The sequence below is a fragment of the Nyctereutes procyonoides genome, unplaced genomic scaffold (genome assembly GCF_905146905.1).
Source record: "Nyctereutes procyonoides isolate TBG_1078 unplaced genomic scaffold, NYPRO_anot_genome, whole genome shotgun sequence".
Classification (NCBI taxonomy): Eukaryota; Metazoa; Chordata; class Mammalia; order Carnivora; family Canidae; genus Nyctereutes; species Nyctereutes procyonoides.
In genome coordinates, this window is record NW_026575020.1 from 55,408,155 (window position 1) to 55,646,635 (window position 238,481).

Genomic DNA, 238,481 nt, shown 5'->3' on the forward strand with positions numbered 1-238,481 from the left:
CCTACAGATAGTAAGGATTAAAAGAGCCTGTAAAATCGCACAGCACCTTAACCCAGGCAAGGGACCCTGGCTAGTGGTAGGGCTGGGAGAGAGAGAGGGAGGGAGCATGGTGAGAGGAGGAGCAAAGCAGGTGAAGGAGGGGCACCTGGGTAGCTCAGTGGTTAAGCATCTGCCTTTGGCTCAGATCCTGATCCCAGTGTCTTGGAATTGAGTCCCACATCTAGCTCCTCGCAGGGAGCCTCTGTCTGTGTCTCTACCTCTCTCCGTGTGTCTCTCATGAATACATAAATAAATAAAATCTTTTAAAAAGCAAAAAAAAAAAAAAAAAAAAAAAAAAAAAGCAGGTGGAGGAATGAGTAGGGAACATAGGAGCCAGAGTCCAGAGCTGGGCTTGGTGGAGAGGTAGGGGGAGGTCCCTGGAGGCTGCCTGAGGTCACACAGCCAGGAGGCAGGCTGGAGGGACCAAGGCTGCCTGTTTCCAAAGCCAGTTCCCAGCAGAAGCTCCGAGGAGCAGAATAGCAGGTAGTCATGGTCAAGGAGCTGGGTTTGGTGCCCAATTCCTAGTTACCAGCTGAATGGCCTTCAGCCACTTATCCTGAGCTGTCCCCATCTGTACAACTGAGATCTTATCCCTTTCCTAGGGTTTGGGGAGATCTGAGAGAAAGGCTGCCAGGGTGGGCAGCCCTGGTGGCACAGCGGTTTAGCACCACCTGCAGCCCAGGGCATGATCCTGGAGACCCTGGATCGAGTCCCACGTCAGGCTCTCTGCATGGAGTCTGCTTCTCCCTCTGCCTGTGTCTCTGCCTCTCTCTGTGTGTCTCTATGAATAAATAAATAAATAATCTTTTTAAAAAAAAAGAAAGAAAGAAAGAAAGAAAGAAAGGCTGCCAGGGAAGGGACCCGGAGGCTGGCCACACTCACAGAGCTGAGTGAGCTACAAGCCCTGGCCTGGATCAGCCAGGAGGATTGGAGCGTCCCAAGAAGGCAAGAGATTGGAGAGGGGCACTGAGCTCTCTGGCCACTCCAGGGGCTTGTGGGCCCCATTGCAATGGGCCAAAGAAAGTCAAGTTTGCTGCTGGTGGTAGGCCCCCACACCTCTGCTCCAGAGGGCTCTGGGAGCCACACTGCTTGGGGTGGCATCCCGTATCACCCTACTGGGACGCTCAGCTGTGAGCCTCATCATATGAGCCATAAATGGGAATCCTCAGGGTACCCACCTCTTAGCGTGCTTTCAAGAAGTAAATGACTCCACGGTGAAGTGTTTAGAACACTGCCTGGCACATACTAAGCCCTGAAATAGTAGCTATGTATCGAGTCCAAGAGGACTAAGGAAGGAGTGGGTATCTGTTGAGCCCCCAGGATGACGTCCCAACAGGAACTTTGAAGGGGGCTCACCACCCCGACCCCCCCCCCCACTGGGCAAGCAGTAAGACAAGAGCAGAGCGTGTGGGTCCCCAGCGCGGCGGGGTGCCAGGCTGCACGGTTGCCCTGTCCTTGGCCTTTGTCTGCCGCTGCAGCGTCTCCTCTTTCCTGGGCCGCCTCCCTTCCTTTGTTGGCCTGGGGGTCAGGACCCGCAGCCACCTGCATTATTAATGCTCGCGGGTAAGGCTGCAGCCCCCGGGGGGTGGACTGCGCCCGTCCACCCGGAGCAGAACCGGAGCAGAACCGGAGCGGGCAGCGCTCGCTCAGGCTCCGCGCAGGGCGCCCGGGCTGCGGGATCTTGGGCGAGAGGACGGGGACCCCGGGAAGCCCCTCTTCACGGAGCCCGCCATGGGGGGCAGCAAGGGCAAAGCGCCCCAGCGCCGGGAGGGACCCGGGCCGCCGGCCTCCGGGGAGCAGGGCTCGGGCTCCGCCAGCCGGGAACGCCGACAGGGTCGCGGCAAGGCCCGCAGGGCCAGGTCGGTCCTGGGGACCGCCACCCCGGGAAGCCGCGGGGCCCCCGGTGGCCGCCCGGAGCCCGCCGCGGAGGGAGGCGGCGGCGGCGGGCCGCCCGGGGCTGCGCCGCCAGCGGAGGCCCAGGAGGCCCAGCGGAGACCCGGCAGCGCGCGGCGTCGGGGACCCGGGTCCGACGACAGCCGCCAGCACCCGGACGGCCAAGGCGGGCGCCGGGAGGAGGAGCGTCTCCCCGGAGAAGGCAGGACCCGCGAACTCGGCCGCCGCCGGAATGGAGGGCAAGGGCGGAGACCCCCGGCTGGGCAGGGCGCCGGGGAGCCCCGGGGCCCCGGGGGCGACGCGTCGGGCGGAGACGCGGGCAGCTCTTGCCCGGGCAGCGAAGCCCGCGAGGCCCAGGACGGCGACCGGCGGAGCAGCGGGGCCCCGGGGCTGCGGCCCAGGCCGGCGCAAGCGGACTCGAGCTCGGGAGCCGCGCACCCCGGGTGGGAGCCGGCGCCGGAACCCCGCGAGCGCGCCAGCAGCGACGGGCTCATCCGCGACGACGGGGACAGCGCTGAGCCCCGGAGCCGGGAAGGGTCGTCGGGAGTGGGACGGAGGAAGGAGAGCGAGGATTCCGGGGCAGACACGGAGTCGAGCCTGGAGGCGGCCGGGCCTGGAGGGGGCCCACGGGCAGCCCCAAGATGGGCGAGCTGGGCCGCGGGAGCCGAAGAGACTGAGCCGGGCGAAAACGCCGCGGCCTCCAGCTCCCTCGAGGGCAGCCCCGCGTGCGTCCCCCGGAGCTCGCGGGCTTCTCGGGACCCCAGGCTGCCCCGGGACGCGAGAGACAACGAGGCGCGGCCCGGCGCTGAGCCGCAGGGCGCCGAGGCTGGAAGGGCCGACCCCTCGGCCGCCGCGACTCGGCGCCGCCAGGTCGGAAAGGTGGTGGCGAAGGTGCAAGAGGCGACCGGCGACAGCGAATCTGGGGCTGGAGGAGAAGAGGGGCCCCGGGACCCAGCGCCGCTGGCCGCCCTCGTGGCGCTCCGCAGGCTCCGCGCAAGAGCGCCGCCGGCCCCGGCTCCCCAGGCCGCGGCCCCGGCTCCCGGCTGCACCGGCCTCAAGGAGCGGCTCCTGCGCGTCGTGCGCGCCCTGGGTCTCCTGCGGTGGCTGCGGCGCCGGCTGCAGGCGGGCGGGGGCCGGGGGGCGGGGCCGCGGGCGGGCGGGGGCCGGGGGGCGGGGCCGCGGCGCCGTCTCGTGCTGCGCCTGGCGGGCGTAGCGGGCCTGGGGGGACGGCCCAGGGCTCCCCCTAGCGGCGGCTCGAGCTCCCCGCAGCTTGCGAAGAGCCCGGCTCCCGGGGACCCCTCGCAGGACGAGGACCGGACCCCGGATCCCAAGTTCGCCGTCGTGTTCCCCAGGATCCACAGGACTGGGAGGGCGTCGAGCAGCCGGAGCTCAGAGGACGCGTCCGCGGACGCCCCACCCGCGGAGGGGCACGTTCGGCCTTGTGCAGGAGCCTCGGGAGACAGTGAGGGGCGCGGGGCGAGTGGACAAAGTGGGGCCGGGTCCCCCCGAGGGTCTCTCCTCGACCCTCCTGCCCGCGACGAGCCCCCACTCGACGAGAGCGGCTCCAGCAGCGAGGCGGAGCCCGAGACCTTGGGGGCCGAGGCCCGGGTCCACTGGGCCCAGAGCTCAGAACCCCGCCAGGACCCCGGGCTTGGCGCCGACGCGCTGCTGCCCAGACTCACCTTGGAGACCCGCGTGCGGTGGGAGAGGAGCCCCGGCCCCTGCGGGTCCCCGAGGGAGCGGTGGGAGCCCGAGGACGAGACCGAGGAAGCGCTGGAGAGGGACCTGGAGCTGAGCGTGGGGCCCGGCCTGGAGCTGCCGCCCGCGCTGGACGCTGAGGGCAGGAGCCCTGGGGAAGGTCTGGAAGACACGGAGGACCTGGCTCTGCTGCGGTGAGCGGGAGGCAGTTCCAGACGTGGGGCGCCTGGGTCCCACAGCTCCTCCTATCCCACCCTACCTCCAGTTTTATAAATTGTGTCCGTAGAAGGGATTGTACCTTACCAGAGGTCCTCAGGCTGGAAGGGGCAGGAGAGGGGTGAAAGTCAGGAGCCCCTGCCTGGGACTTCCTTCTCTGGCTCACAGCCTGCCTCTGGCTCAGCGACCTGGTCGTGCTCGTAGCCCCCATGAAGTGGGTACCTCACTTGGCAGCCGGGCCCCTGTGTTCTGGTCAGGGCTCAGAGAGGGTGCACGACTTGCCCAAAGGACCTCCGCAGCTGGTGGCAGCACTAACCCAGGACCTCCTTCTGCCCCCAATTCCCCGCTTCTCTATCCCGCTGTCGCCACAGACCAGTGTGTAACAGCTCTGTGCTGCTGTGCCTCAAGAAGAGATTTCATCTGGGCCGAATCTACGTATGGGGGCACCTGGGGAGTGTGGGTGGGGTGGGATTCCCTGTTTCCTGGGATCAGAGGGCCCTCTGGCACTTCTAGAATTTCTCCTGCCTTTTCCTCCCAGGGCTGGGTGCTGAACCCTCACTGGGGACCTGCAGAGTGGGAGCCGGGGGCTGGGGACTGGGCCGGGGAGCACCCGAGTCCCACTCCAACTGTAGCAGAGGAAGTAGGGGTGCTTTCTCCATGTTCTGATGAGAGCATCTACTTCTCTCCCCAGACCTTTGGGGGGCCTCTTCTGCTCTCTCTGAACCCCCGCCGGCCCCTGCCTCTCTTTTCAGCTGAGGTCCTGGCCAGCTACCACCCCAAGAAGGCCCCTAACACCACCCCGTACGTGACTTTGCCCCACCAACCCTCTGCTCACCTCCCTGGGCGCCCAAGCCCCAGCATGTCCCCTGAGACCCTGGGGACTGAGGGTCCTGTCTGCACCTAGGAGGGCCCAACTCTGGTAGCCTTCTCATTTGCTCCCTATCCTCCTCCCTCAGACACATTTTGGCCATCATGGTATCAGCCTATAGCCTGTCGCAGAGCACCGGGCAGGGCACATGCATTCTCCTCAGGTGAGTGGTGGTGCCCCGCTAAACCCACAGACCACGCAGGGCTGGGACGCAGGGGACGTGGGGTCTGCATTTGAAGCTGCTGGTCTAGTCCACTGCTGGGCAGCAGCGATGGAGTTGGTAAGGGCTGTGCTCCTGGCTTAAGTCATCCCTGTGCCCTTGAATGTGGCATCTTGGAGACTTCTTTCTCTTTGGTCTCCATGCCCTGCGTCTGTCTTTCCACATTTCCACAGGTGTGTGCGTGGGGGGAGGTTGTTCACTTCCAGGTGGGCATACTCCACTTCCTGGGCTCAGTGGGGTGTCCTCTATGCCCCTTCCTGGAGACCCTGTTGGCTCCTCCCTCCTGCAGTGGGCACAGTGGCTCCGGGAAGACAGAAGCTGCCAAAAAGATCGTTCAGTTCCTCAGCAGCCTGGCACAGGAGCAGACAAGGGACAGAAGACGTCAGGTGAGGGGCAGCTGGCCTTTTCCCAGGGATCCAGGAGGGACCTTCCTTCTCCTTTGGGCCAGGAGAATGGTCTCCAGCCTCAGGCTTCTCCTTGGGGGCAGCCCCAGGCATTGCCTACCATGGGGCGGGTAGGGGGATCTGAGCCTCTCAGGGTGAGCACAGCCCCTGGGCGCAAAGTATCCTCAGCTGATCGTGGCTACCACTGCCACGCCCGCCCGGGGACGCTTGAATGCTCCTCCCCCACACAGCTGGATGGCATTCTGCTCCTGCTCAGCAGCTTTGGCCACGCCAAGACAGTCCTCAATGCTAACGCCAGCCGCTTTGGCCAGGTCTTCTGCTTCTGCCTGCAGCAGTGAGTGCCGGGAGTCCTGGTGGGCGCAGGGAGCACTCATGATCACTTCCCTTCACTGGGAACCTGAGGCTGCTGCCCTTGGGTCCAGCCCCTAGTTGTCCCATTCTGAGCAGCACCCCTAGGTTGCATGTACCCCGGGCACCTCCACCCACTGTCCTGTGCCCACAGTGGGGTCATCGTGGGAGCTTCTGTGTCACACTATCTGCTTGAGACCTCAAGGGTGGTGTTTCAGGTAAGAGCCACCCTGCTGCTCCCAGAATGGGAAAGACGGAGGGCCCACTGTGGGGGGGCCCTGCGGTCGCTAAGCCCCCCTCCCTGCCTTTCTCAGGACTTGTCCTTGCTCCCCTAAGGCCCAGGACCGGACCACTACTCCCCCTAAGCCAGTCCTTCTCCCCAAAGGCCCAGGCTGAGCGGAGCTTCCATGTGTTCTATGAGATGCTGGCAGGGCTAGACCCTGTGGAACGGGAGCAGCTCTCCCTCCAGGGGCCAGAGACCTACTACTACCTCAACCAGGTGGGGGAAGGCCCAGCTGGCGCTGGGTGACAGGGCTTGCTCAGGGGTCTAGGGAGTAGCCCTGGTGGAGTGGAGCTCTTGGCGGCTGGGCCCTGTCCCCTGACCCCTGCTGTGCTCCGCAGGGCCAGGCCTGCAGTCTCCAGGGTAAGGACGACGCCCAGGACTTCGAAGGACTGCACAAAGCCCTGCAGGTCATATGCCCCGAGGAGGTGACTGCCACCTGGGCCGTGCTGGCCGCCATCCTGCACCTGGGCAACATTTGCTTCTCCTCTTCAGAGGTGGGCTCCTGCCACGGCCAGCGGCCATTGTGGACGCTGGGTCAGCTGTGGCGTGTTTGCATCATCAGGGCCGCAATGATACCAAGCACTCGTAGGTAGATTCCAAAGGCCTGGCTTCATGCTGGGCATGGAGCTTACTTAAATAAAAAAATAAATAAATTTTTTTTTTTTTTTTCCAAAAAAGGGGATCCCCGGGTGGCTCAGCGGTTTAGTGCTGCCTTCGGCCCAGGGCATGATCCTGGAGACCCGGGATCGAGTCCCACGTCGGGCTCCCTGCGTGGAGCCTGCTTGTGTCTCTGCCTCTCTCTCTTTCTCTGTGTCTCTCATGAATAAATAAATAAAATCTAAAACAAAAAAACCCCCAGTGAGACAGTGGAGGTTCAGAGAGGGAGGCAACTTCCAGAGCCGGCCAGCTAGTGAAGAAGATAAATTAGGACTCAATCTCAGGGCCCCCCTCCACTCGAGTCGGCTCCCCACGCAGTCTGACTTTGGGCAGCAGGGCAGCTCCTTGGAAGAGGAAGCCAGGCCCTGCCTGCCCCGCGGGAGGGCCCATTCCCCAGCACAGCTCTCCCTGCTTCCTCCCTTCTCTGTCCAGCGGGGGTCCCAGGAGGTGGCTGCTGTGTCCAGCTGGGCCGAGATCCACACAGCAGCCCGGCTACTGCTGGTGCCGCCTGAGCGCCTGGAGGGGGCTGTCACCAGGAGGGTCGTGGTGAGCCCTGGGCTCCTCGGGGTGGGGAGGCAGCCCCAACCCCAACCCCCCCGCAGGCTTGGCCTGTTGTTCCACGTGCCCTACCTCCTCTGTCCTCCAGGAGACACCCTATGGCTGGGTCTGCAGATCTCTGCCGATGGAAAGCGCCATTGATGCCAGGTGGCCCTGGGGACGGGAGGGAGCCATCGCCAGGCGGCCACTCTACCGCACAGGCTCACTCAGCGTGCCCACAGGGACGCCCTGGCCAAGGCCCTGTACTCACGGCTTTTCACCTGGCTTCTGAGGAGGACCAATGCACAGCTGGCACCGCCCAGAGAGGGAGAGAGCATGGACACCATCACTGTCGTGGATGTCTACGGCTTTGAGGTCACCCCTTGGGGCAGGCCCCACTATGGGGTGCCCACCTCATCCTGAGCATTTCTGGGGTCAGCGCTCCCTGAGGGGGGCACTTGTGAGCTCTTGCCTGCCTGGCCATGAGACAGCACACACTCCACAGGTGTAGCCTGTCCAGTCCTGACATCACCTCTGGAGAGTTTCATCCTGCTTGGCCTTGCAGAGTCTCATAGGAGCCTCTAAGGCAGCAGAAGACTGAAGCCCTAGGATGAAGCAGCCCACAGCCTCACTTCCCATGCACCAAGAGAAGCAGGAAAAGGGACAGTCCCCTGAATGGTCCTGAGTTTTCATAAGCTCTTCACCCCTTTCTAGAAGATCCTACCTCCTCTGGGCAGGGAGGAGGGGGCTTGAGCAAGAGAAGGTGGCCTCCACTCTTGTTCCCTGGGTGGGCACTGGTCACTGCCCCCTGCTCTCTCCTCTCCAGCATGCCCTTGGTGACTATGCCCTCTCCGGGGGGAGGGATGACAGTGGCAAGTGTGCGTGTATGTGCACATACGTGCTCTTGTGTGTGTGTTAGAGTGTGTCAGAGCTCTCTGTACAAAGCCACATGGAGGGAGGGGCTCTGCTGGGCTTGTGAGTAAAGTGCTGACGGACACAGAGGGACCTGTGATCTCTACAGGAGGATTTCTGGAAGGTTTCTTGGAGGCAGTGGCCTGGAGCCCTGCTTATGAGGATGTAGGATTCTGAGAGCCAGCGAGCCACTAGGTCATAGGAAAAGGTGCCTTTAAGACCACAGGATGGCTGTGACCAGAGGCCTGAAGGCTCACGGTCTTACAGAGGCAAAGGGAGGGGTGTGGGCTGAGGCCTGGGCCTTTGGGCTTGACCCCGTGGGCTGTAGCAGCAGCCCCAGGGCACCACTCCTCCCTGAGTTCTGGGAGGGGAATGAGGGAAACCAGGTCAGCGGGTCAGCGTGCAGGCCTCCCCTGTGCCTCCGCCCTGTGTGGGTGCCCACGTCACTGCCCCTGTTCCTCCAGGCCCTGAGGGTGAACGGCCTGGAGCAGCTGTGTAATAACCTTGCCAGCGAGCGCCTGCAGCTCTTCTCCAGCCAGATGCTTCTGGCCCAGGAGGAGGTAAGAGGCCCTGGGCCTGGTGGTGGCTGGGAACACCAGGCCTTCCAGAACAGGGGCCATCCCTGAGAAACAAAGCGCCCTGAACTAAGAACTCTGCCCCCAAACCCCCATCCCCGCCCCCACCACACTATGAACCATCTCAGCCCTTCTGGGCCTCATTTTACTCATCTGGACAATGGGAGGGCAATCCCTGCTCTGGCTCCAATGAGCTCTAACAATTGGCCCCATGCTGGCTGTTCCCAGGAGGTGTGTCAGCGAGAGCTGCTGTCCTGGGTGCCCATTCCCCAGCCCGTGCGGGAGACCTGCCTGGACCTCCTCATAGACCAGCCTCACAGCCTCCTGAGTATCCTGGATGCCCAGACATGGCTGTCACAGGTGAGCCCCAAGCGGTGGGGGCCCTGGTGGCCAGGTCAGGGCCAGCAGGGCCTCCGAGAGGAGCAACAGGTGATGGGGTCCAGAAACTCTGCCCATAGCCTCTCAGCACAGTTTGGGTTCAAATCCTGTCTCTGGGTGATCTTGAGCAAGATACCTGACCTCTCTGGGGTTCCTCAAGTCCTGAACAGGCAGGGTGGTGGGGACTGCACGGGGCTTGCGGGGGGTCCCTCAGGCCTCCAGCTGGTAGGAAGCAAGCCCCAGGGCCGCGGTGCACCCATTCCACAAGTACTTACTGGCTGACCCTGGAGAGACACACAGTCTGGGCAGGGGAACATCATGTGCAAAGGCCTGAGGGAAGCTCATCCCTCTTATCAGGCCACAGACCACACCTTCCTCCAGAAGTGCCACTATCACCATGGCAATCACACCTGTTATGCCAAACCCCAGCTGCCCCTTCCTATCTTCACCGTGAGGCATTACGCGGGGACCGTCACCTACCAGGTATCGGAGTAAATCAGGGACAGACTCTTGGGTGAATCAGTGAGAGCGATGTGGCCCTGGTGTCCCTTCCCCAGAGCTGAGTCATCTGATGAGAAAGAGGAGTAAGTGAGGGGCCGCCCCTCCCAGGGTTTGACTGTTATTTCTACCTATGCCCACAGTTCCTTTTTTTTTTTTTTAAGATTTTATTTATTTATTTATTTATGAGACACACACACACACACACACACCCAGAGGCGGAGACACAGGCAGAGGGAGAAGCAGGCTCCATGCAGGGAGCCCGAAGTGGGACTCGATCCCGGGTCCCCAGGACCACACCCCGGGCCAAAACAGGCGCCAAACCGCTGAGCCACCCAGGGATCCCCAGGCCCTACACAGTTCCAAGCATAATTTAATGAGTTCTGGATGAGCACCACGGGGTAAAGGGAGACGAGACTGGCCTCTGGCCTGCCTGCTTCTCTTGAACTTTCGTTTTCCTATTTTTGAAATGGGAATACAGTCTGTCCTATAACACTGTTGGGAAGATTAAATGCAGTAATGGGGAAGTGGTCAGGCAAGTGCCTAGCACACCCTAGGTGCTCACTGAAGGGACTCGCCTTTCCCCCTTCGAAATTTCGCAGTGACTGCACACCCACCCAGGAGGAGAACTGCTGAGGGGAGGAGGCCTCATATAAAGGGTGAGATCATGTGGCTAGTTTGAGGTAGGGCAAGTCCCTTAAGGCTTCCTGGAAGAGGTGACATGCTTTGGTTATAGAAGAAAACAAAAAAAAAGAAAACACAAACCACTCAGGAATTACCCAACCAAGAAACCCAGGGGATATATATATATGTTAATCATACCTCTGCCCCCCTCACCAAAAACCAATCACACCTAAATACACACACAAGGAGACTGAATAAAGAAAACCACAAAAGAAAACTTTTTTTAAAAGATTTTATTTAAAAAATTGTAGGGATCCCTGGGTGGCGCAGCGGTTTAGCGCCTGCCTTTGGCCCAGGGCGCGATCCTGGAGACCTGGGATTGAATCCCACATCAGGCTCCCAGTGCATGGAGCCTGCTTCTCCCTCTGCCTATGTCTCTGCCTCTCTCTATATATATATCATAAAATAATAATAATAATAATAATAAAATAATTTTATTATTTGAGAGAGAAAGAATGAGAGTGCATGAAGTGGAGGGCAAGGGAGAGGGAGAGAAGCAGGCTCCCCGCTGAGCAGGAAGCCCGATGCAGGACTGGATCCCAGGACCCTGAGATCATGACTTGAGCCAAAGGCAGATGCTTAGCCGACTGAATCACCCAGGCGCCCCAAAAAAACTTTTTTTAAAACTTTTTAAAGTAATATCTACACCCAAAGTGGGGCTTGAACTCACATTTTCTTTTCTTTTTTTTTTGAACTCACATTTTCTTTTAAAAGAAAAAAGCGGGGGGTATCCATGGGTGGCTCAGTGGTTTAGTGCCTGCCTTCGGCCCAGGGTGTGATCCTGGAGTTCTGGGATCGAGTCCCACATCGGGCTCCCTGCATGGGGTCTGCTTCTCCCTCGGCCTGTGTCTTTGCCTCTCTCTCTCTCTGTGTCTCTCATGAATAAATAAATAAAATCTATTAAAATATATAAAAAATTTTAAAGTCTTTTGATGCACTTAAGTTTTAATTTGAAAAAAATTTTATTTATTGGAACACCTGGGTGACTCAGTGGTTGAGTGTCTGCCTTCAGCTCAGGTCATGATCCCAGGTCCAGGGATTGAGTCCCGTATCGGGCTCCCTGCAAGGAGCCTGCTTCTCCTTCTGCCTGTGTCTCTGCCTCTCTCTCTGTCTCTCATGAATAAATAAATAAGATCTTTTAAAAAAAAATGTAAGTCCTCTCTACACCCAATGTGGGACTTGAACTCACAACCCCGAGATCAAGAGTCACAAATTTCCACCCACTGCACCAGCCGGGCACCCCACAAAAGTTTTAATTTTGATGATATCCCATTTATTTTTTCTTTTGCTGCCTATGCTGTTGGTGTCCTATTCAGGAAATCGTTGCCAAGTCCAACGTCACAAAGCTTTCTTCCTATGTTTTCTTCTAAGAGTTTTAGAGTTCCAGGCCTTAAATTTAGGTCTTTGATCCATTCATTTTGAGTTAATTTTTATATCTGGTATGAGATAAGAGCCCAACTTCATTCATGTGCACGGGGATTTCCAGTTTTCTCAGAGCCATTCGTTGAAAAAAACAAAGGTGGCCCTTTATTTAGCTCAGTGGGAGAGGCTGGACTGTGACAAAGGGACTGGCCTCCACCCCAGCCTCTCCCTTGGGCTTCTCCACACCCCACACTGTCTCCTGCAGGTTCACAGGTTTGTAAACAGAAACCGGGATCATCTTGACCCTGCCGTGGCAGAAATGCTTGCGCAGAGCCAGCTGCAGGTGCCCTGCCAGCCCCCTCTGAGCCCCCACCCCTCCACACTTGCCCCCCCCCCGCCCCCACCTTGGACCATGGGCTGAGCTTCCCAGGGTCTGGATGCCGGGGACTGGCCCACCCTGGCTCCTGGGGACCCGGGCACAGGCTGGACTCTGGACAGGCCTGGGAAGCGAGCCAGCTCAGCCTCCCCTTGCCCCGCAGCTGGTGGGCAGCCTGTTCCAGGAAGCAGAGTCCCCATCCTGGGGTGGGCCACGTAAACCCACACTGGCCTCCCGCTTCCAGCATTCCCTAGAGGACCTCATAGCCCGGCTGGGCAGGTGAGAACAGCGGCCCCCACATGAGACCCCAGGGACTTGAATGGGGGCGGGAGCTGGTCTGTGCCCAAGTGACCCCCCTTCCTCCCATCAGGAGCTACGTCTATCTCATTCAGTGCCTCAACCCCAACCCGGGAAAGGTGAGCCTCAACCACACCCCCCACACGGCACCTGGCTATATCCACCTGCCTGCCCTGTTCAGAAGCCCCCAGCCTCCCCCGCAGCTCTAAGCCCCTCGACTCCAGCTCTCGTTGGCTCTGTTCCATGGCCACAGCTTCCAGACCTCTTTGACGTGGGACACGTGGCAGAGCAGCTGCACCAGGCGGGTGTCCTGGAGGCCGTGTACGCCCGAAGTGCCAACTTTCCTGTCCGCGTGGCCTTTCAGGCCTTCCTGGCCAGGTAGGACCCTGGGGGTGGAGGGGCCAAGGGCCCCCGCACCTCAGGGCCAGAACCCGCAAGGGGGGGCTACCACCCCTTCAGGGTGTCCTTTCCTAGGGACATCAGCCTGGTTCCAGCCTCCCTCCTTTCACTGCTCTCTCTGTTCCCTCTGTCCCTCCTCCCTTCCTTAGTCATCAGCCCCTTCCCTCCGTGCCTCCACCCGCCCCTCTGTTCAGCAAAGCTCTGCTGGGTGCCTGGCACATAGAAGGTGCCTTCCAGGGGATCCCTGGGTGGCTCAGTGGTTTAGCACCTGCCTTTGGCCCAGGGCACGATCCTGGAGTCCCGGGATCGAGTCCCACATCGGGCTCCCTGCATGGAGCCTGCTTCTCCCTCTGCCTGTGTCTCTGCCTCTCTCTCTATGTCTATCATGAATGAATAAATAAATAAATCTAAAAAAAAAAAAAAAAAGAAGGTGCCTTCCAAATCCCTGTTGAATGTTGAATGACTTAGAGACTGAATATGTGCTGGAGGCGGGGGGGTCAAACAAGTGGGGGGTACCTCGCTGTGCTTGTTCTGACCTCAGCTCTCCATCCTCGGGGCAGGTTCCGGGCCCTGGAGACAGAGGGGCAGGGAGAGTCCTCTGACCGCCAGAGGTGTGGTGCCATCCTGAGCCAGGTGCTGGGGGCCGAGTCGCCCCTTTGGCATCTTGGAACCACCCAGGTGTGTGTGTGTGTGTGTGTGTGTGTGTGTGTGTGTGTGTGTGTATGCACGCACACAGAGGGAGGCACGGCTGGAAAGGCAGAGGAATGTCCCAGGACAAACTCAGGAATTGGTGGTCCTTCTGGGTGGTGAGGAGACGGAGTGGGCCTGGGTGGCAGGGGTCCTGGGCTCCCCACAAAACTCGGTTGTCCCGCTGGAAGGGAGGAGGCGGAGGCTTCAGGAGAAGAGCAGGGTGGGGCCCCTCCTCTCTGCCCCCAGGTCCTGCTGCGGGAGCCCGGCTGGCAGCAGCTGCAGCAGCACTGGACCCGGCGACGCTCGCAGGCCCTGCTCACCTTGCACCGCAGCCTCCGCACCTGCATCTCCTGCCAGCGCCTCAGCCGCCTCCTCCTGCCACGGATGCAGGCTCGCGTGCGAGGGCTCCAGGCCAGGTCTGCAGGGGTGGGATGACCCTTCTCCAGGTGGTGGGGCTTCAAGGAAAGTCTACCTGCCCCAGGGGCCATCCGGTCAGCACCCCGGGTCCGTGTCCATACAACTTCTGTTCTAATACCCCGACTCACAAGAAGCTCACTATCTGCTGAGGGCATCTGAACCTCCAGTCTTTCAATTTTTTTAAAAGATTTAAAAAAAAAAAGATTTTATTTATTTATTCATAAGAGACACACAGAGCGAGGCAGAGACACAGGCAGAGGGAGAAGCAGGCTCCCTGTGGGGAGCCTGATATGGGACTTGATCCCAGGAGTCCGGGATCATGACCTGAGCCAAAGGCAGACACTCAACCACTGAGCCACCCAGGCATCCCAAGAATGATCTTTTTTTTTTAAATTTTTATTTATTTATTTATGGTAGTCACAGAGAGAGAGAGAGAGAGAGAGAGAGAGAGAGAGAGAGGCAGAGACACAGGCAGAGGGAGAAGCAGGCTCCATGCACCGGGAGCCCGATATGGGACTCGATCCCGGGTCTCCAGGATCGCGCCCTGGGCCAAAGGCAGGCGCCAAACCGCTGCGCCACCAGGGATCCCCCAAGAATGATCTTTTAAAAGCATGAATCAGGTTGTGTGGGGCTCTGCCCACCTCTGCAGACGCTAGGTCAGATTTTTATACTCCAGGCTCTTTGGACTTCTCGCTCTTGTAACACTTCCCTCCCCCTTTTCACATAATTAGCTCCCACTCACCTTCACAGTTTGGTGTGAATGTCTGTGCTCATTCATCCCACAGCTGTTGCTTGCCCTTCTTCATGACCCTGGGCCCAGAGCTGGTGACCCCGGGATGGAGGCAGAGGCAACACCTATCCAGGGGGGTGGCGGGGTGGGGGGTGGTGGTGGTGGTGGCAGGATCAGGTGCAGGCAGTAAACCAGCCACCAGTCACTCAAAAGGTGGCGGTAAAGTGCTGAGAACAAAATAAGGGCAGTGCCGTGGAGCCCAGGGGAGCCTTCTGAGACAGGGCACCCATCACCATGATCTACTTCCAAAATGTTATCACCAAAAGAAGCTCTGGATCCCTCAGCAATAATTCCCTGTTCACCTTTCGTCCAGCTCCCAGTAAACTCCAGTCCACTTTCTATCCCTATGAATTTGCCTATTCCAGATATTCCATGTAAGTTGACTCATGCGGTATTTCCTTCTACATCTGGCTCACTGCGCTAAGTGGAACATATGTGAGGTTCAGCCACGTTGTAACAGGTAGCAGGACTTGCCTTCTCTTCTACAGCTGACGAACGTGGCGCTGTGTGCGCAGACCACACATAGTGTCTCCTCTCATCCACCAGTGGTCATTTGGACTCTTTCCCCCTCTCGGTGATTGTGAATAAGGCTGCTGGAAACACGAGCGTGCCCGTGTCTGTTTGAATCTCTACTTTCAGTTCTTTGGGGTCTTTCCCTAGGAGTGGAATTGCTGGGTCATATGGTCATTCTATGTTTTGTTTTTTGAGGAGTTAGCTCCCACCAGCTTGGGTCAAGGTTCCAATTTCTCTACAGCTTTGCTGACACTTATTTACTACCTTAAAAAAATTTTTTTAAAGACTTTATTTGGGATCCCTGGGTGGCGCAGCGGTTTGGCACCTGCCTTTGGCCCAGGGCGTGGTCCTAGAGACCCGGGATCAAATCCCACATCGGGCTCCCGGTGCATGGAGCCTGCTTCTCCCTCTGCCTGTGTCTCTGCCTCTCTCTCTCTCTCTCTCTCTCTGTGTGACTATCATAAATAAATAAAAATTTAAAAAAAATAAAGACTTTATTTATTCATGAGAGACAGAGAGAGAGAGAGAGAGAGAGAGAGAGAGGAGGCAGAGACACAGGCAGAGGGAGAAGCAGGCTCCCTGCGGGGAGCCAGATGGGGGACTCGATCCCAGGACCCCAGGATCACGACCTGAGCCAAAGGCAGACACTCAACCAATGAGCCACCCAGGCGCCCTATTTTCTACTTTTTAAATGATAGCCATCCTAGTGGGCATGAAGCAGTGCCTCATTGGGGTTTTGATTTGCATTTCTCTAATGACTGGCGACGTTGAGCATCTTCTCGTGTGTTTCTTGGCCAGTTGTTTATCCTCTTGGAGAGATGTCTAGTCAAGTACTCTGTCTGCCTTTTGTGTGTTTAGTTTGTCTTATTAAGTTGTGGACGTTCTTTATAAATCCTAGATGTCCTCAAACTCTTATCAAATACGTGATTTGCAAATGTTCTCCCATTCTGTGGGTTGTCTTTTGACCCTCTTGATGATGTCCTTTGATGTACAAAACCTGTACACTTATTATCATTTTTTTAAGTAAACTCTACCCCCAACACGGGGCTTAAGCTCATGACCCCCAGATGCTCTACCGAGCCAGCTGGCCGCCTCAAAGCTGTACATTTATTTTCTCATTTTCATCCTGCTCTGGATTCCTTCACTGAGAAGTCTAGTTTTTCTTATACCTGGAAGATTCTCAAAGACATGATCTCTTCTTCGATCTCTTATTAGACTCCCAGCGATAGCAGTTTTTTCATTTTTAGAAGTTCTGCTTAAAAATGTGTCAGACTCTTCTCAACGTGTCAGTTGATTAATTTAATCTTGTGACGGGGCAAGGATTACACGAATCCTCATTTTGTGGATGATGACAATGAAGCCGAGAGGCACGGTGACTTATCCACGACCACACTGAGCGAGCAGGAGGGAGGTGCACCTGCTGGTGGGCTCTGCCGCCTAAGACTATAATCGCCTGTGCCGAACCTTAATTTACTTGCTCTTTCAAGGTGTCCTGTCCTTTCCCCGTGACTTCAGTTAAGCACCCAGGGGTCATCGGCCTGGGGTCCACGCTGACGTTCATTTCTCGGCTCAGAGGGTTTGGGTACCAGGCCTATGCTTGGACCCCTCCCCAACCCCCTTCCCGGCCTCCAGGAAGCGGTACCTCCGGCGACAGGCGGCTCTGGGACAACTGAACACCGTCCTGCTGGTGGCCCGGCCTCTGCTCCGGAGGCGCCAGAGATTGCAGGTCAGGTAGACGTCCGGGCGGGGCCGCTGCCCTCAGCAGCTCACAGTAGGGACGTCAGGCCGCCTCACTGGCCAAGTTGGCCAGACCCCAGCCTGGTCCACCCCTGGCCCCCGCGCACCAGGACCAAGGTCTCAGAGTCATTGCTGGTCTACTCTTCCCATTTCCCGCTGCCTGGTCAGGGGAGGCTGGGGCCTCCGGAAGGTCACTTCCTTCACCCCTGCCCACCCTCCAGAGGCTGATGCTCCCCTGCCCGCCTGGGGTGCCTGCCTGTCCCCTCCAGACCTTCCTCAGGGCCTGTCTGCTTCCCTCTTTTGCCTGATGACTCTACTGTGCAGGCCATAAAGCGGCTCAAAGGTCAGGGCCCACATAGTGCCCCCCCCCTGGGGCTCCTCCCTGGCTGGACTTTGTCCCCGGGACCATCTCTTCCTGTCTTCTTCCCAGCACCCTGGCAGACGGGCAGCAAAGGCCAGTAGGGCTCTGAAGGGCTGGCAGCAGGCAGCCGGCCCTCTGGGTCTGTGCTTTTGTTTCTCTGCTGGGGGCGGGAGGGGGCAGCCGAACTGCTGAGGTGGGGAGGAGCTGCCAGGAGGTTCGCGGAGACTCCTCACCGGGCACCGGCTCCTCCTGCATCTCCCCCCACAGCTTGGCCATTGGCGTGGCTGGCGTAGCAGCAAAGCCTCCAAGAAAGTCCCAAGCATGGTAGGTGGCCTGGAAGCTGGAGGGTGTCCACTGGGGTGTGAACCTCTGGAAACTGGCACGGCTTGAGGATGAGTGTGGGGTTCCAAGGGGAGCATCCTTTATGCCTCCCAAGAAGAGGCGTGGGCCCATGGTCTCCCTCTAAAGGCTCTTGGGGTCCTATTTGTGTCCAGGATCAAATCCTTGGTCTTTGGAGAAGTTTATGGTCCTGGGGGTGAGGAGAGCCACTGGGTTCCCATGCCCCCTCCTTTACTAGCTGGCCAATTTTTCCTCCCTGCCAGGAGCTGGGGTGCTTGGAGATCCCGGCTGAGCTGGCCGTCATGCTGAAGACAGCAGAAGGTGAGTTTTGATTAAGTGTCATTCTTGGCATGACCCCTCCCTCCTCCGGTCTGTCTGTGGTACAGTGGGTCTGTCCCTACAGTCCCTCCCTAGGATGCTCTGGGCTCCCCTGAGCTCCCTCTGCCCCAGAGGTGGGGTCACAGCCAGTTCCTTACCTGGGCCTTCCTGGGCTGCCTCTCGCTGCTATCCCCAGGCCGGCAGCATGCCTTGGCTGAGAGCATCACCGAGTCCATGCCCCCCGAAGTTCCTGCCCGGCCCCACCTGACCCTCCCGCCTGACATCAACCAGTTCCTGTTCTCCAGCTTCATCTCCACGAACTTTCTGGTAGGTCGCCAGACCTCGGCTCTTTCTGGCTGACTTCCATGGCTCCCCAAGTATTAGCCCTGCCAGGCAGCAGCTGTGCCCAGTTTTCCTACTTCCCCCTCCACCCATCCTTTCCTGTCATGGGGGTGATAGGTGCAGCCACCCTGCTTGGAGAACATCCATCAAACCTGAACTCTCTAGAATAACTTAGATCTGTGATGCCACACCTTTGTTAACACCCGTGGCATTGCCCTGTCATTGAAGTCCTGTCATTTCAGGGTGTGCAGTGATAAGGTAAACGTCCAGGCTACAGCATTGGATACAAAAGCAGGATTCCAAACTGCACATTGAGTAGGATCCCAAGTTGGTTAGAAACAGCAATAGAGGGGATCCCTGGGTGGCGCAGCGGTTTAGCGCCTGCCTTTGGCCCAGGGCGCGATCCTGGGGACCCGGGATCGAGTCCCACGTCGGGCTCCCGGTGCATGGAGCCTGCTTCTCCCTCTGCCTGTGTCTCTGCCTCTCTCTCTCTCACTGTGTGCCTATCATAAATAAATAAAAATTAAAAAAAAAATTAAAAAAAAAAAAAAAAGAAACAGCAATAGAGGGATGCCTGGGTGGCTCAGTGGCTGCGTGTCTGCCTTTGGCTCAGGGCATGATCCCGAAGTCCTGGGATCGAGTCCTGCATCCGGCTCCCTGCGGGGAGCCTGCTTCTCCCTCTGCCTGTGTCTCTGCCTCTCTGTGGGTGTCTCTTATGAATAAATAAATAAAATCTTTAAAAAGAAAGAGGGCAGCCCGGGTGGCTCAGCGGTTTAGCGCCGCCTTCAGCCCAGGGTGTGATCCTGGAGACCCAGGATCGAGTCCCATGTCAGGCTCCCTGCATGGAGCCTGCTTTTCCCTCTGCCTGTGTCTCTGCCTCTCTCTCTCTCTCTCTCATGAATAAATAATAAAATCTCAGAAAGAAAGAAAGAAAGAAAGAAAGAAAGAAAGAAAGAAAGAGCGAGCCAAAGAAAGAAAGAAAGAAAAAGCCACCAAAATGCATTTTTAAGGTAGTTTCCTGGCCAGCCCGTCACCTTCTCCCAGGGCGTGTGCTCCCAGCAGCCCCACTCAGGCCGTCTCCAGGTCAGCACAGACCAGCACCTGCTCAGGCACTGTCTCCCTCCTTCCTTGCAGGACCCAGTGCTGCCCAGCCCTGGACAGCCGCTGGCCAAGCCCCTGACCCGGCTGGATGGTGAGAACCCTCAGCATGCCCTGGACATCAACAAGGTGGTGAGTGACATGTCGGGGAGGGGACGGGGCGGTCTGGACGCTGGCTCCTGGGTGCTGGCTGAGTGCAGGGGAGCCCTGCAAGTCCTGCCTTCACCTTGCTCTGCGTCTACAGATGCTGCGGCTCCTGGGGGATGGGTCCCTGGCCCCATGGCAGGAGCAGACCATGGGTGAATACCTGGTGCGACAGGGTCAGCGCTGGCCAGGGCTGCGGGACGAGATCTTCAGCCAACTTGTGGCCCAGATCTGGCACAACCCGGACGAGCAGCAGAGCCAGCGCAGCTGGGCCCTCATGGCCATACTGCTGAGCGCCTTTCCCCCCATGCCCACCCTACAGAAGCCACTGCTGAAGTAAGGGGCCTGACACATGGGGCCCAGGGAGTGGGATCGGTGGAGCGCCCACCCCCGCTGCAGCCCTGTGCTGTCCCCGCAGATTTGTGTCCGACCAGGCCCCCAGAGGCATGGCAGCACTGTGCCAGCACAAGCTGCTGGGGGCCATGGAACAGACGCATCTGGCCCCCAGGATGGCACGGGCCCACCCACCCACCCAACTCGAGTGGACAGCTGGCTGGCGGCGGGGCCGCATGGCGCTGGACATCTTTACCTTCAATGGTGATGCTCACCTTCTGCTCCGGCCTCCCCATGCCTACAGGGGAGCCAGCCCCGCCTCCTCACCCTCCCTGGACCCCCTTCCTGCCTCAGCCCTCCGGCTGCACCCCAGTGACCCTGATCACAGGGTCCTGTCCTGGTGTCCTCTGTCCCTCTCCTGGAACGCCCTGGGGACAATAGCCCCTCTCTGTCAGGGCCTGCTGCCCCTCACTCCGGCCCCCACTCCTTGTCCCTATAGAGGAGTGCTACTCCGCCGAGGTGGAGTCCTGGACCACGGGAGAGCAGTTCGCCGGGTGGATTCTGCAGAGCAGGTGCAGGGGCCTGGGGTGGGGTGTGGCCAACACTGACCACTGTCCCATCCTCCTCCTGCGTGCTCCTCATCCTCCCCACCCACCGTCCTGCTGGGTGCCTCCTGCAAATGAGGCCTGCACCCCACTCCCCCAGGGCGGTGTGCGAGGGTGGGGTGGGCGTTGTGTAGAGGGGTAAGTGGGCAGGGGCCAGAGAATAGATTCAAGGTAGGGAGCAGGAGTAGAGGTGAGATCTGTGGTCCAGATTCTAATGAACTAGGTCAAGAAATAAGAGCACTCAGGTGTCTTTCTGCCCGCCCCCCCTTCCTGGCTGATCACACCCTTGTCCCTCCCAGAGGCCTAGAGCTGCCCCCCCGTGGCTGGTCCGTGTCACTGCACTCCGGGGACTCCTGGCAGGATTTGGCTGGCTGTGACTTCGTGCTGGATCTCATTGGCCAGACTGAGGACCCAGGGGACCCAATCAGTCCCCACAGCTACCCCATTGCCCCTCATGGCTTGTAGGTACCACCCCAGCCCCCTGTCCCAACCTGTTCCTGTCTCTGTTCTGTCATAGGTGACCCCCAGAGCCAGCCTATCACACCCTAGGGTTCACGGGACTTGCTACAAGCCCAGCACCCTCCCCCAGTGTTCTCCTATCGCATGGGGATGATCCCACGGCAGATTCTAGACCTGGTGTCAGCCTGGACACCTCCCCCCCAAGGCATCCCCTTAGTTGAGCGCACTGTCTCCCACAGAGCTGAGGACATCCCCCCTGCCCCTGGCATCCAGGCCCCCTCACTGCCTCCAGGTCCACCTCCAGCCCCCACACTACCCAGCAGGAGCTACTCAGGTAAGGCCAGAATGGGCACAATGAGGTTGGCAGTGCAATGGGAATAGGGGTACAGGGAGCCCCACACCCCAGGGTGACATTAACCCTCCTCTGGCCCCACAGGTGAATCTCGGGGCTCAGGGAACCTGGATGGCTTCCTGGACCACCTCTTCCAGCCAGTTCTCTCCCCAAGCCACAGCGTGAGTGTTCTGCACACACAGCCGACCCCATCCATGGCCTTATCCCCTGGGGCCTCCGCTGCCTCTCCCATCTCTCCCAGGGCTCCAGTTCTGACCCTGTGGCCTGTGGCCTTTGTCCCTTCAGGATCTGGAGCAAGGCTGGGCTCTGAGCAGCCACATGAAAGGAGGGGGTGCCATCGGGCCCATGCAGCAAGGCAGCTACCCCATGGGTGAGTACAGGGCTGAGCATCTGTCCAGGGTCTTCCTAGTCCAGCGGCACAGGCGGGGATGTGGGGGTCAGAGCTCCAGCCAGCACCTGGTGACCCATCCTCTTGTTGCCTGGGGCTGGAGAAGGGCAGGGGAGAGGGGGCTATGGGTCCAGATAAGGATCAACCTGGCAGGGCCCTGTTCCCTCAGTTTACCCAGGGATGGTGCAGATGCCTGGATACCAGCCAGCCATGATGCCTGCACCCATGCCTATGATGCCAGCGATGGGCGCGGTCCCTGCCATGCCAGGTAAGGCTGGGGAGCAAGTCCCAAGGAACTGGAGAGGAAGGAAGGTCCTATCAGGGGCCCAGAGGGTACAGTGGGCAGAGAACCATGTGCAAGCTTGACACTTGTGTGCCACTTGCAGCTATGGTGGTGCCACCACAGCCACAGCCGCAGCCACAGCCACAGCCCCTGCTTCCCAGTGTGGACCAGAGGCAGCTGGCCATCCAGCAGCAGAACTTCATCAACCAGCAGGCGCTGATCCTGGTGAGGGTGGGCAGGGCCCTCAGATCACCTTGTGGGGGCAGGTCTGTGGGGCAGAGCCAGACCAGCTCTTACTGGGCCCACTGCCCCTCCCCCTTCAGGCCCAGCAGATGACCGCCCAGGCCATGACCCTGTCGCTGGAGCAGCAGACACAGCAGCGCCGGCACCAGGCTCAGACCCAGGCCCAGGCCCAGGCCCAGGCCCCGGCCCCTGGAGCTGCCTCCACGAACTCACCCCCAGCCGTCGCCCCCAAGCCCAAGAAGCCCATGGCCCCACAGGAGGAGCCAGAGCATGAACCAGAATTGGTGGGTGCTTGCCTGAGGGTGAGGAGTGGAGGCCAAGCAGGTGGCACCATCTGGGATGGAGACCGCAGGCTCCAGGGCTTCCACGGGAGCAGGAAGATGAGGAAAAGATGCCCAGGGCCCCAGCTCCAGGGATGGGTGGGGTGAGGGGTGCTGGGAGGGTGATGACTTGGCTGGCAGGGCTGCTCCTCCACTTCCCCTTCCTGCCCACAGGAGATCTCACAGGAGGCCCAAGAGAAGCCCTGGCAGTCCAAGAGCTTCCGGCAGAAACAGGACTTTTTCCAGAAGATGGGTGAGGGTGCTTGGGATGGCAGGCCTGTGCAGAAACCCGGCCACCAGCCCACCCCAGCCTGGCTGGGGCACAGGGGGCGCACTCTCCTCCCCTGGGTTAATGCAGCCTGTCTAGGAGCCCGATGGGCAGGCCAGGGGAGAGTGACGGGACCACCTGGGGCACTTACAGGGCAGCAGCAGATCAAGGTGAAGACAGTGAAGCCTCCACCCAAGATACGGATTCCCCAGGTGGAGGAGCAGAATGAGGAGGAACAGGACGAAGAGGAAGCAAGAGCAGGTGGTAGGGCCTGGGGGGAGGGCCTGGCCCTGGGGGTCTGCACAGGGTCTCATGTGTTTCTTCTTCTCCTGGTCAGAGCCATCCCCGCCACCTCCCCCCATAGTAAAGAAGCCAGTGACGCAAAGTAAGGCCAAAGCTGCACAAGTGGCTGAGGCTAAGCCGGCGGCCCGGGGGGCGGGGCCTGCTGATGCTCCTAAGCCCGAGTCCCGACAGCCGGCAGAGCCGAGCAGGGAGATCCGGAACATCATCCGCATGTACCAGAGCCGCCCAGGCCCTGTCCCTGTGCCAGTGCAGCCATCCAGGTGGGCCTCGGGGGTGCCCAGGACCACCTACACCCCCGGGAGTCATCCTGTGGACTTAGGACCTCTTCCTTCTCTCAGGAAGCCCTCAAAAATGTTCCTGAAGAAAAACAACCCTAAGGATGAGGCTCTGGCTAAGCTGGGGATCAGCAACACCTATGTCCCCATATCGGTGAGGCCCCATCCTGTGCAGGGCGGCAGGGTGTGGCTTCCCACCTCGGGAGTCTGGGGTCTCTGGGGTAAAGCTGGCCTTACCCCCAGACCCAGCGGTGTACTCTCTCTGACCTTCCCCAGATGCCGTCCCCCAGCCCAGGAAAGGGCCTCCCACCAGCTGTGGCTCCTCGGCCCAAGGTCCCACCACAGCTGGGGCCTTCCACTTCCATCAAGGAGAAGCTGGATCCCTTTGGCCAGACCCCACCCTCTGCCCAGGCACCCCCGCCTCCACCAGCGCCCCCGCTGCCGCCGCCTGAGGCCCCGGACACACTTTCCCCTGGGCCCCGTGGTAAGGACCCGCCTGTCCTCTCCCGAGGGGGCTGAGCGGGGCGGGGCAGGGTCCCAGCAGCCTCTCAGGCCTCAAGGCTGAGGTCAGCCACCCGGGTCTCAGGCTTCCGGACTTTGGAGCCATGAGCCCCAGCTTCCGCGTTCTTGGCTAGGGCAGGGCCCCGGGCACCTCTGGGGCCTGAGTGGCTTCGGAGCACTGTCCCGGGGTGTTGTCCTCAACGCAACCTGGTGGCTCCATCGGGAACCTAGTGGCCCTGCTGACGTGGTCAGGGACGGCAGGGAGAGTTTGAGAACTGGAAATGGAGGCTGGAGATGGGAGGTGGGCAAATGAGGCAGCAAAGGTGGAGCTGGGCCCTAGGGAGGGGAGCGTCTTCTGTCCCCGTGTCCCTGTCCTTCTGGCTCTGGCAGCTCCTCGCCTGAAACCCTTCGGCCCCTCCGTCTGCCAGGCTTGATGGGGCCCATGGAGGACCAGGGAGTGTCCACCCAGCTGCTCCCGCCCTCTGGCAGCGTGTGCTTCTCCTATGTCAGCACGTCCTGGAAGCTGTTCCTGCGCAAGGAGGTGGGCACGGGGGCAGGGCCGCAGCCGGGCCTCTCTGGGCTGGGGGGTGCACGGCACGCTGTGGGTGGCACCCCCGCACCTCCCCACCACCCACCTCCTCAGGCCGGTTTTCCTCCTGGGTCTGGGTGGCAGGCGGGCAGGGCACCATTCCCATCTGCTCTCCCCCCCCCCCCCCCCCCGCCCCTCCAGGTGTTCTACCCCCGGGAGAACTTCAGCCACCCCTACTGCCTCAGGCTCCTCTGTGAGCAGGTGAGAGCCCCGCCCACCTGCCGCAGGGCCGGAGGGACTGCAGCAGCACCTGGGCCAGGTTACGGTGTGAGGGCCAGGCTGGCAGCTGGCGCTCAGAGGGCAGGTGCTGTGTTTCAAGCCCTGCCTTCCTTAACCCTCACCGCATCCCCGAGAGGAAGGACCACTGCTGGCGGGCAATGAGGATTCAAAACGAAGTGTATACGGTCCCCAACACAGGCCCTGGCACACAGCAGATGCTCCCTGATGCTTGTCCCTATGCCGCCCCTGGATGCTCCTGGGACCCTGTCTCTTCCCCCAAATTTTGTAGCCATCTCCCTTCCTCCCCCAGGCTCTGGTTCCTTCAGGGACTCTATCTCTGCTGACCGAGGAACAGCAGCCCACTAGTGCACGTGGTTGAGGGAGGCGAGTGGGAGCTCTGGGCCGGGGTGGCCCTGGACTCAGAGGCCCCACATCCGTCCTGCTCCACCCTTGCCCCCGGGCTCTCCAGCTTTTCCTCCCGGTGTGGCTGCGTCCATGGTGAGCTCTGGCATAGGGATCTGGTGGTGACCACTTGGCTCTGCCCCCAGATCCTGAAGGACACCTTTGCCAAGTCCTGCATCCGGATCACCGAGGATGAGCGGAGCAAAATGAAAGACCTGCTGGGTAGGGTCCAGGGACCCCGGGATCAGGGAGCTGAAGTGCTGGGACTGGGTCTGCCTGTCTGGAGGGAGCAAACTCTGGGGTGCCCCCTGTGAGGGAGCCTGAGGCCAGTCCGGGGCTGTTCCTGCCCACAGAAGACCTGGAGGTGGGCCTGGACTCGCTGGATACCACCGAGGACAATGTCAAGAAGCGCATCGTGGTGGCCGCTAGGGACAACTGGGCCAATTACTTCTCCCGAATTTTCCCTGTCTCGGTCAGTGAGCCTGGACGTAGGGCTGTGGGAGTGTCAGCACCCCAGTCTGGATCCCAGCACGCTCAACATGGGCCCCTGAGGCAGAGATGAGAACTGGGGCTGGGGTGGGCGGGCCCCACCGGAAGGACGAAGAACAGCGCTCACCCTGGGCGGCCCCGGGGTGTCTTGGTTGGTGGTGGGGACCCGGAGCCTGTCAGCGACCCCCCACCTTCCGGGCAGGGTGAGAGCAGCAGTGATGTGCAGCTGCTGGGCGTGTCCCACCGGGGGCTGAGACTGCTCAAGGTGACCAAAGTCCCCAGCTTCCACCTCAACCAGCTGAAGACCCTCTGCTCATACAGGTGAACCTGGGCGGTGGCGGGGCAGGGCCGGGGGCGGTGGGGGGGAGCCGGGGCTCATACCGCCCCCTGTGCACAGCTATGCTGAGCTGCTGGGCATCGAGTGCCGGGGCAGCTCCACCCTGGAGCTGTCGCTGAAGAGCGAGCAGCTGGTGCTGCACACGGCGCGGGCGAGCGCCATCAAGGCCATGGTTGAGCTGTTCCTGCGTGAGCTCAGGAAGGCAAGTGCGGGCGGGCAGGGGGCGCTGGGCTGGGGGGCCTGGGGCCCGGTCGGGGGGCCTTGGCCCGGGCTGCGTCCGGCTGGCTGCATTCAGGGCTGTCAGCCAAGCTCCCTCAAGCCGCCAGTGGGGGGGCTGGGGTTCAGGCCTTGGGGGACTCTGGAGTGTGGGGGGCATGAGGCCACCAGAGCTCCCTGGCTCCCTGCCTGCTCACCGTCCCGCCTGCAGGACTCCGGCTATGTCGTCGCCCTACGCAGCTACATCACCGACGACCACAGCCTCCTGAGCTTCCACCGTGGGGACCTCATCAAGCTGCTGCCAGTGGCCACCCTGGAGCCCGGTATCGCTGCGGGCAGGCGGGGCCGCGCTCGGGGAGGGCAGCGCACGGCGGAGCCGCCCAGGGGCAGGGGCCGGGTGGCTGAGGCGCTGTCCCTGGGTGCCTTCCAGGCTGGCAGTTTGGCTCCACTGGCAGCCGCTCTGGGCTCTTCCCTGCCGACCTAGTTCAGCCAGCAGCGGCTCCAGACTTTTCCTTCTCGCCTGAGAGGAGCGGCCGGCACCAGAGTCAGCTGCAGCCCAGGGAGCCGGGGCTGGCTCCCTGGGACGGGGCCGTGGAGGTGAGGAAGACGGGAGAGGCCGAAGCGCGGCCCGACTAGGCGTCGAGGACAGAAAGGGCTCAATTGCCCCTGAGCGGCCAGGACCACCTGCTGCCGGGCGGGAGCGCTTGGCCTAACGCTGCCCCTGCGTCTCCCGACTTCCTGCCTTGTCTCCCCAGCAAGAGTGTGAGCTCCTTGTGGGCAGGGGCTGGCCCCGCGCGCCGTGTTCGCTCGCAGCGCTGAGCGAGGTGCTGTCCTAGAAGATGCTCAATAAACGCCTCTTGACTTCCCTGGCTTCTGGTGGTGTGCTCACTGCTGCTGCCCCGGCTGCGCCTCTTGGGCTGGGCTGGGGGCTGGGCAGTGCCCCTGGACAGGCCAGTGGGCACTCGGGTGGCATGAGGTCTCCTGTGCCCCCAGCGCCATGTCCACCCCCGGAGCCAGGCACACAGTGAGGACTCCATCGCCTACGCCTCCCTGTCCCCGGACTTCCACAGCTACACCATGCAGGAATTCGCCCTGTGCCACTTCCGGAAGCCCCAGGCCTTGTGAGTGCCCGGGACCCACCCTTCTGCCTGCCTGTCCTCAGTCTCCCTGAGCTCAGCCACCGGGCCAGTGCTCTTGCACCCTCCCTGCACAACCCACAACCTGGGATGGGGGCTGGAGGGCCGAGCAAGCGGGGCTGTCCTTCCTTCTCCTCCCTCAGGCTGCACCAGACAGATGGACTTGCTAAGGACATGGCCATGGCCAGCATGGTACAGTACACCAAGGTGAGGGGGACAGGTGAGGAAGGGTCGAGCCTGCCCTCTGGGGGTCCATGGGGGCCCCTGGACCCACAATCCAGTCTCTTTGGCCACAGGCTCCCATTCAAGAATCACTCATCAGCCTCAGTGATGAGGACACAAACAAGCAGGCTGTGGAAAGCTTCCGGGGTGAGTGACCACAGCATCCTGGATCCCCGTGTCTGTGCTGCCTCGGACCTAGGCACCAGGTCACCTTCTTGCCTTGGGTTTGTCAACTGAGGGAAGCTCACTGGTGGCTACCAAACCCCCACAGCCCTCACCTACTTCTACTCACACCCAAGGGTGGTGGGTCGCGTGGAGCCTGGGCAGGAAGGCAGTGCTACGTCCAGCTGGCTATGTGCTGTATGCAGCCACAGGTACCCCCGGAACCTCTCTGAGCCATGTCCTCACATGCGTTTTTGCAAGCCAGGCATGAGATGACAGGGAAAGCCCTGTCTAGCAACGGCATGCGCCACAGCCAGGCCCCCAACCCAGCTCACCATGCTTCTCATCCTGCCTGCAGTTCTGATGCAATTTATGGGGGACCAGCCTAAGCCCCGGGGCAAGAATGACTTGGAGCTCCTTTATGAGCTGCTGAAGGTAAGCAAGAGCTTGTGTGCTGAAAGCTACAGGGAGACCGTGGGCCCTGAGGATCTGTTCCTGTCCTCCCGCCTGGGCCTGCTTGCCACCCGTTCCCTGGGATGTAAGCGCCAGAGGAGGTTATTGCAATGATCACAGGTGAGGGATGGTGCTGGCCAGGCCCAGCGGTAGCAGCAGAGGGAAGACGCGGAGCAACAGGATTAGCTGTGAATTATATGTGGTGTGTGACAGAGAGGAGCCAGGGATGTCGCTGAGGCCTTGGCCAGAGCAATGATCGTCTTCCATATGGAGGTGTAAGGGAGGAACAGGTCTGGGTTGATGCAGGAATCTGTTTTGGAATCATGAAATGTGAAGTCTGGTCTTCCAAGGGGGGTGCCTGGGTTCAAGCGAGAAGTCTGCTGGCACTGGTAGTCCTCAGCAAGTGGGAGCGGCTGAGCTCACCGGGGCGGGGCGTGGAGGCATGGATCCCAAGGGCGCTGCACCCCCTGAGGTCAAGGGGATAAAGGGAGCCAGCAGAGAAGGCAGGTGTGAGCGTAGGCCATAAGCAGATGAAGATAGTGACATAGGGAGTGGCCAGTTGGGCACAAGCGGTGTCAAAGACCCAGAGATGGGCCCCATCCGAAGCCAGCAGCAGGATCTCTCCTTGACTTCAGCTCCCGTGCCACCCTGTCCCCTGCTCTTCTGTCCCCACAGCTATGCCGGGAGGAGAACCTCAGGGATGAGATTTACTGCCAAGTCATCAAGCAAGTCACCTGTCACCCTCAGCCGTGAGTATGCGGGGCCAGGGTGAATGGTGGAGGGCAGCCTGGGGCCACGGCGTGGTCTGCCCAGCCTGAAGCCCAGCTTTCCACCCTGTAGGGAACACTGTACCCGTGGCTGGAACCTCCTCAGCCTCCTCACGGGCTGCTTCTCCCCGTCAGCCACGCTGATGCCCTATGTGACCAAGTTTCTGCAAAATTCGGGCTCAAGCCAAGGTGCCTTATGGGAGGGACTTCCAGGTTGGGGTTCAGCAGCTTGGGGAGGGGTGTGGAGAGGCCCACCCCAGCCTGCTTCCCCTCTGCAGAGCTGGCCCGGAACAGCCAGGAGCACCTGCAGCGCACAGTCAAGTATGGGGGGCGCCAGCGGCTGCCCTCCCCGGGCGAAATTCAGGCCTTCCTGGTACTGGGGGCAGGGGTGGCGGGGGGTACACAAGGCTGGGCATGATAGGACTCCTGGGTGGGGTCAGGGAGTTGGGGCCTCTGGCCACTGATGGACTGACCCCTAACCTGCTTCCACACAGAAAGGGCAAGGAATGCGCTCCCTTCTAATTCACCTGCCAGGGGGTGTGGACTACAGAACTACTATCCAGACTTTCACGGTGAGCATGGGGTCAGTGAGGCACAGGAAAGCTGCGGCACCAGTTCTGGGGACCCACCCAGCCTCCCGTCCCCCCACCCATCACAGCCCCCACCTATATGCCCAGGTGGCGGCAGAAGTGCTGGAAGACCTGTGTCGGCAAATGGGCATCACAGACCCTCAGGAAATGCAAGAATTTGCCCTATTCCTCATCAAAAAGGAAGGTGAGTCTCTTGCCTGGGGAGGGAGTGGGGCCAGGCTGGATTCCAAGAGGTGGCTCATCTGCTGGTTGCGTGGTCATGAATGAGGCAAATTCCTGTGCTGGGGCGGGCAGGGCTGGCCCTGGAGGTCAGGGTGGGCTGTGGACCTGGGCTCCCCACACAGGCGAGCTGGTGCGGCCCCTGCTGCCCCACGAGTACCTCAACAGCGTGGTGGAGCAGGACACAAGCCTGCACAGCCGGCGGCTCATCTGGGAGACCCCACTGCATTTCGACAATCCCACCTACATCACCACCCACTACAAGCAGGTCAGCTGCCACCCCCACCCCGGGCTGCACGCAGCCTACAGGTCGCTTGACCCAGGGCTGCAGCTTGCAAACGAGCCCCTGCCTGGGTGGGGGACCTCCAAGCCTCCCCCCTCGCAAGGAGAGATGGTGACAGGACCAGACTTGGGCCCCAGGAGCCACCACCACGTGGGAGCTTTGGGCACAGCGGGGGGGGCCCTCTGCTCACTGCTGCCCCCTCTCAGGTGCTGCGGGATTACCTACAGGGGAAGCTGTTGGTCAACCCCCAGGCAGACACCCAACTCGCCAGGCTGGCTGCCCTGCAGCACTGCAGCCAGGACCAAGAGGACTACTCGGAGTGAGTGAGCATGGCTCCCCACCTCCATCCACCCTCTGTCCCTGGGGGTGCAGAGGTCTACCTCAGCACATACCCCAAGGGCCTCTCCTTCAGCACCCCCACCCCCGACCCAGTCCCCCAAGGTCAACGCCACTCAACTTATACCTTCCACAGCCTTAACCTGATAGTCCTGGAGCAGAGGAGGCTGACCTCCCCACCCCATGCTCCTCATGGGCAGGGCCCACACCTCACTCGCAAATCTGGATCCCAGTCTCACCCCCAGTAGCCCCTGCTCATTTATTTAGCACCTGCTGTACACCCAGCCTTGACTGACCAGTCTGTCCTAGGCAAGACATGCTGAATTACTTGCCAAAGCCGCTGCGAGGGCACGTGAACATACCTATCATAAAGAAACTGATAGACCAGGAGCTGAGGCAGCTGCAAGTCTACAACTCCCAGGAGGCACAGATCAGCTTCATTGGTGGGTCTGGGCCTGGGAGTTACAGGGGCTGAGGCAGGAGGCCCAGGAGGGCACGGGTGAAGGCGGAGGGGCTGAGGAAGCTTCTCTACCTGCCCTGCCCCTCACATCCACCGTGGGGGCCAAGTTGAGCAGGTCCCAAGGCCCGGATGGCCGGAACGCCTATCCTGGCCCCTCCCTTCCCAGAGGCTGTGAGTCAGCTGCCCCTCTTTGGCTACACTGTCTATGTGGTGCTGCGGGTGAGTCAAATGGCCCTGCCTGGACCCAGCCTCCTGGGACTGAACCACCAGCATCTCATCGTCATGGACCCCTGCAGCCAGGTGGGCCAGGCTCCTGCCCCAGTGCTGGCCGGAGCACCCCTGCGCTATATTCAGGGGAGGGGTCACCATGGGTGAGAGGAGAGAGACCAAGCTCTGCTGTCTCCACGGCCCCAGAAACAGTGCTGCTCCATCACCCTGAAGGACCTGCACCGGCTCCACCTGCTAAGCCCCCTGGAGAGTGAGGGGCCCCCTGGCCTGGAACTCAACTATGGCTCTGCCGACAACCCCCAGACCATCTGGTTTGAGCTGCTGAAGGTGAGTGGCCAGGGCCTCTGATAACACCCTGGCGAGGCAGGCGTGCCTGACCCAGGTGTTCCCGGAGCCTGGGCCCAGGCCTGTGGCTCGGGTGTGGTGTGGGCCAGGGCAGAGGTGGGGGCACACCGGGAAGCCCTGTCCTCACACGTGTGCCTGTTCCCCGGGCAGGCCCAGGAACTGATGCACACCATCGTCTTCCTGACGGACAGAGGCCTTCCTTCCAAGTAGAGGCCGAGAGGAGTGGGGGAAGGGGTGAAACAAGGAAGGGGCCCCTCCCAGGTCCAAGTCTGACTGGGAAGGTCTCTCTTGGGTGCTGTCAAGCCGTTGGTTTGGACTTCCCCACTTGGCTGTTCTGGAACCTGCCACAGCTTCTGGCCCATGTGGAGGCCACAAGGCAGGAGCTGCTACAATGACGTCTACTGAGAAAGAGCAGCAGGATCCCCCCTGGGGGGGGGGGCCCAGGTGGGCACTGCAGGGAACTCACTTGGGCATCCAGTGCTGCCCAGGCTGGAGGGATGCCCACCTGGCCCCATGCTCAATGTAAGCATGAATCCAGGCCTCAGAGGAGCAAACTTTGCAGAAATAAAACTCCTAAGAGAAAAAGGCTGTGTTTTGGGAGGTGGTGTGTGTGTCAAAACCAACAGGATTTTATTTCTCTGCTAAATCTCCATCCGGCTCGGCCTTCCTGACCCAGGAACTGAGCAGAGAGCAAGGCCTGGCTGCTGCCCTCCTCCCGAACTCTGCACCTGGGGCCAGGCTGGAAGCTGGCATCACTAGGGAAAGGGGTAGTGGGTCAAGGACCTGAGGCCAGCAGGGCTCTTCCTGAGACAGCCCAAAACCTTGGACAGGGGTCTGGTCTACAATTTGTTAAGTAAAAGCGGTACACAGACCACTCCTTCCTCCTGTTCCCCTGGCAGCAGCCACCCCACCCCACCCCCTTCTAATCTGGTGATCTGGTTCAGAAAACCCAGCCCAGAGAGTTAGGGAAGTAAGGAGAAGATGACCCGAGACCTTGCAGGCAGAGTGGCTGGCCTCTCGCCTCGATTTGGAAAGAGTCTAGCGCCGTCTCCAAAGCAAGGTATGGATCCTGAAGAAAATGACGCCCCAACAGCTGCAGGCTTTCCTACAGCTGAGGCTCGGGGAGCACTCTGGCCCTGGTGGGCAGAGCTGGTCATCTCTGTGGGTCACACAGGCCATGCCAGTCAGCTTCACTCTCGCACCGGGCCCGACCGTGAAAAAACTGCTTGATGAAAGTCTGGGCTTCTTCCTTCACTACAGACTCAGGAAGGCAGAAATGAGGGCCAGTACCCTCCCCACCACCAAGCCCCGAGAGCACCCCCTGGCCTGGTGAGGTGGGCACTCACCACTCCTTCCAGGAGAGGCCTTCTGAGTCAGCGAGTGTGAGAGGTGGCGGGCGAAGGCTTTAAACAATTCCTGGAGGCAGAAGGTGACAGGAGCCAAGGGCATGGACCCCTGCGCTGCCCCCTGCCAATGGCCCTCGGCCATGAACCAAGGCAAGGTTAGTCTGCTTCTGCCCTGCCTCGCCCTCGGCTCCACCCCGACACCACTGCACCCAAGGGCCCAGGCCAGAGCAGAACCCACCCACCTACCCTACCTTGGATGCAAACTTGCCCTCCTTGTAGAAAGGGGTCAGGCATTTGACCACAACGTTTGCAGCCTCCTTAAGAGAGATGCCAGGGGCTGGGAGAAGGCAGGAGCCTTGGGCCGTGGGGTTCAAGGTGTCCTGATTCCAGGCCGGGACGCCGTCCTTGGCCTCAGCTAAGACGGAGGCATTGGCTGAGAGACGAGTCCTCTTCTGAGTCTGGTTCTCTAGGTTCTCCTGTGTCGGACGGGAGTGGAGAGTCACTCCTGGACTCCCTGTCAGTGGCCCCACCTGTCATTCTAGAAGGCTGGGCCTCAGCATCCGCTGGCTACCTCCAACCTGTGCCATCTATCCCTGGGATATAAAAAGAGATGATCTTCCCCCAAACCCCTAGTCCAGAGAAGAATAGATAGCAGCCTGGTCTGCAGGCCTCCTCCCCTGTGGCCTTGTCCCTGTCAGTACCTGCTGGGGTCTGGGCCGCTTGCCCCTGGGGGTCTCCTCTGTGGGGATGGGCTGGCCTTCAGGGGACCCCTGGTCTCCAAGTGTGCAGGCTCTGGCCAGAGGGGAGAGTAAGTGTGAGAGCTCCAGCCACTGGCCACACCCTCAGCTCTGCCCACCCAGCACAACGCAGCCCAGGAAGGGACAGAGCTTCAGAGGCCCAGTTAGCAAAGAGGATTCCAGAGAATTTCAGAACTAGCAGGGCCCTTACCTTGGCCTCTCCCTGGTACACTCCTTGGTCTGGGGGTGCGCAGCCAAACACCCCAGGGCTCCATCCTCCTCCCCTGCGCACTTTTCTGGGGCTGCTGGGGGTCCCCGCATTCCCTCACACGAAGGGCCAGGGCCGGCATCTTCCGCCCCTGGGGCTGAGGTGAGGGGGGACGGGCTCTTGGCCCTTAGGCAGAAGCGGGTGATGTTCTGAGAATCCTTGAGGGCCGCTGCGACTAGGAGCTGCTGCTTCTTACTGGTCCGGGCCTTGGCAAGGGGACCACCCTTGGAGGGGCTTTTCCCCGTCCTCTCAGGGGAGGATCCTCCACAATGAACACTGCTTCCAGGAGCCTCTGCTCTGGGCCCAGGGAGGGCCTTGCTGCAGTCCTCATCCTGGAGGCCACAAGGCTGGCTGGGGGGCTCTCGCTCACCTCCCTGCACAGGCTGGGGGGCTCGATCCTCGGCCTGAGTCTTCTCCATCAGTTCAGTGGCTGTCTGAAATGGGCAGGAGCCCCTGGGGAAACCAGCTCCCACCCGCTTAGGTTTGAGCTGTGAAGAGAAGAGAAGGTTCTGACTCCCAACCCCCCTCAAAGGCACTCTCTGTGATCCATGAATGGCTGAGTTGGTGGGCTCTGGGGAGTGGAGAAGGGAGACACTGGGCAGGACACTGCTGGGGGTCAGATTGAGGAGAGAAGAGCCGTGGGGGCTGCAGAGGTGGGGGGGACGCGGGCAGGAAAGCTGGAGGGCCTGCTGCAGGGCACTCAGGGCCAGGACCACCAGGAGAGGGCAAGTGCTTACACCCTGGGTGAGGACAAAGGAAGCAATGCCTGTCCCAGAGCCAGGTTTTGGGGGGATGTCAGGATGCTGCTCACAGAGTACACCTGGGAGGCTGGCCGGATGTCATACTCAGTGGGCTCTGGGGGCTGGGCATGCATACTGCAACTCCTGGTATTGCTTTCCACATCGTAGAGCTGCCCATCCTTGGAGGCTCTGTGGATCTCAGCCACCTGAGTCAGGGAAAGGCAGAGATGCCATAACCTCCACGAGCTCCTGAGAGCCCCAACACAGGCTTTCCACAAGTGGGCTTCTGGGACTCATGGCTACAAGTAAGTGGACACTGGACAAGTTCTAGTCCTGACACAGTTGGCTAGAAACATCTCCAGCCAGCAAAGAAGGGCGGTCAGGCCCCCTCTGTGTGAGTGGCCTCCCAGCAGGGCAACCACACAGCCCGGGAGGGTATGGGGGCTGGCTCTTCCATCCCAGCCCAAAAGTACACCCTGCCCGGGGCCCACCTTCTTCAGCACGCTGGCCTTGTACAGGTTGGCCATCTTGGCATTTCGGAACATCTCATGTTCCAGCTCCACAGCCTTGGCCTGGAGATCAGGGCTGAGGGAATGAACACAAGGCATCAGGCGGGCCTGAGCCCTTTCTGTTGAGCTCCTATGGGATTCTCCCTGGGGACCCTGGAGATGGCTTCAGGGCCTGGTGGGAATGGCCTTGGGCATAGGGATTCTGACTAGGACTCCAGGCACCCTGTGGCTTTCTGTCCAGCAGGCACTGGCAGCCCCTCAGTCCTGGGAGAGCCTGCCCCCGGTGGGGCTGTGAGACCTGCAGCCACTGGGAGGGATGAGACATGATCTGAGGAGAGGGTGACCAAATAAGCCAGGAGGGATGGGGTTCGTTCTTGTGGTCTACAAGGAATAGGGGCTTGGGGAAGCCTCTTTGGCCCCTGTGACCTGGGACACTCACCCATGGGTGGTACTTGTGGCCTGGCAGTTACTGCTCAGAGCCTCCTCCAGAAGCCCCAGGCAGTGCTCACGGGCCTACACAGGAGAGGGAAGTTGGTCACTTAGGCCTCAGGGTTGGGGAAGGAGTCAGGGGGGCAGGTGTGGGTAGCTGCCCACTGCTTACCTTCACAGTGAGTCTGGGGATCTTCCTGCTAGAAGCCTCTTTCAGGGGACAGTCCTCATCTGGGGGGAAGAGGGATAGGTCCTTTCACTCTACCTTCTGCTTTCTGGAGTCCCCAGCCCTCCCCCCAAAGCCCCTGGGGATATTTCTGTACTGACCTGGGGGTACAAATTCTTCTATCTTGGGGTCTTTGCCCTGGAGGATGACATGAAGGGCCTATGAAGCACCTTGCTTGGCTGTAGAACAGCCCCCAGTCCAGTGCCAGGGCAGGGGCTGAGGGAGTGTGAATGGAGTGCCACTTGGGACCCCATCAGGCCCCCAACCCCCTTCACCTTGCGTAGGCTCATCTGTTTCTGGTAGAAGAGATTCCATTCCTGCTTGTGGGCCTTGTCTCTGCCCTCGTCCCCACTGCCTCCAGAACCTTCATCATACCTAGGGGACAGGTGAGGTGTAAGCAGCCCCGGGCCTGGGCTCTGCCCTCCTGTCATGCTTCTCTGGTGGGGTACTGATGTTTCCAATAGGCTGGCAGCTAGGAGCAACACCAAGGTCCTGGCTGGCTCTGACATAGCCCACGGGGACAGGGAGTGAACGATGACCCTGGGGCGCCACTGGTCTGGCCCTGGCACCAGGAGGAGAATACCAGCCTATCTGCAGTGGCTTGGGGACCCCTGACTTCACAGTCCCTCACCTGCTGAAGCCCCCATAGCCCCGACGGCCTCCCTCATACAGCTCAGGGTCAAAGCCTTTCCCCTGGGAAGGCCCGATGCAAGTCTTATTCCAGCTGCTGCTGCGCTCCAAGGCATCCAGTTGCTTCCGCAGGGCTGCAGGGTCCCGGCAGTGGTCACAGCCCTTGGTGCAGGCAGGGGGCGCATCCCCAAAGTACTTGGCAATGGCAGCATGGCGGCACCTGGCGGAGGCAGCACAGCAGAGGCAAAGGGTGAGGAAGCTGGGCAGGCTAGTGTTCATTTGCCCACTCCCTAAACTCTGGCTGAGGAGCATTACATGTGGGCACCACACTCAGTATCACACACCTCATGCTGTATGAGCCTATCAAGGCATCATGTGGTCACCCATTTTACAGACGACAACAGTGAGGTGAAGGAGCTTTCCCAAGGTCATACACCACAACCAGAGGAGCCAGGCTATGAGCCCCATTCTGTGCTGCTTCGCTACAGGTTGCTGTTCTAGGTCCTGGCCTCCTGCTCTCTACTCTGTCCTCTACAGTGGGGTGTCCTGGGAATAGCTTCAGCTCTGGGGACAGATGCTGACTCTGCTGCTGAGGCTGCATCCTTGGGGAAAGCATTTGATGGCTCAAAGCCTATACATTCTTGCCTGTGAAACGATGCGAGAAGAGCACTGGCTCCTCTGGCCGTGCAGGGCTGGGGGAGACGGCGCTCTGAGGCACCGCGCACAGCGTCTGGCACACAGTGAGCTCTCATGATTACTCTTCACCCTTTCCCGGAGGCGGAGGAGGGAAGAACCAGCACAAGGTGGCCCTACCCCAGACTTGGAACCCTGTCCCGCTTCTACCTCTTGGTGACCTTCTCTGTCCCCAAGACCGCCTGCACACACAAAACCCCGGGGCTGGGGGACCGCCCAAGAGCAGAAACCAGCAGCTCTGAGGACTGGCATCGTATGCTGGTCCCTGGTGAGGGCAGTGAGGAGATCAGCCCTGACAGAAGTCTCATCACATCTCCCAGTGCCTCAGCCCTGCCACAGCCCCTTGCTGTGCCAGACTCCAGCTGTCTCTCCTAGAACTCTCAGGATGGGGACACAGTTGGTGCTCGGGGCAGCTGCAGAGGCCCCTGGAGGGGCCACAGATCAGGGTCCTTGCAGAGGGCCAGTCTCGCTATGGAAATGCAGCACGGGATAGGGGAGCCCAAGAGATTGGGCAGCAGAGGCAGGGCTGTCCAGGTGCCATGTCCCAAGGACAAGAATAGGTGGCGTCACTCTCTAACCAGAATACCGCCTGGAACTGCAAGAAACTCTTTGAGGAGCTGAGACCCTGAGGGCTTGTGAGGTCTGGGTGCCTCGTTTAGAGAATGCAGCTCTGAGGGGCAGGAGGTGGCAAGGGGGCCCAGGCGGCCAGCAGAGGGCAGTGCTCCCACCACTCGGAAAATGAACGTGTGGCTGCTTCCGTTGCCAGTCTGAGTCCACAGAGCGGCAGCCTGTCCAGCCTCTGGGAGGCTCTGGCATCCAAGTGGTGTGGCTACACGGCTGGCTTCCTTCCCCCCACCCTCCCTCAAGCCCGGACTCACTGGGGTTTTGTGCTCACACTCAAAGGGCTCCATTGAGAGCTCACAGATGCGGGCTAGGGACGGCTCCTGTCCTGCTCCGGGCACAGCCTGGTCTGCTGGGGTGGCACGACCAACCAAATGTCAAAGGGCCCTGCCAGCCACTGAGCTCTGGAGCCCGTCCCTGATGGCCAGGGTCAGGCGTGCAGAGCGGGCCCCAGCAAACACCCTTTGGGAAGAATGAGATCAGTAGTGTCCCCCCTCCTCCTGGGGCTGAGGAACACCAGGCACTCAGGCAAGCAAGCCAAGTGCAGGGTACTCTCAAGTCACCCCCAGCATGCCTCCCTAGGGGGCTGGCCTTGTGGGTGGTCTGGCAGCTCCCCCACCAGTCACTTTCTTTCCTAGGAGGGACCAAAGGGCGGGACCATCCAGGGAGTCTCCAGAGAGGCAGGTTCGCTAGGTCAGGGGGGATGGGCCCAAAGCCTTCCTGAGGGTAGGGCGGGAGCCAAAGAGCTGGGAGTGCTGCTTGGCCTCTCTCCCTCCCCGCTCTACTGCTCAGGTGGAGCCTCCCAGAGGGCATCTTTGCCAGGGAACAAGAGAGCCGACCTCCTCTTTTATCAGCTCCCAGCCCAGGCCCAGCCCACGAAGGCTTAGCACACACCCGCCAGGAGGGAGAGGAGAGGAAGAGGAGGAACAGAAGAGACCTCCCAGGGGCAGACTCCCAGGAGTCTGAAGCCACCCGCCAAGGTCCCTGCAGGGATTCCCTTGCCGGGCAGGGGCAGCGGTGGCACAGGCTCCCCAGCTTCAGTGGCCGGCCCCCGTGTAATTTGACACTTGGATCTCCAGGACGACCAACAACAAAAAAGCTGAGGCCAAGACGGCAGCTGGCTGTCAGCAGCCAGGAGCTCCACACGCTCTGAGGAAGGCGCCCAGAAGCGGGTCAGGAAAGAGGCATCTGAGAAGGAAGGAAGAGGTGGTGCCCTGGCCGAGGAGAGGCACGGGAGGCTGCTGGGCTCCCCAGCATCCGCGCTTGTCCCCCAGCCCAACACCTGAGTTCCTAGGTGAGTGGTGCCGGCCACAGGGGATAGGACGGGGTTAGGGGGAGGCAGCCAGGGTCCCCTGCCTCAAGGGTGGAGAGCCACCAACTACCTCCAACACAGAGGTTCCCGGGGCTGCACTTGGGCACAGTCTCCAGACAGCCTCGTTTAACCCGGGGCTCTCCCTTCTCTTACTGGGACCCAGCCCTGGGGGACACCGGCTGGGGCTGCAGCTCTGTGCTCAGAGTGCTTTCGGCTTGCTGAGCGGGCAGAGGGGCCCCAAGTGCCTGCTTACTCTGCAAGTTAGTTTAAGCTTTTTCTATTCAGGAAGCTTAAACAAGGGATTTGGCTGTCCTGGCTTGGGAGAGAGCATTTGCCTGCCCGCTGAGCCTCCCTTTTTCCTGGGATCAATGCAGAGCCCTCTGTGTGCCTGCTTTCTCCCTGTAGAGGCATTTGAGGGCAGGGTCTGCCCTGCCAGTTCATGCCCACCAGGAACGTGGCAGGACCCGTGGCAGCTCTGCCCATCGGTGTCCTTCATCAGCGCGGCAGCTGCAGCTTCTGGTGAGGGGCTTGGCCCACTCACTGCCAGGTATCCTCAGGTCAGAGCTAAGCCCAGGTGCTCCTCCCTGGGCCCATTTGGAATCCTGTGCACTCCCTATCCACCCCAAATGTTGCGCCAGAAGCATGAGTGCCTGACTCTGAACCCAGGGTGGGGTGGGGAGAAGGCAATGATGGTGAAGCTGAGGCTGGTATTTGGCCCTCTGCTGCCCCTGGAATGCTGAGCCCAAGATGTCTCTTCAGGCAGCACTGGGAGCAGCCCCCTTGGGCAGGCCCCCATGAACCGAAGCTGTCTATGCCTCCCCATCCCCACACTAGGGTTAAAATCTTCCTCCCCTGTCCCCCAGAGGTTTCCCCCAAAGCAAACAGGCTGGTATCTACTTAAAAAGAAAAACAACAATCCAAGGAAAAGTGGAAACCAAGGATCAGTCCAAGTGTTCCTGGCTCAGCAGAGGCGGTGGGGTTTGGCCTGGGTTGGTGGCTGGAGAGACTAAAAGCCCCACAGGGATGGGCCATGCATGGCAGAGAGGGGACAGGCAGTGGTGTGTGTTGGGAAGCAGGGGGAGGGCTGGGTGAAGGCAGGGAAGGGCACAATGGCGAGCCCAGGGCTACCCCTGCTGGCTCTGATCTGTAACACAGCCTAGGCAGGGGTGATGGGGGACACTAGGACGGCGACAACAGAGTGATTGCACCACGGGACATAGGAGGATGGGGTCCCAGTGAGCACAGATGCTGAGCCAGGACAGGCACAGAGCTGGAATAGAATGGGAACCATCACTAGCAGTAAGAAGTGCCCTCTCCAGTCCTGCAAAGTCACGGGGCTAGGGAAGCACGATAGCTCTGGGTTCAAGCATCTACTTCCCACAGCAACTTAGAGCCAAGTAGCAAAGGGCAAAGTCTGAAGGCCTGATGCAGCACTCAGTGGAAATCTCTGCCTTACCGGTCAGGCCTCCAGACCCTGTAAACCTGCCACGACCGTAAGTTTGCCTTATTAGAGCTGTTTCTTAAACAAGACGATGCCCTATGGGGCAAGAGTGGCTGCAACCCACCATGACAAAATGAGAGGCAGAGCAAGAAGCCCTTGGGGCCCCGAGCCATCAGCACGGCACTTATCAGTCATAGGCAGGCCCGCCTGCTGCCTGGTCTCTTCCACATAGGGCCTCTGGAGTTGGAGTATCAGTGTTGCAAGGAGGAAACAGGGTAGCTTCAGTACCAAGCAGCAGCTGTCTAGCCTGCAGGATGCCCGCATGCTCTGTCACAGGGTTCTCTGTGCCAGGAGATGCCACACAAAGGAATGTTTTCTGGTCCCCGCAGCTCCACCAGCCTTCATCTCTGCCCAGCTCACTTTCCCTCTGCACTGGCTGCCATTTCAGCCACCGTGTACCGTCCAAAGGCTCCAAGAAAGGCCAGGCGGACAGTCAAGACTGCTCTGCCTTCCTGGGCTGTGGGAAGCAACTTGCTTTGGCTGCCTCCAACCGATGCACTCTGGAGCACAGGGCTGGGAGGGACTCTGATTTCCCTGGTTCACAGGCAGGAAGTACAGTTTTGGAAGGAGAATGGATGACCCTCCTATCTCCTTGAGATAGACCAGAAAGATATATGCGATCATTAGTACCTGCTCTGGGCTTCCCTGTCTTCCTCCTTCCAACCCTGGAAAAGTAAAAAGGACGAGCAGCAGCCAGCCTCAGAGCACCCACTTTCCCTGGGCTACAGCTGGGAACACTGACAGATTGGGATTCCCTACAGAGCAACGGCTGAGGAACATACTGCACGGTCACCTGACGACTGCTGGTTATATTGGGCACCAGGCGTCAGGCACCCCCCGAAGGCCTCGCTTTAAATAGCCCACTGGGAAGAGTGCCTGGGACCTGCTGGAATGTGCCTCCTCCCTCTTAGGAGAACAAGGCCCCTCCAGCTCCCACAGTCCCCACTAAGGTTTATTCTGTTCAGGCCCAAGCTGGAAATGGCAAAATGTCAACTGAAAAAAAAAAGGGAGCTCCCCTTCAGGCTTCGGGGCAGAACCCTGGTTGTCCAATGGCCCCACTGTAGTTCACAGCACAGACAAAATCAGTGAGCAGCCCTGGGTGAGACCCCAGGGCTGGGGCACCTTGTTAATTCAGGTCACCAGAGAGGCCCTGGGCTCAAAGGCACAATGCCATCCATGGCCCCATGGCCTGCCACTGGTGTGAACTGGCATTCCTCTCAGAGTGGGGCCCAGGTCATCTGGGTGCGACTCTGCAGCATCTTGATTTCACAATGCCCAGAGGATGGCCCACTTCAGAGCCAAAGCTTCTGACCAACAAAGCCCACCTTTCTGGCACAACAGAGCAGCCTTGGCCCAACCTGTGTCCTCCACTCTGGAGATCACACGCCTCAGGCTGACCGGGTCTCCACACCATGTCTTGCTCACAGGCAGAGGCCTCCCCTCCACAATCCCTCCCTGGGTCTTTGGACATGGAAACAAGTGAAAAAACTGCCTTTGCCCAGCTGGCCTCCACCTGCTTCCTCTTTCAAGGAGTCTCTGATGGCTACATTAGGCAATGCAGGCACAGAGCCAACCAGGCTGAAGAAGCCAGACAAACGTAGATGAAGGGGGCAGAGAGAAAAGGTGCCCAACTCCTGAGCTCTGTGCAAACTCTCTGCTGGGGCTTTGGCTGGCACCTCTGTTCCCTCCTTAGGAATGAGACCAGCAGGCAGGCTACTGTACTACTGGAAACATGGGGATTGGGGATGCCCAGAGAGGCCCCAGAATGAGAGGGCCTCTTGGTGAACCTGAGACAGACATGCAAGATCTGTTCCCTCAGTGACAAGTCACATGTGGTTCTCAAAGAACAGGTATGGCCCTGGCCTGGGGGGGGGCGGGGCGGGCGGGGATGTGCCTGAATAAAAGCAGTGTTCTTTTCCAGACTCATGAATGTGGAATGGGGCTGATCGTGCAGAGTACAACAGCTTCCAAAAGGCTCTGGAACCCTGGTCCCTGCACTGGGCCCAATGTATGGACAATGCCCTCAGTAGGCTGCTCTGTGGGCTGACTTACCTTGCCAGCCAGAGAGCAGGCTGCCTAAGACAGGCCTCCAGGAGAGACAGCATGCGGTAGCAGGGGAGCCTGGCCAGGCCCTTGTCCTGCTGTGTGACTCCAGAGGAACCACTCTCGCGGCTCTGTTTCCTTATGTAAAGGGAGACAGGAATGGATGACTCGTGGCATTCTAGGATCTCTCGTGCCTCTTAGTATACTTGGAAACTGGGATCTTGATCTCCTTTGCAGAAACATGCTAACCCTGGGGTGGGGCGTGAGAGAAGACAGGAGGATCTAACTCCAGGAGCCTCCCACTTCTGACAGGAAACCTTCTAATCCTGATGGACCCACCATCTGCCTACTACCCTCAATATCACTTAAAACACACCTCCATCTCCAGCCTGCCCCACCACCTGCCTTCACCTCACACACCACAAACATCCAGGGATCGAAGGACACAGATGAAACTCCCCAACGGTGTCTAAGGAGGATCTCTGACAGTGTACAAGGGGGTACGACTGCCCTCAAAGGCTTTCTTGATGCTCCTACAATGGCCAGACCCCAGGCAGAGGGGAATCACATGTGCTGGGCACCAATGTGTGCCAGGATCTGTGCTGGCTGCCACTGTGCTTCCAAGTGTCAATCCTCCCAATGGCCTCAAAGGATGGGCATCTCCTCTCACGTAAAATGAGGAAAAGAGACTCAGAGTGACACGTCCATGTCACAAAACTGCAAAAGGGGCAGGCAGCATCAAATGAATGTTCTTTAGAGGGCAGCTGACCAAACGAGAACAGTTACCTTGTGGAAGAGGAGACACAGGGGGCATGTGCCAGTTGCCGTCTAGGTCCTGAAGGACCATGAGGCCGAAGAGGAGTAGAAGTGTCCTATGTGACCCTAGGTGGGACCAACGAGGTCAGGAGGAAGTCCCAATTTCCAATGATGAGCTCCAAGAAGGAAGAAGGCAGGCCGCCAAAGCAGCTGGGACTCCCTACCTCACCCAGAGGGGCTCAAGCCAAGGCTGCACGCCAGAAGGAATGCAGAGACCCAGATACAAAGTAGAGGCTTCAAGCAGACAGCCTTCAAGGCAGTTTGGAGACAGCTCTACTGTGGTGGTAGTACCAGTGGTGGAAGCAGTGACCAGCTTCCAAGACTACAGCCATCTCGGGAGAATCCGCCTGGCTGAGACCCAGGACGAGGCGGCAGTAATTAGATCCTAAGGTCTGGCACCAGCCCTTGGCCACCTGTTACCCTCCCTTGGATTAGAGCTGTCTTGGTGAACAAGTCAGGCTGGGTTGGCACACGGCTGTCCCAGGTCCATCTCTGAAGAGGCACTGGTTCCCTGTGCCCACAGCTGAGGCCAAAGGGGAAAGAAAGGGACGTAGAGCATGCCCCAACTCATAGACGCAGCCTGGATCTTCACCTTTAGCCCGTCGGGCACTCTTAGACCAGAAGAGGCTCTCAGTCACGGGGCCTGGAGGGCTGAGTTGCTATATACCTGGGACAGGGGTAGGGGCAGAGGGGACTCTCGGTTTGAGCCAGCAGAGAGGCTGGTAAACCAGCCGTGGGACACCTAATCCCATCCTGAGAGGATCCCCATGGGAGAAACTGCAGGGACACAGTGTCACCTCTTCCTCCTCAAAGAACACCATATGAGTAAAGAAATTGGACTGGTTAGAGAAGTGGGGGCCCTGACGGGGCTCAGACTACCTTCACATTAGCTCTCACCTCCAGATGACCCCAGCTAGAAGCCCCCAGATGCCTGCTTAAGGAAGAACCTGATCCTTCTGGCCCATATATGATGAGGGGCAAGAGTACCAGGCTGGAATCTTAAAGCCCAGTTTCCCCACCGGGAACCCAGGGGAGGCACCTAAGTCCTGAAGGACCCAGAGGTCACTAGGGGAGCCCGAGGCACCCCAGCAAAACCAGGAGTGGTGCCTGAGACAAAGGAATGTAACAGTGAAGTCACCCCACCTCAAAGTCAGGAAACTTGGCCAACTGTGGCCAGCTGGCAGATCTCCCCTGTGTCTGGCTGCGCTGGGTACCCCCACGGCAGGGCCTCAGGCTCCCTGCGGTCATCAGATTCCGTCACCACGGGTGGTGTTGGCTGGGTGGGGGCTGAGGGCCACTGCTGGGTGGAGGGCCCCAATGGCTCCCTCCCCCATCATGAGCCACCAGGGGTACAGGGGTGAGACCTGACGAACTCGTTCTGCGGGCTGCAGGTGGGTGGCGACTCCCGGCCCTGTCTCTGCCTGACACGCCCAGCAGGAGCCTGGCAGGAGTCTGATGCACCATGGCAGCTGCCAACTTTGTGCAGGAGATGCGCTCCATGGGTGAGAAGCTGCTGCTCAAGCTACAGAAACTACCCCAGGCAGAGCCTGTGGAGATCGTGGCCTTCTCCGTCATCCTCCTTTTCACAGGTAAGCTGGGGTTCTCACATTCTCCCCAGAGCCCCTGGCTCTTCTTGGCATCGAGGAAAGGTGGGACCATGGTGCTGACCAGAGGGCTGGCTAGGTGGTGTCCGCTAGATAGAGGAGGAGAGCGGATGTCCCTGGGGGGAAGCCAAGGGACTTCCCTAATCCTCAACAAGCTGCTCAAGTGACAGGATGGTGCTGGGCCTAGAGGCATCCCTGTATCCCAACCAGGGATGAAGGGAGCAAAGCTGTGGGCAGTGGAGGAAGCATGGCAAGGAGATTAGGGCCTGGTGGTCAGCATGGGGACAGCCAACATCTCAGGGCAAAGATCCTACACACCCGAGGGGTTTGTTTCTTTCTTTCTTTCCTTCTTTCTTTCTTTTTTTTTTTTAAGACTTTATTTATTCATTCATGAGAGACACAGAGAGAGAGGCAGGACACAGGCAGAGAGAGAAGCAGGCTCCCCGAGGGGAGCCCAGTACAGGACTCGATCCCAGGACCCCGGGGTTCATGACCTGAGCCAAAGGCAGAGGCTCAACCACTGAGCCATCTAGGTGCCCCCAGAGGGGTTTCTTTAGAAGTTGGGTGTGTGTTCCCTGTGTCCCCCTGCCTGAGCTTCCTGTGCTCTCTGCTTCTCTCCCCTGCGGCCCCAGCCACTGTGCTGCTGTTGCTGTTGATAGCTTGCAGCTGTTGCTGCTGCCCTGAGCGCAGAGGCAGGAAGGTCCAAGTGCGGCCCATGACCCCACCGTGAAGGACAGAGAGGAGGAGACATTGGAAAGGAGGCTGCCAAAGCCATGACCCCAGGTGGCACCTGGCCTTGTGGCCCTCAGCTCACAAGACTGCGATCCGTGGCCCCAGCTCTGGCCCTGCCTAGGAACCTGACACCTGCAGCCCTTACCAAGGAAACAAGGGCTGGTACAGCCACCAAACTCTGACCTGCCGGTGAATCCTGGGTGCCAAGGAGGAGTTAACGGTTTAAAACACTGAGCAAACAAAAACTAGGGATTTTCCCCAACCTGTACCTTTCAACAAAACACAGAAGCAGAGTCCCCGTACTTGGATGGAGAACAGCCTGCGCCTGTGGGGAGCTGGCCCGTGGGGCTCCCGTGCCAAAGAAGAGCTTTGTGCAATAGCTACTGGAGCCTAAGCTTCCCCCGGGAGGGGAGCATGTCAGTATTCTACTCCAGTATTTTCCCATTTCTTTCCCAGTAAAAGCTTTCCTGTTACGTGTTTCTGTGGCACCAGACTCCCCGGCCTGGGCTCTGTGCTTCTGAAGGGCAATGTGCCAGAATTCCAAGGGTGTGGCCGGTGACTGTCCTTGCCAGGCCTCTGCTCTCGCTGTACCCACGAAAGCTGGAAAAACACACAGGCAGGAATGCCATGCAAGACGGAGCTGGGGGAAGGGTGAGGGTGAAAGTCCCGTCAGCACCAGCTGCTAATGAGCTCTGGTTTCCAGATGCCCCCTCCGCAGTGCCCAGGTGGTGTCTGCCGGATGCTGGGCTCAGGAATGCCACTCCACAGCTTCCGCGGCCATTTACTTAAGCCTGCACGCCCCACACCAGCAGGCTCAGGCCACCAGGTCTTCCCAAACTTCTAGAGTCTGAGAAGAGAGGTCAGGCCCCTACTATCGTCCATAAGCTGCATCCCAGCCCCTCTGTCCTTTCCCTATTGTGTGCCAGGCTGTCTGGATGCAAATCTTCACCGCATCACTCACTGGCTGTGTGAATGCAGGTTAATGATTCAACCTCCCTGACCCACATTTCCTCCCCTCTGAGACGCAGTTAACCCTGGTAGCTACCTCCTGGGGTGAAGAGAAACTAAGATGACGTACAGCACTTGGCACAGTGCTGGGCATATCCTGAGAGCGCTGCAGATATGAACCACTGTCATTATCTGCCCGTCTAAAACAAGAGCAACGTGGACCCATTTTAAGGACTGGCCCTGCTGCGATGCAACACCACCACCCTGCCTCCCTCCCTTCAGTTTACTTTCTCTTCCAGAGAACTTTCCAGGTAGAACTACCAACCCAGGAATGAGGGTAGGGGAGTCCAAAAGCTCTCCATGGTGTCTTCCCCCTCCTGCCCCACTGGCCCCCCAGAGCCACAGAGAGGTCTGCGTGCTCTGGCTGCCTAGATGTGGAGCCCTGTCTACCCAGAAAACAGTGGAGAGGGGATGCCAGGCTCTGCCCCCACCCCCATCTCGGGCTGGCAGGCAGGTGGGAGAAACTCTGGTGAGTTTCACTTCCTGCTGTTTGGTTTAGGTTGAAGACCCAGAGAGGAAGTCCTTCCACACAAAAGAAAAGAAACTCAAGAACCAGCCTGTGCCCTCTACCCCACAAGAATAGGATTCAGAATAACAATAGAAAGGATGAGAATGGTGAAAATAGCAGGTGATGATCAAGTTGGCAGAAATTCCTTGAGGGGTTTATGCGTGCTCAGCCACTGCCTAAAGCATTCTGATGCAAGTGAATTTGTTTGATCACAACAGCCTCAAAGGCCATAGGTACCATGACCATCCCCACATTGGAGTTGAGGAAATTGAGCCCTAGCAACACGAGGTGACTTTCCTAGGTTCAACCAGCTGAAAAGTGGCAGAGCCAGCCTCTGGGCCCAGCCCAAGGGGCTTGCAGAGCCCCTGATGACCACACCCAAGGCCCTGAGGCCTACCAGCTGCAGTGCAGATCAGGCTCGCATCCCATTATCCTCCATCAACCAATCCTACATCCCACACCCCAAGCTGTCTAAAAATCACCTCCCTGTGACTGGGTGGAGCCCAAGTAAGAGCTAGGGTGGGGCCCAACTAGGTCTCCCTCCCTGAAGGAAAACAGGGGAGGTGGGAGGGAACGGATGGGAAACCCTGCCCTATTCAGCCCTCAGTTCAGGAGATGCTCTGACAATGGGACAGCCCAATTCTCATGTGACTCTCCCATAAGCAAGCCTGAGGGTGGCTGAGGGTGGCTGAGGCTGTGCCTCTGCTAGGAGATTCTGGCTCCATGGTCTGGCTGCCAAGAGGTAGGGACCATAGGCCGGGTCTTTGGTGTTCTCCTCTTCCTAAATACTAAGCCCAAGTAAGATGCCTTCCCTACGTTTCTGAGAAGGCTTACTCCTTTCCCACTTGGCAGCAGACTGGCCCAGGCTGAGCCCCACCACTAACGGCTCCCCACGGCAGTGGTTCAATCCCACTCAGCTCAACAAACCAGATCGGCTCCAGCAGGGCAGAGGCCTGGCACACTCCCACCATGGGTCTTCTCAGGAAGAGCAATCCCCCCATTGTGGGAAGTAGCAATGGTGGCCATGGAAGGGGAGGTCAGCAGGCTGTCTGAGCCCCGAAGGGCATCTGCTTATCACAGGTCTCCATTCCTGCCACCAGCCCCCCTGGAACAAGCCACCCCCACCCCCAAGGTTTCCCTACCCTCACTGCTGCACAGATTTTCCAGCCTTGTCAAGCCTCCTCTGACTCTGGCCTCTACTCTACAGGAGGCTCTCGCTTCCTCCAAAGATCTACATTTGAGATCTGTGCATTTCACCGGCTCTCATGCCTTATTAGAAACCACAGAAGAGCCACCCGTGCAAGAATTGCACAAGCAAAACCTGGTAGAGAGCACATAAAACACTTTTCTTCTAAATCTGCTTTCTCAACCATTAACATTTGAGAGCAACCTATAGTAAAAATCTTCATGACAGAGTTGCTTGTGGTTAACACAACTTCCAGACCAAAGAGCTGAGGACAAGGTAATTTTGTTCTCAAAAACAGTTTCTCACCCTCCTAGGGACCTGATGCTTGCCATGAAACATTGTCCCCTAGCCCCACCTTGTACATTGTCTTCCTGCCTCAACCTAACCTCATTCCTTACAGGGGATCCCTTCAGCCCCTAGGCCAGGCTATGCCACACACACCAACACAATTCTCCACGTCTTCCTATAACGTTCCCTTCATGGTGATCATTTCGGCAGAATTTTCTGATCATAGCCAGCAATTAATTGGAAGAGTTGGTCAAAGCCACTTCTGTGTGCATGACACATACCATTCCCTACACACCTCATTTTAAATGGAAACACATACGTGGGATCCCTGGGTGGCGCAGCGGTTTCACGCCTGCCTTTGGCCCAGGGCGCGATCCTGGAGACCTGGGATCGAATTCCACATCAGGCTCCCAGTGCATGGAGCCTGCTTTTCCCTCTGCCTGTGTCTGCCTCTCTCTCTCTCTCTCTCTCTGTGACTATCATAAATAAATTTTAAAAAAATTAAAAAAAATAAACATATACGTGCACATTCCTTGGCCAATCTTTTTGCTGGGGGGGGCAAATCTTTTTGCTGGGGTCTTTCCTCTGAGTGTGGCATGTGCAGGCCAGAGAGTTCCTATGTTGGCTCTTTACTAACTGTGGTTACTGTAAAGCAGAACAAGAAGACATCCACAAAGAAATCGGCATGTGAAATCCTGGATTTTTGCAAAACATCTCCAGTTGGCTTGCCACATCTGTCTTGACAGAAATACTGAGTGATTCCAAAGTCATTCCAAAGTGGTCCAATAGGTGCTTTATAGCAACAGCTCCCACTAACCCCCACCCCCTTGAGGTGCAACAGGGAGCTTCAGAGCTCAGTCTCTGCAGTGGAGCTCAACAGGTGGGTTTAAACACACACACACGATCCCCACCCTTGCCCAGTTACTTCTTAGTTGTAGGACCTTGGGTAAAAGTTGCTTAACCTCCGTGCTTGCTCCTCAGCTATAAAACTGGGGTTTCAGCTATTACTGTTGCTCCATGTTTTTATGTAACATTAAGTGCAATCACGTCATTACAATAATAAGGACAAATGCCACAAACAGGTTTGGGAACAAACAGCTGACTCCTGATAAGCATCCAACAGGATGGAGGTAGGTATGCTAGAGACCTGCCTGCGGGCTGGGAACATTGAGCAGCCAGGGGCACACATCACAACGTTTTCCGGAGGGAAACTCAAAGTATCAGGTAAGCCTATGACAGATAAGGACTTTACTGAACTCGTTAATCATCTACTCCTCCAACCCTGGCTGCAGGTTAACATCACCTGGCCAGCTTTGCAGAGCACGGGGCTCTGACTGCCCAGAGACTGAGCTAAGTGGTACCAGGCAGGGCCCAGATGAGTCTAATGAGCAGGGCTGAGGACCAAGCAAGCTAGAATGGAAACCTGGGTGGGCAGGGCCAGCCTCCTTTGGTTCATGGTGGACACAAGGTACCTACCGCAGTTCCTGGCCACACCAGGCACTTGAATCCTAACTTTTAAGGAATAAATGGTGGCCACTAGGTTTCCATTTCTGCTTCCTAGCTGCCCTATCACAACTGTATGGTTGGTAGGAACCAATCACATGAAGCAGCTGCAGCTGTACCTCAAGAGGCCGGCAAAGGCAGGACCCCGGAGCCTCAACAGTGATAATACACCCCCACAAAGAAACACCTTCCAGGAGGTACCAGCTGGAGCTAGTTAAACATTCACCAGCACTCCAGCGCCACAGGAAGAGAACAGCCCCTGTGCAGCTCCAACCCAGGGCTTCCTCAAGTCCTGGGCTTCCTGCACTCTGGCGAGGGCCTCCCAGTTCACAGGCCAGCAGCCATACAGAGAGGAGACGCAGGACCCAGCCACAGGTGAGGCAGATAGGGGGCTTGAGGCAAGGGTCCTGGATCCAGTCTCTTTCCCCATCCTACCCCAAGCCTGACTTCTCTCAGTGAAGACGCCTGAACATCCGTACCCTGAGCAGCCCCCAATACGACATCACAAAAAGGACAGAACGCAGCTGACAGGGTAAGTATGAAAGGCAGCAGGGGAATGCAGTTGCTTGGCAACGGGCCCTAGCCCACCTTTGTTGGCTCCAGTGTCAGTACATGGGGTCTGGTCAGGGCCACTTGGCAATACCAACACCTTTTCCTCCCAACAGCTGCTTCAAATCCGGGTGCAGCTCGGGCACCCAAAGCGTGGGGCCTGCAGGATTACCCTACTGGCCCACTCTAAGGACACAGGAGCCGAAACAGCAGAATCAGGTAGGGATTCCTTCCTTCTCGCCGCCGTTACTCCCTTCAATGGGCTACAGGCCCGCAGCCTGCTGACCTTAGCTGCTCAAGATTAGCTAGTTCTGCTTGTAGCTGCCTCCAAGGGAGCTTACCGAGGCCTCAGCTGGAGTCAGTCCGCTTTTCGACTCCCATGCTCATCTCTCAAAATGCTTCCCAAATGTTTGGCAGTTGAGGCAGAAAAAACAGCAAGGACCTGTGGCGGGGTGCTTTAAAGTCTAGATCTCAGCCCACTACCCCTGTGGAGGAGCACCGGCTGTGCTGAGACCAGTCCAGAGGGTGAAGTCGGGGGTGGACAGCAGCGCCTGGGACAGCACCTAGGGAGGTCCCAGCACTCAAGGGCTCCATCCCCGCTTTTCCAGGTCTACGTAGACAAGCTGATAAAGCAGAAGCACATGTGGAATGATGAGTTCTGGGAGAACCCCTGGGACCAGGGAGGCCTAGCAGTGATCGGCTTATTCATCGTCACGATCCTGTCTCTTGTTATGTTTGCCATCGTATTTGGTTTCTTAAGTCCGGCTGAGAACACCAACCAGTGTGAAGAGCTGTGACTGGCCTTTTGGGGCTCAGGAAGGGGCCCACTGTTAACTCTCAAAACACCATGTACCTTTTCTTCAGAGACCTTTTAAGAATCTGCAATTACACATCCACGTTCGCATAACTAATGTGCTTATCTGATAAGTACCCATCTTCCCCACTGGGCCAAACACCAAAAAGGCAGGGGATGGGTCTCTTTCTGTTCACCACTGTATCTCCCATACCCAATGTGTCTGGCACAGTCAGTTTCAGTCAATATTTGGTGGTTGAATAAACGAATGAATGCATGAATGAATGACCAAACAAATGGATAAACAGAAGGTCTGGGCTGTCGGGCTAATGGGCTGGGCTCTCGGGCTCCTCTGGACCATAGTCCCCGGATGACAGTGCCCGCTTCAGTTAAGGCCCAAACACAAGCCTGTTCTTCTATCTCAGACAAGGTCCAGAGGCCTCTAAGCTGGGAGCTGCTTCAACCTAATGACTGGTCCTTTGCATACTAAAAGATGAAGAGCACAGTCCTGAGTGAACAAATACTTTCTATGGCCACAGCTCAGACAAAACAGCTGTGTGCAGAGAAGACAGGAACATCACTGGATGGCCGCCCCCGACCTCATTCATACTGACCTGAGTGTCTCTGCCACTGGTCCCGGAAATGCCCAGGTATCCTACACAGGGTGCCACAGTCCCCCATGCATTCCAGACCCTACAGCACCACCTCTGTAGGCACATACTTGCCTCCGCCAAAGCCACCATGCCAGCCTGCCCCTTGCTGCCAGGTGCCCTCCCTTAGCAAACAGTTGCTTTCACTTAACCCACAAACGAGGACTATTCTTAGAAAAAGAGCAAATATCTGGTGGGGAACAGGCGATATGCCATTTATGCAATAAAGAAGCATTCCTTTTTACTCAAAGAGCAATGTCACATCCAGCCACACCAGCGGTGTTCGTTCCATCCCAGGAAGTCCTGGAATCTGGAATCCTCGCAGGTAGCACACAGGTAGGAGAGATGAGGCTGCACGTGGCGCAGCAGGAGGCACACCAATGCCTAGACCCTCAACGCACTAAGAGGCCCCAGCTCCCCAGTATGACACAGGTCCCTAGAAGGACCCGTCCTGTTGCCAGGTGGACTGCTGCAGCCCAGAGAGATACAGCAGAACTAACCCCTCAGCCCTACAGAGCCTCAGACTCATCCCAGAAAAGAACCCAGAAGGGTTATTTCCAGCAGAAGGGACTCTGATAATTAGCAAGGACCCTGGGCCCTTTCATTATGAGCATTTTGCTCAAGGAGCCTGAAGGCCTAGTTTAACAACTCCCTCTATGAGAGCCTGAAAAGGGCTCTAGTTGCAATGGATGTGGGCAAGGGTGCCAACCACCTCTGCTGGGCGTGGCTGTGCCAGGGAGGTCAAGTGGGAGACTCAGTCTCAAAGGAGCCACCAAATCATCAGTGAGTAGGAGGGGGTGGGAAGCAAAACACGTGGCCCTATAAATAAGCACCTCTCTGGTTTCCAGAGGAGAGCCTCAAACATCTGCTGGACACCAGGTCTATGTACTTACTCAGCTCTGTGCCTCAAAAATCTAGTCTTGCAAAAACCAAGCTGGGACATGTATGTGAGATGCACATGTCACTAAAAATCAGGAGACCCAGGTTTAGTGGTGTCTGTCTCCTGGGAGCTTTGTGACCATGACCTCTCTGGGCATCGGTCTGTTCATCTCTAAGTCTGAAGCAATCACTCCTGCCTCATCTACCTTACAGAGTTGTCCAACGAGGTCTGACCCATGTGAGTTTCTTAGACCAAAGGGTTGCATACATACAAAGTGCTCCCAGCTAGGGACTCCTGGGTGGCTCAGTGGCTGAGCATCTTTTGGCTCAGGGCGTGATCCCAGAGTTCCGGGATCAGGTCCCACACCAGGTTCTCTGTGAGGCACCTGCTTCTCCCTCTCCCTATGTCTCTGCCTTCTCTCTGTGTCTCTCATGAATAAATAAATAAAATATTTTAAAAAGTGCTCCCAGATATTCCAGAATCATCCTGAGTGTCCCTCATGTCTCGAACCTGTCCTGCCACAACCTGCCTGTCACGGAGCAGCCATCAGGCTCTTCCAAACTTCTACCACCAGCACATACAGATGAAACAGAGAAGTGGACTCCAAGTGGGCTGTATGGTGTTACAATAGAAAAAGCTGAATTAAAAAAAAAAAAAAAGTTGAATTCTCTCCAAGCTTATTATCCACCCCACCCCCAAGAGATAAGGTAGGTCACGTAGCTCCTCTCAAATCCAGGATAAGAATGACTCTTACTCAAGTGAAGCCAGTGGTCCAGTTCAGTGTCAAGTGACGACCACAATGCTAATGGCTCAAGAACCAGTCACATGATTCATGACTCACTCATGGGACCAGCCACTCCAGAAGTGAGTGGAGTTGGGTGGCTGGAAAACCACCCGAAATACTGAATGAGTCTTCACATTGCCAGTTTCTGGAGCCTTCCTGGCAAGGATACTGACTTGCAGGCTGCCTGACAGGAAACACCCCACACAATAGCCTTCGACAGGCGACAGTGCCTTGGTCGCCTAAGAGCTGCCCTACATTAGTTGGTTAACTAGTAGGCATTGGGGGAAGAAAGATCTAAAATGTCACTCCACATATGAAATAAGTCACTCACCCCAATGCTTCACAGAAGGTGACCAGGGCATCAAAGGCCAAGATAGCAGCTTTATCAGATGCTTTGTTCCCTCTCTTTTCCTGCAGGCAAGAAAAGACCACTTAGCAAAAGCCTTACATAGCTGAACTACCTTGCAGCCTAAAGGATGATGAGGGAAGAAGCATCAAATGATAGTAAGAAAGCCATTTGCAAAATGGGTGTCCCCAAATCTAACCATACCTCAGAATCACCTGGATAACTTTATTTTTTTTTTTAAGATTTTAACAGAGCACCTGGGTCGTTCAGTGGTTGAGCATCTGTCTTTGGCCCAGGTCGTAATCCTGGGGTCCTGGAATAGAGTCCCACATCAGGGTCCCTGCAGGGAGCCTGCTTCTCCCTCTGCCTATGTCTCTGCCTCTCTCTCTCTCTCTCCCTGTGTCTCTCATGAATAAATAAATAATCTTTAAAAAAAAGGATTTTTGGGGTGGCTCAGCAGTTTAGCGCCGCCTGCAGCCCAGGGCGTGATCCTGGAGACCCGGGATTGAGTCCCACATTGGGCTCCCTGCATGGAGCCTGCTTCTCTCTCTGCCTGTGCCTCTGCCTCTCTCTCTGTGTATCTCTCATGATTAAATAAAATCTTTAAAAAAAAAGATTTTTCTTTTAATTTTTATTTATTTATGAGAGACAAGGAGAGAGGCAGGCTCTATGCAGGAGCCCAACGTGGAACTCGATCCTGGAACTCCAGGATCACACCCTGGGCCAAAGGCAGGCGCTCAACCACTGAGCCACCCAGGTGTCCCAAAAAAAGGATTTATTTTCAAGCAATGTCCACACCCAACTAGGGGCTCAAACTCACAACCCTGAGCTCAAGAGTCGCGTACTCTATTGACTGAGCCAGCCACGCGTCCTTCATCTGTAACTTTTAATTTTTTTATATTTTTATTTTTTAAATTTTTTTATATTTTTTAAAAATATTTATTTATTCATGAGAGACACAGGCAGAGAGAGGAAAAACAGGCTCCATGCAGGAGCTTGATGCGGGACTCGATCCCAGAGCTCCAGGATCACATCCTGAGCCAAAGGCAGACCCTCAACCGCTGAGCCACCCAGGTGTCCCCCACCTATAACTTTTAAAAAGTGACCTGGGGCCCACACCCAGGCTACTGAATTGAACTTTTTGGAGCCAGAACTTTTGGAGTTTATTTTCAAAAAGCTGCTCAGGTGGTTCTTATGCAGAGGTCCCAGGAACTGGCATTTGGGAATCCTACATAATAAGATACAGATTTTTTTTTTAAGATTTTATTTTTAAATAATCTCTACACCCAACATGGGACTCAAACTCACAACCCCAAGATCAAGAGTCACATGCTCCACTGAATAAGCCAGCCAGGTTCTCCAATGTAATATGTCCAATTTATTTTTTTAAGATTTTATTTATTCGGATCCCTGGGTGGCGCAGCGGTTTAGCGCCTGCCTTTGGCCCAGGGCATGATCCTGGAGACTCAGGATCGAATCCCACGTCGGGCTCCCGGTGCATGGAGCCTGCTTCTGCCTCTGCCTATGTCTCTGCCTCTCTCTCTCTCTCTCTCTCTCTCTGTGTGACTATCATGAATAAAAAAAAAAAAAAAATTCTTAAAAAAAAAAAAAAGATTTTATTTATTCATGAGAGACACAGGCAGAGGGAGAAGCAGGCTCCATGCAGGGAGCCCGACACGGGACTTGATCCCAGGACCCCAGGATCACGCCCTGGCCAAAGGTGGTGCTAAACTGCTGAGCCACCTGGGCTGCCCAATATGTCCAATTTAATAGTAAATATATGCACAAATGTATTTAGATTTGAAAGAACACATATACCTCTGTGTGTAGAGAAGGGTATATAATGTGAGCAGTGATTTCTTCTGAGTGCTGAGATTATGCATTATTTGCCTTTTTGTACATGTCTGTCAAAATTTCCTTTCAAAAAATTGTGAAATTTTCAAAAATAAAGAAAAAGATACAGAAAAGGAACTTTGAAAATATAAGACACTGATATCTGAAATCTTAAATATTGACTTTCTGCTTCTGGAAGGTGAATGAATCATCCCCACTTCCCAAGCGCATATAAATAAACCTACATCAGACCAGAGCAAAAACCATGTGACTATATTTTTATATTTCTCATGATCACATATCCCTTTCTTGAACAACTTTGTCCTCCCAAAATTAATAACTGTTACACTTAGGGATCCCTGGGTGGCGCAGCGGTTTAGCACCTGCCTTTGGCCCAGGGCGCGATCCTGGAGACCCGGGATCGAATCCCACGTCGGGCTCCCGGTGCATGGAGCCTGCTTCTCCCTCTGCCTATGTCTCTGCCTCCCTCTCTCTCTCTCTGTGTGACTATCATAAAAAAAAAAAAAAAACCTGTTACACTTTTTCACTTACTTAGATTTTAGTGTATATTTCTCTTTCACCCCCCAAATGCTGTGATATAATGAAAAATTCATGTCAACAGCGGCCAAAGATGGCAGGTTTCACTTTTATTTTTAGAAACATCCCCCCCAACCGAGCCTTCTGTCCTTCTAGGTTCAATGTGAACTGCCTCTCCCTTGCCCTGGTGTGCACAGCTGAGACTGTCCTTCAGTGGCACCCCCAGGACATTCCTTCTGCCTGGCTTGGGTCAGATCTCTATCTTCCCCTCTCCAATTACTGCCTCTTGGGGGCTGGGGGGTGGGGGTCATCCTTCAGTAGCTTTTCCACAGGAGGAAGTTTCTTGAAACCCTGTGTCCAAAAATGTCTTTTTTTTTTATCATAAAGTCTAATTATGGTTCAGAAAAAAATGAGATAACTTTCTCTAAAAAAAAAAAAAAAAAAAAAACTGTGTAGACTGCAGTTATTTGGGGGGAGGAAGGAGCTAGCAAATTAAACTGCCCCATTTTCAATTCTGAAAAATCATAAAAGTCTCCCCACTTCCGGTCTGATTATAGAGATGCTTGTGCCCAAAATGGCTGAAAACAAATACAAGAAAGGCAAAAGCTGCAAAGCTAAGAGAATGCAAAGTCTCAGAAATACCCCAAGTGGCCACAAGGAACGTTTGGCTGGAACCAAAGTTCTTTTCAGTCATCTTTGTCTTTTGCTCCCCCTGGCTTAAGGATGCACATGAATTGAGATTTCCCTTTTGGTCCAGGTGCTTCTCTGTGAGCTCATCCACTTCCTTGCCTGTAACGTTGCCTCCCACTGCTGTCTGCAGCTCTCCCCGGATGGTGCCAGTTGCTTCATCAAAGCAAGCAAAAGTATTTCTGAGGACATCTTCCAGATCTGTGCCATTTCACTTTTCACCAAACATGGTGAAATTTATGGGCCCTGGAGCCCCATTTATCATGGCATCCAGATTCTCGTCAGTTGGATTTTTTTTCCCCGGGGAGGCAAGCATATCAGGGTAAATCTTGTCAATGAAACCATCTCTGTTCTGATCAGTCATGTTGAAGGCCTCTTTGAATTTCTGAATCTATGGTCAGAAAGGGTGAATGCATTGGATGTTGAGCATTGGGGGGGTGCTTCTTGGTGGTCTTGGTCTTTGCCTTTTTGCTTGACATGGTGGTGGTTAAATCCCTGCACAGCAGGAGAATGTGAGCACTTTGCTGAGGCTATCAACACCCTTCTATCCCCAGAGCCTGTAAAGACCAACACTTCCGAACTCCGCTTATCAAACTGGAAGCTGTAAATGTCTTTTTAACTTGCCTTTACACTTAATTGGCTGACCGGGTGGAAAATTCTAGGTTGGAAACAGTTTATCTAGAATTGGAAGGCACTGTTTCATTGTTTGTTTCTGATATTATGATGGAGAAAACTGGTGCTGTTCTGGCTACCAGTCCTCCATGTATCACCTCTCTGGAAGCTTTCTGGATCTTGTCTCTGTCTTACATGTCTTATTGATAAGCTTAGCATGAGTTCTTATATCTCACTGTAAGTTTTAAATAAATATCTCATACCTAATCATCTTACCAATATCTTTTCTTTGTCTAATTTGAATTTCAGATAAAAGGGACAAGTTAATCATGCCCCCTTCATTCCTGGCAGAGTACCAGGTCCACAAAAGGCCCCTTCCTTCCCAATCCCAACTTGTATTCACCTCCTCTCCCTATTCATTCATTCATTCATTCATTCATTTCTCTATTCAAAAAAAATTTATTAAGCACTTACTATGTTCCCAGCACTGGTCTGGCCATTACAGATATACAGGACACAAAAGGTCCCTGCTCTCAAGGAACTTAAACTTTGACAGAGCAGATAGAGAATAAGCAAATCTATAATGTCACACAGTAATCAACGTGATTTCTTTTTCAAAAACCAAGAGAAGAACCCTCCTGGGTGCTCAGTTGTGCCTATGGCCCCATGGTGAGCATGTACTATAATTCTATCACTGCTTGTGGCCGAGTATTTAGTTTGTTCTTCAGTTTCAGTCCTCATGACCAATTCTACCACACAAGCGCTCAGGCACAAGCTTGTGCACTGCTGCTTTTATTTCAGGCGATTTGGCGCCAGAAATATGGTATCTGGGGCAAAGGATAACTGCATATTAAAGTGCAATAGGCGGTGCCTGGGTGGTTCAGTCATTTGAGCATCTGACTCTTGATTTTGGCTCAGATCATGATCTGGGGGTCATGGAATCATCAGGCTTCACATTCAGCACAGAGTATGCTTGTCCCTCTCCCTCCGCCCCTCCCCCAGCTCACGCTCTCTCTCTAATAAATATTTTTTAAAAATAAGAAAATAAAATGTAATAGATATTGCTAGAATGCTTCCCCCTAAAAAGACTGCAACACTTCATTTTTCTCCAAAGTGCAGGCCCTCTCCTGCACATGCCCACTAGCAATGAGTGTTAGAGCCCTTTCACATGTCATTTATTTTTAATTTGCACTTATCTGATTACTATTGAATTTGAATGTCTTTGGATGTACCGTTTGGATGAGCTTTTCTGGGAACCCACTTTCACACACTTTGCTTTTTCCTGTCAGTTGGTGAAATCTCTCCATTTATCCTCAACATCAACCTCTGGTTTGCCCTCTACATAACTAGTTTTCCAGATCTGCTGTTTATGTGCTGGCTTTGTTTATGGTATCTTTTGCTGAATGTTTTTTTCCCCCACAGGTTAAGGATTTATAAAAGTTCAAGAACTTTAATTCAAATACTTTCTTTAAAAGATAGTTTTCAGGCAGCCCCGGTGGCCCAGTGGTTTAGTGCCACCTTCGGCCTGGGGTGTGATCCTGGAGACCCGGGATCAAGTCCCATGTCGGGCTCCCTGCATGGAGCCTGCTTCTCCCTCTGCCTGTGTCTCTGCCTCTCTCTCTCTCTGTCTCTCATGAATAAATAAAATCTTAAAAATAAAATAAAATATAGTTTTCTGAATTTCCAATTTCCATTACAAAACTATTTCAAGCCCTAGGTTATACATGCAATAAAGTGTCTTACAAAACATTGTTTATTTTTTACATGTAGGTCCTTAAATCTGTCTTTTATATAAGGTGTTAAACGGGGCACTTTTATTTTATTCCAAAGGGATGCCCATACCACCTACTAGACAATCCTTTCATTTTCCATTAAATTGAACTATCAGCTTCATCACATATTAAACTCTCACGTGTTCTGGGACTGAATTCTAATTTCTTTGTACCACAGCTTGCTGCTGTATTAAATGCATTTGGTTACAGCAACACCCCAGCACATTCTGACACTGAGTTAAATTCATCCCCTTCACCATTCTTCCTGTCCTGACTTTTCCTGGCTGTTCTTGGGCTCTTCTTTCACATAAGTTCTAAGATTCCACTTCCCAATAGGAGTCTTTTAGGATTTCTACTGGAACTTCATTTATATTAACTTTGAGGAGAACTGTATGTAGCTGTACGTCTTCCCACTCAGTTTTTATGCCTACTCAAAGCCTGTTTTCTTTCAACGAGCTATTAGTTTTCTTTATCTCAATCAGTAGTTTCCATCCCTGGCTGCATGTTAAAACCAAGTGGGGAGGGCACCTGGGTGGCTGGCTCAGTAGTTGAGCATCTGCCTTCATCTCAGGTCGTGATCCCAGGGTCCTAGGATCGAGTCCTGCATCGGGCTCCTCGCAGGGAGCCTGCTTCTCCCTCTGCTTATGTCTCTGCCTCTCTTTCTCTGTGTCTCTCATGAATAGATAAATAAAATGTTTAAAACAAAAAATACAAAGTGGTGAGTTTTCGGGGTTTTTTTATTGGAGAGAGAGAGAGAGAGAGAACACTCATGAGTGAAGGAGGGGGCAGAGAGACAGGGAGAGACTGAGGGAAAGGGAGGAAGGAGCAGGGAACCCAATGTGGGGCTTGATCCCAGGACCCTAAGATCATGAACTGAGCCAAAGGCAGACGCTTAACTGACTGAACTACCCAGGCACCCCTACTTTTAGGTATTTTATAAGTTTTATTCTTGCAAATTTAATATTTTTTCATTTCCATTCCTAGGCATTCATGGTAATGTGGAGAAAAGCTAGGCTTTAAAAAATATATCCTTTACATATAGACATCTTGCCAGGTTTTCTTATGAACTCTGATAGGTTTCCAGTAGAGTCAGGGGTTTTCTAGGCAGACATTTATTGACATTTCTACCTTGTTTTCTATTCTTCTTGTCCCTGTGGGTTTATAAAACTTTTGTCCTTTTAACCTCATTTTGGTAAAGATCAGATATAAGTACTTGTGTTCAATATTTCTTTCATTTGGCATTCAATATTTCTTATAAGAAAAAGTCGGGATCCCTGGGTGGCTCAGCAGTCTAGTGCCTGCCTTCAGCCCAGGGCATGATCCTGGAGTCCCGAGATCAAGTCCCACAGAAGGCTCCCTGCATGGAGCCTGCTTCTCCCTCTAACTGTGTCTCTGCCTCTCTTTCATAAATAAATAAATAAATAAATAAATAAATTAAAATCTTAAAAAAAAACTTATTAAAATGTCGGTGGGGGTAAAAAAAGGCTCCACATCTCCATTTGCAACTTCACAAATTATGCTCTGAGGTCTTTATCCGTGTTGGTTAATGTAGATTTATGGTGTCATTTTTAACTGCTTTAGATCATTCCACCGAGTGACTAACCCAGTAAACACTGGGTTATCCGATACTGTATAGAGGAAGAGTTCATTATGACGGAGTTGCAGCAAACATCCCTGTACTTCCTTATACGCGTCATGACAACTTGTTTATCTAGAAGTGGAATTACTGAATCACAGAGCACCATAATCCTCCCATTACATGTACTGCCTCGTCTCTCTTCAAAGCAGTCATATCAGTCCATATTCCTGACAACACCATGAGTTCCCCTTTCCCCACAACCTCACCAACAGTGATTATAAAGATGTTGGACATTTTTGCCAGTATGATGAGTATAAAGTGACAGCTCATCATCTCTTTTACAAGTCTCTGATTTCTAAGGGAGGCCAAGCAACTCTTCATACCTTTATTAGATATTCTGGTTCCCTCTTCTGTGAAATTCATACTTTCTGCTCTGCAGTTATCTGCCTTTTACAGAGTCACCAATAGGAATTCTCTCAATTATGCATATTGCAAATACCTTCCCCAACAATGGCTCATTTTTTCACCTTGTTTATGGTATCTCTTATTACATAGAAATTTTTAGTTTGGATTTAGCCAAATAGCCAGGTCTTCCTTGGATTCCACTTTTAAAATCCTGACATGCTCATCCCTTTGTCAAGGAAATAAAATATTTCCCCCCAATTTTACAGGTTTTTTAAAAGATTTTATTTATTTATTCATGAGAGACAGAGACATAGGCAGAGGGAGGAGAAGGAGGCTCCATGCAGGGAGCCCAGTGCAGGACCCAATCCCAGGACCTTGTGATCATGCCCCAAGCTGAAGGCAGATGCTCAACCACTGAGCCACCCAGGGGTCCCTTACCCCTTTTTGAGATCCTTACTGTACCTGTAATTCATATGTGTATGGTAGAGGAGGTAGGTATCTGATTTTATCTTTCTCCAGCACCAATTATTCAAGAGTGCATCCTTTTCTGTTGACTTATAAAGTCACCTATCATACATCAAGTTCACTTAGGTACTTGGTTAAAAGAAAAAAGAAAGAGAGAAAGAAAAAAGCAAGCAAGCAAGCTGAAAACCAAAACACAGAACTTTCAACAATGTGGAAAAATTCTTATATAACAATGCTAATTAAAACAAGGCAGGACTGAGGCGCCTGAGAGGCTCCATCGGTTAAGCATCGGACTCTTAATTTCAGCTCAGGTCATGGTCTCATGACTGCGGAGCCCATTTAAGATTCTCTCTCTCCCTCTGCCCCTCCCCACCCTAAAACACAAGACAGGATTGATCTTGGCTATGTAAAATAACAGGCACACAAAAGTCACACTAAGATCCATTAAAGGAAAAAGTCTAACCTAGCTGCTGCAAGCTGCCTAGGTTCAGAAATAAGCTGCGTGAAACTGGAGAGTGGGAGGGAGTTTGGACAGAAAGGGCTCCTGCTGCCCAGGACTTACCTGGAGTTTTGCTACTTCCTTCCTGATCAGGAAACTGACTTGGTCCCGGTCATTCCTGGAGTAATAGAGGCGGCACCAGGAAGGCTTCCCGTCTCTGCCTGCCCGGCCAGACTCTTGATAGTACCCAGCCATAGACTTGGCAATATTCCAGTGGGCGACAAACCTGTAGGATCCAAAGGGACAAGCAGCATGAGCTGTGGCAGAAGAGCTGAGGAGAGGAGTGATCAGAACCAGGGAAGCAGGGCTTTCTGTGGCCACCAGGAGCAGGGAGGCTAGCAGGTTCCAGAAGAAATGTGGCCATGACCCCTGTACCCCATCAGTAGATCTCCTGGCCATGGAGTGGCCAAGTCAGAGGCCACAGCAGAGTTAAGAGGAACAATTTCAGCACATATGAGAAACCAAAAACCCTCAGTGTCACAGGCCCAGGAGAAAAAGCACTGGACTTAAAGAAACAATATATGGCCACTAATAAGCTGCATGATCCAAGTAAGTCCCTTTAACCTCTCTGAAGAGAGAGAGGGACAACATTATTATATACCTCCTATAAATAAATAACATTATCTATTTGTCTCACTTAATTCTACAGTTACTATCAGATGAGATAACCCCACCTTATAGACAATGAAATGATTAAAAAAATGTGTACAAGGTGACACAGCAAGGGGACAGTAGCACTAGGATTTGGGCCTAGTGGTGTCTGACTTCAAAGTTGGCCCTAAAGATCCACAGCCAACCTAGGGTCCAAACTGATTCCAAAGCTTGTGTTCTCGTAAACGCAAGCACAGAGACTCATTCCACTCCTGATCAACTTGAGTCTTAAGGAGATCATGTATGCAAAAGTGCAAGTAAATCATATAAGGCATTACTGCTGGTGTTGATCAGAGCAAAGGGCTTCAGGCTGTAGCTGAAAATGTCTCTGGAAGGTCAGGTGGGGCTAGAGGTAAAAGCCTTCCCAAGGGTTGCCAGGGTGGGGCTAGGAAGCTGGGACACACCCATCTCTTCTGGAAGATCAGTAAGCAGTAACAAGGAATGCTGGGAATAAGGCATTGCTGAGGATTTCCCCAGGGAGCAGTTTAAGATAGTTCATTCCACCCCCTCACGGGGACCAGACATTAGACTCAGGGAACTGGGCTGTGCTAATGGATGGGCCTGACGGCTGCATGCTGCCCTCTACTGGGGAATGATAGAACCCTGCTGTGCAGTCCCCTGATAGGGGGCTGCACAGCACCTGTCACCATGTGGGCTATGCACTGGGGACTCGCTCCTGGGGCCTCCTTCCCCTTTGGCCCTAGAAGGAGCATATGCACTTGGGCCTTGAGGCAGAGCACTAGGCAGTCACTTGAGGCAAGCCCCACCTGGGATGGTAAGGCAAGAACCATCACTCACCTGACATTGGCTTTGTCCACTCCCATCCCAAAACTAATGGTTGCAACAATGACAGGCACCTTCTCCTCCATCCACTCATTCTGCACCAGCGTTCTTTCAGAAGCCTTCAGCCCTGTGATGGAGGGGAAGGTGGCAAAGGGAACCCATATTTCCCTTGGAATCTACCTTGGGTTTGACACTGTACTGGGTGCTGTACACATACCCTGATTAACCACTTACCAGCAGCGTGGCCTTGGGCCACACACTTAACCCCATAAAGACCCTAGCTTGTGTGGAGCACATAGCACCCAATAAGCGTTAAAGCCCAGATTGAAACCTAAGTCTATTGGCCTCCAAAACCTGTGCTCTCTCCACAACACCAATACCTGGCCTTCTAAAAACTCATCACTGCTACTGGGAGGGCATAGGGAGAAAAAAGAATTCAGGAGTCATAGTTCTCATTTTAGATCTCATTTGTGTCTAGACTCCTTTTTGCTTTAGCTCTGCCTGGGTATCTGGAAAAAGATAACAGACCAGCTGATTATCCAGGATCTTTAAAGAACAAGAGACCCACTGAGAGGTCTCTGAGATGAAAGGGAATCAAATGGCCCAGGCACCCCTTACCTGCGTGGTAAGCCTTGGCATTCACACCTCTGTAACTGAGCTCTGTTGCCAGCTGTTCACAAGCCTCTCTGGTCCTGCAGTAAACAATGCCACAGCCAGACAGCAACTGAATGAGAAGACATGGGAAGAAAGTAAGCATTGAGAACAGAACAATCTGCCTATTATACCTCGTCCTGCTGTAAAAGCAGCTCTTGCGGGCAGCCCTGGTGGCGCAGCGGTTTAGTGCCCCCTGCAGCCAGGGGTGCGATCCTGGAGACCCGGGATGGAGTCCCACATCGGGCTTCCTGCATGGAGCCTGCTTCTCCCTCTGCCTGTGTCTCTGCCTCTCTCTGGCTCTCTCTGACTGAATAAATAAATAATAAGTCTTTAAAAAAAAAAAAAGCAGCTCTCGCTCCTTCTCACGGGTTCCTGTAAGGCAGTCCACCAGCAGGGCTCTGCCATTTGTAACAAAGCAGTTCAAAACCCTAACCCATATAGCTCCTCTGCTTGGATAGGTCTGCAAAGGCCTCACTCAGGGGCTGGACACCCATCTCCCACAGAATTCCAGCATCAGGGAACTCCACTAAGGGGAATAATGCCAAGAAATCAAAGGAACAACTCTCTGTACACAAGTGTTAAGAAGCTTCAGCTAGTTCTAAAGAAGCTAGAAAAAGCAAAGGTTCTAGAAAACCAATATCCATCTCTGTGTTGCAGATACCACCCACTGCTCTCGAGCGTCTTGGCCTCCCAGCCTGAGGGCCCTCACCCCTTTATCAGCCTTCTGTCCAAGAGCCTTGAGGCAGAAGTCCCTCAGGTTCCCATAGGGATCAGAAAGCAGTTCTTTGAACTGCACATCATAGAAGAGGTTGGCCCGGAAGCAGGGAGTCTTGAAGGTGGCAACTGGTTGCTTCAGGTGGAGGGCAGCAAACACATCCTCTTGGACTTGGAGAGTGGCTGTGGCGGTCAGAGCTACACATGGGGCATGTGCTAGGCGGGAACGGAGGGTACCCAGACGCAAGTAGTCAGGACGGAAGTCGTGCCCCCACTGAGAAACACAATGAGCTTCATCCACCACCAGGTAGGAGAGCAGGTGGCGGGACACCAGTGAGTTCAGGGTGGGCTGGAAGGAGGGTGAGGCTGCCATCTCTGGTGTGATGTACAGAAGTTTGGTCTGTGGCTTTTCTCGCTCTAGATCAGAAAGCAGCTCCTTTTTCTCCTGTGCTGAGAGCTTGGAGTTCAAGGAACTCACTCGTACCTTCAGGGCCAACAAGTGGTCCACCTGGTCCTGAGGGAAGAAAGGAAACAGGCCACAAGGGAGGACCCAATGATAAATATCACCTTGGCTTACTGGGCATTTCCCAGTCATAAATGTTCTCCTCCCAACCTCCAAGGTCTCCTCTGCACAAACAAGAAGTACAGGAGGTGAAGCAGTCTTGAGGGCGCAGACTCTGGAGGCAGACAGCCCTGGCTCACTTCATCACTGCATGCTCTTTGGCTAGCTCTTCGCCTCTGAGACTCAGTTCATTCTGTCCCTCTGTACGTCCTACAAAACCGGTAACTACCTAACAGGGTGGTTGTTAGCATTAAATGAAATTTTACGATGCGAAAGTAAAGTGAATGAACATAAAGCATTGAGCACAAAGCCTGAGATCTCGTGAAATTCACGATGCACTGGTACTGCCTCCTGTTTCTCCTTCACAGTGGATGGCTCTTAACCGCATGGCCATACTTCCTCATTTCTGATTCTGTCAGCCCACCTGCAGGCCTTAAATATAGCCAGAGGTGCAGAGCAGATGCTGACAATGTTCCAACCAGTTTATATCAATTTAGCTTTCCATCCATCTGCATCCTCTAACCTACCAAGAGTACATATGTGTGTAGACCAGAGAGTGTCTGTGTATACAGATACATTTCCGTACTCCTCTGGGTGAAAAGTAACAAAAGACAATGAAAGGGCTCAGGCCATCAAGACACAGAAGATTCATTCATAACAACTAGTTATGAATGCACTAGTGGAGACCCCACATTTGGGCAATTCAGAAACCCAATATAGAAACGGAAATAGGCAAATCAAAGAAAACAAAAGGCAAAAGACCAAACAAATGAGAGGTGACATTTCCAAATGAAAAAAAACAAACTAAACTAAAAACCTTCCCCTAAACTTTTGAAGCTATCATCTTCACTTTCCTAAGCCTCACCTGAATCAAAGCAATGAGTGGAGAGACTACAATGGTGATGCCTTTGGCCAACAGAGCAGGGAGCTGATAGCAGAGGGATTTTCCTGCCCCCGTGGGCATGCACACAAAGACATCCTTGTCACCTGCAAAAATACAAGACAATGACACTTAATGCTTCCTGCCTAGGGGCACCTGGGTGGCTCAGGTGGTTAAGTGTCTCTCTTGATTTTGGCTCAGGTCATGATCTCAGGATTGTGAGGTTGAGCCCCACTTCAGGCTCTGTGCTCAACAAGGAGTCTGCTTGAGATTCTCTCCCTCTCCCTCTGCCCCTCCCCATGCCCGTGCATGAGCATTCGTGCCCTCTCTCTCAAATAATAAGTCTTTAAAAGAAAATAAATACATGCTTCTTGCCTTTTATCTTTTTCCTTCATCATGGCTATTGAAAACTTAATGAGTGTAGGAAAAGCACCTAGCAGCGTCTGGCACATGGAAAGATCTCAATATAATGCTAATTTCCTTCCTATCCTTCCTGTGTAAAGGGTGGGGATCGATCCAGAGAGATTTGGAAATGGGCACAATTTCCAGTAATGGCAATAACCACAAGGGTGAGAAGTCTGAGTCTTTTGGGATATGGACAATTGAATTAAATGGCCATGAAAGTTGAATACTCCTAGATGAGTGGGGATACCTGTGAAGACATGGAAGTGATATCATTTAGAGGTATTTTGTTTTTAAGTGTTATGATGTAATTAATGTTACATTGTTGCTTCTCTCTGCACAACCTCCATTTGCCAATACATCTCAGTTTATAATATTATTCCTTCCGGGGAATCCCTGGGTGGCTCAGCAGTTTAGCACCTGTCTTTGGCCCAGGGCGTGATCCTGGAGTCCCGGGATTGAGTCCCACGTCAGGCTCCCAGCATGGAGCCTGCTTCTCCCTCTGCCTGGGTCTCTGCCTCTCTCTCTCTCTCTGTGTCTCTCATGAATAAATAAATAAAATCTTTTAAGGAAAATATTACTCCTTCCTTCTCTATTTCAGACCCAGGTTACTCAATCTTCAACAAAGAGTTTAGCAGGTCAGTGACTGGATTAGGCTATTCCTGTCACTCCCACTACTGCCTAGACCACAAATAAACATGGATTGAAAATTATGAGTTGGCTTTTTTCTTTTTTAAGATTTTATTTATTTCTTCATGAGAGACACTGAGAAAGAGGGAGAAGCAGGGTCCCTGTGGGGAGCCTGATGTGGGACTGGATCCTGGGACCATGACCTGAGCCAAAGACAGACGCTCAATTACTGAGCCACCCAGGTGCCCCTATGAGTTGTTTTCAATCTGCAGCTCTGGCTATGAAATGTAAGAACCAGAACAGCTGGGTGATTCTGCCAATAAAACTGCACGTTTTAAGGGACGCATCTACAAGATTTCCAACAACCATGGACCAAGGTAGGGTCAAAAGGAGGGTGTTGGCACCCTCTGGCAATGCTACAGTATAGCCAGGACAAATGTAAATGCAGGAAATTTGGCAATGTTACCTCTCACTACAGCCATGGTCGCACTCTCCTGTAAAGGTGTCTTAAAAGAGTCAAACCCAAAGACCTTCTTCAACGTGCTCCGGACTCGATGTTCACGGTCAAAAGGGTGAGCGCTCATCTTAGCGACAGTGGCCAAAAGTTAAGGTAACGGCGATGATCATACGGTTGCGACGAAAACCCTCTGTTCTGCTTTTTAAATACCGCTTATTTTTCTCTAGGTAAAATCTCCTTTACCCACTCTCAAGCAACATATTATTTGCAACGAACATAGCTCCAGATGAACAGCGTCAAGCAACAAATTCCTGGGCAATTTAACATCTCCACTTTTATGCTCAAGAAAATCAAAAACACTGAGCTATCCCATCCCATGATACAGCACAGAGCTAGAAATCAGATCACGACGAGAAATACAACTGTCTCATTAGAATAATTTGGAGAAGACGGAATTGTTTTTTCTAAGATCCACCTCCGGCTCCCTTTATAAGCGCCAATATCACGCCCGCTCTCCCCCCTCCGCCCCCCCCCCAAGAGCCCCGACCTCTTCTTCCCACCTCCCGGAGGAGAGCTCTTCCCTCCTCCCTCTAAGCCTCAGATCCGCTTGGTTCTCCCTTTCCCAGCCGAAGCCTCCCTGTCTTCACCCCCAAGATATCAGAGCTGGGCGTGGGCCACCCAGGAGCGAAGGACTCTTGCCGGGCCGCCGCTGCCCGCTGGTCGGGAACTACTCGAAGACCCCCATAAGCCACCCAGATCCTGAGGAGCCAAATTGCTGGGAAATCAGGGTCAGGCAAAACCCACACAACTTTATATCTGTCGCGCAGTGATGACGTTTCGGCACCTCCGGTGCGAGGGGCGGGGCCAGGCGCAGAAACGGCCGTTTTGATTGGCTGCCGGACAGGAACCGGCGCGAGTTCTCCTGGGATAGGAAAAAGTCGCCTTTACGCACGGAAGTCGGCTTTTTTAAGTCATAGGAGTGAGGCTCGCCGGGGTTGTGGGAGTAAGATGGCGGGGAAGAAGAATGTTCTGTCGTCTCTGGCAGTTTACGCGGAAGATTCAGAGCCCGAGTCCGATGGCGAGGCTGGAGTTGAAACGGCGGGCGGCGCGGCTGGTGAGGCGCGAGTAGGGAACTGGAAGGGGAGGGTCAGGTGGCTGCTTGGAGTGCTGGTCCCCTAGCAGGGCGGAAGGGAAAGAAAGAGACGGTCATTGTGCCCCCATTCCCCAGTCCCGAGTCCCGGAGCCGCGAAGCGTGATCGAGGCCCTGATTGGGGTAGAGTAGACGCTTTAGAATAAGAGTGGATCATCTCCTTCCGTGGATTAGATTGCTCTGCCGACACTATGGAAAGACTTCTCCGTGCCGGGCCTCGTGGGGCATAGGGATGGACGAAGGATGGAGAGGATCCAAAGCTACCTATTCCCTCCGGGTTTATTGTATAACGGGGAGAGCGATGAGTAGAACATACGTGGAGGGTGATAAAGGTTGTGTCTTTGCATTTGTGATTTCGCGTTGGGAATGTGCCCTACACGCCATCTAGGAGGTTTTAAAAATCTGTATACCTGGTCTCGCTGGCGAGGGAGTAATTCATTGGTTTGTGGTAGGATCTGGGCATTTTGTGAGCTTTTTTTTTTAAGATTTTATTTATTTATTCATGAGAGACACAGAGAGAGAGGCAGAGACACAGGCAGAGGGAGAAGCAGGCTCCATGCAGGGAGCCTGATGTGGGGACTCCATCCCGGCACTCCAGAATCACGCCCTGGGTCAAAGGCAGGCGCCAAACCGCTGAGCCATCCAGGGATCCCCTTGTGAGCTTTTTAATGCTCCTCAGTGATTCCCTTATTTTGTGAGCTGTTAAAGACCCATCAGTGATACTGTTAACGCTACTCAGGTTGAGAATCACAGTGTTAGAAAATGGGAACAGATTTCGTTGGGATCAGAGGGCAGCAAGTTAACTAACATATCTGGGCCTTCCTTTCCTCATTCGGAGGTTAGCTACTCTCAGTTTTGTGTGGTGTGTTCCAGTCAGGAGGTTTTCCCAGTAATTTGTAGCATTTCATATTTTTTGTTGTTGTTTGTTTTGGTTTAAATGGAAAAGATTTTTGCTTCTCAAGTAGGTATGATTGGTAGCCCCTCCGAGTGCCCCCAGCTAAAGCTCCTGTTCCTAGGGGAGGACACACAAAAATGAGGGCAACAGAGGCCTGGTCTTGTATGAGAAGACAAGTTTTACTGCCTCTGATAGAAGGTAGTTACGCATATCAAAAGAGGTTTTCTGGGACGCCTGGGTGGCTCAGCCTCTGAATGGAGCCTGCTTCTCCCTCTGCCTGTACCTCTGCTTCTCTCTGTGTCTCTCATGAATAAATAAAGAAAATCTTTTAAAAAGGTTTTCTAAAAACATGCAACAGGGATCCCTGGGTGGCGCAGTGGTTTGGCGCCTGCCTTTGGCCCAGGGCGCGATCCTGGAGACCCGGGATCGAATCCCACGTCAGGCTTCTGGTGCATGGAGCCTGCTTCTCCCTCTGCCTGTGTCTCTGCCTCTCTCTCTCTCTGTGACTATCATAAATAAACAAAAATTAAAAAAAAAAAACATGCAACAGTAGTAATAGAAATAGTAGAGGTCCTCAGCATACTAGGTGAATGGAAAGCATGAAAGAAAGAATTTAGCATTTGGTTTTCTTCCATGTTCTTTTTGATGATTTTATCCACTAAATTCTGGTCTTTCCAAAGGTAGATTCCGAACCTATAGTCGCTTACATGAGACTTAAGACATTCAAAGGTAGTTCTGGCAGCTCAAATCACGGAAATATCGTCTTGCATTTTTGTATGCATTCATTCATTTTTCTTTTTTTTTTCCCTCTGTTTCAGAGGAGAAAGGTGGATTAGTATCTGAAGCCTATGGAGAGGATGACTTTTCTCGCCTCGGAGGTGATGAAGATGGTTATGAAGAAGAGGAGGATGAGAACAGCAAGCAGTCGGTAAGTAAATCTGTTCTAATCCAGAGTTGCTCCAAGCGCCATTTCATTTGTCAAAAACCTTTGAACTGTACCAACAATGTTCCATTCCATGGCTAACGTCATTCCCCACCCTTCCCCCACTTTTTGTTTGGTATCAGTTGAGGAAGCTGGGTTGGTTATCTGTAGTTCTGTTTGAAAACGAAACTTATTTTCATCTGGACCATTTTGAATTAACTTTTGAATTGAAATTTGGGGGAAAAGATAGTGGACTATTTTATTTAACTCCCGATATCAATGAGTGTTTCGTGTCGTTCCCCATTAAGGGAGTTTATTCCGTTTGTGACAATGCATTTGTCCTAACATTGATATCTGCAGTCAACTCGGTATTTTTAATCTTAGTTGGGGTTTATTAAAATCTTTCAGCTCATTAAAAAGATTAGGGAGGAAAATTATTTAGTTTCTTATTTGTGATTTGATCCTTCTTAACTTCTTTCTTGACATTTTACTTGGCACTTTTTATCAGAGTGCCCTCAGTTCTTGAGCACAAATCTGGCCTGACATTCAGTATGTACTGGCAACAAAGAAAAGAGAACCGTGTCTTAATTAACCAGAAAGCCTTTGGATACACTATCACCTGAGTGAGCCTCAGGAGCCAGAATTTAAGTTTGGAGAGAAAGCAAGGATTCATGCTGGTGCTTAGCACAGTCATATAAATTGAAATCTGACTATTCAGCAATACTTTTAACTGAAGCACTCAATGTACTTTATTATTTGTTTGAAACTTTTTTATGCGTTGATATTTAAATATTAGCGTTAAAATAGTTTCTGATTAAACCAAAAAGCATTTTGTATTTGATGCTCTTTTGGAAGATATTCTCACATCATTAGCCCCACCATTAATGCCAATAATTTAGAATTGACTAAAATTGTTTAGAAAAGCTTTGCAAATTTTCTTAAGTGCACACATGCTAGCCTAACACTGTATTTTCTTGATAAGTTTGCGTGATGTGTTTCTAAAGTGTTGCTCCATGTTGTTTTGCTTAGAATTTTCATCCTATTTAAGTTTTGTATCATATTCTAGTAAAATCCTCTCATCAGATCCCAATATAGACATTTTAAAAATGTAATCGTATTTGGCTGAGCTATATCACTGACTTTCTGGCATGATTGATTACATTTTAAGGGAATCATGGAGATTGGATTTAAACCTTTGGGCTCACTGACACCTAGAGGGACAGTGAAATCTCAAAGCCATCAGTATACCTTGTTCAAGTCTCAGATGATGTTTATATTAGCATCTGGGGTGCTATTTAATGTTTGGGTTAGAGTGTAGCTCGATTGAAAAAAAGCAATTTCAAATGAAACTTAATTTTTTCCTGGGTGTAAAGTTAAAGGCTCTTGTGCATTGGGGTGTTCTGGGAACAAATGTGGATATAGCTACCTAATAGGGTAGCTGATTTTTTACCTTCATTCAGTGAAATGGTAGGCTGGCTCGTGTGAGGCCAGCACACACTTTGGAAAACGCCTTGCTCATATGATGCTTTGTGTCAGGCAGGCCATTTGAATCAGGAACAAGACTGGATAGAACAGGTCAGTGACAGTTCTATGAGACCCAGGAAAGGCCAGGTGTGGCTATGTAGTCCTTCCCTGGGTCACTTGCCCTGGTCATGTGACCTGTTGTTGGTGTAGCTGTGAATGCTCCTGGGCGGAAGTTCCCGGGTGTGGTTGTGTGGGGGTCATGCTAGTCTGACCGTGAACAATGTCATGGTAGGTCTGAGTCTGATGTACTTGTGTGTATGAAAGGCAAAGGAAAGGAGGAAAAAAGGAGGTTCATGTTCCAGGTTTTAAATAATTAATGTTTCGTTGGAAACCCTATGCCTGCTTTATCTTATGGGGCTTGCTCTTACTCTTTTCTGAAACATTGCAGCCTTTTTCCATTTTTGTGTGTGTGATTTTTAATCTCAGGCATTTCCATTGCTGTAGACTATGACACTGCTGGAGTAACGACTTTGAGCTGCTGGTGGTCTTTTCTCCACCCCCACCCCCTCCCCCACCTCCCAGAACATCTCCTTTCCCCCTTCTCTTTCTCTAGTTCTGGGTCATAGGGGAGGGGAGGGGTTCTTGGTGGGATGGCCCAGGCTGGGTACATTGCTCCAGCCCCTAATTATGCATGTGAGAACTCTCAGGCCCGCTCCTTTAAGCTTAATCCTCTAAATTCTTTGTCTTGTAGGAAGATGACGATTCAGAGACTGAAAAACCTGAGGCTGATGACCCAAAGGTATTTGGTGTTGGCTGTGGTGGGGTGGCCGGAAGCAAATGAGGCGTTGTAACACTGTGGCTTGGTTCCTATGTCTGGACCTATGTTGGTCCAGCTAATGCACTGTACAAATGTGTACATTATCCGGGATGAAAGCAGGTTTCTAAAGAAAGGAGGTTACCATGGAGGAAGTCAGCCCTCAGGCAGCTTGGATTTCCAGCCTTGCAGCTAGTGCCATATCTTCAGACTAGAAAGGCGAGAGGCCTTGGCTGAGCATAGCAGCCTACCTGTGCTCTGCAGCGAGGTGAGCTTGGTGGGATCACTGCACCTGCAGGTGACTTAGATGTGGGAATGTTTCTCGAATCAGGGAGTGCCTTTTGTACTATTTAGTCCTCTAGAAGTGAGGAAGGGCTATGAGAGAGGGTCTGACAGAGTGAGGCCTCTCCCCAACTGTTGGAGAAGCTCCTCCTAATCCTTGTATCCCCAGGCTTGTGCCCATCCACTTTTAGGTAAACAGTTGGTCTTTCTGAAACAACATCACCATTTCTGATATTTCCTTCCTGGTAGCAACTGGGAATGATTAGCATTTCCTGTCTGCTCCTTGACCTATTGTGATGATGGTTGAGACACCTACCCCCTTGTGTGAGGTAGGTTTGCTATACTGTATACTGAGCATCAGTACAACTGTGCCTGTTGAGGAAACATTCTTTAGGGAACAAACTTTTTTTTTTTTTTAATTCATGAGAGACACAGAGAGGGGGCAGGGGCTAGGCAGAGGGAGAAGCAGGCTCCCTGTGGGACTCAATCCCAGGACCCCACAATCATGACCTGAGCCAAAGGCAGATGCTCAAACGCTGAGCCACTCAGGTGCCCCACAAACATTTCTTTTTCAAAGAGAAAGTCTAATTCCATCACTCCAGGCCTGGGGAATACAGGCCAAGTTTTGTGATTAAAAGTTGCTTTGAAAAAATAAAAAAATAAAAAAAAATAAAAGTTGCTTTGAAACTAACTGAAGCCTTCAAGGCAGCATAGTAGAACTTCGGAAAATCGTACCAAATTATAATCAAAACGGTAGTATATCTAAAAATATAGCATGAACTGTTCCAAATTTGAGCTGATTCTGAGATTGGATCGAATTGTGTACAACCATTGAAATAAGCCCATGAAAGGCTGTGAGATGATGCAAATAACACATTTACCAAGGAAAAAAGTTTGGGCACCAGTATGCAAAAGAGAGAACAAGCTTGAGCCCTAGGTACTGCAAATGCCACTCCCTTCTATGTCAAGTAAGGAGCCCAGGCTTCACTCGTCCGAGCATCCAAAGCTGAAGGACAGACCTGTGGCTTAGGTCAAGGGTGACCATACCTCTGCTTGGGTTTGCGGAATGAAGATGGCCAGTAGTGGTCTTCTGTCTTCATATTTGGGGTGTGGGGGCCTTAGAGCCCATGCACAAGATAAACCTGAGGAGCTGCCAAGTGCTGGAACTTCAGTGTGGAGGGAGAGGAGGGTGTGTGGGCCCCCAGAGCCTTTGTGTGTACAGTAGCTGACCTTTGCCTAAAGCTGGAAGGCCTCCTGGGGAAGTTGGCTAGAGAAGTGAGGTACTTCGCTGTCACCCCTTCTGGAATACAGCAAGCTAAACAACAAATCCCCTGAGAACAAGGAAGGACAGCAGGGTTTAGGGGCGTGGGGGCAGAATTGGGAAGATTGTTAATATGTCTTGTGCCCAGGTTTTCTCAGTACCACGTGAATGTTGCAAAGACGGGTCATTTATACTTAGGCTTTGAGTGGTGTGCTTTACTGTATTTCATTCAGTCATTGGAACTTCAGGTCTGGTTGTGGAATGAGAAGTGTTCTGAAAGTTTCTGTTCTTGGGACAGAACACAGAATCTGCCCTCAAGGTGACTTCTTTTGGCAGATGAATGTGGAAGGGGCTAGCCAGAACTCTCCGGCTCAGATGTCCTTAGGTCCAAAAATCATGAATGTCCGTGGTATCTCCAAGGTCTGTAAACAGTCTTCTGGGCTCCCCATGCCTTAACCCTGGTGCTGGCTTCCTCTCCTGTCTGAGCTGGCATCAGACTGTCTTCAGGCAGCAGCCTCAGACCCCTCCCAACTCTCCCTCTATTCCTGAACTCTTCTGGGATACTTAATTGATTTTTAATATTTTACATTTTTTAAAGATTTATTTGAGAGAGAGAAAGCTCCTGCATGCATGGGGAAGACAGAGGGAGGGAGACAGAGAGTCAACTGACTCAACGTGAGGCCCTGTCTCATGACCCCAAGATCACGACCTGAGCTGAAACCAAGAGTTGGACGCTTAACCAGTTGCGCCTCCCAGGTGCCCCAACTATTAATGATATTTTTGAGTTCCAAACCTTGAGTTTTGAATATTTTTGCCTTAAGTATGTGAAGTTTCTAAAATAGGATATGTCACCAAATGGACTAGAGGTGTCATTTACTTTATTAGCAAAGAGATTGGTATCATAAACTGTCTTTTCCACCAGATGGCATTCCTTCCTACTTTGGCTTTTTGTATTATTTATTATTATTATTATTGTTATTATTATTATTATTTTAAAAGATTTTATTTACTTATTAGAGAGACAGAGCACAAGCGGGGGAGAGGCAGAGGGAAAAAGACAAGCAAGTCCCCAAACAGTCCCACAACCCCAACCGTGAGATCACTAACCTGAGCTGAAGTCATACACTCAATTGACTAAGCCACCCAGGTGCAGCCTCTTTGGCTTTTTAAAATCTGCTTTTGATTTTTTTACCACAGCAGTTCTCAAAACATTTTGGTGTGTTTAACACGGTTAAAAACCGAGGAACCCAAAGAGCTTCACTTCATTTTGGTTTTATCTATTACTGTTTACTATCATAGAAGTTAAAACAAAAATTTGAAATATTTGGCATTTTTGAAATATCCATTAAACCCATTATATAGGGGATCTCTGGATGGCTCAGCGGTTTAGCACCTGCCTTTGGCCCAGGACGTGATCCTGGAGTCCCGGGATCGAGTCCCACGTCAGGCTCCCGGCATGGAGCCTGCTTCTTCCTCTTCCTGTGTCTCTGCCTCTCTCTCTCTCTCTCTCTCTCTCTCTCTCTCTCTCTTCTCTATCTCTTTCTCTCTCTCTCTCATAAATAAATAAATAAATAATCTTTTTTTAAATGAATAAACCCATTATATATTAACATAAGTAACTATATTAGCAAAAAGTAACTATTTCTGAAACCCAAAAGAGTCAATGCAAAAACTGGCATTGTTTTGCCATTTTACGGGTCTCTTTAACGTCTAACGTCCACTTTGGTGGACAGCTAGGTTCTCACAACTGCCTCTTCATTCACTGTGTTGTGATGTTTTATTTTGGTTGAAGTGGTTGAAAAAAAATCTGGCTTTAGACACAGGTCAGTGGAAAGAGGAGAAAATTTTTTTTATAAAGATTCTATTTATTTATTCCTGAGAGAGAGAGGCAGAGGGAGAAGCAGGCTCCCCACAGGGAATCCCGGGATCACACCCTGAGCTGAAGGCAGCTGAGCCACCCAGGCATCCCAAGGAGAAATATTTTAATAGCCCTCTAGGCGATTCAAGCGGTGATTTCCTAAAAAGTTACTCTCACCATGGAATGTGAACTCTTTGTATTCTGCTTTATTCAGCCCCGTAGGTGTGCCTGGCCCTCTGAATGGCTCTCTCACCCAGTCAGGATATTCCATTTCACCTCAGGCAAAGTTGGTTCACTGAGTTGTGCAGATCTAGTGTTTGTTAATTACATTTGTTAATGACCTCACTAATCTCATCAGACAAGCCATTAAGTTTTGGGAAACTGCCCACTGTGGGGAATACACATTTTCCAAGATGCTTATTCTTACCTGATCTTGAATTTTATCATTACCAATAAATAAAATAGAGTTTTCCTTGATGTGACAGGCTTCATTTTTTAGAAAATATGTGCCAGCTACCCAAATCTGACCAACCGTAGTTGGTCTGTCAGCCATTCTTTCAAGTAAAAATGATGCTCTATGGAGAAAGCACCTAAATCAGCTTGTAATTCCCTCACCTAAGTGCTTTTCTTTGAGGTGTGCAGAGGTATTGATGCGACACCTAATATCAAACAAAATGCAAAAAAAAAAAATGTGTACCCAAGGGTCAAGACTCAATAAGATTAATCATTTTAAGAAGGATATTCTTAAATGTAATTGGACTTTTTTTGTGATTGAGAGTATGCCTACGTGGGCAGTCCGGTGGCTCAGCAATTTAGCGCCACCTTTAGCCCAGGGCCTGATCCTGGAGACCCAGGATCAAGTCCCACGTCAGTCTCCCTGCATGGAGTCTGCTTCTCCCTCTGCCTGTGTCTCTGCCTCTCTCTCTCTGTGTCTCTCATGAATAAATAAATAAAATTTTAAAAAGAGAGAGAGAGAGAGTATGCCTACTGCTAAAACTCACTGTAGCTGCCTTGATTTGCTCCAAAGGGCCAGCTTTGTCCACCCTTGCCCCTGTCAATGTAAGCACAGTGAAAAGGCAAGGGATACCTTAATATTAGGGCAATAGTTTTGACCTTACAGACCCCCTGGGGTCCACAGATCAACTTTGAGAACCCCTATTTTTCAGGAACTAGACCCTTGGGTTGGGAATACTAAATAGGTGTTTGGTGACAGTTTGCATTGCTCTGGAAGTGTCCAGTGAGCTGTCAGCCATAGGGGGGCCTTGAGCTGCATTGAGGGGTAGAATATGCAGAGTAAGACGAGACAGCCCCAGGGTAGGAAGTTAAGGCTCTGGAGCCAGAGCTCTGTGTTGGAATGCCACCTTCCTTGGGGAAGTCTCTTAACCTCAGGGCTCGTCACCCAGGAAACAAGCATCATAATAAAATATGCCTCATTTATTTAATGTGGATTAACTGAGTAAACGTGAACAGACAATTAGCTTAATGGTGTCTGGCATGTCGGTGTTTAGTGACGTTAGTTGCCACCACCAGTACGTCCCATGGCTCACCTCCCGGGCTGGTCACTTTGTCATTGGGCCTGTCTGGGAATAGCGAATTCCACACGTTGAAACTGGAGAGCATTCAGAGGAGAGCAGTCCTAAATGTTGAAGAACCTAGAAACCACATGCCGTGAGAAGCTAGGGAGCTAAGAGTAGCAACCGGGAAAGAGCCTGCAGTTGTGTCTGCTGTGTGAAGGTCTGGTCCAGGAGGGGAAGTGAGAGCCACGTGCAGAACTTGAAGCAACACACAAGAATTACAGGGGACACAGTTGCTTCACAAGGTAGTGAGCTCCCTGCTTCTGGACCTTTTTCAGACAAGTTTTAAGAAAGCATTTGTCAAGAATGTCCTAGAGAAACATGGATTTGGACTAATCCCCCAAGTGGTGTCCTGGGAGGGGGCTTGGGCATGCATTATGGATAATCAAAGTTGAGTATCCTTCTCTAACCTCACTTATTACCTGCTGACTTTGGAAAGTAAAAGTGTAGAATACAAAGACTGGGAATTGCCCTAGTTTTTATCAGTCTGATGTTTGGGGTTACCTCTGAGCACAAAGTTCCCCATTTGGGGGTTGGAGTAACAAATGGTAACTCCAGATCCACCTCTGGGGGGAGCCCTTCGTCCTGACCCATCACCCTGGGGAGCCAGGATCGAGCTCTGGGGTGCTGAGTTTGCCCCCAACTAGAGAAAAGGAGGTGGCTGAGCATTCCACGGGAAGCAGAATGCCTCAGCACTTGTGTTCCATCGCGTCTTTTTTCCTCTAACTTCCAATTTTTTGGTCTCACCTCCACAGTCAGTGGCCTGACTCAGATCTGATTACTCAACAGAAGGTGGCACTGCTGTCCTAGAAAAAAACAGACCGGAAGTGGCAGGCCTCTGCTCAGCTCTTTACTGTGTGGGGACAGGGGTGCCAGATGGCTTAAGTGTTTCCTCCATCTGTTTGCCCTTGGCGTATGGGTTTCCTTTTCCCACTCTCCTTTGTCCGTGTTCTGTGTCGGCTACGCTGGAACGTTTTCCCTTGTTTTTTTTCCCCTGCTCCCACAGTTCCTGTGGATGGAGGTATTTCCACTGGCTTACTGTCTCTGACCCACCCTTCCGTTGAAAACAAACACGGGCATTGATGACCTGGCATGGAAAAGCTGGAGCGGCCCACTGCCAGCTAACTGGGAGGGTTGGCTTCACTTTTTGGGGTGGGATTGCTGGCCTCCCTGAGGTGCTGCAGTCCCAGCTTTGACCCAGGGAAAGAATCCTCTTGGCCCAAAAAGCAAACATCTGTCAAAACAAAATAGCATCTCTGGGTCAAGGAGGTGGCATCGGGTGGGAGAAAGTACAGTTCCGGCATTTTTTTAAAGGTGTGTATAACCCTAATTACATAAATTATTTCTTTTTTTTAAGATTTTATTTTATTTAAAAAAAAAAAGATTTTATTTTATTTGAGAGAGAAAGAACATGAGTCAGGGTGGGGAGGCAAAGGGAGGGAGAAACAGACTCCCTGAAGAGCAGGGAGCCCAACGTGGGACTCCATCCCAGGACCCTGGGATCAGGGCCTGAGTCGAAAGTAGACTCCTCACCACCTGAGCCACCCAGGTGCCCCCCAAAAAAACATTTTTGAGACTCTTTGGCCCTGAAAATAGTGAGGAATTGTGGGGTCATTCCTTTGATCCAGGTTAGTGGACTTGGAGTCAGGAGACCTAGATTGAGCACTGGCTTGGCTCCCCTCCAGCTGTGGGACTACTGGCTCATGGCTACAGCTGCCTCGGTTCATCTGTAATGCCTCCTTTGCCAGGTGATGTGACGTGTGTAGACGTCCAGTCCGTGGTCTAAAATGCAGTTGTTGGCAGCCAGTTTTAACAAAACTGGGTCTGTTTGGATGCCTTCATCCTGTAGGTCAGAAGTTACCACATTTTCTCGGTTCATGGCACCCTTGGTGTCTCAGGAATTTTTCACAGAACTCTAATAGGCCAAAAGAAATACCTCACAATTAGCTGCAATCAACATTACTCTTCTCACAATTTGGTAGCCACTTGAAAAGGTAACACATGAATTTGTGTGGTATCTGATAGATGTTGAGTAATGCTGTTTTTCCCTTGAAATTAATTACTTTAGGGCAGTCCTGATGGCCTAGTGGTTTGGTGCCTCCTTCAGCCTGGGGTATGATCCTGGAGACCCGGGATCGAGTCCCACATCAGGCTCCCTGCATGGAACCTGCTTCTCCCTCTGCCTGTGTCTCTGCCTCTCTCTCTCTCTCTCTCTCTCTCTGTGTGTGTCTCATGAATAAATAAATAAAATCTTAAAAAAAAAAGTGAAAATGATAAGGGCTTTTTAAAAAATTAATTACTTTATTTATTTATTTTGAGAGGAAGAGAGTAGAAGGGGGTGGGGGCAGGAGGAGAAAGAGAGTCCCAAAGAGGCTCCACATCTAGTGCAGAGCTGCCCATCATGGGACTCGATCCCAGGACCCTGAGATCATGACCTGAGCTGAAATTAAGAGCCAGACTCTCAACTGACTGAGCCAGGCGCCCCTGCCTTGAAATTTTTACATTTTTTTAAATTTTTTTATTTATTTATGATAGAGAGAGAGAGAGGCAGAGACACAGGCAGAGGGAGAAGCAGGCTCCATGCACCGGGAGCCTGATGTGGGATTCGATCCCGGGTCTCCAGGATCGCGCCCTGGGCCAAAGGCAGGCGCTAAACCGCTGCGCCACCCAGGGATCCCTGCCTTGAAATTTTTAAATGTCATTTGTACCTTTGTGAGTTTGCTACAGTTCCTAACAGTTCCCAAACTGGCAGCTTAGGAACTGCGTTGGTCGATTGTCTCTGAGTTCCAGAACACTGGGACTTGGTAAGGTTCTCACCCTCCCCGGAGGCCTGGCTCAGCGTAGTGAGCAGTACAGTGACTGTACCTCACACACTTGAATTCCCTTAAGAAGGTCAAGTGTCTCAGTCACCATGTGTTATGAATTGGCTTGAAGTCTAGAGGAGGGATTTGCGATGGGTAGAGCTGACTCAGTAATCTCCTACTTCCTTTCCTGTCCTCTCCAGCCTCTCCCTGGACCCAGCATTATTATTGATCTTTTCAGGCTTCATTGATTTGGAGCCTGGAAACTGCCTATGGAGCTTGTTTCCGAGGAATTTGTTACTGACTACTGATTTTTAAGAAGAACTTTCAGGAGCCTACCAGCAATTGTACGTGGGCAGCACTTCCAGTTGAAATCCTTCATTCTCTTCATCGACCATTTAAGGAAAGAGACTCCAGAACGTGTTCTGGCTATAAATTGTAAAGGATACTTAAGAGGGATGGGCTCTGGGGCTCCTGGGTGGCACAGTTGGTTAAATGTATGACTCCTGGTTTCGGCTCAGGTTGTGATCGAGCCCCATATCGGACTCCGTGCCCAGTGCCGAGGCTGCTTGAGATTCTCTCTCTCTGCCCCTCTCTCCCATGTTCATTTTTTCTTCCTCTCTCTCTCTACCTCAAATAAATAAATTTTAAGGTGGGAAGGCAGGTTGTATGGTGTGGCATAGGAACCATGAGTCCCTTTCCAGCCTTCACGGTGGTTATTGTGTGCCTTTGCATTGTGAGCTTCCAGACAACCCATGCTTGTGGAATGTTCTGAGAATTGTTTTTCAGGATAGTACAGCAGAGGTTATCTGTAGACTTTTTCTTAGAAGTCTTTGACACCTGATGGGGTTATATGGTACGGTTTTTCTCTGATGGGGTTATATGGTACGGTTTTTCTGGTGTTTATCCTATCAAGGTTTGTTTTTGTTTTTATTTTATTGCCAAATTATTACAATAGCAGGAATTTAATATTTAGTTAAAATATTCCACAGTCCTGACAGTGCATTCATTTACATTCTTCTGTACTTTTATGTTTACCTATATAACAGCATACATAGTTTGCATCTAGTTTTGTTTCCAACTGAGTAATGAACATTTTCAGAACTAATAATGGGACACAAGTGAAAATTTAAAAGCTAAACACTTAAGAATCGAATGGGACTTTAGTTATATCTCAATGAAACTGCTCTAAGAAAAAAATTTTTTGTCATTATTTAAATACTATCAAAGGGGAATGATAAAAGGTTGAGATCCAGCTTTTATTTTAGGGGTGAGACCAGTCATTAGCACACTTTTCACATCAGTTCCCATAGCTCTTCTCAAATGAGCCAGCTAGAATAGAAACCAGAATTAGTACACTGTAGTAGCAAAAACTATTTTATGTTTAAAGTTGTTACTGAGTAAGATTGCATGTAAGCAATTTCTTTTTGATTAGACTCTGGTGGACAGAACACATACTGTACTCTTTATGTGGGTCAGAAGAAATAACTCGTTATTTATTTATTTATTTATTTATTTATTTATTTATTTATAGCTCGTTTTAAAACTTGAGTTCTCCTCACAGTCCTCATGATTGTTCACCCGTTAAGGGAGGAGGGCTTAGTAGCAGTCAGAATTTGGTAGCATTCCTTCTGTAAGCTCCCAGGAAGTCTCTAGACTCAGGGCCAGGGTGGCGGCACCCGCTGTTAATATGATTAAGTCTTCAGTACCAGCCATTATTCCACTCAGGTCAACTCAGACATTACTCGCTGGAGCACTGGGGACCCTTGAGCTCTTTCCCCTAATCATTATAGTTAAAAGGTAACACTTCTGGCTGTCCTCTCCTTAAGTTGAAAGCTTAACTTCTTTGTTCTGTGACCTACTATGGAGTCATTCCTGGAAAGATATTTTTCCTCATTAGTCGTTGATGCTGGCTTTCCCCAGTGGTTGAACCAAAGGCTTCATAGAAACCGTTATTATCTGCCACTTCATAGTCTAGAGGGAGGATATTGGGAAGCAGTGTTACTAGGCTTTGGGTCAGATAGACTCGGGTTGCAGCATTGCTACTTCTGGGCTAGAAGCCACTTCATTGGATTTTGCCTCGGTTTAGTCCTCTATGAAATAGGAATAATTTTGTCTGCCTAATGAGGTTACTGGGAGGTTGGATGGTATGGGTTAGCTTCTAGTGTGTTATTGTTCAGAGCGTGGGAGGGAGAATATGTTCTTGGTTTTGTCATTTTACCTTCCTCCATGTTCTGCCTCCTATACCTCATGATCCTTTGAGTGCTGATTAGGGAAAAGGAAAAAAAAAAAAAAAAACTTAGAGCATGACTCACCTAGGACCAGAGAAGGAAATGGCCCTTGACCATTGCTGGATTGGGAGCCATCCACTCTGAACTTCTTGTTGGAAGTTGTAACGTGGCCTTTGAACTGTTGAGAATGCCCAGGCCAACTTAACATTCAAGTTTCCTTGCTCTCACCACAGCGAACAGCCGGATGGCATTCTTCAGTCCTCATTCTTTAATAAGGCAAGGGGTGCCCTTGCAGAAATGGGCATGGAATTTCCATGCTGGGGAGAATCCATCCCACCCCAGGCTGGGATCTGTAGTTCTAAGTGGTGATCCGATCATTTTAAGTGGTGATCTGATCTGAGTAACAGACAAGACAGAGATTGGGAGAGGGGGAGGGTGTAGGCTGTAGCTCTTTTGTAGAGGGAAGTAGCTCTTTTGTTGTCCAGATTGAATTCCAAGCTAGGTCCTTTGTCTAGCCACCTTCCAAAGAAGGCCTGGCTACATCTTAAACTGAACACTGCTGGTAGAAATGTAATTGCTGGAAGTTGTGATCTCGTGCAGAGGAGAACAACCATTATTCTCCCTCTGACCCCCCCTCTTGGCTCCACTGACCTGCCAGCAGGGCCTTCTTGACTGCACTTGCACCAAGTCAACTGAAGCTCAGACTCCCAGAAGCCTCACCCTGTTCCTTTGTGGTTCTTCAGCCAGAAGGAGCCCCTGCATGCCCATTCGGCCTGCCTTCAGCAGTGCAAGCCCCAACATATTTCTCCCCTTCAGGCCCAGATGCCACAGATTACTAACCAAGGTGTGGCTGGGTGCCTCCTTCCCTAGTCAGGATTTATCTTTTTGAAACTCTGTGATGCAGAAAGCAAGCTGCCTGTCCTTGGGGATCCAGCACTTCCCATCCTCATTCTGTGTTCTAATCCTTGTCCCTTGAAATGATGCTGTGCTAAGATTTTGTTCATTTGCATTCCTAACTTTGGAGTTAGGTAAATGTTTTCTAAACCGTGCTTTAAAGGTACTGGCTTTGCTTCTGGACCTGTAAATTGTTAATTCTTCTTCCTGCCAGTATGTAGATGGCAGCCAGTTCACCTTTCCAGTCTCCTGGCTTTCTGGCATCCGTTACTTTTGTCCTACATGTTAATCTTAACACCTCAGTTTGGTGGCTGACCTCTCAGATGGGATAATGCTATTGTAATTTGGTGACCATGTTGAGTTGTGTCAGAAAGACTTCACTTTTCTGCCCTCAGACTCACAAAGCTATTTCCTATGTCTTTGTCTGGCTCCAGGCCCTTCCACCCTGCCCCAAATAGCAACTTGAAGTATAGAAACACTTTTTATTGGAAAACCTTTAAGAGAAAAATACAACCTGACCCACTACTGAAGGCTTAATTCAAATTCTTTTTTTGTTTTTTAAGATTTTTTTATTTATTCATTGAGAGAGGTCAGGGGGCAGAAAGAGAGGAAGAAGCAGACTCCCTGCTGAGCAGGGAGCCCAATATGGGGCTTGATCTCAGGACACCAGGATCATAACCTGAGCTGAAGACAGATGCTTAACCAACTGAGCCACCCAGGCACCCCTTAACTCAAATTTTTTATGTAAGATGATCTCTATACCCAAACACAGACACCCCAGGTATAAGAGGGAGGAATGGAATGGCCCTCTTCAAACATTTTGTACAACTTTCAAGAAGCTCAAAGTCTTCAGATGTCTTGAATCAAATATGAGATTATACTTGGAATAGTCAGATAACAAAGTCTCTCCTTTGGAATGGCTCCTGGCCAGAGCCTTGCATTTACGTTGAAGTCTGGTTGGTTCCATGTGACAGAGCATCAGCACCACGTTGAGCAATATTGGCTTTGTTGAGCTAAATTTTCCAGATAGGGAAAAGAAAGTCTTTTCCTCTTCAGTCTGCAAGGCCAGGTTGAGAGCTAGCTTAATTTGTCTTAGCGGATGCCTGTTTAACCCTTCCCTATAGAAACCTCTGCTTGGGATCCCTGGGTGGCGCAGCGGTTTAGCGCCTACCTTTGGCCCAGGGCGCGATCCTGGAGACCCGGGATCGAATCCCACGTCGGGCTCCCGGTGCATGGAGCCTGCTTCTCCCTCTGCCTGTGTCTCTGCCTCTCTCTCTCTATCTGTGTGACTGTCATAAATAAATAAATAAAAATTAAAAAAAAAATAAAAATATTTAAAAAAAAAAAAGAAACCTCTGCTTGGGGAACTGAGCCTTCCCGTCAGTAAGCTGGGAGTATAGGTGAGTCCTTTGGATCTAAAGTGGCCCCACCAACTTCCGCCCATTTTTCTGATAAGTTGACTGTTTCCATCCCCAGGCTGGCAGTGTGCCATGGCAGTGACCCAATCCTGGCCAACAGGATACAACTGAAGGAAATGCGCTGGTGACGGGCTTTCTCCAAGGCTCCCCTGTGTGTGTGTTAGGATAAAACAGGGCATAGACACTGGGCGTCTATGACACGGAGGGCTGTCCTGTGCAGCATGGGGATCAGTGACTTCTGCTGAGCCTTGGGGTTACTGATAGTCCTCACTATGCCTTATCCTTGCCCGTTAAACCACAGTAATTTTTTTCGGGAGCTTGGAGGTATTTTGACAGAAGTTCCAGAATTTCTGCTTCTTGGCAACCTGAAGTGGCTCAAACATTCATCTCATCTCGATGCCTTCAAGGGGCTTCCTAGGCATACTCATCATTTCGGAAACTGCAGTGCTGTCCGCCCACACTTCATGGTACTGTCTGAGAATCAGATGGTCTCCTTGAAGTGCTTAGCATAACACTTAAATTAATTCCCTGAGATTGAGTTGCCCGTTGTTTGGCCCACTGCCTGGTATACAATAAATGCTCAATAAATGATCTATGGATAAGTAAATGAATTAACTATATAATAATTATTTTTGTTTTGGGATTAGGAGTGACAAGCTAGATTTTTTTTTTTTTAAATTCAGTATTGATGCCCCCACCACCTTCTTCCTTCTGCCTGTCTCTCATCAGCTTTTTATCACCAAGTCTGGCCTCTTTCTTAGTCCATCTCTGCTGCCTCCCTGTCTGGCATTGAGTCGCACATTGACACTAACTGTGGACTTAAATAGGTCCAGAGTCTGGGGTGGGAACCGGGCTGAGGAATGGACCACTGGCCCATTAGAAAGGAGAGTGTCAAAAAAAAAAAAAAGAAAAGAAAAAAGAAAGGAGAGTGTCTCTACGTGTGTGTGTGTGTGTGTGTGTGTGTGTGTGTGTGTGTTTCATCAATGTTGAGCAATGTTTAAGCACCTGTTGTGGGCATGGCACTAACCTGCAGGTGCTGGGAACATAGTGTTAACTAAGATAGAGCCCAGAATAGAGCAAATGTCCTCATCAGCTGGGTGGGAGTGGGGCGGAAGAAGCCTTCCTGGAGCTGAGGACTGAGGCCTCAGTGAGGCTTATTACTTGCAGCAAGAATAGGGAGGATGTGTTCCAGGGAGCGGGCTTTCCCCAGGCCCTGGTGCGGCTCTGTGCTGGGAGGAGGAGGCTGACATGGCTGCAGGGAGTCCCCCAGGGCCTCGCGCCCCAGAGAGGAATCATTGCTAAGTGAGATTTCACCAGGACTTAATAACTACTTGGCCAGTCCCAGATCTGAGAGAATTGAAGGTTTGGAAGGCATTGTTTTACTAATCTGCGTCCCCGGCTGCCACCCTACTTTTAAGAAGCAAGATTACATCATTTATCAGAAAATGTACAGTCTGTAGCATTCTTCCCCAGCAGTGGGGAGAGGCTGCCCTCTGCCCTCTTCTCAGAGTGCTCTCTCTGAGCCTAAGCTCCCAAAGCTGGGCCGAAAAAGCCACGTTTAGGTTGGACAGAATCCAGCTGCTGGAGGCTGCATTGCTTTGTCTCCATTTGGACACTGGGCCCTTGAGCGTGCTTTGTGAGGCTGGCTCTGGGACGGATTGATGGAGTATTGTTGGCTGTAAATAAACCTCCATTCTCGCGACCAGGATCTGGTACTTCTCTGCTGAGCAAATCCTCCCAGCTCAAATGGCCGCTTATCCCACGTCATGGAGCCATATTGTGTCTGCTTCCTTCCTCTGATCAGAAGCAGTTTCTGAGTGGCTGGACTTTTTTGTGTTCTCTGCAGAGGGAACCACATTCCAGGTTCTACAGTCCCTGAGAACAGGGTGTCTGTAATGTCTGCTGCCTTCTTATGGGTCTCAGACACAGTTGATTAAGGAACCAAAGTTGGGCGGGTTCAGATCTCTGACTTCATGGCCATCCTCTGGGCTGCTGTGGCCACTTCGTGTCCTGGTGCCCCGGTTGGTGAGGCTTTAGGATCAGGAGGAGCCTCGGGAGGTTAGAGGAGTGCACAGTCGGCCAGGGAGACCTTGCCACGGAATTGGCGTCTTTGACCAGCTCAGCACTCATTTCCCGTGTTCTCACTTGGCTTCTTCAGGAGTTGTGTATTTTTATTTTTTCTTTATGTCTTCATTGGACTTGAACTAGACAGCTGAGGTGGTTTTACCTGGTCTTTTCTCCTAGGACCTGTTACATGAGATGCTTTGTTTTCACCTTCCCGGTGAACTGCCGGGGAGCCCCTCAGCCTGCCACACCTGAAGGCCATGCACTATGCACTGTCACCTCCAGGTCTGTGCAGGTTTCTGGACATGCCTCCTGGTTGGGTTCCATGCCTCCTGGCTGGGTTCAGGACTTTGACCAACTGAGAATATCCACCTGGAGGCCAGGGGGATGGATTCCTACAAGTCAAGACAAGGACCCCTTGGGTCCTGTGGTTTCCAAAACACCACCTCGGGGGAAGAAAAGGAACAGTGGCTTCTTGTTGCTTTTTACTTGTATCCTCCTAACTGTTCCTTTCAGCCTCCTTAAAGGGATAGAGAGAATCTATGGCCGGTTTGTATAACCGTTGTCCTGAACCACTGGCAGTTTAATAATGTGAATCTTTCATCTCTCTCCTTAGGTCTGTCATATGAAATACTTCATCAGATGTTTTTCATGGGTGGTTTCCAAAATAACTACCATGGGTGCTTGGTTCATTTTGTACTGAATTCCTGGTATCTGAGAGGCATGACTGGGAGAAGGGTGTCTCTCTAGGTCTTTGTATTGAGTGTGGACCACCCCTGTCCCCAGGCCTGTCTTCCCAACTGAGGCTGCTTTCATTGGATGAAATTTACCTCAAGGGACAGTTGAGGGTAAATGGTCCCAAAAAGCATCTTTGGGGTATTTGACAGACATCCTCTCTGATCTCAGCAGACCTACTAAACTCTCCTTCATTGCTGACCTTTCTTCAGCATCGTTTGCAGTCCTGGGCTCATTCCCCTTTGAAGAACACTGATGTATGGCACCAGGCCCTTCACTGTAGGGCATAACTGAGCATACTTGTAATGCTCAGGGCAAGAGGTGGGATTAAACTGCTTTTGGATTCAAAAGAACGTCGGTTGTTGGCTTCTTTGGGGGCATCTTGGCCAGGAGTTCCACAGGCTCACACCCCAGCTTATTCATGTCGGAGGACAGAAGAATTACATTCTTTTTTTTTTTTTTTTTTTTTTTAAGAATTACATTCTAAAATCTAACAAGGTGTGGCCACCAGGAGGCACAGATTCCCATTGTTTCATTGTCCATGCCTAGGAGTCCCGTAGGTGGCTCTGACAGGGAGGAGGAGGATCTGAACAACCACAGATTCCAAAGTCTTTCCAGGAGACCTTTGTGAAAACCTCTGTGGTTTCCAGTCCTTCCAGTTCATTGTGGCTCATTTATATATTCAGTTTTTAGGATTCTCTTAAGGCAAAAGAATCTTCTTGTACTTCGAGTTTGGTCCATGGTTCATAGGTTGGTGCTTTGCATGGAGGGTTCACGGAGCTGAATTCCTCTGCAGGGATAGGGAGTGGGGGTTGTTTCTGGGGATGTTGGGTTTGGGGTTGAGTAAGAGTCCATAGCTCCATAGGGCTCTGAGTACACCCTGGACACGCCCCACCCATGTATGTGCATGTGCGCATGCCTGTGCATGGTAAGAATTAAAAAAAAAAGCAGAGCAGTTGGCAAATTGAAACCAACTATCAACTTTATCACTTTTTGTGTTTGTGTAGAAAGATTATTTTGAAAGAATGAGGAACCAAGCCAAAAAAGGAAAGACTGAAAGAAGAGAGAACACCTTCCTGTTGGTGGTTTTGCCCCAACATTGCCTTTCTCCCTGAGATGTGACTAAACATCCTCAGCTGAGCCAGGCGAGGACCTTGTGAAATGTGGGAATCCCCACCCCGCCTCACTGGGGGCACAGGCTGCTTGGAGGCCCCCGGGATAGCTCAAAGCCTTTCTTTCACCCTTCCCAAGGGACCCTCAGGAGAACAAGTATTTTCCCTTGAGAAGAGACAGGTTTGGTAACTGTGTTTCCTTGTCCCTCTGGGGTAGGCCGGGTAGGATTCCCACTTGGCCATCTTGCCTCCTTCCTCGGGCCAGCTGAGTGGCTGGTGCCCTGCCGTGCTTTGGGAAGGAGCCCCTAGGGGGCCTTTGAATGGTTAAGGTCAGTCCTCAGAATACCAGCCAACTGGTCTGGAAGGAGAGGGGAGGTAGGATGTACCCACAATCTTGTGCTGATGTTTTCTTACAATTAGCACCCAGAAAGCTGTCCCCTAGAGGGAATATTTAAGGACCTCTTACAGTCTTCACGTTTTGTTGCTGCCACACTCTTTTTAACACTGGTTCCTTTGGAGTCACTGCTACAAAGGGATTGTTGTGGGGCCCCTGGAGACGGGCACTCTCTGTAGACCAGCTGATTGATGATCAACCTGAATTTGGCACAGCATTCCTCCAGGCATGGCTCCCAACCCTCTGTTCCCTAGCGCAGGCCTGCCTCCCCTCTGCCCACCTGACTGGCAGGGGGCGGAGTGAGGACTGGAGGAGACAGGTTGCTAAGCAGCTGGGCCTGGAGGATAGGCCCATCCAGGTCGAATGAATAGCTGCAGTGTTCAGAAGAGTGAGGGGTTTGGGCCTGTCCCGAAGTTGGGAGGGACTTTTTGGGGAAGCAGGCTAAGAACTACTACTCTGCTCTTGGCATGGAGCCATCGCACAGGAGGGCTTTTGGTGGCTGCCTGGCACCTTCCTTTCTGAAGTGTTAACTCGAGGTAACATCTCTTCATGTAAGTGGAGTACACAGAGGTCTGCAGCTGTATCCATGTGCCCATTTTACTTTGTTCCAGAATTGTTACTGTCTTGTCTCCTCCCCCACCAACCAAGGAGAAAGAAATAAGATCCAGCAGCTTGTTGTGAGCACAGCTTCTGCCACTTTGCTCATTAGCATGTCGTGGCACTTGAGACCTCCTGATCTGACTGTGTGTGAGGGGCCGGATGTCCCCCCCGCCAGATGGGGAAGACAGGTGTGTTGTTGCTCTTGGACATTTGGGACGATTGAAGCAAGGGAAGGCCTCCCCACTGCCTGGGCTTGCGACGGGGCCTGGGACTGGAGCCTTCTCCGGGTGGATTTGGTTAGGTGAAGCACTTACTCTGAGCTTTGAAATACAGAGCAAATCCAGAAAAACGTCTGATAAGAAACCTTTGCTTTTAAAAGTTTCTGCACCCGGCCATCGCTGAAGGACCTGTAGAAGTGGGTGTCGCAGGGCGGAAGTTTGCGTTAAGGATCAAAGAAAGCTTTTTCTTTGGAGAGATATAAAGCCAATGTAAAGCGCCAAGAGGTGAGCCAGGAGAGAAGCTGCCCTGTGCCAGGGCCGTCCTGGGGCCTGGTTCAGTCCCTTATTAACGGCCCAGTACCTGCCTGCTCCAGGGTTCCAGGAGCTAGCCCCTTATATAAAGTCTCCCTTTTTTGCTTAAACTGAAAGTAAGAAAAATCTCTTGGGAGCAGATAGTCTTTTGTGCTTTAGTCTTGCGAGTCTTATGTTACAAAGTTGCCACATTTTGCTTCCTCAGTACTGGGTAGGGGTGGCTGACCAGGCCCCATGGAGACAGCGGGCAGGGTCCAGGTGTACAGGTGACAGATGGCTGGCCTTTGCTCTCCTTGGCATCGGTAGGTACTGGTCCTTGCTGGGGGCTGTGGAGGAGGGATTGAAGCGGGCATCTGGACCATCTTGGCTGCTGTGATGAGGAAGGGGGCGTAGGAGGTTCAGGGGCCCCAGAAGGCCCCCAGAGCACCAGCTCACTCTTAGGTTCCTTGTGTTGCCTGCACCTTTTCTCCTCCCTTAAAATCCTGAGTGGTTTCAGTGAAGAGTGGAACTGCGGGTTACGAGTCCCAGGCTTACCTCTTTGTATTTGTCTCTCGTTTTACAGGATAATCCCGAAGTAGAAAAGCGAGATCCTCAGGAATTAGTCGGTAAGTACCCCAGGGGGAGCCTCAGGGGCAGATCTCTGAGCCTTGCCCAGAGCGAACTGGCTTCCAGCCATGCCCAGGCCTGCCACTGCCTGGGGCTTCTCTCTGCTTCAGCCAAGGCCACTGTTCTGCTGAGAGCCTTCTCTTCATGTGCTCTCTCAGGGCCTTTGGCATTTCCTAAGATGTCTGAGTAAGACACCCAGGGAACAATTCTTCTTTGAAAATCAGATTCATGGTGCATTTCATTGGGCTCTGGTCAGTTGCCAATGTTGTCAAGATGGATTGAGGGCCCCCTCCAGCTGGGAGCTCGTTCCCCTTGTGCCCTAGGCCTGTCCTCTGTCCTTGTACGCCCCTGCCCTGTTTTGCTGGCATATTCCTATGCTCAAGGAGCAAACATGTGGCCTCTGCTGGCACTTCACTTTGTCGCCAAGAGGGAACATGCCTCGTACATAGCCCCAGAGTCTAGGGCCTTTTGTGACTTGGGAGGGCAGGACAGTTATGTTTGAAAAAATGGCACACATGTCATACCAGTCCTGTGCTAACCCCAGCCTCCTCATCCTTTTTAGAAAGTCCCTCAACTCTTGGTTTGGTCATGGACTTTGTAACAGCTCTGCCAACACCTGTCCCAACCTCACGGAGAGGATGACCCTCCCTCCCTGCAGTGACTGAGCAGGGGTCCTGCTTATCTGGGCTTTGCTTCAAAGGTAGACGACAAAACCTACACCTGTGCTTCCAGATGGAGGCTTTGTGGCTTGCAGCCCCTTGGACCTGTCCTGTTTTCAGACAGGATCCTTTCATGGGATGTGGGAGGTGGGGAACCATTCTGGTTTCCCTAACTAAAAGAATAGAAAATTGTTCCATTACATTTGTTTTCCGAGGAAGGCTTGGGTAGGAACAAACCACAATGAATAGCCCAGACCCTCAGCAGGATTCTGCCTTTATCCCCAAGTGTGAATTTTTCAAATCCTATAAAAATCAGAATTTTCCTAGACCTTAGCATTCACTCCTTAGAAAAATGGCACTCAGAGGATGCACTGGTCTGCTTTGCAGAGGAAGCAGAGCAAAGCCTCCTGCAAGCAGGACAGACTGATTCCTCCCTTGGCCTCAGGCAAGCAGCATTTGACTTACTTCACTATAGTTTTGCCTTTTTTAGAATTTCATAAAAATCAGGATTTCTCAGCCATGGCACCCTTGACATTTTTAGCTGGATAATTCCTTGTAGCAGGCCTGGCCTGTGTTTGACACGAAATTTTAGCATCCTCTGTCTCAGGATGCTTCTAGCTCTCCCCTCCCTCTACCAGATGTAACAGGGGAAAAATGTTTCTAGACATTGCCAAACGTCCCCTCGGGGCCCCAGGGAGCATAATTGCCCCCCCCCTTCCCGTTGAGAACCGTGGATAGAATTGAAATTATCACCTTATTTTTTTGTCTGGCTTCTTTCACATACCATATATTTTTGAGATCCTTCCATGTTATTGGGCATATCCATAGTTTCATTTTATTGCTCAGTATATTCTTTCACTAGGATTACCCCCATCCATAATTTCTGTCTCCATTCACCACAGTAGGTCTTAAAGCCTCATACTCTTGTATCCTCCTACGTATTTCTCACTGATGAGGTAATAATTGATTGAGCTCTGTCTGAACTCAGCTCCTTTTGTTAATCACTCTGGAGATAGGACTCTTGGATTGCTCCCCAGATATGGGCAGGATTTTCATATGTGTAGACAGCCGCAGGTTTAATGGAGCAGATGAAAGCAGAGAAACCGACTCATGGGTCTCTCCAGCACTGTGGCCACTTGACAGAGCTGAATGCACATGCCCTGCAGATGCCCCACTGATGCCCCGTGGTCATGCCTGGAACAGTGGCCTGGGTGGCAAGCCAGTTGGATTCTCCGTGGGTCTCGTGAACCAGAAAGCACGCCACTGCCTCCTGCTCCCAGCCCCACAGTACCCACTGCGCGATCCCCCCCGCCCCGGGCACTCCTTACTCCCCACCATTACGTAACCCCAGCTGACTAGCTGCTCGGCTCAGATTCATACCTGGCAGCTATGGATACCATGACTGTTTCCTGGCTTGGGTGTGCACAGAGGATGAATCACCAAGATAGACTTCTCAGATCCTGAGTACAGCTGCCCTTCTAGAATGCCCCCAGCACACCCAAGAGCAGTTACAGTAACTGGAGCTGCGCCAAGTACCTGGACACATTTCTCCACGAATTTCCTAGGAAAACAGTTTGAGGCTTTGTGGCTGCTCAAATAACCATTTATGTGGGTTTAGTGTCTTCTGCTTCAAATCATGCTGGGACTTAGGAAAGAGAATCACTGAAATATTGCTCCAGGAAGCTATGGGAAAATTTTTACCTAATTTTCTGACTGGCCCTTCACTTGCCAGTTACTTTGTAGGAATTCTTTTGTTCCTAACCCGGGAGCTCTAAAGGGGCTCTCCCTTGCTGTCATGCTGTATACCACTGGAGCTTTAGTGTGGTTGGGTTGCTGAGCAACGGCATCACACCCTGTTTTTCTAAAAGGCTTTCCTGGCAAATGCCAAAGGGCATTCTTTGTCTCTCTGTCATGTACACATCTACTCTCCACCCCAAGGGAGAGCTTCACCCTCCATGTGCCCAGAACCTACCCAGGCTCTCCTTGCTTTTGCCCTCCAGAAATAACAAGGACCAGCTCGCCCTGGCCAGTTCCACTCTCAGCTGGCCTCTGCAGCCTGCTTGGACCTCAGGCTGAGAACCCCAGTCTCTCCCAGGGCTGAGAAGACTGGAGAAGTCAAGATGAGACTTGAACTCCAGCCAGATGTGGGTGCCATCATTGCTTCAGGAGTCAGGAGATGGAAGGGACCAGGCAAAGAGGAGCATGGGGTCCCCTGGGGGAAACTGCTTCTGAGCTGCACTGGTCCAGGACAGGATCCTCACCTCCACCAAAAGTGGCAGGTCTAGTGCTCTGCAGTTGTGGCATAGCCAGTGAGAACCCACTGCCAACCGTGGGAGTTGGCACAGGCAGCGTGTGGAGACTCTGCCCCCACCTTGGGCTTTGTAGTGTACGCAGGTGTGTTTTGCAGCAACAGAGATTGGCAAAGCCCCTGGAGCCATATCCTCAGCCCTGAGTTCTTTATCATCGTAGTGAGACTCCGAGTAGAGATCAAAGTACCTTATCTGCTAAGAAAATATTAACCCAGCACAAGGAGAGAAGAAGGCAAGGCTGTGCTAGGTTCTCACCAGACAGTCCAGGTAGCCTCTCAGGGCTAAGAAATAGTGGCCTAGAGCCTGGCACACAGTGGCTACCCAGTAAGTACTTGCTGGGTGTTACTGGTGCTGTTTTGTTCATTCTTTCTCTTCATCCTGCCCCACCCCTCTCCGCCTGCTGTTTGCTCACTGTATGGTCCTTTTCATGAGAGAATGTTTTAAAGAGCACGGACAGAACCTTTTAACAAACGATGCATTGTCTGAGTGATCCAGAGCATACTCTACAGGCCCAGGGTGGCCAGAGGCTACAGCAAAAAGAACAGAGAATGCAACATCTTGGGTGGGCAGTGGCAGATCTCCGAGGGGATTACCCCTTGGGAGTTGTGATTCTTCACTCCAGAATCAGACCTTTTGTTTCCAAGAATGAGGTGGACCAAAAGGACGGTTGATTGGTTTATTTTTGAAAGACAATAGCTAATAACACAGGTAATTTTTTTAAATACCATTTATGCACAAAGCAGTTTTTAATGTTTTGAATCCCAGAGCCTAGGGGGAACCCTGAACTCTGTCTCCTCTTATCTTGGGTAGGATGAGAAGGATGACAGCAGAGTCCTGGGAGGGTGTCATAGGAATGTAGCCGGCGGGGAGGCGGGGAGGGTTGAGGGGTGGGCTAGAGGGCTAGAGCTGGTTCACATTGTGAGCTGGTGGTGCTCTTCTTTTCCTGGGCCTGGGTCCAGCAACAAGAGCATTGGTACCCTAGAAACTGACACATGCTGCAGATCATAGCTCTTTCCCTGCCACCACCCCCCCTCCAACAGGTTGTTAAACATTTACCAGCATACCTCGAACAGACCCTTTCCTGAAAAGTTTGCTGCTGGGATGCAGGAAACCACATTCTTGACACTTGTCCCCTCTGCCTGAACAACTCTTCCACCTACTTGGCACACGCTGGCTCCTTCTGGTCATTTGACCTCAACTCCGATGACAGAGAAGCCACTCTGAGCATCGTTTTACTGTTTCATAGCCTTTCCCTCTCCCTGAAAAGATCTGATGTGCCTTTTTTAAACTATCCATGTTTAGCCCCTGCCACCCAACATACATCAACAGAGTTCTTCTGTTCTCTCACAGCCTCCTTTTCTGAAAGAGTCCGGAACATGTCACCTGATGAAATCAAGATCCCACCCGAACCCCCTGGCAGGTGTTCGAACCACTTACAAGTAAGTGTAGAGCTTGGCCACCACAGCCCATCCTGTGTGGGGGAGAAGGCCTGGTCAGGTGTCCGATTTAGTGTGACTTTAAGCCTTCTGTCAAAGAAACAGGCCGGTGGGCAGGAGCTCACATGTCCGGCTTACCTGTCAGGAGGTTGCTCTGAGCCACTGCCAGCCTCTGCCACATTACCTGGTGTGCTGTTCTAACAGGACCCCTAGCTCATCCTCAGTGGGGTCCTGAGCCTAGGCAGAGAAAATACCATGATTTTCTGCAGTGAGCCAGTGGGGAACTCCTCTAAGAAAGAGGGACCATTAGAATGGAAAAGAGATTATAGAAATGTAAATACACAAGTGTTAATGTACCTGAGATTCTTGTCCTCCTCTCCTGACAAAACTGCATAGACTTAGCCTGAGGTTTTGAAATCCCAAGGATTTGGAGCATTTAATGCAGTTACTCCCTTGGGAACAGGGCCTCAGGGGGCAGCTGGGGCTTGCAACTCCTCTTTTTTTTTTTTAGATTTATTTATTTGTTTATTCATTCATGAGAGACAGAGAGAGAGGCAGAGACATAGGCAGAGGGAGAAGCAGGCTCCCTCTGGGGAGCCCAATACAGAGCTCCATCCCAGGACCCCTGGATCATGACGTGAACCAGAGGCAGATGCTCAACCACTGAGCCATCCAGGCGTCCTGGCTCCTCTTCAGCAGCTCTGATTGTTTCTCCTTAGCCTTCTGCAGGTTCCCCTATGGGTAGAACCTTGTGACAGACACTGGGGCTGACACCCAAGGTTGCCCACTACCCGGTCCACCAACTCTGCCTTTGATCCCATAGGTTCTGCTGGCACCTCTGGCCACACCACAGCCCCAGGGAATCATCCTAACGGATGGATGACTAAGGGAACCTGAGGCAGCGGAATGCATCTGGCTGGGCAGAACTGGGGCACAGTGCAGGTCCTCTTCCTTTCCCAAAAGTCTCCTCCCTTGGCAGAGCTGTCCACCCGGCAGCGTAGCACCTCACTTCCCTGCCAGGCAACAAGCCACAGCCTGTAAGGAGTCCAGCAATCTGCCAGAGATACCCAGCTTGCTCAGCCTTTCAGTTCAGTGTCTTTCTCATTTTTAGATCCTCCTAATGGTAGAAACCATGACATTAAGTGAACACTTTAGTTGACCTGAAATGGGAAAGCCCATCTGATGGCCCAGGGAACCCAGCAAAGTAATCCGTAAGATACAGGTCGGCCTCGTTTCACCAAGCCTTCTGTGTGAGGCTTCCTTGCTTTGCCCTTGAAGAGAGAACGTTGAAGGTTGTCACTCTTGGTCGCCTCTCCCCTGGTAAATGTATTATAGACCTCTCTCTGCACTTCAGTGCTTCCTCTGGTCAGTCTCTGCAGAAAGATTCGGCCTTCTGACAAAGGGAGTGGATCACCTCTCCTGATGTTCCTCAAAGGGCGTTACACAGGATTTCCAGCCCTGCCTACCTCCTCTTGCAGGTGAAGAGTGACCCAAGTGTTTTCCTTCTGGAGAGTTTGTGCATTTAGCCGCCACTAGTGGGGGAGGCTGCAGAGAGAACCTTGCTCTGGGCCAGCCCCAGCCTTGCTGGGTAAGACTGCTCCTCCTCAGAAGCGGCTCTGCCCCGAGACTCAGGTTTCTGCAGCCTCTTTCTGTGCTGGGTGGTATGGATGCCATCTTCTGCCAGTTTCATCTCTGTGGGACTGGCCGGGCTCCTGCCAGGTGATTCTCCTCTTGCCCATCAAAAGCCAGACCAGGGGATCCCTGGGTGGCTCAGCGGTTTGGCGCCTGCCTTTGACCCAGGGCGCAATCCTGGGGTCCCAGTATCAAGTCGTGCGTCTGGCTCCTGGCATGGAGCCTGAAGTCTTTAAAAGAAAAAAAAACCAGAGCAGGGATCTGGGGTTGGGGTGGGGGGAGGTTTAATAAGATGGGCTCTTGACCCCCCACAGTGCCTCTTAATAAAGTCATGGGGATTGGCCATCTATGAGCCTCCCTACAAAGGACCCTGTAGGAAGTTTGTGAGGCCAAATCCAAAAAATTCTACTTCCTTTCTCTGAAAAGACCTACCCTTCCCAGGTCTCCCACTGAGGACCTAACCCCATGTTAAACTTAAACCAGTATTGAGCCCCTCCATTCCCCCTCAAAGCTTTGCCTAAATCCTCTTTGGATGATTCAGGAGCCAATTGAGGGGGAGTTTCATCCATGGTCTTCCCCATGGTTTCTCTGCCTTGACATTTTACTGCCCCCGCTGCCAGCCATCCAGAGGGAGTCAGGAGAAAGCAAAATGAAAAACAGATTGGTCTCCATTTATCTTATTTCTGCTTGGCGCTGGTCAGAGGCTGGGTGGAGAAAGACAGCATGGCTGGAGTAGGGCTTCACATGGCTCTGTGGGTCTCCTGTGCCCAGGCATCCACCCAGCATATGTGCCCACAGTCTGGGATTGCCAGTGGGTAGGGTGGTGTCATAGGTGCCCTTCCGTTTCTCTTCTGCAGGACAAGATCCAGAAGCTTTATGAACGGAAGATAAAGGAAGGAATGGATATGAACTATATTATTCAAAGAAAGAAAGAATTTCGGAACCCCAGGTGAGTTTCCCATGAGTCTGCAGGGTCCGTTGAGTCATCAGTATTGGACTAGGGACTAGAATACCCCCCATGGAGGTGGCAGGGAGAGGCCCAGCTACAATGTAACCTGTGCCCAAAGGGGCCATCACCCCAACTACAGTGACACAGAAACCAGGATGAAGAGTGGAGGCCGTGAGGCCAGAGCTAGGATGGAAGAGGCCTGGCTGGGGTCTCCTCCTCACTCTGCCCCTCCCAAGGCCTCCATCTCATCTCTAAAGTGAGGGAATTGGACTAGGCAGTCCCTGAGGGTTCCTCTTTCCCCTCCAAACTGTCACTGATTCTGCGTGCAGGTGACAAGTTTTAGGAACAGTGCTGTGTCTGGGTCTTCCTCCAGGGTCTGAGCAAGTGCCACACCTGTAAACAGTTTGGTCTGGTGGCATCAGGGCCTCGACCCAGCCACGCAGCCAAATGTGGGTCATATGTCAGATGTCTGGATAAGACCAAAAAACACCATTCCAGTCCTGGCTCCTGGCTAACGATCCCTCTTGCTGGAAGTGGCAAGGACCTGGAATGACTTAATGCCAGTGGACATTTCTCCTTTTATTAGGAAGCTTACTTGCAACAGTTTAGCTGGGTTTAAATGGTTTTTCTGAGTCTAGGAACTAGACGGTTCTGATCTCTCTCAGTCTGCTGCCACACAAGGCATGGGACTAGAGCCTGCACAGTGCCTTCTGGTATTGTTCTTTCAGCATCTACGAGAAGCTGATCCAGTTCTGTGCAATTGATGAGCTGGGCACCAACTACCCAAAGGTATGTCCTGCATGCAGAGGCTGAGGGCTGAGGGAGGATGCCCAGGGCCCTGTGTTCATTCTGCTGGATTCAGCCTGGAGCCACTGAAAGGCCCATGTAACAGTAGCACTGGCTGAAGAGCACAGCCCCCAGCTCTCTCATTTGAGTCCTTAATGCTCTGAAATAGTCCAGGAGAGAGATCGCAGCGACAGACCTGGCCCCAGGCCCCTGATTGGTTAGGACATGAGTGTGCACTCACTGTGCTCCTAAAGCACAGCCCACAGAGAGGTATCACTTCCTCTGTGACTCCCAAGAGCAAATCAGCCACCCCCTTCGCTGGAGACCAGGGATAATAGCTGAGCCCTCATGCCCTTAAGGCAAGAGCCTCTAAGCCAGGAAAATCCATGGGAAGACTTGGGGAGAAGGGATGTGGGTTTCTAAGCTGTTTGTCATTCAACGACCCTGGCTGACTACAACATTAACTTACTTTTCCAGGATATGTTTGACCCCCACGGTTGGTCTGAGGACTCCTACTATGAGGCCTTAGGTAGGTGGCCCTTATCTGTCTCTCCTCCTGTCTGCTGTCAGCCAACAGGTATATCAGGGTCTCCTCTGTGTCAGGGCATTTCCAAGGGAGTGGGTATACGGTCTTGAATGAGATAGACCCACTGCGACTTAGGAGGCTTATGACCTGGCACAGAAGGCAGAGAAGGAATAGTCCTAGTAGTGAGGAATGTTGCGGTGGGGGGTGCAGGCTGGGCCAGCTAACCTGTGGAAGGAGGGGGACAGTCTTGCTGAGGAAGTCACGTTTGAGCTGAGGTTTGAAGGCGCCCAGAGGCCAGCCAGGCAAATGCAAAGAGTGTCCCAGGCAAGGGGACTGTGTATTCTGAAGCCAGCGAGAAAGCATTTTCTCAGGGATCCCCGTAGGGAGAACTGGGAGGAATTTCAAGAGTCCAAGCTCTCCGATGGCAGACCTTAACCCAGCAGCCCACAGACCAGATCTGGTCTGCGGGTATGTTTTGTTTGGCCCACACACATTTTATCTTGCTCTAACTTGAATCAGTCGCCAACATTTTACCCCAAATCTGTAATCTCGGCTTCTCTTGGTCACTGGGCAGGTCATCCACACAGGGCCTGCATCCCCACATGGTGACAGTCAGCCAGTGCTCGGGAGCAACTGGCCCCTCCAGACAAGGCCCCAGCGCCTGGGCCTTTCTGTGTGAGGCCTCTGCTCTCTGTTGGCCAGGGGCGGGCACTTCCGTTTGTCCATCACAAAAGGACAGTGAGCCCAGTGGCCCAGAGGCTAGCGCACACACTGAGCAAAAGCCCAGGGGAGGCAGCAAGTGCTGGTGTGGGGTCCCTCGTCCCTCGGCCTCAGGTGGCCTTTCACGTGGGAGCTGTTCCGGGACTGCTTTTAACATCTCCTGTCTTTGTTAGCTAAAGCCCAGAAGATTGAAATGGACAAATTGGAAAAGGCCAAAAAGGAACGAACCAAAGTAAGTGATGGACTGATGTCCTAGGCAGGTATGTGGAGTGTCATTCCTCGGCCCCCCACTTTCAGCTTGAAGGTGCCTCTCAGTTGCTTCCATTTGGTTTCCTGGGGTCTTGTGGTTTGCTGCACTACCCCCTCCCTCTGCTGCCTGCTACAGCTGCGGAGCCCTGCTGGCTCTGGGCATGGTCATCAGTGTCCTCCCTGGCCTGATAGAGTAGCGGGTCTCCCTGAGATCTGATCTGCACAGTCTGCCTCCATGCTTCCTTGTAGGTCCCATGTCTGGTGGCCAGCTGACCCCTTATTTTAGGGCTCTGAATATCACTTCTTCTCAAGCAGCGTGATTTACTTTTTTTAAAAAAGCTCTGCATTTTATTTTTTTAAAGATTTTATTTAATCATGAGAGACACAGAGAGGGGGTGGGGGCACAGGGAGAGGGAGAAGCAGGCTCCATGCAGGGAGCCTGATGTAGGACTCAGTCCTGGGTCTCCAGGATCATGCCCTGGGCTGAAGGCGGCACTAAACCGCTGAGGCACTTGGGCTACCCAGCAGCGTGGTTTAGATCTTTGGAGAACAGAAATTTGACGATGAGACTAAACATCCTCAGGGTGCTATGCCCTTTACGACCAGTCTCTGAGAGAAAGGGGCCTTGGCACCAGCTCTGCCCACCTTGGCTTTGCTCTGACCCTCCTGCAGCAGCTTAGCCTTCAGGATGCCTCCAACCCCCAGCAGAGGGGCAGCCACCCACCAGGAGCTGGTGCTGGGGTGGTCAGGTTTTCTCGTTCTTAGTGCTTGATGGAGTGTCCCTTCTGTCTCTTTCCTTCCCCATTCCAAACCCCAGGCTTAGTGTGGGACATGTCTGCAGCACCTGGGAACCAGAGCTGTGCTTCTCCCATACGGGTGGATACACCTCCACCCAAAATGTGAGGCAGGGCAGCAAGCTGGTTTGCCCTGCACATGCAGAAATGTGGTGATGCTGGGAGCAGTCCAATGTCTAGAAGGCTGTCCTCAAAGTAGTAAAATTCAATTCTCTCTCCCTCTTCCTCTGCCTCTCCCCCCAAAAAAATAATAAAAAAATCAAAGGGGCCCCTGGGTGGTCCCATGGGTTAAGCATCCAACTCTTGATTTTGGCTCAGGTTCTGATTTCAGGGTCATGAGACTGAGCCCCACCTTGGGCTCTGCACTGGGTGTGGAGCCTGCTTGAGTTCTCTCTCCCTCTGCCCCCCTCTCGGAACACAAAAAAAATGTAATAAAAGTCTCCTCCAAGCACCTCTTGGACTCCTCTCCCTCTCTTAGCACAGCAGGGCTGCTTCTCACTGCCTCCTCTGTACAGCACAAACTCAGCCCCGCTGGCCGAGGATGTGGATAAACTGCTTGGCACAGCCCTCTTCTCTTCCCTTTCTCTCCAGATCGAGTTTGTGACAGGCACCAAGAAAGGTACCACAACCAACGCCACAGCCACCACCACCACCACAGCCAGCACAGCAGTTGCAGGTAGAGGGAGGCTGGTCTGCTTCTAGCCACACCACAGATGAAGCCGGGGTTTCCCTGCCTTGTTTGGGGGAGCAGAGCCCATGGAGATCTGGGCGTAGGCTCCACCTTGCTATGTTCTTTTCTGACCCCAGAGTTTGCAAGGCATCATGGGAACTTGGGGTGGGGTCCCCACTTCACTGGCTACCCCTTCCGTAGGAGCCCCTAAACCCTGACCTAGAAAAGAGAATGTTGCTTTTCAGTTTATTGTCCTGACACTCATCCCTTGCCTCACTCCAGATGCCCAGAAGAGAAAGAGCAAGTGGGACTCTGCCATTCCGGTGACGACGATAGCGCAGCCAACCATCCTCACCACCACAGCCACCCTGCCAGCTGTCGTCACGGTGACCACCAGTGCCAGTGGCTCCAAGACCACTGTGATCTCTGCCGTGGGCACCATCGTGAAAAAGGCCAAGCAGTGACCTGAGGGACCAGCTTGGGGTGGCTCGGACATTTCTTTCCATCAAGGGGAGGAGCCACTTCAGGACGTGGGGAGACTGTGCAGCCCGGAGACCAACATTGGCACAGAGGTGCCGCCTCTGTTTATTTCAGGACTAGGATCTGCTCCCCAGATGCCACCCCAAGAGGAGCCTCTTTGTGGCGTTCCAGCCAGGAAAAGGACATAGCTACAGAGGAGTCGGGTGCTGTGGATGGTGTCCACACACCACTTGAGGTCCGGTGCCCTATTAAAAGTGCCGTATTCTTCTGTCGGCATCTTGGCTGCACTGGCCTCTTCTGTGGTCTGTTTTCAGGCAGATGCGGAAGTTCCAAGTGCCCTCTCCATCTCCTCTTGTCGGGTTTACTACCTCAGGGTTGGTAGTAGAGTGGCCGAAGCCTGTGGCACTAGTCAGTGGGGGCAGCCCAGGAAGTGGCTGTGGTCATTCCCGGCATTTGCCTCTTGGCACGGGCAGGTGGGCGTCCAGAGAGTGGGGGAGGCCCCATGGTCCCGCTGGCCGCTGCCCTGATCCTGAAAGCCAGCCAGTTCTCAGACAAGAGCCGAGGTCTCTGCTCCCTTGGGGGAGATTGAGCCCTCCCAGACTCTTCAGACACACCCAGGCTTTTGAAGTCCGGCCTGTTACCAGAAGGCCTGGATTTGATCCCCAGGCTTCACAGGGAGCCCGAGAGGCATCCGCGCTTGGCCAAGGCTGCCCCGGTCCCTCAGTGCCCGCCGAGCACTGCCAGCGGGCTCCACGCCGTGTGGGACATGAATCACCTCCTGCCCTGGCGGCGGCAGCTCATTGTTTACGTGAAAGCCAGGCTCTTGGGAGGATCCTGCCACCCCACCTTTCCTGTGCCTGTTATCTCTACCCCACAGCAGCGCCTGGGCAGCGCCAGCGGCCGCCGGGCTCCTCTTGAGGCCAAAACAGATTTCCCAGCCGCTGTCAGCCCAGAAGTCTGGAGGGAATTCTCTTGCCTTTCTTGGCCCTTGGCAGCTGTCCAGCCCAGCGGAAGGGCTATGTGTCGGAGAGGGAAGCCGGGCTGTGAAGAGCTGTGTTGCTTCTGTGGCATGGGCAGAGGGTTAGAAAAGTGCTCCTAAAATTGCACCTGGTAACTGTCGCATAACCAGAGGAGTACGATGATCCTACCCCACCATCCCCAAAATAAAAATTGACTCACATTTGTCCCTGCCCTTGCCCCCCTCCACACACTTGGGCGCTAAGAGAGGTCAGTGTCATCCTCCCCTCCTTTGATGGGACTTTGCAACCCCGGAGAGGAGCTGCTGCCCCTTCAGTCCCAAGAGGGTCTCTGAAGGCTTCCTACCCTGCAGCCTCCAGCGGAGGCCCCTCCGTGGTGCAGGGGCACCGGGGTTGTGTGGGAGGCGGTGCGGCACAGTGGGCATGGCAGGAGACGTGGACTCTGCCCCTCTGCTCTGGATCCTGGTTCAGACAAGTTGTGTTTTCAAGTTGTGTGTCTTGGCCCCTTATCTCTGTGAGTCTTCTCTGTCAATTCCTGTAATAAAGCTTTCTAATTATAATTAGGGCAATTGTGAGAAGTCCGTGAGATGATTTGTGCAAGAGCTGTATAAACTGTAAAGTTCAAGTGGTTGGGGCCCCTGGGGGGTTCACTCGGGGAAGCATCTGCCTTTGGCTCAGGTCACAACCCCCAGGGTCCTGGGATTGAGTCCTGCATCAGGCTCCCTGCTCAGCGAGGCGTCTGCTTCTCCCTCTGCCTCCTCCCCCTGCTGACCTGTGCTTGTGTGCTCGCTCTCTCGTTCTCTCTCTCATGAAGAAATAAAGTCTTTTTTAAAAAATAAGTACAAATGTTTGACCCATCCAGTTCCTTCTTGATTTAGACCAAGGAGGGAAGCAGACTGCACAGCCACTAAGACTGGCCAGGGTCATGGCCCTTTGCTGTCCTCTGGGCAGCCCCTGCCCTGCGCCTGGGCAGTCATAACCACTCAACCAGTGAATTGGGCAGCTCCAAGGGGGCCGTGCTGTGCCCCTAAGAAGCCTTGTGAGTTGGGTCAAGGCCTCTAATGCCTCTGAATTTGACTTCATTCTCCTGCAAAATTAGTTTAGTGCCTGCCCACACCTTAGTCCCACTAAGGCTGGCATGGAGTCTCTGTGGACACTGGATGTTGCAGGTACTAGGGACCCAAGTGATTTCTGCCTGGTTGGCCCCTGCTTTCAACTCCTCAACTCCCATCTAGACAAAATGAACTCTTTCCCACCCACCCAGGCATCCCTACTCTCTTCCTATAGTTCTAACCGTGGGTAATGACCTCAGGATCCATCCCAGGCCAATGGCTCCTTACCTGGGATCCTGTGCTGTCCCCACGTCAGATGGGCCCCTTGGGAAACCCCTTCCCTGTCACCATCATTCCTGCTTAGCTCTGGCCCTCATCCCCCATGTGGCAGGCTGCTCCCACCTCTTCTACGTCATCTCAGCCTCCCCACTCCCATCCAAGCTCCATCCAGCCTCACTCTACAACCCTTCACCAGCTCACATGGTCCCCTTCAATGTGGCAATGCAAGGCCACAAATGGTCTTGCCACTCTCAGCCTCCGCCTCCAGCTCCTTTTCTTCACTGTCCCTGTCCCCATCCCCACCCATGTACATGTGGTTCTTCCAGATGCAGCTCAGACTTTCCTCCCAGACTCCCCTGGGTGTTAACTGCCCCCTTCTCCGGGCCTTGTAACCTCTGCACACGGGTTGCCAGGCTGAGACCACGCATGTCTACTGGTTCCTTTTGTGAGTGGAGGCAAAGCAGTCAACCATGCTGTGCCCCAAGTGCCCAGGTGATTGGACTTCCAGTGACCTGCCCTCACAGCCTCCTGTTGTAGGTTGTCTGCATGTTGGCAATTATTGATGTTCAGTGATGGGCACAGAGACGTTTATTATCCCCTCTAATTTTGTATATGTTTAAAATCTCAAAATAAAATCTCTTGGGAAGCTGGGTGGCTCAGGGCCTGATCCTGGAGAGCCAGGATCGAGTAACACGTCGGGCTCCCTGCATGGAGCCTGCTTCTCCCTCTGCCTGTGTCTCTGCCTTCTGTGTGTGTGTCTCTCATGAATAAATAAATAAAATCTTTAAAAATAAATAAATAGGGATCCCTGGGTGTCGCAGCAGTTTGGCGCCTGCCTTTGGCCCAGGGCACGATCCTGGGGACCCAGGATTGAATCCCACGTCGGGCTCCCGGTGCATGGAGCCTGCTTCTCCCTCTGCCTATGTCTCTGCCTCTGTGTGTGTGTGTGTGTGTGTGACTATCATAAATAAATAAAAATTTAAAAAAATTAAAACTAAATAAATAATAAAATCTCTTTTAAAAAATCAGAGGGAGCCTGGGTGGCTCAGTTACACCTCTTTCTTCAGCTCAGATCATGATCTCAGGGTCCTTGGACTGAGTCCTGCATCAGGCTCCCTGCTTAGTGGGGAGTCTGCTTCTCCCTCTCCCTCTGCTCCTCCCCTGCTTGCTCTCTCTCTCTCTTTTTTTTTAAGATTTTATTTATTGGGCAGCCCGGGTGGCTCAGCGGTTTAGCACCGCCTTCAGCCCAGGGCCTGATCCTGGAGACCCGGTATCGAGTCCCAGGTTGGGCTCCCTGCATGGAGCCTGCTTCTCCTTCTGCCTGTGTCTCTGCCTCTTTCTGTGTCTCTCATGAGTAAATAAAATCTTAAAACTATATTTTTTATTTATTCACGAGAGACACAGAGAGCCAAGGACATAGGCAGAGAGAGAAGTAGGCTCCATGCAGGGAGCCTGATGTGGGACTCAATCTGGGACTCCAGGATCATACCCTGGGCTGAAGGCAGATGCTTAACTACTGAACCAACCAGGTGTCCCTCACTCTCTCTCTTTCACTCTCAAATAAAGTAAAATAATAATAATAATAAGGACATCTGGGTGGCTCAGTAGGTTGAACATCTGACTCCTGGTTTCAGCTTATCATGATCTCAGGGTCATGAGATCAAACCCTGAATCAGGCTCCCCATCAGCACAGATTCCGATTCTCCCTCTCCCTCTGCTTCTCCCCCACCTCTCGAGTTCACTCTTTAAAATAAATGAATAAAGGGTGCCGGGGGCGCTCAGTCAGTAGAGCATGAGACTCTTAATCTCAGGGTCATGAGTTCAAACCCCACGTTGGGTATGGAGCCTCCTTTTTTTTTTTTTTATTGTTTTTTAATTAAGAAAAAAAGGTCTGTGGAGCCAGAAAAAAGAATGAGGAAGATCTCCATGGACAGATTTGGAGTGATCTTAAGGAGAGATAAAATGAAAAGGGCAACGTGCTGAACACAGTATGGAATATGCTGTCTTTGTGAAGAAAAGAAATGCTGTCTTACTTTTTACAAAACAAAAGTAAGAAAGAGATAAAAGAATAACATCCAAGAAATTAAGAAAATTCTCACTTGTTAAATTTGAACTGGAAAAAAAAAATTTGAACTGGAAACATCAATAGGAACTCATGACCCCCCAAAAAAATTTCCCGGCCATGTCCATTGAAAGGGCCCACAAGCGGGATCCCTGGGTGGCGCAGCGGTTTGGCGCCTGCCTTTGGCCCAGGGCGCGATCCTGGAGACCTGGGATCGAATCCCACGTCGGGCTCCCAGTGCATGGAGCCTGCTTCTCCCTCTGCCTGTGTCTCTGCCGCGCTCTCTCTCTCTCTCTCTGTAACTATCATAAACAAATAAAAAAAAAATCTAAAAAAAAGAAAGGGCCCACAAGCAATGGCCCCCAGTGGCAGTGAGTACATACATGAAGCACTGGGATCTTCACCTCTAATGTGATTTCCCACTAAAAGGACCAGGGCTCCTTAGAGAAAGAATCTTAGATCCTGAAATCTAAGTGGGATTGGGACAGTTTGTTACAGAAAGCAAGGAAGACTAACTGGAGTGTTTCAAAGGTCAGTTGAACTGGTTTGAAGAGATCTCCCACTGGCCAAATGTGATTAAATTTGAACATTCAGAAAGAATGAAATTATTGTCCAAAAAGGAAAAAAACCCTTATTCCCTGTACACTACTACTCCTAACACCCACAAAACACTTCTGAAACCAAATGTGTGGGTTTTCCACATCATGTAATTCTGACACCAACTGCCTGTAGTTTGTGAGAGCTTAACCCAAGACTGCTGCCTCCCACTCAAATGCTAATTATTAAGGCTGCTACTGTGGCCCAACTGGCTATAAATTGGGGGTTCCCATGACCCCTTCCTCAAATTCAATAATTTGCTAGAGTGGCTCACAGAGTTCAGGATAACAGTTTATTTATTGAATCACTGGTTTATAAAAGAATACGACTAAGTAAGAGCCAAATAGATGCATAGGGGCTCACTATGGAGTAAGTGGCTTGGAGCTTCCATGCCTTCTCTGGGCACACCACCCTCCCAGTGGGCCAGGTGTTCAACAACATGGAAACTCTCTGAACCCCCTTTGGTTAGGGTTTTTATGGCGGCTTCATTACTAGGCGTAATGGATTAAATCATTTACCACTGGTGATGGAACGCAATCACCAGCCCATCCCTCCTCCCCAAAGGTCGGTGGGGGCAGAGGTAGGGGTTGGGGGACGTTTGAGGCTGAAAGTGGCAACTCTAATCACGTGGTTGGTTCCCCTGACAACCAGCCCCCCATCCTTCATGGCTTTCCAAAAGTCACCTCATTAGCATAAACTCTGTGGTGATCCGAAAGGGGCCTGTTATGAGTAACAAAAGACACTCCTTTCACCTTTATCGCTCCAGAGCTGCTCCAGGAACCGTGGACAATGACCCAATATAGATCTCTTATTATATCACATCACCATTGTACATTATCGAATAAATAAAAAATTATTCATGCAAAACAAAATTATTCACGCATAGTATTTGAAAAAAAAAAGAGAAGAAAAAATGTATTCGTCACCATTCAGTGGAATATATTAACTCCTTACTCCAAAATTGACAGTGAAAAGAACTCACCCTTTGGGCACTACTGATAGAATCATAAAATAATGCAACTGCTCTATTTTTTTTATTATTATTTATTTATGATAGTCATACAGAGAGAGAGAGAGAGAGAGAGGCAGAGACATAGGCAGAGGGAGAAGCAGGCTCCATGCACTGGGAGCCTGACGTGGGATTCGATCCCGGGTCTCCAGGATCACGCCCTGGGCCAAAGGCAGGCGCCAAACCGCCGCGCCACCCAGGGATCCCAATGCAACTGCTCTAAAAAATAGTATGGTGGTCCTCAAAAAATTAAACACAGGACTACCATGTGATCCATCAATCCCGCTTTAGGCTATATACCCAAAATAACTGAAAGTAGAATGGAGAAGATCTATTAGCACACTGTGTTCATGTAACAGCATTACTCACAACTTCTAAGAGGTGGGAACAACCCAATGCCCATTAACAGATGAATGGATTAAAAAAAAAAAAACAGATGAATGGATAAACAAATGTAGTATTTAGATATTTAGGAATATTATTCAACCCTAAGACGGCAGGAAATCTTGCCACATGCAACACAGATGGACATTATGGGAAGTGAAATAAGCCAATCAGAAAAAAAGACAAATACTGCATGACACCACTTATATGAGGTCTCTAAAGTAGTCAAATTTATTGAGACAAAAAAAAGAATGGTAGCTAACTAGGGGCTGGAGGAGGAAGAAATGAGGAGCTGTTTAATGTGTATAGAGTTTCAGTTCTTTTTTTAATAAATTAATTAATTTATTTATTTATGATAGAGAGAGAGAGAGAGGCAGAGACACAACACAGGCAGAGGGAGAAGCAGGCCCCACGCAGGGAGCCCAACTCAGGACTCTATCCCGGGACTCCAGGATCGCGCCCCGGGCCGAAGGCAGGCGCCAAACCGCTGAGCCACCCAGGGATCCCCGAGTTTCAGTTCTTAAAATGAAAAGTTCTGGAGAGGGATCCCTGGGTGGCGCAGCGGTTTCGCGCCTGCCTTTGGCCCAGGGCGCAATCTTGGAGACCCGGGATCGAATCCCACGTCAGGCTCCCGGGGCATGGAGCCTGCTTCTCCCTCTGCCTGTGTCTCTGCCCCCCTCTCCCTCTCTCTCTCTCTCTCTGTGTGACTATCATAAATAAAAATTAAAAAAAAAAAAAGAAAGAAAAGTTCTGGAGACCTATTGCCCAGCTGTTGAACTGTACATTTACAAATTACTAAAATGGTAATTTTTATGTTTTCACCACAATTAAGATCTTTTGGGTCATTTTGTAATAAATTTTGGGGGGCATCTGGGTGGCTCAGTCAGTTGAGTGGCTGCCTTGGGCTCAGGTCATGATCCTGGGGTCCTGGGATGGAGTCCCGTGTCTGGCTCCCTGCTCAGCGGGGAGTCTGCTTCTCCCTCTCCCTCTGCCACCACCCTCCCATGCATGCTCTCTCTCTCGATTACTCTCTCTTTCAAATAAATAAGTAAAATCCTTAAAAAAAAAAAATAGTTTCTACCTTACGGCGCCTAGATGGCCCAGTCAGTTAAGTGTCCACCTTCCGCTCGGGTCATGATCTCAGGATCCTGGAATCAAGCCCAGAGTCCAGCTCCCAGTGCATCAGGGAATCTCTTCTCCCCGGCGCTGCCCCTCCCCCACTCGTGCTCCTTCTCTCTCTCTCTCAAATAAATAAATAAATAAATAAAATATTTTAAAAAGGGACGCCTGGCTGGCTCAGCAGTTGAGCATCTGCCTTTGGCTCAAGGCGTGATCCTGGAGTCCCAGGATCAAGTCCTGCATTGGGCTCCCCGCATGGAGCCTGCTTATCTCTCTAGCTATGTCTCTCATAAATAAATAAATAAAATCTTAAAAAAAAATCTTAAAAAAAAGAAAGTTTCGGGATCCCTGGGTGGCGCAGTGGTTTGGCGCCTGCCTTTGGCCCAGGGCGCGATCCTGGAGACCCAGGATCGAATCCCACGTCGGGCTCCCGGTGCATGGAGCCTGCTTCTCCCTCTGCCTGGGTCTCTGCGCCTCTCTCTCTCTCTCTGTGTGTGTGTGACTATCATAAATAAATAAAAATTAAAAAAAAAAAAAAAAAAAGAAAGTTTCTACCTTGTTTGAGGAAAGCATTAGCATCCTAGAAACTTAGGCTAGAAAGCAAAGGCTTTTGGTGAATGCACTAACCTCCACCACCCTCTTACCAATGGGTCCCCAACCTGAGCAGCAGCCTCCAGCGGGGTCCCCGCCCTCCAACACCCTCCTCCTCCCCGTCCAGCCCAGTCATCTCTGCTGCAAACTGGCCGGTTCTCCTCCCTAATGGGGTTTTGTGCAATTCAGAGATTTTCATAAACCGACACTCTTATTTGTATAGGCTTTAGTGGAAAGGAGATCTTGGTACTAAGAAACCCAGGACCTCCCTTAAGTCTCAAACAGGTTTTGACTCCTAATTCCCGGGTTTTACATATTTTCCTAGTTTACTACTTACTAAATTGTGAATAAGACTTCAGCCCCTTTTACTATTCAACATTCTTAGAGTCTGAATTATTGTTTTTTAAGATTTTATTTTTAAATCATCTCTACCCTCAACATGAGGCTTCTGGACTGAGCCAGGCAGGTGCCCCCTTAAAGTCCTATTTTAGGGGTGCCTGGGTGATTCATTTGGCTAAGCGTCTGACCTGGTTTCCACGAAGGTCTTGATCTCAGGATTGTGAGTTCAAGCCTAATGCTGAGCATGGAGCCTACTTAAGAAAAAAAAAAAAAGTCTTATTTTAGCTTTACATTTCAGACTTGCTCAATAAAATACAAAATAATAAAAAATAAATAAAAAGTAAAATTGGAGTGACTGGGTGCCTCAGTTGGTTAAGCATCTGCCTTTAGCTCAGGTCATGGTCCTGGGGTCCTAGGATGGAGCCCTGCATCAGGCTCCCTACTCTGTGGTGTGCCTGCTTCTCCTTCTCCCTCTGCCCCTCCCCCCTACTCCAGCTCTTGCCCACCCACGCTCTGTCTCTTTCTCTCTCTCTCTCCTCAAATAAATAAAAAAAAATCTTTTAAAAAATAAATAAAAATACAAAGTAAAGGACAGCCCGGGTGGCTCAGCGGTTTGGTGCTGCCTTCGGCCCAGGGTGTGATCCTGGAGACCTGGGACTGAGTCCCATGTCGGGCTCCCTGCATGGAGCCTGCTTCTCCCTCTGCCTGTGCCTCTTTCTCTCTCTCTCTCTCTGTCTCTCATGAATAAATTTTTAAACAATTAAATTAAATTAAATTTAAAAAAACAAAGTAAAAGTCTCTAGAACCCAGAGAGAAGCATTTATCCTATATTTTGGGGGCCTGGGGTTTTTCTTTTAATTAGTTTTTTTAAAGTAGGTTCTGCATCCATACCCAATGCAGGGCTTGAACTCACAACCCCAAGATCAGGAGTCACATTCTCTACTGAATGAGTCAGCCATATCCTATATTTTTGGAGGCACATCGTTCATCCTCTGTTGATGAAGGGAACTTTTTTTTTTTTTAAGATTTTGTTCACTTATTCCTGAGAGACACCCAGAGAGAGGCAGAGGGAGAAGCAGGCTTCCTGCAGGGAACCCGATGTGGGACTGGATCCCAGGACCCCAGGACCACTACGGGAGCTAAAGGCAGATGCTCAACCACTGAGCCTCGCAGGTGCCCTGTTTTTGTGTTTGTTTGTTTGTTTGTTTGTTTGTTTAATCAGAAGGATGCCTTCTGGGACGCCTGGGTGGCTCAGCGGCTCAGCGGTTGATTGTCTGCCTTTGGCTCAGGGTGTGATCCCGGAGTCCCAAGATCAAGTCCTACATCAGGCTTCTTGCATGGAGCCTGCTTCTCTCTCTGCCTATGTCTCTGCCGCTCTCTGTGTATGTCTTTCATGAATAAATAAATTTTAAAAACTTTTTTTAAAGAAGGATCCCTTCTATTAATGTAGAAACAGAAAATCACCATTCTTCAACCCCCAAATTCAGGCAAAGATCAACAAGACATGCTGATGAAAACCGTTCAGTGAAAGTTTGCTGGGAAGTGGGCAGTGTGACAAAGCATAATCACCCCCTCTACCTTACTTCTTAATCACAAAGTAAATAACATACATTTACAATGGAGAGACAAGGCAGTCACTTCCTTAATAATCTCTAACAGTGAGGCAGCTGATATTGTGTGCCACCCAATAAAACACACCCATCCCCATCTAGAACTATCCTTGCCAAAAATCTTTCCCCTAAAGCTAATCAGGCTTTTAGCCATAACTTCCAGTTTACAGGAGGCTAATAAACACACAAACAAAATCAATTCCAATGACAGCATTAAGGAGCAATCTTGGGACATTCTGCAGATCCACTGCCCTGTCTCTTTAAAAAGTCAATGGTAAAAAAAAAAAAAAAAGAAGAAGAAGAAACCAAAAAAAAAAGTCATCCGTAGGGGGAAGGGGAGGAGACTTCTAAAGTGAGATCAAGATATAAAGCAATCAAATGCAATGGATTGGACTCAAATTCAAAAGGAAACGGTTAAAAGAAAGCTTAAAAAAAGCAAATGGTTATAACAGGCATTTTGGGGACAATTAAGAAATTTTAATATGGACTGAATCACGGATAGTAAGACATTCATGTTCATTTTCTTTTTAAGATTTTATATATTTATTCATGAGAGACACAGAGAGAGGCAGAGACACAGGCAGAGAGAGAGGCAGGCTCCATGCAGGGAGCCCAATGTGGGACTCGATCCTGGGACTCCAGGCTCACGCCCTGAGCCAAAGGCAGCCACTCAACAGCTGAGCCACCCAGGCATCCTCATCCCTTGGGGGGCTGTTCTTGGGAGATGCATGCATCGAGGGATGAAATGTCCTGGTCTCTTAAAACTTAAATTCAAATAAAAAGATGTATAAATACATAACATATATAAATAAAATGTTAACTCTTGCATCTAGGTGGTAAAAAATACAAGTGATCTTTGTACTCTCAACTTTTTTTGTATGCTTGCAAATATTCAAAATTTAAGGTTCAGGGAGGGGCGCCTGAGGGGCTCAGTTGATTAATTGTCTGCCTTCAGCTCAGGTCTTGATCTCCCCATCCTGGGATTGAGCCCCAAATTGGGCTTCCTCCTCAGCAGGGAGTCTGCTGGTCTCTCTCTCTCCTCCCTCTGCCCCTCCCCACTGCTTGTTTTCTTCCTCTCTCTCTCTCTCTCTCTCTCTCTCAAATATATAAATAAAAATATTTTTTTGAAAAGGTGGGGGGGGCACCTGGGTGGCTCAATCACTGAGATAAAAAGATAAAAATCTTACAAAAAAAACTTTAAAAAAGGGGGGATAATTTCTTTTATTTTTAATTTTTTAATTAAAAATTTTAAAAGATTTTATTTATTCACGAGAGACACACACACACAGAGAGAGAGAGAGAGAGAGAGAGAGAGGGAGAGAGAAAGAGAGGCAGAGACACAGGCAGAGGGAGAAGCAGGCTCCATGCAGGGAGCCTGAGGTGGGACTTGATCCCTGGGCTCCAGGATCAGGCCCTGGGCTGAAGGCAGTGCTAAACCACTGAGCCACCTGGGCTGCCCATATTTTTATTTTTTTAAATATTTTATTTATTTATTCATGATAGACACAAAGAGAAAGAGGCAGAGACATAGGCAGAGGGAGAAGCCGGCTCCATGCAAGAAGCCCAATGTGGGACTCAATCTGGATGCTCAACTGACTGAGCCATCCAGATGTGCCTGGGGAGAAAAATAATTTAAAAGTAGCCTATTGAGCAATCCCCTGGCCCTGGGGAGAGACCAGGCCTAGCAACTATCCACCTGAGGGGCCTCTCTGTCAGTTAGAGAGGTGGTTGACAAGAGGTCTTTAGAATGGGCACCAGACTTTTTGGATCACACATCCACTATTTATCATTTAACTTATTTGTAAAAACACGTCCCACTCTAGAATAAGTGATGTTCATTGTCAAACACAAAAATAGCGGATCATCGGGCTGGAGAATATACAGTCCACTTTGGAGGCCCATCGTTAAGCAGAGGGTGTTTGGCCGGCTTAGTCAGTAGAGCAAAGGACTCTTGATCTCAAGGCCGTGGGTTTAAGCCTCATGTTGGGCATAGAGCTTACTTTAAAAAAAAAAAAAAAAAAAGGAAGCCAACAGGCAGTGTGTTTCATTCCTCTGGGGGTATCTTCAACCCTCCTAATCATGTTTAGAAGGTTCTGACAATGAGGAAAGGAAAGGGCTGCTAAGCCCAGTGAGTCTGTAGCTCTGTTGCCTCAGAGCTTGGGTCTCCTTCTCCAGGAGGGTGCCTCACTCCCCCACCCCCGGTGGAGTGGGGTGTCACCTACCCAAGCCCTCTAATGGATGGTGCTGGCAGGCTGCTCTCTGAGCTCCTATTTCCCAGAGTGGACTGAGCACCTACTGGAGTAGCCCAGGCCCTGGGTACTTGTGCTGGCCTGGCATGCCCAGACCTGAGTGCCTCAACCAAACTGGGGCTCCTGCCACAGTGCTTCCAAATCCAGGAGCCAGCCTCTCCAAGCACCTGGCCTGTGCAGAGCAAGGTGGCAAGGGTGACTGTGGCTCATACAGTTGCAGGGAGCATTCGTGTGTCCATGGCACTTCCATATCCAGTCCCACCTACTCCCGTGATCACTCTGAGAGCTGGCAGTGCAGCTGGCAGATGAGAGCGCTGACAGTTGGGAAGCTTTGTGTGGCAATCCCATTTGGTTTCAGCCACACTTTCATTGAGCATCCGCTATGTGCCAGGCACTGTGCTAGGTGCTGGAAATAAAAAGATGGGCTAGGGATCCCTGGGTGGCGCAGCGGTTTAGCGCCTGCCTTTGGCCCAGGGCACGATCCTGGAGACCCAGGATCGAATCCCACGTTGGGCTCCCGGTGCATGGAGCCTGCTTCTCCCTCTGCCTATGTCTCTCTCTCTCTCTCTCTCTCTCTCTCTCTCTCTCTCTCTCTCTCTGTGACTATCATAAATAAATAAAAATTAAAAAAAAAAGATGGGCTAGAGAGTGTCAGTCATCAGGCCTCTCACTGTCTGGTAGGGAAGAGAAGCCCCTAAATAGATCATTTCAAGCCAGTGCGGCAAATGACAAGAAAAAGCCATGCCCTGGGTTGGGGGGGGGGGCGGGGCAGGGGCTACCAGCTACAGGGACCCATAATGCAACTAAGGGTAGCGCAGGGAAGTCAAGGAGGCTCTCTGGGGCATGTGACATCAGCACAATGCCTTCAAGTACAGGAAGAATAAATCAGGCTGTTTGGGGGCAGACGGGAGGGAGGATAGAGACACCTGGAGCAGAGGTACCAGCCTCCAGCAAAAGCGTGGCGGCAGCTTGAAGCTGCATGGTTTGGGCAGGGCTACCCACGGGTGTCGTGTGGCCTCGTTGGCAGGTGGGAGCAGAGTAGACCAAGTCGAGGTCATGGAGCAACTTGAGAGGCTCCAGCTGGAACACGTGTGGCCCTTGAAAGATCTCAGGCAGGGGTCAGATGCGTGAACCGGCTTGTCAAGAACAACTATTAACAACGTGAGTGTCTGCGCGCTATCAGGTCGGTGCTGGCCCCTTGATGGGAATCACCTTGGAAGGAGGTTTAAGTACCTTGCCTGAGGACACTCGGCGCGGTCCCTACTGGGCTCTCCCGCCGGACACACACGTGGGGGCGGGGGTGCTGCGCGGCCCCAGCGGAGGGCAGATGGGGCCGGGGCATCCCTGGCCCGGTGCTCGCGCCCGCAGGGACGGAAGCCGCGCGCACGGTCGCCTGCCGTCGGGGCAGTGGCGCTGCTCACGGCGCAGCGTCGGGAGGTGGGCGGGCGGCGGCCGCGGCAGGGGGCTGGGAGGCCACCCCGGGCCGGGGCAGCCGGGCAGCCCGGAGGAGGGGGAGGCGCGGCGCCCGGGGCTGGACGGGGGGGGGGGTGGCTCCTCCCCCGCCCCCGCCGTCGTGGGTCGGGGCGCCGGGCCGGGCGCCGCGGGAGCCGCAGCCTTTTCCGGGGGGCGGGCCCGGCAGCGGCGGCGCCCGGGCTCCTGCCCCGACAGGTGCGCGCCGCGCGCAGGAATGCGACGGGCCTGACTCACCAGCGCCTCCTTCCCACCTGCGGCCCGCCCCATAAAGCGGTGCCCCCCCGCGGCCGCCGCCGCCCTCCGGACCGTCCCGGCTCGCCCGCGCCGCAGCGGGAGCAGCGGAGCGCAGCCCAGCGCGGGGAGGGCGCGAGGCCGCGCCGAGGTAGGTCGGCTCCGACCCGGGCGGGCGCCGGGGGCTGCGGCGCGGGGCGCGGGGCGGGCAGTCGGGGGTCGCCGGGCTGCACCCCGCCCGCGCCTCCCGCGCCCGGGACCGCCTGAGCTGGGCGTCCAGGCTGGGCCCCGGGGGGCGAGGAGGGCAAAGTGAGTGCCCACCCCAACTCCGGGGACCCTTGCGGGAGGGCCGGGTGGCTTTTGTTTGCTCAGCTCTTCCCTTTGTAAAGGCTGGCAGGCCTTGGCCCCATCCGCCCGGGGCAGATGCCGGGGCTGCCAGGGTGTGCCCGGGGGGTGGCTGGGGGCAGCCGGGCGGTGGAGCTGGAGAAGGCGCTTGGTCTTGAGACCTCGGGGCTGGAGGGCAGCAGGGAGAGACGCCTGAGGGTGGGGTGGGTGTGCGGGAGAGGTGGGCAGAGGCCAGGCAGAGGCCAGGCAGTGGCTGGCAGGCCTTCTGGGCTGGGCCCACTGGGGTTTGCAAAGAAGGTGAGGGGAGCGGCCACCCAGCCGCAAAGGCTCTCCGTGTTTGGCCGGGCCTGGCCTGCTGTGTGCAGTTCCATGGTCCATCTGGGGCCTGGGGAGTCCCTGATTCCCCTCTGGGCCAAGCACTTGCCTGCTGAGGTCTGGGGAGTCCCTGACTCTCCTCTTGTCCAAGTACATGCCTGCCCTCCTCCCAAAGTCATCTCAGGACACCTTTCCTCCAGGAAGCCCTCCTGACCTCAGTCAGCTGCCTCCGGGGCTAGGCCCACCGCTTCACCCTCCTCCAGTGCTTGGCCCCTTTCCCACTCAGTTCCTGGTGGCCCTCTGGCTGTGGTGCAGGGACCTCCGATGGCTTTGATGGCTTCGGAGAGCGGGGCTGGGCTCCTTCCCACCCTGCCATGACCTTGCCACACCCAGAGCCCGAGGATCTGACTGAACTAGAAGTGAAGGCTGAGAGTCTGTGTCCATCCTGGGGGCTGAGAGAAGAGACAGAGCTGAGGGACAGCGAGGAAGGGGTGCCTGTCTCCTTGGCCCCCATTTCCTTGGGTGATAGAACAGCCAAGGGGCCAGGGGATGGGAAGGCAGGAGGGGCGGGGGCTGTGGTGGCAGGTACAGGTGTGCTAAGCAGGGGTCCTGTGGGATGGCAGGAAGCGTGGCTGTGGTTCTGGAAGAGCTCCCGGGGTGGCCCGCGGAGTGCAAGTCCTGAGTACCTGGCCCAGCCTGCGGCCACAACTTCCGGTAAGCCCACAGTCCTAACTTTTCCGTGAAATCTCATTGTTTTTAATACTGACAGCTACTTTAAAAACTTTTAAAACACAAGTTGAGTCAAACCAGACACTCTTGAGTGCATAACCAGCCCCCTAACTGCCATCTTACGGCCTCTGAGGATAACATGGAGGTTAATGCCGGGGCGGGGGGGGGTCTGGATGGCCCTCATCTGGTTGGAGCTCCCCGACTGCTGGCTGTGGGATGAAGAAGTCCTGCAGCCTTGTGCCCCATCTGTGTCTCCTCATCTGGGAAGTGGGGGTAATGCAATCATCCCCCCCTGGATTCCCGGGCAAAGGAAATACCAATCACGTAGGTGAAGTGCTGGGCGCCTGCCTGCTGTGTGCCCAGCCCTGTGGGCTCAGGAGGGTGAGTAAGAGCCGGGTTCAGCCCTCCAGTGCCCGAACCTGGTGTGTTATGGTGCCCCCGGGAGGTCCAAGTTTGCAGCCTGTATTGTGTAGCATGTGGGTGTGGTGCCTACACCCCAAGGCTGCAGAAAAGTCATTTCCCCCAGAGACTCCTCCGCCTTGGCTGGCTCAGGGCTCCCTTACCTTAGGTCCCTCGGAGGTGACAGCTCCTCCCCAGCCTGTGGATATGTTGGGGCTGCTAGTGGCCTCCTGGGAGCCACATGCCTTAGGGGGAGGGAGGCTATGCCTTTCTGCCGCCTTCCACAGGCTTCCCTAAACCTAGAGGGAAGCTTAGTGGGAGGGCCTTAGGTCTGCACAGCCTGGGGCTGCTGCTGCCTCGCAGGCCAGGGACTGAGGAGCTGTCCCAGGACGAAGCCAGTGAGCATGCAGGGACTGGTCCTGGAGAAAGAAGCCAGGGCCCTTATGTCTGCCCTCAGCTCTGCAGGCCTGGTGTCTCTGCCAGTACCTTCTCTTCCCGAGGCAGCACGCCACCCCATCTTTTTTTTTTTTTTTTTTAAGATTTTTCATATATCTATTCTTAAGAGACACAGAGAGAGGCAGAGACATAGGCAGAGGGAGAAGCAGGCTCCCCACGGGGAGCCTGTTGCGGGACTGGATCCCAGGACCCCGGGACCACGACCCGAGCCAAAGGCAGATGCTCAACCACTGAGGGACCCAGGTGCCCTGGCCACATCTTTTTAAAAGGCTCTCAGTGTGGACTCCTGTGTGGCTCAGTGGTTGAGCAGCTGCCTTTGGCTCAGGGTGGGATCCCGGGTAGGGGGATTGAGCAGCCCCCCCTGCATTGGGCTCCCTGCAGGGGGCCTGCTTCTCCCTCTGCCTGTGTTTCTACCTCTCTCTCTCTCCGTGTCTCTCAGGAATAAATAAATAAAATCTTAAAAAAAAAAAAAGGCCTCAGGGATGCCAATGCCTGCCCTGAGGTCACCAGTGAGCTGAGATGGTGTAGTAGCAAGCCAGAGGCAGGCAGTCTTCCTGGGGAGGCTGACAGTGTGTGTGTGTGTGTGTGTGTGTGTGTGTGTGTGTGTGTGTGTGTGACAGAGACAGGGAGGCTTGTCATCTAGCTCCAGGCTAAATTCTTTTTTTTTTTTAATAATTTTTTTGTTTTATTTATTTATGATAGGCACACAGTGAGAGAGAGAGAGGCAGAGACACAGGCAGAGGGAGAAGCAGGCTCCATACACCGGGAGCCTGACATGGGATTCGATCCCGGGTCTCCAGGATTGCGCCCTGGGCCAAAGGCAGGCGCCAAACCGCTGCGCCACCCAGGGATCCCTCCAGGCTAAATTCTGAAAGGATGATCTGCTCAGGCACCCCAAAAACTCAATTCTGGTGCAGCCAGGGTAGGGGGCAGGGCAGGGGACCCCACCAGTGATGGGCTAGGCAGTCATTGCACAGCCTAGCTGAGTGCAGCCAGCTCCCCGCTCCCCTCTGCAGGCACCAGACCTTGGGAGGGCACCCCCTCCTCCTGGCCCCACTGCCTTCATCAAAAGAGCAAGACAGAGAGGGGCCAGGCCCTTGAGGGGTGGCCCCCTGTCAGGTGAGACCTGACCCAGGCCCACGCGGATCTGAAAGCAAAGGTGGAATAAGCCTTGCCCTGCCCTCAACGAGACCAACACAAGAGACCTGGCATTAGGACAAGCTCAGAGCCCGCAGTCCTCAGTGACCAGAGGGTGGGGCCTCCCTGGGGCAGGTGTAGGCCTTTGGGGCCAGTCACTCCAGGGATGGCAAAAGGAGTTGGGGGCCCTGGACCCTGCCACTTGAAGACTGGGTGGCCTTGGAAGGTCACTGAAGCTGTCTGAACCTCAGTTTCCACCCCTCTGTGGTGAGAATGCTGGAGCTCTGAACTGGCAGGCACCTGGGCTGTGGAACGTCTTATGTCGGTTATTGCTGTTATACAGGAGGAAGAGGATGGCAGGACCGAGTCCCCGCCCATGGACCTGGCTGCTGCTGGCAGTCCTGATGACTGTCAGCTTCCCCGGGGAAATGGGTAAGTCTGGCACCCCTCTACAGTGCCCTTCTGGGCAGGGGCACCCCTTTCAAGGCACTGCCCTCACACGGAGGCTTCCCATAGGGTGTCTCACCCCGACACTCATTTGGCCATTCAACAAACAGCCACGGCCCGCTTCGAGGGCTGGGGAGCAGTGAGCCTGAGCCTGTGGCCCAGAGCACCGAGGGAGGAAGACCTGCTCTAGAGGAGGGAAAAGCTGCCCACTCAGAGGACTGAGGCACTTGCAGGGTGGTTTTTTAATGGGAATTTGGAGGAATTCTTTTTTTTTTTTAAAGATTTTATTTATTTATTCATGAGAGACACAGAGAGAGAGAGAGAGGCAGGGAGCCCGATGCGGGGACTCGATCCAGGGTCTCCGGGATCATGCCCTGGGCCTAAGGCAGGCGCCAAACCACTGAGCCAGCCAGGCGTCACTGTCCTTTTGGAATTCTTTTTTTTCTTTTTTCTTTAAAGATTTTATTTAGGGCAGCCCCGGTGGCGCAGCGGTTTAGCGCTGCCTGCAGCCTAGGGCGTGATCCTGGTAGACCCTAGATCGAGTCCCACGTCGGGCTCCCTGCATGGAGCCTGCTTCTCCCTCTGCCTGTGTCTCTGCCTCTGTGTGTGTGTGTGTGTGTGTGTGTGTCTATGAATAAATAAATAAATTATCTAAAAATATTTAAAAAAATAAAATAAAGATTTTATTTAGGAATTTGGAGGAGAGACCGGTGACACATCCGTCACCTGCTCTGAGTGCCTGTAGTGCGGAGCCAGCTCCTACTGATGAAATTTTGCCTGTCAGAGAAGGCTGTGTTGATAGCCTGAATGAGACTGTGGAGGGAATATGGGCAATCCCGCGAGGCCCCAGCAGAGCCAGTGTTAAACACTGACAGTGCATCATCGCCCAGAGCCCAGGAGACACCCCCACCGCCGTGTGCACTGAGTGTACACAGTAGGTCCTCACTGTGACTTTAATTGAACAGAACCAAAGGGAATCCCAATAACCCCTAAGGAAACTCCAGCACTTTCCTTCATTCATTTACTAACAATTTGCTGTGTGCCGGCCTTGGGCTAGGTACCAGGAACCAGCATTAAACAAGACAGACATAGTTTCTTGTCCCCCGGAGGAGCAGGGAGGGACAGCCAGGGTGTCCCTACCCACGAATGAGCCAGTTCCTCTTTCTCAGCCCGCACCATCCTTCCCTCTGGACTTGAGTGGGGAGCTCAGGTGTGAGACCTGGCTCTCCCCCAGCTGGGCTCCCTGGGCAGACCACCCGCCCACTGGCCTCCACGCCCTCCTCTGTAAAGTGGGAGAGAACCCTCACTTCTCTCCAAGGAGGATGCATATGGGAAAGGGCTTGGTCACTGGTGAGGTTCATCTCAGTGGGTCTGCGCATCTCTGCCCTCCAGCGAACCGCTGCAAGAGGGCCCAGGTGAAGAGCTGCACGGAGTGCATCCGCGTGGACCGAGACTGCGCCTACTGTGTGGATGAGGTGAGCTGCTGTCGCCGGCCCTGGCCAGTTCCCCAAGCTGGGTGCTCCGCCCCGCTGTGCCCCACCCCGGGGCTCTGGACGAGTCCATGCTTGCCACACCCTCAGCCCAGCCTCAGACCAGGCGGGTGTGGAACAGGCAAGGGTCAGGATAGATCCAGGGCTGAGACAGCCAGGGGATGGGCACTGCCCCCCGTGACCCCATCTGTTTGGGCCAGATGTTCAAGGAGCGGCGCTGCAACACCCAGGAAGAGCTGCTGGCTGCGGGCTGCCGGTGGGAGAGCGTGGTGGTCATGAAGAGCAGCTTCACGATCACAGAGGTGCCCGGAGTGGGGGCCAAGGGAAGTGGGCCCACCCATACTCGAGGCTGGTTGTTTACAGGGGTCCGCTGTGCCCACTGGTCAGGCTGAGAGGCTCCCCCATCAGGTCCCTGGAGTGACCCTCCAGCCAGCTGTCCCCCTCCCCTGGACACAGGAGATCGAGATCAACAAGACCCTGCGGCGCAGCCAGGTGTCGCCCCAGGGGCTGCGGGCCCGGCTGCGGCCAGGCGAGGAGCAGCACTTTGAGCTGTTGGTGTTTGAGCCCAGGGAGAGCCCTATGGACCTGTACATCCTCATGGACTTCTCCAACTCCATGTCCGACGATCTGGACAACCTCAAGCAGATGGGGGAAAGGCTGGGTATGTCTGGGCCAGCGTAGAGGATGGTGAGGTAGGGAATGGAGAGGGTGGCCTCCCCTAGCCTGCTGGGCCCCTGCTCGGGAGGCCATGGCTCCAGATATCTGCACCCACGCCACAGGGAAGGATAGGACATCTGAGCCCCCCCAAGAACTCCTTCCCCATCCATTCTAAAGTGGGAATCCCGGCCAGATCCCAGTCACCCATCGCTCAGGACTTTAGAAAAGGCCCAGGCTGGGTGAGCAGCCAAGCCTTCTGGCCCTGACAAGGAGCACAGCCATGGCCATGAGGCTGAAGTTCTTCCCCGGCCCTGCAGCCCGCTGGTCCAGCCCCCGGGCTGCCCCCTCCGGCTTGCCCCATGCCTGACTCTGCCCCGCCCCGAGGCCTGTCCCCCCTCATCTGCACCCAGAGCAAGGGCCATCATGAGCATGAACCGATGTTCACACATGAGGGATTGACAGAAGCTTACCCTCCCTCCACCTTCCCAAGCCAGCCCCTGGCCCCTGTGCTGCTGTGGGGGCGTTGGGGCTCAGCTGCCCCCTCTTTTCCCTGTTGACACCCAGCCCAGGTCCTGAGCCAGCTCACCAACGACTACACCATTGGATTCGGCAAGTTTGTGGACAAAGTCAGCGTCCCTCAGACAGACATGAGGCCTGAGAAGTGAGTGATGTAGTGGGCAGGGGTCCCAGCCACGCCCAGCCACGAGACTTGCCTCCTCTTCACCAGGGGCACCCACAAGGGCTCTAGTGGCAACAGGCCCATGGGACACTTTCAGAGAGGGTGGACACAGAGGCCTGGGGTCCACTGCCCTGCTGACTCTGTCTCCCTCCTCCTCTGCCCAGGCTGAAGGAGCCCTGGCCCAACAGCGACCCCCCCTTCTCCTTCAAAAATGTTATCAGCCTGACGGAAAACTTGGAGGAGTTTCGGAATAAACTGCTGGGAGAGCGGATCTCAGGCAACCTGGACGCTCCCGAAGGAGGTTTTGATGCCATCCTGCAGGTGGCCGTGTGCACGGTGAGTGCCAGGGAGAGCCCTGCCCGCCTAGACCAGGGTTGTGCTTCTCTGCAAAGACATGAGCTGCCCGTTAACCTGCTCTGGTGCCAGGCCGTGACCCAAAGACTGGCTGGCGAAGCAGACATGAGTTCTGAGGTTCTGGAATCTTCTGTGCCCTGAAGCCAGCCTACCATCAATCTCTGTGCTAATGCCAGTCTTCCAGGAGACCCCCCAGTCTCCAGCTGCACTGGGCAGCTGAAGAGGACAGTTTTTATGTGCACAGCAATTTTTTCATTTTGAAAATAATATACCCGTCTTATAAACAATTTGGAAGACAAAGGACAGAAATTGCCTGTAATTTCAGCACAACCAGCCAGCCTACCACTTGACATCCCACCAGCATATTTTGTTCCCTGTTCCTTATTTTATATAGCTGCAATCAGTGTACTTATAATTCTGAAACTTGCTTTTTTCCCCCACGTGACAGTACCATGAGCATTTTCGCTTGTAATACATAGCTTTCCAAATCACCCCTCATATTTCCTAACTGCCACACACAGCTGTATCTATTTTAACCAGGCTTCTCATTTAATATTGCCTGTGTGCATTTTCCCACGCAGTTCAAATATTCCCACAGAGTGGTTTTGAAGCCTTGGGGGGACTAGTCAGGTGAAGCTGGCTCGGGTCTTGGGTGGTGACCACCGTGTGCAGACCCCGCCTGCATCCTGCCTGCATCCTCATCGCTGTGCCCAGAGCCGTGGCTCACGTGCTTTCACGAGCATCCTCCGTGATAGTGGCGTGCTGTGAATCCTGTGGCTTAGCGACCCCATGTTGGGGACCTGCTTTCTCAGTCATAGGCAACACTGCAATGCCTGTCCTCAGTAGGCAGGCTGCTCGAAGGGCCTCCTCCCCTCCTTGTCCTTCCCAGAGGGACATTGGCTGGCGCCCCGACAGCACCCACCTGCTGGTATTCTCCACCGAGTCAGCTTTCCACTATGAGGCCGATGGTGCCAATGTGCTGGCTGGCATCATGAGCCGCAATGACGAGGCATGCCACCTGGACACCTCGGGCACCTATACCCAGTACAAGACACAGGACTATCCATCAGTACCCACCCTGGTGCGCCTGCTTGGCAAACACAACATTATCCCCATCTTCGCCGTCACCAACTACTCCTACAGCTATTACGAGGTAGGGGGCTGAGGCCTCACTGGGCAAGGGGATGGGCATGGGATGGAAGTCCAGGAGGCTGGGCGTGGGATGGAAGTCCAGGGGGCTTCTCAGACACCCTCCCTCCCTCCCTCCCTCCCTCCCTCCCTCCCTCCCTCCCTCCCTGCCTTCCCATCCCCCCCTCTTCCTCTTTTCTTTCTCCAAACTTTTGGCTCCCTCAAGGGTGGACTCTGATGGGAAGGGGAGTTCATGTGCTCATCCCCCAACCCAACTCCCAACCAGGTAGGGGTGAGGAGGGCAGGCTCTAGAATACGCCAGGCCTTAGCTTCCCCATTAGCAAAGTGAGGAAAACCCCAAGCCATTGCCCAGATTCAGTGAAGTGGTGACAACTGTTGAAGGCTTAGCCCTGGGCTGGCACTCTCTCCTACAGAAGCTGCACACCTACTTCCCCGTCTCCTCGCTTGGGGTGCTGCAAGAGGACTCCTCCAACATTGTGGAGCTGCTGGAGGAAGCCATCAACGTGAGGGGCACCGTGGGCTCCAGTCTGAGCCCTACTGGGGCAGGGCTGGAGAGGGGCAAAGTGGGCAAAAGGTGTCCTAAGTAAAGGTTGAGAAACAGGCCAGGGCAGTGAGGAAGGGCCTCCGCTGTTCCCTCGGGACCCTGAGGCACCCGCCTTAGCCTGGCCGCAAGTTCCTACAGGCTCTGCCCCCCTGACCCTCCACTCTGCCTCAGTCCTCCATGCAAAGTGGGTAGAGCCCAGCCAGGCCAGGCCCTAGTGGGTGAGCCCTGGCTCCCCCACCCAGACCATCGATTGCTTGCCCTCCTTCAGCGCATTCGTTCTAACCTGGACATCCGGGCCCTGGAAAGTCCCCGAGGCCTGCGGACAGAGGTCACCTCCAGGATGTTCCAAAAGACAAATACCGGCTCCTTTCACATCCAGCGTGGGGAAGTGGTATGCCTCTGGGGGGCTTTGGGAAGGGGAGGATGGGGACAAGGCCCTGCAGGGGGACCTGTGTGAGCAGAGCTCAAGAGCGTGGCCTTTATGGGCTCCTGACTGACTCTTGATCTCAGGGTCGTGAGTTTGATACCCACGTTGGGCATAGATATTACTTAATTTAAAATAAAATTTTCAAGTAATAATAATAGAAAAGAGTGTGGCCTTCAAAGTCAGACAGGCCTGGGTTTGAAGCCCCCTGGGTGAGCCACTTGGATGACATTGGCACTTTCCTCAGCTTATCCTCGTCTGCAGAGTGGGGATAAATCAGCGCAGGGCTCAGAGAGATGCTCAGATGAGTGAAAGGGCCATAGATGCCCCTTGTCAATGTGGGGTCCTTGCAGGGCACATACCAGGTGCAGCTGAGGGCCTTGGAATTTGTGGATGGGACTCACGTGTGCCAGTTGGGAGAGGAGGACCAGAAGGGCAACATCCACCTGAAGCCCTCCTTCTCAGATGGCCTCAGGATGGATGTGGGCATCATCTGTGACGTGTGCCCCTGTGAGCTGGTACGATGCGGCCCCTCCGGGTGGGAGGGAAGGGCTGGCCAATTGCCATGGGGCCCTGAGGAATGAAGCAGAGCCTCAGTGGCTATATCTGCCTTGCGGGGTGCCTCAAGGGGCAGAGGCAGCAGAAGTGTCCAGTGGCCCTGTTACACCCCGCCGTGATCTCATTCCAGCAAAAAGAGGTGCTTTCAGCTCGCTGCAGCTACCACGGAGACTTCATGTGTGGACACTGTGTGTGCAATGAGGGCTGGTGAGTGTGCGGGAGCCCCGCTGGCTGCCAGGACACCCTGGCCACTGTAAGGCTCTGCTGTGGAACACACCATGTATGCCAGGCTGGGGACAGGACGGCAGGTCGTAGAAAGGCTCGGAGAGGGGCATGCCCAGTTGTTAGGTGGATCCAGTCCAAAGCACTTCGAAATACATAGAGGTAAAGAATATCTCTAGGGAAGGTGCAAGAATCAGGACAGTGGTGGCCAGCAGGATGTAGGGACTGGCTGTTGGGGGACAGACATGAGAGGGACACTTACTTTTCACTCCATCCATTTGTACCTTAGAATTCTGAACCATGCACACGTGTGACCTAGTCAGAAATGGGCTCATAAATAAGGGTCATGAGGGCTTTTAAAGCTTCAAGACACTGAACAAGTCCATGGTAACTTGAGGAAGGGACACTGGGAGGGTCTTGGGACTGACGTTTGAGTCTCATGTCAGGCGCTGCTGTCAGTATGCCTTGAACCCACTGAGGTGCTCTTAGGGCCTCAGCTTCCTCATCTGTAAAATGGGTTGATAAACACCCCAGCCTTCGTCTCAGGCTGTGGGGAAGTGACTGGCTCCTCCCTTAGGAGTGGCAAGACCTGCAGCTGCTCCACTGGCTCACTGAGTGACATAAAGCCCTGCCTGAGGGAGGGCGAAGACAAGCCGTGCTCTGGGCGTGGCGAGTGCCAATGCAGCCACTGTGTGTGCTATGGAGAAGGCCGCTATGAGGGTCCATTCTGCGAGTATGACAACTTCCAGTGTCCCCGTGCCTCAGGGGTCCTCTGTAATGGTGAGCTCAGCAGCCCTGGCAGCCAGGGGTGGTTCAGGACAGCAAGGGTGACCTGAGTACCCGGTCCCTGACCCACCCCAATGGCTCTTGCATCCTGACCCAGGTGGGAGGGCCAGGCCAGGAGTCAGAATCCCCAAGTTTGGACCTAACCCCCCTTGGGACTCCCCAAGTGCCTTCCCGCAAGTCCACTGCAACCTGGACCTCTCACCTCTACAAACTTGGTGCCCAAGGCCCCACCAGTGCGTTATTCTGCTCATGCCTCATGCCACTCCCCCTGGTGTCCTGTAGTCTGTGCCCACCCTCATCCCCACTCTCCCATCTCATTAGGATGGGTCCCATCCAGCTGAATCCTCAGTGGTTGGTGGTATATGTCATTACCGTCTTTCCTTTCTCGGAAGATAGCAAATTTGCAGTAAGCAGGGCCTGGCGTTACCTGTCCATCCTAGCCCCACAGGGCTTAATGCAGCATGGCCAGGGCTTCCAAGCAGGGCAGGGCTCCCAGATCCCACACAGGGGCCATAGGAAGGATTGACCTGTTGAATGGAGGAGAATGAACGAAAATCCAGTCATCAAATACTTATTAAGCCCCACCTATCTACTTGTCACTAGAGGTCAAGCCCTTGCTTTCCTCTCTTCTTGCTTTTGTCTGCCATTCCTTCTTGTCAGCTCTCCATCCCTAAGTGTGCTCAGAGAAATGAAAGGAGAACCCAGTACATCTGGAAGAAGAGAGACATTTGACACAGGCTGAGCTGTGAGACAGGAGGGGAGGTGGAGGCTGTTGGAGAAGGAGGCAGGACCAGAATGGGGGGGTTTGGGTTCTAGTCCAGGGTGGGTCTGGTTCTAGTCTAGTCCAAACTTCTTAAAGGGCCAGAAAGTATTTTTGGCTTTATGAGCCACATGGCCTCTGTCACAACTACTCAGCTCTGCCACTGTAGCAGAAAGTAGCTGTAGACAACACAGAAACAAGTGAATATGGCTGTATTCCAATTAAACTTTAGCAAAAATAGGTAGTGAGTTGGATTTGGCCTGTAGGGTGTCTAGTTAATCAACCCTTATTCTGTTCTAAGGATATTAGACTTCATGCTTTGGCAAATCATTGGAGGTTTTGATTTCACTTTTGAGCTATTGGTATGTTGACCTTGTATCCAGCCATTTTAGTAAAATCACTTATGAAATCTAGTAATTTACCTGCAGATTCTTTTTTTTTTTCCTGCAGATTCTTTTTGATATTTTGTGACATGTTCCTAATATTGTTTTTAAGATTTTATTTTTAAGTAATCTCTACTTAAAACGCCCTCTGTGGAGCTCGAACTTACAACCCTGAGATCAAGAATCACGTGCTCCACTGACTGAGTCAGCCAGGTGCCCCATGTTCCTAATATTTAAAATAATGGCAGTTTTATTTCTTACTTTCTGATATTTATTTTTTTTCTTTTTCTTACCTTATTACACTGGCCAGAATTCATTAGAGACACATGATTGGATTTGTGTTTTGGGATAATGACTCTGGCTGTAGAGTAGAAAGTAGAAGGGAGAATGGAATCAAAAAGATGGAGGGAAGGAGATTCCAAGAAACTGAGGAAGAGATGGATTTGCCCCTGGCTGGAGAAATCCTAGATCAAGCTCAGCAACCACAGGCCCTGCCTGGCAGATGGGGAGCCTGGACCACAGGAGTGAATGTGGCTCTCCTCTCCTATCCCTCCCCTTCTCTGCAGACCGGGGACGGTGTTCCATGGGCCAATGTGTGTGTGAGGCTGGCTGGACAGGCTTGAGCTGTGACTGTCCTCTCAGCAATGCCACCTGCATCGACAGCAGTGGGGTAGGCCTGGGCACAAGGAGGGCAGCGCAGGGCGGCAGAAGGGACCCTAGCCAGAACCACCCACCCTCTAGGGCAGGGATGGGGGTCCCGGCGCCTCACTGGTGTCCCCTCTTGCTCTAGGGCATCTGTAATGGGCGTGGCTACTGTGAGTGCGGCCGCTGTCACTGCAACCAGCACTCACTCTACACAGACACCACCTGTGAGATCAACTACTCAGCGGTGAGGCCAAGATCACTGGGGTATTGGCATGGGAACCCTGGACACAGGGCAGGGCAGACAGGAGGCGCTGAGCCTGGTGACATAGGAGCCGGCCAGGGGTGTGAGTGAGGTTAGGGGAGCAGGCCTGGCAGCCACCCAACACAGTCCCGGTCTCCCCTCATCCCCTACCCAGATCCGCCTGGGCCTCTGCGAGGACCTGCGCTCCTGTGTGCAGTGCCAAGCCTGGGGCACTGGTGAGAAGAAGGGCCGCACGTGCGAGGAGTGCAGCTTCAAGGTCAAGATGGTGGACGAGCTTAAGAAAGGTGTGATGCAGCGCTGAGGACCGGGTGCTAAGAACCTAGGCAAAGGGCATCCGATGGGTAGGGTGTGTCACTCCTCTGGGTGGGGCTGGAGAGCTGGGCGGAAGGCTCACAATCCACGCTGAGATCATGCAGGTGAGAGAGAGGGATTCCAGACTGGGGAGAGGTCACAGAATGCACATAGGGCACACCAACTGGGCATGGGCACGCGGGCTTGTCAGGACACACGGACCCCAGCAGGATGCACAGCTGAGTAGGGGCCAAAGAGTCTGGGGAGGGGGAACCTGGCCTGGGCAGGGAGCAGATAGCCGGGCAGGGATATGAACACAGTAGGGGCACATAGTCTGGCCATGGGGGCACACAGCCTCCTCTCCTGCAGGTCAGATCAGTGTTCTAGAAGCCAAGTTCCTGAGTGACATCCAGGATGGGGACGTGGGCATGGGGCACAGATTTGCAGCCTTTGATTGCTCCCAGGCAGGGACGGGGCAGTGCCCCTCCTCACCCTGGCCCTGTGCCAGGGGACTTGTGTTCTCCCCCAGGGAGATGTGCAATGGGCACAGTGGGCCCCAGAGTAGAGGATGCCTCCTGAGGCCTGGGGTACCCTGCTGACCATCTGTGGGTGCAGGAGAGGAGGTGTTGGAGCACTGCTCCTTCCGGGATGAGGAGGATGACTGCACATACAGCTACACCGTGGAGGGCGACGGCACCCCGGGGCCCAACAGCACTGTCCTGGTGCACAAGAAGAAAGGTGAGCCTGCAGACAGGGCCAGCGGGCGGTCCGGCAGGGCCCGGGGGGAATGGGCATTGTCTTCTTCCTTTCCTTCCTCCCCTTTGTCCCTAGAGTGCCCACCCAGGTCCTTCTGGTGGCTCATCCCTCTGCTCATCTTCCTCCTGCTGCTCCTGGCACTGCTGTTGCTGCTCTGCTGGAAGTACTGTGCCTGCTGCAAGGTGGGAGCTCCCTCCTCATCCCCTGCCAGGGTCCCCAGTTACCCCAGGGTCCCCATCCCTCACTAGGGACCACTACCCCCACCAGGTCCTCACCCTCCACCAGGGTCCCCAGTTACCCCAGGGTCTCCACCCCCCCTTCCCACCAAGGTCTCCATAGGTGGCAGAGGCCGGGTGAACCCACGTCTTCCGCCCAGCTCTAGTGCCCTTCCCACCCCAGCCCTCTGCTTCTGCCAACCATCAGTGGCCCGTACCTGAGACCACTTACCTCAGGTCAGGCACATGCAAAGAGCCATGGGAGCCAATAGGGAAGAAATGGCCTTGCGCCAGGAGCTGATAGTCTCCCTGGGGAGAAAAGATAAGAGGCAGGAAAGCACGGAGGGTGGCCTGGCACGGAATACTGAATGGTAGGAGCAGGGAAATACCGTGTAATAGCCCCATTATTATGGGATGTTAGTATGTGTCATAAAGAAAAAAAGACATCTATGATCAAATACATTTGAGGAAGAGACTTCTTCTCTGCGGGACTTCTCCGAGCCTTTGATCTAGTTGTACGCATAGTGAAACTCTAAGAGGGGCATGGGGAATGAATTCAGTGCTTCTCAAATGGGTTCGATCATAGATCCTTTACTTTACAGATCATCCGGCAGGACCAGGGTCCCACCAACTGGGAATCCTCTGGCCCCGTCACCCTCTGTCCTCACCCTAGGTGCTCCACACCTAGATCCCTTTGACTTCCTTGATGTCCCGGTGTCTAGGGAAGGCACTGGTGCCCCTCTGGACAATTGGCATGGAGAGGGGGTGACTGGAGGCGCTTACCTGCGCTCGGGCAACCTGCACTCCCAACCCTCATCCCCCCCTCCCCCACCTTGTCTTCTAGGCTTGCCTGGCACTTCTTCCTTGCTGCAACCGAGGTACTGGTCCAGCATCTGCAGGGGCGGCAAGGACTCTGGCCGCTCATTCTCCCAGATAGGGTGGAGGGGAAGTAGTGGCTGAACCACGAGGCTTGGACTCCCACCTTGAGGGGGTCTGGCCGGGAGGGTGTAAGGTGAGGCCCTATGCTGAGGACCCTGTCATGCAGGTCACATGGTGGGCTTCAAGGAGGACCACTACATGCTGCGGGAGAACCTGATGGCCTCCGACCACCTGGACACGCCCATGCTACGCAGCGGGAACCTCAAGGGACGTGACATGGTCAGATGGAAAATCACCAACAACGTGCAGCGGCCTGGCTTTGCCACCCACACCTCCAGCATCAACCCCACAGAGCTGGGTGAGGGCCGGAGTTTGGCACAGTGGCTCTTGGCAGTGCCCCTGGGGCCTGGGGCACATTCACCACTGTTCCAGGGTTCAGATCACAGCACTCCTGCTTTCTCTGGGTGTCGGATGCAGGCACAGGCTTGGCCACCTTCTACCATTCCTGATGGTGCTACAGGCCTCAGGGTTTCAGCCACCCAGCTCCATGCCCCCCAACCCCCTGCTGCCCCGCATCCTAGCACGGCTCCTGGAGGGGGCTCCCAGGGTGCCTGTTTGTACAGGGAGCTGATGACACCCATTCCTGCCTGTCCCTAGTGCCCTATGGGCTCTCCCTGCGCCTCGCCCGCCTATGCACCGAGAACCTGCTAAAGCCGGGCACGCGAGAATGTGACCAACTGCGCCAGGAGGTGGAGGAGAACGTAAGGGCCAAAGAAGCTGACCCTGGGGCAGCTGGCATCTCTGGGCCTGGGCGTGATCCCAGTAGAGGGAGAACAGGGGGAAAGCAGCCATAGAACCTGGATTTCTCCAAGTAGGAAAGAGGGGCTTCCTTGGATATGTGCCTGGCCTGGGGTCATCCTTGTGAATGTTTCCAGAAGGGGACAGGGCAATGTGCACGCCCATGTGCATGTCCCCAGCCAGCCATGTCCTCTGGGCCTGGATGCCTCTGGGTAGAGAGGCTTCCCCAGGGCGCCAGCCTCATGCCTTTCCTTGCCTGGCAGCTGAATGAGGTGTACAGACAGATCACAGACACACACAAGATCCAGCAGACCAAATTCCGGTGGGTGTTGGGTGCCCAGGGTTGGGGGGGGGAGCTGCCCATACTGCCAACTCTAGGGGTACCCCCCAAGCAGGGTGTGCCTCTACCTCTGACACTGTGTGGCTCACAGTCCCCTCTTTGTCCTCCGCAGGCAGCAGCCCAACTCTGGGAAAAAGTGAGTTGAAAGCACACGGGTGGGGCAGCCCCCAGTCAGGTATCTTACCCAAGATTACCAAGTTACTGAGAAATGGAGGCAGGATTTGGACTCAGGCTGTCTGACTCTAGCGCCCATGCCCTTAGCATCTTTTCTGTCCTGCATCTACTTCTGGGATCCCACCTGTAGGAGTGTGGCTGGGGCGGGGGGGGGGTGCTCTCGGGAGAGGCCCCATTTCATAGATGGGGACCCTGAGGCTCATGGTGAGGTGGTGGGGCCAGCATGGGCCCCCAGGACTGCCCCATTCTGAAGACCCTGTACCTTTTGCTGTGCGGCGTCTTGTCCCCTGATGGGGAGAGGACAGGCAGGGCTGGGGGTGGGCAAGGGCCAGCATAGTGGCCAGCCTGACACTTCCCACCTAACCCCCCCGGCCCCACCCCAGGCAGGACCACACCATTGTGGACACGGTGCTGACGGCGCCGCGCTCAGCCAAGCAGGCCCTGCTCAAGCTGACAGAGAAGCACGTGGAGCAGGGGGCTTTCCACGAGCTCAAGGTGGCCCCCGGCTACTACACCCTCACTGCAGACCAGGGTAGGTGGGCAGGGTCCCTGCACCGCTGCCTTGTGCCTCCCACCCCTGTGCGGCCCCCTGACCTGTCTGTGACTGCCCCCCGACACCCCCCCAGATGCCCGGGGCATGGTGGAGTTCCAGGAGGGCGTGGAGCTGGTAGACGTGCGGGTACCCCTCTTTATCCGGCCCGAAGATGACGATGAGAAGCAGCTGCTGGTGGAGGCCATCGACGTACCCATGGGCACGGCCACCCTCGGGCGCCGCTTAGTAAACATCACCATCATCAAGGAGCAAGGTGGGTCAGGGTGGGGGGAGCAGGGGGTGCAGACGGGGTGCTCTGGGAGCCCTTGTTCCTCCTGATATCGGAGTGGAGACGGGGCCTGGCTGTGTGGCCTAGGCAAGTCACTTAACCTCTGTGGTTTCTCCATCTGTAAAATGGGTGTCTGGCTCTTGAGAGGGGTACATGGCAGTGCATCGCTGCCTGGTCATGAGCACTCAGTGTGGGAGCTTCTGTTTTAATCCTCATAGGGGGCTGGGTCTTCCTGAGGTTGCCCTTGTTCCTCCCCTTGTTCTTCCCTCCCTCTCGGCCTTTGAACTTGTGAGGTTGGATGGGCCTCCACAGGATGCCGGGACATCAGAGCAGGGAGGGCAGTGGGAGCTCCTTTCACCCAAGCCTACCTGGAGGGGAAGCAAGGCGCTGCCCCACTGACACCCTCACTGCCTTCCCTCCTGCTCCTCGAGAACCCCAGGTTGTTGACAACCGTCCTTCCTACACCCAGAGCACCTGCTCTGGTCCCTGAGCCTCTTCCCCACCTGCTCTAGCACTGAGGACTTTGTCCTGCTCTGCCCCAGCCCTCAGTCTCGGGGCCTCGTGTCTGGCTGTGCCCTTGTGGGACCTCCTTCCTCTGCCCTGACACTTCCAGGATGTCACCTGGACATTGTTCCAGCCCCCTCAGTCTTTCCTGGGAGAATTTTCCTTTCCTTTCCTCTCCTCCCCCCAGAGAGCAGTGGGGTGAAGAAAGGACAAGTAGGGGATCCCTGGGTGGCTCAGTGGTTTGGCGCCTGCCTTTGGCTCAGGGTGTGATCCTGGAGTCCCGGATCGAGTCCTGCATCAGGCTCCCGGCATGGAGCCTGCTTCTCCCTCTGCCTGTGTCTCTGCCTCTCTCTCTCTCTCTCTCTCTCTCTCTCTCTCTCTCATAAATAAATAAATAAATCTTAAAAAAAAAAAAAGAAAGAAAAAAGAAAGGACAAGTAGAGTCCCAGAGTCTTGGCTGGGCTGGGCCAGAAGGATGGTGGCTGTTGAGAAGGGACCGAGGCCCGGATGCCCTGACTGGTGCCTTGGTCCTTGCAGCCAGCGGGATAGTGTCCTTCGAGAAGCCCGAGTTCTTGGTCAGCGGCGGGGAGCAAGTGGCCCGCATTCCTGTCGTCCGGCGCATCCTGGACAGTGGCAAGTCCCAGGTCTCCTACCGCACACAGGATAACACTGCACAGGGCAACCGGGTAAGGCTCTGCTGCAGGGTCAGAGGCATCTCCCAGGGGCCTGGTGACAGCAGGACATGCCAGTGGCCATGTCCAGTCCCTGGATGCTGGTGATGCCCCTGCCCAGCTTCCAAAGGACACATCTACCTGCTTCTGCTAGTGGTGCCCGAAGTGAGGCCCCATCGCTGCCAGGATCAAGGCCAGATCATTCGTGTCTCCCTTCCAATAGCCCAGTATCTATCAGGGCAGGAGTCCTGGGGCTTTGGACTTCTTCTTTTTTCTTTTTAAAATATTTTATTTATTTATTTGTTTATTTGTTTATGAGAGATAGAGCAGGGGATGAGCAGAGGGAGAGGGACAAGCAGATTCTGTTGAGCATGGAACCCGATGAGGGGCTGGATCCCAGGACCCTGAGATCATGACCTGAGCTGAAATCCAGAGTCAGATGCTTAACTTACTGAGCCATCCAGGCACCCCCTGGGGCTTTGGACAGACCCCTCAAGGACTGTCATGGTTTGTCTGGCAGGCCCTCCCAGGGCCAAGCTGCAGGAGCAGCCCTTGAAGGCAGGGAGTCCCGTGCACATGGGCCCCCATCCCTTCCATCACTGGGCCCCAGTCTTAGCGAAAAGCCAAATCCAGCTGTTGGATGTGCTTGACTTGGCTTTCAGGTTTGGTTGTTTTTCGGCATTTATTATCAACATTTACAAACTAAAAATATTCATATCAGCAATTCACTCAGAGTAATAGAATCTAGTCTCACTGGGCCCACAGGCCTGTTTGGCAAATGCAGGCGAGCCTGCGCTCAGTGGGCTCCCGCAGCCTGGCCACACTTCCTTTTATTGGAAGGAACAGTTCTCATTACTGCTTCAGTGCTCCCAATAAAAGTTCCAAAGATGAATTTGCAGGTCCATAAATTTCCCTAAATCCATATTAAAGAGAATCTCCATAAAAGATATTCTGGAATCTGGCAATCCTTCTGTGCTTTTATTTTTATTTTTTTATTTTTTGAGATTTTATTTATTTATTCATGAGAGACACACACAGAGAGAGAGAGGCAGAGACACAGGCAGAGGGAAAAGCAGGCTCCATGCAGGGAGCCCGATGTGGGACTCGATCCTGGGACTCCAGGATCACACCCCGGGCCAAAGGCAGGTGCTAAACTGCTGAGCCACCCAGGCATCCCCTTCTGTGCTTTTATAAAGATATTTTGGTATTCACATGTTTTTAAAAACATTATTTCTCAACTTTTTATTTTGAAAAACTTCAAACCTACAGAAAAATGAAAAGACTCATAACATTAGCACCCATTTACGCTTTTCATGGAGTCACCAGTTAATATTTATTTTCTCTCTCCTGTTCAGATACAGGAATAGATGCACGTACATAGATACAGATGTATGCGTGGTTGTATATCTCTTATCTGTAACTGTAGAGAGACAGGGAGAGAGTTGTGTTCCATTTCATTTTGTTTGCCGAACTATTCCAAGTAAGTCGTAGACATCACATTGACTCTAAAGTTTCTGCCAGCGGGGATCCCTGGGTGGCGCAGTGGTTTGGCGCCTGCCTTTGGCCCAGGGTGCGATCCTGGAGACCCGGGATCGAATCCCACGTCGGGCTCCCGATGCATGGAGCCTGCTTCTCCCTCTGCCGGTGTCTCTGCCTCTCTCTCTCTCTCTGATGACTATCATAAATAAATAAAAATTAAAAACAAAATAATAATAATAATAAAGTTTCTGCCAGCACCTGCTGAGAACGAGGCTCTTCTACACAACTGTATCATTACGAACTTTAAGAAACCTCACAGTGTAGTATTACCTAATAATTGGTCCACATTCAGACTTCCCCTTGTTCACATCTATAGGTTTTTGTTTCGTTTTTTTTTTTTTTTTTTTTGGCCTCAGTCCAGAAACCAGTCAAGGATCTGGCCTTGCATTTTGTTGTGGGTCTGAAGCCTCCTTTGATCTAGTACAGTTCCCCCAGCGTTGAGTTTTGTGCCTTTGACGTTTGGAAATGTTCCCCCCAGGTCAGTGGTCTCGCAGGTAACTCCTGCTTTTCTTAGGCTTGCAGTGTTTCTGGGTTTGTTATACTTGAATTTGCCCCCTGCTGGGCCTGGACTTAAAATGTTGGCTTGCAGCGCCCCCTAGTGGTCTCTTGTGAGCAGAAGCGAGCCGCCCCCGCCCCTCTCAGTTGCAGGGTGGACCCCAACACGTTTGTAAGCATCCTGACCTCTCAGGAGAGCTCTGGGGCATTGAAAGAAGAAAGCTGGAGGGGAGCCTGGGTGGCTCAGGTTAAGCATCTGCCTTTGGCTCAGGTCATGATCCCGGTGTCCTGGGATCAAGCCCACGGCTGGCTCCCTGCTCAGCGGGGAGCCTGCTCCTCTCTCTCCCTCTGTCTTCTCCCTACCCTACCCTGCTTGGATTCTCTCTCTCTCTCTCTCTCTCTCTCTCTCAAGTAAATAAATAAAATCTTAAAAAAAAAAAAAAAAGCAAGCAAGCATGCTGGCAATGATAGGAGGCCCCCTACCCAGGAAGCAGGGCCTGGGGCCTGGTGGGATCCCAGACTTCAGAGCCACGATGCAGGAGGGAGGAACTTCCTGGGTAGAGCCTACCTGTGTAGGGCTCTCTCTGTCTGCTGTACATCCCCATCTCTGAGCCTTGGTTCAAATCTCAGCTCTATCACAACTACCCGGTGAACTTGGGTAAGTTTCTCTACCTCTGTGTGCCTCGGTTATCTGTAAAATGGAGACAGTAATAGCTGCACCTCACATTGCTGTGAGGGTCAAATGAGCTAATATTTGTAAAGTGCTTGGTGCACAGGTGGTGCTATAGAAACACGAGCCATTTCGTGTCCACATGGGATGGTCTCTGCTGTAATATGAGGTTGGGGTGGGGCGCTTGGTGTGATTCAGTCCCCTGGTCTGGCCTGACCCTGACCCCTTCCCACTCCCAGGACTATATCCCCGCAGAGGGTGACCTACTCTTCCAACCTGGGGAGACCTGGAAGGAGCTGCAGGTGAAGCTCCTGGAGCTGCAGGAGATGGATGCCCTCCTGCGGGGCGGCCAGACCCGCCGCTTCCACATTCAACTCAGCAACCCCAAGTTTGGGGCCCGCCTGGGCCAGCCCCACTTAGCCACCGTTGTCATTGGGGAACGAGGTACGCAGAGCCTGGGGTGTGCTTGAGCAGGTACAGAGCAGGGGGCTGGGGGCCTCTCCACTGAGGCTGCCAGTCTTGGCAAGAAAAAATACAGGTTGCCCAGTGAAATCTGGACTTCAGATAGTCAAGGAACAGTTGTATATAAGTCTGTCCCATGCAACAGTTGTGATATACTTATCCTATTGTTATTTATCTTAAATTCTGGCTGAACTACAGGCCCTGCATTTTATCTGGCAACTGTGCTCTCAACCTGAGAGGGTGGAGTCACGTCATGGCTACCCAGCCTGCTGGCAGCACCATGAACCCCACTGCTAGGCCTTAGCCCTTTGACTTGAGCCTCAGTTCCAGCTAAAATGCAGGTGTTTCCTAAAGAGTGCAACCAGTTTTTATGGGTCCTTAGCCTCCAGTATGGCGGTGTCTGTGAGCAGCCCCCGCCAGAGGTTTGCTGAGAAGATAGGAGAGGAGGGAGGATTCTCAGGGTAGAGGGGAGGAGGGGGTGCATACGGACAAATGTTCGAACACCTGGAACATTCCCTTGGCTGCCAAGGGAGAAAGAAGGCCAGACCAATTCCCTCCTCCTTCTCATTCCTCCAGAATGGGTGGGCAGCTGTCAGTGGAGTGCTGGTGGGGAAGTGTTTGGCCCCGAGGGTTTAATTGAATCTCCGGAGCCCCCTGGTGGTGAGGGTGGATTCTTGCCTCAGTCAAAGGGGCGCGGGTGGCTGAGCTGGCTGCTCCACTTGGCCTTGGTCCACTACAGATGAACTGGACAGGAACTTCACAAGCCAGATGCTGTCATCCTTCCCATCCCACCATGGTGACCTGGGTGCCCCCCAGAACCCTAATGCCAAGGCTGCCGGGTCCCGGAAAATCCACTTCAACTGGCTGCCCCCTCCTGGCAAGCCAGCAGGGTACAGGGTAAGGTGGGAGGCAACGAGGGAGGTGGATGGGGAGGCCTGGTACCCACTGGGGACATGGGCCACCTGAGGTCAGAGGGCCTCTGAGGGGGCGGAGAGGGTATGCTCCACCCTAGGGGGCCAAGCATAGGTGGACAGGGGCTCCCCTATCTGCCTGGGGAAGAGGGAGGACCCATCCCTGAAGTTTTCAGACATTTGCCCTCCTTCCTGGAATGTGGCCCCCTCCACTCATCCAGGAGACACCCCAGTTCTGCCCCAGGCCTACTGTGTGAACCTGGCAGGTCCCCAACCCCTCTGTGTTCCATCTGTGCAGAGGGAACAATAAGAGAAGCTCTGGCACTTGCCGCTCCCCACTGACCAATTCCTCCCCCGGGGGCAGGTGAAGTACTGGATCCAGGGTGACTCTGAGTCCGAAGCCCACCTGCTTGACAGCAAAGTGCCCTCAGTGGAGCTCACCAACCTGTACCCATATTGCGACTATGAGATGAAGGTGTGCGCCTATGGGGCCCAGGGCGAGGGCCCGTACAGCTCCTTGGTGTCCTGCCGCACGCAGCAGGAAGGTGAGGCTTCACCACCTCTGTCCCTGAGCTACCCTGATGCCAGCCTGCCCAATCTGACCCCTCACCTGCAGAACCCCGCCCTCCCCCTGCAGCTGCTGACAGCTTTCTTCTTGTATGGCCCCCTTCCTCCCGCAGTGCCCAGCGAACCGGGGCGGCTGGCCTTCAATGTCGTCTCCTCTACGGTGACCCAGCTGAGCTGGGGTGAGCCGGCTGAGACCAACGGCGAGATCACGGCCTATGAGGTCTGCTACGGCTTGGTCAACGAGGACAACCGTAAGGACCTGGACACCCCACCCCCCAACCCCTGGGGACAGCAGGAAGGGGAGGGGGCAAAGAGCAGGAGGGAAGCCATGCCACCCAGGTCAGTGGATGAACCACAGATGTCCGGTTCCCTGAGGCATCGTGAGATTTGCGGTCAGGTTTGGGCTAACCTCATCCCAAGACCAAGCCCAGAAGCTCACAGGGCAGGGGGGGGAATGGGAGGCGTGAGTTGGATGTGTGGTGAGCTCACAAGTCCAGGAGTGCCTTCCCATACAGCCAACCAGGGTGGCTCATTTCTACACGGTTCTCTTAGGGCCAAAGTAGATTTACCAGATTTAGCAAATTGGGGATATCCTGAATTTCAGATAATAATTTTTTTTAGTACGGCTCGTGTAACATTTTATCTGGTAGCCACGAGGCCAGAGTGCCTGGAAGCACTGTTTGTTCCCAGTCTTGGAAGGGAGGGAACGGTGGGCAGCTTTGCCAATTGCCAAGATGAGAAAGTGAGGGAAATGAGTTCCATATCTCACCTGGTGCAGGGGCCTCCTCCTCGTGCCCTCACTTCTTCTTGGTCAGTCCCAGGGATGGGGAGCTCACCACCTCATACGACCTCTGGACCTTGACATGGGTCAGGCTTAGCACTCCCGGGGTGGCCCAACAGGGCAAAGGACAGCAAGATCATTCTAGACTTCGGGCTCATTGCTCTTTACCAGACAAGCAGACCACATACAACCTCGGCAGCCGCATCACCCCTTGGGCACATTCTGGGTTTATAACACCTGGTTCACCCATGACCACTATTAGGAAGTGTCCTCTGACCCTGCCTTTAATCCCAGGAGTGATATGTATCCTATCGAAAATTCATCTTCGATCATCTTAGGCATGGCTTCAGGCTGCTGAGGTCTCAGCTATGTGCTGGATGGCCTTTCTGGATGAAGGCATCAGCACTTTGGTGGGTGCCCCCTCCCCCTCTCTCACTAGGTAACAAGATGTGAGGGGTGAGCCGAGAATCAGTGCCCATCTTGGCAGCTAGAAACCTCCCCCAGGTTGATGGGCCTCCATAAGTCCATTCTTTTTAAGCATGGGTGTTATTAGGTATCATCTTCCAGAACCCTCCCTGGGACCTCTTTGGAGACTGGGACCTTCTGTGGCCTCCAGTCTTTTGTGCCTTCTCTGGTTTCCAGAAGGCTTCAACATGGCAGCCTTCCCATTGTATCTGGGCCTAGACACCATAACTTGCTCTTAACAGGAGCCACTTTCTCCTTTCTCCCAGGGCTGTGTGTCTGCCCTTCTAGACGTGAGCGCAGGAGAGTTGCTTGGCTTCTGCCCTCTGCTGACCTGACACTGCTGGGCCTTCCTGCACACCCTTCACTCCTCCCCAACTCCCTTAGCTCTCACGAAACACAGCTTTCCTGAGCCCACCCTCTGCTCCAGGCCTTGCTCCTATGACCCCATGGCAGCTGTGCTGGGTGCTGGGATGGCTCTGCTTTCAGCACTTGGGGTTTGGTTGTGGACAATGAGGCACAGGCAGCCTTACCACTAGAGCGCACACCTTGGGTGCAGGCACCCTGGATGCAAGACCATGTACCAATCAATAGAGGTGACAGTGGGGCCACCTCGAGCCCTGTCCTGGCTCTGCCAATTAAGGATGAGCCCTTCGGAGAGTTGGTGACACTTCTTTGAATGCCTTGCCCAGGTTCTCAGGGGCTTGGCACGCCCTGGGAATTCCATAGCTGCTTGCCCCCTGCCTTGTTCCTGTGCTCTGTCTGGGAAGTAAAGGGCTGAGCACCAGGCTGCCACATCAGAGGCGGGGCTGGGCCAGGCAGGAACCTCGAATGACCCATGAGGTGCTCTCCCTGCCTCAGGACCCATCGGGCCCATGAAGAAGGTGTTGGTGGACAGTCCCAAGAAGCGAATGCTGCTCATTGAGAACCTGCGGGAGTCCCAGCCATACCGCTACACGGTGAAGGCGCGCAATGGGGCAGGCTGGGGGCCCGAGCGGGAGGCCATCATCAACCTGGCCACCCAGCCCAAGCGGCCCATGTCCAGTGAGTGGGGGGGGGGGGCAGGGGGGATAGGGGAGGACAGGAGGCCGAATCTGGGGCTCTGGCTCACTCCTTCCCACTCCACAGTCCCCATCATCCCGGACATCCCCATTGTGGACGCCCAGTGTGGGGAAGACTATGAGAGCTTCCTCATGTACAGTGATGACGTTCTACGCTCCCCTACTGGCAGCCAGAGGCCTAGCGTCTCCGATGACACTGGTGAGTGGGTCTGGGATCCCTGAGAGGAAGCCCCAGGTAGGAGGCGGGGCTGTCACTGGGGTCCAGAGAAAGCAAAGCTGCCAGAGCCTACCATCTGGCAGCACCTTATTGGCATTGGGTACCAAGGGGACAAAGCTAACGTGGCCCACATGCAGTCGTGTGCACGTCTGTGTAGAAGAGCAGGCAAAGACTTGCTTGGGAGTGGGTACACGCAGGGTTGTGTACACGGGACCATATGGAAACACAGCCTCGCACTGGAAGGCTGTGTCACGGAGCCAGGACAGTCAGGCCACCTCCCAGGAACAAGGCTATGTGGGAGGAGGCAAGCATGGCCCAGGAGTCCAGAGCTGCCACCTGGCCTGTCCCCAGTCCTGCTCCTCCTCCCTCCTGATTCCCCACAGTGTGGGATAAAGGGCCCTCGACTGGACTCCCTGGCATCAGTTTTAGCTCTGGCTCCACTGCGGGCCACCACACGAACTGCTCACCCTCTCTGTGCCTCAGTTTCCTGATCTATATGTAAAACAAGAAACCGATCATAGAATGCCAGGAGTCAGCATCCTCCAGGATTTCTTTCTTCCGTCCATGCCTTGAGAGGGCTTGGGCTTAAGGAACCCAAGTCCAAGGGTCCTGGGGGGTTTGTCGGTCTGAGAGAAAGAACAGGAGGTAAGGATCAGGTGCCCAAACTCAGCTGCTAACACTACCTGTGCTAACACTACCTGTGGCTTCTGGAACTGTCCGGGGGAGGCAGGCAGGGCAGAGAGCACTCTCTCCAGTACACAGATAGGAAACGGAGGCTCCAGGCAGGAGACCTCACAGCTGGTGACAGAGCCAGGGCCACCCCTGGGGGCCCGGTCCTCAGCAGCTGCAGCCCGGGCTGCCCTGGCTCACACGGAGGGGCCCCTCTTCCACCTCGCGGGCCGCGCCTGTCGCCTGCTCCGCGACCACGCGGCCCGCCCGCTCCCCCTCGCCCCCCGGCCCCGCGCACTAGGATCCCGAGAGCCCGAGGAGCGGCTCGCTCGCTGGCCCCCGCCCCGCCGCCGCCCGCGCCCGCGCCCGCCGGCGGTGCCAACGCGGCCCTTCGTTGTTCCCAAGGCGGCGGCTGGAAGTTCGAGCCCCTGCTGGGGGAGGAGCTGGACCTGCGGCGCATCACGTGGCGGCTGCCCCCGGAGCTCATCCCGCGCCTGTCGGCCAGCAGCGGGCGCTCCTCCGACGGCGAGGCGCCCCGCGGCCCCCCGGACCACAGCGCCGACGCGGGCGCGGGCGGGGAGGGTGGCGGCGCCACCCCCGGGCCCCCCGGAGGTGACGGGCCTGCCCGCGCGCCCTGACCCCGCACCCCGTGGGCTGCTCGCTTGCTGCCTGGGTCCGCCCGGTGGCCAGGCTGCCCATCAAGGCCCCGGCTGAGCCTGGGGAGGTGCCACCGCGCAGGCGGACCCCCAGGGCAGGCAGTCGGGATGTCCTCAAAACGCACAACGTCAGAAATCTGTTGAGCCCAGGGGCAGGCCCTCGTACCCAAGGAGACCCCTCAGAGGCCTGAAGGGACACGAGGGCAGGCATTTGGGCTCCCCCCCCCCCAAGGCAGGGCTAACCGCGAGGGCAGTAGGCATCAGAGGTGCTCAGACCAACGGCGCTGGCATCCTGAGGGCCAAGGGACACAGGCGGCAGGAGCCTGTGTGGCCCCTCGGGCTCGGCCAGGAACATTGAGCCTCTGTCCCTAGTGGGCCAAGGGAGGCTGCTTTTCTTTGTGCCAAGGCCACCCCCCAGAAAATAGGTAATCCTAGAAATTCCCAGGGCCACAGCCTGCCCCATGGGGCTCTGGGTCCGGTACAGGTCTGTGCCAGTGACGCTGCTCTCCTCCTGCAGAGCATCTGGTGAACGGACGGATGGACTTTGCCTTCCCGGGCAGCGCCAACTCCCTGCACAGGATGACTGTGGCCAACACTGCCTACGGGACCCACCTGAGCCCACACGTGTCCCACCGGGTGCTGAGTACATCCTCCACCCTCACGCGGGACTACCACTCGCTGACCCGCACAGAACACTCCCACTCTGCCACGCTGCCCAGAGACTACTCCACCCTCACCTCCCTCTCCTCCCACAGTGAGTGTCTGCAACCAGCCCTGCCTCCCCCGACGCTTCCTCTCCAGCCCCGGGAGGCTCAGGGTGCTGGCCCCGCTGCCCATCCTCCAGCACACACACTTCCTGCCCTCTCACTCCTGTTTTGTCCTGCCATAGGCCTCCCTCCCATCTGGGAAGAAGGGAGGAGCAGGCTTCCGCTGTCCTGGGCCCTGGGGCCCCTGAGTCGGGCCCAGATGAAGGGGTTCCCTCCCTCTGGGAACTCACGAGACACTATAATCCTGGCTGGGCAGACAGCAGCGCCCTTTCGGGGCCCAGGTAGTACAGGGGTGGCCATGCTGTTGTGTCTCCACAGCTGTCCTGCTCCATCTGTCACCCATCTGCTCATTGCAGTCACTGCCCGAACCCAGCACCTTACCCCTCATTCCATCCCCATCACTGCTGATGCCTAATATGGCCACTGTCCTTTGGGGGGGGTGCTGGGCTGGGGGAGGAGAGGCAGCAGGCTGTGTGGGGGACCTGGACAGGGGTGGCCATGCTGTTGTGTCTCCACAGCTGTCCTGCTCCATCTGTCACCCATCTGCTCATTGCAGTCACTGCCCGAACCCAGCACCTTACCCCTCATTCCATCCCCATCACTGCTGATGCCTAATATGGCCATTGTCCCTTGGGGGGGGTGCTGGGCTGGGGGAGGAGAGGCAGCAGGCTGTGTGGGGGACCTGGACAGGGTGTTGCAGGGGGAGTGAGCTGCCAGGCCAGCAGTCGGCAAAGACGAGACAGCCGCAGGTCAGGGGACAGAGGCAGCATTCCTGCCCAGAGACCCTGGACACAAACTGACCAGAGCCTCCTGTCTTCAGACTCCCGCTTGGCCCCGAGTTTGCCCAACACACCCACCCGCCTGGTGTTCTCAGCACTGGGACCCACATCTCTGAAAGTGAGCTGGCAGGAGCCACAGTGTGAGCAGGTGCTGCAGGGCTACAGCGTGGAGTACCAGCTGCTGAACGGCGGTGAGGCTCAGCTGCTGCTGGCGGCTGTGGGGCGACGCCTTGCAAGGCTGGGCCCTGTGTTGGGACTCATGGGAGCATCCAGCCAGATAGGAATCCACCCAAGCCCCTGGAACAGGACAATCCCCACCAGACCTTCTGAGGGTCTCACTCCCATGCTCCTCACTACCTCGGCTCTCCTGAGTCCTCATCCAGCCCCTGGGCCTCTCTCCTGGTCACTCTCTCTGCTACATTTTGCCTAACAAGGCTTCCCTGGCTTAGGGACCCAGGGCCTCTGCTGGCCTGGGAGATACCTTTGTGGGAGCTGGGAAGTGGTGCTTCCCTGGGAAGACAAACTCACAGCAGCTTGACTTGGGCCCATAAACAGCCAGAACGGAGGTGGGATTTTAGGCTCCACTTATCCTCGTAGTGTACATCCTAAACAACCAACCATAGCATACCAGGCTGATCCCACCTGTTCCCAAACCACAGCTAATCCTGGTGAGTGACAACCAGGTCTTGGTGGCAGCCTAGGGAAGGGGTGGGAATCACACTGCTCCATTGTCTCCCCCCACCTCCATCCCTAGGGGAGCTGTATCGGCTCAACATCCCTAACCCTAGCCAGACTTCAGTGGTGGTGGAAGACCTTCTGCCCAACCATTCCTACCTGTTCCGCGTGCGGGCCCAGAGCCAGGAAGGCTGGGGCCCAGAACGCGAGGGCGTCATCACCATTGAGTCCCAGGTGCACCCCCAGAGTCCGCTCTGCCCCCTGCCAGGTGAGCTGCATCCCCACCCCATGGCTTCCCCCCCCGACCCCCCGTGATGTCTCCTACTCACCCACACACCGACACTCTTGCTCTGCTGCCTGCAGGCTCCCCCTTCACTTTGAGCACACCCAGTGCCCCAGGCCCACTGGTGTTTACTGCCCTGAGCCCAGACTCCCTGCAGTTGAGCTGGGAGCGGCCACGCAGGCCTGAAGGGAACATCCTTGGCTACGTGGTGACCTGTGAGATGGCCCATGGAGGAGGTACTCTGCCCCCAGGTCAGGGGTGGCCAGGGGAGAGGTAGAAGGGAGCCACACACACTAAAGGCATCTTCCCTATCCAGAACCAGCCACATTCCTGGTGGATGGGGACAGCCCCGAGAGCCGGCTGACCGTGCCAGGCCTCAGTGAGAACGTGCCCTACAAATTCAAGGTACAGGCCAGGACCACCGAGGGCTGTGGGCCAGAGCGTGAGGGCATCATCACCATTGAGTCCCAGGATGGAGGTACGCTGCCTCGCCCCTTCCTGACTCCTACCCCTTCTCTGGCCGCATCACTCGGCACCAACCCTGACTGGCCTCTCTATCCACACCAGGCCCTTTCCCACAACTGGGCAGCCACCTCGGACTCGTCCAGCACCCACTGCCAGGCGAGTACAGCAGCATCACCACCACCCACACCAGTACAACTGAACCCTTCCTACTGGGTGAGCTGCTGGGCAAGGGATCTGGCTCTCCTGCAGGGGGGAGGGGGGTGATGACGAAGAGCTCACAGGGCTCGGGAAGCAGGGGCCTAAGCAGAGTCCTTCAGTGTTTCTTCTGCTGTAGATGGACTGACCCTGGGGTCCCAGCGCCTGGAAGCAAGTGGCTCCCTCACCCGCCACGTGACTCAGGAGTTTGTGAGCCGGACACTAACCACCAGTGGCACCCTCAGTACCCAGGTGGACCAGCAGTTCTTCCAGACCTGATCCCCACCACCACCCTTACCCAACAGTGTGCTGGAACCTGGGTCCCCACTCTGCTTCCTCTCCCTGGCTCTGCCTCAGCTACTCCATTCTTGGATCCCCCTCCCCCCGCAGCCCAGCGCACCCACAATCGGATCACAGGACCAGCAACTCTGGCTACAGAGCAGAGGGAAGGTGTCCTCTGGGGGGGCATGAAGGAAGCAGAAGGCCCTTCTGGCTGCAACTCCCCTACCCCAGGCCCCAGCCCATTTGTGAGTAACCAAGGAGTGGGCACCCATGTGACAAGGGCCCAGCTTTGTTTGGCACTTAATAAAAGATTTTGCTACGGCTTGGCTCTGCCCTGTCTGTTCCTCCAGGGAGTGCCTGCGCAGAGCAGGGCAGCGGTCCTGACACACTTCTCTGATACCCAAGCACACACCCACCTCTAGAGGCAGGCGGGTATCATGGTGGGAGGCACAAGTTTATTGAGCACCCAGATGTAAGGGCAGATGCCAGAGGCCCGGAGCTTCGTGACTTGCTGCCTGGCAGGCCCCCTGCCCAGCAGGTGCTATCCCAGGGGAGTGCCTCACCAGTGCAGCACCTTGGCACCATCGGCTGCCTGAGAGAGGTAGAAGGTGGCGGTACCACTGTACTGCTCCTACGGGAGAGGCAGGTGGGGTCTAAGCATGGCAGGGCCCTGGGAACCCGTCTCCATCCCTCCTACCCCCGGGCACCCACCCACCCACCTGTATGTGCTGCATGACCTGGGAAGTGAAGGCGGCTTCCAGCAGGGTCACAGTGCAGCCGCCAAAGCCACCACCAGTCATGCGGCTGCCGTAAACCCCAGGTGCTGAAAGCGCAGCCTCCACGAGCTGGTCCAGCTCGGGACAGCTCACCTCGTAGTCATCCCTGCAGAGAGGACACAGGAGAGGGTGGGCCTAGGACAGGCCCCACCCTGCCCTAGGCTCCACCTGCGCCCAGGCTCCACAGGCACCCAGGCGTCCTCACCTGAGCGAGTGGTGACTCTCTACCATGAGGCGACCAAAGGCTCTGTAGTCTCCACGGCATAGGGCAGCTGCCGCCTGGGCCGTGCGCCGGATCTCACCTACCACGTGCCGTGCCCGCCGGAAGCCTTCCTTGCTCACCAGCTCTCTGCCCGCTGAGGAAGGAAAGGGGTCAGCAGACCCGCCACCCACCACCTCTGAGCCCCTGCAGATGTGGGGATGGGGGCAGCAAGGCGGTGGGATCCTGATTGTGACAAAGCTGCAAATAGAACCTTGTGTTGGTGACTAAGGTTCAAGGCCTCCCCTCCTTGAATATAAAATGGGGCACCCGTGTCACTTCGAGTGCGGTAAGCATGGAGTGAGAGAACACATGGGGAGCTCCCATCCCGGCAGGGTGCCTGGTGCACAGCAGGAACCCCATCAGCAGCAGGGTAAGCTCCAGACTCTTGTTGTTTCCGAGGTGAGGGAGATACGTGCTGCCTTCAAGAGCCCACGGCAGAACAAGAGGGAGACGTCCTCCCACCGCTGTTTACACCGGGCATCAGTGCAGCCTCCAGGGGCTGGGGTTCTAGAATTGGGGGACAGCCCAGGCAAAGGTCAAGAGGCAGGGCATAGGGCACGCCAGGAGCAGGCTGTCCCGCTGGCTAACGCTAAGGTGGGGAGAGCAAGTTGAGTGGATGATGACACTCTGCGTGCCAGGGGGCTCTGCTACTTCATTCTGGGTGCCACAGAGGTTTGGGAGCGGGGACAGGCTGGAGCTGAGCTCCAGTGGATAAAATCGACTGCCCTGGGTGGAGAGCCAGAGCTGGGAGAAGTGGGCACCAGGAGCCAGGCAGCAGCTGTTTTGCGCTCAAAATACAAGGGGCCTAATGTCAGGGAGGAAGGGATGGAGGGGTCAGAGATCAGATATCAAAGTGGGAGGGGCAACAGTGAGGACAAGGGGTGATGGGGGTGATGGAAGTCTCAAACCCGAGTGACAAGGGTTAAGAAATAACAGGCAAGGGGAAGTCAGCAGGGGAAGCCTACAGGGGAGGCGGGATGAGGAGTTCCACCGGGAATCAGGTGGAGGCTCTAGGACTGCAGGCAGAAATGAGGGTAGGCCCCAGCCGGGAGAGCAAGGGGCTGCAGGCTCCAATCTGAGTCCTAGGTAGAGCAGTGGTGGCCAGTGCTGTGCGCTGAGGATGAAGCCTGGGGCAGGCACACGCACACGCAGAGAACCAGAGGTGTGAGCAAGCAGGGCCAGTGGCCGCTCATGGGGAGGGAGTGCAAGCTGTTGGTGTGTTGGGGGTGTGTGTGGGGGGGGACCCTGGGAGAGGCTGCTGTGTCTGGTGGCTGGGGAAGGGGGTGGGCCAACTGAGAATATTGAGAAATGAACATAGATGACAAAATGGGGGCCATTAAGCATTATGTCTTCTTCCAAAATTGGTACAGGAAAAGAGACTCAATTTTAGAAGGGAAGAGAAACTGTCCATGTTTCCAAGCAGAAGGGGAAGAGCCAGGCAGAAGACAGGAAGGAGGCAAAGTAGGGCTTCTGGCACAGGACACTCTGAAGAAGGCAGAGGGCGGCACTGGTCTGCAGGTAGGGGAGACCCCCAAGGACTGGTGGGAAAGGGGTGCAGTGGAGAGGAGGGAGAGCCACAGTGTTCCAGCGTGAAAACCTCTGCCAAGGTCACCTACAAAGAGCAGGTGGGACAGGTCTGAACCTGACAGTTCACCAATGAGAGGGACCAGACAGTCCTACAGAGCTGGCCAGTGTCCCTGCAATGGGCACTCGCACACTGCCAGGGAGGGCACAACTCCCAATGCCAGCAGCCCGTCCCCGAGGCTGAGAGTACAGGCTAGGGGGCCAACCTGGCTGGTTCAAGTTTCAGAACTGCCACTTACTATGGATCCCTCATCTAAAACAGAGAGAAGAGGGGGCCCCTGGGTGGGTCTGCTGGTTGAGCGTCTGCCTTTAGCTCAGGTCATGATTGTGGGCTCCTGGGGTCGAGTCTCACATCAGCTCCCCACAGGGAGCCTGCCTCTCCCTCTGCTTATGTCTCTGCCTCTCTCCGTGTGTCTCTCATGAATAAACAAATAAATAATCTTTTAAAAATGAATAAATCAAAATAGTATCCTCTCCACAGAGTAAGGGAGAATGAAGCGATATTGATCTGACCTTCAAACTACTAAATATGCTATCTTCTTGGCCACATGTATCAATAACTTTTCAAATACATGTTTATCTTTTGCTCTGCAATCCTGCTCCTCAAAATCTAATCCTAAGAAAATAACAAGAGAGGGGCGCCTGGGGGGCTCAGACAGTTGAGTGTCTGCCTTAGGCTCAGATCATGATCTCAGGGTCCTGGGATGGAGCCCCATGTAGGGCTCCTTGCTCAGCCAGAAGTCTGCTTCTCCCTCTCCCTTTTTAAAATCTTAAAAAGGGCAGCCTGGGTAGCTCAGCGGTTGAGCATCTGCCTTTGGCTCAGGTCATAATCCCGGGGTCTTGGGATCGAGTCCCACGTCGGGCTCCCGGCATGAAGCCTGCTTCTCCCCCTGCCTGTCTCTGCCTGTGTCTCTCATGAATAAATAAATAAAATCTTTAAAAAGAGAAACAAGTGACAATACTACATCTACTAAACTTTGAAAATACAGATGTACAAAACATTGGAGGAAAATATGCTAAAATGTGAGCAGCAGCTATCTCTGGGTGCTGGTCTTATAGCTCATTTTATTCCTCTGTATTTTTCTCTACCTCCCATAGTGGCACCGTAATCTTAGTAGAAAAGCATAAGATTAAGGGGCGCCTAGGCAGCTCAGTTAGTTAAGCATCTGACTCTTGATTTCACCTCAGGTCTTGACCTCAGGGTTTTGAGTTCAAGGCCCGCACCGGACCCGACGCTGGGTGTGGAGCCTACTTTAAAAAAAAAAAAAAGGGGGGGGGGGATCCCTGGGTGGCGCAGCGGTTTAGCGCCTGCCTTTGGCCCAGGGCGCGATCCTGGAGACTCGGGATCGAATCCCATGTCAGGCTCCCGGTGCATGGAGCCTGCTTCTCCCTCTGCCTATGTCTCTGCCTCTCTCTCTCTCTCATTCTGTGTGACTATCATAAATAAATAAAAATTAAAAAAAAAAAAAAAAAAAGAAGAGGGATCCCTGGGTGGCGCAGCGGTTCGGCGCCTGCCTTTGGCCCAGGGCGCGATCCTGGAGACCCGGGATGGAATCCCACATCGGGCTCCCGATGCATGGAGCCTGCTTCTCCCTCTGCCTGTGTCTCTGCCTCTCTCTCTCTCTCTCTCTGTGTGACTATCATAAATTAAAAAAAAAAAAAAAGAAAAGAAAAAGAAAAACACTATTAAGATTTCAAGCAGCCCTGCTGAGGTTGGAGCCTTCAGTCTGCAGTGTTGGGGGTAGTGCGCAGAGTATAGCAGAGGCCCCTGGAGATGAGGGAGGACAAAGCAAGGTCAAGGCCACACGCAGGGCCCGGCAACCCCCCAGAATACCCAGCCAGCTCTCACCCTCCAGCTCCTCCAGCTGCACCTCCCGAAGGCTTTCCTTGCCCAATGCCCGGGCTACTTCTTCACACTGGCGCCGCCGCAGAGGGTACTCACTGGAGCCCAGGGAGTGGCGCACATTGGAGTTGGTGATGAGCACAGCCAACTTAGGCTCTGACAGTGGCACCAGGCTTGTCTCCAGGGACCTGGCACAGAGTTGGAGTGGGGAGATGACAAGCCCTTGGCGTGAGACAAGTGTCCGCTTGCCACACCGGGCAGTGGGCATGCTCCACCCAGAAACTCCTGATGATGAGGTGGGAGGGGGCGAGGGGAGCCCCTGACCTGCAGTCAATGAGCAGCGCGTGGCCTTCCTGCCCAAGCAGTGCGATGAGCTGGTCCATGATGCCACAGGGTACCCCTGCGAAGCTGTGCTCGGCCTGCTGACACACCTGAGCCCGGGCAGCTACTGACCCTGAGTCTGTGACACAGGGTGAGGTGGGGAGTCTGGTGCAGCCCAGGAGGGCGTGCGGGGGGTGGCGGGGAGGGGCAGCAGCAGCTCCAACAATACTCCAAGGAAATAGATTCCCACCCTCCTCCCGAAGCTCCAACCGCCAGCCAGGAAACCTCGGGAAAGGAGGGTTGGATTGGGGGCAGGGGTCTAGGAGGTACCTGGGCAGAGCTGCTGCAGGAAGGTGTACGTGGCCACTTCCAGGGATGCGGAGCTGGATAGCCCACCCCCCAGGGGCACTGAGCTGACCACCACTGCACTGAAGCCAGGGAGGGGGGCAGCTGGAAAGAATGGGTGGTGGTGAGATGGGCCGTATGGGCAGACAGGCCCACGAAGGGCATGTTTTCGGTATGAAGGGAGCCAACTACCTGGTAGCTCCTTTCGGGGATGCATCTCAATTGTCAGAGGCCACCTTGGTCCCACTACCCTTAAACCTCCCACCTGAGGTTCCTGGGACACAGTCTTCCTAACTCTTCTTTGGTTTACGGCGCTGGAGGCCAGCAGGCTAGGGTTTGAATCCTGGCTCCTCCAATCGTATAATGAACAGCTCAGGGCAAGTTCTGGAACCTCTCAGGATATCAGTCTCATTATCTGTACTACGGAGATACTCTTCCCTGCAAGCTACCCCGTGGTGGATTAGCTGAGCTAATGAGCTTTGTAGCTGAGAGGTGGTCCTCAGAGCACTAGTGTGAAGTTGACCCAGGCCGAGGCCCCATACCTGGGTAGTGCTGAATCACTCCCTTGACATAGTTGGCCCAGCGGGGGGTCCCAGGCTCCAGTGATCGCTGGGCTGTAGGCAGTGGAAACTGCAGCCGCCTGGGTTCATCAGCATCCTCAGAGGTGGTGAGGAGGGAGACAAGGCCATCTGCCCGGGGGCTGCCCACCAGCACGGTCACCAGCTCCAGTGCCTGGTGGGCAGGAGAGACAGGGAGTATGTAAAGCTTCTGTCCACCACCGACCAAGGGATGGGGCCATACTAAAGCTCTGAGGAATGAAAGGTTTCAGATTCCTTTTGAGGCGCGACAACAAAGAAACAGGGGGTGTCCTGGGGAAGAACCTGAGTGCTGAGTTGGCCCTGAGGGCTTGGATCCTGCCCCTGGGTCTTCAGGGGCAGGGCCAGTGCTGCAGAAGTATAGATCTGGACTCTGCCCTGAACATGGGCTCCCCAGCTGTGAGGCAACCAGGAGGAGAGCTCGAAAGGAAACGAGAATCAGAAGAGCTCCAACTGATGCCTTCCCATTTTGGGGGTCTCCGGCGCGCGGTACCCACTCACTTGCCAGGCTGCACCAAGTGGAAAGAGCCGCAGGCTGAGAGCTGGGAGGCCTGACTCTAATTGCGGCCCCACGACGACTAGCTCTGTGACCTCGGGCAGATCACTAGCCCTCTCTGGGCCTCAGTTTCCTCCTCTGTAAGCGGAGCCGGCTGGGCCAGGAGACCTAGGACTAGTTCCCCCAAAGCCTGCGGCTGGGGCTTCTGGAGAGCCCGAAGTGCCCTCTTCCGCATGCTACGTCGGGGCCCCACAAGCTGATGGTGAGGATGGGCGGTCCACAGAGGGCAGGCTAGAGCCAAGAGGCGTCGGCACACCCCCTCCGAGCTACTTCCTCGCGGGTCCCCCGCTTCCTCCGTTCCACCGTGGGAAATACCCGGCCCCGGGCCTCTCCCACGCGCCGGCGCCCCCAGACTCCGGGGCGGCCGCGCCACATCCACGCAGGGGCAGGCACCCCCCCGGCGCCTCGGCCGGCCCTGCCCCGGGGCGCCCCTCCCGGCCCCTCACCATGGGCAGCACCAGGCCCTGGTTGTAGTCCGTGTGCTCCCCGATCAGGTTGACCCGGCCCGGCGCCGACACCGCCAGCTCGGGCTCGGCCCCGAACTCCTCCCGGAAAGCTCTGCGGGCCTCGGCCAGCAGCTCCCCGGCCCGGGGCGGGCTCGAAGCGGCCATGACGCTCGCCCTGCAGCGCGGCCCGGTCGGCGCGGGATGCTCGGGGCGGGGCCGCGCGGGGGCGGTGCGCATTCCTGAGCGCGCCCCCCGCCCCCGCCCCCGCCCCCGCCCCCGCCGCGCCGCGCCGCCCCGCCCCGCCCCCCGGCCCAGCCACCTGCCGGGCGCGCGCCGCCGCGTCCCCGCACCCCCCACGCCCCCGCCGCGCCGGGGCGGCGGACTTCGGGCAAGACCGGCGGGTGCCCCCTCGAGGGGGACCGGGGGCACTGCAGGATCCGGGCTGGCCTTGCGTGGTGGCGCCCCGGTCCCCGCTACCCACCCGGGCCGGCCCTGCACCCGCCCGCAGTCGGAGCGGCGCGGACCTGGGTTTCCCAAAGGGCTCTCCTAGGTCCTAGAGCCCTGCCTCCGTGAGAGGTCATCAGACCCTGATCTGATCCCGGGGCTCTGAGAGGTTGGCCTAGCAAGCGATGTAAACGGAGATAAAAGAAAGCCAAGTTTGGTGGTGATCAGGGAGTCGCTTTCTCCGGGCTCCTGAGCTCGACTGGCCCCGCCGGCATAGCTGTTAGCGAGGGAAGACTGAAAAAAGGGGGGCCTTGGACAGCACCGGGCCCAGCCTTTCCTGGGGGGGGGGGCGGGGACCAATGGCAGCAATCCCCCTAAGGTGGGACTGTTGGCCTCAGCAGGTGCTTCCTTGGTCCCTCCCGAGCCTTGGACCCAGAGCCTGACACTCACTTACCACGTCCTCTTTCACCAGCCTGCATCCTGAACCTTTAAGCTGGCCCCAACCCCTGCCTGGACCCCTGTCCACAGTTGCACCTATATGAAAACCCCGGAGTAGAAATCCTGAAATGTAAGCAGCCTCTTTGGGACAAGGGTGAAGGCTTTGTAGAGAGGTGTAGCCAGAGATAGAGCTTGGGGTCTGCTCAGGGGTTGGCCCAAAATGCAGCTCTGATATTCTTATTGTGATGAGGACACAGTAATGTATAGACTTGTTGAATCATATAGTTGAAGCACATAACACTATGTCATTTACACTTCACTTTTTAAAAATGCAGCTCTGGAAACTTCTAGAAATAAATATAGGGGTAAATCTTCAGGACCTGGCTGAGGTAGTGGCTTTTCTTGTTGTTGTTGTCGTCGTTGTTTAAAGATTTTATTTATTAGAAAGAGAGCATAGGCAAGGGAGAGAGGCAGAGAGAGAAGCAGGCTCCCCACTAAACAGGGAACCCGATACAGGGCTCGATCCCAGGACCCCAGGATCACAACCCAAGCCCAAAGCAACTGAGCCACCCAGGTGCCCCAGCAGTGGCTCCTTAGACATGACACCAAAAGCACAAGACACAAAAGAAAAACGGATAAGTTGTAGTTCATCAAAATAAACTACTTTTGTGGCCTCAGAGGACACCATCAAGAAAGTGAAAAGACAACCCACAGAACCGGAGAAAATATTTTCAAATCATATATTTAATGACCTTGTATCAAGAATATATAAAGAACTCTTACAACTCAAAAAAGACAAATAATTAGGGATCCCTGGGTGGCTCAGCGGTTCAGCGCCTGCCTTTGGCCCAGGGCGCGATCCTGGAGTCCAGGGATCGAGTTCCGCATCGGGCTCCCGGCATGGTGCCTGCTTCTCCCTCTGCCTGTGTCTCATATATATATTAAGATTTTATTTATTTATTCATGAGAAACACACACAGAGAGAGGCAGAGACACAGACAGAGGGAGAAGCAGGGTCCATGCAGGGAGCCCGATGTGGGACTCGATCCTGGGTCCCCAGGATCACACCCTGGGCCGAAGGCAGGCACTAAACCGCTGAGCCACCCAAGGATCCCCCTCAAATAAATAAAATCTTTAAAAAAAATTTTAAACCTGAGCCACTCAGGTTCCCCCCCAAAATAAATAAATCTTAAAAAAAAAAAAAAACTTTGGGAAATACAACAATTCCAAATTTCATCTGATGGCTTGCTACTTTTGAGCACTCCTCAGTAAAGCATTTTTTGGCACAGACAAAACAAAACAAGACAATGAGTGGCTCCTGGGGCTGGTTGAAATGGAATTAAACTCACAAACCATGCCTTCCAATGGGCACCACTCTTGGAGCAGTGTGGGACGAAGCAACCACTTCTCTGTGAATCCTCTATCTACCTGAGCTCTGACATCCAACGGTCCTGAGCCCAAATCTCTGTCTTGACTATCTGTGATCTGAGATCTGTGTGATTTTGGCAGATAATTGGACCTTTCTGACCTCTCAGCTGTAAGATAGGGCTAGTGATTCCTGTTATAAAATAACTCAATGAGCTCATCTTCATATAGGGCCTGGCCCAGCAGCTGGCACTTCGTAAACACAGAGTAAATGTCTGCTATTACTATCAGTCATCCATTAATTCAACAGACATCACTGGACTCTCCTGTGCAATTGGCCGGATAAGAGCCCCAGGCTCTCATGCTCTGGGCGAGAGGAAGACACAATCTGGCCCCCTGGGGCTAAGTGCTCTGCTGGAGGAGGAAAGAGCTTTCTGAGTAAAGAGAGAGAGGAGGAGTCCTAATCCCTGTAAAGCCTATACTCCTTTTATTTCTATTGTTTCAGTTTGATTGAAAACACATCCATTTGCCCCATGTTTGTCCTTGGTGTTGTTTTAGTTGTTCTTGGAGAACCGGGTTTCACCAGGGGGCCTGCTCCTGTTTGCTCACTGATGAACTCTGAAACATTGATTTTATTTGGAAGATGTGTTTACTCTCAGTTTTTTAATCCCGTGTAGCATGTTACATGAAATTTGTCCAGCAGGAAGTCTGTCTCTGACCTTTGACACTCCCTCCCATTTTCCTGGCCAGATAAAATGGGATTGGGGTGGGTGGGGCAGGGGTTTAGAGACGACACTTTAATGCGGACACTGCATCCCAAGGTCTGTCCTCTTCTCTGCTGGCTGAAAAACTCGCTAGTATCAGCACAGCCAGAGCCAACTGTCACGCAGGACTGAGGCATCATGATAGAATTCCCAGGGTCACCCACCACGGGGATACACTATCCAGTGATGGAAGATCCACCATACTGGCCAGAAGCCCAGTGACTGAGGCAGCCGAGAGGTTGCTGATGCACAAGCGGGTTATAGTGAGGCCTGGCTCCTGACTGAGGACTGGCATTCTAGAAGTTCCTCTTCTTGGGACGCCTGGCTGGCTCAGCAGTTGAGTGCTTGCCTTTGGCCCAGGGAATGATCCTGGAGTCCCGGAATCGAGTCAGGCATCGGGCTCCCTGCATGGAGCTTCCTTCTCTCTCTGTCTCTCATGAATAAATAAAAATATAAAAAAAAATAATAATAAAAGTGACTCTTCTCTACTGGAGTCTGTCTATCCTTGTGTCCAGTTCTTAGCCCTTGGATCCTCCCTGCTAGACCCAGGTTTTCTTCATGCAATTGAGGTCTCTGGGCTCCCTGTAGCTCTGACTGCTTGTTGCAATCACAGCCTGGCTCCCCGACGGGACCTGGGTGCACATCTTCCATGCTAATATCTATAGACACCTTCTCCGAAAACGTTTGCTTTCTGCAGATGGCCCATCCTCTCGCTCATTCTGGGAGATGCTTTTCTGGTTCTTCCCAGAGGGTTGACCTATCTCCTGATTTGGACCCCCTTGGCCCTTCTGTAATATTCATGATAATAGCTTCTGTAATACGGATAATACTGATATGGAGCTTGCAGTTGCCTGTACTGCAGTGCTGGTTGTTTATTCCCAGGCTGTGTTCTGATTGGCCAGTGCCCTTTACTTCCGTTGTCAAATACTTTTAGTCACCAGGCTTTGCACAGATTATTTCATAAATCCTTGCAAGCCTATTAGGTAGTAACTGTTTTTATTCCCCTTTTTATAGATAGGGAGGCACAGATGGGTAAAGGAACTCATCCAAATGGGACAGCTGGGCCTCAAACCTGAGCCTCGCTGCCCCTGAGCCTGCCCTCTCAGTCACCACCTGGTCCCCCGGAGCATCCTGACCGGCTTCAGCTCCTGCATACTAAGGTGTGAAGACAGAAAGCTCAGATTCAAATAAGGGATTGGGTGAGAGGGGGCGGGTAGCTGCTCTCTGAAGCCACAGCAGCCCATTTCTACATGGAACACTCCTGATTCAGAAGCTAGGCCAGTAACCAAAGCTCTTGGGAATTGGGCTGATTCTTCTTTGCCACCCATGCCAGGAGCAGATCCAGCCAGCTGTGCTATGGGGCTGCCAGAGCCATCCAGGTTGCTCAGCAGACAAGTCCGGAGCCTCTGCTGTGTGCCAGGCATGACTCCAAAAGCAGGCAGGGCTCAGGCCTTGCTTCAGAGTGCCAGGAGCTTCTTGTTCCTCCCTGGCCTCAGATGCTCCTGCTTGGAGGAGCCAGCTTCAGGCATTGTGTTTATTTGGTGCCCTCACCATGTCCCCAAAGTTCCTGCCCGTCAGGCTGATGACCACCATGCCAATGGCCAGGGAGAAATCCAGACTCACAGGATGCAGGGGACAGTGTAGGGCCACAGTCATGTCTTCTTGCACCTCGCACTGGTCACTGCAGCTGGTCCAGGCCTCCAGGCTGTAGTGGGTGGGCATGAGGACTGAGACTGCCCAAAGGTACGGTGCTGGGGAGGGGGAGGGCTGCAGGCTGGAGCAAGACCCTCAGGCCTATGGTGCCTGGGCCTTGGAACCAACCCCCTCCTTTCCCTCTGCTGATGCTCTTGGCTCAGTACCAAGCAGTGAGGAGCTTAGGGGAAAGGTCCCGAGGCCCAGTATGTCCAACAGAGAAGGCAGAAGGGAAGCGGGGGCTCACGGAGCCCGGGTACCACCTCCACAGGGAAGTGCATGGTCCCTCACACACCCCTCCACAAAAGGCCACCTAAAGCCCCCTAAGCCCACCAGCCTGCCTTCCCGGAGCCCTTCTGGTCGGTAGTATTGGTGGTCTGAGATGGGCTTCTCCTTTTCTGCCCACCCTCCATTACTGTGTGCATTCCAGACCTGCAGCTTTCAGAACAAGAGCTGGCAGCTGCTGGAGGGAAGACCCAGACCCTGGCACCCTTTCCAAGTCATATGTGACCTTATAACCAACCCCTCCAGGGACCACAGCCTTACCAAAGCCCCCTCTCCTTGGTAGAGGGAGTGACTGCAGAACTCTTCGCTTCCTCCATGGGGAAGGGTGATGGTGTGTGAGGAGGGTCCTCTGGTCAGGGGAGAAGGCTAAGAAATGCTGTTCCCAGGTGTGCCTGACTGACTATCCTGGCCCCTGGCAGAAGCTGGGCATCATGCTCAGGTAAGGACCCCAGAACAGGCAGGGGCACATGACAGAGAAGTCCCATGAGTCTGCTTGGAACAACAGTGGTGTGTGGGTGGGACCCCTCACTGCCAGGGGCTACTGGGCAGTTAGCAGAGCCCCTGCGAACAGGCACCTCCAGGAGGGGACGTCAGGCTCTGGCCCTGCCTCACGGCACAACCCTCTACATATAAACTCAAAGCTGTCCCAGCTGCACCCACCTCGACCAACAGCCTTGCTCATTCCCCACACGTGCTGACAAAGGGGTCAGGGAGCCAAAAGGCCAGCCCACCTGGCTCAAGAGGGTACTTTCAGCCTTCTCCCTGGGGCTGGTGTAGAATTTGGGTTAGCAGCCTGGGCAGGCAGTTGGCTCTTCCTTCCTTCCCCTAGCCCTGCCCTCAGGAAGGCAGCTGGAAGGCCAGCTGTTTGTGCTGAAGTTCCTGGCCAAAAGCCATGCCCAGCTGGATGGACATCCCTGAGCCATGGGACCACAGGGGCAGATGGGACCACCACTGGGCTGAAGGAAGGAAGAGGATGTGGGGCCCAGACAAGGCCCAGCCAGTTCAGCTGTGTTCTTCTATCCCTGCCCAGGGCGTGACTGAGGGACATAGGCTGTGATCGCCTCAGTGAGGTGACTATGAAGTGCTTCCAACCCAAGGGATGGGGAAGTAGGGTGGGGACCGGATGTGCAGGGTGGAGACTCAAGACTCTCATGCCTGGGGGACCACAGCACCGCCAGTGAGACAACAGCTGCAGATGGGTGTGGTGACAACCGTACACCTCGCCCTTCTCTGAAGCAGCTAGGCTGACCATAGGTCTGAGGCTCTGATCTCCGGCCCTGGGCTGTTTATAGGCTGGCCCCATCCTTCAGTAACTGAAGGGCAAACCTGTTTCCTGCCAACACAATGGCAGACAGCTAACTGGCCTGTGTCTGCCCTCTACTACCCCACCTGAAAGTGATTCAGCAGGGCCTGCTTTCCAACTGCTGCACAGACCCCAGGCCCAATGCCTGACACCAGGCAAGCAGCAGTGCTTGCAAGGAGCCAAGAAGGGGGAACCCTGGAGAGACCACTGTTCAGAGACAGCTGAAAAATGGCTGAGGAAATGAATGAGTGGGAAAGAGTATATATTTCCAGTCCAGCTAGGGGGCTCAGAGCTCGTTCCCCTACACTGAGACATCAGTTGGGAGGCAGCAGAGGCCCCTAAGGGGTTGGGGAGGCCTGGCAAGGGGCATGGGGTGGCCCTTGCAGGCCTCTCCCAGACCTGCTCTTCCTTCTTTCTGGGGGTGTGATGGAGCCCAGTAAAGTCTATATAAGGCAGATCTCTGGAAATACGCCGTTTGAAGCGCTTGCCTCCCTAGGTTCCTTTGATACCACCTTAAATTTTGTAAATAGGATGTAATTTCTATGTGTTGCTTAGATCATCCAGTCTACACACTGAACTGAACAGTTTGGGGATGAAGCAAGATACTGCACCGACCCAGCAGCATGGGGCCACAGGTCCACGATTACTTTAAGTGTAACTTGCCAAGCAAGGGAAAGGGGGAGTGAAAGGGGAGACAGGACAAACAAATGTGGAGGGAGAGCAATGGTGGCCACACTCACTGAAGGTGGACCTGGCTCATGGCCAACAATTTACAACCACCTTGGCCCTTCAACTACCTTCTGAAGGGCACAGGACAAGGGCAATGGCTTGCTTCAGAATCTCCTGGTAACCGAACAGAGCCCAAGTCAAGTCCACTGATAGTCAAGAAATGCACTAATACACAGGTTCAACAGGCATCACCTGCCACTATCCTGAGCAAACTGTGACACCTATCACCTTTCAGAATAAGGGTCCTGTCACTACTGAATTCACTTCCCCCACCCCCAGCAAAAATCAGAAGGCAACTTTCCAGGCATTTCCCCACAGAAATTTTATTTGTGAAAGAAAGGTTATCAACTCAAATGAAGACCATTAACAAGATCAAATAGTCTCAACTTCAAAAACTTTATTTTTGTCTCATCAAGGGCACAGGATACCTTCATCAGCTCCAGCTTTTGCTTTTCTCCTTACAATCCTATTCCATCACCTAAACCCAGGGTTATCCTGTGTGGGCAGCTTCCTAGAACCAAAAGATATTTTTGCCTTCTGGGTTAAGTATGCTCAAAGTGTGGAAGCACAAGCTGCACTATTTAAAGCAGCAGATTCACAGCTGCCCAATAAAACCCACAAACCTCTACATCAGGATGGAGGGAAGATGTGCTGGGGGAGAAGATTCAAATTTCACCCCATTTGGGTTATCACAGCTAGTAAACTCAATAAACTATCACCACCATAGTGAAGTCTACTTGTACTGACACTGCCAGGTATTCCAACAGCACGTTCCAACGTCGAAGATCACAATGTCCTTCAGAAGCACTACGTTGAGATCATCAGAACTGGGAAGTCACTGTTCCAGAGCTGGTTATGGTGAATCTTCTAGGAAACCAGTTCACATTATATATTCGACTCCACCCTTGAGGCCCATGAAAGCTCAATAATTTGCCAAAAATCAAGCCTATCCCAGCTTGCCTAAGTCCCTTGAATTTGAAACCAAACTTTGAAAAACAAAACAAAACAAAAAAAAAACAGCTACTTTATTAGGGCACAACTATCTTTCTACAGCTATCAGCTTCAAACACACAGAATGCTTATCTGAGAACCATGGCTCTTGTGCCCATGTCTTGCTGACATCTAGGTACTATGCATACAATGGACCATCTCTGGTCAAGAAAACTAGCTTCATACTGAAAAAAGCAGCTTAGACCAACAAGGAGTCCTGTACTTGAGGACTTGTGTTAAAATAACTTGTATAAACTATTTTTGTGTATAAATGGTTCATCTACCAAGCAAAACCAGATATAAACTAAGCTCAAACCTCCAGATACAAAGAATCTAAATGATGGATGTATTCAAGCTTTGTATATTCAATGTAGGTTTTTGACACTTAGGTGAATAAACAAGTTTATTTGTAAATTTAGTCAACATACATAATTGACCTAGAAGACTTCGATAGAAGGGTATTTTTTAAAACCACTTGGAAAGGCCATCTCTATAAAGTGAGTTTTCCCAGGACCATGTATCAGATGTAACCTAACCCGACACCATGTTAACCCGCAGAGGTTCAAAAAAAGCTGGAGTTGTGTGCCCCTCCCCCACAGCAAGTTTACTCTAAGGGTTATTATAATACAAACTCCACAAGGAAAAGAACTTCGGCATTGTTTCCCTCTTGGTAGAGAAAAACTCAACCTAGTTATGAGACCAACCACAACACAAAGAAAAGCTGCACTAACTAGTTTAGAATTAGTAACAGATGATGCTGGTGTGAATAACTTGTATTATATTCTAGAGCCCTTATAAATAAAATCCCCCCATTAGTGTTTGCATTAATCAGCTAGAGGATTAGTTAACATGTGGTAGAATGAGGACTTATGCAAGGTATAATTTGCAAAGCATTTTACTATTATGAAAACAAGTGCAGTCTAGTTAGGAGAAAACCAACTGGACTTTAAATTACACACACCTTAATGACAAGACTCCCCACCACATGTGAATGTAAAACATTTAATTTAAAAATGTTGACACTACAATATATAAAATAGCTATTATAAATGCACATAGTGTATTCTATAGCTGCCAGGTTTACTTTTTTTTTTTTTTTTTAAGGAAACTGTAAGTTACACTGTGGTTAAGACTTGTATCTTCACCCTTGAAAAAGCCCACATTCTATCACAGTGATGTATGGTCAGACTTAACAGCCCCAATTGTTAAACACTTGGATCAAGTCATAACCAGTTTTATTGCAAAAGGACCCTGTACACATTTATCAATTCTAGTACCTTAATAGCTACCCAACAAGTCATTAACATACAGAAACATGCATCATGAGAAGCAAGAAATATCACCCATCCCTTCTGCATATTAGCAACTTGTCACTCCTGAGCAACAGCGCTCACATCACTGAGGTCTGTGAACAGTCACTTTTCGCATTCATCCTGAGTGAAAGATGGAATGACTTAAGTACAAATGCAACATATTATAAACAATTTCTTACAAAAAAAGTCACAAATTAAACCAAAGTATTTTACAGAATTTACTACAAAACACCATAAAAACTGCCTTCACTTAAGCTCTCTCTCCCCGTATCCGGCGAGCCAACTGGATGTCTTTGGGCATGATGGTGACTCTCTTAGCGTGGATGGCACACAGATTAGTATCTTCAAATAAACCCACCAGGTACGCTTCACTGGCCTCCTGTTGAGGACAAGAGCCACACTATTAAACTCTCTTCGAGGAGGAGAAGCCACGCACGAGCCCTCCGACCTTAAACGGCCGCGCTCGCCTTACCTGAAGCGCGCCAATGGCGGCGCTCTGAAACCTCAGATCGGTTTTGAAATCCTGGGCGATCTCCCTCACCAACCTCTGGAAAGGCAGCTTCCGGATCAGAAGCTCGGTGGACTTCTGGTAACGCCGGATCTCCCGAAGGGCTACGGTCCCAGGCCTGCAGTGAGCGGGCAGGGGAGTGTGAGCGGACACCCGGGGACCGACAGCGCCCGGCGCCAATCCCAGGACGCGCTCCCGCGCGGGCCGCGCGCCGCCCCGTCATTGTTTTCCTGCCGCCTCGCCTACCTGTAGCGATGAGGTTTTTTCACGCCGCCGGTAGAAGGGGCGCTTTTCCGGGCGGCTTTAGTGGCCAGCTGTTTGCGGGGCGCTTTCCCACCCGTGGATTTACGGGCAGTCTGCTTGGTTCGGGCCATTTTCTTTTACCTAAGGAAGACATCTGTGACTCCGGGGCCGCGGCGCTCGCCCCCCGGGGGCGGAGGGGGGAGACGGGCTCGGCGCCCCTGCCCTCCCGCCTCTCCGCGGCGGCAGATGGCCCGGGGCCGCCGCCTCCTCCCCCTCCCCTAATGACTCAGGCGGCGAGGAGCGGCAGCAGCCTCCCCCGGGAGGGGGGGCGCGGGGAGGAGTCACTTCCCCTCCTCGACGGGCGGAGGCCCCGCTTGCCCGGAACCCGACGTCGGGACCTCTGAATCACCACAGGGAAGGAGGTGGAGACGCGGTTCCGGAACCAAGCCTCAAGGGAAAACCTCCCGGGGCCCACACCCGACGCCAGCGGCCCGAGCAGCCCGCACCAGCCAGCACTCCGCTTCCAACGGCTGCGGCCCCCGGCATCAACGGCAGGCGGGGCCTCGAACCGCGACCAGACCCGCCAATGCTTACCCAATGCTGAAGTTTTAGACCGCTCCTCCGACTGCCGCGCCGCTGCTGCTGCCCAATGAAGAGCCGCAGGCGCCGAGCAAAGAAAAGAAGACCCGCCAACGAACGACCAAACCGCTCTATGCTCCAAACCCCCCCTTTGCCTCCGTTTTTATACCCACGCTTCACGCTGCGTCTCTACGTCATAGGGACCTCATTTGCATACACCAACGACTTTTTCTATTGGCGGGAGCTTTCGCCGACGCGCTGACATCCCCGACACAAAGGCCGTGCTTCGGCCCCGCTCCCGGATTGGTGGGCATCTAGGCCGCTGATTGGCTGTTAAAGTGGCCTGATGATTGGATGAATGCAAAGAGGAATGGACGAATCAGCGATTAGCACGAAGCGGCTCTTCTGATTGGATAAAATGAAGCTATGTTTGGATCCTTCCCTTGGTTCCAAAGCTCTACAATAGAAAGTCAATGCAAATGAATTACATAGGTCTCTATCAGGACTTCAGGGTCCGGAGGGGCAGGAGCCTACCCAAATTCGCATCTCGCTGATAAAATGCAGGAGAGGTTCCTTCAAGGAAATTCTTGTAAATATTTTCCAATGTAGAATAAAATGAGTGCCATGTGATTATTTACTTTCACATTTTTATGGTTATGAACATGGTGTAAAAGAGAATTTGAATTCATCAAATCATATTACACCACCACGTATTTTACATATCAAGCATACACATTTTAACCAAAAATCAGTTCTTTTGTATGCTAGTGTAGGTAGGAGTAAATATTAGCTACAAGGAAAAAAATGTCAATAAATGATTTTGTAAGTACTGTTTTGTACGTTCTTAGGCTATCACAAAATACTTTATGATTTCAATAGCTGAAACAACCTATTAAGCAACATATTTTTAAATTATGTAATTCAACTGAATGAAATGATTACAGCCAGAATGGAAATAGTGCTAGGATAGCATTTCCACGTCCGTAAAGAATAATCGAAAGAAAACTAAATTAAATACAAGCCCTTGTATTTAATGATGTATTCTAGTAGGTATTATTTCTAAGAAACATGACAAATATATAAAAATGGTAATCCCTACCTTTGCCTAAATAAATGTCTTTGATGGATTGTAATGTTCAGCTCTCTTGATGACACAGGTATATAAAATACCAAAGCAGGCTTAAGTTTAAGACCAACCAAACAAAGCTCAGAAAATTGAAATAGAGCTTTGGGTATTTTACTCTGTAGTTCCTACTCTGGGTTTGCTGAATTTTCTTCCCCCACTGAATATTTTAAATTATCAAAATTAAGAAGTAGCAAAACCATGTACGGGTAGATTTTAACTCAGATAATTATGACATACAAATACAAATACCGGGATCCCTGGGTGGCGCAGCGGTTTGGCGCTTGCCTTTGGCCCAGGGCGCGATCCTGGAGACCCGGGATCGAATCCCACGTCGGGCTCCCGGTGCATGGAGCCTGCTTCTCCCTCTGCCTGTGTCTCTGCCTCTCTCTCTCTCTCTCTCTCTCTCTCTGTGACTATCATAAATAAAAATTTAAAAAAGAACAAATACAAATTCCTCAGAAATTTAGTTGTAACATCGAAGGGCTGCTCTCAGTATCAATAGGGAGGGGGAAAATGTACCATATGAAACAGCTGCTATGACAAAAATGTCTTTGACTTTATCTCCAGCATCAAAATTCCTCTCATTTCAGCCCTCTCAACCTTTTTTTTTTTAACCTTTTTTTTTTTAAAGATTTTATTTTATTTATTCATGAGAGACACAGAGCGAGAGCGAAAGGCAGAGACACAGGCAGAGGAGAAGCAGGCCCCATGCAGGGAGCCCGACGTGGGACTCGATCCGGGGTCTCCAGGATCACGCCCCCGGGGCTCCAGGCGGAGACAAACCGCTGCGCCACTGGGGCTGCCCCCAGCCTTCTCAACCTTAACAGGGCACAATTTGTATTTAATTATCAGACATCTAAACTTTTTTTTTTCATACATCTAAACTTTTATGTGGGATCCCTGGGTGGCGCAGCGGTTTGGCGCCTGCCTTTGGCCCAGGGCGCGATTCTGGAGACCCGGGATCGAATCCCACATCGGGCTCCCGGTGCATGGAGCCGCTTCTCCCTCTGCCTATGTCTCTGCCTCTCTCTCTCTCTCTCTCTCTCTCTCTCTCTCTGTGACTATCATAAAATAAATAAAAATTTAAAAAAAATTTAAACTTTTATGTGATAATTACTTTCTGCTTTCTGCCCAAAGTTTGCAGAAGGGGAAAAATTAAGTTTTCTGTTTCATTCATGTGATGCTGAGAAACCAAGATGGAGGCTCTTGCCCTGTCCTCAGAACCTGTGTAAAGCTAAGGATCAGGGCACTGGTTAGATCCCACACAAAAGGCTCTCATATGTTCTGAGATGTAACCAGAAAAATACCCTGTTAACATTTTTTGACTGCCCAGATGGCCTGGAAAAGGAATGGGTTCCTTTTTTTTTTTTTTTTTTTTTTTTAAGGAATGGGTTCCTAAGTTAACAACCCCTTTGTGTTCCAACGATTTTCGAAAAGATCTGGAAACCTGTCTGTCCCAAGCCTCCAGAGGACAGACACTCCAGTTTTGTTTTCCTTTTTGCAGTTTGGCTAATTACTAGAGGAGAACTAAATGCTCCAGGAGAAACTAGGTATAGATTTAGACTTAAAGGGCAATTAATGGGAATAGTTTGTCCTTCCTACTCGGCAGTCAGGCCCGTTTTTCTTTTTCCTGAGTTGGTGCAGGAGAGGAAAAGCAACCAGGAAATGGGAAAGAACTAAAAATGTTTATACAATCAAAACAATGCAGAATGTGATGCAGCATGTAGACTACTGTCCTAGTTCCTGTTCTGCCATGGGCTTGCTGAGTAACTCCTGCAAGTTACTTCTCTGAGTTTCAGTTTCTTCTTTTGTAAATTAAACAGTTTGGATGATATCATCTTCCGATTTTACCAGTACACACTCCTTCTTGAAGCTTATGGTATACACTTATTCAAAGCCTAGTGCTAGGAGCTGTATTTCTTCATTCAAATTACACTCGGTTATTTCAGGCATAACATATAAATCAATTACTTGGATTTAATAACAGGGTTAAAGCAAATACACTACAACTTTTATTTGTCCTTTTGGAATGTTTCATCTTCACATGCCCCTAGTGGTTAAACAATTGATTTGGCCTGTTAAGGAAATACCAGTTTCTCAACTTTGTAAGGCTGACAACTTGGCTTCTGATGTGAGGTTACACGAACTAAATAAAATGTCATTCTTAAACACTAACAATTTTCCACTCACTCCTCCTTCCTTCACCCCTGAGGTTTGGGAATGTTTTTCATTAACGTGACAATCATTAGTCAACCCATCTAATCAAATACGAATCAATCTTAAAAACAATGGACTTAAATAGGTTCATTATGGAAAACGAAATTCAATGACAAATATCCATATGTTTATGAAGAACTTTGTAAAGCTCACAGGACCAAACGCCTAGATCTCGGAGAGTATGTGTGTGTGAGGGGGTTGGATAATTGGACCAAAACCACCGAATGAAGCACTTGGCCCCATCAGTGGGAAGCGGGGTTGGAAAACACAGAAAAGCTGGCGTCCAGAGCAGGCAACTGCGTTGGATTTTAAGTTGCACCCCTTACCCAAACCCAGGCTCTGCCTCTCGACTCCATGCGACGCTTCTCCACACCCCTGCGACTTGCCAGTGTATCTGAGACTATTCTAGACAGAGATTAAGTTCGTCCTTGGCCCCTAACGTGCTGGAAACAAGTCGGTCAGGCCAGGTGTCGAGTTGGGAAGCGGCCCAAGTCGTGGAGCTCTGGGTGTCAGGGCTGGTGAAGGTTTATGGGGCGCCTCGGCAAAGACGCGGGAACAGAGTGTTGTGTCGTGTGGCTCTACTTTAGCGAAGATTCCTCGAGCTGACTTCTAGGAGGCGGACACTCCTCCATGCCTCCCCACTTAGCCTGGCCGCAGGCATGGACTGCAGGTGCCCGCAGCACGAAGGCCCAGAGCTAAGAACGGACAATGCAGATTCTGAAGCACTGCTGGGACCCGCATCAGAACTCAACCCAAGCTCTACCAAGTCTGGTGGCGAGATAATTACTGCACTGTTGGTGGTGACATTACACTTGGAATGTTTCACAAAAGTCCTTAGGGCCTCTCTGTTTCTGGGCCTCTTCCACTCCAGAGGCTCCAGTTTCAAGGAAAGCTCCCCTACGAAACTGGAAACTTCACTGGTAAGAAGAAGAAACGCGGCGGGACTGCAATCCCCACAAGCCGTGGCGGGACCTCAGCATCCGGGACACCGACTGCAAGGATCCCTGGGTATTGTGGTCCATTCCTTTGGCAGCAACCCTCTGCCGACGGTAAAATTCCAGCCGAACCGAGGACCACAACTCCCAGCAACCCTTGCTGCCGTGCGGGGGGTCTTCACGTTCTCGTGGCGCGGCGCAGGCGCACTCGGTCCTCGGCGCGGACCGCGCAGACTGAATAATAAAAGGGGAGCGGCGAAGAGGCAGGAAGACAGGACCATGTCGAAGGGCCCCGGGCCCGGCGGCTCCGCAGCTTCCTCGGCGCCCCCGGCCGCTACCGCTCAGGTGCTGCAGGCACAGCCCGAGAAACCGCAGCACTACACGTACGTAGAGCCCCCCCCCCGCCGCGCGCGCACGCCTGACGTCAGCGGCCAGCGTGAGTCACGCGCGCAGGGAGAGCGCGAGGCGGCCTCTCCCTCCCCCCTTCCTCCTCCGGCCCGGCCCAGACCGGTTCCAACCTGCTGGGGCCGGTCCCAACTGCCTCCCAACTGCCACCAACCCCTGGCCGGGCCGTGGGGCGGGAAAGCCGGGCCCGGCCGCTGAGTGGGGAAGGCGGGCGCGCGAGCGCGCGGAGAGCGCACATCTCGGGCCAGGCCTGTGAGGCCTAACTGTTCCTCAGACCGTGAAAACCACAGTGTCAGGCCCTGGCGGGGCGATAAGCGGCCCCGGCGCACAGCCGGGATGAGTGCCTCGGGGGCCTGCCCTCGAGCCGCTGCGAGTGACGAGCGGCGCGGGGTCCTGTCAGGCGCCCCGCGCTCCGCGCCCGGGAGCCCTTTTGTGTCCCCGAAGCCCCGTATGTCGGTGGAGGCCCCCTCCAGCTGGGAACTTGCTGGGACAGCGGACCCGGCCTGAGTCGGGGACCCCGAGGGCGATGGGGTCCGCGGGGGTCCCGTAGACGGAAACGCCCTCCCCGGGGCTCCGCGCGCGTCGGAGTGCGGGTCCCCGGCGCCGCCGCCTCGTGTTGTCCGGAGGCGCGTTAAGGGACCACCTAGCGCTGGGGCCCTGAGCGGGGGCGGCAGGCTGCCGAGGCAGGCCCTCGTCCTCAGCAGTGTTGGTCCCCGCCCCGCCCCCACGCCCCACGCTCTTGGGGCTCCCAGGTGCTGTGCGTGTTTAGAGGGAGCCCCGGGAGGACCTGAGGCCTGCCACCCGGTCCTGCCGCCCGGTGAGCCGAGAGCAGGAAGCCTCCTCTGGTGGAGTAGAAGGAACTAAAACTAGACAGGAGGAGCTCCCGGTTGTCACTCACCGAAGTAAGCCCCGTTGGGAAGCTGTTCTGGGATTGGGGGACACGGCTTTTAGGAAGCGCATTGGTTTCTTTGTGAGATTCCCTGCCATTGGTTGAAGGAAGTTGGAGCTTTTTTTTTTTTTCTGGGCTACAGCCTGACTCGTGTTAACTATTCCTCTCCTATTGTGGCCACTGCTTTGCGGGTCCTTTTCTCACCTGAAGGTCTTTCTGCCATCCTTCCCTCGGTTTTGGTGAAATGATCTCACCTCAGAGGACACTGTGAGGAGTCCCGTCAGTTGCACGATGTGGTGAAGCAGCAGTACGGTTTTGACGGGGAAGTCGGCCCGCTGCCCATAATGGGGACTCGTTTATAACCTCTGGTTGCTCAGCTCCTATTTTTCACAGTGAGATAACGTAGAACACTTTGGCTCATGTGTCAGCAACCTCTGTATGTCGTGCTGTCATCGAGTAGACTGTGGAATCTGTATGAGCAGGGTTTCCTTGCCATTTCGAACTGACAGATGAAGCAAGTCGACATCCACGTAAATGTTAATATCTGAGTTTTTGTGCTGTTGATGCTCATTTGTTCAAAATCTGTCTTTTTCCATTGCTTGTGGGGTAAGCGCAGAGTAATCAGTCTTGGCTCTGGAGGTGGCTTAGTAATCATAATCAACAGAAGTAGATGGAATGAATGCCCAAGCTTGATTGGGTGATTGGAGGTTGTAGGTGTTCCCATCTTTTTATTTCCTGTTAAGTGTTCATTGGGGTATATGTTTATGTTTTTATCCAAAAATCAGAGATAGGCATCCGTTATCTTCCTCGGTAGATTTATGGGCGTTCAGAAGCTGTGATGTTTTTGGAAAACTTTATTCCCTTGTCATCCCTGCTCTTAGGAACAGGGAGTTTGAAGATACAGATGATGGCACCTGTATACTTAATGGCACTTTTTTTTTTTTTTTTTTTTTTAAGGTGAACCCATTTGTTACCCTTGGGGGTTAGACCACAGGAATATTTTTATTTTGATTTTAATATTTACTTTAAAATTTGAGCTGGTTAGCATTTTTAAAAATTCTCCCTTCTGAATTTCCAGAATTTGTACCAGTCTGAATATGGCTTTATATTTTGCATTGATCCCATTGTGAAATACAGATATAGACCCCCCCCTTTTTTTAATGTCTGTATTTTTTTACCTGTTGTTATTATTTTTTTTTACTTTTTAAGACTTGTACATAAATCACACTTTGTGTATTTTTGGGGCCTGATATTATTTGAGATTATGAGATACGCAGTAATCTTTGCCATAATCCAAAAATCTGTTAAAATTGAGTGCCACTCGGGGCACCTGGCTGGCTCAGTCAGAAGAACATCTGACTCTTGATCTTGAGGTTATGAGTTTGAGCCCCCCACGTATGCTGTAGAGATTACTTAAACAGGAATTTTTAAAATTGGATGGCACTCATCATAATGGCAGACAATCCACCAAAAACAAATAATTGCCTTTCCATAAGCTTGCCTTCTTGCCCCACAAATAAAGTCCTAGAGTTTGAGCTCTTTTTTTTCTTTTTTTTTTTTTTGAGCTCTTTTTTTTTCTTAAACCAAGAGGATTATTCATAACATAGCTTGAAGGATAATTTTTTTTTCTAAACTCATGAATAATCTTGCTTTAAGAAAAACTTTGAAATAATCCTTTCAGCAAATTGGTGTAGTAGACACTTGTCCTAGACCTGAGGAATCCCAACTGTTGAGAAAATGGCTGTATTCGAATTTCCTCTGTTGTTCAGCTCCAAGTATTTGATTAGCATGTAGTAAAATGGTAATATGCATGTATTAGTCCTCCTCCAGTACAAGAACCACCTGACATCTTGCTAGGTAATTTGTCCTTTTATTTGACAAAGATGGAAATTAATCCACTTGTAGGTCCATCCACTTATAAGTCCATCTTATATATCGTATTAGAAGAGTTTTAGAAAAACAGACTTAAGAACAGGAAATTTTGGAGTAATTACATTCAAAAATGTATGTACGAATTTAGCTGATTGGACTTTTTACTATATAACAATTATTTTGTTAAAAATATATAGTTGAAAGGTCACCAAAAAAACCTAGTTTTTGCCTCATTATTTTGATCCTATAAGAGGATGTAAGCCTTAAAGACGTCAGATCATTTTTGGATTCCTTCACCTGCAGTTGATTCTCAGACTTCTTAATGCTCTTGAGGTAAAGGAAAATGAATTCCAGTTTAGTGAAGGTTTTTTGGAGTTTTCTGGCCACTGGGTGATTTCTTATGGGTAGACAGAGAATAAATGTTTTATAGCCTCATCTAGCCAAGTGTCATTTTTAAAAATTTAGGTCTGTTCCCCGGGCTTCTCTAAACAGGGATATTGTAGCAATTCTTCCATAGACAACTATTTGGAGGCAAGTTTGTTAATTTGTACATTGTATAAATGTCATGAACTTTACTTGATTGCATCTGACTGTGTTTTGGAAAATTCAGGAAATGAAACTGTATTTAAATCATTATTGCAAATTACAATAAAATTGTAAATACGTTACTAGAGTACAACTTGTTGCACAACAGAAGTCACTGGAAGTGTTGCTAAGCAACCTCAACAAGCATGAGTTAAATTACCAATAAATATTTCTAGATCTTGTTTACTTGTTTATCAAGTAGAACTAATTTCTTACATCACAAAAATTAAGAGCTCGTGGTCTTCAGTCAAGCCCACAAAATCCCCATTAATAATTAAGTGCCCATGCTAAAGGTAGAGTCAAGCATAGCACCTAGTTGATATTTGCTATGAAAGTAATGATTAAAGTGAAGATTTGCTTAATGGTTAAGTTTTTTTGTTTTAATCCAGCTATGTTAGATACTAAAGAAGGCTTCCCCACAATCCATTTGCATCTGCTTTGACTGGTGGTTTCTATCAACCTACAAAGACTGACTTATTGGTGAGGGCAGCTGGACAACTCTGAGAGCAACTTAGAGAAATCCATCTTGGGCACACTCTATAAAGGAGCTCCTTCTCTGGAAATAGCACCCCAGATAAGTGCACAAAAGCAAGACACCCTCGTGGACCTACTTCCTCCCGCTTTCAACACCCTGATGCCTGAAGGTGAGGTCTCCTTCCTGTGTGTCTTAGAAGCCATGAGCTCACTTAGGTAATGAGAGCCCTGCAGCAGCCTGAGCACTACACATCTGCAGGCTTTCCTGCCAGACCTTTGCTTAAAGGTTATTTTTCTTGTTAGGAGAGGGTCTAGGTCACAAGAATGATAAAAGTTACATTACTTTAAATACTGGACTGGTGTAGGGATTGTTTTCCCAAATGGGGCAATATTTACTTAATGATTAAGTAAGTTTTTCATTTTGTTGTTGTTGTTGTTGTTTTTTTTTTTTTTAATCCAGCTATGCTTGATACTAAAGGAGGTTTTCCCACATTTGCATCTTCTATATTTTGAAATTGCAACTATGGAAAGTTATGGCTAATCCTAGTAGATTGTCTTCCCTTCTTTTAACATCTTGGATGAATTTGGGGCACACTAATGTGTTAAGTGAAGATGGATATTGAATGTAAGTTTCTCTGCCATTCTTAGCCAATATAAAAAAATTACATTAGTGTAATTGCTAAAATGCCAAGAATTTGGATTCAGTATCCTTCTGGACAATGTAGCTTTCTTGTTTTCTTACCATATAGATACTGTGTAGATTCACCTCAGCCAGCCATCTTAAAATACCTGCATGGGCCACAGAGATATCTGCGGAGAAAGTATGGGTAAAATCAGTGCATATGATAATAGGTATGGGGTTTCTTTTTGGGGTGATGGAAATGTTCTAGAATTAGATAGTGGTGATAATTCTACAACATGGTGAATATACTAAGAACCACTGAGACGTACACTTTAAAATGGTGAAATTTTTATGTTGTGTAAATTACATCTTGATTATTTTTTTAAAAGCATTAAAAAAATCAGTGTATAACAGTCTATCAGACTCATGTGGCCTTTCAGGGATTGGCAGCATCATTTGGTTATGGGAAAGCCTACAGTTTGTGAAAAGCTCATTGGTGCCGCTTTTCTAGCCTTCTCAATGGCTTGGTCCCTGTGTATCCATTCTAGGTGAATTTCCCCATGTTCTAGGTCTGTGGAGATGCTTTTGAGATAAGAACTGAATACTCAGCAAGTTTGAGATGCCCTAGTTGTTGGTAGTGGTACTTCAAATAGTCTCTGAATTGACAGCCATTATAAGGAACAAGCACATTTTTTCCCAGTGCCTTTGTAAAATTAAATTGAGCTTCCTAGGGTGGGTGGGGGATAGAGGGTTGCTGTTCTGCTGAAATGTAATGAATTCCATTCTCAGTTATTTTATGGTGGTTTTAATGTTCACATTGGCATTTCTTTACGGACAGGCCATGTGTTTTAGGCATTTTAAATTATATCAATGGCTATAATATTTTAGTACAAGTAATCACAAATTTTTTTTTCTCTATACAATCCCTCAACTTTCACCCCTTTTTTCTTTGCCAGTGTGTAGAATTTGACAGCAGTATCAAGAGCTGATGAGGAAGAGAAGATGGAAAGGAGTCTAGCGACTTAAAAAATCTCATAGCGTTCTCTGTGAGGTGACCTTTTTCCTGTTGGGGGCTCAACTTATTTAGGAGATAAAGAAGATATTCAGGCCTGTGATAGTGTCATTATGTCATATCTGAGCTTATTGAAATGTTTCATCCCTTATATAACAGTTTGCTTTTTGTGTTAAGTCGACTCGTTTGTTTCCTACTAGTATTTGAAACACATATGGCCACAGTAAGTCTTGACAAATTGACTTCTAATGAGGAGGGGAACGGCCGATGTGCCCACTTTCCTGTGAAATTTTAGCCTTGTCACAAAACTACCCCCACTGAGGAGAGGTAGTTATGTTTAGGAAAGAAGAGGTTGGGAAAAACCTTTGGCCTGGTGTTTTGAGACTTAACAGTTTAAATATAGTTTTTATATGTAAGTTTTTATTAATTCTGGTAAGAACATTATATTTTTGACATTTACTGCTTAGAGGTGCCAAGTATTTGGTAGCCCACCACATTAGGATTTGTGTAAATCAATCTATCCAAACATAACATAAATTAGAAGCCCATACTTGTATTTTTTATTTTAAAAAACTCCAAAACTTAAATTTTATAATTGAACTAAAGAGTATTTCATAATGAATATTAAATTTTCAGTAAAGCATGTTAAAGTTAACATTTCTGTTTTTTATTTTTAGTAACTCATTTTGTGGTTGTTGTAATTATGGCCTGTTAAAAACTCCCTGACATATCTTGAACAGCTTTTAGAGAGTCACTTATGCTTATTTGCTATTCCTCTTGTTTTTCTTTTTAGCTCAATTAAGAAAAGCATAGTTAACAGTCAGCATGATGTTTAAGAGTACTGACTCCAGGGCCAGACTGATTGAGTTTGAAGTCCAGCTCTGCCAGTTACTAGCTGTGGGACCTTAGGCAAGTGACTTTACTCTTTGTATGTCAGTTTCCTCAGGATACCCATGGTACCTGCCCTGTGGAGTTGTTATGAGGTCTAAATGAGTTAGTATCTGTAAAGTGCTTAAAATAGTGCATGGTATTTAGTACAGTGTAAGTACCACTCTTACCAATATCTGAATAAGGCCCACTTACTGCTTTCAGTTTCATTGCTGCCCTCCTTCAACAGCTTTAACCAGATGCCTTCCTTAGCTACGTCTGTACTAAAGCAGATTCTTCAGTTCCAAGGCACATGTGGGTCAGTGTTGTCTGCAGAGAGCATATTCCTCTCCTCCGTATCCATTCAAATTTTACTTCAGTTGCCATTCTTCTAGTAGTCTCTGTCAAACTACCTGTATCTTACATGATGGATTTGTGTTCTAAACGGAACAGATCTGCTTTTATGGGGCCAAAGACTCTGTTTTACAGAAAACCATGTACAAAGTAACACATCAGTTCAAACTTACATACTAAAACATTCCTCAAATTGGTTTTTTTTTCAAGCCAGCTGTTTATAGGAAAACTGAATCAAGTCAAGGTGTTACCTAATTTAGGGAAGAATGAACCAGGGTTTTCAGTGCTTGTCACATATATTCTCTACAATTGTGATGTGAGTGAACCTTCCATGAATTTTTTCTCCTGTTTAAATAGTTCCAGAATTCTTAGGGCAAGGGTGTGATCCTGGAAAAAAGGAAGCAGGGGGACATGTAGGACTAGCTGCCAATATTGTATCATTGGCTCTTGTTAATTCTCCTGGCTGGGATGGAGTCAGACCTTGCCCAGTAAAGAGTGGGCTCCAATCATTTACCCATCAGGGCTCCTCTACCTGAAAGTGCCTGTAGGACTTATACACTGTGAGTTCCTATGTATGTTTCTGTGTGTTAGAACAGTTTTATTGAATCCAGGAGGTTCATACTGGCTGTAAAATCCTACTGTATGTGCTCTGGCTAAAAGTCAGTTATAGAATCAAAGTCTGCCTTAAATGTTCAGACTCACTCAAATCCATTAGACACTTTATTTAATGCGTAATACTGAATACTGAATAATACTATGAATAATACTATCTGAGCTTGCTTTTTTGCCAGAGAGAATGTCATAAGTCAGGATCAATTGAAATTTGAGAACCAAATCTCTATAGCTCTATGGTGCTTTTTCAGAATTGTTCAAATATTTGCTAACAAATTTTAGCTTTATTTGGTTTTGTTTTTTATTTTTTTATTTATTTTTATTTATATTTATTTATTTATTTATTTATTTATTTATTGTTTTTTAAAAGACATTTTCTGTAAATAAAAATTTTAAGAGGGAGTAGATTGCCTTAGTAGCTCAGTCAGTTGAGTGTTGGACTCTTGGTTTCAGCTCAGGTTGTGATCTCAGGATCATGAGATCAAGCCCAGCATTGGGCTCCACCCTCAGCACGGAGTCTGCTTTTTCTAGTTTGCATGAGTCTCTCTCTCCCTCCCCCTCTACTCCTCTCCCTCCTCTCTTTCTCAAATAAATAAAATCTTAAAAGCCATTTTCTAGTAACTCTCACCGATGTGGTTACTGTTACACAGTTGTATGGTTTCTGGGTTATGTTTGGTATCAAAACAGTATTTATATCCTTATATAAAATCTAGAACTAATAATTTGTATTTGCTCTTCAAAAATTAGGAAAGATTTTCAGCAAATTGTAAGAAGTATATATATATTTAAAGTATATATAAATATATATATATATATTTTTAAGAGTTTATTCATGAGAGAGAGGCAGAGACATAGATAGAGGGAGAAGCAGGCTTCACCCAGGGAGCCTGATGTGGGACTCCATCCCAGGACTCCAGGATCATGCCCTGGGCAAAAGGCAGGCGCTAAACTGCTGAGCTACATAGGGATCCCCTTAAAAATGATTTTGAAAAGCCATAATCTATGATTTCTGTGGCTCAGTTTTTTTCTAGGAGTTATATATGAGGTTAAATATATATATATATATATATATATATATATATATATATATATATGTATGTATTTAAAGATTTATTTATTTATTCGTGAGAAACATAGAGTCAGAGAGAGAAGCAGGCTCCATGCAGGGAGCCTGATGTGGGACTCGATCCTGGGACTCCAGGATCAGTGCCAGCTGAAGGCAGGCACTCAACTGCTGGGCTGCCCAGGCATCCCATGTATGAGTAGGTTACTTTATTTTATTTTTTTTAAGATTTTATTTATTTATTCATGAGAGACACAGAGAGAGGCAGGGACAGGCAGAGGGAGGAAAAGCAGGCTCCGCGCAGGGCTCTGGGATCATGTCCTGAGCTGAAGGCAGGCGCTCAACCGCTGAGCCACCCAGGTGTCCCAGCATGACTCTTGATCTTGGAGTCCTGAGATCAAGCCCCACATTAGGAATAGAGCTTACTTTATTTTTTTTTAAGATTTTATTTATTTATTCATAGAGACAGAGAGAGAGAGAGAGAGAGAGAGAGAGAGAGGGGCAGAGACACAGGCAGAGGGAGAAGCAGGCTCCATGCAGAGAGCCTGACGGTGGACTCGATTCAGGGTCTCCAGGATCATGCCCTGGGCTGCAGGCAGCGCTAAACCGCTGTGCCACCGGGGCTGCCCTAGAGCTTGCTTTAAAAAAAAAAAAAAAAAAGGAAGAACAAGACCAAGACCTTTTTTTTTTTCCTTTTTCATTTTGTATTCTGTTTCCATGGTAAAGCTTATACATTGCTTGAAAAAGATGAAATTCAGTTTTTATGAGACTAGCTGTAATAAAGATGAATATTTGTGACTTATTAGAGATGCAGACATATCACATTTTCCTTGTGCAGCTTGTGAACAGTGATTTGACTGGCCAGGAGAAGCAGCAGGCTCCCCAGGAGCAGGTGCTTCCTCGCGGCCTTCCAGGGTCATGATCTCCATGTTGGGGGTGAGAGGGTATCTGAGTTTCTTCAGTTGGCTCAGTCTCTTGCCTATTGTCCCCTTTTGTTGGGCTCACATGTTGCTGTTCACTTTGTGTATTGGGATTCATCACATCTTTAACAAATCTGATGTTGCAGCACCATCTCTTCTGTTGTTTTTCCAGAGGCCGTCATTGTATTGCTTATTTGTCTGTTAACTCTAACCATTCTGCATATGTGTCCAAATGAGGTTTTACAAATCATAAATAAACTGGATGACATTCTAATAGTTATGAACTTTAAAAAAAATATTTACCACAGCTCACTTAACTTTAATATTCTTTTTTTTTTTAATTTTTATTTATTTATGATAGTCACACAGGGAGAGAGAGAGAGAGGCAGAGACATAGGCAGAGGGAGAAGCAGGCTCCATGCACCGGGAGCCTGACGTGGGATTCGATCCCGGGCCTCCAGGACCGCACCCTGGGCCAAAGGCAGGCGCCAAACCGCTGCGCTACCCAGGGATCCCAGTTCACTTAACTTTAAAGGAACTCTTTTGGCTTACTAACATCTTTAATTTTGCATCAGTATAGATTCCCTGTCAAATTGTCATTAATATTGTGGATTTCTTTCCCAATAAAAATTTTTTTGACTCTAAAAGTAATCACAATTCAATAAAGAAAAGTCTAGATAACCTCTAAAATCAATCATATTAAAAATAATAAAATCAATCATATTGGATGTATTCTCTTATAGTTTTTTCCCCCTCCCCATTTATAGTCTGGTGACATGCATCCATAATTTTTCTTGATAAATCCTTAGTTTGTACTCAGTTTTTGCCAAATAGTCATCATAATATACCTTAGTTTTTGGAAGAAACAGAAAAAGGAATTTAATACATTTCTAGCAATCTGTATACATTCCCAGGAATGATAGAGCAAGCCTGGTTGTTTTTCTAGTCTGTGTGTGAGTCTGATCTCAAAATTAGTGTTCAGGGTGAGGAACAAGGCTGGGCAGACATTATGGGGAAGATAGCTAGAGAAGTTACTGGATTATTAATTGCCAGGAGAAGCATGTAAATCAGAGATTGGAATTGTTTCTCTGTTTTGCTGGATTAGTTTTCAATTAGCAATAATCCCGCCTCGGATAAACCTCATTGGCTACGATACTGCCCCTGCGCAAAGCTGTTTTGTTGGATTAGTATATAGCTGCTATGGACCGGATTTCTACCACTTGTGACGCTTTATGCCTTTGCTTTTTCTTGTACAGGCCTATTTTGAATACCTTCTATGAGCCTGTTCTTGCAGAGGTACAGAAATGTGTAGTGATGGCTACATACAAAGCAGTTGAAATCAACTGCGGTAGGGACTCTCTGGGCTGTATTTATACCTTGTAGTAGAAACATGGAAGGAGGGTGATTAACACCAGTGGGCTGGGTGGGGGAATCCTCATGCAGAGAAGCCAAAAGGGTAAAAAAAAAAAAAAAAAAAAAAAGCCAAAAGGGTGATCCAGACACCAGGAGCAATATGATCAAAAGTGTAGAGATGGGAGGATTATGGTATGTTGTGGAATACCAGCTTTTCAGAGCAAAATGCAGCCTGCCTGCCTTTGTATGGCCTGTAAGCTAAGAATGGCTTTTACTTTTTTTTTTTGCTTTTACATTTTTATTAGTTGAAAAAGAATCAGTAATATTTGATGACACATGAAAATTATATGAAATTCACATTTTAGCATCTATAAATAAAACTTTAATGGACCCCTTTCCCCGTTGGTTTACATATTTTCTGTAGCTGTTTTTGCATTGTAACTGTAGGATTCTGTAGTTGTGACAGAGACCATATGTGGCATTCTCCTCACTTGGCATTGCTGTTCAATGTACTACAAATGGCAAGGACACCGTACAACTTGACGGTGTTTCCAGTGCTGTGTGTGTCAGCATATCATAATGTTTTATTCTTTATTATCAGTGCCCACTGATCATGTCAGAACAAGTGAGGAAGAGAAAAATGGACTTAGAATGTCATGTTTTTAGGGCACAGTAGAGTGTGCATTCTTTTGTTACCAAATTAGTTTGTAAAGCTATCGTTAATAAGAGCTGTGCTGAGAGGACCCATCGACATTACCAGACTAAATAGTTGCCACAATAGTCCCAACACATAGCAAGGGAAGTCTTAAAGGGACTGTTTCATCACAGCAGAATTTCTTCACAAAAAGGAAAATGAGGCTACTACTGGAGTAAGTTTCCCAAGTGGCTCATCAATTAGCTGAACAAGGAAAGCTTTTTACTGATACAATGCTGAAGAAACATGTCGAGAGCAAACAAACTTGTTTAAAAGTGTTAGCCTTTTGGCAAGAACAACTTCTCAAAATGTAGAAGTCCTTGGGAGGAATAGCAGTAGTCAAAACACTAGGCAGATGAATTCATGTGGTTTTCCTTGGCTCTTGATGAGTCAACAGATGCCACTGTTACTGTTGGTTTCTTCACAGAATCAATCCCTCTTTTGAAGTGACTGAAGAATTAGCATTAACGAATAGTCTACTTAAAACAATGACAGCTGAGAATGTTTTCAAAAACGTTTAAGAAAAGATCAGTACAGGGATCCCTGGGTGGCGCAGCGGTTTGGTGCCTGCCTTTGGCCCAGGGTGCGGATCCTGGAGACCCGGGATCGAATCCCACGTCGGGCTCCCGGTGCATGGAGCCTGCTTCTCCCTCTGCCTGTGTCTCTGCCTCTCTCTCTCTCTCTCTCTCTCTCTCTCTCTGTGTGTGTGTGTGTGTGACTATCATAAATAAATTAAAAAAAAATTAAAAAAGATCAGTACAACCTGAAGTGTGATCTGCTAATATCTGTTACAGGTGATGGTGGTAAGAATATATATGGAGCAGAAAAAATTTAACTGGACAAATTTATAAAGCTTGTGAAAATGTAAGGTGTTTAAAGCCTGTGGTTATTCATTATATCCTTCATCAGCAGGTACTTTGCAGAAAAATATTTGAATCTATCATGTTACTGAACTGTTAGAATCAGCACTGAACTTCACTCCCTCTTGTGGACTTCACGATGATAATCAATTCCAAGAATTTTTGTTAGAGAAGCTGAATATTCTGGCATGCCCTAGTACATAATAATTTGACAACTTACCAGTGATAAAGTTTTCTTGTAATTTTCTGAGTTTAGGACTGATGTTGAAATTTTTCTGAATGAGAAGAATCATCATTCTCAACCACTATTACTGAATGCTGAATAGCTTTGGAAATTGGTCTTTGCTGCAGGTTTGATAAAGTTTCTTAATGACTTTAGCCTAAAATTACAAGGCAGACAGCTTCTTTGCAAACCTTAAATTGTAGTAAAGTCATTTTGACAACTGATGTTTGAATCATAAGTCATGTCAAGCTATCTTATGTACTTCTTTTTGTACTGTCAAAAGTTAAAGACAAAATCTCCATTCCTACACAAAGTTACTGTGGATATGATCTCTAAATACAGACTATGGTTCTAGCAGTAATACTGCTGTTTGATGTGAATGGAAAAGAAATTTCCTTATTTCAAAATCCATTTGTGCAACTAAGGAGTTTACACCAAACCTTTGATTGGAAGTGATTAAAAGGCAACTATCAAGACTCTAATAGAATTGTATAAATGTCTTCTAAGAGAAGAATGTGTTCAATTAAAATCATGCTTGTGGAATGATAACAGTATTTGGCTCAGTACCTATCTATGTGAAAAGATGTTTTCAGAGATGAAATATGTAAAATCTTATTACAGAATCTGCATAACAGGTGAACATTTGTAACCAATTTGATGAAAGGGACCTTACTTTGCAAATGTGATCCCACCCCCTAAATCTGATCTAATCTATTAGTAGAACCTCTACAAAAAATGTAGCTAATTACCAGATTTTGATTTCATCAATTGAAAAATGTGGAAGTTTGTTTTCTCTCTTGTTATATAAGTACATATTCTCAGTTTGGCCTCTTGGCCCTGAAAGTCTAAAATTCTTATTGACTGGTCCTTTACAGGAAGTCTGGTTGTTGTGGGAGGGAGCAGGTTAGTGACAACAGGGCAGGTAGAGTCAGAGTAGAGGCAGTGGGGGTCTAGATGTGGATTAGAACACCAGCTCTCTTCTCCCCATTGCCTCTAAACTTATATAGTTCTTCTCTCACCTGATACTTTTCTGTTTATTGAGTTTTGTTTAAATTCTCCTCACACTTCTCCCTGGAAGAGAGTGAAATACCCAAACTGATAGGTCTATTAAGTGAGACAACTTGGAATAGGATTTAAAGTTTAGCTGGAAATTGAACTGGTAGCAGTATAGCATGTGATTTAACACCTCCTTTGGGGTGATGTAACTTACTGAATTTATTGTTAATCTCTTATATACTCTCACAAATAGTGGGGCAGCTAATTTAATTTAGATTTCCAATAGCTTGCTTTTTGCTGTTACTTAGGATTTTAGAAAATATTTGGGCATCTGGGTGGTTAAGCGTCTGCCTTCGGGGTCCTGGGATCAAGCCCCACAGCCTGCTTCTCCCTTTGCTGCTCCCCCCTGTGCTCTCTCTTTCTCGAATAAATTCTTTAAAAAAATTGGAAAATAAAAATAATCCAGTAAATACTGAAAGTATCATTTGATTTTTTAAAAAATGGTTGCATATATTTGATTCTAAGTTTTTAGAGAAAAGTATTAATAGTTGTGTAAAGTGGCTTAGCAACATGATACATTATATCTGTGTAAAAATACCGAGAAAATTTACCAGAAGGCTAACATTATTAGTGATGGGATTAAGAGTAATTTTGCCCTTTTCTCCATTTTCCAAAATTTTTACAAGTGGGATTGTGACTTTTATAATAATCTTTTACATTTATAAATAAACCATTGCTAGGATAATTAATGTGATGTCCTGAAAAGGAGTGAAAGGTAGCTTTGATTTAAGCTTAGCAGTGGGGCAGACATGGAGGCGCTGCTTAGTTAAAGGTGAAGCTCTGAGCAGTTGTGTGTCCCTCTAGTTTTGTCATCCTTTTATAGGTTGAAGGCGTGGCTTTCTTTGACAGAGCTCTTATCTAGGGCTTGTATGGTTTCTGGGCTCATTCTGGCCATAGTAGCTCACTGAGGCCTCACAGTTTGAAACTTGTATGTTACTGGGTTTTACCCTTGAGTGCAGGTATTCCTGGGAGATGAGAGTGTGAAGAATTTAGCTGTGTGGCCCTTGTGCCCTCCCAGAGCTTAGAGGGGGGAGTAAGCAATTGGTGTGTCTTCCCTCCTTGGTTAGATCCCAAGACTTCTTGGGTTTCCTGAGAGTTTGGTTGAATTAAAGAGTGAGTTTCAACCTATTTAATTTCATAGATCTTGTACTTTCAAAGCCTTAAGATGAAGAGAGGGGATCCCTGGGTGGCTCAGCGGTTTAGCGCCTGCCTTTGGCCCAGAGCACGATCCTGGAGTCCCGGGATCGAGTCCCACATCAGGCTCCCTGCATGGGGCCTGCTTCTCCCTCTGCCTGTGTCTCTGCCTCTCTCTCTCTGTGCATCTGTCATGAATAAATAAATAAAATCTTAAAAAAAAAAAAAAAAAGATGGGATCCCTGGGTGGTGCAGCGGTTTGGTGCCTGCCTTTGGCCCAGGGCGCGATCCTGGAGACCCGGGATCGAATCCCATGTCGGGCTCCCGGTGCATGGAGCCTGCTTCTCCCTCTGCCTGTGTCTCTGCCTCTCTCTCTCTGTGTGACTATCATAAATAAAAATTAAAAAAAATTAAAAAAAAAAGATGAAGAGATGGATTGGAGCTTAACAGTGACAGTTGTGTATTTCCACTGAAAATGTTTTATTGAAACATGAAAAAAGAAAAGTGATTTCTAAGTGGTTTTCTCCTTGCCTCCTGGGCACTGCATTGCCTTTTAGCATAGGGTCAAAATTAGAAAGGGAAAATGGAACATTCTGAACAAACATTTTGGTTCCTAGGGAGCAGATGGTACAGTTCCATTCATGACTTTAGCAAAAGGTTAGAAATTTCTCTCCTCTGATTGTAGTTGATTGAAAGTGGGCTCTCTGTGTAAATTTGGTCACTCAGACCCTTCTCTTATGAGGCTTTTCTGCAGGACACTCTGCCGTATCTCCTAAGTTACAGGTTTCAAATAGTGTAGTACTTTTCACAAGGGAATAGGGATTAGGCTTTCACCTCTCAATGCTCTGCCTGCTGGTGGCATCATCAAGCTATTGGTATTGCTTTGTGGGTTTTGCCTTTTCTGTGACTTCATTTCTTATATTCATTCAGCAAACTGTACTTGATTTCTTGCTTGCTGTCAAGGATTATATAATCTAGTAGAGAAAGAGTAAAATGTACAGATTATTAACATGCATTGCAGGGTAGTAAAGGCTATAAAAATATCTAGAGAATGTGCTGGCAAAACTTAGAGATTACAACTTTTAGCTGGGGACAAGGCCAGAACGGGGAGGGTAGGTGGAAGTCAAGGAAGGCAACATGGAGGTGATGGCATTAGATTTATTACCATTGAATTCCGCCTTGAAAGATTTCTACAGGTAAGGAAGGGGACATAAAGAGATGGAAGTTAAAGATCTATTTGCAAGACACCAAGGACTCCGGTTTTAGTAGCTGGAATGGAGAGTAATCAAGGGAAATAAAGCTGGAAGAAATCTATTGGGCCAGATGTATAGGGCCTGGCTTCATGCCAGGCTGAAGAGTTGTTTATCTGGAGCTACTGGGGGAAGCTAAAGACTTTTAAGAAAGTGAGAATTAAATTTGGGCTTAAGGAAGAATAATGAGTGCTGTTAGGATAAGTTAGACAGGGATCCCTGGGTGGCGCAGCGGTTTGGCGCCTGCCTTTGGCCCAGGGCGCAATCCTGGAGACCCGGGATCGAATCCCACGTCGGGCTCCCGATGCATGGAGCCTGCTTCTCCCTCTGCCTATGTCTCTGCCTCTCTCTCTCTCTCTGTGTGTGTGACTATCATAAATAAATAAAAATTAAAAAAAAATTTTAAAAAAAGGATAAGTTGGACAGGGGAGAGGCTGGAAGCAAAGAGCCTGGTTTATTAAAAGATACCAAGTCCCTGGCCTACAACTTAAAATGAGATAATTTGTTGCCTTGTGTCTGTCTTCTGTGGCATTCCTGCCAGCCAGAGCCCTTCTGGAGCCCTGGTATTTGCGTGTGGCACTGGGGACATGGCTGCCCCAAGCCAGCAGGCCAAGAGGATAGACTATGCCCAAAGTCAGGGTGACCGTGTCTTAGAGCTCTTCCTCTGGCTGCCTCCTGGTTTTTCACTGAGGCACTATACCAAGCAGACAGGTACCACTCAGGGTTGGCAGATTTAGCAAACAAAAATGGTGCCAGTTAGATTAGGATTTCAAATAATTGGATACATTTTTATTATCATTATGCCCCATGAAATATTGGTTTATCCGAAATTCCAATTTAACTAGGTGTCTGTCCCATGTTTAATCTGACAATCCTAACCACTCTTTTCTCAGCTCCTGGCCCTGGATTCTGCTTCTTTCTCTCCCATATTCCACCTCTTATTTCCTGAGTTAATCTCCTAGTGTGGAGTATGGAGTATGGATAGAGTATGCACCGCCCAGGAGGGATCAGCCTACTAGTTGGGAGGATGGGTGTCCCAACTCAGTGCCAGGGTTTGGGACATGTGTGCAACATGAGGTACAACTTTCTGTCTAACCAGACAGGAAGAAAGACTTGCTATTCTGGTGCCAAAAGGGACAGGAGAAAATCAGGCCCTCGGGAAACTTCCAGGTTTCTCTCCAGTGTCTCAGAATGTACCTGGGACTCAGTCCCTGCATTTTGGCTCCTCCTGCACCTCACCTTATCCTCATTTCCCCTTTCTAATTCCTTTCCGCCCCACTCATATCCTGCAAAGGTACTTGGAGCTCTTGGATGCAGACATACTCTTTCAAAGCTCATACTTAGTCCTTTGCCTAAAAACATCCTTCCCACATTCTTCACTCACCAGCACCTCCCCATTTCCCTTCCTCTGTCCCAGCCTGGGCCCCCTGCTCTGGGTTCCCAAGGAACTCTCAGCAAACCTCCCTTGTAACCTTTTCCACACTTGGTTGATTATGCCTATTATTTCTATGTTTCTCCCATGAAAATATGGACTTCCAAGGGCAAGGACCTGCTTCATTAGGGTCCTCAGTGCCTACTACCACCACGCCTTCACCTAGAAGATGCTCAAATATGTGCTGAATGAACAGCAGATTCTGTTCGGAAGTTTATTGCCCCTTAAACCCTTACTTGTGTTCCTCAGGGAGCACCCAGCTCCAGCTTCCTCTGGCCCATTACGTACACCTGGATACTTCTCTACACTTCAAGGTGGAGAGATTCTTCAGCACTTTTTTATTAGCATTAAAGAAAACCTGTCTGGAAAGTCTTAGCCCTCAACCTACCTATCCCTATACCTTCCATATGCTCAGACTAATAAGGCCTCAAGTATCCTGGCATGAGCCAGATCTTCTCACCTTTGTCTCATGCCTTCTAGCTTCTGGTGCTGCTCCAAGCCGGGACAGTTACTTCAGGTCAGGTGGTAGTTCCCGCCCTGTCCCCTTCTGTACACAATCTTCTGTGACTTCTGGAACCATCCTCATTCCTGGCATCAAATGTCCTCTGTCACGCCATTTTTCCCTGCATTGTTAGGGCTTAAGGGAATGAGTAAAGAAAACTGTGCTGCCTGTCTGTCCCCACTGTGCAGGGGCTCCCAAGTCTAGGATACCCTCCACCTGGATACATAAGAGTGAGCAAAAACACGGATGGCGTGTTCTGTAAGGGGGTAAGTGGGTCTTGGGCCCTCCACTGGGTGGTACATGGGAGAGAGCTGTGTTGGGGTGTCTTGGATATTAAGTGCAGAGGAGAGGGACAAAGGTTGGGAGAAGGCCAAAAGCACAGTGCCCCCAAATCCCCACGTTAGCCAGGACATAAACAGCCCCAGCTTTTGCAGGTATGCAGTTGCAGGTATGCAGTTGCAGGTACGCAGTTGCAGGTATGCAGTTGCAGGTACGCAGAGACTGCTGGGGGCAGGCAAGGCTGGGAAGGAGAGTCTCTTCAGATGCTTCTGTAAAAGGAGCTCCTTTCTAAGAAAAGCACTAACCTGTGTAGTGCTAGGAAGTGTCTCTGAGAGGAGGTAAGCAGACAAGACAACGATATTCTGATTGAGTAGTTTAGAGGAACACCTTGTGACTTGGGCTTTCAGTTCCAAAGCAGTAGCCTCCCTAGCCCTCAGCCTGGAGCCCCAACCCTGCTTCTGGGACAGGTGAGACCCCTAGGGATTGGCAGGCAAACCTGGGCAGCAGAGGACCCCACAGGGAGCTTGGAGAGGCTCCTCATGCTCTTGTTTGCAGCCCTTTGTCTGCAATCAGTGGTTTGGTGTGGGAAACCACAGAGCGGGCTCAGAGAACTAAGCCACTGGTTAAGCCCTCCAACGGCTGCCATGGCAGACAGCTGACTGCTGTGGTCTGTGGTTTCTGCTCTTCAGGCTGGCTTGGGATCTGGGTACTAGGAAGGGTCTGGACGCTAAGGTCTATCCTTAGCTCTGGGCCTCTTCTGTCCTAATGGAACTGGCTCCCCAGAGTAGGGCCCTCAGAAGACTTGGTGGCTAACTTCTTGCTGAGAAGCAAGGGGCTTAAGTCTCTGCTCCTGGCCCACCCGACGTGGGGGCTCTCCCTGCAGGTACCTGAAGGAATTCCGCACGGAGCAGTGCCCCCTCTTTGTACAACACAAATGCACTCAGCACCGGCCCTACACCTGCTTCCACTGGCACTTCGTGAACCAGCGACGTCGCCGGTCCATCCGCCGTCGGGACGGCACCTTCAACTACAGCCCCGACGTCTACTGCACCAAGTACGACGAGGCCACAGGCCTCTGCCCGGAGGGCGACGAGTGAGTGCCCTGCCCCTCAGTCTACCCTCAGAGGAGCCTCCTATCTTCTGGGTCAGATGCTCTCAGAATAGGCTGGGTAGATTCTAACAAGCTAGCTAAAAGCTACTTTCAGGGGCGACTGCTACAGCCTGGCCTGCTTTCCTGTGGCCTGGACTTGGGCTCAGGCCCCACCATCCTCGAGAGTTGGGGGGGGGGCTTCTTTACCCACTTTTGGGAAACTCTACACAGGATTTTCTTCTAAATAGAAAAGGCAAACCTGGGGACATCGTTGGGAGGGAGCATTTGCTGACCCTGCTTGTTTGAACTGTGCAGAGGTGGTAATGGGAAACCCTGCTAGAGGCCTGTGGGTATAGCTCACTGAGCCATCCCTGCATGTGCACTTCTCCCAGACGTCCAAGACTTGTTGTCCCCACCGCCCCAGCCTGATAAATAAAGCCCTGGGGCATGAGGGGGTACCCATGCTTTGAGCAGGCCCTTGCTCCATGGACCTCTGCAGATCCAGGCAGCACTTGCTCTCTCAGAAGTGTGCCCCCTCTGGAGCTTCAAGTCAGCCCAGGGCCCTGGCCAGGTAGCCTTTGAGAGGACTTGCTGAGCAGGCTGAAGTAGGAATCCTGGCCCCTGTCAGGCCCCCATCCAGCCACAGCATCCGACAGATGGTGGGAGGGTGGTTTTGTTCCCGCAGCAGGGCCCTTCGCTGCTGGCCTTAGCGCACTATCCACGCACCGTCCCAGTCTTGGAGAAAGCCTTCAATGGGGAGGGCAGGGCAGGGGCTGATTGCCCAGGCTACAGGAGCAAGGTGAGTGACCCCTCCCTCACCCCAATGTTTCAGGTGCCCATTCCTGCACAGGACCACAGGGGACACTGAGCGCAGGTACCACCTGCGCTACTACAAAACTGGAATCTGTATCCATGAGACAGACTCAAAAGGCAACTGCACCAAAAACGGCCTGCACTGCGCTTTTGCCCACGGGCCCCATGACCTCCGTTCCCCTGTCTACGACATCAGGTGGGCTGATGGCTGTGGGCCAGGTGGGGGCCTGGCTGCTGACATGGTGACTGCCATAGATGGGGTGCAGGGGCTGGTACTCTGCTTCTCACCTCATGCCCCGGCCCCACTTTCTGTCCTCTCCTATCCTCTCAGAGAGCTCCAGGCGATGGAGGCCTTGCAGAATGGCCAGACCACAGTAGAGGGCAGCATAGAGGGCCAGACGGCTGGGGCTGCGAGCCATGCCATGATAGAAAAAATTCTCAGTGAGGAGCCACGGTGGCAAGGTAAAGGTGGCCCCACAAAGGGCCATGCTTCCTCCTGCTAGCTGTGTCCTCTCTCTACTCCTGCCCATAGCTACCCTAAGGATTTGGCTCACCACCACCTACTGCATTCTCTAGCCAGAGCCACCACTTCTTCATCCCAGCTTTCTTCCAACCACAGCCCTTTCGTCTGGGGGCGCTTCTGGGGAGTTTCCCCAGACCTTGCCCTGCTCTGATCAGTCCAGGTGCTCCCCAACTTCCTCAGGGGGCTTTCCCACAGGCGTACTTAGGTATGTTTATATACACCTGCGCTTGACCCTCTTGAGTTGCCCTGTGTTACCTTGTGAGCCCAGTGAGAGACAGTGTTTTGATTCTCTTGGGTCTCAGTCTTGGTGTTGGCACGTGAGGAGGTGGCCTGAGCTCCTGGACTCCTTCCTAAGTGGCTTCTTCTGCCCTACCTGCCTGACCCTTGCCTCTGACCCCTCTGTGTAGAGACCGCTTACGTGCTGGGGAACTATAAGACGGAGCCATGCAAGAAGCCCCCGAGGTTGTGCCGCCAGGGCTATGCCTGTCCCTACTACCACAACAGCAAGGACCGGAGGCGGAGCCCCCGGAAACACAAATACAGGTCCTTTGGCCCAGGCAGGCCAGTCATGGGAGGGAGGGGTGGCAAGGAATGGATCATGGTGGGGGCTGCTTCTAGTGTGCTCGCAGGGAGGCAGGGAAGCCAGCCCTGGGGATTATAGGGTTTAGGGCCCAGGTACAAAGGGAGGGGATGGTCAGGATAGCTGAATGACGGGGAGTCCTCTGGGATCCTCCCCTGGCATGAAATGAGGATCTTAGGTCAGATGATTTCTAAGGCCCCTCCAGTTCTGATCCTCAGGGGTGACTGCTGGGGCAAGCCATTGTACGGGAAGTATGGTTTGGCTGTCGTGGGGCTGCAAAGTGCTTGGTGTGAGGACCTGGTGGAAGGGGACAGAATGTGTCCTTGCTGATACAGCCACGCTGCTCCACAGAAGCAGAGTCTAGCTTCTGGCCCCAGTAAGAAGCTCTGCAGCTCATCTTTTCTCTTTGTGAGCCTGGCCCTGTGAAGCAGGGAGACCAAAGAGGGCCCTGTACAGGCACCTAGTTGGCATTCCCCAGCTCCTACTCTCTCCCTCTCCTATATCCCTCTGACCCCACCATGTAATTGGACCAGGTCATCTCCGTGTCCCAACGTAAAACATGGGGATGAGTGGGGAGACCCTGGCAAGTGTGAGAACGGAGATGCCTGCCAGTACTGTCACACCCGCACGGAGCAGCAGTTCCACCCAGAGGTGGGTGTTGGAGCAGGGGCTGGGGCCCTATGAGTTCTGTGGGTGGCTTAACATGCCCTTTTTGGGAAGCAAGGAAGAAGGAAAGGAAGGCCTGGGCAGATGTGGGCAGAACTGACACTGACACCGTTCTGGAAGAGGCCCCCACCCAGGCAGTGCCTAAAGGAGCCCTGTACCCTAATTTGGTCACTTGCCTGGTTCTGAGCCCATAGTCACTGAGCAGCCCCCTGCTCCCAATTTTGTATCTCCCTGGCCTCCTGACAGGGAAGATATGGACTTGGGCATACTGACCTGGCCATTCTGGGCTTTGTACCTACCACTCATGGTGCTTACAATCCAGTGACCTCAGGATTTAAAAAATAAGAGAGCCCTTTTTTTGTGTTTCAGATCAGAGTTGATGGTACCTGCAACCTCTCTATTGTATTTTCCCAGCCCACTGGCCCCATGCTGTAGCCTTGGGCCACGTCAGTGTTCTAAGATCTGGTATAGGGTATAAAGAGACACATGCTGTCCTGGCCTATGGGACTATGGAGGCTAGGACATCTTGAGATAGACATATGGACAGAGGTCACCTTATGTGGGTTACAGATAGCAGGATGGAAAGTTAGACATAGATCCCAACCCAGGGTGCCCCCTGGTGGATGGGTGCTGCCTGTGATCTTGACTTTCTTAATGCCCAAAGGGGCATTTAGAGGTCATAGCCCTGGACAAGACCCTGAGTGGAGAAATAGCATCGAAAAGATCCCTTGTGAGGGCCAAAGAAGGACTGGTTGAATCTGTGACTCCAGAAGGGAGGGTGTCCTTAGCATGGGGGTGGCCCTATCTGCTTCAGGAGTTTGAATAAGAAGTGAATACAGAGAGACTTCGGGAAATGATGTGGAATTGGGAGGAGAAAAGAGTTAACTAATCATTCCATGTTGAAGGCCTGCCTGTCCCTCTCTGCCTAAGCTTGACCTGCCTCTGTTCTGCCCTCCAGATCTATAAATCCACCAAGTGCAACGACATGCAGCAGTCAGGCAGCTGTCCCCGAGGACCTTTCTGCGCCTTTGCCCACGTAGAACGTATGCTGTTTCCATTGCCTTCTCCACCCTCCTCCCCTCACCCTCTGCTCAGGCTCAGTCAGAGGAGTGACCTCTCATTTGCCAGCCAGCAGTGGGCTCTGTCCTCACTGGAAGTTCCAGTCCCCCCCCCCTGCATATACCCCCTGGAACTGGCCTCAAAGCCCTGGAGCTTCCAAGGTCCTGAGACAGAGAGCAGGACCGGGCCCCTAGTCAGGCACTCACAGGCCCAGGCAGGGTGAGGCACCCTCCCAGAGCCAAGTAGGCAGATCTCAGCAGCCACACCATGCTACATCCATGACCGACATCACTAATAGAACACGACGCTCCATCCTGTTGAGAGCAGAGCTGTTCCATGAAAATGTACTGCAGCCCTCCTTATGTCATTTTTTTTTTTTTAAAGATTGTATCTATTTTATTCATGAGAGAGAAAGAGAGAGGCAGAGACACAGGCAGAGAGAGAAGCAGGCTCTATGCAGGGAGCCCAACGTGGCACTCGATCCCGGGTCTCTAGGATCACGCCCTGGGCCGAAGGTGGTGCTAAACCGCTGAGCCACCCAGGCTGCCCTCCTTATGTCATTTTAGACTTTATAGTAACCATGTTAAAAAAAGGCTAAATTTTTACAGTATATTTTTAGTTAATCCAGTATAAAATATCATTTCAAAAATAGTATAAAAATCAATATTTTACTTTTTTATCCCCCCAGACTAAGTCTTTGAAATTTGTTGTACACTTGAATTAGGTACAGCACGTTTCAGTTCCAACCAGCCCCTCGTAGCCACACGTGGCTCATAGCTGCTGTGTCAGACAGCGTGGCTGTCAGTGCATCCACTGCACTCCAGACCACCACTGCCCATCTCAGAGATGGGGATCGAGTTAAAACCTGTGGTCACCACAAGCCACTGATTGTCCTTCACCTCTTTTCAGGGCCAGGCCTTACCTCTGAGATTAGAGTGAAAAGTACACTGAGGGCCCTTAGAGTGGGGAGTGTATTCTTGGCACAGAGGTCATCCCCAGCCAGGGGCAGCTGGGCCACATGGAGGAGTAATTAATGGCTCAGGCTTTGGAGTAGTTCAGATCCCAGGTCTCCTGTTTCCTAGCTCCAACACCTAGGGAGACTAACCTTATCTCTCTGAGCCCCAGTTTCCTTACCAGTAGAATGTAGACTACAATATTTTGTATCTTCTAGTCATTGTGAAGATTCAGTTAATACAAATTGCCTGGCACAAAGTAAGTGCACAGTATGTAATATTATCAGAAGGAAGGTAAGAGCCTTCCCTTTGTGCACAGGGGGTGCATGCTCTCCTTAGAAAAAGACCCAGATGTGTTTTTGGAGGGATAGAGCTGACACAGGAGCCTGCTGACACCCTGACCCTGTCTCTTGCAGAGCCACCCCTCAGTGACGATCTACAGCCTTCCTCAACCGTGTCGAGCCCCACTCAGCCGGGTCCTGTCTTGTACATGCCATCTGCTGCCGGAGACTCGGTGCCCGTGAGCCCTTCCAGCCCGCATGCCCCTGACCTCAGCACTGTACGTGCCCGTCCAGGGAGTGGGTGGGCTCCAGCTAGCCAGGAGTTCAGCGCCTGCCTCTGAGGCCCCCAGTTCCCTCACAGCCAGTGCTTGGGCCCTCATATTTTGCTTCAGGCCAAAGGGTTCTGCCCTTTCTGCCTCCGGGTTTTTCTGTCAAAATCTGCTTGGGGCGGGTTGGGGAGTAAACCCAGAGCCTGTGTTGGTCAGCCTGGGTACAGCTGGTAGAAGGGACACGAGCCTTCTGCCACACACACCCCCCCGGTCATTTCCTCATGAGGTTCGGGGTCTCTGCATGGTAGTCGCTGCCCATTGGCAGATGAAAATAGAACTGAGCCCTGTTGAAGACTTTTCCTGAGGAAGGGATGGAGGATGGGCTGTGCTGCAGCCCACATTTTGCACACCAAGCTACTCCCTTTCTTTTCTGCAGCTCCTCTGTAGAAACAGCAATCTAGGAAGCCCATCTAATCTCTGCGGCTCCCCCCCGGGCTCCATTAGGAAGCCCCCAAACCTGGAAGGCATTGTCTTCCCTGGGGAGTCTGGCCTCGCCCCTGGCAGCTATAAGAAGGCTCCTGGCTTTGAGAGGGAAGACCAGGTGGGAGCTGAGTACCTGAAAAATTTTAAATGCCAGGTAAGGGCTGCAAGGGGAACCTCAGTGAGGTTAGCCTTCTCCCTGCATGGGACAGGAGGAGCCCTGGAGGGCAATCTTGCCCCAGCTTTGGGGAGGGAACATGATTGGGAGCTAGGAAGCCCCTGGTCATAGCCTCTTCGACACTAAATAGAGTGAGTGAGGCTATCCGGATTTTACAAATGGAGACAGGAAGGTTAGCATGGTCAGGCACCTCACCCTGTCACAGAGACTATCTCAGTCTTCTGACCCCATAGCCAGTCTTTTCCCTGCCCTATGCTGCCTTGATGGAGTGGCAGGGCCTTGGGGAGCAGGACAGAGAATCTCTAATTGTACTTACCTGAGGCTTGGAGTCCCCAGGGGGGAGAGAACGGCTCCCTTGGTTCCTAGGGTAGGTAAAGGAGTAGGGGTGGAGAGGGAGTCCAGTGTGTGTGTTTGGAGGGGAATCGTGGGACACATGCCTTCAGCCTCAGTGCGCCATGGCAGGTGGATGGTTTGGGAGGACTCCTGGACTCCCAAGCATCACATTGATTTCTTGCTCCCTGACTTCTCTTTCTCTCAGGCCAAGTTAAAACCCCACTCACTAGAGCCCAGGAGTCAAGAGCAGCCTCTTCTTCAGCCCAAACAGGTATACAGCTCTCAGCCCCCTTCCTTCCCTTCTGGTACTAGCTATGGACAGGATAGGCCCAGAATCTCAGGCTTCAGGGAGTGGGGCCACTGCTTTCCCCACAAACCGAGGGCAGGACTAAAGTGTGGTCCCAGCCCCAAATCCAGAGAGAGTGGGGTCAGGCCCTGGAACCCCTTACCTCCTGGACTCAGTCATTTTGACTCATATGTAGTCAAAAAATACATATTTCTTGAGCACCTATACTCTGCTCAGCACTGGACTTCTCCCTTCCCTACTGCAGGACTTCAGGGTGAGTGGGCCCTGCAGCCTGCAAGCCACAGCTCTCCAACTCCAGCCTCTCAACAAGGTGTCAAGAGGGTGGGGTCCTGTCTGGGGATGGGGTTATCTGTATGAGAGCTGGGATGCACCATTTCCCTCTGCCCCTCCTCCCAGCCTCCATCTCCAGCCGCTGGCCATGGCCTCCATAAGCAGGCATCCCATTGCCTCTCCTCCTCTCTCGTTGCAGGACATGCTGGGTATCCTTCCCGTGGGCAGCCCCCTGACCTCAAGCATCTCTTCTAGTATCACCTCCAGCCTGGCAGCTACTCCTCCTAGCCCTGCCGGCACCAGCAGCGTCCCTGGCATGAATGCAAATGCTCTGCCCTTCTATCCCACCAGCGATACGGTAGAGTCAGTCATAGGTAATTAGGCCATTTCTGTTGCCAAGTCCAGGACTGGACCTGTAGTTAGAGAAACTAGGTCTCTGGAGTGAGATTCAAACCAGTGTACTTATCACCTGTCAGTTTATCTTGGGAGAGTCAGAGGGTGGGCGCTCTGAACCCTTTGAGCTAAAGGGAAAATGAGCCCAAAGTGTAGGGCCAGGATTAGCCCTTATAGCAAAGTAGCCCTCCAGTTTGCTCTGTTGTGCAAATTAGAAAGAGATGCCTCTTTCTCTGGACAAGTGTAGTCTCATTCCATGGCATAGGTCATTCAGCCCTCACTCATTCTCTCACTAGGTATCCTTGTGTAGTGAACAACCTGCGCAACTGTCCTCAAGAGTTCCTGGTTATTAGAAGCCACTGTGTCTCTCTTTCAGTGGCCATTTATGGGTGCCACTTCGTGCCAGATTGTGTTTTAAGCACTGGGATATTAAGAGATGGAGACAGAGTGTTCCTGCCCTCAGGGAGGGACTTTGTTCCCAATCTCGCAGTCTAGTTCAGCAGAGGGCAGTGGATATTTGTCGAGCACCTACTATGTATACTACCCCCTGAGGGCCGAGAGACTTGCTTTCCCCTAGAGAACTCAGGGATGAGACATGAGCTGTAACAATAGCAGACAAGATAAGATCTCCATCAGATTCAGAGACCCTGCATTGGGTCCCCCGGAAGTATCAGTGAAGGCTTCGGAAAAGAGAGCCATTTGAGCTGGACTTGGCAAGGCAGACAGCGCAGGGCATCTGTGTTGGCAGAGGAGCAGCCCTACAGGCAGAGGCTTGAGAGCATGGGTCTAGTGGGACTGAGCATGAAGAGGAGGCAGTAGAGGGCAGGTGGGTCCTGGAGGCAAGACCTGGAACCTCAGGTTTGTGTGGTCCCTTGGGAGGCAAGGAGGCTCATACCCCAATCTCTCTATCCTCAGAGTCTGCCTTGGATGACTTGGACCTGAACGAGTTTGGGGTGGCTGCTCTAGAGAAGACTTTCGATAACAGCACGGTGCCCCACCCAGGCAGCATCACAATTGGTACTGGGCAGTGGGCGGGCAGTGCATGAGGGCGGACTCCTAGGGGTCCAGCCTGGCCGGGGGAGGTGGGTGGTGGTGGTGGTGGTGCAGATGAGCTGTCCCCTGCCCCGTGTAGCTTGCCCTGCCCTCACTGGGCCCTCTGGGGCCTCTCTTACAGGTGGCAGTTTGCTGCAGAGCTCTGCACCCGTGAACATCCCTGGCTCCTTGGGCAGTTCTGCTTCCTTCCACTCAGCATCCCCATCCCCTCCCGTCAGCCTGTCCTCACATTTCCTGCAGCAGCCCCAGGGCCACCTGAGCCAGTCGGAAAACACATTTTTGGGGACCTCAGCATCACATGGATCTTTGGGTAAGAGGGGTTTTATGTCTCTGAGATCTGGGGCAAAATCTGGACTTTTCAAAAGAGCATCTGGCCACAGCCACATGCAACGCAGAGTAGAAGCTGAAGTAAGGGGCTCATCGCTTGGAGGTGGGTCAGGCTCTCTCTCACGTTAGAGAGCTACCCACTACCCTTAGCTGGGTAAACCTAAACAAGCAATTTAGCCTCTCTTAGTTTTCTCTGCTTGAAGTTTGTGTAATGGCAGCATCCTCTTTGTATAAGACAGTGGTGATGCTTAAACGGAGTGACCAGAGTGAAGTGTTGGGCACAGGGGCCAGTGTAGTGAGAAGCAGTGGCCTCAGGCACAGGGGCCTAGGTGCCAGTTCTTCCTGTCACCTTGAACTCTGCGCGGGGGACTCAAAACAGCCAGCTTCACAAGAGGTGAAAGGAAGGATCTGAACAGGCTCAGGGTTGCCCAGCAGTAACTCCAAAGGCTGTTTGCTGTACACAAGAGTTAGAATGGTGTGGACTGTGGGTTCCAGAGGGCACATCAAATCCTAGTTAGAAGCAGGATGTGGAGAGCCACAGGCTCCACCAGCTCGGGCAGGGTACCCTCTCATGGGCGGCCACTGTGAGTATTCACTGACGTAACACTTGGGCCCAGCCTGCCACCTCTCAAACAGCAGCTGCTCTGCTTAGTCCATCCCCCAACCAGAAGCTGTTGGGAGGAGGTCAGGAGTAACCTCCCCCCAGGGTTCTGGGGTTCCTGGTCACACTGAGCCTAAGCTTCTGAGCCTTTGACATTCTGACCAGGTTTGGGAGCTCCCTAATCTCACTCGAGATTTCTTAGCATCTTTCCAGTTTTGAAGGTGGCCATTGCCTTTTTATGTTGATTTTTGTCAGCTTCAGATGCTTTCTGTTACATTTGTCTGACTTGCTCATGTTCTGGAAGCGTCTTGACCCTAGACCTTCTTACTGACCCCACATTCATTCATTCCTTCTCTATGTAGTTACTGAGCAGAAGCTTTTAGATACACTGTGAGCTCAACAGGTCCAGCTGGCAGGGAGGGAGGCAGAGGTGCACAGACATTAGAGCATACTTAGGGACTGTCACTCTTGTGTGGAGTCAGAGGCCTGGGTTTGTGATTCAGAATAATAGAAGTCATCTGACCTGGACATGATGAGGAGAGGAAGTGGCTCTCTTCCAAGAGAGGAAATGCTACCTGAGTTGTGGAGGAGAGGTCCATGGGAAGAGCTTGTTGCTGGGATGGTGTTATATTGGTTCTGAATTCCCATCTCTGAGACCGGGCATGTAGGCTCATAGATAATGCACATCTCAGGCTCTCCACACAGGATGACGTCTCTCATACTTCAGGTGCACTTGTATTGCTTGGAAGGTTCTGGAATATCCTGGCTGGATTAGTTGGGAAGGGAATGAGAAAGAAATTATTAGAATAATAAGTGTGTGGCAGCAGTTTAGTGCCGCCTTCAGCCCAGGGTGTGATCCTGGAGATCCAGGATCGAGTCCCACATCGGGCTCCCGATGTGGAGCCTGCTTCTCCTTCTGCCATGTCTCTGTCTCTGTCTCTCTCTCTGTGTGTCTTATGAATAAATAAGTAAAATCTTTAAAAAAAGAAAGACTGAGCAAGTGCATGGTTGGAGGAGCATGTAGCTTAGCTCATCAAAAAGTGTAAGCCCTTGGAGTCAGATATCCTGACTGTATATTGGCTCCACTATTTACTGTTTGTGTGATTTTTTTTTTAAGATTTATTTATTTATTAGAGCACATGCATGTGAATGAGTGTGTGGAGAAGGGGCAGAGGGATAATCTCAAGCCGCCTGACATAGGGCTCGATTCGCATGACCCTGAGATCACGACCTGAGCCAAAACCAAGAGTTGGAACCCCAACCGACTGAGCCACCCAGGCGCCCCTACTGTTTGTGTAATTCTTAGCAACACGTTTTATCTGTTTCCTTACCATAAAACAAGGGGAATGAACCCAGGGCTCCCTGAACTCCTCTTGTTCCACCTGTACCTCCATCTGAAGCTCTAGCCTGCATTTTGCCCCTGACTCTCCTCCCAAGCCTTACAGCAGGTGCAAGAAGGTGCTCCTCCCTCTAGGCTGAAAGTCAGCTCATAGTCACAAATTGCTCCCTCTACAGATTGCTTTCCTGCAGTACTTCTGAAGCCCCTGAATCACCCTGTGAGGCAAGTGATGGCAACCTCACTTTTCAGATGAGGATGCTAAGCCTCAGAAGCTAAGTGCCAAATTTTTAAAAAAATATTTTTTGTTAAGATTTATTTATTTATTCATGAGAGAGAGAGGCAGGGACCTAGGCAGAAAGAGAAGCAGGCTCCCTGCAGGAAGTCCAATGGGGAACTTGATCCCCAGATCCGAGCCAAAGGCAGATGCTCAGCCGCTGAGCCACCCAGCCATCCCTAAGTGTAGCAGGTCGTGCTACAGTAGGTCTGATGCATCTTTGGGCCCAACATACCTGGGAGAGGCCCCAGCCTGACACGGCAGAAGCCTTACACAGCTAGCCCCTTGAAGCCACCAGACAAAAGTGGACAGGACCATGGCCTGGGCCCAGGCCTGAAGCCCTCCAGAGCTCTCACATTCCTCCCTTTCCTGAGGCAGGTCTGAACGGGATGAATAGCAGCATCTGGGAGCATTTTGCCTCTGGTAGCTTCTCCCCAGGCACTTCCCCTGCCTTCCTGTCAGGGCCAGGGCTGCTGAGCTGGCCCGGCTGCGGCAAGAGCTCGAAGAAGCTAATGGCACCATCAAGCAGTGGGAGGAGTCCTGGAAGCAGGCTAAGCAGGTACTGGGTCTCCATAGCCACTCGCCTTCCCAGGGTCTGGGTGGCATGCAGCCTGAGCCCGTCTCAGAGCAGGCACAGGGGTGCAAGGGTGGGGGGTCCTAGAGGACAGAGCAGAAACTCTCACTCTCTTCTCCTATGGAAACAACTTGCTTTCCCAGTCATGACCCTGGGGAGGCTAGTGTCCCCAGCCCAGAATTCCCACTGAGTTGCTTATTTGATTTGGTTCCACAGCACTGCTAGCCTTTCCCCAGAAGCCCTGATTCTCCGAGGCTCCAGGTCCAAGGTTCTAGGTTCTGAGATGGCTCCTCTGGCCAGGTGCAGCCTGGCTGCTCCTGCAGGTGCTGGCCAGCAGCACATGCAGCTCTGCCAGGTGCTGCCCTGCTGTGTTGGGCTCAGCCCTCTTCCCTGCCTAGAGAGAGTCTCTGGCAGGTCCTGAAATCTCTCTTCTCTGCAGGCAGTGTCCGCCTCCTCCCTCCCCAGGCAGCTGACCCAGCTCCCGAGCAGCCCCTGCAGCCACAAGTGGCCCACACAGGCTCCCAGAGAGGCACTTGCAGGGGGGACCGGGGGCAGGGGGCCATCACGATGAGGTGCTGTGTGTTGGGCCCACAGGCTTGTGATGCCTGGAAGAAGGAGGCAGAGGAGGCCGGTGAGCGGGCCAGTGCAGCAGGTGCCGAGTGCGAGCTGGCCCGGGAGCAGCGGGATGCACTGGAGGGGCAGGTTAAGAAGCTACAGGAAGAGCTGGAGCGGCTTCACTCGGGTCCGGACCCGCAGGCCCTACCCGCCTTCTCTGACCTGGAGGCCCTCTCGCTCTCTACCCTTTACTCCCTCCAGAAGCAGCTGCGGGCCCACCTGGAGCAAGTGGACAAGGTCAGCCTGGGAGGTTAGGGGAGTGCTGGGTGGGGGTATAGAGTAGCCTCAGCCAGTACTTGGACTCTGCTGGGTCCATGCTGCTCCAGGGACAGCCACCCTCCTGAGAGCCTCTACCTACCTGTTGGGCTGACACAAGATCCTGCCCTCCTAGAGGTGGGCATGGTGGAGATGGAGAGGCGTCAGTGCCCCCACAGTTCTGGGTTGGGCTGACCCAAGCTGCATCACTAGGCCTGGGCCTTCAGTGGCATCAAAATGCTTCTCCTCTGAGCTCTGCACATACCAGTAGGCATTCCAGAACAGTTAGGTCCCCAGGGCTACTTTGTCTGCATTCTTAGGTGCCCGGCTGAATGTCTGGGGAGCATGGCACAGTAGAAAGTGCATTCTTTCCTTCACTGGGCATTTGCAGCCAGGCCCCACTGTTCACTTTTGGGGACCAAGGGTCACTGTTAGATCAAATGAAGCGGGGGCAGAGGCTTTGTGAGAGGAAGAGTCTGTCAGGGTAGGAGCCTGTGGAGTCACCCTGGCCCTCTGCTCTCCCCAGGGGGGCCAGAAGCAGATTTTGAGAGTCGTGAGGGCAACAGCCTGAACTCCAGCTCTCACTTGTCTGCCTGGGTTCTGCGAGCATGCTGCTGAACTCTGTGCCTTAGTTTTCTCATGCCAGGGGGACTGAAGTGAATGTTGAGAGAGCTGCTGGCTCCAGTGCTGGGCCAGGCCAGTGATCACGGTATCCCCTCCCACCGCAGGCCGTGTTCCACATGCAGTCGGTGAAATGCCTTAAGTGTCAGGAGCAGAACCGAGCGGTGCTGCCGTGCCAACACGCCGTGCTGTGCGAGCTCTGTGCCGAGGGCAGCGAGTGCCCCGTCTGCCAGCCCAGCCGGGCCCACACCCTCCAGTCGTGACCCTGCAGGCCCGGCCCCGGCCTGGCTCAGATCTTCTTACCTAGGACTTTTTAAAGTATATATATATATGTATGTATGTATGTATGTATGTATGTATATGTATATGATTCTGTATATGTATACATTTCTGTACGTGTGCAGGTATGCGTGGGCAGCAGTGTGTGAACAGTGTCTGTGTGTATATCTGTACATAGATATAGACACACACTTTAAAACAGACTTACCAAGCACTTTTTAAAAGAAACTATTTTGCAGCCCTCCCCTTGCCCACTTCTCTCCTTTTCCATTGCAGAGACAAAGTCCCTTCATTGCCCACCGGCCTTTTGGCAGGGGATGTGTTTCTGTCTCTTTTTAATGTAGGGAAACTAACTAGTTTTAATTTCTTCTTGGGGCCCAAGCAGAAAGCTGGAAGGGGCCGAGGGGAGGGACCCAGCCTTCAGGGCAGGCCCTGTTCACTGCACCTCCCCAGGCCAGGGTGAGAGCCAGGGATGTGGACATCCCGGGAACAGACCTGCTTCCCAGCTGTGAGGCTCGAGGAGGTGGCTGTGCTGGGGTCTTAGCTGGCCTGGCTCCTAGGTTTACCAAATGTATATTTAGTCTGGGGCTGGCAGGCCAAAGCTGCAGAAGCCAGCCCCACTCCCAACCCTGGGCCCTTGAAGCTCCTGGAGGGGCAAGGCCTGGGTGTTCTATCCCTCAGGTTCCTGAGGCCAGGGGTCCGCCTCAGTCCTCTCCCTCTGGGCCCCCAGAGCAGCCTCCCTGGCCCCAGGACCCCCAACCAGACTGGCACTGCCCTCTTCCTAACCCCCCAGCTGCTGTCAGCTTCCCCCCCTTTCCCCTCCCTCCCTCTGGCAGCTAGCAGGGCAATGGGTGGGGAGGAGCTGCGGACTGAGGACCAAGGTGGGGCTTAAGCCCTGCCCTCCTCATGGGAGGGGCTCCGTATGCATTCCTTGGTGCTCTCTGAGTGCAGCTGACGTCCTGCCCTTTGGAGCGGACGCCTGTATACATGTGTGTGCGTGCCTGTCCAATGTATATTGTGTCTTAGCTTCCATTTTAAAAATTGTTCTGTACAGAAAGATGCAGCGGGGGCGGGAGGGCAGAGCAGGTGGAGGGAAGCCACCCTGCTCCCAGCGCTGGGGGTCTGGGGATGGGAGCGAGAGGGCTGTGAAGGGTCTGGCCTGGCCCAGGCTCCCCCTTGGGCTCAGCACGAAAGGGCTTTCAATGAATTAAGTGAAAACTTTTTTTTACAAAAATGCAAAAATCAACAAAGCTCCAAACCTATTGGAAATAAAATATGAACTTACAGTGGTAGCCTGTTTACATGGGGGGTGAAGGAGAATAGGGCTCCAAGTAAGGGCCTCTGAAAGACTTGGGTGAGCCAGCTTGGCCCTCCCAGCCTAGGCCCCAGCCCACCTGGGCCATGGGAAGAGCTTGTGTCCCCACCCAAGCTGTGGCTAGGCGGCTAAAGCCACCTTCAAGCCCCCAGGTGGCTCCAGGCCCCTACACAGAGCTCAAGTGCTCTCTGACTCAGGCCTGCTGGCACCTTTAGTCTTGGACACAGACCTCCTAGGGCTTGAGACTCTGCTGGGACCCATTTACTTGTTTTTCCAAAGTTGTTTCCCCAGAGAAACAGACTTACTGCCCTCTCATAAAAGCACTAGAAGGAAGGAGGAGGGTCTCCGCCTTTGAGCCACCTCCTTCACCTGCTCTTACCCGGCTTAATAGGTAGCTGTGAGAAAATGCCCCGAGTGGGCTCTGTATGGGGCTCAGGTTCAGAAGCTGAAAGGAGCCTTGGAGATGATCTCGTCTGCCGCCTTCCCCTGTCTCACTTGGGCAGGCTCAGAGGGCCAGCTAGAATGACAACCTGGCCTTGGGCTCTGTGACTCTCAATACAGGGGTCACCTCCCCCCTGCCAATCCAGGCAAGGCCGGGACCCTGCTCCTTTAAGCCTTAGAATAGCCACTCAGCCTGCACTCCTGGGAGACCCACACTCCTGGTGTTCCGCCCTTGGAGTGCCAGGCAACACCCACAAACTGCCATGCCTAGAAATGTTTGTTTGAAGCCCTGCTTGTGCATCAGTTACACATCACCTGCTTTGTAACATGGGGAGATGGGGGGGGGACAGGCCACAGGTGGGGGCAGCTCAAGGTCTCCCGGGGGCTGAGGAGGCAGTTGGCATGACCTGATTGTGATCTTCTGGGCCCTGATGCAGGCCAACAGTACAGTTCCTTACAGGACACTGACATGTTTTTGGCTTTTTATTTTTGTTAAGAAAGTTCCTAAGTGGCAGGTACTGTCCCAGGGAGGAGGTGTCCTCAGTAGACATGGCTGGCCAAGCTGTCTTTTCTGCTTCTGCCCCTCCACGCCAGCCCCATTCCCTGCCAGCTTTCACCTCTTCAGAGCCGAAGGTCCTTGGCTCTAGGCTCCTTAGCCAGGGTACTGGCAGCCGCCCCAGGAGAGGAGCCAGGCTCCCTTCATTAGAGCTGCCGCCCTCCCCAGCAGGGCATCTGTAGCCTTGTCTTTGGCAGGGTCCCCTCCCTCCCCCAGGAGGCTTTGTGCTGTAGCCCTAGCCCCAGTGAACCAAGGTAGGGGTGCTAAAGGATAGGCCCAAGGGAGCCGAGCCCCCACCTCAGTGACTGGAATAGATATGCCGGAAACAGATGGCTGAGAGGTCTCTGCCAGAGCAGCTTCTAGAGGGAAGCAGGGGTGAGAGCTGCAGACAGCTGCTCCCTCCACCTCGTGCTGGGGTTTGGTAGAAAACGCTGAGGGCAGGAAGGAGGGAATATAAATACTAATGGGGCCCCTGCACCAGCACCACGGGCGCCTGCTCTGGCAGGAGGGCCAGAGGTGATTTTTGTGCTGGGCCTTCCACACACTGGGGTTCTCCAGACTTATGGGGTCCTTCTGGGCTACACTATGGTGGAGAGAACCCAGAGCTCTCAGGAAAGCCCGTCCCTACTGGGCACCCAACCCCAACCCCAACCCCATCTGTAACCTCCACTGCTACCGCCCTGGCCTTGGGGCATGCTGGGAGGCCTGCTTGGCTCGCTGCCGCCGCAGCCTCACAAACACCTGGGCCTCCCGATCACCCTTTCGGCTCTCCAACAGCTGCAGGATGGGATCCCCTGTGAAGAGAGGCGTGTTGGGGGGTCAGGCTGCAGCAGGAGGAGACAGTGCCCCATTCTCCAGCCATCCCGGAAACTGGAAACTAGTAGACACACACCAGCCAAGCTCACAAGACAGCCTGACGGTTAAGACAAGACACCTCACTGTCTTTGGCATGGCACAGACACTGACCCCATTTGCACTGGAAGAGGCTGAGGCGCATCTCAGGTTGCAACCATTACCTAGACCTGAGACTAGCTAGTTAACCTCATTGTGCCTCAGTTTACTCATCTGTAAGATAGGAATAATAGTACTTGCCATGGTTGGTGGTTGTAGGATTGGGAGTTAACGTGTCAAGTGTTTAAGAGTGGCCTTGGATAAGTACTCAGACATGTGACCTATTATTATCCGGCCCAGAGAATGTTTGGCCTGTGCCCCCCAGGCGGAGACCCAGTTTCTCTCCCCAGGTAAACTGGTGACCTGCCCCCCACTGAAGAGCGCCACACCACACATGGCCTAGCAAATTTCACTGGTCTCTGCATTAGACTGAGATCTACTCAGCAGCACAAGCCACCACACTGACTCCACTGGCTTCTGCATCCAAGGAGGGATTTCTCTGATATCAACTTCATTCACTTCCCTGGGGGCCACCGGCTTTCGTGGGCTGCCTCTTCCCTGCACCCCAGTGCTGGGCCAGGCCCTGCACCCGAAGCCCCACTGCCCTGGGGCTCAGGCCTACCGTTGAGTGCGGGGTAGGTGAGGGGCAGGCGGATCTGAGGCACCTCGCCAGGCTCCTCGGTCCCAGTCAGGCCTGGCACCGAGCATAGGGGCAGAAAGGCCTCCCCTTCCAAGTCGTCAGCCCCCAGCGTGTCATGGTCCAGCACCGTGAGCAGGAGGCACGCTCCGTCCTTCTGGCACGGCTCAGCAGGCACCAGGCTGAGATGGGGACAGAGTGGGGCTCAGTTGCCTGCCCCCTACATGGTCACTGTCACCCACCCCCACACACGGTTTACTGCTGGTCCTAGAGGACGGGCCAGGGCTGATGGGCAGGTGGGGATTAGGATCGCCGTCAGTGCTCAGTGGGCATGTGCTACGTCGGACGCCTCCTCTGGCCTGCTACTTTAAACCAAGACCCTCCTGTCTTGGGGAACAGAGGACCTCAGGAACAGGATCATTCCTGGAAGCAAGTCTCTAAGTCCTACAGGTGGACTTCCTGTCCCCGGTCCTACTCCTCCTCCTGGGTCCCTGCAAGCCCCTGTTCCAGGTGCCCCTTGGCCTCAGGTGGGAGGAGCAGGTCTGAAGGAAGTCCAGGGCTGGGGAAGGGTGGCAAGGGTAGGCACCCACTCACAATTCAAACGTCTCATCAAACAGAGGGTGAAGCTCCTTCTTGTGCCTCTGGGTCTCCCGGGGGGCCAGCTCGGGGAACTCGTGCCTGGGCTCCAAGGTCAGCTGGACGAAGGGGTCGCTGGAGCCTGGCAAGTGGGCAGGTGACAGGGCCAAGGCTCTCCCAGCTCCCGGCCCCTAGTTCCCGGCGCCTGCGGCTGTGCCCTGCTGGCAGCACCGCCCCCTCCTGGCAGCATGAGGGAAGCGCAGCCTGCGCTCCAGGGAGGGGGCGGCCTGCACTCACCATTGGAGTCCAGGGGCAGCAGGCTGGAGGCGCTGAGCAGTTCCACCCGCAGCTTCTGCTCCGAGGCGCGGTAGGAGGCCTTGACCGTGACAGCCCCCAGCTCCTCGGAGGCGGTTTCTGCCTGCGGGGGGCGGGGGGGCGCACGTGGGCAGTGTGGGGCAGGGTGGAGGGGGCTCCAGGGGCGCCCGGAGTGACTGCGGGGAAGGAGCCTCACCTGCTGCTGGATGCGGCTGCAGTAGTACTTCTGGATGAGCTCCCGGCTGGAAGCTGCCTGCAGCTCCAGGTCCCTCCGCAGAGCCTGCGAACAGGCATAGGCGAGCAGTCCCGCGAACTGCCATTCTCCACCGCAGCCCGGGGCCGCCCTTCCCCTTCGGGAACACGCAGCCCAGAGGGTTTGATTCGGCCAACAGCAATTTGATACAGAAAGCACCGGGTGCCCGGATGCTCACCTGGGGAACGCACCCTCAGGCGGCCTGCGCGGCACGGACGCCATGGGCCTCGAGGGTGGCCACCCTTACCATGGCACGGCCACCCCCTCACCGTGCCTGAAGAGCTTTATGTTTGGTTTAATGCTCTGCCGTTACTGTCTTTAAATTTTTAATAATTTTTGGAAAAGGGGGGTCCCTGGGAGGCACAGCGGTTTGGCGCCTGTCTTTGGCCCGGGGCGCGATCCTGGAGACCCGGGATCGAATCCCACATCGGGCTCCCGGTGTATGGAGCCTGCTTCTCCCTCTGCCTATGTCTCTGCCTCTCTCTCTGTGTGTGACTATCATAAATAAATAAAAAAAAATTTTTTTTTGGAAAAGGGCCCACATTTTCTTTTTGTGCTGGGCCCTGTAAATTATGTAGTTAATACGGGACACAGGACACAGAAAGGCAGGCTCCCCCCACCCCACCAGCTCACCAAAGACCCCCACCTGGAAGGTGACTGTGTGCAGCGCCGCAGGTGGCAGGCCGCAGCCCTCCGCATAGAAGCAGATCTCCAGATTCTAGGGGATGAGACATCTGAGGTGACCCCACCAGGGTTATTATTTGTCATCTCCCACTAGGGTTTTTATTTGTTGTCACTGCTCTTATTACCTGCAACGCAATCTTCAGTCTGCTAGAGGCAAGGGGGCAGCTCCGCTGGGAGGCAGCCACGTCCACCAGCACGGTGAGTGTGTGGGTCCAGAGCAGGGTCAGAAGGCTGGGGTGAGGGGCAGAGGGATGCCAGTCACAGGACAGGAGGATGGAAGAGGAGGAAGCAGAGACACTCTTGAGAAAGGGGCCCAGCCCCACCCCCAGGTCCTCCCTACCCCACCCTCCACTTCCACCTGTTACTCAGGTAAGGCTGGGACCAGGGCTGTAGGCAGGAGTGTAGGGAGGGAGGGCTGGTCTCCTGAAGGAAGCAGGACAAGGAGGGGGGCAGATGGGGCCAGTCCCAATCAATGTGTCTCACAACCTAGCAAAGAATCTTCCTCAGTAGGATTATCAAACCCCAACAAACAAGGTGCGGTGGGGAGGCTGGTCCCCCAGTGACCGAATCCTGATTCAATATGGGATTGGCCAAAAGGAATAGGATTTCAACATGGATAAGCACCTACTCTCCTGGGCAGAAAAAGGTAGCGACCTACTACCTGAAATAACTGAAATATCACATGTCAAAGTAGAGTCAGGCAGTTAAGTACAAAAAGAAAAAAACGGCTGAATTGTGTAAGTAAGAATAAGGAAGGTCACACAAAAGGTAGTTCATGTGTTCAGCATATCTGAGTGCTGATTACGCACCACGCAATATTCTAACACCTTTTGAGAGAGCAGTGAGTCGAGTCCCTATAATGGAGGTTTAACTGTTTTAGCTGAACAAATGGCATGTTGTGGCCTGAGAAATAAGGACGCTGGGCTCCCTCGGGCCCCGCCGCGCCCCTGGGAGTGGACCTCCAGGGGGAGGGGCAGCAGCCTCAGAGCCCAGATCCCCGGGGAGGACCCACGGTCATCATTCTGCCGCTTGTCACCGACCACTTCCTTTGCACAGGCGCTGGGCTCGGCACCCCATGTGACTCACTTGGTCCTCGTAAGAGGTCAGAACAATGATCATCTGCATGGAAAACTTGAGTAATCTGCTCCATCGGCCCACCGAGCAGCAGCAAAGCTACAGTCTGAATCCAGGTGGGCCAAAGCCCACACCTTTGAGTTCTAGTCCTGCGCCCGGTGTGCTGGGCCCCTGCTTTAAGAGAGAGCCTAACTAGAAGTTTCTTTGGGTCCTGAGACAGGAACACCAGTGGCCTGTGATGTTAGGAGAGTAGAACTGCAGTCGGCAAAGCCCCACAGATAGCCCAGGGCTAAGGGAGAAAGGATTGGCAGCTTTCTGCTCACCCTAAAGGGAAATGGGCAGGTGTGTAAGGTAGTGAGCTCCCCGTCCCTAGGAGTGAGCATTTAAGCAGAGGCCGGTTGCCTCCTCCCCTGAAAATGGATGCTGAGGCCGGGAAGGAGGGGCAGGTGGAAGGGAAGGGCGCCACAGGGCAGGAGGCTGCTGCAGACCTGCTGAAGTTCTCCTGCACCAAGTTGGTATTCATGTAGCAGAGCTTCACCTCCAGAAACTTCATCAGAGGCAGAATGGCCTGCGGAGAGCGGTGGGCGGCAGTCTGGCTCTGGCCCCTTCCCATGCCCCCACCCGGAAGAGGAGACAGGGCCGGGAGCTTTTGCCTGCTCCGTTCAGAACGTGTGCAAGAGCTGAGCCCTGCCGGAGGTCGGCTCCGGCCTCCCGGCTCCTCCGTAGCCCCCCACTGCCAGGCCCCTGCTGTGCGCCCCCCTAGAAACCTCTCTGGCTCCCTTTACGTCTCGTCTCAGCGGTCACCCTCCGGAGAAGGCCTTTGCTAGCCACTATCTAAAACTATCTTAAAAAAAAAAAAAATACAGGGATGCCTGGGTGGCTCAGTGACTGAGCGTCTTCCTTTGGCTCAGGGCGTGATCCCCGGTTAGGGGTTCGAGTCCCACATCGGGTTCTCTGTGAGGAGCCTGCTTCTCCCTCTGTCTATGTCTCTGCCTCTCTCTCTGTGTCTCTCGTGAATAAATAAATAAATAAATAAATCTTAAAAAAAATACAATAGATACAAATATTTTCATTTTCTCTAGTTCTTACTACCTAGCATGCGCCTGGGCGCACACACACGTGGAGTGGTCCTCACGGCTATGGTCTAGCTCTCCGCCTCCCTGCCAGCACCTAAGCTCTAGGAAGGCCGGGGGTTCTGTGAGCTTCGCTCGTTGATCCATACACCCCAGGCCTAAATCTACGCCTGTGACAGAGCCCTTAAACAGTCGAATTGCTGAGTAACCTTCCCCCCCACAACCAACGGGATCTGTGCCCCTGGACCTGCGAGGACGCTGACGTCAGCTGGCCTGTAGGAACAGGGAGCTCAGAAGGATGCACGACCGCCAGATCTGTCTGGCGGCAAAGGCCAAGCCTTCCCCCACCGCAGTCCCCTCGGCTGCTGGGAGAGCCAGGGGAATGGCCCACGCTGCCCCCTTGCGTCCAAGGAGGAAACTGAGGTTCAGGAGGGGACATTTCCTGCCCGAGTCTGGGAGACTTATCTCTGCCACCCTAAACCCCTTTGGCAAAAGTGAGCAGGGAGGGCCACTCACATCCTCAGGCAGAACAGACTCCTTGACGTCCACGAGTTTCTGGATGTGCTGGGCAATGCCCGCCTCCAGCTGGGGACACAAAACAGTGTGGGGGGAGGCCAGGGCATGAGTCCCAGGGACAGGGTGAGGTCACCTGGAGGCTGATTTAGGTTCAGGAAGGGGTAGGGGCTGGACATCAGCCCAAGTCCTGCTGAGGATGCTTCAGACCGAAGATGGGGGGCAGGGGGAGGTCACTGTGAATTGCACAAGGTACCTGCTTAGCCAGAGTGCGGACGCCAGTGCGGATCTCGTGGCCCAGCCCAGCCAGCGCGCCCTGCAGCTGGGCGTGCAGCGTGTTCTGCAGCTGCCCCTGCTCCAGCACAGCCCCTACTCGCTGCTCCACTGCCTCCCACGCCAGCTGGGTGGGCAGCCTGCCGATCACCAGCCGCAGCTGCTCCATGTCATTCACCACCACGCACAGCTGAGGGCAGGCATGGGCACAGGGACGCAGAGCATCATGAGCTTGCCGGGACTGGCCCTCCCTGTGCCCACTCAGGCCCAACATCCAGGTCTGGCCCTTACCATGTTGGCGGCCTGGCCCTGGTCCTTCTGGCCTGCAGAGAGCTCACGGGCCCGGGCCTTTATAAGGCTGCAGTACACCAGAGCCAGCCGGCAGGTATCCTGGGGTGGGGAGAGGATGATCAAGGTGGGGGGAGCCCCAGGGGAGGCTGATGCGGGGAGCCACGGAAATCTCAGTGACTTGGGGGTTTAAGACCTAGGCCTTTGGAGGCTGCTAGGGCAAGAGCTTGGGAGAAACAGGGTAAGTCAAATGAAGCTGTCCAGGAAAGGTGGGGGAGGACCCAGGAAGACCTTGTACCTCCACAAACTTGACGGTGATCATGAAGGCCTCCTCCGGGTCGGGCCAGTCCAGCTGCCGGGCAGTGTGGCTGATCTGGGCGAAGCAGGTGGACAGGTCCACGGCTGACGTGCTGTGCTTGGTCAGCTCACCCAGGGGCACCAGCTGGGGCATGGGGGAGCGTGCGGATAGGAGGCCTCAGGGCTTGTCAGTTCGTCCCCTCCCTCCCCCCACCTTCCTTCCCCAGGCATTCAGAGCTACCACCAGCAAGCGGGGGTGAGCAGGGGGCTCAAGGGGTACACGCAAGGCTCCACCCAGCCCCCCAGGCTGCAAAGATCAGAGTCTTTAAAGGAAAGCCACAGTCCAAACCAAGGATATCAGGAGGCAGTGTTTTACACACAACGGGCCTCAAGGGCTGGTCACCAGCATTGGTGAGTCCTAGAGGTGCAGAGCCCCGAACCCCGCCCCCCAAGCCCGGACCCCGCCCCGTCTGGGGCCCCGCCCCCACCTCGTCCATCTGCACGGCGCGCTGCACCCTCGCCAAGGCCACATTGTAAGTCTTCTGCAACCAGGAGGGGATGGCGGGCTGGAACCAGCGGTGAAAGCCATCCAGGGCCTGGACGCCATCTCTGGAGAGAGTGAGGGCTCAGCGGCGGGGGGGGGGGGGGGCGCCGGGGCCCTCACAGACCCTCCCTTCTCTCCAGCCGACGGCCCACTGCCCACCTCTCTGCGGGGGCCGGGCCCAGCTGGCAGAGCTCCTTGAGGCTGACATAGAGCTGGAATAGACTCTCGCCCACCTCTGGGGACACAGGGTTGCCCGCCACCACCGCCGTGTGGTCCTGCACCCTCTTGGCCACCTGCAGAGGGAAGACGTGGGGACAGGGCTCCAGAGCCAGGGGAGAGGGCAAAGGCCCAGGGAGAGACTCACCAGCCACTGCAGCTCCAGGAAAGCCATGGAGAAGAGGTCGACCTTGAGGGTACTGGAAGGAAGGCAACGGGTGTGACCTGGTGGCCCACACAGGGGTCCTTCTGGTCCCGTTCTGAGCCCCTGCCGTGACCTCCCAACCCTGCCACCTGCTCACTTCTGGAAGATCTTGTTCCATGTGTGCTGGCACTGGCGTAGGTCGACTATGATGTCCTGCACCAGGCTCAGCAGGGCCTGGCCCGCCTCCAGCATGCCCTGGCAGGGACAGAGGGGCACTGAGCAGGGCTGCAGGGAGCAAGCACCCCGCCCCCGTGCTGCCCAAGCCCCCTCACCTGCACCATGGGCTGGTGGTGCTGCTGCTTCAGGTGGAACCACTCCACGGTGCCAGTCTGCAGGCAGAGGGGCGTGAGCAGGGAGCGCTGCCAGGCTCAGGCACCTGCCCTCCTCGTCCCCCCCACCCCTGGGTGAGTCCCGTACCTTCAGCGCTTCGGTCACCAGGTGGGGCAGTGGGGCGCTGTCCCGGCACAGTTCTCCAAAGGCCTTCATCTTGCACATCTGTACGAGGACCCTGTGGAGACAGACAGCTGTGTCCAGGATGCCTCCACTCCTGGCCCCGGCAGGTGCCCCGGTTGTTCCCTCGGCCCTGACCCCACCGAGGAAGGGGGAGGGCTAGTCGCCAACCTGAGAAGAGACTGCAGCCGGGCTGGGGAGTCGGACACAGACAGGGGGAAAACAGACCGGAACCTCCGGATGAGGGAGAGGCCGTAGGCCAGCAGGTTGCTGAACGAGGTGGCCAGCTCCTCCAGCTGCGGGCCGGACAGAGTGGGGAGCAGCATGAGGGGGCCCCGCGCGGCCTTCCTGCTCCCCGAGCCCCGCCCGCCCAACACCGCTCCTCACTCCGCAGCCCGCTGCCCACCTGTTCCGCCTTGAGCCGGCCCTGGATCCACTGGTACTCGATGCTGGTGATGGGGTGCAGGAGGCAGCTGCTCGGGAACTCCAGGCTCTGGTACAGACGACTGTAGGCCAGCCACTGCCTGCGGCACACGGGGGCCCTCAGCCCAGCCCGGTGGGGTGGGGCCTCTCCCTTCCTGCTAGCTCACCGGCCCTGGGGGGGACAGCGAGACGCCCTGCCCCGCAGGCCGCCCGTGGGCCCCCATCACCCTCGTCAGGGTGCTTTTCAGACGTGTAAATGAATCATCTACCTCTCAAATTGGGGGATATTTGTGATTTTAAAATTTAGGATTTCTTGCTCCTTTTGAAAAATCAGATGTGCAGACTGGAGCCTTCAAGCATACGGGCAAACATCCACTGGGACTCCCCTTTAGACAGTTCAGGGGACATTTGAAGATGGTGACGACCAAGAGGAGATGAGACCATGTGGGACCATGACGGAGGACGGGGGAGAGAGCAGCCTGGCTGCCCCTGGGACATGGCAGTGGGCCCTCACTGTGGGTACCTACTCCTGCGTCCAGCACTCCCCCCTCTCCCCCACCAATCCGGGGACACCCACCTGCCCATGGTCCTATAGGCCTCGTCCTCTCCCAGCCTCCGTCCACCCCCCACTCAATACCAAGTGTCAGCCGTGGCCCAGGGCAGCGTCTGCTCTCATTCCACCTGCTGTGACCCCAGCTGTGTGCCCCTCACCTGAGACACGTCCCCACAACCTATTACAGCCCTGGGGACATGACGGGCCCTCGACACAGGTTTGCTAATGCGGCGCACAAATCTGTTGACCCCAGAGCAATGGAGCTGAGGAGCAAGGCTGCCGTCTGCGGCAGGGGTAGTAAGTTCAGAGGCACAGGAGGACTCAGAGGGTGCCGGGGGGGGCTCTGAGCCCATGGCAGCCGTGAGGGGCTGGGGAGGCCATGCGCTCTGCTGTGACCAGCTGCAGCCCAGCAAAACGACAGCGCTTAGGGTACGCGGGAAGCTGGGGGTACGAGTCTGTATGGACAATCTCCAGATTTTTAGAAGTTGGCAACTGACTCAAAACTTAAAACACACAGGGCCAAACAGAAATCTCTCAAGGGTTTAGGGGGTTTGGTGTGCCAGCTTCTAGGAGGACAGGCAGGGAGGGAGAGGCTAGAGCCCCTACACCCCCCCATGACCCAGGCAACCCTCCCAGGGGCACTCACGCCAGGGACTGGTGGAAGTCGGACAGGTCCTTCTGCGTCGCGTGGAGAAAGAGGATGGTGGCAGCCTGGGGACTCAGCGACCCATCCCAGGAGGTACTCCCTGCCTGAGGGGGCAAGAAGAAGGGCGTCAGGACCTGGCAGGCAGGACCCGTGCCCCCTCCTCACCCCCCAGCCCTGGGAGGCCAGTACCTGGTGCTGGGTGACCTCATGGGACACAAGCTGCTGGAGCAGGTGGAGATGCACCGAGTAGCTGGGTTGGGAGCGGCTGGCCACAGTGGCTCTCTGTGACAGGGCCAGCATGGCCATGAGGAGACGACCCCATCCCCGGCATGGCCCATCCACCTGGCCCAGGCAGGCCGCTGGAGGACCCCTGGTCTGGGCCCAGGCCTACCCGCTTGTGGATGAGCTGGAACTGGAGGTGGCACTGGCCCCGGTCTGGGTAGGTCTCCGTGCGCGGCTCCAGAGGGTACCACTGATCCTCCCGGCAGCGCAGATCCTGGCAGGCCAGGAGGGCAGAGAGGCAATGGGAGGCAGACCCCAGGCTCTGCTTGGTGTGGACCCACAACCCCTCCCCTGAGCCCCTCAAGAACCCGTTTCCTGACCCCACTCACCTGTAGCCTCACAACCACGTTCCCCAGAAAATCGTCCTGGCCTTTGTCCTTCCGCGCCTCCTTAAAGATCCTGTTCAGGGCAGGGGCCATGAGACGGATGGGGCAAGGCACGGGGGTCAGGCTGGGGTCTGTCCCCTTCCCGCGGCCCCGGGGCCTGGCCCGCAGGCAACCCGCAGGCATGGGAAGGGCAGGAAGTGTCCACGTTCACCTCCGCAGCCCGTGCAGGTCTGTGAGCTCCCCGAGCTTATGTCTGACGGACTCCACGGTGTCCAGGTCCCTGGGGGGGTGGGGGGGCAAGGTTGGAGCAGGAGACGGAGAGGGGGTCCTGGGTGCCCTCGGGGAGGAGGATCTGCCAGGCTCCGCTCCCCCCTTCTCTCCCTGGCCCCGACGGGCAGGGCAGGCCCCTCACCACATGTCCAGATGGAAGCTCGAGTTGCTTATGTTCTCAAACTCCCTACAGGGAGAAAAGAGTGTGGCTGAGGGCCTTGGAGGGCAGCGACCAGAGCCTGTCCCCTGTCCCCCGAAGCTCCTGCCCCCACTAATCCACTGTCCAGTCTGAGCCCCTCCTTGCAAACTCCCCTCCCTCCCCTGAGGTAAGGCTTGGGCCCACCACCCACCATCAACCCAGCCGTGCCCAACCCTCCACCGCCTGCCAGCACAGGGTGTTTGTGCCACGGCTCTGTCCCGTCTGGCCTCCTCTGTGTCCCTGGCCTAGTGAGCAGGCCCCTCCTCCGGTCCCCTGAGCCAGGAAGTCCCATTGAGCTCATGGAGGGGACAGGGGCTGGGGCAAGGGCCACGTACAGAATGAAGGTCTCCTCCCAGACGGGGTTGAGGGTCTGGGTGATGACCTGGGTGCGGTGGGTCTGCTCCTCGGGGATCGTGTGCCTCACCACAGCCTTCTGCCGATGCCGGGACCCAGGGCTGCCCCCCGGCACACCCACCCCCTGCTCAATTCCCAGCAGGCAGTAGGGGTCACTGAATCCTGAGGAGGAGGGGAAGGACAAGCCTCAGGGTGTAGGCTGGGCTCCCTCATCACCCCAGTCTCAGGGGCAGAGACCCTCCCCAACCCAGACTCGAAGGGCCTGGGACCAGCTGCACCAGGGTGAGCCCCAGGGGACATCTGGGAGATGGGAGTCCCAGCTGAATTCTGGACAGACTAACGGAGGGAAGGGAAGGAGGACTGGGAAGAAGGCCCTCGGGGCCCCTCACCACCCCCATACTCACCACTGACATCTTTGCCCAGAATGCCCTTGGCTTGTTTCACTGTTGCCTTCAGACAAAATATTGGCTTCTAGAAGGATGGAAGGGTCAACCTGAGTCCCAGAGGGAGCTGGGCTTCTCAGCCCCTGTCCTAGCCTAGGATGGTCCCGGACCAGGGTTACCTCAAGTTTCTGGACCTGCTGCAGCATCTGCTGGTGCTCCTCGGGTCCCATGTGGAAGGCCTGGGGGTAGGAGTATGAGAAGCTGGGGGCACAGGGCAGGGCTGGCTGGGCGGGCAAGAGAGAGAGGACTCCTGGGTCCGGGCTGCAGGACGGCGGGCGGAGGGCGGGCTGGACTCACCTCCTGCAGGTACTGCAGCAGCTCGGAGGCCTCCCGCACATGGTTGGGCTCAGGCTGCCCCAGGCGGTGCAGGATGGTGTAGAGAGTTTCCTCATAGAGCAGGGCCCGCTGAGACACAGCAGGAGCAGGGTCACCTCAGGAAGCCCTGCCTGCCCACAGCAAGGGGAGCCCCACTGGCCACCCCAGCACCAACACTGCACACCCAAAGCTGGGACACAATGTGCAGGGGGTGCGGGGTTTAAGACCCGGACGCGCCCCCCTCCGCTGCTGCTGCCATCAGCCTTGGCCAGTAGCCCAGGAGTGTGTCCCCGTGCCCCCCCCCCCCCCGCTGCTCCCATTCTTACCTCCTCCGGGGAGAGGTGATGGGATGGAGGCTCGATCTGGGGAGAAAGGTGAAAAGACAAGGTGTCCCCGAGGCCTGGAGCAGGCCTCAGGCCGCAGAAACGGCTCCTCACGGAGCAGGCCAGGCCAGGGCGCGGGGCCCCCTACTTCCCGGCCCCCAAGCCACCAGTGCTGCCCACCTGTTCCCACAGCAGGCCTCCTGGGAGTCCAGCCCCCGGGCCGCCTTGCCCGTCCCCTGGCCTGCCGTGGCTGGGGTCCATGGGCGCTCAGCGGCCCCAGCAGCCTGAGCTCTCGACACCCGTGGCCCCAACCTCCCTTCCTTCCCCAGAGGAAGCAGCGCTGCTTATCGGGCCGCCACGCTCCGCACCCCAGCGGCGGAAGTGAGGCCCAGCAGTGGAGGTGGGAGACGGGGGGTCATGCCAAGCCGGCCTGGGGGCTGCTCAGCTGATCCCCAAGCAGCCCAGCGGCGGGGACACTCCCAGGCTGATGGAGCCAGTGCCTCTGGGGCCGGAAGACCAGAGGGCAGGAGGCCCCTCCACAGGGGGGCTCAGAGCGGCTGGGACCCCAGACCTGAGACCCGGGAAGGGCCCCCAGCTCACGTGGTCGACCTCGGCCTGCCAACCCAGGAGGCCCTGCCCGGGGGCTGCGACGGGCCGGGAGGGGGCCCAGGTCCTCCAGCCCAGCCCGCACCGCACGGGAGCCGCGGAGCCGGGCCCCACCCTGGCCGCTCTCTCCTCGCTGAGGTCACTCCTACCTCCTGAGCGGGTCGGGCCAGGGGATCCTGCAGATCTCTGACCCTGCGGCGCCTTATCTTGATGGCCTGGCGTAAGAGGGGAGGGCGCCGCTGGGGGTGGGAGAGGAGTGTCGCCATGGTGGCCGCTCTGCCCTTCCCTGCGGCTGAGGAGCTGCCTCCGCGGGGGAAGATAGCGAAGCCACAGGATTATGCAAAGAGCACCCGGTGCCACCCTGCGCCGCGAGGGGTGGGGGCGGGCAGGTGGGGGGTTCCGGTCAGGGTTTGCACCACCCCAGGCCTGCACCTTCCTCCCTCCCTGGCCGAGATCCTGGGAGGAACTAAACAGGCTGGAGGCAGGTGGACACAGTGGGCAGGCCCGGCCCCTCCACACCCTCCCCCAGAGGCCCGGGGTGGGGTGGGGTGTGTGTGTGGGGGGGTGTCTGGTGCTCCCCAGCAGGGGGCGTCAGGGCCAGCCAGGCTGCCACCCTGCCCCATTGTGGGTGTGCACCCAGCTGGGCCAGGGACTGAGGGGGCTGCCCTGGGTGTCTGGGGGGCCTCTCACCCACAGACTTCCCTGAATGGACCCCAGACCTAGGATGGAGGAGGGCAGGGCACAGGATGGGGGCTCCAGAGAGGCATCTCCCTAGCAGGCAGCCGGCTGCTCAGCCGGCTCCACCCCACGGGTGACATTCCACCAAGGTGACGGGGCCAAGCCATGCTGGGCTGGGTGGAGAGGGCCCCGCGGCCCCCGCCCCCACAAGGACGGTCAGGAGGTGCTCCCTTCAAGTGCCCTTGTAGGGGGCTGGCCAAGGCCCAGGGCTCCTGGGCGGGGCTGGCAGCCAGGACAGGAGAGGGACACAGTCCAGCGCTTTCTCAGAGCCCCAGGGCCCACTGAGGCCAGGCCCAGGCTCTCCTCCAGGCCAGGGCCCAGGGGGTGCAGGCCTGGGCATGGGCTCTGGCGGTTTCCTCCCCTCCCCTGCACCCAGATGTGGAGGTTCACTGGAGCAGCCACGCGCTGGAGGGACTGCCTGGCACGTTCCTCCTGCAGACACTGGGCCAGGGCCGCTCTTCCCTGGGGTGGGGAGCACAGCAGCCCAGCAGCCCGGCGCCTGCCTCCAGGGTCTCCTGCCCAGGGCAGCTGCTGTTGCTGCTGCTGCCCTGGCCCCAGAGGACCCCATGGGTGGGCCAAGCTGCTGAGTCATCAGCACAGACTAGAGCCGCGGGAGGCCTTAGTGTGGGAACCAGGGGGTCTCACACGCGGAGGGGCCGGTCTCCCCATGGGGCCCCCCTCAGGGCCCTTAGCAGTGACACCTCTTTCCCCAGAGTTCACATTGGTCACCACACAGAGCCAAAAAGGGTCCAGTCACTTCGTTTTTACTACTTCACATTTTCAGCAAACAAATAAAGGTGCAAACAGGGTTTATTTCACATTAATATATTAACTGTTTTTTTGTTTTGTTTTTTTTTTTTGTCAAATAAATAGGGAATTCTCTTTTAAATAACCATCTCCTCCCTTCTCGGCCAGTCCAGAAGCAAATGAAAGCAAATTTTAGTGCATCCAGGGGGCATATCACCAATTATGCATGAAGCTTAAATGGACAAGGGCAGGGGGAGGGGCTGGTGAGGAGGTCACGGACAGCACACACAGGCTCAGGCCAGGCCCCAGGGGTCAGTACCCAGCAGCCCCAACACGGCATGATGGAATGAACATGCATTCTCCAGTTCCAGTCTGAGAAGCCCCTTCTAGAGGGAGAAGAGAGAAGGCCAAGGGAAACAAAAACCAAAAATGGAGGGAAGCAGTGGGCTCCCTCCCCATCACAGCAGTCTGGCCGGATGCCGCCCACCTTCTAGAAGCTCAAGTTAAAGCTCCGAAAGTCAAAGTGGTGGCAACAGAGGACCAAGGACAGAACAGGGAGGGGAAGGTGAGTGTGACCGGGCTGGAAGCTGGCTGGGATTGGAATGTGGGCCGAGAGTCCGGTGAGAACGTGGCCTTCCACAGGTAGGTACAGACCAGAGTGGAGGGAAGGTGAGAGGGGCCCGGCAGGGCCCCCAGGAAGACACAAGGCTGGTCTGAGGGAGTTCACAAGGCTGAGTATAAAGTGGATTCCAAAACGAGGGAGCTGGACTGCGGTAGAGGAGGTGGCCAGAGAGTCCCTCCGTGGGCAGAAGCTACTAGAGCAGGACAGGAACGAGGTGGATGCCCGCGCTCCTGAGCAGAGCCCCGGAGATGGTGAGAGGGGAGCGCATCCAAGCGGCACCCTGGGCTCTGAGCTTGAAAAGCGGGAGGCACGGCTCCCAAGTCAAGGGGTGCCCCCCCTTCCCTCAACACCAGTCTCTGGGAAGTATTTTATAATCAGACCTGGAGGAAGAACAGGGCCCCTTCCATCACCCTCCTAGCCCCAGTGTCAGCCCCCAGGAGAAGGGAAGGGGAGAGTGATGAGGGGTGGGAGGCAGGGGCGGGAGGGGTCTACTGCGTCTTCTTATCTTCTGGGGGGTAGTAGGGAGGTGGTGGAGGCTGGTTCTGAGGGGGGAAGGAAAAAAGATCCCATTAGAAGGTTCATGATGAGACAAGGTCTCCCTACCCCAAACCCCTGAGAGCTGTTGGCCCGCCCCCGGCCCGGCTCACCGTGGGCATGTAGACATTGTGTGGGTTGCCCGGGTTGTAATAGGCGCTGGCAGCCGCTTCTGCAGCCTTGGCTTCAGCTGCGAGAGCAAACACACTCGGGGTGAGCCCCAGCGACAAGCCCTCCCCTCTTCCAGCTGCCCCCGGAGCCGGTGCTACTGGGTCCCTTCCAGTCCCTTTACCCACCCCACTTCTCCCCACCTGATCCTCCGCACAATCCCACCATGTGGTACTGCCACTATCTGATCGTGGATGATGAGATGACAGAGGGAGATCTTCTCCGCCCCAGGGCCCACAACTAGCGGCGGGGGGGAGGGGTGGGGGGAAGGACGACTGGAATCTAGATCTTCACCAGCAGCCACCACACTGTCAATCCCCTGGACTAGTCCAAGCCCAGGGGTCATTCACCATTCAGAGCTCCTGGCCAATCTCTAGCCATTTGCTGAGCTCTCCATGCAGCCATGGAGAGGAGAGAGCTGGCCCCCCAGGACTGCTAGCAGCCCAGGGTCTCACCTGCTGGAGTGGAGGGGACATCAGGGCCGCTGACCGGAGGCTCCATGGGCCCAGGGTAGGGCGGCGGTGGAGGCTGCACATATCCCATGGCCCCATCCATCATGGGAGGTCCTGGATAGAACTCTGCTCCACAAGAGAGTGATAGAGACTCAGTGAGCAGCCTAGCCCCCAGCTCCCTCAGCTGGCACCTCCCGGGCCTCTCCAGCTCCTCCATTTGTCCTGAAGCAGCTCAAAGAACAAGTCTCCCCTCTACAACCCCCTGGCCTGGCCGGGGGGGGGGGTAGGGGTGGTTAGTGGGAGGGGGGTAAAGGGGGCGGGCAGCAAAGGACACACTCACCAGGTGGGGGCGGTGGATAGGGGTAGCCAGGAGGGCAGGGGTACATTCCATTGGCGACTGGCGGGGGAAAGACATAGGCCCCGCTGGGCGTGTAAGAATACCCATAGGCTCCATTGGGGGCTTCACCTCGGGAGGCTATAAGTACAAGGGGAGAGAGAAGTGAGTGTCGTCTACCAAGGGGAGCTGCAGGGTCCCGGGAATGTGCACAGCAGACATGCCTTACTCCGTCCCATTCCATTCCCCACCCACGCTTCAGCCAGCCTCTTGAACAGAGAGGAAGTGAGGGATCTGGATGGGGACAGAGGTCAGAGCCAGGGTAGGGTAGGGTAGGGCCAGGGCAGGGGAGGACAGATGGACAGAGAGAAAGAGGGGGGCTCAGGGATGGGGGACTAGAAGGAGCTGGAGTAAGGCTGGGGACAACGTGAGGATGTCTGCTGAACACAACCCTTTGTGATTTAAACTCCCTAATGGTTCCTTAACGGTTGGGTTTCTTGTTTGTTTTTATAAGGCCACAGTAAACCGTCTCGGAGTCCAAAGAGCTGCGTCAAGATGTTCTATCCAGGCTCCAGACAGGGTAACCCAGCCTCTGCGATACAGGCCACAGTGACAAGCTAATGACAAGCTTCCTTCCCAATTCCCAGCCTCGGTCGGCCCGGGGCCCAGAGACTTAGCTTAGTAACAAAAAGTAAACAAACTCAAATGAACAAACTAAAACCCACAGGTTTCCAATATATGTTTTCACCCCGCACTTTCAGAGCCGGGATACCTTGAGATGCCACCTGTAGCATCCGCTGTCCAAACTCGATGGCGCCCCCTGCCGTAAAGGTCAACTTGTATGACGCAGCGCCTTCCCAGCCACCTGGGAGGGGAACAGGGCATTAACGGCTCAGGAAAAAACACAGATTACACCTGAAGAGATGGCTCTGTTCCCTACAGGTCTCCTTTCAGTGCCCGTGGGGAGAGGGCTGGCTCTGCAGTGCCTGCCTTCCCGCCGGGCTGCTTCTGGTGCGCCGCCCACACAGCATGTGCCCGCTGCCGGCTGGCCTGCCTTCTGCTCCTGCCTGCTTCACTCTCTGGAACAGGGGGCTTTTCTTTCTTGGAACTTGTTATCCCACCCCCAGCCGTATAAGGTCCTCAGCAAGAGCCTCCCACTCATTAATGAGGCAGCTTCCCCAGAGCAGGTTCCCTCAGCAACAAGTGACATTCAAGTTCAGAGCATCTCTCTCCTCCCGAGGGGCCTAAGGATGGGCCCCCCGCTCCTCCAGCCTGGCTTCTACCAAAGGGGAACCATGAGTCTCTAGAGGGCAAGGCCACCTGGCTGGGTGGAAGGGGGAGGCCAAGTTTAACACAGAGGTCTCTGGCGTCTGTAGAAGAGCCTGTTGCCAAGCAGGGCCTCTCCAGGAGGCAGAGGGGCCGCTGCCTCTTCCTGGCTCTAGAAAAGACCAGTCCCAAGGGACGCCTGGGTGGCTCAGTGGTTGAGCGTCTGCCTTTGGCTCGGCGTGATCCCAGGGTCCCAGGATTGGGTCCAACATTGGTTTCCCCACACAGGGCCTGCTTCTCCCTCTGCCTGTATCTCTGCCTCTCTCTCTGTATCTCTCATGAATAAATAAATCAAATCCTTTTTTTGTTTTAAAGATTTCATCTATTCATGAGAGACACAGAAAGAGAGAGAGGGAGAGGCAGAGACACAGGCAGAGGGAGAAACAGGCTCCATGCAGGGAGCCCGACGTGGGACTCGATCCCGGGGCTCCGGGATCACGTCCTGAGCCAAAGACAAAACGCTCAACCGCTGAGCCACCCAGGCAACCCAAATAAATAAAATCTTAAAAAAAAAAAAAAAAAAAAAAAAAAAGACCATTTCTGAGAACCTGACACAGTCGTTTCCCATACCTAGAATGTGAACGTGCTCCCCGGTTACGGTAAGCATTTATTTTTCAGTAATTTGGCTGATTTCACTCTGAAAAGGTGACATGAGCTGCTTTTAATGTCAGGATTTCCTAGCTCTTGTCATCCAAAAACCCACCCCTGCTGACCAGCTCGCAGCCCAGGGTTGGGTCCTGGAAGCCAATCCAGAGCCAGGAGGAAGAGGATGTCTCCGAGACAGTAGAGGTGTGCCCCAGCACCTCCCTGAGAGGCCATCTGTGGCCCTGAGCCCCCTTCACCCACCTCCTGCTTCAGCTTTCACTGTTCCCTTGATGTAGTTTGCACCAAACACAGGCTGCTTGATCTCACAGTCCTTCATCAGATAAAATGGCATCATGAAGGACTGCATGGCATCCTTTCCTTTGGACAGAAAGATAACCTGCACGGAGACAGGAAGAGAGCCTTCAGTGGCCACACCACGGCCAGCCCGCTCAATTATCACTTCCCAGCAGCCCCAGGGCGCTCTCTGCACCAGACACTTCCGGAGAGAGCTCTGCAAGTGAGAGGGCCTACGTGCGGCCTGGCTGGAGAGGCTGAACGTGGGTGTTCACGAGACAAACACGCCACTCACAGGTCACGTGAGAGGGACAGGCTGCTCTGCCGTTTAAGTGGTGGCTGTGGTACGCAAGTGAGGGGAGCTGTAAAGCTAGGGCAGGGGGGCAGGGTAGGGCAGTGCTGACTTCCAGAAGGGGGCGGGGAGGCATAGCCTGAGCTTCACAGAACAGAGTGAAGGAGAGGTAGGGGGTGTTGGGTCCCAGGAGAAGGGGGCTGCCCAAACTGCAAGTCTCCCAGCCTGCACCTGGAAAACTACGTTTTAAACCCTTCAATCTGGGGGATCCCTGGGTGGCGCAGCGGTTTGGCGCCTGCCTTTGGCCCAGGGCGCGATCCTGGAGACCCGGGATCGAATCCCACATCGGGCTCCCGGTGCATGGAGCCTGCTTCTCCCTCTGCCTGTGTCTCTGCCTCTCTCTCTCTTTCTCTCTCTCTCTCTGTGACTATCATAAGTAAATAAAAATTAAAAAAAAAAAAAATAAAAAAAATAAACCCTTCAATCTGTTGATTGAAGATGCCACCAGAAAAGGGGTTTTGAGGCTCCCTTGTCTCTAAGTTGCGGTGATGACAACCTTAAAGATATGCCGCTCTCTTCCAACCATCTTTAAATCTAACTCTTGGGACGCCTGCGTGGCTCAGTGGTGGAGCGTCTGCCTTCAGCTCAGGGTGTGATCCCAGGGTCCTAGGATCGAGTCCCATATGGGGCTCCCCGCAGGGAGGCTGCTTCTCCCTCTGCCTCTTTGTCTCTCATGAATAAATAAATAAAATCTTTAAAAAAAAAATCTAACTTTTGGTAGCTACAAGCAGTGAACCTTTTCTAAGAATGGCCATTTGTCTTTCTCTGGAAGACTCTCAGTTGGCCTGGCTCAGTCTCAGGCAAGGCCCATCCTGCATTTGGGCACTTCTCGCTCTGCAGGGCTGTGCTGGGCTTTCCGCCCAGACTGGAGGCTCCGGCCATGCTACTGTGTCCTGTTTTCCGTACTTGTCACTCTGGATGTGTACAAAGGCCTTGTGGGCCCTTTCTGCTTTTACAGAAATCAAGGTACAACAGCCCCCTGCTGCTCCAGGCCCCAGTCACCCCAGCTGCTGCACACAACAACATAGATTTTACAGCAGTGGTTCCGGAATTTGCATGGATTCAATGCTCAGGGGTCGGTTCAGCTGCCCAGAGAGTCTGCTGATTCTAGAACCTGGGAGCACATGACAGAAACATGGGGAATGAGGAACTAATGTTCACCAGGTTCAGAGGCCACTGGACCCATAAGGCTGAGGCTGACATAAGACTCACATTGGCCTCCAGGAACCATGGGCTTGCAAACCCACCATCACTGTGCAACTCACCCGGTAAGGAGTAAGGTAGACGGTGCCTTTCTTGGTCCCTTTGAAGGCCTCGGGCACGTTCTTCATGTCATTGAATGTAAGTTCCACATGGTCATAGGACATCAGGATGCTGTGATGAGAAACGAGAACAGGCAGTGATGAGCCAGCTGGGAGCCACGACCTGCCTACGCCAGGGACTAGACTCCCCATCCCCGAGATACGCAGGTGTCCAGCACGTCGTGTCTCAAAGTTGTTTTGACGTTGCTGCAAGGAAACTATTAATACGTCCTCGAGATAGATGAGCAAGGCGGGGTCCTCAGAATTTCCCCAAGCCCCACATATACTCCCTCCTCTCAAGGGACAACAGCAGAAGACCCCAGGCGGAGGGCTTTAAAGCCATTAACACCATAATCCCTCAAATCAGGTTAGATTACCTGGGTTGACTCTCCCATTTTCTTCTGAGTCCCTATAATGTGTGTCTGTTTTCATTGGCTTATTAGTACTGACCCATAAACCCTCTAAGACAGGACTCTACACATTACCAAAGGGCTCATTTCACACCTCTTTAAACCGGGGCTTCCTGAACTGGGTCTACATGGGTGGGAGTCCATGAAATGATGGTGTACGTGTGTTTTTCTGGAAGAATCTGCGGGTTTCATCACTCTCAAAGGGATTCATCACTTGAAAAGTAAGACTATCTTACACATGAAATTTTAAACGCTAATTTAAACTCCAATTGCCATACAATTTTTTCCAGAAACAAGGCGGAAACATTTTCTAAAACAAGGCACACTATTATTTAGCAGCACAGAGCCCGAAGCCAGGTAGGAGGTCCACCAGGACAGATACATTCTTGTCCCACAAAGTCCCACTGAGAAAGAAAGAAAAATAGTCCCAGGAGACGTTACCAAATGGCATCAAAAGTGTTTTTCCAGGCCTAGGACTGGCTCGCACTCAAGAGAGACTACAAAATGGGAACAATGTGAGGTTTCTCTGATTAGAAGATAACAGAGTCCAAGTTCACATGGTTCCATTTGTCTTCCTCCTCCGAAATATCACAACTTTCTTCACTGGGGAGGGTAAGTGGGAAAGAGGACTGGTACCAGGGAAGAGAAGTACAGCTCAGAGGGGCACCAAGGTGGCTCAGTTGGTTAAGTGGCGGACCCTCGGTCTCTGCTCAGGTCATGATCTCAGGGTTCTCACGGGACTCTGAGCTCAGCCGCGAGTCTGCTTGTGGATTCCCTCTTTCTCTTCCCGTCTGATCCTCCCCCTGCGCTTGCATGGACTCTCTCTAAAATAAATAAACCTTGACAGAGAGCTCGCGCATAAATAGGCGGAGCAGCAGGCAGAGGGAGAGGGAGAAGGAGAAGCAGGCTCCCTGCTGAACAGGGAACCTGATCCGGCCTTGATCCCAGGACCTTGGATCATGACCTGAGCCCAATGCAGATGCTTAACTGACTGAGCCACCCAGGTGTCCCTAAAACAAATAAATCTTAAAAACAAATATAGTTAAGAGGTACAGCTCAGAGAAAAAGAGTTCACTACCAGGAACAGGCTGGGCCGGCAGAACCTGAGCAGGGAAGATGGAGGGAATATCAGCACTCTGAAGCCGGGGCACCCCTGGCTTTCTCCTGACTCATCAAGCATTCCTGGGTGCTGGCCCTGGCAGCCTACAAGGCTCTGATCCCACTGAGTCTCTTCCAGGGACTCAGACTCCTCGTAAGCACCTCCCTCCTTCAAGAGAATTTCAGCGTCAGCCTAGCTGAACCGAGGCTGGATGGTCTAATTCCCGGCGCCCAAGGAGCAAGAGAGAAGCCACAGAGAAGTTCAGAGACCAGAGCAAAGAGGACAGAACTGACGGGTGGGGGGTGGGGGGAGGAGAGGGAGGGGGTGAGGGGTATGGAGAGAGGCCGGGAGACCTCTGCTCAGGGAAATGATCCACGTCAACAGGCACTGGAGAGAAAGACTCAAGGACAGACACTGTGCCAGGAAATGTGTTCGCCATTTGACAACATTATCTATCTAACTGCACCTCTGGGCCTCAGTTTTTCATCTGGAAACTCGGCAGTTCTGGAATATACCGGAAGGCTACGTACTGGTAGTCAAGCCTTTTGACTTTATTTTAAACAGAATTAAGATTTTTCACGAGAGACACAGAGAGAGAGAGGCAGAGACACAGGCAGAGGGAGAAGCAGGCTCGATGGGAGACTCGATCCCGGGACCCCAGGATCACGCCCCGGGCTGAAGGTGGCGCTAAACCGCTGAGCCACCGGGGCTGCCCGCCTTTTGACTTTAAAGACGCCTTTCCTGGAATCCCATCTGTGTCCTATACAGCCCTGTGATCTCTGGCAAGTCACCTACCCTCTCCGTGCCTCAGTTTCCCTGCATGTAAAACGTGCAGACCAGCATGATCTAAGCGCTGCGCCGCACTTACACGTTAAGGCAGAAGAGCACAGCCTGGCGCGTAGGGACGTAGTAAACACTCAGTAAGTAGCAATTATTTTTGTCTAAGGCTCTTCCCGTCCCGTGAAGTCATCGACTCTGGGAAGGGGGCTCAAGAGCGACCCCGGGGCCCACCTGTCTGCCCAGCCGCCGCCCCCCCCCCCCCCCCGCGCCAGCCCACAGCTAACCGCGACGTCCCAGCCGCTCCGCCGACCCACCCTCGGCCTCCGGCCCCGCCTCCAGCCGTTACCCCCCCCCCGCCCCGCACCCCGTCAGTTTACCTTCACCGGTTCATCCCCGGCCGCCCACCGCCCACGCCCCCCCCTTCGTTTTTCCAGGATCCTTCCGCCGTGTTTTCACCTCTCGGTGTTGTTGACGATCACTCCGCCGCCCTCCGAGTGGTTCTTGTTGAGCGCCATAGTCTCTCGGAAAAGGGTCCCGAGACTCTCAACGCAGTGCGCCTGCGCCCCTCCACGGCCCGCCCCTAGTGGCGTCGTCCGTATTAGAGCCAGCCAATCACAGCTCTTGTGCGGAGCCTGGTCCAACCACCTGATCTCGAGCGTCACGTGGTAATAGTTTACTCACTCCCCCCTCCCCCCTCCCGTTTCGCCTGCATCACAAACAAGCTGAAGACTACAATTCCCAGAAGGCCATGCTCCCACAATAGGCTTTTCTCTACGTTAGCGGAAGGATGCACTCTGGAACTTGTAGTCTTCCAGGCCGTAGGCCTGGATTGACCGCCCCAGTTGCATAACTAATCGGCCTGCGCATTACGCACAGCCCTTCCTGTCTTCCAAGGGACGGAATAAACAGTTGGACACGTCACAGGGGTATTACTCGGAAAGGCCTTGAGCACAAAAGTGCATACTCACAGAATGAGGGGGCGGCGGTGGGAATCTAAACCGGGTGTGGGGAATGCTGAGCAGTCACTTGCTAGGGCATCTTTATTTGGGAAACACTGAGTCTACATGACTTTGCCCCTGATCCGGTGGTCACTGTAGCCATGTAGATGAGAGCAAGACCCGGGTCCAGGATGGGGCATCCCTGTCGTGAAGTCAGACCCGGACCCTCGGAGGTTGGGGGTGAGATTGTCCGGTGCCCCGACCTTACCCCTGCACCAAATACCAGGGTCCGGTGGGGAGCGCCTCTACCTTCAGCCGCCTCCACCGCAGGCCTCGCGGTGGCGCTGCTCCCTCTAGAACGTTCTGGTTTCGGTCAGGCCCGCCCGGGAGCTTTCCAGCTGTAAGATTTCAAGACTCACAGTCATTGAAAGGACCTAGGAGCCCGGACGAGGCAAGTCCGGCAGCCGCATTATGTGGCTTATGAAATACAGCTGAGTCATTTCAGCTTGGGACCCGGGCACTGGGCGGCGCCCTGGGGCAGCTGTAGTAATTATGTATCTCCACGTCCGAGGTAGTTCTTTTTTTATTATTTTTATTTTTTAATTTATTCATGAGAGACAGAGACAGGCAGGTTCCCTGCGGGGAGCCTGATACCGGGACTCGATCCCAGGACCCCCGGGGATCAACACCTGAGCCAAAGGCACATGCTCAGCCACTGAACCACCCAGGAGACCCTGAGGTGGATCTTTCAGGGGAGGAAAGAAGGTGTCACTCCCCACGTGGTGGTGCTGGTGCATCATTAATCTTAAAGGATCGGAAGTTTGAGTTTAAGCAGAACAGCTGATTCCCTGACACACGTGATGGCCAATCTGGGGACCCACCTGCCTGACTTATCTTTTAGAGTTTCTTAGGTGAGGGATCAACACCCAGAAAAGATGAGACATGTAACAGCCTTCTGGGAAGTCTTAAGCACAAGCAGGTGGGACCTTGCAGGACGAGTGCAATAAATTACTGCACGATGGACGTGATCTGCTCCAGTAGTTAAATTAATTTTGGCTCGCGAAGTCTATGCAGCTTTTTTTTTTTTTTAATTTATTTATGATAGTCACAGAGAGAGAGAGAGAGGCAGAGACACAGGCAGAGGGAGAAGCAGGCTCCATGCACTGGGAGCCCGATGTGGGATTCAATCCCGGGTCTCCAGGATCGCGCCCTGGGCCAAAGGCAGGCACCAAACCGCTGCACCACCCAGGGATCCCTATGCAGCTTTTTTTAATGAAGGCAAATTCCATGTGCAGATACAGAAGGATTGCCAGTTAAGTTCAAACAGGTGTATAAATATGCTTCCGCAAAAAAAAAACCCAAAAAACTTTTGCCTAGGGGGCGCCTGGGTGGTGCAGTTGGTTCAGGGTCTGCCTTCGGCTCCAGTCATGATCCCAGGACCTGGGTTCTGGCCCCACATCCAGCTCCCTGCTCAGCAGGCAGTCTTTCTCTCTCTCTCTCTGCCTCTGACTGCTGTTCCCCCTGCTTGTGCTCCCTGTGTCAATTTTTTTTTTAAAAGAAGAAACTCTGCTTGTATTAACATTAGGATCTAGATCTAGATCTAAAATTTCTAGAAAGAGCCACCAGGCATTGTTTTTGGCATTATCCCACTGAGGCATGTGTCTGGGAATTAGGGTGGGCTGGTGACTCTGTGTATTATATATTTCCTTGTACTGTTTGTTTTACTGTACACATGCTAAATATTAATAACACATTACAAAAGAAAGCGAAAATCCACCCAGTAAAGGTTATGCAAGAATAATTGCTTAGAGGACCATAAAAGGGAAGGTGGGGACTCAGTCCAGTCCCACCCCACCCCTTTGCAGAACTCTGTCGGTGGCAGAGGCAATTGAAGGTTTTGTGGGTCTTAGAGCTTTTGGAGGCCTTGTTAAGACTAATATACACAATCCTGAAAACACAGTATACACAGCTGTGGCCTGACGTAGGCCTCCTGACATGAGAGGAAATGTGTTGAAGAGGAAGTCAGAGTGAAGAGCTAGACGCTGGTTTCAGCTTCCATGTCTGACTTTTGCAAATTGAATAAAAACCTATGACTATGGAGACGCCTGGGTGGTCAGTGGTTGGGCACCTGCCTTTGGCTCAAGGCGTGATCCCCTGGTCCCAGGATTGAGTCCTGCATCGGGCTCCCTGCATGGAGCCTGCTCCTCCCTCTGCCTGTGTCTCTGCCTCTCTCTGTGTCTCCCATGAATGAATAAATAAAATCTTAAAAACAAACAAACAAAAGAAACCTATGACTATGGGGCACTTGGCTGGCTCAGTAGAGCATGCAACTCTTGGTCTCGAGGTTGTTGAGTTTGAGCCCCACGGTGGGTGTGGAGATTACTTAAAATCTTTAAAAAGGAATGAAATATTTAAAAATAATTAAATAAAAATTTAGGACCATGTGAACACATTGTTAGTCACTCCCAGCTGTGAAGGGGGCCAGGTGGTTTCCAGGACCCACACTGAGGGGCTCAAGGGCAGTTCCTTGGTGAACCCAGGCAGTGACAAAGTGCCCCAACTGAGCCCAGGTCTCAGACCTCAGACCCCAGGCCTTGGAGCCACGCAGGCTCTGCGTGTTTCCAGAAATGATCACTTTTCACTGAGCTGTAATCGTTCCTGTTCTCCAGAGGGAAGCTTCTTGAGTGGTGCACTAAGCAGGAGCCCGAGTGTGCCTGAGATACTGCTCCCTTCACTGCAGGCCACCCAGGTGTGGTCGGGGTGACTGGGCCCCTGGCCCCTGGGCCCTGGACCAGTCACCTCTGAAGCCCCAGTGAGCAGAGCAAATATCATCTATACCGAACAAATAATAATTTTCTATGTGTGCCACAACATTAAAAAGATTAGGAAGCAGTTTACCAGATGGTGGCTTTTTATTAACCTTGGCCACAGTAAGAAATACATTTTATGTCAAGACTGGGTGTACCAAAAAAAAAAAAAAAAGACTGGGTGTACCCAGGGGTCTATTTATAAGTGCAACTGAAAAAAGGAAAGACCTGGGGCGCCTGGTGGCTCAGTTGGTTAGGCGACTGCCTTCCCCTCAGGTCATGATCTGGGGTCCTGGGATTGAGCCCCATGGCGGGCTTCCTGCCCCTCACCCTGCTCATGCTCTGTGTCTCAAATAAATAAAATCTAGGGACACCTGGGTGGCTCAGCAGTTGGGCGTCTGCCTTTGGCTCTGGATATGATCCTGGGATCTGGGGTCGAGTCCCATGTCGGGCTCCCTGCAGGGAGCCTGCTTCTCGCTCTGCCTGTATCTCTGCCTCTCTCTGTGTGTCTCTCATGAATAACCAATAAAATATTTTGAAAAAAATCTAAAAAAGGAAAGAAAGAAAACCCCTGTCCCAGAAGAAAGGCTGAGAGAGGGTGGGTGGGGGGGGTGGGATGGGAGGAGGAGGGAAGGGAGCGTAGGAGTTGAGGCTAGCACAGTCCCCTCCCCTCTCCCAGCCCCACCCTGGGGTGAGGGGACACCTGCCTTCACCCAACTCCTGCAGCTGGTACCTGTCATGTTTAGGTTTCCCAGATCAGCCCCTGAAGGGCTGTATCTGTGCTTCCCGTGTGTGGCAGAGCCATTGAGCAGGTACTACCCTTTCTCCGCCCTTCCCGAGGTGGCCGAGGTGACTGCGGTGGCCTTGGTGGCCAAGGTGGCTGACTCAAAGACTGTGAGGCATCTTCCCATCTCTTAGCCAAGAGGGCAGGGGAGTCTTTGTTCCCAGGGCGGCCTCCGGGCTCCCTGTCCCCAGCGCGGCTGAGCCCACCGAGGGCGGCTGGGGCTGTGGGTGCTGGAGGCCTGGCCCGGTGCTTCCCGGGGCCGGCGGCAGGGGCAGAGTTTGGGGGATTCTCCTGCGGTAGCCCCCCTGCCCCACCCCCATCGAGCAATCCCAGGAGGTGGGGTGTGGCTGCTGGGAGTAGGGGGGCCGACGCCAAGAACTGTGGTTTGGGGTGCTGTGAAAGGGGCCAGTCAGGAGACCAAAACCACAGCAGCTCTGGGGCCAGGGAGCATTTACTGTAAGGAATTAAAATAGGTATAAAGCTACGGCAGCGGAAAACGTGAAATCTCCCCAAAGACTTCCAGTGATGGGGGTGCGGGCAGACCCCCCAGGGCTGGGGCTCCTTCTCCTCCTCCGGCCCCGTGGGCCCTCTCGCACCCCTGCTGGCGGAGCCTGGCGGGGAGCAGCCGCCGAGCACAAGTGGGGCCCCTGGACCCCAGCATCCTGAAGCCACATGTAGAGGGTGAGTGTTACCGGTTGAATTATGTCCTCCCCCAATTCATATGTTGACATCTTAACCCCTAGTACCTCAGAACTGACCTGAAATGGTCGTGGGGTTGTAGATGTAACTAGTAGAGGTGAAGTCATTAGGGGGACCCTAATCCAATATGACTGGTGTCCTTATAAAAAGGGGAGATTTGGGGCATCTGGGTGGCTCAGCGGTTGAGTGGCTGCCTTCGGCTCAAGTCGTGGGCCCGGGATCCTGGGATCGAGTCCTGCATCGGGCTCCCTGCAGGGAGCCTGCTTCTCCCTCTGCTTTTTTCTGTGTGTCTCATGAATAAATAATTTTTTTAAAAGGGGAAATTTGGACACAGGCCCACTGGGCGAAGGCCCTGTGAAGATGAAGGCAGAGATCTACAAGCCAAGGATTGCCAAATGTCCTCAGCAAACCGCCAGAAGCTAAGGGCTAAGGGGCTGGTACAGATTCTCCCCCACAGCCTCAGAAGGACATAAATCTGCCAAGACCTTCATTTCCAACTCTGGCTTTCAGAACTCCGAGACAATAGTTTCTGTTGCCTAAGCCACCTACTTTGCAGTCCTTCGTTATGACGGCTCTAGCGGACCACGACAGTGGGTTTGGGGCAGAAAGACAACAGTTTGGCGCGATCCCCAGACCCTGCTTGGCCCAGGGGAGAGAAGGCTCGCCATACAAGGACCACCTGGAGCTCAGACAATGGGCATCTCAGCAGCTGCCATTCTGGAAAGAAGATTCCCCACCCACGGAGCAGCTCTCCTGTCTGGTGGCACCGTGTAAACCCCAGATCACTGTCTACTGAGGAGAAGGACCACTGTCGCCCCCTCCGAACATGCCTGAGGTCAAATATCTTACCCTCCTGGCAAAGGGTAGCTCATAATCAAATTTTATTTGATTTAGGAAAAACAGCGACATTTCTTGTACCTGAGTGTTACAGAACACATTCATGCTTGATGACACCAGGTTTTTTTCAATCGGCGAGTTGTCCTCTTTCCAATAAACCAGTGGAGAAAAGAAAACTCTTGGTGACTTTCACTTTTCGGCCATCTGCCTGGTTGGGTGGCCTGCGTCGTTGGAGTGGCAGATGCCACGTAAGGCGTCGGTGATGTGGACGTGAGCTATCTGGGGACAGGTCATTTTGACTGGGTATTTCAGTAACGCGTATTCCTTGCCTCTCCATCAGGAGGCTGAGCCAGGGCACGTCTGGGGCTATTTCTGGTTGCTATGGAGATGAGCCCCACCCCAGGTTCCCAGTCCAGACCTCCCAGTTCAATGTCCCCCGGAGGCAGCTGCAATGGCCTGTTGTGAGCAATCCCTACTGCAGGAGTGTTTACGCAAACCTCCGCTGTCTGTTTCCATTTCTGTGCCTCCCAAACCCCAGAAAGCCAGAAAAACATGGGCGTCACCTCTGAAGGTATCCCCGGTCCAGCACTGAGAAGCCACACCTGGGGGCACCCCTCTGATGGGGGGGAACCCAGGGAGAAGAGAGACCAGGAGAGGCTGTCATGGATGTGGGCCCCCTCCCAGATTTTCTGGATGCTCCTTCCCAGCAGGGGGATGAGGTAGGGGGAGGGCTCCTTTCCTTCTTCCTGGAGAGATGCAAGGTGGGGCATCCTTAATCCTTCTCCCCTTTTCCCTCTTTTCACCTAAATTACAGAGTGACTTGAGACTTTCAGGTCCACTTGTACTGTTTTCCCCATGTGACATCCTGCCATGGCTTCCCATTGCTCCGAGGAAAAGTCCAGAATCCTGACCAGCCTCTGCCCTGCCAGATCTGGCTCATTCACCCACTTCATGCTCTTCCCTACCCTCCCGCCTGGGATGGGAGCGCTCTGGCCTGGCTCACACCACCCTATTTGTCCTTGGCCAGCAGACCTCAGCCTCCAGGAGGTCACCCTGGAAATGCCCCTCCCTGGTCCTAGTAGGGCGCCTTCTCCCAGCCACTGTCCTCTTCTTTTCTTTCTTTCTTTTTTTCTTCTGACTCTGAAAATGTGGGTTTTGTCTTGTTTGGTTTGGTTAGAGGGGAGGGGAGGCAAAACTTTTCCTCTACTTTCTTGGGGTCTCTGTGGGACCTGAGAATTAAGTCAACCTAAGCAGACAGATTTTCCTTTCACATGTACCCAGGAGCCTTCACAGGAAAAAGAAGACCCCCCAAAACTTAGGCCTAAGTGCATCTACATGAGGCTGCACAGAGGAGTAATTGTGGAGAAGAAGGCTCACGGAAGTTGCTTTAAGGAGGCCCGTTTGTACAGATGTCTCTAGGCCTCAACATCCCCTCCCCGGTGATAAGAATGTTCTTTTCCTCTGAGTGCAGGGAGGCTATCTTTCACGTGGGAGTTTTATCTACTCTCGTCAGGAAGAAAAGGGGAGGCCAGAACACCCTTCCTGCATCTGTTGTCTTTCAAAGTCTCTCTAGCACTGGACACACTCTGAACCCCTCAGTGGTAAGAGCATAATGTAAAATGTACTGTTTTGGGGCGCCTGGCTGGCTCAGAAGGTAGAGCATGTGACTCTTGATCGTGAGTTTGGCAGAGGCTTGGAGGGAGGGTTGCAAAAGCATATGTACCCCTATTTTGTTTATCTGATTTTTTTATTGCCCCCCCCCTTCCCCTTCTCGGAAGCTAGATCACCTCCAACCTCTGGCCTCTACCTGGTTCTTCATTTGGAGGAATCTCCCCCATTTCAGAGCTGTTAAGGGACACTCCCTGCCCATCCCCATCCTTCCTACCACATACACCCAAGGTTGTCAGCTTTAGATCTTTAGGGTCAAGCTCCAAGGAGGGTGTACTAAGGGGTCTGTAGGTTTGTGATTAAAACAATAAATGCTAGGCGTGTTTGATGCGCTTTTAACTTTGGCAAAAAAAAAAAGGAGCAGGGGGAGAGGCAGAGGAAGACAGAGGAGCAGACTGACTCCCCACTGAGCAGGGAGCCTGACTCTGGGTTCAGTCCCAGGACTGATCATGACCTGAGCTGAAGGCAGACGCTTTGCTGACTGAGCCCCCCAGGCACCCCCATGTAATCTTTTTAAGGATACAGTTTGGTGGCATTATGCACATTGTCATGCAGCATCACCACCATCCATCTCCAGATCTTTGTCATCATCCCAAACTGACCCTCTGTCTCCGCTAAACGCTAACTCCCTACCTCCCTTCTTCCCCCAGCGGCTGGGACCCACCACCCTACTTCTGTCTCTGAATTTGCCTGGTGTGGGAACCTCATATAAGTAGAAGCAGGCAAAATTCCTTTTGCATTTGACTTATTTCACTTAGTGTAATGTCTTCCGGGACCATCCATGTGGTAGCAGGTGTCAGTGTTTCTTTCCTTTTGAATGCTGCGTAATATTCCATTCTATCGTAAATACCACCCTGAGTTTATCTGTTTATCCATCGATGGACATTTGAGTTGCTTCTACCCTCTGGCTACTGTGAATAACTGCGAGGAACCTGGGTGTGGAAGGATCTGGTCAAGTCCCTGTGTTCCGTGCTTTGGGGTATCTCCTGAAGACGGAGTTGAGGCCCTTGTTTAGTGCCTCATTGCAGCAACAGTTATCGTGTAGCCCTTTGTGAGGTTCCCAAGAAGCCGGGGCATCCCTGTTTAGGTCACTCACCCCGTATCCCTAGCGCTGAGCACAGCGCACCACACTGAACAAATATGGTAAAATGAGTGAGCCAAAGTTTCTAATCTTTGCAAGTGAGATGTAATGTAGTGTCCTGGCAAATGTGAAGTTTGGGCTCATCTTGGCGCCTGAAGAACATCTCTGGGGCTCCCTCAGAGGTTTGACAAATCTTCCAAGAGTATTGATTTTACTCAGTTATCCCAGGGAAGAATAATAGCAACAACACTTATTGAAAGCTTGCTCTGTGCCCGGACTTGTGCCAATAACTTTGCCTCAATTCTCTCCTTCCATCTTCAAAATAATGCTATGCAGGTCCGCTCTTATCCTGTTTTTTTTTTTTAAAGATTTTATTTATTCATAGAGACAGAGAGAGGCAGAGACACAGGCAGAGGGAGAAGCAGGCTCCATGCAGGGAGCCCGACGTGGGACTCGATGCCGGGACCCCAGGATCACGCCCTGGGCTGAAGGCGATGCTAAACCACTGAGCCACCGGGCTGCCCCCTTGAATGTCTTTTAAAGATAAGTACACAGGACACCAAAGCATATTTCCCTCCTGCCTCGGTGCTCTGTGCCACGCACCTCTGAGCCTATGTGCCCCCAGCTCCTCCTCTGAGGGCCCTGGGGAAGGAGGCTGAGGGTTCCACCCTGGGTGAAGCCCATACGACCTCCTAGGGTCTCCTGCAGTTTCTTTTCTTTTCTTTTTTTTTTTTTAAGATTTTATTTATTAATCTCACACACACACACACACACACACACACACACACACACACACACACAGGCAGAGACACAGGCAGAGGGAGAAGCAGGCTCCATGCAGGGAGCCTGACCTGGGACTCGATCCCCGGTCTCCAGGATCACGCCTTGGGCCGAAGGCGGCGCTAAACCCCTGAGCCACCTGAGCCGCCCCTCTCCTGCAGTTTCTATGCATCTTCTGGAAGATGTGACTGTGTTGCCAGGAGGTGACCTCTGTTCTCCGTTTTGCATGGTAGCATTGAATGAATGTGTGTGCTGTGTGTGGGGCGGGATGGGACACACACCCGCAGGGAGATGCTCCATCTCCCCCGCTGCAGAAACCCTAGCACCAGCCCAGCGGGGACCATCTGCAGGCCTCAGCCCCTGTCTTCCTGGCCAGCCCTCCCACTTAGCTACAGTCTGGGACGAGGGGAGTGTGAAGGGAGGCACGGCTGTGAGTGTGTGCCTTGGGAGGGGACAGCAGAGGAGGCCGAGGACAGGATGGTCAGCCTCTTTCCTCCTGGAGTGAGTGTGTGTGTGGGTGGGGGGTGCAAATGCAAACCCGTGAGGATACAGGACCCTGGCTGCCAAGACAGAGCAGTGCTTAAGGCCCTGCTCAGTCCCTTGTTTGGAACTCTGCAGCTCATTTTCCCACAGAAACAAAGCTCCAGTGGAGGTTGGCTCCCAGCCTGGCCCCAACGAGCCAGATTCAGCTAATAGCAACAGCCTCAGAAGACCCTTCACACTCTCTGCTCTCCATCATTGTGGGTGAGCAGTGGGGGCTTTGGTGGGGGGACTCTGGCGAGGGCTTGGAGACCACAGGCCCTCGGAGCAGCTCTGCCAAGGGCTCTGGTGGCCGTGGGAACTGGGGTGGGGCGGAGGGCGGTTCTTACACTTGTAGGCAACAGTGCTGGGAAGCAGGGTGTGTGTGTGTGTGTGTGTGTGTGTGTGTGTGTGTGTGTGTGTGTGTTAGACATTTCTAAGCACAGGACATACCTAAGCCACGGAACGTGGAGCTGGTATCCTGGACTGGGTGGCCTGGGGCAGCTCATGTCCATGTGCCTCAGTTTCTTCATCTGGAAATTATAGCGGTAGAAGGTTTGGACTAGACTGAGGGTTTTCTAACATTTTTTCTTATAAACGGTTTCTCTTTTTGCGAGCAATCTGGATGAAGCATGTACCATCTGCTCTGAGTAAAGCGTCGGTAGGGGCGGTGATGGGCTGCCCCCCACCACAGCTGGTTGCTACTCCTGCTCTGCCCATCTGCCCTGCTTCAGTGTACCTTCTTGATGCTTGAGATCTTCTCAGAGCATCTCTCACACGTGCTCCCTCCCACTCCAGCATCATTCCAGAGTCACAGCGGAAGTGCAGGGCTGCAGATGACGCTCCAGACTAGAGATAACACTGAAACCTGGAGTCGGGCCCGGACAGCACCTCGCTAGCTGTGCGGCCGAGCCAGTCTCCTGCTCTGAGCAGTAAAGTTGTCAGTGCAGGGATTTGGCATGATGATGCATAAGGTTCCATGAGTTCTGGAAGATGGGCATCATTCTGCAAGTGGCAGGGACTGCTGGCTGCAGCCTTGGCGAGTTGGCCCAAATTCCACCCAGGCAGCACCAGTCCCATGCAGCGGCCCCTCCATCTAGCTCATGTTCCGGGACTGGCCAGGGCCCTGCAGAGTCAGGGCCCCGAGAGTGAGCGAGTGTTCTTTGCAAAGGGAACATGTGGGGTGGGAAGTGAAAGTTGGAGGAGAAAAAGCTGAGCAGGGGGTGTGGTGGTGGCAAGGGCTCTGTGAAAGGTCGGAGGCTTGCAACAGGTGAGGGGGCTCTAGTAACCACCATTGGTCCATGTTTCTGCTGATGACAGGAGCAGCCTTCCCCATTCTGGTGAGCTGGGGACCCTGGCTGCCAAGGAAACCGTGTTGAAAACACAAAGCACCAAGAGCAAAGAGGCCCCACCCGGAAAAACAACATCCTGGCTACTGGGCAAAAGCAGAGCTCCGAAGGAGGGGCTATTTTTAGCTGCTGAGCCAGGGCAGGACTTGTATGGCCTTGCTGTCTGGCTGCATAACTCACCCATTGTCCCGTCTGACCTTGGACTTGTGTCTGAGGAGCCTCTGTCTGTGCCAGTCCGGCGGGCATGGACCTTTTCTAGGGGGCGCCTGGGCCCCAGAGAACCCAGGGAGGAGGGACAGGCCTGGGAACACACTCCTGGTGTGGCCTCCCTGTGCTTGGTGGGCATCCTGGGTTGGGCTGAGGGCTGTGGGGCAGTGGGGGGCCCTGGGCCTTCCTGGGAGAAAAGCAAAGGCTCTACTGGGGTGCAAGCCCGGGTCTCCCCAGAGTAGAGCTGTATTCCAGCTGCAAGGCTGAGTGTGGGGGCACTGAGGGGGATTCTGGAGGAGGACACAGACCCCTTTATTGGAGGCATTCTCACCACCAGCCACATCCTGGGGCCTTCTGGGCCGCAGCCCGCCCCGACTGAGAAGGGGTATGTGTGTGTGTGTGTGTGTGTGTGTGTGTGTGTGTGTATGAAAGCAGCTGTAGCTCTCAAACTTTCTTTCTTCTTTTTTAGATTTTATTTATTTATTCATGAGAGACACACACACACAGAGAGGCAGAGACATAGGCAGAGGGAGAAGCAGGCTCCACTCAGGGAGCCCGACTCAGG

General features: G+C 53.2%; 11 protein-coding genes, 1 long non-coding RNA gene and 2 pseudogenes across 22 annotated transcripts; 7 read left to right on the plus strand and 7 right to left on the minus strand.

Moving 5' to 3' along the window:
* The first annotated feature begins 1,770 nt into the window (after positions 1–1,770).
* MYO15B (myosin XVB) lies at positions 1,771–31,715 on the plus strand. The gene is given in 65 exon segments (XM_055312963.1): positions 1,771–3,054; positions 3,106–3,824; positions 4,218–4,281; positions 4,538–4,647; positions 4,803–4,881; positions 5,198–5,320; positions 5,569–5,672; positions 5,841–5,904; positions 6,072–6,185; positions 6,308–6,463; positions 7,059–7,172; positions 7,273–7,331; positions 7,406–7,538; positions 8,540–8,635; positions 8,879–9,010; positions 9,386–9,511; positions 11,838–11,915; positions 12,112–12,227; positions 12,319–12,364; positions 12,499–12,623; positions 13,205–13,322; positions 13,581–13,750; positions 16,687–16,780; positions 17,420–17,476; positions 17,755–17,812; positions 18,006–18,136; positions 19,286–19,381; positions 19,494–19,729; positions 19,812–19,990; positions 20,226–20,298; positions 20,631–20,792; positions 21,030–21,124; positions 21,227–21,303; positions 21,428–21,512; positions 21,700–21,798; positions 21,917–22,038; positions 22,137–22,358; positions 22,551–22,629; positions 22,798–22,905; positions 22,982–23,207; positions 23,286–23,376; positions 23,499–23,706; positions 24,152–24,264; positions 24,454–24,513; positions 25,080–25,155; positions 25,287–25,405; positions 25,625–25,743; positions 25,820–25,961; positions 26,187–26,298; positions 26,406–26,572; positions 26,969–27,096; positions 27,255–27,318; positions 27,408–27,480; positions 27,854–27,930; positions 28,624–28,697; positions 28,789–28,904; positions 28,994–29,088; positions 29,210–29,287; positions 29,393–29,489; positions 29,650–29,792; positions 30,014–30,126; positions 30,453–30,586; positions 30,770–30,903; positions 31,018–31,158; positions 31,327–31,715. Coding segments are annotated over 65 exon segments (9,063 nt in total). The 3' UTR covers positions 31,387–31,715.
* Positions 31,716–31,754: 39 nt separating this feature from the next.
* On the minus strand, positions 31,755–68,482 carry RECQL5 (RecQ like helicase 5). 3 transcript variants are annotated; one of them, XM_055317891.1, is made up of 20 exons: positions 68,010–68,482; positions 66,497–66,618; positions 65,065–65,583; positions 64,320–64,425; positions 63,717–63,828; positions 62,331–62,493; positions 53,864–53,943; positions 42,241–42,369; positions 36,063–36,281; positions 35,707–35,806; positions 35,533–35,569; positions 35,378–35,436; positions 35,216–35,289; positions 34,759–34,852; positions 34,339–34,473; positions 33,471–34,015; positions 33,224–33,314; positions 32,774–32,998; positions 32,523–32,592; positions 31,755–32,430 (listed from the first exon to the last, which is right to left on the minus strand). In XM_055317891.1, the coding sequence occupies exons 1-20, from the start codon at positions 68,125–68,127 to the stop codon at positions 32,330–32,332; spliced, it is 3,099 nt and encodes a 1,032-aa protein (XP_055173866.1). In that variant the 5' UTR covers positions 68,128–68,482; the 3' UTR covers positions 31,755–32,329. The 3 variants fall into 3 exon arrangements, with proteins under 3 accessions (XP_055173866.1, XP_055173876.1, XP_055173883.1); XM_055317901.1 differs by lacking the exon at positions 42,241–42,369 and having other exon boundaries at positions 31,756–32,430; XM_055317908.1 differs by lacking the exons at positions 31,755–32,430; positions 32,523–32,592; positions 32,774–32,998; positions 33,224–33,314 and having other exon boundaries at positions 33,813–34,015; positions 34,265–34,473.
* Positions 38,143–45,876, plus strand: SMIM5 (small integral membrane protein 5). Its single transcript, XM_055317945.1, has 3 exons — positions 38,143–38,669; positions 44,439–44,636; positions 45,284–45,876. The coding sequence occupies exons 2-3, from the start codon at positions 44,510–44,512 to the stop codon at positions 45,379–45,381; spliced, it is 225 nt and encodes a 74-aa protein (XP_055173920.1). The 5' UTR covers positions 38,143–38,669; positions 44,439–44,509; the 3' UTR covers positions 45,382–45,876.
* SMIM6 (small integral membrane protein 6) lies at positions 44,561–51,503 on the plus strand. Of its 3 annotated transcripts, none has more exons than XM_055317936.1 (3): positions 44,561–44,636; positions 49,456–50,644; positions 51,034–51,503. In XM_055317936.1, the coding sequence occupies exons 2-3, from the start codon at positions 50,489–50,491 to the stop codon at positions 51,220–51,222; spliced, it is 345 nt and encodes a 114-aa protein (XP_055173911.1). In that variant the 5' UTR covers positions 44,561–44,636; positions 49,456–50,488; the 3' UTR covers positions 51,223–51,503. The 3 variants fall into 3 exon arrangements, with proteins under 3 accessions (XP_055173911.1, XP_055173903.1, XP_055173895.1); XM_055317928.1 differs by having other exon boundaries at positions 44,563–44,636; positions 49,030–50,644; XM_055317920.1 differs by lacking the exon at positions 44,561–44,636 and having other exon boundaries at positions 46,017–50,644.
* Positions 56,717–57,423, minus strand: LOC129505025 (myosin regulatory light polypeptide 9-like; annotated as a pseudogene).
* Positions 68,483–68,962: 480 nt separating the features above from the next.
* On the plus strand, positions 68,963–104,352 carry SAP30BP (SAP30 binding protein). Of its 2 annotated transcripts, XM_055329281.1 has the most exons (11): positions 68,963–69,114; positions 70,864–70,973; positions 73,183–73,230; positions 91,562–91,604; positions 95,924–96,012; positions 98,499–98,590; positions 99,319–99,379; positions 99,854–99,905; positions 100,796–100,854; positions 102,257–102,341; positions 102,618–104,352. In XM_055329281.1, exons 1-11 carry the CDS (start codon positions 69,009–69,011, stop codon positions 102,797–102,799), a joined length of 927 nt encoding a protein of 308 aa, XP_055185256.1. In that variant the 5' UTR covers positions 68,963–69,008; the 3' UTR covers positions 102,800–104,352. The 2 variants fall into 2 exon arrangements, with proteins under 2 accessions (XP_055185256.1, XP_055185265.1); XM_055329290.1 differs by lacking the exon at positions 73,183–73,230.
* Positions 104,353–116,827: 12,475 nt separating this feature from the next.
* ITGB4 (integrin subunit beta 4) lies at positions 116,828–147,236 on the plus strand. Of its 5 annotated transcripts, XM_055318707.1 has the most exons (42): positions 116,855–116,938; positions 118,071–118,161; positions 120,512–120,600; positions 122,008–122,090; positions 122,306–122,407; positions 122,562–122,766; positions 123,327–123,423; positions 123,606–123,777; positions 124,685–124,948; positions 125,358–125,447; positions 125,757–125,879; positions 126,266–126,430; positions 126,601–126,677; positions 127,270–127,472; positions 129,188–129,291; positions 129,412–129,510; positions 129,683–129,812; positions 130,435–130,557; positions 130,651–130,757; positions 131,635–131,668; positions 131,836–132,027; positions 132,327–132,430; positions 132,731–132,789; positions 132,920–132,943; positions 133,365–133,513; positions 133,608–133,787; positions 134,844–134,992; positions 137,921–138,125; positions 138,883–139,040; positions 139,419–139,599; positions 139,735–139,872; positions 141,726–141,908; positions 141,993–142,124; positions 143,217–143,423; positions 143,985–144,221; positions 144,357–144,515; positions 145,055–145,204; positions 145,768–145,956; positions 146,052–146,207; positions 146,288–146,449; positions 146,539–146,649; positions 146,771–147,236. In XM_055318707.1, the coding sequence occupies exons 3-42, from the start codon at positions 120,522–120,524 to the stop codon at positions 146,908–146,910; spliced, it is 5,622 nt and encodes a 1,873-aa protein (XP_055174682.1). In that variant the 5' UTR covers positions 116,855–116,938; positions 118,071–118,161; positions 120,512–120,521; the 3' UTR covers positions 146,911–147,236. The 5 variants fall into 5 exon arrangements, with proteins under 5 accessions (XP_055174691.1, XP_055174682.1, XP_055174700.1 ...); XM_055318716.1 differs by lacking the exon at positions 118,071–118,161 and having other exon boundaries at positions 116,828–116,938; XM_055318725.1 differs by lacking the exon at positions 144,357–144,515 and having other exon boundaries at positions 116,857–116,938.
* Positions 147,237–147,348: 112 nt separating this feature from the next.
* Positions 147,349–153,868, minus strand: GALK1 (galactokinase 1). The gene is made up of 8 exons (XM_055318750.1): positions 153,643–153,868; positions 152,587–152,776; positions 152,030–152,149; positions 151,703–151,838; positions 151,385–151,566; positions 147,895–148,045; positions 147,633–147,795; positions 147,349–147,544 (listed from the first exon to the last, which is right to left on the minus strand). Exons 1-8 carry the CDS (start codon positions 153,805–153,807, stop codon positions 147,473–147,475), a joined length of 1,179 nt encoding a protein of 392 aa, XP_055174725.1. The 5' UTR covers positions 153,808–153,868; the 3' UTR covers positions 147,349–147,472.
* An 8,169-nt stretch (positions 153,869–162,037) lies between these two features.
* LOC129512666 (histone H3.3A) lies at positions 162,038–164,449 on the minus strand. Its single transcript, XM_055330162.1, has 4 exons — positions 164,311–164,449; positions 163,720–163,857; positions 163,438–163,591; positions 162,038–163,344 (listed from the first exon to the last, which is right to left on the minus strand). Exons 2-4 carry the CDS (start codon positions 163,845–163,847, stop codon positions 163,216–163,218), a joined length of 411 nt encoding a protein of 136 aa, XP_055186137.1. The 5' UTR covers positions 163,848–163,857; positions 164,311–164,449; the 3' UTR covers positions 162,038–163,215.
* A 2,729-nt stretch (positions 164,450–167,178) lies between these two features.
* On the plus strand, positions 167,179–202,450 carry UNK (unk zinc finger). Its single transcript, XM_055330150.1, is given in 17 exon segments — positions 167,179–168,956; positions 187,915–188,124; positions 188,954–189,130; positions 189,266–189,396; positions 189,865–190,000; positions 190,571–190,688; positions 191,662–191,746; positions 193,132–193,274; positions 193,702–193,902; positions 194,462–194,527; positions 195,033–195,207; positions 196,142–196,243; positions 196,401–196,589; positions 199,199–199,288; positions 199,291–199,379; positions 199,989–200,246; positions 200,993–202,450. Coding segments are annotated over 17 exon segments (2,985 nt in total). The 5' UTR covers positions 167,179–168,297; the 3' UTR covers positions 201,149–202,450.
* On the plus strand, positions 168,982–175,341 carry LOC129512672 (uncharacterized). 2 transcript variants are annotated; one of them, XR_008665085.1, is made up of 5 exons: positions 168,982–169,880; positions 172,714–172,968; positions 173,259–173,423; positions 173,548–173,650; positions 174,377–175,341. It is a non-coding gene; the product is annotated as an uncharacterized LOC129512672 (long non-coding RNA). The 2 variants fall into 2 exon arrangements; XR_008665084.1 differs by having other exon boundaries at positions 173,548–175,341.
* On the minus strand, positions 179,253–179,421 carry LOC129518562 (U4 spliceosomal RNA; annotated as a pseudogene).
* A 940-nt stretch (positions 202,451–203,390) lies between the features above and the next one.
* Positions 203,391–216,868, minus strand: UNC13D (unc-13 homolog D). The gene is made up of 32 exons (XM_055330135.1): positions 216,655–216,868; positions 215,903–215,938; positions 215,559–215,666; positions 215,381–215,440; positions 215,223–215,289; positions 214,800–214,980; positions 214,408–214,452; positions 214,207–214,275; positions 213,999–214,068; positions 213,779–213,883; positions 213,577–213,669; positions 213,388–213,491; positions 212,172–212,289; positions 211,937–212,061; positions 211,733–211,823; positions 211,588–211,644; positions 211,413–211,510; positions 211,259–211,310; positions 211,054–211,187; positions 210,839–210,959; positions 210,352–210,495; positions 210,057–210,155; positions 209,749–209,955; positions 209,496–209,564; positions 208,395–208,474; positions 206,958–207,063; positions 206,795–206,866; positions 206,092–206,175; positions 205,878–205,998; positions 205,599–205,722; positions 204,990–205,186; positions 203,391–204,270 (listed from the first exon to the last, which is right to left on the minus strand). The coding sequence occupies exons 1-32, from the start codon at positions 216,769–216,771 to the stop codon at positions 204,149–204,151; spliced, it is 3,276 nt and encodes a 1,091-aa protein (XP_055186110.1). The 5' UTR covers positions 216,772–216,868; the 3' UTR covers positions 203,391–204,148.
* A 1,123-nt stretch (positions 216,869–217,991) lies between these two features.
* On the minus strand, positions 217,992–226,817 carry WBP2 (WW domain binding protein 2). The gene is made up of 8 exons (XM_055336980.1): positions 226,704–226,817; positions 223,923–224,031; positions 222,273–222,408; positions 220,873–220,965; positions 220,107–220,241; positions 219,770–219,892; positions 219,260–219,336; positions 217,992–219,154 (listed from the first exon to the last, which is right to left on the minus strand). Exons 1-8 carry the CDS (start codon positions 226,760–226,762, stop codon positions 219,101–219,103), a joined length of 786 nt encoding a protein of 261 aa, XP_055192955.1. The 5' UTR covers positions 226,763–226,817; the 3' UTR covers positions 217,992–219,100.
* Between the last annotated feature and the right edge of the window lie 11,664 nt (positions 226,818–238,481).

Bases quoted from the DNA above. Each gene is read 5' to 3' on its own strand.
- SMIM5 (XM_055317945.1), top strand. From the start codon at position 44,510: ATGGCAGCTGCCAACTTTGTGCAGGAGATGCGCTCCATGGGTGAGAAG. The intron at 44,637-45,283 runs GTAAGCTGGGGT...CTGCGGCCCCAG, and splicing joins CGTCATCCTCCTTTTCACAG to CCACTGTGCTGCTGTTGCTG.
- RECQL5 (XM_055317891.1), bottom strand. From the start codon at position 68,127: ATGAGCGCTCACCCTTTTGACCGTGAACATCGAGTCCGGAGCACGTTG. The intron at 35,570-35,706 runs GTGAAGGGGGTT...GTCATCCTCCAG, and splicing joins AACAGATGAGCCTACGCAAG to GGCAAAGACCCCAAGATAGA. The intron at 35,437-35,532 runs GTCAGTACAGAA...TCTTCCCCCCAG, and splicing joins AGAAGAATTTGTACCCCCAG to ATGAGGACTGTCCCCTGAAA.
- WBP2 (XM_055336980.1), bottom strand. From the start codon at position 226,762: ATGGCGCTCAACAAGAACCACTCGGAGGGCGGCGGAGTGATCGTCAAC. The intron at 220,242-220,872 runs GTATCCCGGCTC...TTGTACTTATAG, and splicing joins GCTACAGGTGGCATCTCAAG to CCTCCCGAGGTGAAGCCCCC. The intron at 219,155-219,259 runs GTGAGCCGGGCC...TTCCCCCCTCAG, and splicing joins ACAATGTCTACATGCCCACG to AACCAGCCTCCACCACCTCC.
- ITGB4 (XM_055318716.1), top strand. From the start codon at position 120,522: ATGGCAGGACCGAGTCCCCGCCCATGGACCTGGCTGCTGCTGGCAGTC. The intron at 145,205-145,767 runs GTGAGGCTCAGC...CTCCATCCCTAG, and splicing joins GTACCAGCTGCTGAACGGCG to GGGAGCTGTATCGGCTCAAC. The intron at 146,208-146,287 runs GTACTCTGCCCC...TTCCCTATCCAG, and splicing joins TGAGATGGCCCATGGAGGAG to AACCAGCCACATTCCTGGTG.
- SMIM6 (XM_055317936.1), top strand. From the start codon at position 50,489: ATGGGGTCTGGTCAGGGCCACTTGGCAATACCAACACCTTTTCCTCCC. The intron at 50,645-51,033 runs GTAGGGATTCCT...CCGCTTTTCCAG, and splicing joins AGCCGAAACAGCAGAATCAG to GTCTACGTAGACAAGCTGAT.
- GALK1 (XM_055318750.1), bottom strand. From the start codon at position 153,807: ATGGCCGCTTCGAGCCCGCCCCGGGCCGGGGAGCTGCTGGCCGAGGCC. The intron at 148,046-151,384 runs GTGAGAGCTGGC...TTCCTTCCTCAG, and splicing joins GCAGCTGGAGGAGCTGGAGG to CGGGCAGAGAGCTGGTGAGC. The intron at 147,796-147,894 runs GTGAGGACGCCT...TCCTCTCTGCAG, and splicing joins GAGAGTCACCACTCGCTCAG to GGATGACTACGAGGTGAGCT.
- SAP30BP (XM_055329281.1), top strand. From the start codon at position 69,009: ATGGCGGGGAAGAAGAATGTTCTGTCGTCTCTGGCAGTTTACGCGGAA. The intron at 69,115-70,863 runs GTGAGGCGCGAG...CCTCTGTTTCAG, and splicing joins AACGGCGGGCGGCGCGGCTG to AGGAGAAAGGTGGATTAGTA. The intron at 100,855-102,256 runs GTAAGTGATGGA...CTTTCTCTCCAG, and splicing joins CCAAAAAGGAACGAACCAAA to ATCGAGTTTGTGACAGGCAC.
- LOC129512666 (XM_055330162.1), bottom strand. From the start codon at position 163,847: ATGGCCCGAACCAAGCAGACTGCCCGTAAATCCACGGGTGGGAAAGCG. The intron at 163,592-163,719 runs GTAGGCGAGGCG...CGCTCACTGCAG, and splicing joins AAAAAACCTCATCGCTACAG to GCCTGGGACCGTAGCCCTTC. The intron at 163,345-163,437 runs GTAAGGCGAGCG...TGTCCTCAACAG, and splicing joins CCGCCATTGGCGCGCTTCAG to GAGGCCAGTGAAGCGTACCT.
- UNC13D (XM_055330135.1), bottom strand. From the start codon at position 216,771: ATGGCGACACTCCTCTCCCACCCCCAGCGGCGCCCTCCCCTCTTACGC. The intron at 213,884-213,998 runs GTGAGTGGGGTC...CTGGCCTGCCAG, and splicing joins ACGTGGTTGTGAGGCTACAG to GATCTGCGCTGCCGGGAGGA. The intron at 213,670-213,778 runs GTAGGCCTGGGC...GCCCTGTCACAG, and splicing joins TCCAGCTCATCCACAAGCGG to AGAGCCACTGTGGCCAGCCG.